This window comes from Procambarus clarkii, chromosome 56, assembly GCF_040958095.1.
Source record: "Procambarus clarkii isolate CNS0578487 chromosome 56, FALCON_Pclarkii_2.0, whole genome shotgun sequence".
NCBI classification, from domain to species: Eukaryota; Metazoa; Arthropoda; class Malacostraca; order Decapoda; family Cambaridae; genus Procambarus; species Procambarus clarkii.
The window spans coordinates 26602385-26860441 of record NC_091205.1 but is presented as its reverse complement, the minus strand read 5'-3'; the positions used below and the strand labels follow the sequence as shown (position 1 = coordinate 26860441).

General features: G+C 42.6%; 5 protein-coding genes across 5 annotated transcripts; 3 read left to right on the top strand and 2 right to left on the bottom strand.

Annotated features, from left to right (window-relative positions):
* The first annotated feature begins 10310 nt into the window (after positions 1 to 10310).
* LOC138353223 (uncharacterized) lies at positions 10311 to 15180 on the top strand. The gene is made up of 2 exons (XM_069306107.1): positions 10311 to 10422; positions 14840 to 15180. Exons 1-2 carry the CDS (start codon positions 10311 to 10313, stop codon positions 15178 to 15180), a joined length of 453 nt encoding a protein of 150 aa, XP_069162208.1.
* A 7858-nt stretch (positions 15181 to 23038) lies between these two features.
* Positions 23039 to 29040, top strand: LOC123770811 (uncharacterized). Its single transcript, XM_045762973.2, has 5 exons — positions 23039 to 23318; positions 24745 to 24906; positions 25568 to 25743; positions 26391 to 26550; positions 26977 to 29040. The coding sequence occupies exons 1-5, from the start codon at positions 23068 to 23070 to the stop codon at positions 28826 to 28828; spliced, it is 2601 nt and encodes an 866-aa protein (XP_045618929.2). The 5' UTR covers positions 23039 to 23067; the 3' UTR covers positions 28829 to 29040.
* Positions 29041 to 49927: 20887 nt separating this feature from the next.
* Positions 49928 to 52453, top strand: LOC123770892 (involucrin-like). Its single transcript, XM_045763069.2, has one exon. The coding sequence runs from the start codon at positions 49928 to 49930 to the stop codon at positions 52451 to 52453; it is 2526 nt and encodes an 841-aa protein (XP_045619025.2).
* A 12785-nt stretch (positions 52454 to 65238) lies between these two features.
* On the bottom strand, positions 65239 to 103652 carry LOC138353222 (glutamine-rich protein 2-like). The gene is made up of 2 exons (XM_069306106.1): positions 103566 to 103652; positions 65239 to 66054 (listed from the first exon to the last, which is right to left on the bottom strand). Exons 1-2 carry the CDS (start codon positions 103650 to 103652, stop codon positions 65239 to 65241), a joined length of 903 nt encoding a protein of 300 aa, XP_069162207.1.
* Positions 103415 to 252956, bottom strand: LOC123770809 (mucin-3A). The gene is made up of 4 exons (XM_045762972.2): positions 252429 to 252956; positions 114240 to 114394; positions 112799 to 112993; positions 103415 to 108674 (listed from the first exon to the last, which is right to left on the bottom strand). The coding sequence occupies exons 1-4, from the start codon at positions 252592 to 252594 to the stop codon at positions 106968 to 106970; spliced, it is 2223 nt and encodes a 740-aa protein (XP_045618928.1). The 5' UTR covers positions 252595 to 252956; the 3' UTR covers positions 103415 to 106967.
* Positions 252957 to 258057: the final 5101 nt, after the last annotated feature.

Below are 258057 nucleotides of genomic sequence, written 5' to 3'. Positions count from 1 at the left end.
CTAATACTATAAGCATGTTGTGACAACCGCAATTGTAAGGACTTTCCTGTTTGTCCAAGGTACACAGAATCACAATCATTGCAGGGAATCGAATACACACAACCTGCTGTATCAGGGGAGTTTTTTATTAAATTGGATTTGATCGTAATATTAGTGAACACCAAATTTATATTAAGTTTCTTAAAAATCAGAGACAATTTTTCAAGTCCACTCGCATAAGGTACCACCAATGAGTTAATAATTTTTGGTTTCGCCTTAGGGACGTGATTATAAAACGTACGCTTGGCTTGTATAAACGAGAAATCCAAAAACCTCTTAGGATATTGTAAACTCTTCCCAATTTCATATAATCAGCTCTAATCAGTCAGTGTCCAAATCTTCTTAATGTTAGTACTGGAATGTACAAACTTGATCCATTTTTAAGTTATAATATTGCACAACAGTTTAAGAAACAACTCTGATAGAGAGGCTTACAATGTCTCATTATAATTGTATATTCATATATTGTGTGTTCATGAGGCTTTTCTTTAATCTTTCATCCTTATTCTCTGACCGCTTAATCCTCTTTGACCATTCTAAGCTAAGCTATACCTGTTTTTGGTTAATTACACCTGACCAACCCTTGGGATGGGGTGGTCAGGTGTCGGCCTATATATCTTCCCCCCTTCTCCCTTCTCCTTAGTCAGTCTGGTGTTGACAAAGGCTTTAACAAAGCCGAAACGTTCACCTCATTTCATATTTCTCTGTGGATTTTCCGCATAAAATGATCAGTGTTTTGTGATCGTCAATTGCATATATATATATATATATATATATATATATATATATATATATATATATATATATATATATATATATATATATATATATATATATATATATATATATATATATATAAATGAAAATGTAATAATTTATTACGAAACGCGTTCAAGTGTCGCGTCAGACTAGAAATAAAAATTAATTTTGGAGAATTGATTTTTCAATTACCATCGACAGTGAAAAGAAACATAAGAAATATTGAGAAAATTCGTGTTAGAATTATTAATCTTACTTTTTCGGTCATATTTAATAATATATATATATATATATATATATATATATATATATATATATATATATATATATATATATATATATATATATATATATATATATATATAATATTATGCATGAGCATGAAGACAGTAGTAGTGTATTCTAAAGCTTTGTTTACTCTTTTTCGAAATTCAGGCATTTATGTAAACTGGATTTATTCTCAGTCATTTGCTTGATGTAACTCTATTACTGAATGGAATATAAATTAGGTTTCTTGTAATAGAAGCAATGAGCAACGTAATGTAAATAAACACCCAGAACGATATCATTTACTCAGTTTTATAATTGGTAAACTGTGAAAGGAATATGAGGTTGGATAAACATAAATAAAATGTCACTTCCAGTACGAGGTTATTGCCTTTTATGCTGCTTAATCTGTCTGTTGTTGTACGTGTATATTCCTCCCATTTTCACATATCTGTCGCCTCTGTAATGTGTTCAATACATGTACATTATCCACTGTATCATAAGGAGATACAATCAGCACAGCCACCGGATGATCTGATGAGTGAGCAAGTAGCTCCGAAGGCTTCTAGAGGGTATGAAGGGATCTCATTTTTCTGTGTAACCTGCTTGTCTTTTGGTCGTGGTTAACACTGTTCTCATATTCGTCTCCCATTCCCCTGGCCATGCAAATTAAAGTCACAGTTGCGTGATGGATCACTCGGGGACTATTAAGGGCCTACAACAGGTTCAACATAACATTCCCGCCATCACTAGTTATGCACAGAAAATGTTATTTTGAAAATAAACGAAGTAGTACAAAAGCGAACTTGCAAATGAACAAAAGGGACGCCTAAACCTGAATTTATATAATGTGTGTGTGTACTCACTTATTTGTGCCTGCAAGATCGAGCTCTAGCTCTTGGACCCCGCCTTTATAGCCGTTGGTTGTCTTATGCAGTGACTCCTGGCCAATTTCTCTATCACATCTGCTTTTAAAGTTATGAATGGAGTTAGCCTCTGTAATCTGTGTGTGTGTGTGTGTGTGTGTGTGTGTGTGTGTGTGTGTGTGTGTGTGTGTGTGTGTGTGTGTGTGTGTGTGTGTGTGTGTGTCTTTACTAGTTGTGTTTTGCGGGGGTTGAGCTTTGCTCTTTCGGCCCGCCTCTCAACTGTCAATCAACTGTTTACTAACTACTGTTTTTTTTTTGTTTTTTGTTTTTTTTCCACACCACACACACACACCCTAGGAAGCAGCCCGTGACAGCTGACTAACTCCCAGGTACCTATTTACTGCTAGGTAACAGGGGCACTTAGGGTGAAAGAAACTTTGCCCATTTGTTTCTGCCTCGTGCGGGAATCGAACCCGCGCCACAGAATTACGAGTCCTGCGCGCTATCCACCAGGCTACGAGGCTCCACATGGGTGTGTTGTTGAGGTGAACAGTCAACATGACCTTGCATAGAGAGTGCCAATAAAGTTTCCAAGGTTGTAGTGATGTTTTACCAAAGCGACAACAAACCAATATTGACCGTGATTGACAGTTCAATTTCCTGGCAGAAGTGAGGCGTTCCTGAAGAGTGGAAGGTCCTACCCCGCATGTGACCAACTCTCTCTGAACGTAGGAACGGACCAGGTTACCACAGAACTGTTAAACAAGGAATGGAAGGGACAAGATAGTTAGAGATTTGTCAAACGATAGAATGGGACGCTAATTGGATAGTTAGCTAGTAGCATAGTAGTATATAATTAGGATAGTGGGGGATTAACCTCGTAGAATATTAAGGTGAAGGAACGGTAGCTTAGTAGGCTACAAAGACCGGTGTATGGTAACCAGGTTGGATATCAAGGCGGTGTAATGATAGACGGTCTTGTGGTGATAGCCAAGTGGGCAACCAAGTGGTGGGGTGATAGTCTGGTTGTATATTGTCTATCTCAATAATACACAATACACTATCAGATATTGATATCTCTATGTATTCAGATATAACCTTCCAGATATTATTGTGAGGGAGAGAGAAGGAGGGAGAGGGAGGAAGAGTGAGAGGAAAATACAGGGAAGGAGAGAAAGAGAGAGAGAGAGAGAGAGAGAGAGAGAGAGAGAGAGAGAGAGAGAGAGAGAGAGAGAGAGAGAGAGAGAGAGAGAGAGAGAGAGAAATAGACAGACAGTCAAACATTCAAGCAGAGACTCGTGCACCACCGGGTAGGCCATCAAGTAATTCTATCAATATATAAGTAGTGGATCACATCCCTAGACACATCATCTCCCTGGCCTCCGTCGCGTGCCGGGAGCCGACCTGCTCTGCTGCAGATCTTTGTCGTTCAAACTTCACTTGCGTTCTGCCCGAGGCCAGAACATGGCTTCGCGTCCAAAACTCCTCAACTGGAAAGGCAGTCGAAGGTTCGGTTAATCCAGAGACTTGGGAAAGTTCCTGATGTAGCCAGGTTCTTGATTCCCTCGGGGCTGTGTTAAAGTCGGTGGCTGACTCGGCGTCCTGGGCTAGGAATTGGTCCACTGCTGTGCAGTTTGCTAAAGAACAATTACGCGAGCAAATTAGAATTTAGATGACATTTTCAAATGTGTGTATTCATCTAGTTTTGCTTGCGGGAGTTGAGCTTCGGCTCTTTGGTCCTACCCTCCCCCAACCAAAAAAAGTGTGTGTGTGCGTGTAGTCACCGTCTTCTGAACGGTCGAACGTTAGCTCTTGGACACCACCGTTCCAGCCGTCTCTTCCTTAATATTGCCTACGTGTATGTGGTTGGTTCCCATTCCCTCCTCGCCTAGATTATTCCATTTTCCGACTGTTTTAAAGGAGTATTTTCTCAGATTCTTTTGACTCATCTGTTTCTATCTTCCGTTCGGATCATCTCGTTCTTTTGAGATTCGTTGCAAAAAAATTCCATCTTTTACAGTTATTTGTTGCCTTCGTTTGATGGCCAGTATTTGAAGTTTTATTTTTCCTGTGTAACAGCCGCTTGCAACAGTCACCTCTAAAGATATAATTACTTTGAGAGTTTAGATTAAATGTTTTGCGTTCTCATTCATGTTTCCTATAAAAAGGAAGGATGTAGCTATCATTATTAGAATTAATAATAAGAATAATAATACGCGGAGAAATCACATTAATGTGACGTATCAATGATTTTCTCATTGATGCAACTGGTTAATGTGATGTGATTAACGTTAATGTGATTTCTCAGTGCATTTGAAGGGAGCGTCAGGGGGAAGAACGTGTCACACCACACCCGAGTGCACGAGGGAGATGTGTAAACACTTGAGTTAGTATCACTCGATGCCTCAACACCCCCTTGTCGATTCACTTGAATTCCGGGTTTCAATACTAATAGTGTATCGTGGTTCAGTGGTTTAATGCAAGTGCTTGAGAGTATCTGTGATGTAGGCTCGACTCCTCGATATAACTATCGCCCTAATGTTTACATATATATATTCCTAATTCACTAATACTCAAGAATTACGGGCTCACCATAGCCCGTGCTACCTGGAACGTTTTTGTTCCAGGTAGCGAATCTTAATCAACATAACAACTAATACTCACATATAAACATTGTTTTTGTATTCCTAAGTAAATAATATATAATTATATTAAATGTACTTGAAAATCAATGTTGCAATTAAAACTGAGATTGATAATTATTGATAATTGATAATTGACACTGACATTATAATTAAATAAAAACATCATAAAAATGTATTAAAAGTGTATATATACATAAACTCGTATGCACAATGAAATCACATTAACGTGATGTATCAGAGATAAAATCAGTAGGAGCCATGCAGAGGATTAGAACCCGTACACTTGGTACCCCCAGGCCCACACCCTACCCCACTACACCACGACATGGTAAAAGCATTGCAACCTGGGATTCAAATTATTAAGGGTTCTAAAACTTCAATTGAAGCCCGATCAGGGTTTCAGTCATTGCTCCTCATGCGCGCTTCCTGTGGTCCAAGAGATCTGCCTCCAACGCTTCTCTTCAATTGCATAATGAAGTCACATTAATATGATGTGCTGAAGATATCAGTAGGAGTTAGTTCTCATTGTCACGTCAGCAAGAGAGTTCTTGAGTCGTACCCATACATGGGTGAAGGAATGGATGAAGGAGGGAAGGAATGGATGAAAGAAGAAAGGAAGGGATGAAGGAAGGAAGGCAGGGATGAAGGAAGGAAGAAAGAAAGGAAGGAAGGTTCGATATTCACGTCAGTCCGGAATGCTGTAGCGCGACACAGAGTCTGGGGAATTAACAGAGATCAAACGCCAGATTGTTCGGTGGTGAGATGGATAATTCTCGGAAAAATATAGACGTGAAACAGTACGAAGCTATGTCGAGCACTTCTCTCACCCGCTGAGCCTTGTGACACAGACCGTGCTGGGCTGCCAGGGGGGAGCAGAGAGACAGATCTAAAGATGACGAAGGAACTAAGTAAGAAATGTAGAACGAGGATGATAAAGAAAGGAGATGAGAGAGGAAGGAGGATAGCAACTTAGCAACCACACATCAATGGTCATCTAACGCGGGACAATTATCTAAGGTTGTGACATCGCAGGGTCGTTAGAAGTCACTGTGTGATGTGCGCTGAAGTGTTTTTAGTAACACTGACAGCCAACACGACCACTCTGTCAGCCAGGACGACCTAGACGACGCTACCAGCCAACACTACGACCATAGCGATCATTTCTTACGACCCCACCCCAGACAGGGATTGGTACCCCAGCCGTCGTAAAGGAATTAGAAAAGGAAAACGTGGATTTACAAGGACAAACTAATGCAAAAGTGAAAGTGTCTTCATGTTGATGGTGCTTCTCTCAGATACCCAGCGACGTCTTGTGTCACAGCAGTTGGCTAGGCCTCTGCAGCACCACTGAACGAAAATATTTCGACTGAGGTTCCCGAAGTAAAGTTCAGTAACGCGTCTAAACGTTACTGAGCCGGATATGTGGCTTTATAAGATCCCGTAACTTAATAGCCAACAAATCAAATCAAATCAAATCAAATGTTTATTTAGGTGAAGTACATACATACAAGAGATTTTACAAAGAGTGATGGCTTTATAGATAGGACTAGTACATACAATGCCTAAAGCCACTATTAACAACGTCTGGTTATAACCATGGGATCCGAATTCAGTCCCTCCAGTGGGAGAGAAACGGTTGAGCTTGTTATCCTTCATCTTATGCCTCTGTTCACCTAGAAGTAAAATAAGTCACCCATGAGTTAGATTACTTTTGTGGGTTTCATCCGGGGAAGTTCAGTAGTTGGAATGTTCCAACATTCCAACATTCCAACATAGTTCAGTAGTACGTGGGACCCCCTAGATAAAAAAAATGTATAGGCCTCCTGTCCCCTTGAACGGGGAACAAACATTATTGCTACGATTTCCAAAGCTCTGGAGATTATTTGAGTGTATCCATGCACTCATATGGAGTTGTTCTCCAGGTGAGTCAAGGGTGAGTGTATCCCTGAAGCGGTGGGTGAGTGTGTTTTCTTATGGCTGGTGATGCTCTTGGCCCCAAGCCCGCTTGAAAGAGGCGAGGGGACCTGCTCGGCCTAATTTATATTACACGTCATGGCTCTATTATTTATTCTAAACTTAATGCCGCAAATTTCTTGCCAGAAATTATTAATGATACATTCAGAATTAAACTATATATATATATATATATATATATATATATATATATATATATATATATATATATATATATATATATATATATATAAATGGGTACCACCTCTGGTGCAATTGTAGGGACCCATAGCCTCGAAGAAGGGAACACAGAGCATTCAGAGAAAAACTTGCCATTTAACTCTGAATACGTATGAGTGTTCATTTCTCCTACCCTTTTATTTTGTACACTTTATTATCCAAGGTTATACAGCTACATATCTGGTGGTTTACAAAAAGAGAACATTAAGATATATATATAATATCTCACTGTAAGCTCATCACCCCTCAAAGACTCGAACCCAGACAGCCAGGGGCTCCATGCACCTTAGGGTATCCAGTACTACACCTTTAAACCACACTGACTGTACAAAAAAGGGTTGGAAGTTTTCAGACTTTTAACTCATCCTCCGACAGCATTCGGTGGTAAATTTTAGGGTACAGTTGTAGGATGTGATTTTGTTTTTAGGGGGAGATAAATTAATAGTAGAGTATACAGTGAGACTAATATATATATCTGACGCCCAGGATTAATGTGGTGTTTTATAAAGTTTTTGGCAAGAGCCTTCGTGTTTGCCCTTGTGTGTGTGTGTGTGTGTGTGTGTGTGTGTGTGTGTGTGTGTGTGTGTGTGTGTGTGTGTGTGTGTGTGTGTGTGTGTGTCTTGCTGAAGACATTAAACAAATAATACTGTGAAAATCTTTCAACAGGCCACAGCAGTCACTGAAGTATCCCAGTGGATGATATTGATCAGATTATTTAAGTGTGTTTTGTGAGGCTGCAACTCATGACCCGCTAATGGGTGTTGCAAGAGCCACCTGCAACGTCTGCAACACATCATCACTGACTCACCTGCCGGTCTTAGCCGACTGCATGTTGATGGCTGGCGCTGAAAAAGCCTTTTGTTTGTTACTAAGGGGCGGAAATAGCTCCTGGTTAGGGTGGTTGTCGGGGTGGCAAAGCTCTGGCCGATTACGACAATTGTTCAAGAGTGCGGCAAAGACAGGAGGCGTGGACAGAGTGCAAGCGTGCACTCGTGCACCACCACTTTGGGCAGGCGGGTGTGGTGGGCAAGAGTTTATGTTTACGAAGCCAATACCCACTCGCTGGCTTCCTCACTCTCTACATCAACATTTAAACTAACGTGTTTACAACCACGCTGGCGCCTCACGCTTAAAAGCAACCATGACTAGGAGCTGTAATCAGTCCTTTATTAACAGTCCGCCACACCCTAAATACACTTTTGTTTCTCTCAAATTGTTCTGTTTCGCCGACTCTATCGCCCGCATAACCCCGCGGGAATTGAAGTGGACGGTAGGAGCGCCTGGTAAACAATGGCTACGAGGGAGCTCCTACAGGTGTGTGCTGCTGCTGGTGGCGGGACTGAAGCGGTTGGGGAAGTTGGCAAGATTCCTATGTGTGACCATGACGTGGAGGGCAGGACAGTACGCACTTCACCTGCTCTCCAACACGCTGTTCTGATCACTTACTGATGCTGGCGTATTTGGCCAGCATCACACACACACACACACACACACACACACACACACACACACACACACACACACACACACACACACACACACACACACACACACACACACACAACTAGGAGAGAATATACCAATAAAAGTAATCGACGGAGTGTCTCCTTTGACGGAGGCCCTGTTATTTTTTTACAGTTATTTCAAATTCCATCTGACAGTGGTATGTTGCTTTCCATAACGTTACTATTAAAAATTATATATATATATATATATAACATATAATATAACATATATAAGCTAAAATCTGAATGTTGCTGCCCAGCAACCTCCGAGAACCGGCTTGAAGCTTACCCGACCTGACCATGACTAATATATATATATATATATATATATATATATATATATATATATATATATTATTCATATATATATATATATATATATATATATATATATATATATATATATATATATATATATATATATATATATATTTGTGTGTATATATTTAATGATGAATTACAAAATTAATGTTGAGAAAGCGTTGCAATTTTCTCATTGACTCTGACTTAAGATAACCTTATCTAATTAAATGAGTTTATATCTGATTGTATGAGTTTACGTTTGATATATGAGTTCATGTCTGTTTATATAAGTTTTTGTCTAATTATATGACTTTTTATCTGAATATGTGAATATATGTCTGATTATATGAGTTTACGTACTAGGACATTAGTATATATCTGACCATTAACCCTTAAACTGCTCTATTTGTTCATAGGTGAGCTCTCCATATATGATTTGTTAACTATTTCTAGTCGTGCGCACCTTGATGGTGTTCTCTCGTATAGTTGTGCAGTTAAGAGATTAAAAACGCATATTCGCTTCGATGAAATAATTCCTAAAAGTTGACTAACAATTTATGTTCACTCATATAAGCTCGTTGATGACTGATGGCTTTGTTACTGCTATATATCATATGCTTTACATTGATTGTTTGAAGTACACATATTTATAGCAGTAAATGCTGGAAGAGATTGTTGACGATTCACTAAATATTATATGTAAATGTTTTTGGCCTGTTTAATGCTTTTTGTGAACGGGATAAAGTGTGTTACTGACAATGCTAAATTAACACAGGTTTTATTTTAAATTGAGATGCTACGCAACAATGTTTTTCCACGATTAAATCGCGTGTTTTATATTGCGAAGTCAAATTCACAATTTAAATTTCGAAAATAAAACCTGCTATTTAAATCCAGATAATTGAACTCATGCTCTCAGTTGCGCAAGTATTTACATGTGTTAAACTTCTTGCAATCAGATGTATTCATGTCTTCAAAAACTGGCACATTAATTGTAAGTGATTTTAAATCACTCTTTATTGCACCCGGCTCATTAGAATTCTATTTAAAACCTGCTTGTGAATCGTTAATGTTGTGGTTTATCCTCCAAGAGACTAGCGAATCGTGTCAGATACAAGTCATAAACCTCTCACCTATTTATCTGAAATGTACAAATATTTGACGAACTTATTCAAAACATTAAGGCCATATTGGTGAAACTGCTCAAACTGTGGCTAGTCGGGAAGTTCTTGCCACGGCTTTTTTGTAAGTAAAAGAGTGCTGATAGCGAGGAAAAGCGGACCTAAAGCCCATTGCCACTACCGAGTCACATCGATGTCATCAAGGAGAGTGAGGCTGGGTTAGAAGATACTGAGCCGCAGACTCTCTGGGGCCGTCAGGATCGACCGGAGGCAGAAATTTTAAGTCCCACTGGATGTATGCGTTGAATACCTAGTGGCCCTGGAATGCCTCTCTGGCTAAGGACCGTGCAGTTTTACACGTACGCGGCGCACATTGAAGAGGCGTTCGATAGCGTCTCCTATCCAAATATAAAAAGGGACATGAAAGGAAGAGGCATCACAGAGCCTCTCAGGTCATTTCTGGGTACAAGCGAACCTCTTCCATCATTGCCAGCCACAGAGGGAAATCCAAGGAAATCGCGTTCATTAAGGGAGTACGGAAGAGGGAAGCCTCAATCTCTCCGTTCGTTTTCAACTTAGTAATTGATCAGGGACTTACTGCAGCAATGTAGCATGCGGCTGCGGATCCTCCAGTTCGTAGAGGAAAATATATCAGCATTGGCCATTGTTGATGATTTGGTCGTTGCGGCAGAATCATACGACGGACTGCAAGAACTGAGTGACAGTAGCTAAGACACTTTGCCAGATTTCTGCCTTTGAGTGAACGCAGCAAAGTGCCTGAAAGTGAGCGTACAAGTGGCTATGACCGGGTAAAAAATGGATTGTCAACAAAAGCAGGAGATATAATGTCGCAATCGAGGCCGCTTGATACTATGAGCGTGCTGGACAAGTACAAGTACCAAGGTATGCTAGCTGCAGCCCGAGCTAGAGGTTTCTCCTGCGACTCTGATTACTGATTACCAAACAAACGCTGCTTGGAGCCGTGGTGCAGTCGCTGGACCCGGCAATCCTGGTCAGGGCGGCGGTCAGCCTGCCCGCATTTCAGGTCTGACTGCGTCGGTGGACCGGCCCGGCTATGGCTACCTAGACCTATCCTAAACTGGAGAGGTGGATTTTGCAATAAGAGCCGCCGTCTACTGCAGTGTATAGATCTAAAAAAAAGGGGGGGGAAAGCTCGTGATCTCCTCCGGGAAGATCCTATAACCTGGACCAACTCCAACACCAGAGAGGGGACATGATTACGACGTTAAGGATAATAAATTCCATTACCAAGCTGATGGGGAACTAGAAACACACATACACGCTCGAACGACCTTCACCGCTAGAGTCGGAAAATTACATATATTAAAAATACATATATGAAAACAAACACAAAGGTCGCGTTTGTTAGTAAGAGCACATTTAGGTGCACACAGCTCGGTGCACACAGCTCGGTGCACACAGCTCGGTGTACACAGCTCGGTGCACACAGCTCGGTGCACACAGCTCGGTGTACACAGCTCGGTGCACACACGCCCCACTTAGATATATATAAGAGTGAGGTCGATGTTGTCGCAAAATATCCAGTGAAGCAATAAAGAAAGAATGTTTTACTCAGGAAGAGGAGGAGGGGTGGGGGGGGGAGGGGGGAAGTGGGGAAGGGGGTAGAAATGCTCTGGCTCCTTGACCAACCTCTTATATGATGCACCCCCCTCACTCACCTCTCACTCACCCCCCCCCCCCACACCACCTGTGTAAAACACACAATATAACAACCCCTATGACCTCCACCTTGCTCCCCTCCCCCCCCCCTGCCCACATACCTACGTCCTGACAGTGCTAAACGCTCCCCTACGCTACCTATTTCATCCTTTGCCGTAAGTTACCTTGAACATGGAGCAATTTAACGCCAAACATGGAGTAATTTAACCCCCCCCCCCATCTACCCCCAACAAAATCAGATGGCTTCCGTCACTCAGCTCTCGATATCAACCAATTTGCTTTCTGGGACAATCATGGAACTCTTCAGCACTTTCATGTGAGATGAGGTAGGTTGTCCTTAACGTTTAGGTCCTCAACCTGGTTAATGCCCAACCACTTCGGGTGGACGGTAGATCAACGGTCTTAAACAGGTCGGGGTTCAATCCCCGAGAGCTCAAATAGGGTAACTGGGGACTCGAAAATGTTTAGAGGAGAAGAAGAGGCAGTGGACGACCTCTGGCCAAACTCCCAGGTGGTCCCCCTTCCCGTCCGTCAACCCCAGCCACCTTCAAGAACAGCCCCCAGTGTTAGCGGTCTTCATCAAAAACTGCCGAGACTTCTGTTCCGGAACTTTTCTCAATCACCGCAGGGAGGCGAACTCTGCCGAGCCGCTCAGTTACTGCCCCGCTCCTGTGCCAGGTAAGGCCACTACGGGTTCACCATAGCCCGTGCTACTTGCTCCAATCCTGTGCCAGGTAAGTCCACTTGGACGTACGGTCTACGGTCTGTGGTGAGTCCACTACGGCCTCACCATAGACCGTAGGGGACCATTCAAGCTTGTTTGCCTTTGCGTTACAAGGCCCGACATGAAGGGTAATTCGAAAAAATATCTGTCCCCTCAAAATTGATTACCGAGTGCTGTCGGGGATTGGGTAAAGGGTCTGATGACTTCCAATCCTTTTTTGAAGAGTCAGTGTGGTCTAGCGGGTTAAATACTGGATATGCTAAGGTGCATGGAGCCCTGGCTGCCTGGGGTTCGAATCCTTCACGGGTGAAGAGTTTTCGTTTGCATATTGGCTTGGGGACCATTCAGCTTGTTAACAGAGAAGACCTTGTGAAGTCTCACTCTGTCTCTAGTTTGGTTTATAGAGGAACAATGTGTCTTCTGTCACCCTTCTGTCATAACGCACAGCATCCTGTCTCTTGAACATTCACATCAGCCTGTAATTTACACAAGAACACCAGCCTATAATATGCACAGCAACTTGAAATATACACACATGGACAGCGGCCGTCTAAACTGCACATGCACACACTTACCCTTGCAGATCAAGAGCAACCTGGCACATGCACATGAAGTATAACCTGTACACACAACATGTAGGTCAACCTGTACACACAACATGTAGGTCAACCTGTACATACCACATGCAGATCAACCTGTACACACAACATGCAGGTCAACCTGTACACACCACATGCAGGTCAACCTGTACACACCACATGTAGGTCAACCTGTACACACCACATGCAGGTGAACCTGTACACACCACATGCAGGTCAACCTGTACACACCACATGCAGGTCAACCTGTACACACCACATGTAGGTCAACCTGTACACACCACATGTAGGTCAACCTGTACACACCACATGCAGGTCAACCTGTACACACCACATGTAGGTCAACCTGTACACACCACATGCAGGTGAACCTGTACACACCACATGCAGGTCAACCTGTACACACCACATGTAGGTCAACCTGTACATACCACATGCAGGTCAACCTGTACACACCACATGTAGGTCAACCTGTACATACCACATGCAGGTCAACCTGTACACACCACATGTAGGTCAACCTGTACATACCACATGCAGGTCAACCTGTACACACCACATGCAGGTCAACCTGTACACACCACATGCAGGTCAACCTGTACACACAACATGCAGATCAACCTGTACACACCACATGCAGGTCAACCTGTACACACAACATGCAGGTGAACCTGTACACACCACATGCAGGTCAACCTGTACACACCACATGCAGGTCAACCTATACACACCACATGTAGGTCAACCTGTACACACAACATGCAGGTCAACCTGTACACACCACATGCAGGTCAACCTGTACACACCACATTCAGGTCAACCTGTACACACAACATGCAGGTCAACCTATACACACCACATGCAGGTCAACCTGTACATACCACATGTAGGTCAACCCGTACACACCACATGTAGGTCAACCTGTACACACCACATGCAGGTGAACCTGTACACACAACATGCAGGTGAACCTATACACACCACATGCAGGTCAACCTGTACATACCACATGTAGGTCAACCCGTACACACCACATGTAGGTCAACCTGTACATACCACATGTAGGTCAACCCGTACACACCACATGCAGGTCAACCTGTACATACCACATGTAGGTCAACCCGTACACACCACATGCAGGTCAACCTGTACATACCACATGTAGGTCAACCTGCAAAAGCATATCAAAGCTTCCTCAACAACACTCACAAGGATGAGGAAAGACGACATTCTTCACCACACAACCACCAACACAGAAACATTCTGAGTCTGTTGTCGGGGGCTTAGTCCACCTTAATGATGTGATGGAGGTGTTCTTGATATGTATACGTGTTGGTACGTGTATGTATTGTACGTATACAACATATGCCCCTTCACCTCAGTGCTTCAAGCTTTGTCCAGTGTCCGGTCAGGTTGGCCTCTTTGCTTCACAACTTTCAAAATACATTAAATTGTGGAAAACTGACAAGACATCAACAATGACATTGTAACAGGGTCGTTTGTGGGGAAGACACGTGTTCCTAAGCCTCCCAAGGAAGTACAGGGAAGGAGAGTGAAACGAAGAGAGAGAGAGAGAGAGAGAGAGAGAGAGAGAGAGAGAGAGAGAGAGAGAGAGAGAGAGAGAGAGAGAGAGAGAGAGAGAGAGACAGAGAGAGAGAGAGAGAGAGAGAGAGAAAGAGAGAGATAAACAGACAGAGAGGACATTGTTATGTCTACACTGTGCATTAACTTAGAATAATAAAAGCACATTATCTGATTTCAACAAAATCTCATGCTTGCTAAAAGCTATTCAAAATGTGGTTGTTCAGCTGAAACAGCTGCCTTGTATCCCATTCACGACTGTGGATGATCACTACGACAACCATAGCGGACCACGGGACGAGGAACTTGGCATATCTGGTATTGGCCGAGAAACAGGGTGGACCATTTAACGAAGAACATACCAGGTACCTAATGGGTTTGCCCATCAGAGCCAGAAAGGAAGGTTAACGAGGGGAGATATAATGGAGAGAGAGAGAGGGGAATAACGAGGGTTTGTAAAGAGAAAGGAATTAGAACTGGTGACAGAGATGGGAACGAGTATTTCTGTTAACTCTGTTGGTTTGTCTATTTGAAAGCAAATTGTCGTGTTAGATTTAGACAGGCTTTACGAGGCAAAGGGTTGGTTGCATCTGTCAGAAATACAGTGTCATCTGCCAGTGATACAGTGTCATTTGCCAGTGATACAGTGTCATCTGCCAGTGATACAGTGTCATCTGCCAGAAATACAGTGTCATCTGGCAGTGATACAGTGTCATCTGCCAGTGATACAGTGTCATCTGCCAGTGATACAGTGTCATCTGCCAGTGATACAGTGTCATCTGGCAGTGATACAGTGTCATCTGCCAGTGATACAGTGTCATCTGCCAGTGATACAGTGTCACACATCTGGATGTGTACCTCTGTACCTGGCAGCTGACAAGGATGTGTTCCTGAGTTGCCACAAGTTTATATGTTTGATGACATTCATGAGAATGGAATTCGTCTATCAAACGTTAAAAATAGAGTTTGGTAACGATTCTCCGATTTTCAGGTTCTGGCCGTGAAAGGACTATTTCGAGTGACCATTCCCTAAGGCATTCGCTAATTAGCTGTAGTTGAGAAGAGCCAGAAATACTCTTTTACACCTCAAGACATCACAAAGTACATACCAGCCATTCTTTCATTAGTTTCACCCCCATCATTGCACCACCACCAATTTCAAGTCAATCCTCGCACTCAACATTGGTACAATGGCCAAAGCTTCGTCTCAGGGTAGTAGACCAGGGCTTGCAATCGCGTCCGTGATGTCGTTGGTCATTGCAGATTTGTAGCTTCCCTATGCAGGCGATGAGTCACAATAACGTGGCTAAAGTATGTTGACCAGACCACACACTGGAAGTTGAAGGGACGACAACTTTTCGGTCCGTCCTGGACCATTCTCAAGTCGATTGTGAATTCACTATTGTGATTCACTATTGTAGCTTCCCTGTTGCACGTGAGGCAAGAACACAAGTGTGTTGCAACAACAAACAAGAATTTAATTGTTTTAGTGTTTAAATAGAGCAAGGTGGAGGATACAATTGCTTTTTGTACGTGAAAATACTTTCTCCTGTTTTGGAATTCTAACTGAAACAAGGGAACAATTTCTCTGAAAATGATTAAATATGTGTAGGAGAGAGAGAAAGAGAGAGAGAGAGAGAGAGAGAGAGAGAGAGAGAGAGAGAGAGAGAGAGAGAGAGAGAGAGAGAAGCGAGGGGGAACTATGGGAACTATCAGGGAGAAAGCGCCAAGCCATTATGACTATATAGCACTTGGAAGGAGTCAGGATAAGAATTTGGGATGGGACGGGGAGGAAAGGAATGATGCCCATCCACTTAGACGGTCGGGGATTGAACGCCGATCTGCATGAAGCGAGACCGTCGCTTTACCATCCATCCCAAGTGGTTGGACGAGGATGGGGGGGGGGGGGGGAAAGCGAGTAGAAGGTAGAAGGTAATTCAGACGAACATTAACAAATAGATCAAAACATATGTAATATTTCATCATAAAATAATTAATTATCACTTTAAATCCCACCACCAGTTAGTAAAATATCTTTCAGGAGTATCTCTAGCAGGGAGTATCTCTAGCAAGCATTCACTATTATTTCTCACCAGCAGACAACATCTCTAATTAGTATCTCTCATCAGCAAATTGCATCTCTCACCAGGATATCACCCCCATTATCTGTTACCATAATCTCTCTCTCCCAAGCATCTCTCACTATTATCTATCATCATCATCTCCCACCAGCTGCCTCCAGCTAGTTCAATATTGAACTAGCACCCATTGAACTAGCACCCATTGAACTAGCACACACTGAATAGCACACACTGAACTAGCACACATTGAACTAACACACACTGAACTAACACACATTGAACTAACACACATTGAACTAGCACACATTGAACTAACACACACTGAACTAACACACATTGAACTAGCACACACTGAACTAGCACACACTGAACTAGCACCCATTGAACTAGCACACACTGAACTAGCACACACTGAACTAGCACACATTGAACTAGCACACACTGAACTAACACACATTGAACTAGCACACACTGAACTAACACACATTGAACTAGCACCCATTGAACTAGCACACACTGAACTAACACACACTGAACTAACACACATTGAACTAGCACACACTGAACTAACACACATTGAACTAACACACATTGAACTAACACACATTGAACTAACACACACTGAACTAACACACATTGAACTAGCACACACTGAACTAACACACATTGAACTAGCACACATTGAACTAGCACACATTGAACTAGCACACATTGAACTAACACCCATTGAACTAGCACACACTGAACTAACACACATTGAACTAGCACACACTGAACTAGCACACACTGAACTAGCACCCATTGAACTACCACACACTGAACTAGCACACACTGAACTAGCACACATTGAACTAACACACACTGAACTAACACACATTGAACTAGCACACATTGAACTAGCACACATTGAACTAACACACATTGAACTAGCACACACTGAACTAACACACATTGAACTAGCACACACTGAACTAGCACACACTGAACTAGCACCCATTGAACTAGCACCCATTGAACATTGAACACATTGCACCTCAGAGGCCACGTGGGCGTCTCTCCTGCTATCATTAAGGTTGCACGGGGGAAAAATGTATTGATTACATTAAGCTAATCCGCCTGTGATTACAATGATCCCATGAGGAACGAAACTTAATGATTAGTTTACGTGATGTGCAGCAGTTAGAGCTCTGAGTTCAATTGATGCAGTTGTCACTGTCTTTTGTTTTATTTTCTTTTACTTTAGCTGCGTGTGTTTGGATGCGCATTTGTTTTTGTGAGTTCGTCTGATGAGTATATTGAGTATTATGGGATGTTTATGGAAAGATTATCACCTCAAGATCGTGTATTCTACATATGACTGACCGAGTATTCTACACATGACTGTGTATAACCTTACGACCGTGAATGCCACATATGACGGACTTTATATAGCACATATGATTGACGTTGTATCCCACATACGTCAGAGGAATTTTGGAATAGGCAGCGCTAGTGTAGAGTATTTATATCGTTAAAAACCAAACAGAGCTGGATAAATCCTCTTTAATAGATTAGTCCCAGAGCTCTGAGCAATAATTTGTGTGGAAAAGTAAAGGAATTAAACATAACGTCACCGGGAAAAAAACAAGGAAATATGACCACGACATGGAAAATACTCAGAGGAAGAGACTGTAAACAAAAACACTCCTGTTTGGTATGAATGGGCAAGGAGCAGGGAGTCACTAGTGTAAATTGAATACCAAAGTGCAATGCGGTTTAGAGTTAAATGGTGAGAGTTGACAGTCCACATAGCTTCATATTTGGATATGACAGGGACACTTTCAGGCCCTTCACACCCCCTCCCCAAAAATTCTCTGGGATCTGGGACAAGCTTGGCTCCATACCCTGCCTCTTCCTCCACACCCTGTCCCTTCCTCCACTCAGACGTTTAATCAAAGCCGCCCCTAAAGAAAACTGCATTTTCTTTAAACTTACTTTTACAGAAAACTAGATTATTTGGTAGACCGAAAAAAACCCTGTCTATGCTATAACAAGACTCCAATATACAATCCATCTAAAAAAAAATTGTCAGGAATAATGAGATGGCCATTGACAAGCTGCAAGCATCCTGTCCCCGTCGACGTCTCCAGAGATTGTGGCCCCTCAGGTAAATTCAGGTAAAGTAACTTTAACTTTTGTATGTAAAACTCCCATTTAGTGTCAATAATGATAATTATAACACAAAGACATAAGTAATAATACTTAATTTTACCCCAAAAAACCACAGGTTCGTATTTGATACTAGTGAATATACGAGACTGACAGACTACCCATCCTGTGGGTGGTAGTGGGTCCCTTATACCCATCCTGTGGGTGGTAGTGGGTCACCTCATACCCATCCTGTGGGTGGTAGTGGGTCACCTCATACCCATCCTGTGGGTGGTAGTGGGTCCCTTATACCCATCCTGTGGGTGGTAGTGGGTCACTCATACCCATCCTGAAGGTGGTAGTGGGTCACTCATACCCATCCTGTGGGTGGTAGTGGGTCCCTAATACTCATCCTGTGGGTGGTAGTGGGTCACCTCATACCCATCCTGTGGGTGGTAGTGGGTCACTCATACCCATCCAGTGGGTGGTAGTGGGTCACTCATACCCATCCAGTGGGTGGCAGTGGGTCCCCCATACCCATCCTGTAGGAGGTAAACGACCCCATACCCATCCTATGGGTAGCCTTCTATTGCAATACATTTCCCATTACTCTACAATAAGCTCTGATAACTTAGAGATCTTTGTTGAACATCATTTTGTTCCTAAAGCCAAAGATGTACGTACAAATTTTGATAAAACTAGACAACAGTATTGGAGCAAAAGACAAATGGATGATCAAAGAGACCTTCCTGTGACCAGGGAAGAGTACGTGTACCAGAAACCTCTAATCTATATTAGGGGGTTGCTGGGTTAAGGGTGAATAGTTACTTGTACCAGAGACCCCCTAGTGAGCATTTAGTGAGTTGTAGGGAAAGGGTATAAAATCCCTTATCATTAGAAGGATAATTACATGGGTTAGAGACGCGGAAGGTCATTGATTTCTTGAATCTTTTGCTACTACTCAAAGAGGACACAGGTAGACTACATTAGCCTGCGTCTGATTACTAAAAGGTATCATAGGTTTCCTTAATCGTCTACTGACTTTTGGGCGACATAGAGCTCCTGGGAGCTCTATTGATCGCCAAAGAGCACTTGAGACTTTTATTGAGCATCCACGTTGCCAGCGAGCTCACGAAACATCTATTGACAGTATTGCTAGAGGATCGTCTGGACCTTTTGGGCACCTGCATCTGTGCCTCGGAGCTCAAAAGTCATCTAGTGATCGTTAGTCGTGGCACAGAATTCCTGAACTAACTCGTGCTCTATAATTATTTCAGATTACCTCACAAGTTCCACGTGTTGCGTGCGGGCGTGTTCCTTTGTGTTGCTGTGGAAGTGTTTTTAAATGTGAGGAAACCCATTTTTGTATTTATTAGTAATGAGCTTCTGCTCATGTAATCATTTAAAATTTAATATAAAGTATTGTATTGCCTAGATGAACTTAACCAAATTGTATAAAAGACTTAACTTTTATGATAATAGTTTTTATTATAAAAAGACATATACATAACTGGTATATAACAATTTGAATTTTATATTTAAGTTATCTTTAACAATCATTAACATCACAGGACACATGTTTTTAGAAGATATTGCAAGATTTGATTACACTAAAGATTGTAGTGGCATTTGAGCTCGTTTGGGGGGGTTCTTAAAGAAGGTAATTTTGCTGTTCTTCAGACGGTTCGTGTTCTTGAAGAAGTTATAATGTTGATGTTCTTAAGAAAGCTACCATTTATGCGTGCACTATTGGGTCTTTATAACTATTGTAAACCAAAACTTGGCTAAAAATTAGTTTACTGTAAACTAGTACTGTAACTGTTGCTATTATTATCATCTTTAATACTACAGTTTAATATTTACTGTTTAGTTTATAATTATTCTAATAATAATTATAATATTATGACTTATTTATATAATACTAGAGGGCATCCGGCCTTGCCTCAGTCTATCTGTCTCGCTCTCTTTTTCTCTCTCTGTATCTCCCTCTCTATCTTTATCTCTCTCTATCTCTCCTCCTGTATCAATATATCTCTTTATGTCTTTCTAGAGTATTCATGCTAATTTACAGAACAATTTTCACCATTAATCTTCTTCTCAACTCACTATTTTCCTCATTGTAACTAGAGTGAATTCAGTTCATCACGGGCGTGTACGAGATAAAGCCTACGGACATGGCATTCCCGATTTCATTTCAGACCATCAAAATCGCATGTGGGGCTAGGGTTGAATCCTAATATTTCTTAAAGCATTTTAAGTTAGGAATACCGCGACAAACCTATGACCGTTCCATACCCCCAGACCATTTCCTCGCCTGCAAAGTTTTGGTTAGGATAGCCCCCATTTATTACTCTCCCTATTATCACTATCGTAATTAAACAAATGTTTAAAGGCATAATTCACGCATAATTGTTACCTGGCAGTAAATAGGTACCTGGGAGTTAGTCAGCTGTCACGGGCTGCTTCCTGGAAGTGGAGGCCTGGTCGAGGACCGGGCCGCGGGGACACTAAGCCCCGAAATCATCTCAAGAAGATCTCAAGATAACGGTGATCTGATTGCTTGGAAAAGCTTGGGAGATGTTGTTGAAGACGACACGAGGAAGTCACAAGAGAATGCAAGATTGGAGAATAATCTTGCTAGTAGTGAGAGTGATGCTGTGACTGTCGGTCGTCAAGGTGACCAAAGCTGCAGAAGATCTCCGCAGGAACGTACTGAAAGGTCGTGCAAGACGTTGGCTATAATTATGTGGGTGTAATCAACTGCTTGTTCTGCTTTGGTTATATCTGTATATATTGACACTAAAAGTGATCAGACTGGATTAAGCACTTGAGTTGTATGAAGGAAACGTATTGTAGCAAGCACTTGAGTGAAGGAAGTTGATCGTACTGTAGCAAGCACTTGAGTGAAGGAAGTCGACCGTACTCCAGCAAGCACTTGAGTGAAGGAAGCCGACCGTACTCCAGCAAGTACTTGAGTGACGAAAGCCGACCGTACTGTAGCAAGCACTTGAGTGAAGGAAGCCGACCGTACTCCAGCAAGCACTTGAGTGAAGAAAGCCAACCGTACTGTAGCAAGCACTTGAGTGAAGGAAGCCGACCGTACTGCAGCAAGCACTTGAGAGCTCCTTGAGGGAAGGCCGTAGCAATCATCCTCCTCCCCTCCCTTATCGTTGACAACATCTAACTTTACAACTTACAATTAACGCTTCAAGTAAGAGGTTAATGAAGGACCTACTCTGCTGCCCTACATCTGAACACCTTCATCACACACTTACGTGAGAGCCAACACGCTCTCAAGGATGTCAATATACTCACACTGAAGTCAATACACACAAGAACCACAACACTCTCGTAGAAGCAATAAACTCACACGAGTCCCCATACACGAGTCCCCATACACAGGAAGACTGGTTTTGGTCGCCAACGTGTGGCCGAAAAACAAGTTTCATAAGTATTCGTATTTAGGTTGAAACGAGCGTCAAGACTTTGTTTGTTCCTACGAAGTGTCTGTTTAGGTGTCGCTTGTGGATCTTCTTGTCTGGTTGGTAGTTCTCGAGGGAAGGAACTTTGTTGCAGAGACGTAAATTATATATATATGTGTGTGTCTGTGCTTTATAAAGTACTGGCAGAGTAGCCTGACTTCTACATCGTTGGAGAATACAAACAAATTATTTCTCAAACCTGGAATTTGCGTTTCGTCTGGGACCCTCTAATTTATACATGTTTCAAGTTCGCTCTATCGAGGAGACTTGGAACACATATACACTAGAGTATCCTAGGAACATATACATACAAGAGTAGCCTTATATCAAGTCTGCGAGACTGTCACCAGCCTCCCAGACTTGCTCCCTGGTGGTAAAGTCACGATGTATTCTACTGTTAAAATTTATTCCTTAAGTCTTTTCCTGCAACGCATGAAATAAAAAAAATAAGATATGTGAAAGATACTTCGCATTCCTAACATTAACACTCCCATTCGTGCAGATAAACTTAAAATATTGCACATTTATAAAAAGCAACAAAGCGAGTCCCTTTTGTTCAGCTGGTGATTGGTGCAAGATTTCTTATCGCTCGCTAATTAATGTGTGTCGCTTTGCATGTGTAATGATGCAGAGATCACTGGCGCCTGCGAGCTACTTAATTGCAAGTTGCAATTTTTTTTCCTTTGCGATGTGCGACTGATGCAGTAGAGCGATTTTGTTTTTTGTCCTAATATCGTTGTTCAGCTAACGTTAGCAAGCATGTTGGACGCTTGCTTCAGTTGCGTCCTTTGCGTCAGGTCTTTCATTAAACTATGTCTTACCTGTAACCAAATGGCCACTTTCTGTCTGAATTTTCTTGACAAGCATGCAAATATTTTGAACCCCGACGACACTCACACAAACCATTACCCGACGCAGCACCAACTGCCCTCTGGTGCGCTGATTATAAACTACAATGATAAACGTTGCCAGTTCGAGGTATTAACTAACGCATGTTCTAGCGTACGCCTCGGGGTGTCAGATCCGTTTAGATTTTAACAGAAGCCATCACGGTTTCCGCCAGTACCTAACGCCATGTTGGTTGTACACCGGTGCTTTCTCCTGCCCCTTGTGGCTGCCCTGCACCTAGAAATACGGGGAGAAAATGCTCTAAAAGGAGACCAAGGTGCTCCAGGCTTTCCCGAAGAGGACCCGAGAGAGATAGCACGGGGATTGTTGTCTCAAGAGGAGAAGGAGACGTCTGTGGAAGGAGGGGGTGAGGACCAGAAGCGGCTTCACCTCCAGCAGGTCACAGCAGATGGAGAACTCGGTGGTCGTCTTCGCAGGTGGGTCCAGCTCCGTGCTGTGGGGCTTTGTGTTTTCTTAAAATTAATGATCCTTGGAGGTAGAGCTATGAAGGCGAGGTCTAGTGGTGTCTTAATGTGGTTTAGCGTTCCTAGTGTCTAAGGTGAAGATAGATTGTAGGATTTAGTTCGGTAGAAATTTTTAATGGAGTAATATTATTACTCTTTCATTAGGCGCCCACAGTCTGGTCGGCCTCAGTACGCGGCACCACCGCCCACACCCCCACCCCCTGACCTTCCCACAGTACGGCTCGACCTCCCCCCCCCTGACCTTCCCACAGTACGGCTCGACCTCCCCACCCCCCCACAGTCTTCCCACAGTACGGCTCGACCCCCCCCACCCCGCGGTCTCCCCACAGTATGGCTCAACCTCCCCCCCACGGTCTTCCCGCAGTACGGCTCGACCCCTCCCCGCCCCCCACGGTCTTCCCACAGTACGGCTCGACCTCCCCCTCCCCCCACGGTCTTCCCGCAGTACGGTTCGACCCCCTCCCCGCCCCCCACGGTCTTCCCACAGTACGGCTCGACCCCCCCCCCGCAGTCTTCCCACAGTACGGCTCGACCCCCCCCCCCGCGGTCTTCCCACAGTACGGCTCGACCCCCCCCCCCGCGGTCTCCCCACAGTACGGCTCGACCTCCCCCCCCACACGGTCTTCCCACAGTACGGCTCGACCACCCCCCCGCGGTCTTCCCCACAGTACGGCTCGACCCCCCCCCCGCGGTCTTCCCCACAGTACGGCTCGACCCCCCCCCCCGCGGTCTTCCCACAGTACGGCTCGACCCCCCCCCCCGCGGTCTTCCCACAGTACGGCTCGACCCCCCCCCCCGCGGTCTTCCCACAGTACGGCTCGACCCCCCCGCGGTCTTCCCCACAGTACGGCTCGACCCCCCCCCCCCCGCGGTCTTCCCCACAGTACGGCTCGACCCCCTCCCCCCCGCGGTCTTCACCACAGTACGTCTCGACCCCCCCCCCGCGGTCTTCCCACAGTACGGCTCGACCTCCCCCCCCCCCCCACGGTCTTTCCCACAGTACGGCTCGACCTCTCCCCCCACGGTCTTCCCACAGTACGGCTCGACCTACCCCCCCCCGGTCTTCCCACAGTACGGCTCGACCTCCTCCCCCCTCCACCCCCCACGGTCTTTCCCACAGTACGGCTCGACCTCCCCCCCACGGTCTCCCCACAATATGACTCGACCTCCCTCCCCCCCCCCCACAGTACGGCTTAACCTTGACCAGATTGCGGTCCCAATTTTAATTTTAGGGAACGCATCTTGCCTCCAATTTGAAGACTGCTCCTTATCACCTTGCCTTGTATAACTAGAGAACCTGCCTTCCCTTCCTCGCCCATCAGGACACGTCTCCTCGTACCCCAAGTTGCTCATGTGTACACATAAGGGGGTCTTGCAGGTACGTAGGGGATGGCTACGTTGGAGGATGGAAGGCCAGTGACAGCCAGAGTGACCCTGGACCTATAATAGTGACGTTGATTCACTGTGAACAGCTCATGATTCTCAGAGAAACCACGATGCAGGGTGTCCCCATCGGCTGCACCTTCAGTAAGCGACTACCGTGAGTTGAGTTGACACTTTTATTGCTTTATTCATCCCCTATTTTAAGTTTCATCCAGCATAGGCATGTGGCCCATGGATGTTCAACGTATGGGGTCAAGACAGTCTGAAAATATTGTTGCGATGCAGGCGATGAGTCACAACGTGGCTGAAGTATGTTGACCAGGCCACACACTAGAAAGTGAAGGGATTACGACGTTTAGGTCCGTCCTGGACCATTCTCAAGTCGAATCGACTTAAGAATGGTCCAGGACGGACCGAGACGACGACGTCCCTTCACTTTCTAGTGTGTGGTCTGGTCAGTATTTGTGCAATGTTGAACCCCCATTTTTTATCAGCTATCGTCTGTATAACAATATCCCTCTTGAAAAATATATTGGTCATTATACATATTTACATGTAAATAAGCAACTCGCCTTATTGCTCACAATAGTGTTGAGATCTAAGATTAAAATCATATCGCCAGACTGAATTATTCTTCCTTCCGACGCATGAATGGTAACTTTCACTCCGGTCCAGACAGTCAGAATTGCCATGTTCTTTCCCTTGTCAAGCCCTTTTAACGCTTGACATAAAAACAATTTATTCTTTTACCGCCACTAACCCTCTGTATATAAACATATAACTGCATCTATACACGCATCTATCCGGCTCAAATACAGGACTCCGGAGCTTCAAGAGGAGCAGATGGCGAAGTGGGAACATCTGGCTAGTCTGGTGCAGGTGATCGACTCCATCTCAGAGTTTCTGGACGTCATAGAGACCTGCTTCGCCACAGAGAACGCCACCCACAGGGTTGACTGGTCAATCATGACACTGGTCCAGGGAATAGCGCCTGGTCAGTAGATGTTCATGTTGCGTGTTGTCATGCAAATGTTCATGCATAAAATTGTGATAATAAGTTTTATACTGCGAGACTCCCTTCTTTAATTGGTTAATTTTCATTTTTTCTTGATTACTTTTAATTACCAATTTCTCGAGCTGGAGTTAAATGTTATGAGGCAGTAAGAGAGGCTTCCATAAGTTATATATCAACTGTTTTAGAATTGCCGGGTTGCATTCCGGTAGAGTTCCGGCTTGGCTGGAGGAACAAGAATGGGTGGGGGTGATGGGGGTGATTGAGATTAGTTGCCATTGGCCCTGGGGAAGGTGATGGGGCCCTGAACCTACCTGTAGACTGATTCAACCTTCCACCAATTGTGATGAAATTGGGAGCGCGTGTCAAGTCTACTCGCTAACATTTTTTTGTCGCAAACAATTCTAGGGTGTATCACGTGCTGGTGTCCCCGGCTGTCCCGTGTGTTGAAAGTGTGTACAAATACACCACACAGTTGTGGCTTGAACATGTAATTGTGACATACTTTACATTTGTATTCTATAATTTGTACTAGATTGTACGTGCGTAAGTTTTCAATAAGGCCAAGTGAGAATGAGCAAGCGATAGACAACCTTTATTATTATACTCATTACTGGTATCCATCACAGGTACGTTATGGTGTGGTCAGAACCAGATAGCTCAGGACCTCACTGAGCTGGGCGTCCTGCGGAGCCTTGATGCCTGCTGTCGCCTGCATGACCTCTGTCCCATCCAGGTCAATCCCCTGAGCTCGTACAGAGGAGTCAGCAACACGTCTCCGAAATTCTTGTAAGCTGTTTGTTGTTGTTGTTCCAACTATTGTATACAATGTCATCAATGCTGTAAAAGACATCCTGACTTAGATTTTTTATAATAAGTTGAACTTCACGAGTGCCTGTATTGTAGTTACTGAATTTCACTTGTGTGTAAAGAATCCTGTAAGAAAATCAAAGCTGCCTGTACGAATTCAGACGGTAGATGTAAATATGCTTAAAGTAGAAGGTGAAGGGACGACTACGTTTCGGTCCGTCCTGGATCATTCTCAAGTAGAGAATCGTCGTCGTCCCTTCACCTTCTAGTGTGGTCTAGTCAACTTACTTTAGCCACGTTGACTCATCGCCTGCATGCTTAAAGTACCTTAAGCATTCGTGTCAATCGTTTTCGCAGCTTTGGTCTCGTCTTTGCCAATACTAATGTGGTAATTGATCTTTCCAGAACCCACTGCGAGTGTGACGTCCGTTTTGCCGAGTGTCTGGGAAAGGTGGACAGCTTCGCAGCTCGCATAATCTTCCACGCCTACTTCAACGTCTTCTTCCGAGGCGGGCTGTGTGCCAGTCAGAGAGAGTTCCTTCCGGTCGACACACTCTCCAAGAGTTTCCTGAACGTGTGGTCCAATGTTAGTGATGTAGTGCTGTCCCTCGCCAACCCCTCCGCTAACCAGACCAGGAGCTCTAGTTATCTACGGACTCTACAGAGTAAACTGAAGCATAATGCGTCTTTCAGTAACATTATTTCAACAGTATTTGAGGATAGTGTCACACAGGCCACCGATGGAATTTATAAGGCACACAAGATGGAGGAACAGAGCGACGCCAAGATCTTGGGGACTAAGAATCATGAGCTGATGTGCAAGTTATATCTGGGACGCAGAAGGTCGCGAAGAGAAGGTGAAGGCGATCAAAATGACAGTCTGCCGCTGGATTTCTCAGACTCCATCACTCGGTTACCAACCACTACAGGGCTGACTGGCAATCTTTCCACCGTTACAGTAGCTGGTTCTCCCCTTCCCTCTTCAGTAGTTACTGACCATCTTACCACCACCACTACAGAAGCTGGTTTACTTACAGCAGAAAAAATTGGTGCCCGGCCACATTATGTTGGAAATCAGAGTTATCTGATAAATGAACAGTTGACTTCGGTTACTGAATGGTCTGTAACGGAGACAAGAGACATAATTCAAGACAAAACATTAAGTATATTGACGAGCGAGAGGGAGGCTTCTAATACAGTCGCCTCTATTTTGATATTGGATTTTGATTCGACTTCAAATAGCACTTCGACCCTCTCAGTTGAGACGCTCAGTGCGGGAGGACGTTCAGATTCTGCCAATTATTCAGTTTGGGCTCCACCCACGGCTCCTGCTCCACCCACGGCTCCTGCTCCACCCACGGCCTCGGCTCCACCCCCGGCTCCTGCTCCGGCCACGGTCCCAACCACGGCCTCGGCTCCGGCTCCTCCCACGGCCCCGGCTCCGGCTCCTCCCACGGCCCCGGCTCCGGCTCCTCCCACGGCCCCGGCTCCTGCTCCACCCACGGCCACGGCTCCTGCTCCACCCACGGCCACGGCTCCTGCTCCACCCACGTCTCCTGCTCCACCCACGTCTCCTGCTCCACCCACGTCTCCTGCTCCACCCACGGCCCCGGCTCCATCCGCGGCTCCACCCACGGCTCCACCCACGGCCCCGGTTCCACCCACGGCTTCGGCTCCATCCACGGCTCCGGCTCCACCCTCAGCATCGGGTCCAAATATGACTCTGCTCTCGTATACCCCAAATGTAACGGAGAGCAGTCTCTCCTCAACACTCTCACCAAACTCTACAGTGACGACAGAGGAGGATGAAGAGATGCTGCTGGCTTGCCACAAATACGAAGAAATTATTCTCCACGAAGAGACGGAGGCCTTCATCCGCAGGGAACTGATTGGGAAGGACATTAGCGAAGAGCAGTTTGGAAAGCTTTTGTCCGAATACAATCGCAGACTCGGAGAAACCTTGAAGCGTCTTCCCAATGTGGCCAAGGAGGAGGCAGAGCGTATTTATGATAGTATATATTATAAGAACACTGATGTGTTGGATAAAATAGCACCAAACTTGTTCGGATACAAGATTGGGCAACCGGACCATCCGGTACCGGTAGATGGTGACCCGGTACTCTCAGGTGGGGAGGCGTCGGAAAGTGATGAATCTATGGAAGGTGATTTATGGGAAGGAAACTACGTCATTGTCAAGTTTCGGGACTACATCCGGGTCGTGCTGGAGACGTTGAAACACACAGACTCTGAAAAATAACATTTGTCCATATATTTCTCGTTAAATATCAAGCTGTGTATTACCATGCATAAACTATTTAGGGAGAGACGGAACCGGTCTACTATACAGCTTAAAAATTAATGTAACTTTTGAATTTATATTGATATAAGTTTCTTTTTACTTTGAAAATTATTGAATGTATTATTTGCAGTCTGAAGAATGTACGACGGAATAAATGTAATTTTATGCAATTATTATTTTACCGTGACAATCCTTTGATGAACTCGGATCCCTTGCTTTCTTCCATTTAACTGATCCTGTTCCTTTAAATGGACAAAAACCAATTGCTACAGGCATCTTTATTTTCATCTCCCGGCTCTGATCTCTTCAGGATCCCCCCCCCCCCCACTGTTCCACACACAGAACTACATTAAATTAACCAATCTCTCCCAATCCTTTGGTTACATAAATCCATAATTTTCAACATGTTAAATTCAGTAAACGCAAATAATTAGTTTCTTGGATACATAAACCTTGATATTCCAATGATTGCCAAAATCGGCTATTTAGAAGTGCTTCCTGCACTCGCGCACAACTTCCATAGATTTGTTACCCAATAATCCAACTGGCGTATATGGGAAAAGAACGGTTGGGTTACTTTCAGCCTTGCTGTCATTATCTACATATTACCCGGTAACGTAGTCGACTCGGCAGGGCCCTTTCTGAAGGGGGTGAGTTCTTGTATGACATACTTGGTTCTTGAGTTCTTGAGTTCTTGAATGACATCCTTGGTTCTTGAGTTCTTGAATGACATCCTTGGAATGACATTAGCGCCCTCTGATTATCCCGAACATTTGATGGTGCTTCGTAACCTTCCCGGTTTGGTGCCTTCTTTTTTGATAATTACTTATGTGAATGACACTCTTCACATAACTCTACTCTCCTCCTCCATGCCCTAGCTAAAGTCTCTAGATCAAAGTATATACATTGGGTGTAGGGGAATCGCTGGATATACAAAACTCAAGTACGATTATGTAAAGCAAGCTTGGATAACATGAGGCATGAATTGATTATAAAATTGAGAAGATATGACTGACAACCAATATACTGTGATTTCTGGGCAAGCAAGCGACCATACAGGCGAATCAAGAGTGTATCTCCTCCCTCGGGCATGGAGGTAGTGGATACAGGACAGTCAATCGTGCCAGTTGCATTAAATAGGGAATAGTCAACCCGTCTTCGACTCAAGTCCATTACATCCAGCGGTCAACCCCACAGACGCATTCATAAATTTTAACATACTGTTCACTCAAAACGGGAATTTTTTCAAGTATTAATTAATATTATAATAGCATATTGTGTATATATAGGCATAGGATAGGTTAAGTTAGGTGTTTAGTTTCTCTTGGCGGTTATTTGTATTTGTAGTACGTGGGTGAAGCATTTATAGCGTTGTGATTCGAACAAAATTCGTCAGTGAAGCACTTGTTCCGGATATGTTCGAACGTCAGCAGTTGAGTCGTGTGTAAATCGCTTTTCATTCATAAACAGGGGGTTTGGCGGGTGCATGGAATCACTTTTGGATCTTTGTTTGGAGGACGGGCTGGACAAATCCACAAGGGCCGTGATGAGGCTTCGAACCTGCGTCGAGAGCATCCCAGACGCTGCCTTAATCGACTGAGATACGACATGGTCGTAGCCATGTTCATTTGATGCATCAGGCAATTGTGATTTCTGTGTGTGTGTAGAGTTCTGATTGGTTCAAATAGGTGCAGTAGCAAGATGAAGAATAAATGGAATATTAGCCAGGAGCAGATGTGAAGATTATTCGAATCAGTGACATTATTTGTGAAGATTTCTCCAATGGACGAGACATATTTGTCTACAACTAAACCTGTTTAATTCCACTTGAGTCAACAAACATTACTAGTAAAGTTGCTGATCTACTAATCAAGGATAAACTTTCTGCCAAAGTTGCATGAAGTTGAAAGGAATAAACAGGCGCCGGATTCATCAAACATTTACGCAAGTACTTACGAACTTGTACATCTTTTTCTCCCTCTTTAGCAGCTTAGTTTATATTTATTAAACAGTTTGAGTAACGAAACGTGGCAATAAATGTTTTGTTAAAAACAGCCTCCTAGTGCTTCGGCGCACACAAACTGTTTAATGTGTAAACAAAGGAGCCGAAAATTGAGAAAATATGTAAGGGTTCTTAAATAGATGTATAAACAACCCGTCTTCGACTCAAGTCCAATACATCCAGCGGTCGACCCCACAGACGCATTCATAAATTTTTACATGCTGTTCATTCAAAACAGGATTTTTCTCAAATATTAATTAATATTATAATAGATTAGCATATTGTGCATATATAGGCATAGGTTAGGTTAGGTGTTTAGGTTCTGTTGGCGATTATTTGTATTTGTAATACGTGGGTGAATCATTTACAGCGTTGTGGTTCGAACAAAATTCGTCAGTGAAGCACTTGTTCCGGAAGTGTTCGAAAGAAATCAGTTGAGTCGTGTGTAAACCGTTTATCATTCATAAACAGGGGGTTTGGTTGGTGCATGGAATCACTTTTGGGTCTTTGTTTGTAGGGCTGGCTGCGACTCACAACTGATGACATTCGAACACTTCTAGAACAAGTGTTTCACTGCTGGATTTTGTTCGAACCACAACGTCGTAAATGCTTCACCCGCGTACTTCAAATACAAATAATCTCCAACAGAACCTAAACGACTAACCTACCCAATGCCTATATATGCAACAATATGCTTATATACCATAACATTAATTTATATTTGAGAAAATTCCTGTTTTAAATGAGCCGCATATTTAAATTTATGAATGCGTCTTTGGGGTCGTCCACTGGAAGGAATGGACTTGGTCTGAGGACAGGTAAGGGGAAGGTCACCTAGTCTGGTAGTGGGACAGGTGTTGAGGGATACGTGGCTGCGTGCAGAAGCTACGCTATTACACGTCCATCTATTGATGCTATCTTCCGCCAATCAGCGCACGTGTGTCATCAAAGTCATGAGTGGCAAACCTCCCCATTGCAGAGAATAACAGGTATGAATGATGCTACTAAACGAGTAAGTACTGGTCGTCTCTTGATGAGTTTCTCGTCTCGTTTGTGGCTGGGATTGAATTGTCGAGTGAGAACTCTTGGAGTTTTCGACGTCTCTCATTTGTTCTCGGGACTGATGGTGCGTCAGCCTTCTGCATTGAGTTTCAGGCAATTAGGAAGACCTCCATATAAGACTTTTCTCTGGTGAGGAGTGACGTGAGAGATCAATTGATAAAACTTTTTTTTACTCCTACGTGCATGTCCAATCTCGAGAATACCTAGATTAAAACGCCTGTGTTCCCCTATATTGTAGCAATAGAGGAAAACATTGCGAAGTACCAAAAGCCAAATTGTCCCTTGGGTGTCATTCAGAAAGACTAATTCCAAGAGGAATCTAATTAGCACTTTATGGTCACTTGAGTAAAAGTATCCATGTAATATAAATAATTACGTGTGGCTATTATTCGATTGTTGCTGACACTTCAAGCCTTTTTGAACCCCAGTCTCATTGTATAAGTATCAACAAATTGCCGAACAGTCTAGCCCAATCGTAAAGTAAATTTTAATGCCGATCCCACTTCTATGTTGAGCCCTTCTTAAAGGTTAACGTAGTGTAGCATTCTTAAGAATTCCGCAATCGGAAGGCACAGTATATTTGATGGTCAACTTACCTCGGGATGATTCGACTGAACTAACAGGTAGTCGAACCGTGACCTTTGATTGTTCTAATTGTTCGTGGCTCGCTCCTGTACCTCGATAGCTACTGTGGTAGACGTACAGTGTGTACAGGTCCACAGAGATCCGTTATCTTTACGATTGTCATGATATCACTCGCAGAGCCGGGACCTATTAAAAGATTATCTGATGCACTCAAGGCTCTAGATCCAATGGGAATAATATTCAAGAGCTAATTGAGTATTGTTAATCTACATCAACATCAACCTTAATTCTACGTTTAATCGACGTTAACGGCGGTGGTTGGCCACCATTCCTTTCCCCCGTCTCATCCCCAAAACCTTATCCTGACTCCCTTTCAAGTGTTATAGAGTCGTCATGGCTTGGCGCTTTCTCCCTGATAGTTCCCTTTACTGAGGGAGGCAACTACCTTACCCACAATATTAAAATGGTCAGACGATCCTTGAAAGCCAGACCGGTCAGCCCACAAGACAGATACACACAGATTACGATATTTGTGTGTAAGTTTTGCTAATTAACTTCCTGATCATCTAAGATATTCATGTGTCTTTCCCCTTCTATAGATTTGTTACGTGGGTAATGAGTACTCCAGCTGGAGTGTTCAGAATACTCACGCTGAGTCTGTGATACAAAATATAACATTTTCTTTCTAAATATTGCCAGGTTCTATTCTATCTTCCATCTTCTATGAGAACCAATTTAACTAATGGCACGATAATTATTATTATGAGAGCAACAATTTAACACCTTTAATACAATAAACAATTGTTATATATAGATGGCAGTAGACCAGTAAACAAAGATAAATTTTAGTGAGACTTCACTAAAATTTTTCTTCACCAAAATCCTGCTCCAAAATTTCAAGGATCTCTGGGTAGTGAGGGAGTGAGGGACGTCTCTTAATACACGTGCTGGGGGTAGGGGGTGAGGAGTCCACGAGGGGAGAGTTGAATAAGGGGAAGGGAGGGGACGACGGGGGTTCTGGGAGGGGGGGGTGAAAGGGGGGGTTCTGGGAGGGGGTGAAGGTGGGAGGGGTTCTGGGAGGGGGACGGTAATACTGGTGAGTGTGGAGCAAGAAGTAAGCGGAATGCCAGTTGAAGAGCGGGCGGCGACCCGGGTCAATCAGGACGGTGGGTGGCCGACGGTGGCTTCCACACCCACCCACATCAGAGGGTGGGCGTGACTTCTACACCCACCCACATCAGAGGGTGGGCGTGACTTCTACACCCACCCACATCAGGGCGGTGGGCGTGGTTCTTGCTGCACCGCCCACGCAGCCTGCACTCTTCCACTCAACATATTACACATATGGAAAACATATTGGTGAACAGAACACACACACACAAATGATTATATATATACTATATCATAGTGTTACAGTGCCATAATGTTACGATGCCATAGTTATAGTGTCACAGAATCACTCGGGCCGCTGTGCCACAGCGATGAAAGGCCAAATTCGGGTGTTTCACGTACCGAAGCCGTCCATATCAGGTGGTCTCGGCTCATCAAAAGGAAACATGAAGCGAACAAGATCACTTTCGCAAAACTCACGGTGATACGACACATATAAGAACTTATTTGCAGTACTTCATGATGTGAACCACAGTGAAGGACAAAGTTCAAAGGCTCAACGTATACATCAGAACATTTATTAAGACGAACTTAACCTAAAAACAAATATATTGTTTAAAGTGAATTTGATGAAAATATAATACATCTTATCTGCAGAATTATTTTATTATTATTATGTTGTGTTATTTTGATGTGATGTATTGATACTAAAATGTTGTAGATTTGATAGATTCTGGTTCCTTAATATTTTAGTGATATGGCTATATGGTGCTATATTTCTATCGTGCAATAGTTCTGTGGTGCTGTAGTTCTTGTAGTGATATAGTTAGTGCTATAGTTCTCTTTAGCTTATAGATCTACGGTGCTGTAGTTCTACAGTGTTTAATCTCAGCAATATAATGCTATGGTGTGTGGCTGCTGAAGTTTTGCTGCTACGGGGAGGTAGATTTATAGTGTTCTTGTAGAGGAGGTAGATTTATAGTGCTCTTGTAGGGGAGGTAGATTTATAGTGCTCTTGTAGGGGAGGTAGATTTATAGTGCTCTTGTAGAGGAGGTAGATTTATAGTGCTCTTGTAGGGGAGGTAGATTTATAGTGCTCTTGTAGGGGAGGTAGATTTATAGTGCTCTTGTAGAGGAGGTAGATTTATAGTGCTCTTGTAGGGGAGGTAGATTTATAGTGCTCTTGTAGGGGAGGTAGATTTATAGTGCTCTTGTAGGGGAGGTAGATTTAAAGTGCTCCTGTAGAGGAGGTAGATTTATAGTGTTCTTGTAGGGGAGGTAGATTTATAGTGCTCTTGTAGAGGAGGTAGATTTATAGTGTTCTTGTAGGGGAGATAGATTTATAGTGTTCTTGTAGGGGAGGTAGATTTATAGTATTCTTGTGGTATGGTGCTATATTGTGGTATTATGGTACTAAGGTGCTATGGTATTCCCGGGTAATGAAGTTCTGGAGTTATCGTGCTGTTGTGGCTTAGCATGTATTGCTATGTTGATGTGGTGTTACGATATGGTGCCATATTTCGTTGTTATAATGTTATATTGCAATGTGATGATGCCATATTATGATGTTATGGTGCTATCCTTCAGTAGAGTTATGTTTTAGTTTTAAATATAGTGTCAGGGTATGAGGGGGGGGGGGTGTTATTTTACTGTATTGGTGTTATAGTGTTGCTGTTATGGTCTTGCAGTGTTATGGTGTTATGTTATGGTGTTGCTGAGTTGTGTTATGGTGTTGTGTTATGGTGCCTACGTCACGTAACCACACACTAAGCAGCAGGAAAGCAAGGCCGTGATTACTGACTGGCCGTGTGTGTGTGTTTGTGTGTGTGTGTGTGTGTGTTTGTGTGTGTGTGTGTGTGTGTGTGTGTGTGTGTGTGTGTGTGTGTGTGTGTTTGTGTGTGTGTTTGTGTGTGTGTGTGTGTGTGTGTGTGTGTGTGTGTGTGTGTGTGTGTGTGTGTGTGTTTGTGTGTGTGTGTGTGTGTGTGTGTGTGTGTGTGTGTGTGTGTGTGTGTGTATTCACCTAGTTGTGTTTGCGGGGGTTGCGCTTTTTGCTCTTTCGGCCCGCCTCTCAACTGTCAATCAACTGTGTACCAACTACTTTCTTTTCCACACCACACACATACCCCCCAGGAAGCAGCCCGTGACTGCTGACTAACTCCCAGGTACCTATTTATTGTTATGTAACAAGGGCATTCAGGGTGAAAGAAACTTTGCCCATTTGTTTCTGCCTGGTGCGGGAATCGAACCCGCGCCACAGAATTACGAGTTCTGCTTGCTATCCACCAGGCTACCAGGCACCTGTGTGTGTGTGTGTGTGTGTGTGTGTGTGTGTGTGATTCGTGCTCTAAATCCCATGTTCATCTTGCAGGCATTGAACTTTTTCTGTTCATACGCGGGGGTATAACTGTTCTTATGTTCAGTGTTTGACTTGCGAGTACACGTATCCGCGCTGTAGCTGTTCGTATATTAAGTCCAAGCTTTCGGACTTGACCTGCAGCTGCATGAATCTGACCTGCAGTTGTACGCATTTTGTCCAGCAGTGGCAGGTGTTTGTCGTGCAATTACAAACATTTTGTCCTGTTGTTGTATGTGCTTATCCCGCTTTTGCACCTATTTTGTTTTGCATTTTCACGTGTTCTGCATTTGTGTTTTTGTTGTAGTTGCAAATGTGTCTATCTTGCAATTGCACTTAAGTTATATGTCTTTGCAAGTGTAACAAGAATATACTGAAAATGCTTACAATTTTACGTAAAACAGCATCAATAATGCTACAGTTTATTGCAATTAACTTCAAATCGTTGACGTCGATTTTGAAATTGCTTTCATTTACCTTGTAACAGCATTCTGTAACGCGTACCTGTTTGTATTTAGGCTGCAATGCCTTGTTTATGGACTGTAATCTCTGTAACTGCTTCATATGCAACCTGTAACTATTCTCATTCATTTCATGTAAACTTTTCGTTTATAACCTAGAAAAATACATCAGGTGTATAACTGTATTGAATATGAATGGCAAGCCTTTTATAGCTGTGGCAAGCCTTATTTTTTTACCTAGGGGCCTCGTAGCCTGGTGGATAGCGCGCAGGACTCGTAATTCTGTGGCGCGGGTTCGATTCCCGCACGAGGCAGAAACAAATGGGCAAAGTTTCTTTCACCCTGAATGCCCCTGTTACCTAGCAGTAAATAGGTACCTGGGTGTTAGTCAGCTGTCACGGGCTGCTTCCTGGGGGTGGAGGCCTGGTCGAGGACCGGGCCGCGGGGACACTAAAAGCCCCGAAATCATCTCAAGATAACCGTATCCCTCAAGATAACCGTAGCTGACCTGCAATTATATATCTGACTGTTAAATATTATGTATATTTTTTTTTATTTTTGACGTGAACTGCATTTGGGACACTTTACATATATGACTGACCTGTATGTAGCACAACTGACTACTAGTTGATCTGCTCTGGTGTTTTAAAGGACCTGTGGCTTATCTAGATTCTTAATTGAATTGCACATACACACACACACACACACACACACACACACACACACACACACACACATTCCATACACAGCTTCAAGTGAAGATATGATAGAGCCCAGTAGGCTCAGGAACCTGTACATTAGTTGATTGACAGTTGAGAGGCGGGAACAAAGAGCCAAAGCTCAACCCCCGCAAGCACAATTAGATAATTAGGCAATTAGGTAAGTACACACACACACACACACACACACACACACACACACACACACACACACACACACACACACACACACACACACGACTTACCCCTGATCAGAAAATACTGCATATTTAACCCCCGACATATGACGTATTTGCGACCTGTTCGTAACCTGTAGAACAAACCTGCGCTTGACCTTTCTCCGCTCTACATTTAAACCTTACCAAACCTGCAATTAACCTGCTTCTGACCTGAATACGACCTGTACCAGACCTTCACCTGATCCGATCTATATCTGTGAGTGACCTGTAAATCTTGCATGTTGTTTGACACTGGCCTAAGGCTGCTTCAATACGACCTGTTGCTGCTCGCTTGCCCTGGTGTTAGTGAGTACTGACTGGCCGTGTGTGTGTGTGTGTGTGTGTGTGTGTGTGTGTGTGTGTGTGTGTGTGTGTGTGTGTGTGTGTGTGGAGTGAGAGAGAGAGAGGATGGGTGCGGTAAGAGGGTGATATATATATAGGCCAGTTCGCTATTACCAAGTCCACTAGGACATTCCGTTTTAATTTTGCAAAGTTGATGTCGTTCGACTGCTAATTGTCGCTCTGTAATACCATCATCAACTCTCCAATTGTCAGTTTACCTGTAACATGAAAAGCGGCTCCCAGTAAGCATGCGGTGCCACCGGACCAGTGCCTAAGGTCAAAGGTGATCGTAATAGTCTTGACGGTAATAAGCGTCACAAGGCCCACTCTGATTGTTCCAGGACCCACTCTGATTGTTCCAGGGCCCACTATAATCGTCCCAGGGCCAACTGATTGTTCCAGGACCCACTCTGATTGTTCCAGGGCCCACTATAATCGTCCCAGGGCCAACTGATTGTTCCAGGACCCACTCTGATTGTTCCAGGGCCCACTATTATAGTCCCAAGGCCCACTGATTGTTCCAGGACCCACTCTGATTGTTCCAGGATCCACTCTGATTGTTCCAGGGCCCACTATAATAGTCCCAAGGCCCACTGATTGTTCCAGGACCCACTCTGATTGTTCCAGGACCCACTCTGATTGTTCCAGGGCCCACTAGAACCGTCCCAGGGCCCAACACTAGCGCCATATCTCCACGACACACACACCTGGCAAGAACAACACTACGGCACACACCTGGCAAGAACAACACGACGGCACACACCTGGCTTGGTTTTCTGGCCTGGTTCTCTAGAGACCCGGCTGGGTCTCTGGTACGAGCTGGTTCTATCTATAATAGATACTATAATGTTAACTTTTAAATGATTCAGGATCCGAGCCATAATAATTACCCTTGGAGCACTTTATGTGGCTAAGGAATTCAATTTGATCCACCAGAATCAACCTTCGTCATGTTTTTGAATCTTGGTATCTAGGCCTTGACCGAATCGTAGAATCTTAACTAGTTATAAGGGATATTCATCTTTCTATCGACCAATTCGTCGAAAAACAAGTATTAAATGCGAGAAATATTATTAGAACATGTAGAACACAATCGACTTGAGAATGGTCCTGGACGGACCGAAACGTCGTCGTCCCTTCTCCTTCTAGTGTGTGGTCTGGTCAACATACTTTAGCCACGTTATTGTGACTCATCGCCTGCACAGAACATGTATCTTGAGGTTATCTTGAGATGATTTCGGGGCTTTTTTAGTGTCCCCGCGGCCCGGTCCTCGACCAGGCCTCCACCCCCAGGAAGCAGCCCGTGACAGCTGACTAATACCCAGGTACCTAATTTTACTGCTAGGTAACAGGGGCATAGGGTGAAAGAAACTCTGCCCATTGTTTCTCGCCGGCGCCTGGGATCGAACCCAGGACCACAGGATCACAAGTCCCACGTGCTGTCCGCTCGGCCGACCGGCTCATAGCTCCTGTGATTCGTCCGTCTGGTCCCAGAGACCATTGGAGATTCAATTTTAATAATATAAATATTGAATCATTAGAGCAATGCATGGGATCGAACAATTAAGGGACCTGATTAACACCAGATATATCTCGTCATTGCGATTTCCTCGAGTAATAATATAACTACGGGCTCACCATAGCCCGTGCTACTTGGAACTTTTTGTTCCAGGTAGCGAATCTTTAACAACAACGTGTAATAAAACGATTAATATATTAAATGACTTTATAAGTCGTACCTAATAGCCAGAACCGCACTACTTGGCCAAGTATGCAAGATTTGATTTGCCTAACAGGTGGAATGATTTTCATTTCATGACGAGATTATCAATTATACCAGTGTGCCCTTAAATTATTCTGTCCTTATCATTGTCAAGGCCATTAGGTAGGGCATAAGCCACTCAGGGGCATAAGCCACTCAGGGGCATAAGCCAATCAGATCACAGCTCTAAGCGGAGAAGATTTTGATCATCAGACCGTGTGATGATTCATTCCCACGAGTGGCCCATATAGGCACCCATTTCATTAAGCGGAAGATCATCATTTTATATGAAGTGACAGTTCCTCCCTCGTTCAGGAGGCGTGTAACTATATAGCCACATGACGGGGTAATTTCTCCCTGGTTCAGGGGGTAAACAGTGTAGGTGAAGTGGCGGTTCCTGATCATGTTACCCCACCCTGGGGAGCTCTTGATCACGTTAATCTCACCCTGGGGAGCTCTTGATCACGTTAATCTCACCCTGGGGGAGCTCTTGATCACTTTAATCTCACCCTGGGGAGCTCTTGATCATGTTAATCCCACCCTGGGGAGCTCTTGATCATGTTAATCCCACCCTGGGGAGCTCTTGATCATGTTAATCTCACCCAGGGAAGCTCTTGATCACGTTAATCCCACCCTGGGGAGCTCTTGATCACGTTAATCTCACCCTGGGAGCTCTTGATCAATCTAATCTCACCCTGGGAGCTCTTGATCATGTTAATCCCACCCTGGGGAGCTCTTGATCAAGCTAATCTCACCCTTCGGAGCTCTTGATCACGTTAACCAATGATGGAGCTCTTGATCACATTAATCTCACCCTGGGTAACTCTTGCTCACGCGATCGACTCTGGTGCTCCAGATTGCGAATCTGTGTTCACATTTCACGACTCTATTTAAGGTATTTGTCAAGGCCAAAATATATACGGTCTGACTGGCTACAAATTCTTGCTTCAGTATCACTCGTTAAGGACATGATATATATATATATATATGTATATATATATATATATATATATATATATATATATATATATATATATATATATATATATTTCTTTTTATGTTATCAAGCTTATATCGTGGCAATTGAGCTCTTGTTGAGCGTTCCAGAGATGACTAGTTGTTCAAAGAAGCTGTTAGTGTCGTCTTGGTGATCCAGGCAGGTGGTAGATCCATCTACATGTTGGAGTTTGACTGGGAATTTTTTTTAATTTTTTCCTTCGTCGATCGCCAATTTGTGCACCAACCTCTGAGGTTTAAGAAGTATGATAGGTGTTGCAGGCGATGAGTCACAATAACGTGGCTGAAGTATGTTGACCAGACCACACACTAGAAATTGAAGGGACGACGACGTTTCGGTCCGTCCTGGACCATTCTCAAGTCGATTGTCTTGAATCTTGAATCTTGTCTTCGATTGTCAAACAATCGACTTGAGAATAGTCCAGGACGGACCGAAACGTCGTCGTCCCTTCAATTTCTAGTGTGTGGTCTGGTCATCAATATAATAGGTGTTGTTTAGGTGCTTGATGGTGGTGTGTATAGCAACACGTCCTGTTAATAAATACGTCTAATTTTGTACGTTTGTGTCCCCCTTGATTGCAAATTACACAGATCTATGAAAAGTTGTCACTCATATGGAATCTACGTTTGCTATGTTGTTTATGTTAGGTGGGTGGGTTGGGTTCGTGTGTCTCAGGTTAGGTTAGGTTAGGTTAGAACTTTGTACATTCTGTCAGATTAGGAGAACGGGCTTACATGTCAGCCTGATCTCACTGAGGGGGCTTAGGAAAGCCAAATAAAAAATTGCCTGTCTTGCTGCTGGTTAGGGCTTATTTGTACATATTGCAATCAGTACAAATATTGCAATAAGTACAAATATTGCAATATTCCTTCCTAGGTGGAAGGGAAGTACCTTTCTACCTATGAAAGTGGACCTAGGAATGGTCCACCTTCCTTATTCATTACGTGAGACGCTCCACCGGTGCTGCCTCCCCCCCCCCCGCCCTCAGAGGGGTCGCGTGTTGCGGCGTATTTCCAACAAGTGTTTTTGCTCATTTGCGTATTTGCAGGAGCTTATCGCCAACACGAACAAAACAATAATTACCCGAAGTTTTCATATTTCTGACTCTCTTGTTAAACAACTGCTCACTATTTTTATTTAAAAAATATAATAATTTATATAAATAATTATATAAATCAAATTTATATCAACTGCAATTGTCTATTGAGTGTCTATTGAGTTGATTGCATTGGTAATGTAATCAGAGTTAATAATACTGCTGTTATTATTTATTTGGCAATTAGATGGAGTATTAATTAGCAAATTTTTGTGGTATGTGTATAGTTCGCTACGATTGTGTAGTCACAATGACCTCACCCCGATCTTGCTCATTGCTAAGCTTATAGCCCATTATTAAGGGTTATTGCTGAGAATTATTATGACAAGAGTCTGTGGATAATAACTTTGTAGCTTATGTCCAGACCTTAACCTAACCTAACCTAACCTAACCTTTCCAGCCCTCCCTCTTGCTGTCATGATTCCTCTTTCCATCTTTCTACCTTTGATTGGAATGACTATTGGTGTTATCGTCGTAGAGTGCAGTTAATATCGTATTACGACCCACAACCACAACCACCTGTACAACTAGCTCCCTACCACCAACATGTCACCAGCCCACCAACATCACCCCGTGAACAACCAGTTTCTAAACCAAACAACACACCAACTCCAGGAAGACTTAAACCAAACACAGGATAACCAGACGCCAAAGATGGCATAACCAAACACGGTGCGAGGATAATAGGGTATTACCAAGATTATATTTACGCAGCCCACCTGGTCATATTTCTCAGCTCCGGTCTGGCCAAACCCTCTTGTTAAGGTCCTTCTCCTCCTCCCCTTCACTTCTGTCTAATTATTTCCCCTCCCTCTCTTGTACCCTCTTTATTTCCCCTCGTTCTTCCTCCCCTCCGCACCTCACCCAACTTTACCCTATTGTATTTTCATCGTGATAATGTAGCGCGATCTATTATTTTAACTGGCGTAATTTGTCTAATGAGGGCCCATGACTGGTGCAAAAATCCCATTTGGCTTAGTTAAGTGAATATAATCTTGAAGCACAGGGGTTAAAGTCCTCGTAAATGTAGAGTTTTGGAAGACGGAGAAGGTGCTCAGGTGCTCAGTCCACGGTCACTGGCCTGCCCTAGTACTGGAGGGCACGGTCACTGGCCTGCCCTAGTACTGGAGGGCACGGTCACTGGCCTGCCCTAGTACTGGAGGGCACGGTCACTGGCCTGCCCTAGTACTGGAGGGCACGGTCACTGGCCTGCCCTAGTACTGGAGGGCACGGTCACTGGCCTGCCCTTGTACTGGAGGGCACGGTCACTGGCCTGCCCTTGTACTGGAGGGCACGGTCACTGGCCTGCCCTAGTACTGGAGGGTACGGTCACTGGCCTGCCCTAGTACTGGAGGGCACGGTCACTGGCCTGCCCTAGTACTGGAGGGCACGGTCACTGGCCTGCCCTAGTACTGGAGGGCACGGTCACTGGCCTGCCCTTGTACTGGAGGGCACGGTCACTGGCCTGCCCTAGTACTGGAGGGCACGGTCACTGGCCTGCCCTAGTACTGGAGGGCACGGTCACTGGCCTGCCCTAGTACTGGAGGGCACGGTCACTGGCCTGCCCATGTACTGTTGGGCACGGTCACTTCCTAGTATGTTATCTGCTTGATACCTGCTTGATGGGGTTCTGGGAGTTCTTCTACTCCCCAAGCCCGGCCAGTGAGAGTTTGGTCAACTAGGCTGTTGCTTGCATGTTGCTCCATGTTGAGCTGGTGGAGGTCACGGAGGACTTTGAAGTTGTTATTGTAATTGTCATTAGTGACCTTGGTGGTTGTGGTTGTGAATGTCATGACCTTAGGGATGCAGTTATAAAGTTGTTAATTACGTCTCTCGTACGTAGAATGCCATTCACATATACCTGTTCCTCACATCAAATATTTCCTCTTTCCTCTCAATATTACTTTGTTTAATCGTTGTAAACAATTTTGAAACACGTTTTGGCTATGTTTTATATTGGGACAGAACCACGAAGCAAAACTTCCTGTTGAAATTAGACATTGTAGCCCAATTAAGGTCGTTTTTTAAACTAATTTTGTTTGTCTTCATCTCCTTCCTAAAAACAAACAGAGAACAGATACAAATCCGCCAAATATATCATAACATCAGATGAGGTGACATGAGGAGTCTCGGATAAGAGGGAGAGAGAGATATAGATTAGAAATTATTTAATTAATATGTTATCGTATTATAGTGAGATTTGAATTCATCAAAATATGGTCCAGCAGTTTTTTATTGTAGTTAATAGTTTTAGTGATAATAGTTGCCTTGTTTTGGCTTCAGTGGTTAGTTAAGATGTTTTTGGTAGTGATTGGTGGAGAAGGTAATGATTGGCGAGGGTGGTTGGTGATGCTGATTAATTCATGGTCACTGGTGGTTGTGATTGATTGTTGGTTCAGTGCCGATGGATGGAAGTTTTTGTGGTTTTTGGTTGAGATGGTGGTAGTGACTGGGGTACTGGTGGTTGGTAGCTGTTGTGGTTGAGATGGTGGTGATTGGGTACTGGTAGTTGGTAGTGACTGTGATGGTAACTGAAGTGGTGACCAAAATGAAGACAAATATTACCTTTTCTCAAGATGTTGAAGGTGTCCAGGACTCTTAAAAACATTTTCAATAACATGAAATGGGGAAAAATACAAATCTTGCGTCCCAGCAAGTCTCGACCTCTGTGGGTGTTCCTGAGAAGGCCAGACTCCTGACCAAGAGTGATTGGCACACTCTGGATCACTCTGGTCTAGAGTACCAGAGTGACAGTGAGGTGGAACGTTGGGATGATGAGGATACCGTTTCACAACCGTGTTCAACTTGGTGCTCTCCAGGTCTCCTTATTTTGACGATACAGTGACGGTACAGTGATGATACAGTGGAGGACCTTAACAAATAATATTACCCACTGCCAGTTCATCCCCCAGCCTTATCCTTCCCCCATAAACGACTCCACCCCTCCATCGCCCCATTGGGTAAGCACCCCCTCTCCAGGATCCCAGCCCCGCTCTCCCCACCTCGACCAATACTCACCTGCCTGCACACTCATAAAAAATCACACTCCTTCTTTAACTCATTCTTTACCTCCAACGATATAACACAGCCATCGATCGTAACAAAGTCCGGAATTTCGCTCAACTAAGGGTTGAGGCAGCGTTGTTGGCCGGCGACCAGCCAGCCAGCAAGCAGTAGTGGCTGTGGAGTCACAGACCAGCTTTCAGTGGGTGTAGTGAGCGAACTATCGCGTTGGATGCTCTTGACTTACAGGCAGAAAGGAATCCTGTGAATATGTACCTGGAACCAGACATGGCAGGACCGTTTGCTGGATCGATCCTCTTGAATATTTGCCAAGATTAGGCCATGGTAGGATCGTTTAGACGATCAATCCTGTGAATCTGTTCCGGGATCTGGTCATAGCTTGATCGTTTCCTCACTAAATCATGTGGGACATTTACTCGGATCAAGCCATGACAGGATCGTTATGTCGATCAATCCTGTGGATCTAGGCCAGGATCTGGCCATACCAGGTTACATACTTCAACTGAAACGATGTGGAAAATCCTAGATAGGATTACTTCTCACGTGAGTTAAAACAATTCTGTAGCTACGATAAGGTAAACAAAAATCTTCACCTGTGAGTGCATGCCTGAAGCTGTGATGATTTTGACTGAAGATAAGCTTGATGAGTTTAGGTCTCTCGGCACCGCAAGATCATGTCTGTTGCTAGAGTGTACTGAGAAGCATGTTTTGCTTTGCTACTGTTTTTTATTATTATAAGAAAATCAGTAGGAGCCCTGAAGAGGATTCGAACCTACACAGTGGCTACTCCGACGCACACGCCATAAACCACTTAACCACATCACTTAAATATGATTTCTTTGCGATTTAATATTATTAATATTACTGGTAATTGTTTTGTAAAAAACGTACTCATATATATATATATATATATATATATATATATATATATATATATATATATATATATATATATATATATATATATATATATATATATATAATATATTCATTTTATAGTGGTAGTAAGCATTTTAATGTTTAACTGTAGCATCATAGCCACAAATAAGTAGTACATTTATCATATAACAATGTTTGCTTCTATAATTTTTATCTGAGTACCATCTACTGCAACTTTCTGGCATCTCCTTGCCTTGATAAGTGTGCCGCGGGGCTGGAGTAACTAACTTGGCTGCTGTTGGTTTGAATGTTACGTTCAGATGTACTTAACAAGTTGAACTTAGAAGTAAAGTAATTACCAGGAGAGAGCGCTTAGCAACGTATGGTTCTGTGGCCCCTGGAAGGGATATGAGGACACGGAGCTGGGATATGAGGACACGGAGCTGGGATATGAGGATGGGATGAAGGAACAGTGCCCAACCGCTTGCATCATCTGGGATTTGTGGCTGTGAGCCTCCCCCCCCCCAGTATTTAACACCTGCTATCTACAGCTGTCAGCTCGTTGACACCTGCACCCAACACCCGCAGCTGTCAGCTGTCTTGGTTCCAGTTTTAGCAATGAAATTATTGGGCAATAATTTCTTCTATATTATGTAATTCGCAATTTTCTAATTAATTTAATTATTATGTGTTAAATATTAATAATAATTAAGTATTCTTATTAATTTGTTATTTAAAATAATTTTTTTTAAATGTAAAAAGAGAAGAGTGTAATATTACTCCAATCATTATAATAACTTTTATTCTGATTAACAAATTTAATTAAAGAATTTATCACTAATGAAAACAAAACATGAATACAGTTTGAAGATATAAAAACATAATTATATCAAGTCGTTAGCAGTTAAATAATATTTTTCAATTCTGTAAGTTTGATCAGAAACGCACAAAACACTTGTAAATACGCAATATTTACATAATACACTTTACTTAGTGATTGAAAAGTGAATAATAACAATTTATATAAATAGAATCTCAGATTGAATACATTACGTATGCATAAATTTTAAGTGATTTTTTCCCCAAGACTTATTCACAGGGAGAGAGATGAAGCAGGACGAAAGGATACAAGAAAAGCAGCTATGTCAATCCTTCGACTTATACATTGACTGCTTTGCTACTTTGCAATCACGACTACCGGCTATATTAATTACTGTATCACCTTTAGCCTCAAAGTGGTTTTAATGTAACGTTCCTCAGAAACGTTCTTCAGACTAGAAATTATTAATGACTTTCTGGCCACCAAAACAGCTGATTATGAGGCCTTTGTAAATAGTTTTGATCGAGTGTGGAAAAAAATAGATAAATTTATATATATGGGAGTGAGAGAATAGTGTTGAAGTGTCACCACGACCGATGGGCAGTAACCAGGCGAAGACGGCGCCGTCTCCTATGTTACCGCCGGTGTCCTGTGCTCTCTCCTGTCAAGAAAACCAGGAGCAACACATACGGAACGGAATCCCCCGGCGAGTAGGCTCCATGGTCCTGTCCCACTGGATCCAGATGAAAAGGCGAGAGCAGGCTATACTGGAGCGGGCGCGCAGGGCGGTGAGCGAGGGCCAAGCGCCTCCAGAAGTTTTGGAAAAAGTTGAAAAGCAGCTCGCTAAAGAGTCGAGAAGGTACCATATCAAGTATCATCCAAGAATTTTGGTTCGCAAGCCGAAGCGACCACGCTTAAAAGCGCCGAAGCTTACCAACACAGCTGCACGGCGAATCCAGGCGTCCTTCCAGCGTCGCGAGAAGGAGCAAGAAGAAGCGACACAAGTAACGAAGAAGCAGACAAGATCTCGCAACAACGTCAAATCTCAGGGATGGACGCAGAACTTGCACCCAGACCACCCGGGAGGATCACAAACGTCTCGCGAACGCAGAAAACGATCTTCGTCAGTTCCCCCTTCCAGCACCTTAAGTCTCCAATCCATCACGACTGCGGAGTCCTCAGGCATTGGCATGTCCCGCGCCTCGTCCGTCACGTCCGTGGCCAGCTCCAGACACAAGACACTCTACACAAGGCAGAGGGTGAGTAGCTTCACTTCTCTGGCGTGACGCTAGCAGCCGTGGCCGCTCCCACAGCGTCGGTATACTCTCACCCACGACCTCTCTCGCCCTCGCCTCCGGCCAACCTTCCCTCTCACTCAAGGTATGAAACGCTGTTTAAAACCTTTGCCAAGTGGCAACCCATCTTGCCCCTTGGCAACGTAGTTAGGAGATCTATTTTGCTCGAGCAATTCTATCATATGAATGACACTTCTACACGCAGGTTGTACATAAGATTCTTGAATAATGAAGTTTAGATATTCCTGAAACACAGTATGGGAACTGTGTGGCCAGCTTTCAGGTAGACATAGTGGAGTGGTGCCAACTGTAAATAGAAATATAACTGGCAAAAACTAGTAAAGATTTTCATAGATTTAAATATTTGCTTCACAATTCGTAAAGGAGCTCATAGAGAGAGAGAGACAGAGAGAGTTTTCTTCATTTACACATTGGGATTTAAAGCAGCTTATTGACCTGATATTTTGAAACACACTCCTGAATGTAAGCACTTTAACTGGTCCCACGTGATACCAAGCACACGAATATAAGTAAAATATAGTCCAACACTACAACTATCATCTCTCACTTTCCTGTATCTATAACATAACTCTGCCGCTCACTTCAATTTCAGTTAGTCATTCAGAAACTACAAATTAACAAAATCTCCTCCCGTACAATATCACAGGCCGCATATACTGACACTAATCGTTAGTTTCACATATTTTCTTTATGCCATAAGACAATAGCTTACGTTAACAACAACATAACCAACGCAAATCAAGTCATTTAGATTTAGGTTATCACTTCTAGTCCGACGAGTCTCAGGTCACAAACGACGATCGTACGCCCCAGGATCAAGGTAATTATCTGTGTGATCAACCTTATTGCAGCCAGCACAAAGGTCCACACGGAGGATCCCGAAGCGACTGGTGATTCTCAAAGATTAACTTTCCCTCCCTGGAATGGGATGCGAAAGCGCATCCTCGGCACTTACCTGACGCCGAAAGCCCACTGGGACTCCAAACACACCCCCCGTCAGGGACTGATAGCAAAGAGAGATAAATGGTTCATATCTCTTCAGAATCCGGTTCCCGTTGTGTTTCTTCAACCGCTGTATGGCCGCACTTCACTATGCTCACTTGATGTCACTCTCTCTTAGCAAGACACTTGTATGTAATCAACGACACCTCGCATGCCCACACACGTGCCATCAACACCCTTTGGCATGCCCACAATTGGCATCAACACCATCTAGAATGCCCATACTTAGCACCAGCACAACTTGGCATGTCCACATTTGGCATCAACTTGGTGTCAACTACACTTACCGTTTTCTGTGCTACTGTTCCTATTCCTTGATTAGTTTTGAAAAGAAAAACTATGGCTTTGGTGTAAATGCTTTTGTACTCTGTGTCCCTCTGCTGTCACCTGTGTCCCTCTGCTGTCACCTGTGTCCCTCTGCTGTCACCTGTGTCCCTCTGCTGTCACCTGTGTCCCTCTGCTGTCACCTGTGTTCCTCTGCTGTCACCTGTGTCTGTCCCTCTGCTGTCACCTGTGTCCCTCTGCTGTCACCTGTGTCCCTCTGCTGTCACCTGTGTCCCTCTGCTGTCACCTGTGTCCCTCTGCTGTCACCTGTGTCCCTCTGCTGTCACCTGTGTCCCTCTGCTGTCACCTGTGTCCCTCTGCTGTCACCTGTGTTCCTCTGCTGTCACCTGTGTTTCTCTGCTGTCATCTGTCACCCCTGACGAAACGCTCATCGCATTGATGCTAATGATCTCTCTTGCATGACCTGACGTTCGAAGCACTTTCTCTTGTATTCTATGTGTATATATAATGCTTTTGTGTGTGTGTGTGTGGGGGGGGGGCATGAACTTACACAAGTTTTACGCTCTTGTTAATTATTGCTATGTTTTTATTATGATATTTCTTATTTATTTTTAAGCTGCTTCTGTTAAAACTTGTGTGAACGTCTTTGTTAATGTGAGTGAATGTCTTATTAAATCTCACCATTGTAGTATATGCATGATTTTTTTTTAATAATCAAAACATATTATTTAAATATTTTTGAATGGAAACACTTGCCAACCTAATTGAGAAATAGATATATAGCTAGAGATTGATTGATAGAGAGAGAGGGAGAGAGAGAGAGAGAGAGAGAGAGAGAGAGAGTGAGAGAGAGAGATAGAGCTATTTAGTTTGTATTTGTAAATTTATGTAGAACTTATAGTGACAAATTTGTCGTGATTACTTTAACGTAGTTTTCATTATGTATATATTACGACAACAGTGACGAGAGTCAGCAACAGTAGGCCTGGGCGACTGTGAAAGCATGAGAGGGCTCACAGATCAAAGTAACAGTGAATGTAACGGTGCCTCAAAATTATATAAACACAAATATTTGCCTGAGAGGAAGATGGAGGGAAGAGATAGATATAAGCTTTTTATCACTCAGGTGAGGAGTCTGGAGGAGGACGGGAAGCTGCTGGAGGAGCTGCGAGAGTTGCAGCTCCGGCACCAGAGCAAGACCCCGATCCAAGGAGCTTGCAGCGACTCGAACCGGCGCTCTCAGGGAGAGGCATCAGGGCGTCACAAGTGCAAAGCAGCAGAGCGACACGCCCAGCAGCAGTTAAAGCTGGAAGAGCAGCCAGAGCAACAAATTAGGCGCGTATCACGACGCCATAAAGCCGACGAGCAGTCTCTAGAGCAGCAACCAAGGAGCAAGACACATACACCGAAGCACTGGGAGCAGCCACAGCATCACGATCATGAGAGGAAAACATCGCAGCGTCAACGAGCAGAACAGCAGCCAACCCCACAGCAGGAAAACCAACAAAAGTCCTCTCTGAAACCAGTGAAGAAACACCTCTCTCAGACTGGGAAAACTGAGAAGCCGCCATCACATCAACAGCAGAATAATGAAGCGACATCATCAACGAGGCAAGATGGGCACCAGCATCCATCGAATCATCAGAGAGATAACAATCAAGATAAGAGAGAGAGAAGGAGGCCCAGGAAGGAAAAAAAGGATCAAGGTTCACAGACAAGAATGTCAGGCCCACCACGACCAAGGCGACTACTGGTAGCACAGCAACTAAAGAAACAAACAAGGAGTTCTCAAGAGCAACCAAGAACACGGTTTAGACTTTCCGATGACTTGATAACAGATAACAGCAGCTCCGATACCCATACAAATTCTGCTGCCTCACACGGCAAGCAAGTATCGAGGACTGTCCAATCGGGGACAGACAAAGACCAAGGAAGAAACTCGACATCTAGCAGAGAACGAAGCCGAGGACTGAACACATCCCATGAAAATTCTCAACAAGTTCCTGCACTCACCAGAAGAAAATCCTTCATTGATCTAGATGATCTTAACATAGAGAACCACCAGCACAAGCGTTTGGTGAACACAGAAAACGAAAGACCAAACCAGCAACTGGATCCTGGAACTAAGACCAAAGTTCAGTTAATCCAGCACCAAGTACAGGTTCACCACGGTGCCCTCAGAGATGCACCTCAATCTCACCAACAGGAAAATGAAACCCAACGGTCACACCAACAGGAGCGGCACCCCAGTGATCATTCGCATCCTGCACCACATGTCAACCAACATCATGACCATTACGCAGATTTACCACCAGAACAGTTCGCTAACCCACAGGAATATGAGCAATCGATTCCTAAGACCAAAGTTACGAGGCAAGAGGCCGAGGTCCTGAAACTTAACAACTCAGAATCTCAGACACAGTCAGATCAGAATCGTAAATCGGCTCACGACAGGCAGCTACAAGACAGTGAACGCACCGTAGCTTCTCAAGGAGGCGGGCGTCACGTTGCCCCATCAGGTAGAAGCCGATCAGGAGGGCCTCACGCCCACGAAGCTCAGTCTGAAGGTCATTCCGGAAAATCTCTGGAACGTGAAGGAACCATCAAGTCTCAAAGCGGAGAAAGTCTCACAAGACAATCGCAACGCGAATACACGGTTGAATCCCAGAGCGGCATGCGTTCAAGATCTTCGGAGCGTGGACACCCTTCAGCGTCCACTGATCGTCGACAAACAAGATCATCATTAGAACGTGCGCATCCAGGACCATCCTTGGAAGGCGGACGAGATCTTACGGACGAGAAAGAACAGAGGCATCAAGCTGTGAAATACCCGTCTGTAGAACACGTAAACCGTGAACGACCCGCAGAACATGTTCACCACGACCCGCTCCTACAGAGCTTTCGGTCCGTGCCATCATCCCTACATCGCATGCACCACGAACTTCCTGCAAGGTACGTACACCGTGCCCGTGTCGTCGAGTACACTCGACATGAGCCGCCATTGGATCGACTTCGTCAGGATATGAGGGCGGGTCACCAGCCCTACATAGAGGTCGGGCGTGCTGGATCTGCAATCCACCGTGAGCACTCTATATCCTACACAGAACGAGGACACAGACTTTATCCTGTGCGTGACAGGTATACCTCAGGCGCACGAGACCATGGCTATACCTCGGATACCTCTGATCCCGGACGGATAAGATTATACGGTGAGCGTCGATATGATGGAGGGTACGTGGACGCAAGCCATGCCGGATCATACTCTGAGTATACCAGTAGATCACTGGAACCCAGCTACCCGAGATTGTATTCGGATCGCGCACTCTACAGATCGGAAGAGCCTGACCACGCCCGACTCTACTCGGAGCGAAGTCATGCCGGAAAGTACCTTGAACCGTATCCGGATCGTATCCTGAGCGAGAGATGGAGGCACACGAGTGAGTGGGAGGACAGGGAGAAGGGACATTACAAAGAGATGATAACTCCCCTCAACGCTCCTACGCAGCCACTAGACCACAGAGCATTATGACGTATGGTCCATAAGTGGCACTCTGGGTATGGCAGATTCGTTATACTATTCAACGGAAGGTGACGTTTAACCCCTTGTATGTCTTTAGCATTTTGTTACATATTGAGTAACAGGGAAATCTTGATATTTCAGATCATTAGGCCCTGTTTGACCGGTGGAAAAACAGTTCAATATACTGGCAGGACTTTACCCAATTTATTCAATTAGTTGGGTAATTGGGGATAGAATATGACCTTGTGATGCAAGTGGGTGGTCCAGTGAGTCACTGATGGATTCCCAAACTTGTGATGGATAGTGAGTGCTCAAGTGACAGACATTGATGGCATTCCAATAACTGAACATTTGACATTAATTAGTGACAGAATTTCAGTAAGTGTTTGAGCAGTGCAAGTGATTATGCTGACCTTAGCGCTTAAACCATGCAATCAGTGCATAAAGAGAGTGACTGACGATCACTGTAAGGATGCTGTCTCAATGATTGAAAAACCACTTATAAAGACACTACTGGAAAAACGATGCAATATGCTTTGCGAAACGTTTCTAATTCCAGTTGTAAACTGCAAACTTTGTCTCAGAAAAATCTTTCTTCTTCCCTGTGAGAAGAGTCACTCGCCTGATAGATCTTGCGTGTCTATCAGGCTAGATGTTATGACGCCTAATATCAATCCAAACAGCTCACTCTCTTCTGTGTTTGTAATCAAAGATGTGAACTATGAGAGTGTCTGGAGTCTTCAGCTTTGGCTCACTCTCTAACTGGTGCTGTTAAGCTGGCTTTACATCAAAGCTTCCAGCTATAGCAAAACCTGCAGCATCATCAATCCCTGAAGCATCATCAATACCTGCAGCATAAACAACAACCACAGCATCATCAATAACATCCCTCACAGCATCAATAACAACAGCCACAGCATCAATAACAACCCCCACTTCATCACCAACAACACTCACAGCATCAACAACATCCACAGCATCAACACCACCCACAGCATCAACACCACCCACAGCATCACCAAGAACTTCATCATCAACACAGCTACATACCATCAGCAATACACACGATAATGAGCCTAAAAAAAAGATCTATTACCCATACCGTAATCTTCATTGTTATGTAAACTATGTATTTATATTACAAATGAATCAAACGAACAAATGTTAGCATGGTTCTTGCAACTGGAATGCAATAGTCTGCAATGATATTTGTGTGTTGACCCTGTACTGTGTCATCATTCAATAAGATCAGTCAAACTTTGATCTTATTCCATTATATATATCACATTGTATAATACATATATACAGTCCTTGTATAATTTGTAAACACTATGAATAACTCTCCTTAGTTCATTACAAATTTTATTTGGTGTTGGATTTAGGATCTGTCAACCTCTGGAGGGATATTATAGCCTCCTAAAGTAACTTACTAACCAGTTAGCAAGTTTACTCTCATCCTGAACTAATGTAGACTCCGTGCATGTACTCCAAGAACAGGTGTACACCTTTCGGTGTACCTTTGTAGGTAAAAGTAAATATTGATTTGTTTTACAGTATATAATGTATATTAGTGCAATATAGGATTCGAAATTAAAACCTACAGTAACTAAAATACATTTTGTAAATATATTTAACATAATCATCTATTATTTGTATATTTTGTAGTCTCTAATATAGTATATTAAATATAGTATATTAGCATATTAAATTATTTAATTATTAATTATGAAAACTCGTTATAAAGCCAGGTCTCAAATTTAATGCACCTTCTGGCACTGAAGAAACATGTATAATGTATAAGTTAAATATGCAGTTTGTATTTCTTGTTAAAAATAATGTATTTGAATGTAATATAAATTTTATTATGGAAGTAAATTCATATTTCTTTGTCTATTTCTTAAGTCTGAATTTATACACGTGAATTAAATTAAATGTTTAAACTGTTAACGTTTGAATATCCATTTCAAGGTTTATGTGGTATATGTCATCTTTCGAGAAACTCAATGTCTTCAGTCGTAGCAATTCGGGCAATGTTTGCATCGTTGGCCTGTCCACCAGCCAGGAGGCCTGGTTAGAGACCGGGCCGCGGGGATACCGATCCCCGAAACCCACAGCAGTTAAACAAGGTAGGTAGATCCAGTATCATAAAACTGCAATTCGTTAATTCTCATTAATTGTATCAATTCTCGTTGTCAGTGACAGAAGGCCTGAACCAGTGCTGGTCAAGGTATTCCTTGATCTGCAGGATGCAAGCCACAATAGTTTCCTTCCTCCCGAGTACCTATTTTACTGCTAGATGAACAATATAGCCTGCCAGTGCCACTTTTTCTCTGTATTTTTGTGTTTATCAGTCTTTCACAAACTTTTTTTTTACCTACCTCTCCTTCCCCTATGTCACAAATACACTTGTGAAATATATATATTTCTTCACCGAGGCTAATTGGCCACTCCCCCTTCACTGTTGTGGAGAAGGTGCGCTGGATTAGCATGTCTGCCTCACGTAAAGACCTCAATACCATGGTTGACCATGCATTAACTGCATTTTATTATTTAATTCCTTTGACAACCAGAAAACTGCAGTAGGTGAAGTACCTTATGTATTTGTGTGTGTGTGTGTGTTTACTAGTTGTGTTTACTAGTTGTGTTTACTAGTTGTGTTTACTAGTTGTGTTTACTAGTTGTGTTTTTACGGGGGTTGAGCTTTGCTCTTTCGGCCCGCCTCTCAACTGTCAAGCAACTGTTTACTAACTACTATTTTTTTTTCCACACCACACACACACACACCCCAGGAAGCAGCCCGTGACAGCTGACTAACTCCCAGGTACCTATTTACTGCTAGGTAACAGGGGCACTTAGGGTGAAAGAAACTTTGCCCATTTGTTTGTGTGTGTGTGTGTGTGTGATTTACAAGGCTGGAATAACCGCAAAAAGTGGACCGAACGCCTGGATTAATAGCAAACAATATTGGGATCAGCAAAGATCAAACAGGGACCAACATCTCACGATTACAAGGAAGAGAGAGAAAAACTCGCCTTACATCAAACCATATAAATTCGTAACATAAATCACAATGCAATAGCCAAAACAAAACACAGAGTAACACAGTATTACATGACATTTATACACACAATCGTCAGTACACACAACACTTCCTGAGCATTGGGTTTATATACATTACACAATCCAGTTCAAACATTTCATTATGAACATCTAGGTTGCTTGAATGTGTAATACTGTGTAAACATGTGTCAAAGCTGTGGCGATAATTCTTGTTACGTTAAAGTTGCTTTAACGAGAGGGCTTATTGGCTTAATATCATAGTTATATTGTCAATTAAGCTTTAATTATATATTATATAATTTGTCAAGACTACTGTAAGTGCTTCTTGCTAGAGCTGTTAGTGTTATGTAGTGATTCGTTCTTTGTCTGTATCTCTCTCTCTCTCTCTCTCTCTCTCTCTCTCTCTCTCTCTCTCTCTCTCTCTCTCTCTCTCTCTCTCTCTCTCTCTCTCTCTCTCTCTCTCTCTCTCTTTCTCTCTCTTTCGCGTCAAGAACCCGAGTTCTTACGAATTCCTTTTCAAGGTGACGGTCACGCTATGCATGCATGTTGATGATGTCTTATACAATTCATGATTTTCAGCAGCCAAACCAGGCAGTTGTTGAAACCTTCTCCTGATATATATGGGAGAAAATGCCAGGCTGAGAAGTGTTTTATGAGCAAGGTGTTGATGGCGGGTCTGGTGGTCAATGGTGAACACTTCGCGAGAGGTACCAGTACCTACCGCGAGAGGTACCAGTACCTACCGCGAGAGGCACCAGTACCTACCGCGAGAGGCACCAGTACCTACCGCGAGAGGCACCAGTACCTACCGCGAGAGGTACCAGTACCTACCGCGAGAGGTACCAGTAAGTTCCAGTTTTTTTCTATAAATATAATCTCGCGAGGGTTGCTCTTCGGAGATAGACAGACTCTAGTGATAGATTGGCATGTTCTAATGCCACTGGATACGCACTTTGCGACAGGATACACGGGATACGACAGGATACATACACTACTACAGGATACACATAATACTGCAAAATACATACTAGATGGCTCTAGGTAGACAAGACGGCGAACTACTGCAGCATGTGCTCGAGTCGTTTGTCAAGAGCTGACAAATTTTACTCCTAGTACTTCAATATATATATATATATATATATATATATATATATATATATATATATATATATATATATATATATATATATATATATATATATAAGGCACAACTCTCCTAAACACGAGAGTGAAGTATACAACTTTAGAACACTTTCCCACCAGGAGACTCGAACCCTAGCCAGCACAGAAGCCTTCCAGCAACTGGCATAACAGGTACGCCTTAACCCGCTCCACCACCTGCTCAGACCATCTCTTTTAAGGGTCTGAGCAGGTGGTGGAGCGGGTTAAGGCGTACCTGTTATGCCAGTTGCTGGAAGGCTTCTGTGCTGGCTAGGGTTCGAGTCTCCTGGTGGGAAAGTGTTCTAAAGTTGTATATATATATATATATATATATATATATATATATATATATATATATATATATATATATATATATATATATATATATCCCTGTATACCACAGCAAACACACAGACACACACACACAGCCGTGACGTTAGTTCTACATTGTTGCAACATTGGTAGAACATTGTGATGTTTCAACGGTGCATTCTAGCATTGCTACTTCGCTGCAGTTATGCTGTGTGCCGGAGTTAGACGCTGATCTATAATCATCTACACATTTTTCTAGTGTCAGGGCAAATGGGAGTATTGCGTGGTCAAACTGTCACGGTCTTAGAAGCACGACTTAAGAAAATAGGAATCAGTGCAATATGTTTACAGCTGGTAATTGTCTAGGATAAAATAAGGCAATTTTCAAGAGTCAAATGGTAGGTCATCTTCATCTTGTTGTCAGACAATCAGGGGCCGCTCGTTGCCAGGGGCACGGCCCTCCTGAGTGCTTGATCACCCCTGAACGTTAGCTGGCAAGATCTGGACTCTCCTAAACGTTTTCTGGCCAGATCTGGACTCTCCTAAACGTTTGCTGGCAATATCTGGACTCTCCTAAACGTTTGCTAGCAAGATCTGGACTCTCCTAAACGTTTGCTGGCAAGATCTGGACTCTCCTAAACGTTTACTGGCAAGATCTAGACTCTCCTAAACGTTTGCCGACAAGATCTAGACACTGCTGAACGTTCGCTCACAAAATATGGACTATCCTGAACGTTTTGGTGGGAGTACGTCGACTCCTTTGAACGTTTGATCGCCAGTCCATGACTCATAATTTAGATCGTTGACTAAAATAGAAATTCTGCCACTTGTACTGTGTAATGGGAACGTTTTAGTGCGCCCAGTGGAGCTGAGGTAACGATCCAGGGGTTGAGTGTGCGTGTGTGTGTGTGTGTGTGTGTGTGTGTGTGCGTGTGTGTGTGTGTGTGTGTGTGTGTGTGTGTGTGTGTGTGTGTGTGTGTGTGTGTGTGTCGGGGAGGAGGAGTGTTATGAACTTTTGGGTAATCATTTACAGGTAACAAAAAAGAAAGAAATAATAATATATCTTTTTCCGAAAGAGATCAAGAAGAATAAATAGAAAGGAATAAAAGAGAGAGCGAGAGAGAGAGAGAGAGCGAGAGAGAGAGAGAGAGAGAGAGAGAGAGAGAGAGAGAGAGAGAGAGAGAGAGAGAGAGAGAGAGAGAGAGAGAGAGAGAGAGAGAGAGAGAGAGAGAGAGAGATTCTAACAAACAGGCAGGCAAAGAATGCCCCATAATGTCTGTCTGTTCCTTGTATTAAACAATATATGAACAGACAAATAGGAGCCAACGACCATTGCTGTGTCATGACTGCTGTCTTGCCTGTGAGTGGAGAGAAGGAGGCAGCACCGCCCCCTTCCCCCACCTCATCGAGGAGTCCCTGAGGTGAGGGGGGGGGGGCGCTGAGTAATGAGGGGTGAGGTTAGAGTGTGGCACTGTGCTGCCTGTAAGGTGGGGTCGAGCACTGAGGGCTTACCGTGGGGGGCTGAGTAATGACTGGGTGGGTGAGGGGCCCTTGTGCACCTGGTTATAGGGTCGTACCGTGCTCCACCTCAGCTTGGGGGCCCCTGGTTCGTGATTATTTAGCAAATATAATTGAGTGAAGTTGTGTGTGTCTGGAGGAGGTTATGTGACGTCAACTCTGTCTATATTCTATAATGCTCTGTATACTTTAATATACAATACCTTATATCCTATATATACTTTACTATACAATACCTCATATCCTCTATATACATTATTATACAATACCTTATATCCTATATATGCTTTACTATACAATACCTTATATCCTCAATATACTTTACTATACAATACCTTATATCCTCTATATACTTTATTATACAATACCTTATATCCTCTATATACTTTACAATACAATTCCTTATATCCTCTATATACTTTACTATACAATACCTTATATCCTCTATATACTTTACTATACAATACCTTATATCCTCTATATACTTTACTATACAATACCTTATATCTTCTATATACTTTACTATACAATACCTCATATCCTCTATATACTTTATAATACCTTATATCCTGCGTAGTACGACCCCAGTAGGTACGACCTTCCTCCAACAGTAGCAGTGGTGAATATTGAAATGGTGTTGAGCATGGTGACGGTGGCTGTGGTGATGAACATAGTGATGGTGGTGAGTGTGGTGATGGTGGAGAATATCGTATGATGGTGAACATGGGGATGGTGAGTATGGTAACGGTAGAATAGTGATGGTGAGTGAGTATGGTGACGGTGGTGTGTCACACACTCAACACTGTGGTGTTGTGGTATGGTGATGCCAGTTGTGGTGTTGACAGATGTAGCGGAGAACCGCGTGCTTAGGTACACTAAGACAGCCCACACAGGTCTCTTGATCAAGGCGTTAAGCCTTGAAACCTGAATTTCTGCCAGCTTAATAAGTTGTAGCAATGACTTGGTGAGGGACGGGATGTGTGTGTGTGTGTGTGTGTGAGTTGGAGTGTGTGAGTGCTGGAATGTAATTACTTAAGTGTAATTACTTAAGTGTAATTACAGGGTGAGAGTTACGCTGGTGGTGTCCCGTCTTCCCAGCACTCTTTGTCAAACAGCGCTTTGAAATTACCGACGGTTTTGGCCTCCACCACCTTCTCACTCAACTTGTTCTAACCGTCTGAATATTTGTGTGTGTGTTGGAGTGTCTGAATGTTGGAGTGTGTGTGAGTGTGTGTACTGTGTGAGTGCTTGTGTTGGAGTGTGTGTGTGTATGTGTGTTGGAGTGTGTGTGTGTGTGTGTGTTGGAGTGTATGTGAGTGTGTGTACTGGTGTGAGTGCTTGTGTTGGAGTGTGTGTGTGTGTGTGTGTTGGAGTGTATGTGAGTGTGTGTACGGGTGTGAGTGTTTGTGTTGGAGTGTATGTGAGTGTGTGTACTGGTGTGAGTGTTTGTGTTGGAGTGTGTGTGTGTTAGAGAGAGTGTGTATGTTGGAGTGTGAGAGTGTGTATTGGTGTGTGTGTGTGTGTTGGAGTGTGTGTGTGTGTGTGTGTGTGTGTGTGTGTGTGTGTGTATGTGTGTGTGTGTGTGTGTGTGTGTGTGTGTGTGTGTGTGTGTGTGTATGTGTGTGTGTGTGTGTGTGTGTGTGTGTGTGTGTGTGTGTGTGTGTGTGTGTGTGTGTGTGTGTGTGTGTGTATGTGTGTGTGTGTGTTGGAGTGCGACTATAAGGAACACCAATAACAAACATCAAAACAACAAATCATATTATTAACTTACTTGATAAAACACAAAACCTGTATTCGTCATACCCAGAAATCATAGTTTTTTTTTATAAATATATTCATCGTTAGAATAATTAACAATTACCATCGACGCATTTCTCTTAAGAGCCTCGTGCTATACGCTCTCATAATTCACTGAGAGTTTTCGTAATATCATTCCTTTAAAGTTTCGTTACGCAACACAGACTCACATATACACAAACTAGCTTGCCTAAACATTATTAACACATAACGCATTGTTTACCTGTGTGCAACACGCAGAAGCCATTTCGGCATTATGCACGATACACATTTGCGTAAAACAAAGATGCGAATCTTATTTATATACGCCAAGCGCCTACTTACGACATTCACAGTGGATAATTGCACCACAGCTTACGCTCTGGGGCACTATACGCTCGCTGGTGACCGCTCAAGCGCACGCTATGCGTCTAAATATAACACTTGTTCTCCGTATCGTAATTCGCACCTGAAAGTTCAAGGTTCCTAATCTACAACCTGTCCTCTCACTTAATACTTCGGAAATTTAACGGGACCTGGGGCCAGATTCAGGAAGCAGTTACGCAAGCACTTACGAACCTGAACCCATTTTCTCAATATTTGGCGGCTTTGTTTCCAATTATTTAACAGTTAATGAGTTTCGAAGCACCAGGAGGCTGTTTATAACGATAACAACAGTTGATTGGCAAGTTTTCATGCATGTAAACTGTTTAATAAATGTAACCAAAGCCGTCAAAGATTGAGGAAAGATGTACACGTTCGTAAGTACTTGCGTAACTGCTTCGTGAATCTGGCCCCTGACCAATATTACGCACCGTAATACTGACGGTGCGTAATATTACGCACCGTAATATTACGCACCGATGTCTATGCATCGGCCCCAATAGAGTAGTTGGGAGGTTTGGATTCGTACGTTTCTTAGGCAAAACAATTGTAATTTTTGCGGAGTGGCAAGTCGTGGGGGGGAAAAAACATCAGAAATCAGGGAAATCAGTGATATCTGGCACAGCCCGACCCACACGACACCTGCTACACCTCCTCCACTCACCATCCCCCCCTCACCTTCCTTTGGAGGGTTTGACGTCACACCTACGTCATAACGACGTCACTCCAGTAAACACCTAGACCGGAATTACGTCAGGGGTTCAAGGTTACGGCTATTAACGCTTCTTGGCCGGTATTTATAGCCTCATGTGCATTATAACTTATAATTACAATGATGCAACTATTCAGTGCCAGAAACTGCGAGTTTACAGAAGTTATCAGGAGCCAAATACGTCACTGTAGTTGCAAAAGCAATTTCTGAAATGTCACTGATTAAAAACATTTACCAAATATGTTGATAATATGTAATAGTATGTAAACATCAAGACAATTTCTTGCACAGTGATCACTGCAACATGTTGATATCTTATGTGTTCTGGGAATCAAACCTTGAGAGGCTGAAGTGACATCAACAAGGAAGATTAAGTCTCATGTATAAAACTTTCAGCACAGTAGTCTTCGTTCTCGGCTTACAACCGAGGGGACAAAGGTTCAATCCACCCGGCTGGGATTATAAATGGTTTGGTAATGTTTCCTTTCATCTGATGCAGCTGTTCAGCTAAGAGAAAAATAGGTTAAGTTACCTCTCTCTATTTCTTAGCAAACTGAACAAAATATTTTAATTCTGCTGTTCATATCTCTGATGCATACCAGCTCTTCAGATGGCGGACGGGAACCCCTGAATGCAGTGTGCATTTCCTCTCTGAACAGCTACCAACTCTCCTCTCTGGAAAAGGAGTTGGTAGCTATGTTATATTGCTTAGGTTCTATCTTTCCCTAATGAGGGATAACCTTAGAAACAATCGTGCTAGAATCAGTGATCTAATCTTTCCACCACCACTACTCTAAGATTCTTGATCTTCACCATACGTGACATGAATACAGTCTCAGCCTCTCTCTCACTATTTTAATATTCACCATACCGAGCACCATCAAAGATGATCTATCTACTTACAATAGGGAGTTTATGGAGAAATAGTTTGGTTTGTGGTTGTGACGTGGGAGGTCCTTGCTAATGCTGTCACTCACAATCCAAAAAAAAACGGATCAATTTGCAAGTCTCCTTGACTGGCACATGTAAGGTAAAGTCTCAAGGTTTTGAGGTTATTTACACACACCCACCCACACACACACACACACACACACACACACACACACACACACACACACACACACACACACACACACACTTACACGTACACACCGTTATCCTCATACATTTCAACATACATATATGTACGTACTTTAGTCTGCGCACTCACACAAGCGCCCACATACATACATATTCCCAGGTCAACACTCACACGCTCAAGTTATCATGCAGACACACCCACACACCCACACACAATCGTTAACGTACTCGCTCTCATCCACACACAAGCCTACGTAATCGCACACGCACTCAACTGCACACACACGCGACTAAATAATCTCACACCCGTCCTTACCCCCCCCCCCCACTCACACCCTCCAAACAAACTCACACTTCAAAATAAACAACAAAAAAACACACAAAACACACACTCATACACGAACTTGGAGCAAAGCCCCACAATGCCTTCCTGACAAAATTAGTTGAACTCTAAACATTATATCTAATTTCCAACTCATAAATAAAATAGTACATGATCCAATAAACCCAAAAATACACCCTTGAGATCTGGAAAAAATTTAAATATATTTCTGGATAATAAATACCATCTTAAATACAAGGATAAACCTTTAAGAAGCATCTCAGTCCATATATATATATATAAGAAGTATCATATTGTGAACATTTATCGAGGTTAGAAATGTCAAGGAAGTAAACTGCAGAGAAAAGGGTTCGAGCAGCAAGGCCAGAAAGGCGAACAAGAACATTAAGTTGTTAAGAATGAAGACGAGTGCAGCTGGTTGATATACCTTGACCTTGAGGTGCTTCCGGGGCTTAGCGTCCCCGCGGCCCGGTCGTCGACCAGGCCTCCTGGTTGCTGGACTGATCAACCAGGCTGTTAGACGCGGCTGCTCGCATGTATAAGGTGGTTGCAACCGGGTGTTGCAAAGCCGGTTATAAAATGTATTGCAACTGTTGCATTTGTACAAGTGAGGCTCAAAATGGGTCGTCGTCTACTGGAGATTATAAATCAAACAGAAATAAAACCACACACACACACACACATATATATGACAGTGTCAGACCACGGAGGAAAATTTAAACGGGAATTTCCTTAAGTACTTTCGTATATTAATACATCTTCAGAAGGAGTTCTGAAGATGTATTAATATACGAAAGTACTTAAGGAAATTCCTGTTTCAATTTTCCTCCGTGGTCTGACACTGTCATATTTTTAATCACGTATTTATTTTCGTGATATACACACACACACATATATATATAATTTTAATATTCTTATACATAAAAATTCTATGTATAGTTAGGCGTAGGTGAGGTTAGGTGTTCAGGTTCTGTTGGCGATTATTTGTATTAGAAGTAAGTGGGTGAAGCATTTATAGAATTGGGGTTCGAACAGAGGACGTCTGGGAAGCACTTGTTCCGGAAGTGTTCGGACGTCATCAGTTGTGAGTCGTGTGTAAACCGCTTTTCATTTATAAACAGGGGGTTTGGTGGCTGGATTAACGAGCTTGGATCTTTGTATGCGAGGACGGACTGAATTATTAGGTATTTGCAGTCAGCCCGTCTTTTAATCAAAGACTCAAAGTCCATTCCATCCACCCGCCAAACCCCCTGTTTACGAATGAAAAACAGTTTACACACGACTCACAACTGATGGCGCTCTTGATGCTTAAATATGTACAATATAGTAATATAAAACAATATTAATTTATAATTGACAAAAGTTATGTTTTCTATGAACAGCATGTTAAAATTGATGAATGTGTCTTTGGGGTCGACCGCTGGATGTAATGGACTTGAGTCGAGGACGGGTTGGTATATGTAGTAGGTGGTTGAAGCATTTACAGAGGTGCTATTCGAACACAGGTCGAGAGCGAAGTATTGTTCAAGAAATGTTCAAGTATAATCCGTTGCCAGTCCTGTGAACGGTGCTTTTCCAGCGCAAACGAGGGATTTGACAGCTGGTTTAACGAATACTTAACATTTTGTCAAGTATTGCAGTGTTTATGACCGAAGAACACTATACACATTACTCGGAACTGAATAATTTCGAGACTTTCTCGAACAGTGCCTCGCTATCTCACTGTGTTCGAATCTCACGTCTTTAACCGCTTCACACACATAATACATAAATAAATAATTATCAACAGAAGGGAACAACTAATCTAACCAATCCTAGACCTAATTATACACCAAATTATAATATACAATAAAAATATTGTACATTTGAAAACAATATTATTTTCGGGAACGCAATTAAAATGAACTAATGCGTCTCTGGGTTCGAACGCAACTTGAACCAGTGTTGGTTGCTAAAAAAAAGTGTTCTTCGGTTGAAGATTTCAAGAAATAGCTTAGAATGTAGATACTAATTTTGATACACAGGTGTGTATGTGTGTTTATGCACCTAAATACACACACCTATATGTGGTTTCAAGTTGAGCGTCAGCTCATAAGCCCCTTACCTTTCGATCTTTTGTTTTATACTGAATACAGTGACCCCTATTTCCTTGTTTTACTGATCATATATACATTTAAATGCGCGTAATGCTTATAAATTATGCATCGCGTGTATTTTTGTTTGTGTATATTTATACAAGTGTGTATGTGTATGCGGGAGCGAGACAATTCTTGGGGCTGTTAATATTAATGCTAATTATTATCACATAATCACCTGTTGTGATTAAGTAAGTCACAACAGGTGTGTACCTGAGACGAGATACGAGGTAGTGGCTAAGCAACAATGTCAGAACACCGCAATTATGAACCCTTACAACCCAATATACCATCTTGTATTTAAATCAGGAATTCAAATACCAAATAAGAATCCACAGACTGTGACCATCGCCGCCAGAGGGCCACAGGTGACATGAGCCACAACTGGGGTCACTCGTCTATTGGGCTCAAGGCCGCCAGTGTTGTACAGCTGTGATTTATACCTCGCGGTGTTTAGCAGCACGCCACGCTGCGTCGCGCTGCCAACCTGTTGCAGGGCACGTGACAGCACGTCACCCTGTTGCAGGGCACGTGACAGCACGTAACCCTGCCCGTCACCCTGTTGTAGGGCACGTTGCGGCACGCTACCCTGTTGCAGGGCACGTTGCGGCACGCTACCCTGTTGCAGGGCACGTTGTAGCAAGTCACCCTGTTGTAGGGCACTTGGCAGCACGTCACCCTGTTGCAGGGCACGTTGTAGCACGTCACCCTGTTGTAGGGCACGTGGCAGCACGTCACCCTGTTGCAGGGCACGTTGCGGCACGTCACCCTGTTGTAGGGCACGTTGTAGCACGTCTCCCTGTTGCAGGGCACGTTGCAGCACGTCACCCTGTTGTAGGGCACGTTGCAGCACGTCACCCTGTTGGAGGGCACGTTGTAGCACGTCACCCTGTTGCAGGGCACGTTGCGGCACGTCACCCTGTTGCAGGTCACGTTGCAGCACGTCACCCTGTTGCAGGGCACGTTGCGGCACGTCACCCTGTTGGAGGGCACGTTGCAGCACGTCACCCTGTTGGAGGGCACCCAGCAGCACGTCACCCTGTTGGAGGGCACCCAGCAGCACGCCTCCCAGCAGCACGCCACCCAGCAGCACGCCACCCAGCAGCACGCCACCCTCCAGTACGGCACGCTGCAGCAGAGATAATTCAGCAAGCAGAGGTAAGCTTAGTGATTAGTGACTCGTCCGGCGCCGCTTATGTTGGTAATGCTTGGGCGGAAAAACGCTTCCGAGTTCATCCTAATTTATGCGAAACAAAGCACCAAAGAGTCGCTTCCTTCCCTATCAACTCCTGTTCTACCTTCCCCCAATCTACCTATTACCCCTCTTCCTTCTATTACTCGGTTTTTCCCCTCCCCATTACCCACGTTCCCCTCCGATACATAAGCGACGTATTAAGGGCCCATATGAGCGTTGTTAGGGAGGACCGTGGGGGCGTGGGGCTACTTCGATAGAAAATAATATGGTGTAATTTGTGTATGCAGATATACAACAGCGCTGCATCATTCGAGTATGGTGACTACACAGTATACTGTTGTGTCTGTGTTTGGGAACTGAACTTCTGAACGTAACTCAATCTGAAATCGTCTAATTTTGCCATGAATAATTTAGCTTATTCTTTCGTACCCTAATTTACCTTGGTTAAATCTGATAATTTATCCTAACCAAACCTAACTGAACCCCAACAGCTCAACCTAATCAAACCTATCCTAACTTACCCTATCCTAGCGTAACCTTATCTAACCTAACCTACCCTACCTTAACCTAGCCAAAACTAAAATAACTAGAGTGTGTTTTAATACGATCATCGTAAACTCTCTGCAAAATATTGCAAAATATATTTCAGCTACGTAGGTGGGCCAATTGTCCACTCGTGTGTACCTATTCGTATATGTAGCTATTCGTGTGTACCAGCGTGAGTGTACCGGCTTGTATGTACGTGAACTACCCTTGCGTGTAGCAAGTAGTCACGACAACAGATCAGAATGTGTACTGACACCTGTCGTCAGACACTGAAACTAGAGAAGAAAATCCTCTATTTTTTTGTATTTTCGTCACAATGTCCTTGTGATTTGTCCTCAATTTTATGTTTTGGGGGAATAAAAACAAGTTTATAGCATTTTTACCCCAATGTCATTTCTATAAGTCTTATGCTAACTCTACAAAATTTCAACGAGGCCTCGAAAATTACAAAAATTACATATTTTTATTGAATTTTTATTTCGGGTCAATTATGACCAAATTGGTGATAAAAGATTAGAAAGTTGATCGTGATACAGCATTTTAGAAGCTGCTATGAGGCCTTGAATACTATTTAATGAGGGAAGATATATAAATATATTTTTTCAGATATTTTCTTAAGGTCAATTGTGACCAAATTTGTGATGGGGAGGATTTGAAAGGTAGTCATGATGTTGCATTTACATTGAGATTTGATTTTTGCAACTACTATGAAAGAATGGGGTAATGTCAACATTAAAATCGTGTCACATGTGAGAGGGGGATGATATGAGGCGATGACTTGTCATGGCTAAACAGGTAATGCTGAAGGACGCACTCATACGCACTAAGAAAGCACTCGAAAAACCACTCTCATCAACCACCTTCGACCTTGAGTAACTATCATCCACTGCCTTTCACTCACGACCCAAGACTCGTCTGTAGCCATACCCATCCGGTCGTCTCTCCCCTTTCCTCACTTTGCTGTCCCGTCACATTCCCTCACTCCTCGCCTCCCTGTAACGCCATCACACTCCCTCATTCGTCACTTCCCTGTAGTGCAGTCACTCGTCACATCTGAGTTGCCGATCCACGTTGACCCTTTGTCGTTCTCCAGACACCAGGAAGAGAGCTTTTGTGCACCAGACGGCGTGTCACCCCAGGCAAGGGGGTCCCACCCTGAATACCTGAACTAATCAGAGTCCTTCAGTGTCCCCCAGAGTCCTTGAGTTCCGCGTATCCTGTTAGATTGAACGCGATTTATGTTGAGGTTAATGTGGTTTGTTCATCACGTAAGTAATTATCCAAAGAAGGCACCAAGCTGGGAAGACTTAGCACGTAAGAACGCAAGTCAGATGGTCAGTGAGTTTCCATGATCTGTGAAGTTGTGTTGAGTTCGAATATTAAATATTCAAAGAAAATAGAAATTAAATGTAGCTTCTAAATCTAGATAATACGGCATATAATTATAGTAATTACAAGTTGTACTTTTTAAAATGACTTTCTCTTGGGTAAATCATTTACTGGAAATTTGTGTAAAGTAATCCAACTATAAACGTAAAAGGATTTATGAATTACTTTAGAGCATAAGATAGTAAATGGCAACTAAGTACACTATTACATCGTTTAGTGAACGCCACAATAACTAGTCTGATGAACGCAAAGATACTGCCATATATGTTAAGCTGACGTCCTGTTAAGTCAAATGAACTTATAATATATACGTGCGTTTGTAGACTATACACACTTCCTTATATATTCGTGTCACACTCAAAGCTTATACTTAGTGATGTGTCTAGTGCTGTGGGTGTGGTCTGGTGGGGGCTGTGGGCGTGGTCTGGTTGGTGCTGTGGGCGTGGTCTGCTTGGAGCTGTGGGCGTGGTCTGGTCTGGTCGCTCCAGCCTTGGTCAGCTACAGAGAGGATTAGACTCCTCTGTTGACATCATGATGGCCGTCTGAAATTAATGGATGTTAACAGCTGAACAACAACTGTGGTAGAGGACTTGGCCTTTTCCTAATCTCTTCTCCCTTCTCCTTACGTACCTACCTGCTTTACTCTCTTCCCTCCCTCCCTTTTCCTTAACTCTCTACCCGCTTCCTTCCTAGGGTCCCTAACCCCCCAAATCGTGGTCTATCTCCTGATATCCGTGACCAGCCAGCCAGCCTTGATGGAGGAACCTGCTTAATGATGTCAAGATGTCGGAGGTACAATATTTCTTATGTTCTTCCTTGTCGAGGCTGAAGGCCATGTCGTCTTCAGTTCCTTGATGATAATTTCCAGAATTAGCAACAATTCGGGTCAATATTTGCAGTGCTTTTCCTTGTATTTAGGGCCTTATACACTCTTACGTTAAGTTCCTGATGGTCCTCGGGGTCTGTCTGTCTGTCTCTGTCCCTGTCTGTCTCTCCCTATCGTGCTCTTTGTTCTGTCTCTGTCTCTTTCTGTCTTGGTAATAGGTGTTGCTGGTGGCCGGGCCTCGGTGTGGCTTCCACCAGCACTTTGAGTACCTTGTACTCACGTACCTTGTACAAGGTGAGCACCTTGTACTCACCTCTGAGGTGTTATTATGAACACATGTTTGTATATTACAGCTAAAATATGATTTATACACTTATTTAACTTCTTAGGACATTGTGTAATTTTTGGTATATAAACAAAATAGTTTTGAATATTCTTTACAACGTTTTAAAGGGTCAGTCGATGCGAGAATCGACAGTATGGTCACTTGGTGCCCTATGGCACAGTGCCAGTTGATTAGGGGCGACCCTGAGCAGACTATGTTGGGCACGTATCCCACAGCAACCACGTAGCAAAATTTGGTGAGGCTAGCCCTAAGCATCTGACCTGTAGCCTCAAACGAAGTCAGATATTCAATTTTTTATAGATATACTGCAGTTTTCTTGAAAATGTAGGCCATTCGACTGTATTAGGATCACGAAAGAGCAATCACAAAACAATTTTGGCTCTATTAACATGCAGGCGATGAGTCACAATAACGTGGCTAAAGTATGTTGACCAGACCACACACTAGAAGGTGAAGGGACGACGACGTTTCGGTCCATCCTGGACCATTCTCAAATCGATTGAGAATGGTCCAGGATGGACCGAAACTAATCGATTAAGTTTGGTCTGGTCAACTCTATTCTCATTTTTGCAACCACAAGAACCACACCAGCATTGTAGGAACTATCCACCACGTACTACCACAAGAACCACTCCAGTACTGCAGGAACTATCCACCCAACTCCAACACTGAACTATCCACCCAACTCCAACACTGAACTATCCACCCAACTCCAACACTGAACTATCCACCCAACTCCAACACTGAACTATCCACCCAACTCCAACACTGAACTATCCACCCAACTCCAACACTGAACTATCCACCCAACTCCAACACTGAACTATCCACCCAACTCCAACACTGAACTATCCACCCAACTCCAACACTGAACTATCCACCCAACTCCAACACTGAACTATCCACCCAACTCCAACACTGAACTATCCACCCAACTCCAACACTGAACTATCCACCCAACTCCAACACTGAACTATCCACCCAACTCCAACACTGAACTATCCACCCAACTCCAACACTGAACTATCCACCCAACTCCAACACTGAACTATCCACCCAACTCCAACACTGAACTATCCACCCAACTCCAACACTGAACTATCCACCCAACTCCAACACTGAACTATCCACCTCAAGAACTAATAATACCTAGAAGCCTGTGTTTCTACCACTAATAATTAAACAAATACTCTATTACGATATTACCAATATTGTAATACCCTGTTTTCGTGGTTGATAATTTTCCCGTATAGATACCTTCCATCTGTCGATCTATCGGCCCCAACTGGGTCAGGTTTGTGGACCCAGTGACAGTCTGTCGGACCGACGGTGACCGAACGAGCGGGTTACTGTGTTGTGCCTTTGCACAATTCGTGGTTCTTTCTCTCACGCATCGTTAAATGTAATTACGAGTCCACGCAATTGTCGTGTGTTTGTGTGTCGCAAGCGGCTCCCGCAATGCATAATTTTTAGGTTAATATTCGGTCAGTTTTGGGTCTGTTATCTTGTATTGTTGCTCCGACTGCAGCCGGCCGTGACAGGTTATTGCTCTCGGCTCTATCTGTCTGTCTTTCTGTCTGTCTGTCAAATATCTCGAGATGTTGTGGATGTAAATGTAACTTTATCTGAATAATTGACCATTTGATTATAAGTATATAATTTGATTTAAGATATCCAAAACTATAAACGCGCTGCTGTAGAGGTCGCAATAACAGGGTGTGAAGAGCTTGGTGGTTGCATGGCTTTATACACCAGTCGAATTTTGACGTTGTGGTTGATTGCTCTCAAAGTGTGGTGGTGTTACTAAGTGTGAGGAAAGGTTGCGTTATCTTCAGAGCCTCTCGCCAGGGGAAGTGAATCTTATCACTTTAGCCGGTAGCCAGGTGAGCTAAGGCCGCCTAAGGACAGCTTAGCCATCTTGGAAACCAATATGACTTTCTTGTACACTGTCTCACGTCGTATGGCACTTAAAGCAGAGGAATGCTACGTGGGAAGGTGTCCATTAAGGTAGTATTTCCCAGAGAGTGTGTGTGTGTGTGTGTGTGTGTGTGTGTGTGTGTGTGTGTGTGTGTGTGTGTGTGTGTGTTACGAACGGGAACGAGGCAGGTACCTGCTCTAACGACCAATGGATTGGTGCTCGTTATTACAGGACGCGACGGGATTACAGTGATTGGTGATTTTAATTTATGTTTTTAATAACAAAAAAAATCGTTAAATAAAAACATTAGCTTCAAGTTTTGGGTAAGGATATTTTTTTATATTGTCTAAATAATCTAAAATAAGAAATTTCGAGTTAGTTTAATTCTATTTATATATTTTTTAACTAAGTCACTCCCTCGAAAAATAAAGGTTAATAAAGCACAAAAACAAATGAAATATATAAATCTCTTTCGACGATCAACAGCGCCTTGGGACGACACCAATCATCCAGTGATTAACGACATTAAAATACACTTCCAAACACTATATTTACGACAAGACCTCCGCCGCCCAAGAATCCAATTCGGTTCATTAGTGTGGCCGAGATGAAGCTGATACAACATAGCTTGCGTGATGTCTGTCTGTTTTGCTCGCTGGAGGGGCAGAGGTCTGCGTCCCTGCTCACCTGAGGTCGGCTACCATCTCGCTGTTGTGAAGGTCATGTAGTGGGAGGTTGATTACCTCGCCTATTTCCTGGGTTGAGGGAGGTTACGATTTGCAAGCTGGTTTATCTCTGTTTCTTGAGTCAACTGCAAGCATTGCATTAGGAAAGCATTAAAACTACTGAGGCGAACTGAAAATCTCAAATTGAACTTCTTGCTGGGGAGTAGATCTGATAGATATGCTGAAATATATGCTTGTAAGATATCCAGTGATGGATATGTAGGCCGGGAAGGATTGTCCAGGGGCTAATCCTGAACTGTACGCCTCTCTTCACCCAGCAGTGATTGGTTATCTGGCTGTTATCTTGCTGTCTGTTGCCGGGTCGTATTCCAGGGGGAACTAGTGGGGAAGACTTACCATGAGGTAAGGAAATGGAAAGCTCTCAGCCTGCTAACAGGAGTTGGCAGTCGTGTGTTCTCGTATTCAGTTGTGAACAAAACCTATCGAAATCTTCAACAGACTATTAACAGGTAAGAATTTTCACGAGGAGAACTGTGTTTACCTCGATTTGAATTGTCCAACTAACGTCTTGGAGTTACCCAAAGTCTTTGCATCACGACTCTAATCGACTCCAATCAATCGCGGCTAAGTCTTGTTAACGAATCAAGTCTCTTGGAAGACTTGAGCGAAAAACGTAGCTCTTTCTTGATCGGCCAACTCGTGTCCCGCGAAAGACGGTAAGCTGGGCCAGCGCCTGTCAACCGGCAAGCGATATTGAGGCAGCTTTTTGACACCTAACTCAGTCCGTGAGGGAAAGTCTTACATAATAACATCTTGAGTCAGTGTGTTTGTCTGGGGAGACTTACGGTCACTCACGCACGCTGCTTCAACACCCGCCACTGTTCTCAAATATTGTATTGTTCAACAGCTGGAAAGAAAAATATATCGTGACATTTATCATCATTACCATTAAAAATATCGTGTTTGTTATGTTTATAAATGCGAGAGTTTCATAATTATTTTTTAATTTTATTTTGCCCCTCGCTTCACTTTTTGAAGTTTGTCCAGCTTGAATTGCAACACTGCAGGGTTTCTGAGTGTTTCATCGAATAATAATGTGTTCCTAGCCATGCATTAACAATGATTTTGAGTTGAAGTGGCGGTATGGTTTGATTTTCAGTCTATCTCTGAAATGCGTTCTATAATTGTGTTTATTTCGGGTTGTCGGAGCGTCAGAATGTTACTGTTCAAAGAGGGAACATCCATCTGGTTATTATCAATATAGTTTCATCAACACTCTTGTTAGCATTAATACTTTCAACAATAGTAATAATTAATTGTATACCAGTGGGATATACACACAGGTGTATTCCACCTCTCGGTGTATACACAGTGTGACTTTACTTTAGCCCTAAACGATGTTTAGGGTTAATTAAAGTATACTTGCCTGTTGGTCAGCAAGCTATTGTGGTGCTCTTGTGAGCCGTCCAGAGATCAACAAGCCTTACATACATCCTGAGAGACTTCACAAGCAAGCACAGACACGCGAGTGGTAAGTGCTTGATCTGGTCAAAGTCTCTGGCGATATCCAGGGCCATGGGGAGCCGGTCGGCCGAGCGGACAGCACACTGGACTTGTGATCCTGTGGTCCTGGGTTCGATCCCAGGCGCCGGCGAGAAACAATGGGCAGAGTTTCTTTCAACCTATGCCCCTGTTACCTAGCAGTAAAATAGGTACCTGGGTGTTAGTCAGCTGTCACGGGCTGCTTCCTGGGGGTGGAGGCCTGGTCGAGGACCGGGCCGCGGGGACACTAAAGCCCCGAAATCATCTCAAGATAACCTCAAGATGGGTGTGGTATAGTGAAGTCTACTATTCCCAGTGCTATCCAGCTTGTATATGAAGTACATTAAAAACATGTTCGCTTATTGGAGTGAAAATTAGAGTTTTTTGTTGTCATTAAAATGGTAGTTTGAATTATTTAGTTTGATTAAAGGCAGTGTGTTAATGACCCGTTTTAGACGTCTTTGTATTAAAGAACAACACGTTACTATGTTTCACTGCTTACAACCGGCCATACAGCAATGTTTGACACTTTTTTTTTACTTGATGCCTCTGTTCACCCAGCAGTAGATAGGTACCGGGGAGTTAGGTAACTGTTGTGGGGTTGCATCCTGTGGAGGGTCAGTAGTTCGACCTGAGAAGGACCTTGATTCAAGCCTAAAGTAACGTATAAAAAATATATACATACATATACAGGCTTCCTGTCTCCGAGAAAACAAATTAATTAATATAAATTTGTGTTAGCGTCGCGTCTCTTCTTTAGAGAATTGCTTATTTTTGCCTCGCTGATTAGATCTTGAGAAAACTATCTAAACTCAACACAAGATATCCTAACTGGCTCCTTATAGTGAAGTTTTGTAAATGATTCGAGAAAACAATTATACTAGCCCCACACGACAAGATGGCTTCCAAGAAAGGTTTAATAATTCAGTAGGGTCTAAAGTTATAGCACACGACTAAAAATATAAAAATAATTACATAATATTTATATTTATTGAAAAAACTACATCATTTTTAGCATCACATAGCTAGTTTTTTTTTTTTAACAATACTTTCCCTTCATATAGTCTAAGGTAGCTGAACATATGCAGATATACCTAAATGTGTTAATAATAATAATAACAAAATACAGGTATGAAAAGCTCACATGGTTTCCAGATTCCCAAACAAAAACTGCCAAGAAATGACTTAATGTGAATCTGGTAAAAACATTGTTGATAGCACTGTTGTTGATAAGATCCTTTGCAAAGGCAGACAAGGACTTATAAATCCCGATTATAACGAAAAGAAAAGCTGCCAGGTATATAACCACTCAACATCACAATACAAACACCTAAGTAGAGTTTACTGCAACATTCAACTGGATTATGCCTTCAAAATTGTTGCTTAAAATTTAGATTTTTTTTTTGTAATGGCGTTCGAGGCGAACGAGATTTGGTGGAGTAGGAAGGATCTCGTAAGCGAGGAGCTCCGTTCGGTGTCCTCACCTAGTTATGCTTGCGGGGGTTGAGCTCTGGCTCTTTGGTCCCGCCTCTCCACTGTTGCCTCACTGATTAGATATTGTGGTAGTCGACACGACGGCTGACTATGTACAACGAATATTGATGCCTGGTTGTACCTGTGTTTGATAACCTGTTTGCTTGGGTCTCGCCAGGGAAGGAAATGCGTGTGCGGAATGAGAGAACGTAAGGCTAATAGTCCACTTATACCGCAGGAAGAGAATACAAAATAGTTGATTTCTGGGTGATTAGAGTTTTTTTTTTTTTTACAGTCAGTATCAGTGATATAGTGGTGTGGGCACTGAGGTGGGCAGTTATCTCCTCTACACTGTGGTGGGCAGTTATCTCCTCTACACTGTGGTGAGGCAGTTATCTCCTCTACACTGTGGTGAGGCAGTTATCTCCTCTACACTGTGGTGAGGCAGTTATCTCCTCTACACTGTGGTGAGGCAGTTATCTCCTCTACACTGTGGTGAGGCAGTTATCTCCTCTACACTGTGGTGAGGCAGTTATCTCCTCTACACTGTGGTGGGGCAGTTATCTCCTCTACACTGTGGTGGGGCAGTTATCTCCTCTACACTGTGGTGGGGCAGTTATCTCCTCTACACTGTGGTGAGGCAGTTATCTCCTCTACACTGTGGTGAGGCAGTTATCTCCTCTACACTGTGGTGGGGCAGTTATCTCCTCTACACTGTGGTGAGGCAGTTATCTCCTCTACACTGTGGTGAGGCAGTTATCTCCTCTACACTGTGGTGAGGCAGTTATCTCCTCTACACTGTGGTGAGGCAGTTATCTCCTCTACACTGTGGTGAGGCAGTTATCTCCTCTACACTGTGGTGGGCAGTTATCTCCTCTACACTGTGGTGGGCAGTTATCTCCTCTACACTGTGGTGAGGCAGTTATCTCCTCTACACTGTGGTGGGGCAGTTATCTCCTCTACACTGTGGTGGGCAGTTATCTCCTCTACACTGTGGTGAGGCAGTTATCTCCTCTACACTGTGGTGAGGCAGTTATCTCCTCTACACTGTGGTGAGGCAGTTATCTCCTCTACACTGTGGTGGACAAAGGTCACCAAGTCAACAGTCCAAAACAATATAATTAGGTAACTTTACACAACAGAACATGACATGGAATGAACATTAATGACAAAGTGAACTGTAAATACTTTTCTCTGAGAAGTCCTTGGTTTACCACCATGTTCACAAACCAACACTTCCTCAAATCCTTTCCTGAATTTGAACCTTTTCGAATTCTCAGTGCCTAAAAGAACCCGAAAAAGTGGTTTGAAGATAGCGATGAACAAGAGAAGTCTTTCGTGACTTGCTAGTAGTTCATCTTGCGTAGTTGGGGATCGATCCCCGACTGTCAAAGTGATTGGGCATCATTCCTTCACTTCGTCCACATATCCCAGCTCTTTGTCCTCGCATTTCTTCCAAGTGTTACATAGTCATACTGACAGTGATTAGTCCTGATTAGCTTTGAGATTTGATTGATTTGAGATTAGTCCAGAGATCTTGCCTTCCTTAGTAGGTACTTCCCAAGTCTTCAGGCAAACAAGTAATGTAGTGGAGCCCACATTACTGTAGGTAATGTAGGCTCCACAACAGTAATGTAGGAACAGTAATTACCTACAGTAATATAGGTACAGCCTACATTACTGTAGTTGACTCCACGTAGGTAGTCAACACAAAGAAAACCAAACAACTGTATGTAATCACCGAGCACAAGTTACTTCCCATAAACTGAACACATATCCAGCCAAACCGTTTGGGGATAATACAAACCCCCCCCCCCCAAATTTATCTTCCCATAAAACAACGAACATTGGTAAAACATTTTTACATGTAAAACATTGTAAAAACAACGAATCCAATAAACAGTTTTCTAATGTAAATTTTATTTTATGTCTCAATAAAATGAGACCCCAAAAATCTTCCCTCGATAAAAAAAACCACTCCATTCCTAATGGCTGTAGCGAACGATTCTGTGGGACAAAAACTAGTTAAGTTCGATGTCTCAGAGGACCCGAGACTGGCATGCTGATTCACCGAAATATTTCGAATAACATCAACTACTATTTTGTAGCTACGTAACTACTATTTTGAGTCGCTAGGGATGATATTACAGACTCGGTGATAGGCTCGAGCTATATTATATAATATATTAATGTTTATATGGATGTGTAAATACGATTTTGTGAAATAAAAATAGGGCATTTTTGTTGCTATCATGATATAAGTACCGTGTGGCTAAGGAAGGTGGAATAGGGGAGAGGGAGTGAGGGAGGAAGAAGAAGAAGAAGAGGTAGGGAGGAAGAGGCAGAGAGGAAGAGGCGGAGGGAAGAGGAAGAAAAGGTTACTGGGGGAATAATTATCTTCAAAGTTCAAGGTCTCGCACGGTCAAAGTCTGTCGTGTGTCCGTCCCTGAAAGAAAAAAACGGTCAGATGTCTACGTCCCTATATTACCGCCACCCCTCCCCTGGTGTATGCCCCCCTAGTGTATCATACACCCATCCGTCCCCCTAGTGTATCCCCCCATACTGCCGCTGGTGTACCCCCCACACTGACTCTGAGAAAGCCAATTCACTGTCCCCAAACTCAACACCCAAGGCATTGTACTCGGGCACTAAGTATCACCTGAGTAAGCAAAGCTTTAGTACATTGATACACATTACGTTAAACTAAATAAGAAAGGCAATAGAGAGCACAGGACATATCCTTCGTGAAACCCATCCTATAGTACGCAGGCCTGGCGTGGACCCCCTCCCCCTTCCAGTAAAAACAATCAAAACAAAATTAAATTTCAAAGTAAAGAGATATGAAGATAATCGTGTTTTAAATCTGAAACGACTGACCTCAGAGACGATAATAATTCCAGTTGTCTGGGACAAGAAGCCTGTACATGGGGTTATATCAAGGCTCCCCCATTTGACCTTCTCCAGGTTGGAACACACAAAGGTTGCCAAACTCCCCGATACCTATTTTAGTGCTACATCAACAGAGGCATCGTGTGAAAGGAGACCCACCCAATCCTTTGTCATGCCTTGGGATCAAACCCTCGATCCTCGATTGATAGTAGAGGACGTAGACCACTGTACTACACTTGAGGGGAGAAGAAATAAAGTCGCGATAATGCGTTATTAGTATCATAGGAACACGTGCAAAGTTAACAAAGTCGAGAGCTAGAAAGGATTCCTGGAAGAATGAGAGGACATAGAAGAATGCGACATAGAATAATTCATCCTATTTTTCACGGGAATAATAGGATGAACTTTAACGTAGACTAAGATGCACAGGACGTAAGGAATGCAGAAAATGAACAAGAGAGTCAAAGCTACTTCAATACACATGATAAAAACAGATAAGATAGGAAATCAGAGTGTCGAAAGTCATAGCATTTGGCAACCAGCACCTGAGTAAATCTAGATGAGCACATTTTAACTCGCACATTTAAATAATTACACACCCACACAAAATTACACCTATGCAAAAAAATTAAAAACTCACAATAAACTACAAATATCGTGGAAATAATCTGTGGAACCTGTACACCAGTAGATTGACAATTGAGAGGCGGGACTAAAGAACAGAACCTCAACCCATGCCAGCACAACTAGGTGAGTTCAGACTAATAAACCTGAAATTACCTTCGTCGTGAGACTGTCTCGAAGGAGTTAATTTACATGAAGAAGTAGCAGAGACCGACACTAGCCTGGTATATAAATATGGTGTCAACATTTCAGAGTCCAAGACCTTGTTGTCTTGGACCTTGGATCTTGTCCTGGTCTATTGCTGGATCTTGTCCTGGTCTATTGCTGGATCTTGTCCTGGTCTATTGCTGGATCTTGTCCTGGTCTATTGCTGGATCTTGTCCTGGTCTATTGCTGGATCTTGTCCTGGTCTATTGCTGGATCTTGTCCTGGTCTATTGCTGGATCTTGTCCTGGTCTATTGCTGGATATTGTCCTGGTCTATTGCTGGGTCTTGTCCTGGTCTATTGCTGGATCTTGTCCTGGTCTGGTCTATTGCTGGGTCTTGTCCTGGTCTATTGCTGGGTCTTGTCCTGGTCTATTGCTGGATCTTGTCCTTGTCTATTGCTGGACCTTGTCCTGGTCTCCTACCCCTAATCTCCCCTACAGCGTGGCTACACGAAGCCTTAATTTGCTTGAACCTCTCCCAACCATCCCATCACTGAACACCCTCAACACACAACCTTCACACCGCTGCTCTTGACTCACAAAACCTCACACATGAAACTACTTCAATTAGCCAATATTATCGTTATCTCGGACAGGCCAACACACCATGAGCAACCGTGCTAGACTTGACCTCAAACTTCAGCTTCTCTTAAATCATGTCTACAGCAACATTTAATTTAACTCTTCACCCTCTTTGGTTAGTCCTTAATCCGATGTCTTGGCTTCTACCCTCTTCGGTCATTATGCCTAATATACAAGTGAGTAGTTCTCAGATATACCACCCAGAGTATCTGAGGCTTAAGTTTTTTTTAAGGTGGAAGGCGGATACGATTTTTCGACAAGCCGTTCGAGGCGGCGCCGTGCCAACACAGACACTTAAATGGCCACAAAAACTCGTGGTATTTACATGTGGTGAGGAGACAACAGGGGAGGAGAGTCTTGGATATCTGATGAGTTATGAAGACACGAGGCTGAGTGATGATCAACAGTTTGTGTAGCCATTGGCTCATAGCATCCCTCTATATAGTAACTTGGTTCACAGCATCCCTCTATATAGTAACTTTGACTCACAGCATCCCTCTATATAGTAACTTTGACTCACAGCATCCCTCTATATAGTAACTTGGTTCACAGCATCCCTCTATATAGTAACTTTGACTCACAGCATCCCTCTATATAGTAACTTTGACTCACAGCATCCCTCTATATAGTAACTTTGACTCACAGCATCCCTCTATATAGTAACTTTGACTCACAGCATCCCTCTATATAGTAACTTTGACTCACAGCATCCCTCTATATAGTAACTTTGACTCACATTATACCTCTATATAGTAACTTTGACTCACAGCAAACCTCTATATAGTAACTTTGACTCACAGCATACCTCTATATAGTAACTTTGGCTCACAGCATACCTCTATATAGTAACTTTGGCTCACAGCATACCTCTATATAGTAACTTTGACTCACAGCATACCTCTATATAGTAACTTTGGCTCACAGCATACCTCTATATAATAACTTTGACTCACAGCATACCTCTATATAGTAACTTTGGCTCACAGCATACCTCTATATAGTAACTTCAGCTCACAGCATACCTCCATATAGTAACTTTGGCTCACAGCATACCTCTATATAGTAACTTTGGCTCACAGCATACCTCTATATAGTAACTTGTGCTCACAGCATCCCTCTATAGAGTAACTTTGACTTTCTTTCTCCCGATAATTAATCTCTCTCTACCATTATCTTTAATCCCTTGTGAGATTCAGTTCATGTACTACATTTTAAGTTACTACAGCTGCTTGGTAAATAATTACGATTGGACAAGTGACGTTCAAGTTCAAGTATGTTTATTGAGACAAGAAAAAAATACATCTCAAAGGGATAGAGTAGCTTAGGCTATTTCTACCCCCCTTTTTTTTTTATACACATGTGTTTTCTTGGCTTGAACCTTACCACTGGCTTTCTTGGGACTCATGGCAAGATATATCATAACAAATTTTATGTTCAAATAGCCAAAAATCCCAAAACAAATGTAATGCTTTACAAAGAATTCAGGCGCGATACTTACTAGGCAGGAGACACTGGTAAACTGAGGCGTGATCACCATGCCACCACGCGCTAGGTCAGCCCATACGTATATCAACAAACTCCTTTCCCGAGGCAAAGTTTGTAACCCGATTCAAATTTTTCGAAGAAATTAGGCTCGTAACCCGAAAATTTCATAAATATTCATTCGTAAGCCGAGGTGTCAATATATGTAACTAAAAAATTAAACTCAGGATTACTTTCAACCCCCACCCCTTTTGCTCTACTCCATTGCCACCTACCTTCACCCCCCTCTATGATGTACTTCAAGTGACGTTTCTTCTCGGTATGGACTTGACTAACACAAATATTTGTTGTTTGGTTGTGTGTCATGCTCGTCACTCTACCCTGTCTAATCGCCTAAGAATGTGGTAGTGGTAATCATGTATCAACTTATTCTTTTATCTCTTCCTGTGACGTGAGTTTTTTCCAGTTGTTTTCTTGGGGCCTTGTGCATCACAACTCTGGTTCTAGTCTGGTGGCATTTCTTTAAAATTTCTAGTTTGTGTTTTTCTTAATTTTTTTTAAAGTCCCTGAATATTTCTAAAAGGTAAACACAGGTCTTACCATGTATCTACGCTAATATTTTGTAAACAAACTGAAATCTAATAAACGTAAACAAAAAATGCATTTTGAAGCTTATGTGAAGTTTCTTGATGGCTTCGAAGATAAAAAAAATGCACTTCTACAGCCGAGCCTCGAAGTGGTGATCTGGTCGAAATTCCTAGATGTATGTTCGGTTTTGGAGTACAATACAAACAAGGGTCAATGTGTGACGGCGGCAAGAAAGTGTTCCAGTATGCTAGGAACAATGCTGTAAATTCGGTTCAGTCGTGTGGTTCATTGCTGTTGGTTCGGTCCAATTGTGTGGTTCAGTGCTAAAAGTTCGGTTCAGGTATGTGGTTCGACCGAGCTGCTGGTTCGGTCCAGGTAAGTGGTTCAGTGCTGCTGGTTCGGTTCAATTATGTAGTTCAGTACTGCTGGTTCGGTCCATTCGCCTGGTTCATCATTGGCCCTAGTAATCATAGCATGTTATATTAAATACAAGTTCCTTAAACTTCTGACAATCAAGTCAAGCTTTAACCCATATCATGTGACTGTCACCCAGACGCCATATATCACTCGACTGACAAACTTGTAGGTCACTCGGCTGTCACTCAAGCTTGGAGGTCACTCGGCTGATACTCAAGTTTGTAGGCCAATTGGCTGTTATACAGGTCTGTATATTCAGATGCCTCGACGAGTCGGCTAACAACCAGGCCCATTCACCAATCAACTGACTCCCCGATCATTCATCAATCAGCTGTCACCCTGACCCATTCACCAATCAATTGCAAAGGCAATTTATGCATTCTGTTAGCTTTTCATCGCTATAATTAGCATATTTATGAGGGTTTACGATGTAAAAAAGTGTGTGCTGTTCGTGTGGTCGCGAAATATCACTTCGTCGAAAATGGCACTAATCCTGCGTGAGCCCTGTTGAAGGTCAGCGTGTTAATGTGCAATTTTCAGTGCCTCGATTACGCGAATTTTGCCCAGGTATGAAGGTTGGCACCCCCGGCACCCCCGGCACATAACAGCAAAAGGAGGAGGATTAGTTTCACGCTACATGGACGCTAATGCGTTGGTGAATGGTGATGGGAGAGGAAGTGTTTTAAACACCTTTGTTGGGGCCCCGTGAAGGAAGGGGGAGGGGGGGGAAGGTAGTAAGGTTAGGAGGTGGGGGAGGGAGATAGTATGGTTAGGAGGTGGGGGAGGGAGATAGAAAGGTTAGGAGGTGGGGGAGGGAGATAGTAAGGTTAATAAATGGGGCACACACATGGTTCGACACCCCCAGACCTCCCTCCTTCCCCAACACACACATTCAAACACACACATACACACACACACGTAGCCTCGCGACTGAGTGGTCGTAGTACTCAGGGCTCGGGTTCGATTCCTGGCGGAGGCGGAAACAAATGGGCAGCGTTTCTTTCACCCTGATGTTCCTGATCACCTAGCAGGAAATAGGTACCTATTTGTACGAGGCAAGCCATCATGTGCTATATTGCTGTTCCGGCTTAGCACTTTCTCCTAATAATTGACCTTTTACCTTGAGGCAAGCTAAGAGGCATTTATCCAACCATACTACACACCAGTCTTGGATGTGTAGTCAACCTGTAGTCGTTTAGATGTTATACAAATTAAAAATATTTAGAAAGTATTGAATTTGACAAATTAAGATGCAAACTGTGTTCTGGATTGTTTTTGCTGTTGCTGCATGGCTCAAAGACACTAGAGCCCAGTTCGGGGTTACAGAACACTTTGATGAACTCGTAGGTGAGGAGAAGTTTAACCCCACAAGTCCGTAAATGGGGTTCTTAGGTGGTCCCCTGGGGATCCAACAGGATAAGCTTATCTAACTGATGATTCATGACGTCGCCTTCATGGTGCGGGTTTTAAGGGTTGAATTGAAGGATCCCAGAGACGTCTCGCCTAAGGTTCCCCTCTTAAAGAGATTTCCTTACGTTCCCGTCACCCTCGACGTAGCGGTGATGACGCACTGTACCAGGAGCTTTGTCTCCTGTGTCACCTTCTTATCGCGCGAGGCTAGAGCTCTGTGGCTCTCAACTAAGCACGATAAGATGACTCGCATAGAGGGCTTCAGATAAGGACTATGCTCAAATGTTACCATGTTCGAAATCTTCTGTGAAAACACTCACTTGGATCCCGCGTCTAGAGCAGATGGAGTGACAGAACTCTATGAACAGAACCGCATTATATAAGTGGTGAAGTAGTGGGATATGCTAGAGAAGAGGAGAAGGTTTCGCCAGCTAGTAAGCGCTTCTCTGTTTATGTGTTGGTACACCATGCATGAGATCTCGTATTTATATAGAATGCTATAATGCGACACCACCACCCCGTTCTCTGTCGAGTTCGAGAATGATATCCGCGCTGATAACAACAAACCTTTCTAATGTGCACAGTACTCTTTCTGTCCCTAGCCATGTTGTCCGGACAGATACGAAGGTGATGCCGAGTAGTGTGGCCTCCGGGAAACCTCTCCCTGTTTCATGAGAAATCAGTAATGGCATACGGATGTCTGTGAAATAGATAGGAAAAGTAACAGAAACTTTTACGACTTGGTTCGATCAGATATGCACGTGATATGTGGATGTCCAGAGAACCAAGAGTATGATAAAGTCATAAAGATGTGTGTGGACATTGACGAGTGTAGCAAAAACTTGGACTTCTGTGATAAAGAGAATTAGATCTGTATAAACGTTGAACACAGGCATGTGTGCCTCTGTGAACACAACCATCACTGGGACGAAGAATCTTAGCAGTGCATCTCCGTCATCCCCAAGAAAATAGACACGGCAACTGTCGAGGTACAGAGCTAGGTGGTAAAGAACCTAATGCGACGGTTCTTCCTCAAGAAAACCTAGCAACAAAAGAGAGGCTAAAAAGTGGTAGAAGAAATAGTCTGGAGAAGTGTATGAGGTTCAGTAGGCCGTGAGACGGACCAGGAATATAAGGTTCAGTAGGCCGTGAGACGGACCAGGAATATAAGGTTCAGTAGGCCGTGAGACGGACCAGGAATATAAGGTTCAGTAGGCCGTGAGACGGACCAGGAATATAAGGTTCAGTAGGCCGTGAGACGGACCAGGAATATCACGCAGGAGTAACAAATCTCGAATAAATCCAGAGGAAACTGTGGTGGAGGTCCGATGGTAAAGCGGCGGTCTCCTAGATTCTTGCAGGTTGGAGTTCGATCCTCAATGGTCCAAACTGAGCCTAAATACCCTACCTTCCTGGTTTGGTCTCTTCTTAGGATTGTTTTCCTTTCCCTCTTTTTCAAGTCATTGTTCTTATATCTCTTCCTTGGCATTTCCTTTCCCTAATTTCCTACCATATCTTGCCTTCCTTTCCTTACTTGAACTGGACGGTAGAGCGTCGGTTTCGCTACTTGCAGGTCGGTGTTCAATCCCCAACGGTCCAAGTGGTCACCATACCTTCGTTCCGGTCTTTCCCATATCTTTAACCTCGTATCTAAGTGCTGTACAGTCGTAATGGCTTGGCGCTTTCTTCCGATAATTGCCTTATATTCCAATCTCGTTAAATTGCAGACTTCATCCTCACTAAACATCCATCTATCATCTTGAGGCTTAATTGTTACTTAGTCTTGAGTAGTTTCTCGACAAAGAGAGTTTAACGTAAATGGTTTCAGAGATGAAGGAGTAGTAGAGGAGGTGGTGAAGGGTAGGGAAGGTGGTGAAGGGTAGGGAAGGTGGTGAAGGGTAGGGAGGGTGATGAAGGGTTGGGAAGGTGGTGAAGGGTAGGGAAGGTGGTGAAGGGTAGGGAAGGTGGTGAAGGGTAGGGAGGGTGGTGAAGGGTAGGGAGGGTGGTGAAGGGTAGGGAAGGTGGTGAAGGGTAGGGAAGGTGGTGAAGGGTAGGGAAGGTGGTGAAGGGTAGGGAAGGTGGTGAAGGGTAGGGAAGGTGGTGAAGGGTAGGGAAGGTGGTGAAGGGTAGGGAAGGTGGTGAAGGGTGGGGAAGGTGGTGAAGGGTGGGGAAGGTGGTGAAGGGTAAGGAAGGTGGTGAAGGGTAGGGAAGGTGGTGAAGGGTAGGGAAGGTGGTGAAGGGTAGGGAAGGTGGTGAAGGGTAGGGAAGGTGGTGAAGGGTAGGGAGGGTGGTGAAGGGTAGGGAGGGTGGTGAAAGGGAAGGAATGCGGTGAAGGAAGGAGTGAATTAGGACCATCATATATCCGTATATCCTTCTCTTACTTTGTATACAAGCTAGAGCACTGATATTATTTGACACAGAGTCTTGGTGTCATAAGTGGATAATTTCTTACTTGTCCAACCATTTACACTGGACAACATCTGGTTCAAAAGCTATTATTACACAAGTAATAACAAAATAACACACCTTTTTACAACCATCATTATCAGCGGAAAACAATAAAATCCTTCAAAATATTGAAAAACCCTTACAGTAGCACCCCAACAAATGCATTTATATATCCGTAACTTCACTCTTAAAAATCATTTTTATGTACAATAGCACCTATTCTCTGCCAGCAAATTCTTTCGCTTTCCTTTCTGGAAATTTGTTCCAGTCATTCTATCACGTTCCTTCTGACCACCACTCCTTCCGGTAATTCTTGGGGACTCGAAACATTCTTGTCAATGCAGACGAGGAGTCACAATAACGTGGCTGAAGTATATTGACCAAATCACACACACTAGAAAATGAAAGGACGACGACGTTTCGGTCCGTCCTGGATCATTCTGAAGTCGATTGTGGAGAATGGTCAATCGACTTGGGAATGGTCCAGGACGGACCGAAACATTCTTGTCAAGTTTGCAGTCGAAAACAGCCGGCCACAGACTAACAAAACATCGTGGAAAAAGTTTAATATTGAGAGCATCAGGTTTATAGATATGAGAGAGGGAGGGAGAAAGAGAGGGAGAAAGAGAGGGAGGGAGAGAGAGAGATGGAGGGAGGGAGAAAGAGAGGGAGGGAGAGAGAGAGATGGAGGGAGGGAGAAGGTGAGGGAGAGAGAAAGGGAATCAAACAAATCTTTGCACAACGCCCATGACATGACGTCACCGCAAGACACACCTCAATGTGGAATGTTTTTCTCTAACTTTTCCATTTTTGGACGTCATCCTTTAGAGGGAATCCTCACCATTTCCACCCTTTTACTTAGCTTAGATATGCCTTTACAAGTTGCATTCTTGCTTTATGATAACCCAAGTCACTTGTTATGTTAGAAAGAACAAGAGTTCCCCAGACCGGAGGCTAGTGTTCTAAATTTACACCGAGCTCGTTTCAGAGATTGGAAAATCTACTCGGAATTAAGGTCGTTTCAGGTAAGCGTAGTTAGGTTGAAGTGGCTATGTTTAACGAGAGACAAATTATAATAGTTGAGTACCATTCCATCACTCCATCCTTGAGGTTGCTTTGGGGTTTTCTCTCGTAATTACGTTGACCAGACCACACACTAGAAAGTGAAGGGACGACGACGTTTTGGTCCGTCCTGGACAATTCTCAAGTCGATCGTGATTTCCTTATCATTTTCGTTAATCCGTACTAAATACTCTTTAGTTCCCTTTGTAAAGATATCACTTTCCTACAGAAAGCTAAACTCGTTATATCAAATTAAGAACTTTGGTAAGAACATTACATCTGTTCATTCCACTGATTCACCCAATATTAACCGAACTGAATTAATAAATTAGTGATTTGGTCAGGGACAGGAAGCCTGTGAATATATGTAATTTAGGCTTATATCGAGGTCCTCCCCCCCCCCGCCCAATGTCGAATTATTGACGCTAGGATGCAACCCCACAACAGTTACATAACTCCCTGGTACCTGTATATTGATAGGTAAACAGCAGCATAAGGTGAAAGGAAACATACCACCCTTCTCTATCCCGGCTGGAAATCTAACCCAGGATCTCTAATAGTGAGAAGAAAACGTAGCCAACTATACTACCTGTGTAAATCATTTACAAGCAGGAAAATATACAACACTCATTGCTTAAACAATTTCACTAAAAGGGTTGCTATAAATCAGCTGTAATATGGGTCTTACCTTACCAAGGTATGATTAATCATGCCATTGATCATGGGGAAAAACCTAACTGGGTTTATGATCGCTTAATTGGTCTGCTTCAAAGGTTAATTGAGCTGGTGAGTAGAGGGTATTAACTGGGCTTTGTAGCTCCTATAGGGACGATGTGTAAACACTCGATGAGAACCTGTTAACCGGCTCGAAATTGATTATTTAATCAAAATCAAAATATTAATTTTAAGTCTTTTCAACAACCAAATTTCTGGAGTGACTACTTGAGACTTTTTGTATAGATTCATTGTGGCTTAGCGCTTCTTCCTGATAATTACCTGGTTGGTAGAGCGACGGCCTCGCTTCTTGCAGGACCGGGGTTCGATCCCCCATGGTCGGTTCAAGTGGTTGGGCTTCGTTACTTCACTCCGTTCCCTTATCTCGGCTTCTATCCTGTCATCATTCCTTTCTTTTTGTCTATATAATCGTACAAGCTTAGCGATGCAAATATAGGAGGTAACCACAACGTCTTTTTTACACTGTGACATCGATAATAACGTCGCAGCGACGTTAAGAGAACGTCGCAGCGACGTTAAGAGGACGTTGCAGAGACGTTGAACACAGGCGCGTTTGACGGTGGATTTAGCACAGAATTCTTGACCCTTTTTGTTGTTGTCTCTCACCTGGAGATTGGTATCATTGGTATCTCCAATCCTTGGAGATTGGTATCTCTTTTCTTCTTGATTCTCTCTCTCTCTCTCTCTCTCTCTCTCTCTCTCTCTCTCTCTCTCTCTCTCTCTCTCTCTCTTTCTCTCTCTCTCTCTCTCTCTCTCTCTCTCTCTCTCTCTCTCTCTCTCTCTCTCTCTCTCTCTCTCTCTCTCTCTCTCTCTCTCGTCCTTTTCACCTTCATTCAGTCTCCTCTTCCTTCTTCTCTCTCAAATACCATCTCTTTCATTTCTTTTGCCCCCTCAAATTCACCTTTCTCCAAATGTTCTCTCTCATTCCCAGCTTCTTGCTGCCCTATTTCTTCCTCATTTTCCTCCTCCTTTCTCTTCTCCTCCTACTCCTTTCTCTTCTCCTCCTACTCCTTTCTCTCCTCCTCCTCCCGGCACCTGAATGATCGAGTGACTTGTTGCGTCACTTGGGTTTCAGTTCAGGTATTATTACCTGATGCTGAATTAAGGTCTTGCCTACGCCTCTGCAACCTTATTCCTGAGAACATCATTTTCCTTTCTCACATTCTCTGTCGTTCTCTCTTATTCTGTCTGCTTTCCGTTCTCTCTTTCTCTCTCTCTCTCTTCCTCTCCTCTTTTTCTCTCCCCCTTCATTCTCTTTCTTCCCTCATTCTGTCTCTTGTTTTTGTTCAGTTTCCTCTATCTCCTGTAATTATCTCTCCCTTCACATCACATGTTTATTCCCTGTTGCTTAATATCATTTTTTTCTCTCTCTCGCTGTTTCGTCAAGTCTTCAACCTGTTGATATTTCTTCACTTTCGGGAGGCCGTCAAGAGAACGTGAAGCTGTGACGTAAGTATTACGAAGCTGTGACGTAACTATTACGAAGCTGTGACGTAACTATTACGAAGCTGTGACGTTGTCATTATACCAAGTCTTCTGTGCTATTTACCAGTCCAATACCAAAAGCGAAATATCGTCGTATTTTTCTGATATTCCTATGCTATTGTTTACGTACTGCTGCATGGGTAACAGCTTCTCCTCCATGTCAACCTACCCAGGTTTTGCTCCCTGGAGAGGCCACTCCAGACCGACAACCTGAGCGCAACTCAGTCTCATGAGACTCATGGATGCCTACTACTGCCCGTAATTTTATTATCGTTTGGCTAATCTCCTTGTATAGGTTGGAACAGAGACAGCCTCACTTCTTGCTGGTCGGCGTTCGATCCCCGTTGGTCCAAGTGGTTGGACGTGGTTCCTTCTGTCTTATCCCAGTTCCTAGTCCTCTCAGCCTTTCCAAGTTTTAGTTACACTGGCTTAATACTTTACCTTGTAATATACTTTTAATATAATATTAAACTGGTTTAATACTGTATCTTACCGTCCTGTACCTAGCCTACAGGTTCGTCATTGTGTAACTGTAGTGTGGTCGTAGTCAGGTTGCATGTGTTTCTATGATTTACAGGTGTTTTAAGGTAACAGCAATACTTACTACATTCAGAATTTCCTACTGACGTGATTTTCATGCTAAATGTTTATGCGTAATGCATAAACAAGTTAATGCATAAACGGTAATGTTTGTGCATTAACTATACGTGGAGGTTTTTAGCTTCTGTAGTTTTTTTTTTTATTGGGACGGTAAGTTAGCTGCTCTCATCACTCAGTATCTCTCTCTTTCTCTCTCTCTCTCTCTTTCTCTCTCTCTCTCTATCTCTCTCTTTCTCTATCTCTCTCTCTCTCTCTCGCTCTCTCTCTCTCTCTCTCTTCCTATCTCTTTCTATCTCTCTCTTTCTATCTCTCTCTTTCTATCTCTCTCTCTCTTTCACTTACCCATCTCCCCGATATCCTCCCCTCTTCTTCCCTCTCTCCGCTCTCCAAAACTCAAATTCTATATATAAAATTTGAAGAACAATGCGTATCTAATAACTATATATGCACCCCGGAAATTTCACTTCATTCCAGTTTTCGTATTCAGAAAAATTTCTTAGTAATCTTAAGTCTACCTAACTTAAGCTAAAAAAGACTATAAATTTAATATTTGAATAGGTAATCAATATCTTTTGGGTGAAGGACGTGTATATGAACGGAAGCATCATAACTCTACGGAAAACACTTGCCTGATTTGATTACCAACTTTATCAAAATCGCAGGAGTTGCTATAGATGCTAATATTTCTTAAAGTATGGCACTTGGGCTAACCCCGACTAGCCTATGACACTCGCATATTCCCAGTTTTTCATGCTGGAAAGTTTGGTGGGGCTAGCCCATGACATCTGGCCTCCTAATTTGGGCAGACAGAGAAACGACCGATATAGCCGGACAGATTGACATACATATACATTACAAATGTATATATATATATATATATATATATATATATATATATATATATATATATATATATATATATATATTATATATATATATTTTATATACAAGATTCAATCCACAATAGGTTGGTAATAAAGTTTTTGACATGTTTCATCGGAGAGTCCACCTCATGCCTCAAATTAGTGTTAAAAAAAATTGCTTGATGATTCAGATTTTTTTCTGATGTTTGCTCGAAATATCAGTAAATTTGCTCGTGCTTTGTATACATTTTCTCTCTTCTGAAGTTGGAGACATAAAGGCAAGTCACTGTTTGCCACAATTGTTAACAGCAGGAAAAAAAGAAATAACTTTTTTTGGCCAAATCACAATGACACTGTTTGTCGTTGGTACATGTAACTGTGTTTACTTCCTGGACTTGGCGGAGTAGCGACGGCTTTGCTTCTTGCAGGTCAGTGTTCGATCCCCGATTGCTCAAGTGGCTAGGCATCGCCTCTTCACTCCGTCCTCCTGTTCCAGCGCCTATCTCGTCCTCACATGATTTCTAGGTGCTCTCTTGTCATCCTGACTTAGTTTCCTATTCTGGGCCTGTTATCACGAACCATGTAAATAAATAGGCACTGGAACGAACTTAATAATTTACATAATAGTTTAGATTCGTATCTAACCTATAATGAAGCTGAACTTGTGAAATAGGAGTTATAAATGGGTAATTGTCAGGTTAAATTCAGTTTGACTTTATACCACTTGAAAGGGAATTATGGACAGAATATGAGCTGAGATATGAGAACTGAGGGAAGGAACTGTAGCCAATTACTTGCACCATCGGGGATCGAACGTCGATCCTTATGAGTCCACCGTTCTATAGACCAGTTCAGGTAGATGGGATGAGAATTAATCGGCTCTCATGATGGGAGGATTAAACTTAGTGTCCATCCACCTGGACTGGTCAGCACATAAACTTCCTCATTCAGTCCGTTCTCATTCCCCACCTCATATTCTGGTCTCCATTCCAAGTATTGATAATGACCTAACCTGCATCTCATAATTCCCGTTACCTCACCCTGCGATGAAGAAAATAAACCTCCAAACACAATGGTATGAATAACTGAAGTCTGAATACACCTCCAAACACAATAGGGTGAAACACTGAAGTATGAATTAACTTCCAATACAATGGGATGAATCACTGATGTGATGAATAGCTTAGTAGAACCTTCCTGACACTAATGAACAAACACACACTTACCAGGTTCAATAAAATGCTCCATAGATACACTTATGGACCAAAAGAAAGTCAAAACCATCCAATATTTACCAAAATCATTACCTTAAATAGCCACTATTTATTTTTTTACTTTCAAAACCCAGGTGTAAGGAAATGGTGGATCACGTCCAGGGTGAACTGGAGTTAATCAGAGCGAGGGCCCAAAGGCGTGACAAATAAGCGAGTCGCTGTTTTAGAAAATAAATGGTGTTTGGGGAGGTATTTCAACACTTAAAAAAACAAAACAAAAAGTCTTGCCATGACCAAATTTTCGTAAATTTTCTCCAGCAAATATATTTAATAACGTGAGAACTGTTGATAATTTTATTTTTTCGATTGGTTCATGCAGTGTTACATGTGATATTTACTGTGTTATAACGTGTGTTGTAAATAACACACATTGTTTTACATATGACATATTCTGTGTTATATTTGACACATATTACATGACTCGTTACATATGATTCATGCTGTATTATATATGCCACATGCTGTGGTACATATGATTCATGTTGTGTTACATACAACATATGCCGTGTTACATATAACTTTTTTCTTTTAATTGTTTTTTAAATTTTACAAGCATGTAATAAAGAAATTTACATACATTAGCCTCGATCATCTCATACGTAAAAAATTCCTCTGATTCGCACTGGAACTTTCAAAATAACTTAATGAACTTACAGCAACAATACAAAAATTAATTCTATACTTAAACGACAAAACAGAAAAACTGTTGGTCGTGTTTGAAGAGAATTCTCTCAAAACTGTACCTTGTTTACTTGAGCATAAACAGCGAATGAATATCGCATGAAGAAAGAACTTTAAGAAAAACGTGTGTTTGCCCTAAATATACAACGTTTACACCTTGTAATGGGTTGATTTATGCCGTTCCGTTGATTATTCTTCTCGTTGATGTGTATCATCTCATTGATGGTTGCTCTCGTTGATGATGGTTGGGTCATTAACAAGTCGTATAGCTGGATATTGACGACCAAACACGATCCTCAGTTTGTTTCTTGTCAATCATCAGATAATTAGTAGGAACCAGCGCTTCGTTGTCGACGATCTGGTATTGATAACGATTGATGTCTTGTGCTTTAGTGATGTGTTGAGAATTTGATAGGAGGGTTTGGGGTGCGTGTGAGGCGTTGGTAAATGCGTGTGCGGAATTGATAAGTGTGTGTGTAAAGTGTGTGTGTGGAGGCTGATAAATGTACCTGAGGGTCTTATAATTATGTGAAATGGGTTGGTAAGTGTGTAAAAATGGCTTGTCAACCTTTCACTTGAATCTACAGGTACTACCTTGAGGTGCTTCCGGGGCTTAGTGTCCCCGCGGCCCGGTCGTCGACCAGGCCTCCTATATAGGTATATGTGTAATAATTATGTATTCATGAAAATATATAAAATTGATACATTTAAAGATAGTTATGTTTTCGTTCCGAATTAGGGATCCAAATCTGATTAATAATATTAAACAATCTGATTATAACTTATAAGTAGTTATAGAGCTCTACTTTATAACTTTATAAAGGAAAGAATCATAGAGGAATTTCTGTCGGAGTTTCTGAAACACGACAATTTGCTATTACCCAGCAGCTTACTTGTATGTTAAAGTGGAACATTGAAACAGGGTGTTCACGTGTTCCCTCTCCTTCCTGCGTCTCAGAGCAGCGATTAACATATATTCCCTTCGACCTCTCCTTTGTCTACTTGACTTTATTGGCTTTTTAAGACGGTGAATAGACGAGTGATAATCGTTCATTCTTCCCTTCAGCTGATCCCATACCCTTCTTATGCCCATTTCACCTGCTGAAGTCCGTAGATGATGTAGTAGTTGGGTATATACCCTTAGGAGCCAGAGTTATTTGGCTTTATCTTACATGTTGTTGACATGCAATAACAGTATACAGATTGGCAACACCCTGGTCTTACTTCCTCATCCTTAATCACTTCTCCTACCCTATGCCTTCGAGGCAATATCAATTACTCACCGCTGTACATCTGGAGATGCTGGGATGCTGTCCTCGCATCCCAGTATCCAGGGATGCTGTCGGGTGTAACTGGCATTATCATACACCTTCCTGACATGAGAGGAAAAACATAGTGTCGTTTGCACCTAAACCAGTTTATTTATATTCTGGAATTAAACGTGTGAACAAGCAACGCTTCTCCTTTCATTGGAACGAAGTGTTTGGTATTATTCTATGATATCTTGCATGTTAAAATGCATATTTTTGTCAAGTATGTTTGCTATAAACCCAATTTTTAACCTGAGGACAGAAAGGAAGGAAATATTGCAGCCACAAAAAAAAGTTTTTGGAACTGGTCTCCAATATTTTTAAAATATAGTTTCCGAGTGTTGTGACAACTGTGGCTCCATCATCCATGTCAGGTCATGAGAACTGACATGGATGAGGGAGCCACAGGTGGGTTTCAAATCCATCTCAGCTCCTCAGAACTGAAACACTGGTGGGTTCCCATGCACCTCAGCTCCTAAGAACTGAGACACTGGTAGATTTCCCATCCACCTCAGCACCTCAGAACTGAGACACTGGTAGATTTCCCATCCACCTCAGCACCTCAGAACTGAGACACTGGTAGATTTCCAATACACCTCAGCTCTTCAAAGCTGAAGGTGCATCTTGCTAACAATCCCAATCCCACAGTGCAACTCCTGACGAATTATTGAGCTCATTATTCAGCACCACTCGACAAGTGGCATTATCTTACAGCTAATTGACATTTAGAGCGATAAGAAGATAGGCGACACCAGTGTACCTTAGTAAGTGGTTGCACCGAGGCTGGGCAACCACTTTTTAGCAACCTTCACTGCCTAGAAATTCTCCAAAATATATTAATTCATATTTGGTGACCGATGAGAATCGCGTTGTCTTGTGACACACTAACGAAAAACCAACGTAACCTTTTGATAACGATAGATGCTTAGTTTTTATAATTTTTTTCGTTCAGGATCGACAAGTTTTTAGCTGTTTGTATTTGGATGCTTCTGGTTACTTAATGAAGTGAGGATAATATCTATTTGTTATTGTTCCAGTAATACTATGGCTACGATTTTTACAATTCAGCTGATTAGCAGATAATACAAGTAATAATATGAATAATGGGACTAGGAGCTTTTTTAATCATTATCTCTTCTCCGTTTTCTGCTCGACATGGGCCGGGAAGATATTTCCTTGCAGGTAAAAGTGAATAATATTGTGAAAAAATATATTAAAAACAAAAGTACACAGTCACCTGTTATCAGAGCCTCTTCTAACTACAACTACTACTAATACTACTTTTACTACTACTATTATTTCTATTACTACTTTTACTGCTTGAACCAACTTTCTGCCCCTTAACTATATGTTTAACACATCTCTAACCATCTGTCCATGGAGGACACAAGAAAATGTATATATGCTGGTTAGCATTGTAAATGTGTGGCCACGTCTGTGGTAGAAAATAATAATAAAAATAACTGCTTGAACCAGTATTGTCAACAGTAGACGCTGTAGTAATTGTAGACGAAGCACAAATGTATAGACACAAAAGTTTATCTGTTTATCCGTTGAAAAGACCGAATATGTCTCGTTTAAAAGACTGAATATGTTCCGTTGAAAAGACCGAATATGTCTCGTTTAAAAGACTGAATATGTCTCGTTTAAAAGACTGAATATGTTCCGTTGAAAAGACCGAATATGTCTCGTTTAAAAGACTGAATATGTTCCGTTGAAAAGACCGAATATGTCTCGTTTAAAAGACCGAATATGTCTCGTTTAAAAGACCGAATATGTCTCGTTTAAAAGACTGAATATGTTCCGTTGAAAAGACCGAATATGTCTCGTTTAAAAGACTGAATATGTTCCGTTGAAAAGACCGAATATGTCTCGTTTAAAAGACTGAATTAAAAGATCTTGCTGTGGAATCTGGCCTTCTGATTGGCCTCCCAAAAGCATACAAAGGTCACAGAAGCATTATAAATTTTCTGACGTTCTGGGGAACAGTCTAAACACGATATAGAGGTCTGGCAAAGAAGTAATAAACAATTCAATAAATTATGAATATGGGAAGAGGCTGAATGATAAATAAAAGGAAGAATAGACTTGATGAAACCATGTTAGAGGGAGGCAGAATAAATAATAAACTAATATTCCACGAAAATGATTTATAAATCCCTTGAATCCAAGTAGTTTATAAAAACATTAATAAAATCGAGATTCAAATAGTGATGATATTAATAAAATATTATTGTTATGTCAAGGTAAATGTTCATAGAGTCTGGAGGAGTGAAGGGATGTTTCTGGGGCTGCTAAAGTGAATGGAAGACCACTTGAAATTTGTAGGTGGCCTTCAGGATGAGCTGGTGTGTACGTATTTAGTATTTGAGCCTGCAGAATCGAGCTATTAAACCCCGCCTTTCTAAACAATTTAATTTTCCTCTATCATGTCTATTACATATATTTATCTCTAACACACGCACACACACACACACATACACACATTCCCCCCCCTCCCCCCCGTAGCAGCTGTCTAACTCCAAGGTACCTATTTACTGCTAGGTAACAGGGGCATCAGGGGTGAATCACTTTTTGCCCATTTGTCTCCGCCTCCACCGGGGATCGAACCCAGAACCTCAGAACTACGAATCCGAAGCGCTGTAAGGCGTTCCCGAGACCAGAAGCGTTCTCAAAGTATCTCCCGGAACTAAAGAAAGCGTGTGCTCATTAGCGTTCAGTAAACGAGGCCAATAATGAGATGTGAAGCAGTCAGCATCACCTTGATAAGGAACTCCTTGACGTGTTCTGGGTACTAATAGATCCAGATTATAGGACAAGGAGAGTGATAATGACATGGGTGACTTTGATGCAGAATCGCCAAGAATAATACTTAGAATTGATGTATTTTTTTTTTATTTCACATTGGCACCCTCGATACGCCAGAAAACTATCTAATTAGCTATGGAGTTTGAAGGGTGTCAACTATCTGGTGTGTATAACGAACTTGGAACATTATTACAGTCAATAAAATAACCTTTGAATATATTTGCACTAGAGGAACCTTGGAATATATCAACACTAGAGAGAGCAACAGTGGTTCACAGGCCCCAGATAGAGAACCACCCGGCCGGAGTTACGAACTGTTGTTCGAGCCCAAAGGAATTGCTTATGGTTGTAGGTTGCGAGTGGTGGGTGACCCGGTGATCCGGTCATATTGGTTTTTTGACTGGTTGTTTCTGCATCAGATTTTGCTTCATGGCAAGATTAGTTATTGATTTTTTGTTTTTTTGCAATATGATTTTCTGAAGTTTGGCCGACTTAGGAAGGTGGAAACCTAATAATAAAAATAACAATTAAAACTTCAAAAGACTAGACACTGACCCAAGCAAGGCAGCTTCTCTTGAGCCTTCATCAAACACTCTCGCTTAAATGTCTAACCTGCGCTTGAAACACTCCAACAACTTCATGCCTATATGTAACCAGGTAATCTGGTATATAAATCAACAAATCATGTTTCCAAACCAGTATTTACCCGGGTCATTTCTCGATTCCAAACTGGTCCAATATGTAAAGCTATGCGCTCTGTGTTGATACTTTTGTCTGCTTATTAATATCCTCCTTGAGAAAATCAGTAGGAGCTATGAGTAGGATTCGACCCTGTGATCTGGTATTTGATGGCTTGGTGTTCTGTATTAGTTGATTTCATGTTCAGTAGCACATTGACTCAAGTAATCGGCTTAGAACCAAATATTACAGTGCTCGATATCCTCGCAAGACGAGACGGTTTTATACATTTCCTTACACTTGATATCTTTCTTCACCTTGCAGGAAATGGGCACCAGGGAGTTAATTAATTCTTGTGGGTTGCAGCCTGTAGAAAGTTACAAATTGGCCAAGAGTGACCAGGTTAAGCCACATTAACGTCCTCTCTTGCGTACACTGTCATGTCACTTAATGAGTTGTACACAAAGGGCCAGGAAGCTTACCAGGTTCACTGTTTACCATCGGAAATTATCATATCTGTCGATAAAATCTGAATTTCTAGATAATTCAGTGAGAGACGATTTGAGGCTATGTGAGGACCTACAAGGTCTGTTGTGAAGGCTAGTTAATATGTGGGCCGCCAGGGGGTGATGAGAAAGGTTTTACTACCTAGTATGTGACCTTGCCTGAGGGGCCCCCAAGGTCATCTTGACCACCTCGTACGTATAATGTAATTTTAATGGAATAGAGAGAGACAGAGACAAACACTTAAGCACAGACAAGCACAGAGACACAGTCCGACAGAAGAATATTAACCCATAAACCAAAAACGTTTATACAGGGCATAAATATACATATACAAATATACATCGTATTCAGTCCTACAACAAACTGGCTAAATTTCTCATGCATTCGTAAATTTTGAAAACATATTTTGTCTGAGAGGAAACGATGAACCTTTTACTGGGCGAGGAAGAGCTCAGTCAACACCTAGAGTGAGCAGAACCAGGCTATACAATAGTGTCTGCTGGCCTCAAATGTTTTGTTATCCTTGGGGAGTGACATTGATGAATGTCCTTTCTTAAATGTTACGTTGGAAGTTTATAGTCGCCTCCTGTTCCTCCTTCTCCACCTCCTCCTCCTCCTGATGCTGCAGACGCACCTGTAATTGCTCGTTCCAGCCACACGCTACCACCCGTCAACTGTAACTAGCGGTCATGCTGCTTGTAGGGTCGGCTATCAGTCCAACATTGTGCAAGTGTTATATAGTCATATTGGCTTAGTGTTTTCTCTCTCTACCTCTCCTCCCCCCTAACAGTGCCTCAGTACCTCCCTCTTCATAGTGCCTCAGAGATACGAGAGTAGGAAGCCCCGCTCCTATACCAGCTAAGTCCACTACGGGGCTCACCATAGCCTGTGCTACTTGGAACGTTTTGTTCCCAGTAGCTGAATCTAAAACGACAACAACGACAATAGGAGGGAAATGAGGAGCACCTCTCAGCAAGTAGGATGGAGGATGTAGTGCTCCTTAAAGACAGTGCTCGTATGGAAATCACTGACGTAATGGCTCCTGGGGGCACCATCTTCTCATGCTCGTACCTTCAAGGTCACTGCCAGAAGGTCGCGTCCAACACTTTCAGTCACCTTCATGGTTGTGTAATGTTATTTACACATTTTGTTTAGCATATCGTGGTCCAGTGGGTCATGACGCGTAGCTGGGGGTACCCAGGTCGATGGATCGAATCCCCCCCACATTGTTGCAATGGATTATCTCTTTGATATATCGCGTAATTTCATTGAAAGTGTGATTTCTGTGTATATTTGAGGGGAACTTATGGTGGAGGAGCCCTGCACCCACACCAACACTTCATTTGGGATCAGCTCAAGAGCCTCAAGCCTCCTTGTATTGATGTGTATCGTTAGTTACGAACGACTGATTGATGTGATGAGAGCCCATCAGAATAGTACTAACGTTACAGATATTACATGGACTAAATTAGGATGAGCGCTTTCGTAGGGTCTGCCGGGGCAGTGTGGATCTCATTCCAGATTATGATGGTATGAAAAATATCTGAAATTGACGAAAACGATCCTCTCAAGGCGCCTTGTCATATGATTCGGTAACCTCGCTCGCTCTCTCATAGAAAACGGCGGGGCTCGCTTCATTCGCTGGGCATCCTTAAACATTTGGTGGAATATTTGCATGATGAAGAGCAGCTGAAGGACCAGGAAGTTATACTAGACTGGCAGAGGCTACACAGGAGCTCCTGTGCATACATAACCACCCGTGTTGTATATGTATAATCCTCCCATTATATGTACAGTGCACTTGCCTGAAAGCATTTAAATGCTGTTCACATTTGCTACGATATACAGGGTCCTTTGAATGTAAAAAAAATTGATTTAATACACAAATATACATAATACGAGATGAGGTATTGATATCCATTTGTGCAATGTGCATGTCCACCTGGCATTCTCCTGAGCTGACATGTTACACCCAATATCTTAGTGTTACCTGTTACGGTAACTCCTCCTTCTTAGGGAGGAGTTACTCCCTAAGTCTTACGAGTAAGACTTAGGGAGTAACTAAGTTACTCCCTAAGAAGGAGTCTTACGGCTCCTTCTTAGACCCGCGACCAACCGACCAATCATCTGCCACCTACCAATCACCTCGCTAACTGTGATTTGTCACCCGGGGAACCACCCGGGTCCTTGGAACTAATCAGTACCAAAATAGCTCCAACGTCAGGGGCCAGAGGACAAAGAATGAGGCGAAACAGAGAACAAAGAATGGTCCAGGACGGACCGAAACGTCGTCGTCGTCGTCCCTTTACTTTCTAGTGTGTGGGTTGGTCAACATATTTCAGCCACGTTATTGTGACTCCTCGTCTGTAAAGAATGAGGGTTTAAGGGTCAAGACAAGGTCACCCCAATACCACAAATATGTAATTACAGTGACACAAGTTGGTGTAGTTGTAATAATTTTCCCAGGGATTGGCACGAATGTGGGTAGAGGGATGGGGGGCGGGGAGGGGGAGAGGGGCAGGATGGGTACTTACCCATAAGTACTTCCCTATTAGTGACTACGGGGGAAGCGAGGTAAGTCAGGTGTTTATGTACGGTCATCCCTGTTAATATAGGTAGATTATTTATGTACTCGCCTAGCTGTGCCTGCAGATGCTGAGCTTCAGTTCTTGGGCAACGTCATTCGTTAGAATACACGTGATGTCCAGGACCCCCAGTGGACACATACTGCAAGAATGGCTTTTTGTTCGACGTTGATTGTTTGATTCGACGATTAATTCATCTTTGAATCAACGAAGATTGTTTGACTCGACGTTTAATTCATCGTTGAATCAACGTTTATTGTTTGATTCGACGTTTAATTCATCTTTGAATCAACGTTGATTTGGCATTGAATTGGCGTTGCTCTTGGATATTTTGCCTACTCCAGTGAGACAGAACTGTGTGATTTCCTGTAGTCGGGGACAACAAGCCCTTTAGGCTACTTAAAGTGTTCCTATGCCACCTGATGACCCTCTATTTACCTTACTCCAAGGTACCTATTTACCCCTATGTGAACAATCGCATTAGGTGAAAGAAAACGTGTCCAACGGTCTTTGTCCCTGCACGGGAATGGAACCTGGGTCCCCCTCAGTTGAGTCCGAGGACGTTATATAATGATTGTACGACGAGACTCGGCACGTACCAGTTGTGTCACAAGCCAGTCTTAACAACCCTCAGTGTAGCGTCACAAGCCAGTCTTAACAACCCTCAGTGTAGCGTCACAAGCCAGTCTTAACAACCCCAGTGTAGCGTCACAAGCCAGTCTTAACAACCCCAGTGTAGCGTCACAAGCCAGTCTTAACTACCCCCAGTGTAGCGTCACAAGCCAGTCTTAACTACCCCCAGTGTAGCGTCACAAGCCAGTCTTAACTACCCCAGTGTAGCGTCACAAGCCAGTCTTAACTACCCCAGTGTAGCGTCACAAGCCAGTCTTAACTACCCCAGTGTAGCGTCACAAGCCAGTCTTAACTACCCCAGTGTAGCGTCACAAGCCAGTCTTAACTACCCCCAGTTCTGAGCCTCTGTAACACGACGTCAAAAAACTCAGCACCAGTCAGGTGCTCCAGGTGACATCTGATCGACCATCGGTGCTCTCCTATGCTGAAGGAACGAGTTCTGAATGTCAAAACGCTCGCTAATGAACTCATAATTAGCAGATATGAAAAGAACGCACCTTATGTGCCCACTGCACAACCGGACCCAGGAAGAGAGAGGTGCATTGATGTGAGTTTTTTATGGTTAAACCTGTTTAAATTGCCAATTTTATTCACATTGATTTAGTATAATAAATTTTACTGTTGCATTTGACCGTAATTTTTGTTTTGGCTGCCAGATCGGACGTAATTTTGGGAGCCGGGTCGGACGTGGTTTAAGAGTCCTCGACGGCCAGATCTCCAAACTTAGCAGACTTGTTATAATGATGTCACTATCGTAGTCACTGCGATTGATGATGACTTACCTTCATCACAATTCATATATATGAATGATTGATGTTGATGGCATTCCTATCCCATGCCTGTATATACATATGATTAATGCAGGCATTCCTACTCATTCATATGTATAATTGAGGCATTGCTTCCAATTTATTACCATACATATATATGAATGATGCAAGCATTCCTACTTCTCATTCATTTCAAATCTCACTGTGGGAGCAATGATTCATAATATAAGCATCGTCCTCTCCAGGGCAAATATAACCAAATGACGTTGATACAACATGAAGTAACATTAAAAAAACGTTGATTTGACGTTCAAAGTTGATCCGGTATTGACTAGACGTTGATACGGCGATTGATTATACATTACTCAATCATTGCTTTGTCCACTGGGTTACATGAGTTGATTGCTTCAGCATGCAAGCTAGCGTTACAGCTGCAAGGTCGCTATATAATCACTGAGTAATTCTTAAAGCGCATAAATTCGCCTTTCTTTTCTTAAGTCGTTCCACGCAGGAAATGCCTACTCTGGTGTCTCGTGTCCCCGTCATTCCTTTTCATCCTCTAAAGTGTTTGTTTATGCAATGAAGAGTGACGGGAAGAACTGCCTGCGTCAACACTTGCGTACTCATCCTGTTTGTCTCTCTACCCAGTTAACACGCAAGGTACAGAAAGCATTTTGTTCGTTTGTACAAAAAACGTTTTTTTTCACATTTCTTCAACTTTGCAACAACGGATTACGGTTAACAAAATCAAAATTTGTGGTTATATTTTGGGTTGTGTGATGACAGAGGCTTTTATTCTGTCTATTATATCAATTTATCAATTTTTTCCTTTTAATAATCGAAAGTTCTCCTTGTTTATAATATTTTTATTAGTGTTATCGTTGATAAATATCAACTATTATCTGTTATTTTAGGCTTCCTTTGTTTTTTTTTACTTTTCCCATGTGCTTTGCTTTGTCTCTGTCTCTGGTACAGTTCCACTACTGCTCTCTACTCGCTCTCTAATTCTTTGTCTCTGTCTCTGGTACAATTCCACTACTGCTCTCTACTCGCTCTCTAATTCTTTGTCTCTGTCTCTGGTACAGTTCCACTACTGCTCTCTACTCGCTCTCTAATTCTTTGTCTCTGTCTCTGGTACAGTTCCACTACTGCTCTCTACTCGCTCTCTAATTCTTTGTCTCTGTCTCTGGTACAATTCCACTACTGCTCTCTACTCGCTCTCTAATTCTTTGTCTCTGTCTCTGGTACAGTTCCACTACTGCTCTCTACTCGCTCTCTAATTCTTTGTCTCTGTCTCTGGTACAGTTCCACTACTGCTCTCTACTCGCTCTCTAATTCTTTGTCTCTGTCTCTGGTACAGTTCCACTACTGCTCTCTACTCGCTCTCTAATTCTGATTTGTTATGATCTACCAGTTTTTAACACATCTCTGTGTTCTACGCCACAACACAACATTTATTATCTACCCCTTTTTAACACCATATATGTTATCTACTCCATTTTCAACACCATAGCTGTTATCTACGCCTTTTTCAACACCATAGCTGTTATCTACTACATTTTCAACACCATAGCTGTTATCTACCTTCTACAGTTTTTATTTCTAAGGGTTTATTTCTATAACTGTCTTAAGTCCAGTTTTTCGAAGCATTGCACTTACTATTTTGATCAATAATGTATTGTTTTTCAATTTTTAGATCCCCCCCCCTCCTCAAAGTTATTTATCTAACTCTTATTTAGCTAGTTCGTTATTATTAAGCTGATATCAACACATATCTTTTGAATCTTTTGTTTATGATAATTGATTTTATTATTATTATTATGACATAATTGATTTTAGGACGTAATTCTCACATTCACATCTGGTTTTTCATTAATTTCATATAAGAATACTTTTGTCTAAAAGGGGATTCTGACAGCCATTGAAACTGGTTTTCATTAGAAAAAAGAGTTTATTCATGATCTTAAAATAGTCGTATATACATTAATTCTATAACATGTGATTAGTTGAATAATGAAGAAGGACTGACAGACTTAAGACGGTTGACGAGCGTACAATAACTGCCAACTCAGTTCCACAAACCATAATGGTTCCGCCAGTGCCATGAACCACCATGGTTCCGCCAGTGCCATGAACCACCATGGTTCCGCCAGTGCCATGAACCACCATGGTTCCACCAGAGCCTTGAGTGTAAACTACCATTGACTTAAATCATAATCTTTACTTTGAAATCTGGTCTAAAAACATATCCCTGTAGAAAATAAAGATTGATGCATTTATTTTATATTCTGCCATAAACTTAGATGAAAACTATTAGTTGTTTAACCAATTATGACAAAGTTGATTCAAATGAAATTACAATAATAACAATTAAATATTGATAATGAAATTAATTATACAATAAAATAATTAAAAAATAATGACAGAAGAATAACAACAACAATGATAATAATTCTAATATAAAACATATATGAAATAATATATAAGCAAGTTCATAAACTGTTCAATAGCAAAACCCGTCCCTACTGGCGCTTCATTTAAGGGTCATTTTAACCCTTCACTAACGAGTGCGTGTAACATATTAATCTTTTGACCTCTCAACAAATTAATAATAACTCTAATAAATAACTGTATCGTGAAAATGCGACAATTAAAGACAAAAGATGCAACTTTTAACCCAATTGTGTATTATAGATTGCGACCGTCATAGTGAAACTGTGGCAGATATGAACCAACGTAGCCAACACACTTCAACCCGACGCACTCAAGGCTGACACAGACTGACGCACTCAGTCTCACACACTCTCGTCCTTACCGTCACGAATACTCCACCAAACTCACATTATTGCACTTGTAAAGGATAAAGCTCAAAGATTCACTGCTATTTTAATACTGTTTCGTATGGTTGAGTGCATTGCTAAAGTGAGTCGCTTGAGTGTGTCTGCGAGCTATAATTGTGATTGTAAATGCCTCTGCCTCATCAAACACTCGTCTCGCCAAACAATTTTGTCGAGTCAGACAAGTCAATACGTCAACACAAATCTGTATGTCATGCCTTAAGAAAAACTAATCCCAAACAGTCATTCCTAGAGAAATAGACTTGTGGCATAAACAATAATATTCTATTAATACAAACACTTCTATTTCATGAAACATTTCTGTTATCCTTAACAATCACTTGCGTTATCCTAAACACTTCAGTCGCTCCTTTATGACATCTCCAGCGATATTAATTTTTATTTCTTGTTGTAATATAGAAGAAAATCTAACATTATATAATGTATAATTCATTTCTTCTCTGTTGCTGGCTTCAAGTTATTCACGTCACTAAGATTGATTGATTATTATACGTCAATATACATTTATGAACATTAGAGATAATATTACACCCTCGTTAGTTCTGGGCATAATATAAATAATTACCAGAATAAAAATCTATATAAATTTCCATGTCATGATTTTATACCTAAGGGGAAATTTTTTTACCAGCAAATTATTTTTGTTCTGAAATTTGTTTAAACATTGATATATTTTTTAAAACTACTGAGACTAATGCATTATTAATTGGGATTTTTTGTTTACATGCTATTTACATTCTCAGTATTAAGGGTCCAGAGTGATGGGAAGTGTCTCGTAAACTCATCGGCTTCACTGGTAACTTTAAAAATCTTACACTGAAACTCATTTTCTTAAGAAAATTAACCTTTGGTTAGTGGACCCAACTTTGAGAAAGAGACAGTAAGAGAGTGAGAAAATTCGCAAACATTTTTATATATTTTGTACAGAATCACTCCACAGATGGTTTTGATCCTCATATATATATATATATTATATATATATATATATATATATATATATATATATATATATATCCACTGCCTTGTAACCATGAACTTAATTAAATGACTAATCATCCAGTTACAAAATCTGTACCCTCACTGTCCTTCCTGTACTCTACGTGGACTGTAGCACACATGAACAATCAGTCAATCCTCAGGTTCGTACCTACTTTTTTTTTATCAAGTTTTGGGTATCTTAAACAATGTTGCAATGGTAATCAATCTATCAATCCCAGGATTCTGTTAGCATGCGCCAGAATGAATTATCAGCAAATTGGTAAAGCCTGTGTGATTGGAAACTAGGTCAGGTACTCGGCAACAGAATTATGGCCACCCAATCCAGTGAGCACGCTTAATGATTCAATGATTATTAGCTGCTAATCAACAATTTCTTGAAATGACTACAAAAATGCCCCCTGGAGACAAAAATATCCAGTAAACATATTTTTACGCCACCACTCCAAAACAATATTATATATATACAAGTATATATATACAATCACTAAACACCATAGACTCTAGAGAATCAACAAGACTCGCACAATACTGGAAAAAGACGGAAATACAATAGCAATTGTTTAACAAATCTTACAGGTGAATCTGAGCTTAAACTTCAGCTAGAGGTTGGGATACACTACGCTCCCACTGTACCATTTCCATGTACCGTTCTACTGTACCGTCTCATGCAGGCGAAACATCCGAGATTGGCAGGTTATTGGTTCATTGTATTTCGTTCACCCGACTGTAAATTGTATGACGAGTTAGAGCTTTTCTGTAGTTTCAACTGGCCAATATTTTTCATTTTTTTTCATTATTACAATATTTATTCTGTGCAGAGAAAATATTAATGTTTTACAAAATCACCCCCCAAAAAAATAAGAATATTTTTATTATTTTCTTGCATTTTCAACAGCGACTCAAACACGACTTTTTTCAGTATACGAACTAGAAAATGTGCATTAACTTCACCTAACTGCGAACGACGATATGATACATACCATAAGCTTAATATCTTCCAACAGTTTTTCCCAGTTGGAAGCATCATATACAGTGGGACACTTGGGAGCACTTTGAAGACTTGCAAGGAATCTTAGAAAACACAGGTTGATGTATGTCTCTTTTGTGGGGGGGAGGGAGGGGGGAGTGGAGACATAGGGGTCGATAAATGGAATAAATATTCATTGCTTTATAAATGTTAATTTATTCTTCCTGCAATAAGTGTCTGAATACTTATGTTTTCCAGTTTACAAAAATTGTTCTTGCTATTTGATTCAGATATTTCTAACTTAATTATCAGAGAGAGTAAAAATCTCTGGGAGGACATGACCTGTTGACCCCCACAAGATCCCCTGAGCACTCCCATAAGTATCCTCGACGTCCTTGAGGCATTTGGATTATTTGAGCTGGGTGGGTCCCTCACGTAAACACTCACATATACACACACAACTTGAACACAAATATATATACAGTCCTGATACACACACAGGCATCTATATACAGCGGAGACAGGCACTCATAAATACCACCAGGCTTCTGAGGTGCTGCCAGCCCATGTGAGGCGGCAGACGCCCGCCCTGGCACTCCACACAGAGAGAGGGGCACAGTGCCTGCCAGGGAGGGAAGGGGAAAGGGGAAACACATTTGTTTAGGCTTTGGAAACGTCTAAACTGACTCCCGAGGTGACCACAACAGTGCGGTACACCGTTGTAGTCACAGTTGGCGGTGCGGGACAGAGGTCTGTCGCTCGAGGGGCGCGGGTGACGACCGACGGGGGACGCGGTAGGACCATAGTGGCGCTGCTCTCGACCTCTGAACTCTCTAGGCTCAGAGAAGAGGTCAGCTCCGGTAATATGCTGTTGCTGGTCTCTTCCAATACTTCTTCGCTGTAGTAATCGACCCACTTTTGCAAAGACTGAAGCATGTCTCGTACCTGCTTTGGATTTAAGGTTTTCAAGAGTTGGACAATCTTCTGCGGGTCTGCTGCTGGCGGAATTTCGGGAATCTTGGTTGTATCAGATGTTGCCGATATTGTAGCAGACCCGAAAGGTTTCGTGACTGATTGTTCGTTTACATCTCTCCTAGAAGACCCGAGAGACCTGTGTTTAATGGTCTGAACCCTCGTATGGAATTCGCCCGGGTCAGATGTTGCAGAGATCGTAGCAGACTCAAAAAGTTTTGTGAATGGTTGTTCGTTTGCATCTCTACGCCTCCTAGAAGACCCGAGAGACCTGAGGTAAATGGTCTGAACTCTCGTATGGAATTCTCCCGGTTCCGATCCACTGATGTACATTGTTAAGACAGTGCTTAGACCCGACGCAGGCGTGGGTTCAGGAGCTTCTGAAGCCTGCGGTGCGGCTTTGGGGCGGTCTTCTTGCCGAGAGCCGCCGATTGGCGGAATAGAGTTTGTTGTGACGCGGGGTCGAGGCATATTTCTGGAACGAAGAGGTGAAGATGAGCCTCGTTCTTCAAGATTTCCACGGCGGCGTGTTGATATTTCACGGTCTCGTCTTTGGCCAAAAGGACGGAAAGTCGGGGATTCCTCCTCAAAATACTGGGACTCGACGGCTGGCACGAACCGCGTACTGGGAGCTCGGCCAGTGGTTCCTTTGGTGGTTCGCCGTCGATCATCGGTCCTGGTGAGAGTGCGCCGACGAGTAGAAGCGGAAAACCTCTCACTTTCCCGCGGACTCGACTCAGTTGTGCTTATTCCGTTGTTTTCAACTCGGTCCTTCCTCTGGAATTTGCTGTAGCGTGTGTCTGTGGCCGCCCTGCCAGTGGAGGGTGAGCTGGAGGTCACGCTGGCGACGCGGTCACTTAGTGTGAACCCACGCAGCACATTGAACTTCGGAGCCTCGTCCACCGGTTCTTCATAATCAGCATAATCTTGACTGTCGCTGAATCTGGTGCCTCCGATATTTCGGTTCCTGGGTGGAGGTCCTCTGAATTCTCGTTGTTTATTGCCCCCGCTGCTGCTGCTGGTGCCCGCAGAGAAAGCCCCGAGGGGATCCTCTTCTCCTGTCTCATCATAATTTTGGAGCAGCGAGGAGAGCACGGACAGCATCTGACTATTTTCACCGTCAGCATTTTGTAAACTACTGGCTATGCTCGTCAGATCTAACTGCGATAGGTCCAGGTTGGCCAGATCTAGGCCTGTTGTATCTAGGTCGAGGGAAGCAGTGGAGACGGGCTCCTGGCCGACGGACGTCGCCCCGACGGTGACATCGAAGACAGTGTACTGGCCGTTGATCCCCCGCGTCTTGATTTCCGTCAGCGTGATGTGGACCGGCAGCGTCTGGACGATGGAGGGCTGGTGCACGGAGGACTCGGTGAAGTACTCCGTCGCCGTGATCACCTGCAACACACACACTCCGGTTACTACAATGTCAACATTATCATTTTAGAGGTAAAGGAGAGACGCAACTTCCAAACTTTGTACATAACTATTAATCACGTATGAACTTTTACTTTGCCTTTAATAATGTTCACAGGGTCAATGAAACGCATCTCTTAGGATATAGCCACAATAAAACTGCAAAATGATCTTTGGAGAGGTAAATTTTCAGCTTCTCTATATTTCTTATGTTAATCTTCACTAGGGAAGATTCGTGCTAGAATCGTTGGTTTGGTGTTGAGCTTAATGCCTCTCAACTTCATAATTACGTTAAAGAAATGACTGTTTAAAACAAGGGTTCTTTACTGGGGTACCCATACCCCCTTGGTGGGTATGGTACCCAATCCCTGAGCAATATAATAAGACCCTCTTTATTATAATTATCTGTCACCGTTGTCAATAGGGTTGAGGTGATTACATATTTTGATTGCACAAAAACAGCAAAAAATGTAACTAGCTGCAGCTAGCTTTGTGATTTGCTAAGCATGATAAAATCCGTATGATTTTCAGCTGTTCTGTTCCTAGTCAACCAAATACAAAGCAAAACCGAGCAATTGAAATACTTTAAAGTGTTACTGGTACCTAATTGGACTGGTGATGATGGTGATTTTAAGTCTGGCAAATTGGGTATGGGGACATACTGGGTAATCCATTGTGGGTCTCCAATCGTAAGAAAAACAGTTAAGAACCATTGTTTTAAAGCGTTCAGATAACCAAATGTTCAGGTTGCGTGGCAGGAACTATGGTAAGAGTTAAGAGCAGGCTTTTAAGCGCGCTGAAGTTTTAAAAGGTCGCCAGCTTCGTAGTTTGGAGAAAGAAGATTAAATTAAGACTGGCCAGAAGTGCCCCTCCATACTAGGTCAAGTCTAGTCAGCGGTGAGTGGATCACGAAGCCCAAGACAAGTCAGGGGAGGTCAGGACAGGTTAAAACTTAAGGATAGGTTGACAGCTAAATTTCAGGGTTTCCCCTCGTGCGATAGAGGAAAATATTACTTACAGTACTAGAATGTATATTAGATTCATGCATTCACTAGAGCCTAAAGAATAATTTGTATATATTAGACTTGAAGGCCACTGAAAACAAGATCAGTAAATGTACCGAGCAGACGTTAAAGCTCGCTGATTTTTTGTCAAAGCTTAGGAGGCACTTAAGAGAGCTCGCTCAAGAAGTAACTCATAATGTAACGCAATTTTTTTTTTGTCCCTGGGTAGTAAGTGCTAATGCCTAGTTGCTTATACAGCCAAAGTATAGAAAATGAATGTTATTTCCCTTAAACTTTGCTTCTGTGACCAGGAAAGTGATAGTTTGAAATTGATCTAATTCCAATGTGAAAACAGGCGCATTTCCGTTTTTTGTTTCACATAAATTCAGAAAAAAGCAACAGATGAATAAAAATTAATACGTATTTATATTAAAACTACAAAAATGACCACAACAGATTTATAAAATAGTTTTTCGAGATTTACTATTATGCTGTAAATCACTGTCATGACTCAAGCCACATATATAGCCCCCAATCATTTTCCCTTTATACTATCATTGGCAGCAATGCTCAAACTGCAGTGTGTCCGGGTGGAGATGTTCGCCTTTGCTCGCTCCTCTAGAGGCAAAGATAGCAGAGGAATCTTGTCAAAAGCCGCCTTGGTGATCCATCAGGAATTATACCACCATTCTGAAGTCTCTGTATTCTAAAGTTCAAGGCATCCACTATAGTTTTCCTTTTGGTATATTCTTCTTCTTCGAAGTGCACCCTATAGTATATACCTATACTATAATTTATATGTTACTTGAAAGTTCTAGAGAGTTCTAGACGTATCTCCAACTTTATTCAGCACTTAATCTATCTCGAATGTTTAGGATAATAGATAAATTTCAATAGCAAAGTTTGTTGAGAATAATAGACGTTTTATGTACTTTGGCGGCATAATTAATTAGGCAAATAACACGTGTTACCCAGAAAGAACAAAATGTGTTATACAGCGGAATTATCCAAAGAAGGCACCAAGCCTGGAATAGAAATTGACCACTGGCAAATGTTACTTATCACGCAAATACGTGGAGAAGGGTCGCGTCGGCTTGACTAGGCTGTAGCCATCGGTTCCAGGGCCCCCTAGGTCACATGCTCCAGGTCAGCCCACGTCACCGGCTGCAGGTCAGGTCAAGGTTCCAGCTCCAGGTCAACCCAGGCTATCAGCTTCCGGTCCAATCAGGTCACTTGCTGCAGATCCTTGTGGGTTAGCTATGTCCTATGCTACCTAGTGCCTTCTTTTGGTAATTACTTACTAGCTGTGTCCGGGGAGTAGACGACCCTCACATCAACTAGCCTATCTAGCTAGTGTCCTTAAGTGTGACCAGACTTATTTCTTCCTCTCGTCCATATATCAGTCTTTTTTTTTCATATCAAAATCCCCAGTGACTTAAGTGCATACCTTTCCACTATCTATCCCTCTACATCCTAAATCCCAACATTCAATCTAAACCTTTAAGGTCAATCAATCTATATCTATCTCCATCTCGTTTTCTTTCCCTTTACTCAGTCGTTACAGTGACGTCCATGCTCCCTGAAGGGTCGGGGTTCGATCCCCCTTTAGTTCAAATCATTGGGTTCAATTCCTTCACTACATCAAATATCAGCTCTAAGTCTGCTCAATATCCCAGCTCCTATATCCTCATAATATAGCTGATAGTCTCTCCTTATGTCCCAGTTCTTAGTCTGTCCTATATCCTTCCGAAGGATATATGATCATAATAGTGTTGAGCTGTGTCCTGGAAATTTTCTTTACCTTTCCTTTACCGCCTCTACTACACCTTACTTCCCTCAGGGTCAAACTCTTCCCACATTCAGGTCTTTCTTCATCGCGTAATTCAGGGTTCAATCACACCCATACTAAAGTTTCCTCAACACTTACAATATTATTTACACTTGTGTTCCCTACTGCACTCTCCCTCTCTTTCCACTACTTCACACTCCCTCTTTTTACTCCCACACTCTCTCTTCACTCCTGCACTCTCCCTCTCTCCCTTTTTTTTACCCTTCTCGCTGTTCCTTACAACAAATGTAATATGAGGTGAACGCTTGAACGCATCATTAGCTATGGTGCGTTGAAATTGAAAGCAGTTTTTATCTTGAGTCATTGAAAACAGTCTCTCTCTCTCTCTCTCTCTCTCTCTCTCTCTCTCTCTCTCTCTCTCTCTCTCTCTCTCTCTCTCTCTCTCTCTCTCTCTCTCGACATCAAACGACTCACTGCTCAACCAGGAATGTCTATTAACCTGTTCTGCGAACATCGTATTTGTTAAACAGTAATGGACGCGGCGGTGTCGGCTTGAGCCTTCAACTCGAGAATCAACAGGAGAGTTCGAGACACTTTAGATAGGTTGGCTGTGGCAGAGGAGTACTTAACTCCGGAAATTAGTAGAGACGCCTGTGATTATCTCTGTACTACCTCTGTACATGCTACCTCCATGAGGTGAGGTAGTACATGTGCTCACTCGTGTACCAGAGGAGACCACCACCGCGCCAACTGACCCAGATGTGCTGCTGGGGTGAAAGTTCACGACCCCGACACTCCCTCCTGAGTGTTATGGAAACCATAGTGGCAGCTGACGGCGCTGCGATGTTGTCTCTCTCTCTCCGTTACTAATGTTGCGCGCGTTAGTGTGCGTGGAAATGTCAGGCGTTTGCAACACAGTAGTGATTATTGTAAGCCAAAAACGGAATTTTGAAATTCCACGATGGAAGCTTTTTTTGACTATTGCTGTTTCCTTCAGTTAAGGATCGTCGTCAGTGAGATCTCTCGTAGCAGATGTCGTCTGCACCAGTTTAGGGTCGTCAACGACGTATGCTCCAGTAGCAGATGTCGTCTGCACCAGTTTAGGGTCGTCAACGGTGTATGCTCCAGTAGCAGATGTCGTCTGCACCAGTTTAGGGTCGTCAACGACGTATGCTCCAGTAGCAGATGTCGTTTGCACCACTTTAGGGTCGTCAACAGTGTATGCTTCTTGAACAGTTGTCGTCGTAACCGTTCATGGTCGTCACTGGGGGTTGTCGTTCAGGTCAGTGCATCACTCCAGCCGACGCGCTCACCTCCTCGTTGGACTCGGTGATGGTGGTAGTGATCTTGGAGCCGCGAAAGATGACGGGGATGACCTTAGACTCGACGGAGGTGATGGTGGTAACGTAGGAGGTGGTGGAGGTGGTGAAGAGGGTCGTTGCGGGCACGTCCACACTCAGGGTCGTCACTGTCTTCGACACCCGCGTCACTGTGGTCGTTGCTGGGCCCTGATGGTGAAGGAGTGGCATAAGAAACACTTACAAGTGACCATGCAACCTCACAATTCTCAGTGAGTTGTGAGGGAACCTCACAATTCTCAGTGAGTTGTGAGGGAACCTCACAATTCTCAGTGAGTTGTGAGGGAACCTCACAATTCTCAGTGAGGTGTGAGGGAACCTCACAATTCTCAGTGAGGTGTGAGGGAAACTCATAATTCTCAGTGAGGTGTGAGGGAACCTCACAATTCTCAGTGAGCTGTGAAGGAGCCTCACAATTCTCAGTGAGGTGTGAGGGAACCTCACAATTCTCAGTGAGGTGTGAGGGAACCTCACAATTCTCAGTGAGGTGTGAGGGAACCTCACAATTCTCAGTGAGGTGTGAGGGAACCTCACAATTCTCTGAGGTGTGAGGGAACCTCACAATTCTCAGTGAGGTGTGAGGGAACCTCACAGCTCACAATGAGATGTGAGGTTCCATAATAACACCTGGGAATATAGCTGAACCCCCACATCACTTAAGTTACTAAATGAGAGAAAAATCAAAATACATTCCCATTTTATTTGTGCATTTGAGAATTTAAGTATTTTCTATATATATAAATTTAGGAATGTATATATAGCACAAAATAAATATAAACCCAAACTTTCAATTTCGATTTTAAAACAATATTCTTTAGTTTTTATTATTAATAAAACAATTCTAATGATCTTTTTATCATCAGATTATATCTGTAATAGACATAACATTCGTGTAAACAAACGAATGCACACTAATTTAGTAAACAGTTTTAAAATTCAATATATGAATCATGAGGGAATAGTAACTGAATTAAGCTACCAATAGGTCAAAAGGCAGGGCTCAGGAGCCGACGCTCGACTCTGTAAGCACATTTGGTAAGTGCACACACACACGTACACAAATACCTAAATCCTGAAGTATTTAGAATATAAACAATATTCAACCAGAGATCTAAAAGCTGTTTAACTCTAAGTGGGAATATCATGACTGGCCCATAAGAAAGCATTCTTTTAGGCTAAGGGTACTATAGTATGTTGAAGAGGTACACAAAAGTATATTCTTTTGCTGTAAGGATACTTACTGTACCTAGAGGATGAGACTCACTCCGTTCACAGCTTCAAATCACAAGAAATTAATTTTTTCACCAGCTGACCGGTTATTTAAGAGGCGGAGCCCGTGAACTCCATCTCCCTCCCCCGCTGAAATACACGTTAAAACAATTGGAGTTATATTGACCTGTGAGCCGAGCAGGGCAGCCAGTTGTGGGTGTGCTCCTGCCTGACCTCCTGGGATGCCGCCAGAGAGGTACTGGTACACCAGCAAATTAGTGAGGAAGTCTTGGTTGCTACAGGAACCTCCGGCTCCTCCAGCTGCGCCGCCGCCGCCGCCTCCTGCATAAAGAGAAACACAATGTATAAGTTACTTTTAAACGTGCTAATACAATGGCAATTTTAATCGACTAAAAATATGTTATTTGCATTATTAACTTTGGAAAGCAATTTCTGAAAGAGTAATTTTAATATTCGATTGATACAAGTAGCAAAAAAAAACTCCTGAACAACTTTGCATATCCTATTGCAAATTATTATGCACCATATAATAACACAATTTGAACTGCAATCGTTCACAAAATTCACTTAAGACTACTAATATCATGTGTAACACAAAAAGATCACTTTCACCAGGGGTTTGAACATCAGTTATATACTTAAAAGTAACACTGAAAACTTATGACTGGTCAGAAAATGCATTATTCACCCAAACTCAAGTGGTTAATTCAGAATCATTTATTCTAACAAAGTGTGATAATTTTCTGACTGGTAACCATACCTAGGTTATCCCATTAGATTTTTAAATCTTTCTCCATTCGAACTGATGGTACATACCCCATTGCCACCGATAGGGGGTCAGGCCATTACCTAGGAACAGTAAAAAACTCTGAAACAATAATCATAGTAAGCTAAGCACTGTAATAAAATATACTTTCACGATGATGCTTATAATCAGACAAGAGTCGGTAAAAAATCCCTGTACGTTTCAGCAATTAAATGTATCTGGAAGCAAGTGAGGCTGGTTCCTATGGCACAGCTTCCCTGTGTATTGTTCGGCGTTCCCTGCTTGCTTCTCTCATTGTCACACAGCATTACACAGCTTCATACAGAATCATACAGCATCACACATCACACGCAGCATAACTTAGCAAGCACAATTAACACACAATTCAGAAGATAACTAATCAATGAGCATAACCTAAAGCAACTAACGAGAAGTCCTGATTAAGCATCAGTTTAAAGCCTCGGGACCCCTAGTTGATTCAGTTGAATCCCAGGTTGCAATGCTTTTGACCATATAGTGGTGAAGCAGTCTAGAGCGTGTCCTTGGGAGTACCAAATGTGCGGGGGTTCGAATCCCCCTCATGGCTCCTACTGATTTTCTCATTGATAAATCACGTGTATGCAATTTCATTGTGCTAAACAATTAACCTTTTTTTGTTACAATGATATCTGACATTTGCGAAGCCTGTACATCTACATTTTTGTCATGAGTTCTTTTAGAAGTTTATGATCTGTTAGAAGGAAGAGGTTCAGACGATGTTGAAAAGATGGTAGATGATTGGATAATATTTACCACCATCAGGTAACATTTACCACCATCAGGTAATATTTACCTGACAATCTTCAGGCTTTACCGGAAGAACTTATATGAAGATCGTCTAAACATTAGTAAAAAATAATGTTTAGTCGAGTAATGTTTACTTTTCCAACTGGCAGAATGATTCCGAGAAAACTCTCTATGGAGTGTTTATCCACGTTAAACATTTTTCCTTAGCACCGGCGTGAGAATAAACATCTTACGCCTCACTGCAGACAGGTCAAGGACACAGGTTGCCTCGCCAGGCTGCGTATGTCTGGCGTACAGCAGATCTCATGGATAACATGCTAATACGCAAGCGTCAGCAGGTTTAACGCATCTCATTAATACATGTTATATGTACGTATCTTAGAACTATGTAACGGAGAAGAGACTGAGGGAAGGTGAATGGTGAGAGAGGAGAAAGGGGGTCGAAGTGTGATTGGGAAAGATGAGGAGGAGAAAGGAGGATAGAGAGATAGTAGAGAGCGAAGGACAGGAGACAAGGAGGGGGGATAGAGATGGGAAAATATGGAGAATAGTGGAGAAACATGAGAGGGTGAGGGGAAGATGAGAGAGAGACTCGGGAGCAACCGGGTGTTCCTCTAGTGTATATATATATATATATATATATATATATATATATATATATATATATATATATATATATATATATATATATATATATATATATATATATATATATATATATATATATATATATATATATAATATATACTGTACACTAGTGGGGAGGGAGCACCCGGCGTTGCCCGGGTCTGTCTGCCATCTATCCATTTATCGATCCATCTACTCGTCTAACTATATATTTTATCGATTAACATTAAATAAACGTTGGGGCAGCATCATCAATGTCAATTCATTGATGAATTAAGATCCTTTGCTCTCATAAGTGGCTGCCATCGATCTTATACACCTGACTCTCCCAACAGACCAGATATGGACAGCTGTGTTGATGTAGTAATGATACGAATTCGTGAACGCAGAATACAAAAAAATCCTGTTGGTCATGCAGATTCCAGACATCATAAGATAGACGAGTATTTACAGAGTGATGCAGCAAGCTTAGCTGTGGTCAGCCTTAAAAATGTGCCCATAAAGTTTTTTTTTTTCTTGCGACCGCGTCTGTGCCAGGTAAATCCACTACGGGCTCACCATAGCCCGTGTTACTTGCAACTTTTTTTGTTCCAAGTTCACGAGTGATCGTATCCGATGACACTATCCATGATCTTAGCACAGTAGTCTAGTTGAAGATCAAGAGCGCAAGGGTTATTAAAACAATTGGGAGCAATTCCCCGGTTTGTTGTTGGGCTTAATTGAAGCCTATCAACCGCTGGAGGGTTATTAAGGCCACTCAACTAGTTTACTGGTCAACCTGCAGGTATACGTTAGTCCTAAACGATGGATAAGTTCTAAAAGTGTAAATATACAGACAAGTAGATTGGATCTCACGGTGTTTATATCCAATGATGGGCAAATCCTTCTCAGTCGATTCCACTTGGACTCGTCGGCACAGCGGAGGTTTTACTCCTCTCAGGTCGGCGTTCGATCCCCAATGATCCAAATAGTTGGGCATCATTCCTTCCCCTCCGTCCTAACCCAGCTCCTTGTCCCCATATCCCTTCCAAGTGGCTTTGGCTTTGGCTTATATTCTGGCTTTGCTTTATCTCCTCATCATTATCTCCATATCATTGTAGTGTTTTGACTTGATGGTAATGTCTCCGAATTAAAATACGTCAAGAATCAACTATATATATGTGTCTAGCGAGCGGCCAAGACTCCCCTCAATTTCCACGTTATACAGTGGATACGACAAACTTCCACTGTCGAAGAGTCTACCTGACTCCCCATTCTAGTCTACCTACCCAATGGGGTAGACATTGTCTACCCCCATTCCCACGTGCGTCTCCAAACACACAAGATTATCAGAGCATTCTCAAAAACCGCAACTTCAACTAGTTTTTTGCTTATATATGATAATATCTAGGATTTTTTATTGATAATTCCTAGCTTCAATACTTGCTCTAGGGTTTTTGTGATCAACTTAAAGAAGCAAACCGGTTGTAGGATGCCTTAGAGGGGTGATCTGGAGACTGTCGTCTACTCACTGGTCAGTTAAACCCCGGATTTAGAGTGGCACCGGGTCCCTAACCTTTATCTTAGTCACCCCTCTCGGTAATCTGCACTTTCTTCACTGTCGAAAACGAGAAAATCGAGGAACAAGATTTGCAATCTTGTTCAACACCTGTGACCAGGTACCTGTACCCTGGTACCTGTACCCGAATACGTGTGTATAGCTACCTATATGCAACACCAATAGCCAGGTATTACATCTAACACCCGTGAGCAAATAACGTGTGTATAGCTACCTATATGCAACACCTATAGCCAGGTATTACATCTAACACCCGTGAGCAAATACCTGCACTCAGTACCTGTGAGTTTGCACCCGATGCATGTGTGTACCTGCACCAAACACGTGTACAGGTACCTGTACACGTGTTCACAGGTACAAGCAATACCTGTGAATAGGTACCTGTATCCCACACCTGCTACCCACTAGCTGTCTCCAAACATAGACGTTGATAGTGAAAGTGACTTAAAAACTAACTTTCTAATTATATGATCTCATTTTAACGAAGTATCTCTTCCCGGCTCTCAATTCTTCCCTCGCTCCCTTGTTATCTCCTTCGTTATCTATTTCCTGCCCTGCTTTCATCGCTGGCTACCTCCTTCCCTACCTTGATATCATCCTAGTTATCTACCTCCTGCTCGCCTTTCCTCCCTGCCTATTTCTTTCCCTCCATCGCTGTCTCCCTTCTTGTTAATCTATTCTTCCCTTCTTCTTTATTTTTCATCATCTAGAAAGGAAGTTGAAAAATTAAGTGTCCAAAGTTAATTTTTAGAGTGATATATGGCCTGATGCTAAGAGATTCCTTTCGTTGAAACTATCAAAATTTTCAGAGGTAGAGGGAACTATGTGGAGAAAACGCCACAAGCCATTACCACTATTTAGTACTGGAAAGGGGTCTGGATAAGGATTTGGGATGGGACGGAGGGAAAGGAATGGCTGGAGGAGTGAGCAGGATATTCTGCTTTGGTATTGAAGATGGTAGAATGTGCCTGAGAGTGTGAGCTGTGTGTTAATAGTTGGTGGTCGATTGTTTGGTGTGTAGTGCTTCGCCAGTGTCTAATCTTCTTTGTCCTTGTATCTGTTGATTATATCTGTCTCGTATTTTACAGGAAATCTCTAGTGATGATCTGTTTGTGTGTGTAGATAGCGTGTGTGTGTGTTCTGTGATGGTGTCTTGTTTGTGCTATGTCAGACGCCTTGAAAATGATGTTGTCATGGTTATATATTGAGACTGATGGAGCTGACAGTCCTTAAGTGGATGAGTGACACATATCTGGCCCTCGACCTCACACTTGGCACTCTACCTCACACCTGACACTCGCCCTCACACCTGAAACTCTCCCTCAAACATGGCACTCAACATCTCACCTACCACGCCTTAGCGTATAGTGAAGCAGGAATCATTCTACCACCGTCCTAAACACACACTGGACGCACCGAAAGTGTCAACATTTCGTAATTAACCTGCAGCTGTGTACAACATATGTACCGGTGTTCACACTAAATTTATACTTCCGCTTGAGTCGGCTGCTGCTTGGATGACCAACGCCTGAGGACGGGTTGAATTACTTAGAGAAACACAGAGTTGCGAAATTATTGCACGACCAATTTGCCAGATTTGGACAAGTCCTTGAACTCCTGAGAGTGAGAGATTACTCCCAAACAAAAACAAACAAGGAACTAAAACACTGCAGTTATAAACTCTATATATATTTAAAAAGAGAGAGAGTGATAGAGATAAAGAAGGGGGTCAAATTCTCAGAGTCAGACTGACAAATGGTCAAATAAATAAACATGCTCATATACAGGTAACAGATATATAATGATAAAGCAAACAATTAATATTGTCGAGGATATAAGTCCACGACGGGCTCGCCATAGCCCGTGCTACCTGGAACTTTTGTTCCTAAGTGGCTTAAAGCTAAAACAACAACAACGTAAGAATATCTGAGGTGACTTACGCCCATCTTGCACGAGGTGGCAAAACAACTTTCACACACGTTAGCTTGAGGAGGAGAAGGAGGAGGAGGAGGAGGAATAGGAGGAGAAAGTACCTACGGGCTCGCCATAGCCCGTGCTACTTGGGCTTTTTGTTCCAGGTGGCGAATCTTTAACAACAACAAGAAAGAGGAGAAGAATGAGACACTACAGTGATGGTGGTGCTATTGGTCTCTTGAGGTTATCTTGAGATGATTTCGGGGCTTTAGTGTCCCCGCGGCCCGGTCCTCGACCAGGCCTCCACCCCTAGGAAGCAGCCTGTGACAGCTGACTAACTCCCAGGTACCTATTTTACTGCTAGGTAACAGGGGCATCAGGGTGCTGCTGGGTGACAGTGGTGTTGATAGTGATGGTGATGGAAGACAATGGTGGTGCAATATTACCAGTGACTTGTGATGAGGAGATGATGAGTTACATCCTCTTTCCCTGTGCTCAAATTGGACCTCACTTGAGCGTGACGTTACTATATGCTCCACTCAAGTACGACACATGCAATATCAACAGAACCCAAACACCCCACCTAACCCCTACCTAAACACACAATAATGATGTACAATAATTATATATAATATTTGATAAAATATAATTTTGAGTAACCCAAGAAAAGGCTAAAATTGTCGGATCTTGGACGACCATAGGCTGAAAACGGGTTTACATTCTCTCTCTTGTTCTCGTATCAGTCGCATCTTCTGTCATACTTCCGCATGAAGGAACGGACGGCACGAGACAGTATTCAATCCTACGTCTCTTTTGTGTACTCACCTATTTCTGCTTTCGGGGGTTGAGCTCTGGCTCTTTGGTCCCGCCTCTCAGCTGTTAATCAACTGGTGTACAGATTCCTGAGCCTATTGGGTTCTATCATATCTATACTTGAAGCTGTGTATGGAGTCAGCCTCCATCACATCACTGCCTAATGCATTCCATTTGTCAACCACTCTGACACTAAAAAAATTCTTTCTAAATATCTCTGTGGCTCATTTGGGTAATCAGTTTCCACCTGTGTCCACTAGTTCGTGTGCCCCTTGTGTTAAATAGCCCGTCTTTATCTGTGTGTGTGTGTGTGTGTGTGTGTGTGTGTTTGTGTGTGTGTGTGTGTGTGTGTGTGTGTGTGGGCGTGTGTGTGTGTGTGTGTGTGTGGGCGTGTGTGTGTGTGTGTGTGTGTGTGTGTGTGTGTGTGTGTGTGTGTGTGTGTGTGTGTGTGTGTGTGTGTGTGTGTGTGGGCGTAAGTCGCGCGACCTTCGACGTAATGAAATAAAATTCTTCCTAAACGAGTCTTCAGCAGCAATGGTCGTGGAATTTCGTGAATATTTCCACAGCCCATCTGTGAATCGATGCCAAAGAAATACAATATCACTCCTTGAAATTTGCTTGAACTTCCCCAATTCTAATATCTCTCCAAATATAAATGGGAATATACTCTTAAATAAGTTTCACCAACACAACCCGACAGAACATTGTACTGCCGGAAACAGTGGTCCTCCGCCTCCCCCATAAGTCATTAGTAATATGGTCAGTAATTAATTAAATCATGAATTATAACAAAACCGGCGTAAATAATGTATAATTTGGGCGACTGCGTGGATCCTGTTATCACAGCGGACCTTATCTACCGAACTGTTCCTACAACGAGAAATTTCACTCTTTTTACGACAACAACCGTAGATTGTTAACGCTCAATTTACCACGTTTACAGAACTACTGTAAATATTAGTCTATATAGAAAGATAAAAAAAAAAAAAGTCTTTGACCGACTTTCTCGTTTTTGCATTTATTCCAAGAGTTAAGGAGCTTCTGATCTTTTTCTTCTCATTATAGACTGTTTGCAGCTCCTATAATCAACATTCATTATACACTCTGTTGTCCCTATAACCTACACTCATAGGCAGTGCTGTTTATGCTATCTATACTCATTATAAGCACTGTTTCGAAGCCCCTATAACCAAAAATTCACTATATACAACCCCTGTTCCTATAACCAACACTCCTGTACATCGTCTACACCATGCAACTAATACAAAACAGATTACCATCATTATAGCTTTAATCGATCAAGATTTTTTTTTAGCGTGTTGTTTGTAAAAGTGATACGAGAGTTGACTGGGTCGCCCACGACCTCTGGATATATTCCGCTCTCTGGGTCAACTTACACACGTTTCCTGCGAAGTTTCGTTGGTCACGTTACTGGCGAGGTCCTTGGAGGGGAGAGTCATGTTGTGGCAGTCAGAGCAGGTCTATAATTGTGGTAAACTAATGAGGAAATAATTCACTTGGTGTGGTCCTTTTTTGGAGGGGGGATTGGTTGTAATTCTCGATGGAGCGTTCAGAATCGTTTATGTATTTTGACTCATTGTAACTCATTTCGACTTATGTTTTTTTGATCATTGAAGCCTTTTTTGGAACTTTTATTGGTCATTGAAACCTTTTTTGGACCTTGTATTGCTCATTTGAAGCCTTTTTTGGAACTTGTATTGCTAATTGAAGCCTCTTTGGAACTTGTATTGATCATTGAAGCCTTTTTTGGAACATGTATTGGTCATTGAAGCCTTTTTTGGAACTTGTATTGCTCATTGAAGTCTTTTTTTGGAACTTGTATTGACCATTGAAGTCTTTTTTGGAACTTGTATTGCTAATTGAAGCCTTTTTTGGAACTTGTATTGACCATTGAAGCCTTCTTTGGAAGTGGTATTTTCAATTCATAAATATTTATAGACTCGCCATTCATTTTTTCAGGGATAAGTGTAGTCATTTTTGTTAACAATAACTTAATATGATTAGCATAATATTTTTTGTGTGTGTATTAAGTAATTTTAGCGTCAGCTTGGTATTCAAATATGAAGCAGCAAAGCTCGACAATGAAAGTGTTGAGTCAGGCATCCTCTTGTCGAAACCCCACTGCCTTGACCCTTTCTTCATGAGTCGATCTAACTACAGTACAAAAAAAAAAAATCCTCATGGTCAATTTCAGACACACCCGACATGTCAAGGATGTTCAAGATGCCCTCTGGCCCCTTCAGAGTGCCTCAAGACCCCTTGAAGTCAATACAAGAGGTCAGAAGGCAATCAGAGATATCATGGACGATGACTCGTTTCTGGATATATATGAGAGAGTCGGTGTCAAACCCGGATATCTCTCCAGAATGTGGTCTAAGATCTGAAGACTTGTTCACAAGCTTGAATGATCACAATCTTCAAGATTCCGAAAACTTACTGATTATCTTGCGTGAGGAACCATAGTTTGCGGCTCAGGTCTCAGATTATTGTGAGGACAGTGAGGTTTAATTAATAATTTTTATCACATCTCTCCTCGTGCACTTCCTCCAGTCTTTGTCCTTTCTTCTACATCCAGTTGAGCTTCACCGTCACCCTCGTATTCTCTTTGTGAATTAACTTTCTTATTACATATTTCTTCATTTGTCCTTTGAAAATAAGTTGATCATCCGAATTCTAAGTCTTTCTTCCCCTCCCTCCCTCCTCAAAGTCTTTCTCTGCCTCCCGCCTTTTCCAAGACTTTCTGTAGCTGCACCTTCACTTGAGACTTGATCAGGCTTCAGCCTTCCGTATATATTCATCTACCGACTGTCGCCTCAGAAGATAGAGAGACACCTTTCTTACACCTTTCTGTTTTTTGGCATCCAAAAATCCTTAGTGGGCGAAGACAAGGAAGTCAACACCTCACGTTAACCTAAGATGTTCCAGAGTCAAGTGTTGATCAAGGTTATCTCTGGCCTACCTTTGCTGTGTTCCGGGTACCTCACGTGTCTCTGGCTAGAGCTTCGTCTCCTGAGTAGACTGATGGAGTGTGAGAGGAAGCAATGCGTGCTAAAGACAAAAAAAACTTGATCAAAGAAAACAACGCATTGAGACAAGTCTCTAAAGATGTTCGATTGTCCATAATAAACAGAATTATCTGGCCAATACGTACATATATTTGTATATATATATATAAATAATTAATTTGACTTTTTTATTTGTCTTAAGTTTTCTATGGATGGTTTAGAGGTCGTTCTATAGATAAGGACAATAATCCAAGGGCATTAATCCTTCATAGAACAAGAACATAGAAATAATCCTCAAAAAAATCCAAATTTGAACTCTTAGATATAATGAAAATATTGATTTGGCATTATATTCAAGGTTGTACAGACTTATTGACCATATTTTCCTGTGAATGAAAACACCGTTAAATATCATTCAGATATTTTAGCGTGTCAGAATTCTCACGAGTTAAATAAACATTCACGATGCGTTGTGTTACATGAGTGTGAAGCTTTATGAAACAAACTGATACAATCTGGAAGATCCTAAAGTGAGAAATGTTCTCGTGCCGTTGTATTTAGTGTTAGTTGACCATCATAATGAGAACGATACAGTATTTGTGTAGCACTACAAGAAATACAATAGGTACTGTACGCGATTCCAAGGTTGTATTTATACATGTATTTAGAAGAAAATTTTGGCTGTTTATACTGATGAGATTGCACAAACTTCTACACACACACACACACACACACACACACACACACACACACACACACACACACACACACACACACACACACACACACAATAAACGCACTCACTTCGCAAATTCAATTTAGTCATACACTTCGACAGTGAACTACACCCTCCTCACACTCACACATGCACGCAATACCTCCCCACCCACACACATGCACGCAATACCTCCCCCACCCACACAAATGCACGCAATGCAACACAAACGCAGAATACAAAACAAAATTGTAGGCTCACTTCAACATATTGAGAAACATTTATGTATGGAAGATAATAATTACTCTGTAACGTGGCTTTATTCACAGTTACACACTCTTTAACTCGCAGACAGAAGATGTAAACACACAGTAGCCAAGATTAACAAACCCAAGCCAAGTTCAACACACGCTAATCAACCTCAACTCATCGTAGCCAGGCTCAGCTCACTCTAGACAAGGTCAGCAAACCCGAGGAAAGGTCACCACTTGACCATAGGTAGACATATTAGACAAACAGAATAAGACAAATATTAGGCTGCCTTGAAGGGTGATTTTTGCCTCTCTCTCTCTCTCTCTCTCTCTCTCTCTCTCTCTCTCTCTCTCTCTCTCTCTCTCTCTCTCTCTCTCTGTTTCTCTCTCAGGTATGAGAGAGAGAGAGAGAGAGAGAGAGATGATTGGCACCTCTTGGAACACACATCGTAAACAAACGCATTCATTTAGCTTTTAAATGTGTTGACCAAAGACCTTGTTAAGTGAATTTACACCACAAGCATCATTGTGGCTACACTGTCATACACCCACATAGCTCTGGCTATGTGGTACACATAGCCAGAGCTATAGCTATCTACAGTACACTAGGGGGGGGGGCCTGATAGCTGAGTGGACAGCACTCTAGACTCGCAATCCTAGAGTCCGGGTTCGATCTCCGTTGATGCCAGAAACAAAATGGGCAGAGTTTCTTTCACCCTGATGCCCCTGTTACCTAGCAGTAAATAGGTACCTGGGAGTTAGACAGCTGTTACGGGCTGCTTCTTGTGTGTGTGGGAAAAAAATTAGTAGTAACAATTGATTGATTGACAGTTGAGAGGCGGGCCGAAAGAGCAGAGCTCAACCCTCGCAAGCACAACTGGGTGAATACTGTCCCACACCCACATAGGGTTCAATGACACGCCATCACTACATTAAGTCAATCACCATTTCACAATCTCAGAATTGTTCACAATAAAACCACGCCCCAGGCAGTTACCAGTCGCTACCACTACAGCAGACAACAACACTACACTACCACACTACAGCAGACACCACCACACCACACTACACAGCAGACACCACCACACCACAATACACAGCAGACACCACCACACCACACTACAGCAGACAACTACACTACCACACTACAGCAGACACCACCACACCACACTACACAGCAGACACCACCACACCACACTACACAGCAGACACCACCACACCACACTACACAGCAGACACCACCACACCACACTACACAGCAGACACCACCACACCACACTACACAGCAGACAACTACACTACACTACCACACTACAGCAAACACCACCACACCACACTACACAGCAGACACCACCACACCACACTACACAGCAGACACCACCACACCACACTACACAGTAGACACCACCACACCACACTACACAGCAGACACCACCACACCACACTACACAGTAGACACCACCACACCACACTACAGCAGACACCATCACACCACACTACACAGCAGACACCACCACACCACACTACACAGCAGACACCACCACACCACACTACAGCAGACACCACCACACCACACTACACAGCAGACACCACCACACCACACTACACAGCAGACACCACCACACCACACTACACAGCAGACACCACCACACCACACTACACAGCAGACACCACCACACCACACTACACAGCAGACACCACCACACCACACTACACAGTAGACACCACCACACCACACTACACAGCAGACACCACCACACCACACTACACAGCAGACACCACCACACCACACTACAGCAGACACCACCACACCACACTACACAGCAGACACCACCACACCACACTACACAGCAGACACCACCACACCACACTACAGCAGACACCACCACACCACACTACACAGCAGACACCACCACACTACACAACAGACACCACCACACCACACTACACAGTAGACACCACCACACCACACTACACAGCAGACACCACCACACCACACTACACAGCAGACACCACCACACCACACTACACAGCAGACACCACCACACCACACTACACAGCAGACACCACCACACCACACTACACAGCAGACACCACCACACCACACTACACAGCAGACACCACCACACCACACCACAGCAGACACCACCACACCACACCACAGCAGACACCACACCACACTACACAGCAGACACCACCACACCACACCACAGCAGACACCACACCACACTACACAGCAGACACCACCACACCACACCACAGCAGACACCACACCACACTACACAGCAGACACCACCACACCACACCACAGCAGACACCACCACACCACACTACAGCAGACACCACACCACACTACACAGCAGACACCACACCACACAACAGCAGACACCACCACACCACACTACAGCAGACACCACCATACAGGCAAAGACTGCCAAATGCCAGCCGGTCCTCTCAACTAATAGGTCGCATTTCTTACGATATCGTAACCAACATAACGGCTCCCAAATATTCACGTTTTCTAGTTATCGAAGTCAACAGGTTAGGTAGGTAGTGTGGGTTTGTCCGCTTCTTGTCAGGCAAAACATTTGCATATTTTACGGAGCTGTAAATATAGAACAGGCTTGAGCATCAGAGTTAACATAGGGACTGTGCCTTTTTGATACCGAACTATATGATATATTTGTATTATCTTCCTCGATGCAAAATTCGCGCTGATTGCGAATAGTATAACGGTATATTTATCGTATACTATTCGTAAAACGGGCCTTCGTAAACGAATAATACAAAGGGATATTTCTCACGCAGACGAGGAGTCACAATAACGTGGCTGAAATATGTTGACCAGACCACACACTAGAAAGTGAAGGGACGACGACGTTTCGGTCCGTCCTGGACCATTTTCAAGTAGATGGTGACATTCTCACAATCGACTTGAGAATGGTCCAGGACGGACCGAAACGTCGTCGTCCCTTCACTTTCTAGTGTGTGGTTTGGTCAACATATTTCACATCATTTCATGTCCTTAGACGATTCGTGAAACGATCCTTCGTGACCTGGAATTTCTCCTTAATAACTCGTAACCTATACCGACCTCTTGTTCGCTGTGCCTTGCTGGCCGCGGTCCACATCTTGACCTCTCTAATCCGTCACGACAACAGACTTCGAGCAGGGGGGGTAGGGAGTGGGGGGGGTTGGTAGGGGTCAAATTTTGTGTTTTGAAATCATTTGGTGTCTTACTTATTTTCTCTTGTTAATGAAGTTTCCCTCGTAATACGTTTGGTATTTTTTTTTCATATGGATGATTGTTTTCTAGTTATCTGGAGTTGTTGATTTTCCATTTATCTGGAGTCATTTATTTCTTGATTTTCCTGTATTCTGTTCTATGTCAAACAAGGACAAATAGTTGGGTTAAATTTAATTGCATTATTAATTACGATGATGATCAAGCAATTAAAAAAAAATAGGGCTGAAACGGCACCAATTTGCAAAGTTTCAGGGGAAAACAAAGTCATTTGACATTTTCAACAATCTCATTAGCTGAGGTGTCTCGACCTTCACATTTTCCTACCAGGGGGAGCTCAACCTTATGCCCCCCACCACCCTTACCCCCCCACCTCGTCCCCCACCTCTTCCCCCACCTCCTCCTCCCCACCCCATGCCTCCCCACCCCATGCCTCTCCTCCCCCACTCTTCCTCGCCACACCCCTCATTTTACTCCCCATTCATAAACATTTACCTCAGGGAAATTTGCATAGTGATTGTGGAGACTTTACCTGCATCGAACGCTCGAACAGGTGTGACGACCATTACCTCCAACCACCATTTACCTTTATGTGATGACTTCCATTACACAGACTGTTGCTCTCGCTAGCTTTTGCTGGTCACTAGCCAACAGCACCGTCTGTGCTTGCCAGCTGGACTGGTCTGACAACTCTTTTTCTTACTTTCAATCCTTGCAAGTGTTAAGCAATGAATGTCGGTGCAGTGTTGACAAGCATAGACTACCAGGCCTTGGGCATGGTTATTGAACAGCTTCTCAGCCATGAAGGAGAGCAAACAGGCCATTATCAGTTTTATCACTATCAGCCTTGTCTCTTTTTTTTTAGCCTTATCTACACGACAGATTGACAATGCTGGCACACTTTATATTTCGTTTTCAATTTGTGTGATGAATATTTTTATATAAAGTGGAGATGCACAGGAATAACGGTTATCAAATCGTTATTATATCCGTCTTATTACGAAAAAAATGTTAAATTGAGGGGTTAATTTTCGTACATAAATTGATATAAGTTGTCATATCATTTCAGATAAGAACTTGAGGTACATGTGATTACCTGCACCTAACTTGTTAAATGGTAGACTCTTGTAATGAAAAAAAAATGATATTTTCTCAATATAATTATTTTCTCAATGTTACTATATATTATAATTTTGCATATAGCTGGTCTTGGAAAAGGTCAAGTTAGGTGTTTTGATTCAATGGATTATTATTTGTGTTTGTCGTTCATGGGTGAAGCCTTTTGTGAGTTGTCTCTCGAGCCTCCCTAAAGATACATTTATAAATTACAACGTTCTGTGTGTTTACACAGAAAGTTATTTATTCAAATAGATTAATATTATTTAATATAATGTTTACATAAGTCTAGGTTAAGTTAGGTGCTTTAATTTTGTTGGCAATTATTTGCATTCACAATGCGTCAATGAAGCATTCAGAGAGGTGTGATTCGAACCCGGGAAGAGATCGAAGCATTACTCAAGAAAAGTTTGAATTAAATTAGTTGTGAGTTAAGTGTAACAATCCAACCTTATAACAGCCCGTCTTCATAAGCAAAGGCTAAATGCTCGTTAATCTAGCCAACTAACCCCCCCCCCCTCTGTTTATGGATGAGAAACGGGTTGCTCACTTCTCACAACTGGTGTCGTTCGAACAGCGACGTTTTGTTGACGTTGACGTCGTGACATGACGTATAAAGTGACGTTTTCCATTCGAATAGCACCTACACAGTTACCTAACCCACGTACCACACAAATAAATATTTTCCCACACAATGCAAACATCTAACGTAACCAATACTTTGCCTAACTCTACACCAAATTTTCCAATAAAGCTAATTTATATGAACAAATACCGATTTTGATTATACAATACGACAAAAATTAGTGAATGTTTTTTTTATGGGGGGTCGGCCGATGCGTGGAAGAACATAAGAAGAGGTCAGTTAGCAGTTTTGAAGAACTATGTATTTTTATGCGATAGCCTTCCCATTCAGAGGGAAAGCTATCATGTTGTTGTTGTTTAAGATTCGCTATCTGGAACAAAAAGTTCCAAGCAGCACGGGCTATGGTGAGCCCGTAGTTGGAATTATCAGACCCCGAATTACACTTACCTATTTTGTCCGTGTACTAGTGTAATCTGGCAACCTCCTATTGTGTCTGATTGACTTCCTGTTATGGTCTACCCTTTAAGAAGGTTCTTTTCTTGCTCCCATTCAACCTTTTAATCACAAGACAACTCAAGGTTAATTCTATTGACTTTGTGTAATAAAAAAAATCAGTAACCACAAGCCCAAAAAATATTCTCAAGAACACTAAAGAGTTATGGATCTTATTGGTATCCATTAGGTAGGTTTTGAGGGCAATAATACGGTATTCTTTACTACCCTACACGGGAAAAAACTTGAAATGTTAAGCAGCCCGTGTACAAGCAAGTACTGTCCTCACATCATAGAGTAATTTATGCTTAAGGGACGTACTAATTCGAGATAATTGCAATAAACTGTGAAAATAATTTATATTTAATGTTCATGTGGATTCAAAGTCCATATAGTGGTAAGTGATCTATTTAAACAAGAAACTGCAATTGGACTCTTAGATTTTGACTACTTTAGACGATTATTTCATGCTATTGTAATCCCAGCTCATCAGTGTAATCCCAGCTCATCAGTGTAATCCCAGCTCATCAGTGTAATCCCAGCTCATCAGTGTAATCCCAGTTAATTAGTGTAATCCCAGGTCACAACTACACCACAACTAAAGACAATTAGTTGTAAACAGGATTGTTGATCAGTGGAACAAATTACTGAGTAACACAATAGTCGTGTGTTAACTACCTAACTACGCCAGCGTAGTTAGTAGTGAGTTTGAGTGGATATAAATAGGAGCTGCCTCGTATGGGCTAATAGGTCCCTGTGCAATTTCCAAAATCTGTAGATTCTGGTGATCTAATTGGGAATTACTTTTTGTTGGGTTTAATTAAAGCCTATCAGCTGGATAGAAGTGTTTAGGCCACTACAATAACTTTCTGACCATCAAGCGAGTATATTATATTCCTGGACGTTCTCTCTCTCTCTCTCTCTCGGTATACGGTATATGGTATACTCTCATTGTATATATATATACTGAGAATTGGGGTATATATTTCTCGGTACATACATTTAACCTCCCTTATCCAAAAATTGCTTCCCATTACACAATTATAAACGTCTGTAGGTTAGTGAAAACACACACATGATTCATGAGTCCTGGACTCATCACTCGAGACTCATCAGACACCTTACACCTTGGCATTATTGCCAACACGAGCGCAGACCTTCACACGTGCTGAGCACTTTGTGGTAACAGTGTAATGTGTCTATAGGAATGGGGAGCTATTTGCATTGTTGTGGTGTTTGTAGAACATGTCTGATGATATGTTGGTCTGCAGCTGATATCTCGTCTGTTGTGGAAGATGTTTATTTTGGGTGATATCGCTTCCTGTGTTACTTATGAAAGATGTTTTAAATATTATCTACGTTTCTCATGTATCCTCTCAATACAAATTTTAGTGATAATCTTTGTTTATTTGAAGTTTGTAAGAAACATGTGTTGTTGCACATTGCAAAATGAATTTCAAATCGAGTAATTATGTATTACTACGTCCAATTACATTTTTTGAAGTCAGTCTACTTATGTTATATTACAGCCGTTTAACAAATTGTTTTTAATAATAATATCTTCCAAAAAAGATATCGTTTTGGTGATTATAATCACTATTATTTTACACCGCTCTTGGTATTTATTTTTTACGTGTCATTGTTACCTAATCTATAATTTTGAAACATTCCACATCAAAATAAATCCTTTTTTTGAAACTTCAAATCAAGTATTTAAGTATTAAGTCAAACGCAACCCAGAAACACATTAGGTGCAAACAACACACAACCCAAACACACACTAGGGACACACGATATACAACCCAACCACACACTTAGAACACACAACCCAATCACACACTAGGGACACACGATATACAACCCAACCACACACTTAGAACACACAACCCAATCACACACTAGGGACACAGCACACAACCCAAACATACACACTAGGGGACACACAACCCAAACACATACACTAGGGGACAGACAACCCAACCACACACACACTTGGAACACAACCCAACCACACACTAGGGGCACAACACACAACCCAAACACACACACTAGGGGACACACAACCCAACCACACACTAGGGGACACACAACCCAACCACACACACTACGGGCACAACACACAACCCAAACACACACTAGGGACACAACACACAACCCAAACATGCACACTAGGGGACACACAACCCAACCACACACTAGGGGACACACAACCCAACCACACACACTAGGGGCACAACACACAACCCAAACATGCACACTAGGGGACACACAACCCAACCAGACACTAGGGGACTCAGCTGTCACAACATGTGTCAGCCTACCATATATGGACCCTCAATTGTTTACATTGACTCTGCCGAGTTCACCAGAGAGAGATAATTTGCGGTCAAGATAAATACTCCTGGGAATTAAGCCCAAGGTCAAGCAACCAGACCTTGTCCTTGCGTCTTATGGCAGACTTTTTCCATTAAAGTCTTTATATAAGACGTAAATGCTTTAAAAATGGAACACGTCTCAGTGGTTCAGTTGTGGTATCAGTGAGGTCTCAAGGTGCTCAAACACTGAGGTTAAAGATAATGACGAAACTGTGTTAACAATTATATTTGTGATATTAAATGTATACTCGATGGGGAGAGGGTAGAAGGGAAAAATGTGGAGATGGGAGGGAAGATGGTGATGAGGGAGGGAGGGGGGGATAAATAGGTGAAGGGGAATGAAATAGGGAGAGGGAGGAGGGGAAAAGGAGAGGGCAGGTAGTTTGATATTTTTTTAAATGAGGACAATCAGCCTTCTTATATATATATATATATATATATATATATATATATATATATATATATATATATATATATATATATATATATATATATATATATATACCTAAGGCTTATACTGAGGAAAATTTTGAATCTCGTTTCTATTTTGACGTAATACAATTAAAGAGTGATAATCCTTGCTATCATTTCCTCTGTGAAAGTGATAGTTCACACCAAGGCCCCTGAAGGTGGTGTACCAGTTGGGGGCCTACATACCCACGCCTCGGCGACGTCGCCTCCTCCCGCATACTGGCCTCAAAAACCTCTCCTGCCGCAGCCTTGTGTACCTTACGACAGCCAGCGTGCTCCTAGTGAAGGGGTTCGTTAACCAGGGTTTCGAACCAGGTGTATTGTGTCGTGGGAGGCAGCGACGTCGCTGCCTAGTTCTCCCGGACGCTGACCAAAGACCTCGTATACTTGCTGTGGCCTTACCACACCACTCTCCCTCTCGCTGTGGTTAACCCACTCTTTGGTTACACCTACAGAGCGCTCATCTACACTTTCTCCTCCAGTTGCTACTTCCGAGGATAAATTCCACTATTCTTTCATCAAAGGTAACTGTTGAAAGATATCATCTTACCCGCCAGTAATGATTCCTTTACAACCGGTAATTTGTAGATTATTTTTATCTTGAAATAATATAATTTTCCTGTAGTTTCCCCGATTTATAGATTTATAAGTACCGCACTGACGCGGTGGTATCTACGTTCAATGTCTTGGATATTAATAAAATGTAATTATATCTAAATGTATATACAATAATCAAATAATACAGAAGGTATTGATCTATCTTGCAATCAATACACTATTATTTTCATCTTCAATATATTATTTAATCCACGTATCTCTCTTTCTATTGATCTATCAGTCCACTCATAATATGTAAATTCATATACCTATCCGGAGGTATAGGGAGCAGGTCGGCCGAGCTGACAGCACGCTGGACTTGTGGTCCAGTGGTCCTGGGTTCGATCCCAGGCGCCGGCGAGAAACAATGGGCAGAGTTTCTTTCACCCTATGCCCCTGTTACCTAGCAGTAAAATAGGTACCTGGGTGTTAGTCAGCTGTCACGGGCTGCTTCCTGGGGGTGGAGGCCTGGTCGAGGACCGGGCCGCGGGGACACTAAAAAAAAAAACGAAATCATCTCAAGATAACCTCAAGATATAACGTATCGTCAGCTCCAGAGTCTCAGAGACTTCAACGCCCGCATAGAAAATGATCCCCAAACGCCAGACATTTGCCTTGCTGAAAAATAGTTTTATCACGTAAAATTCTCATTAGGATTTGAGGTGCCAGTGACTCACCGGTTTCATCACCACAATGATGCGATGAGCCCGTGACTGTCATCTGTGTGAGCTGCAGGAGTCAATTGGCAAGTGCTTATAATGCCAGCCACAGGAGGGAGAGATAACGGTGAGAATATGAGGATGTTTATGATCTGAGGGTCACACACACACACACACACACACACACACAGACACACACACACACTGTATCGTAAAATGGTGTGTGTGTGTGTGTGTGTGTGTGTGTGTGTGTGTGTGTGTGTGTGCTTGCTATATGTGCAGAATCGAGCTATTATCTCTTCGACCCCGCCTTTCTAACCAATTTATTTTTCCTCTATTTTATCTACTACATATATTTCTCTCTAACACCCACACACACATTCCCAGGAAGCAGCCCGTAGCAGCTGTCAAACTCCCAAGTACCTGTTTACTGCTAGATGAACAGAGGCATCAGCGAGAAAGAAACTCTGCCACCACCACCACCCCAGACAACAAAGCCAGAGAGGCAGGACCTCCACTAGGAACAACAGGGGCTAGGAGGAACCCTCACGACCACAAGTGGAACACGACCTTCACACACTGCCGGCCTCACCCACTTACCCATCACCCCCTTACCCACCCACCCACTCGACCTCCCTCTACAACAGGCACCCTAACATCTACCCCTACTAAAACAGGCTCCCCAACATCCACCCCCTACTGAAACAGGCCCTCCAACATCCCCCCCCCCTCACTAAAACAGGCCCCTCAACATCCCCCCTCACTAAAACAGGCCCCTCAACATCCCCCCCTCACTAAAACAACCCCCCAACATCCACCCCCCACTAAAACAGCCCCCTCAACATCCCCCCTCACTAAAACAGCCCCCCAACATCCACCCCCCACTAAAACAGCCCCCTCAACATCCCCCCTCACTAAAACAGCCCCCCAACATCCACCCCCCACTAAAACCAGCGCTCATCATCCCACCCAACACTTAACATGAACCTCAAGATAACCTCACAGGACTCCTGCGTCTTCTACGGCTTATAAACCCAAAGTGCACGAAGCACTAAACCTCTCCTCTTTAGTCACTTGCTTCACCATACATACCATATTGTCCCCATACACACGACCTTCCACCACCCCCTCCCTTCCCATACCACACCATAAGGTATGGTATTACCGCCCCCTTACCCACACCTGCTGCTGCCTCCCTTGCCCATTACCTTCACTAAACCATTAACATTTAACTCTGGGTTGGTCACTGGTTAATATTATGAACAGTTTTCTTAAAAATTCAAACCTACTTCGAATTCTTTCACAACGTGAACGTATCTTTGTGTCTCTCTCTCTCTCTCTCTCTCTCTCTCTCTCTCTCTCTCTCTCTCTCTCTCTCTCTCTCTCTCTCTCTCTCTCTCTCTCTCTCTCTCTCGCTCTTTATTAGCGTAGATCTGAAACATAAAATATATAACGAATAAAGGAATAATGGGTAATTGATATACAGATATCAGACGAGGGAGAGAGGGGGGCGTGATCACCAGCGGTGGGGGGGGGGGGGGCGGGAGGCGAAGTGGGGGGTTATTTAGGGGGGGGGGGGTTTAGAATGTCATCCTACATAACTCTCGCCTTGCAATCTGATAACTTTTTTGAAGGTGGAAACACACACAGACACACACACACGCACACACATTGTATATATATATATATATATATATATATATATATATATATATATATATATATATATATATATATATATATATATATATATATAATATATAATATATAATATATATATATTTATTTAATATTATTTAATATGACAAAGGGTGAGATCAATGATTCTCGCACAAATCTTCTCTATTTTTCCCTATTCTTGTCTTTACTTGAGAAGGAAGTTGAAAAGTTAATTCTCCAAAATTTACTTTACAATGTAATTATGACTTGACGTCTATGATACCTTAGATGGGGGAAGTCTAGGATGGTACATTTCTGGGTGATGGGGAGGGTTGGGGAACCCTTCATATGGGGCACTTGGTGAAGCTTGAGATCGATCTGCTGAATCAACTCCTCTGGAGATGTTATATTTGATACAGCTTATTACCAACTTTGTTGTTGTGGTTGTGTGGTGGTGGTGAAGGTGGTGGTTGTGGTGGACATCAACAATAATATCAACAGTGGTGGAGCATAATCGACTTAGCTGTTGAGTATTTATATGCCTTGTTCAGCTACAGCAATTGCCATCTTTTAATAGTTTTAATATTTAAAATATATTTAGAATAATATCACCGATTTTTGTTTCAACTGCAACCACCACCATTGCCACACAATCACCATCGCCATCACTATAGCCACCACCATCACCACCACCATCGTCACCACGCCACCACCACCACCATCGCCATACTACCACCACCACCACCACACCACCATCACAACCTCTCCCCCACCTGCCAGAGGTATATCACTACACCCTCAAGGTAAGGAAAGTGGTAGCGGCTGCCCACCTACACTTCATCTGTTTACTGTCCCCCTCACACACACACACTCTCTCCCACCCACCTGCTCCCACCCCGGGTGTACTAATGCCACAGCTCCACCCCGGGTGTAATCAAGATACACACCAGGTGTCCTCAAGTTACTTGTCCACCCTATGTGTAGATCAGACCGGGGTGACAGGTTGCAAAGCACATTTGCAACTAGATCTCAACTTTCTCAGCTGATGCCTGAGGCGTTAGTGAGAAGCGTAACACAATCATCCTCTCTCCTTCCTTCCCTTTTACTCTCCCCATCTCCCTCTTCCACCTCCTCCTTTCCTTCTTTCCCCTCCACACGTGTAACTGACAGACAGGCGTGAAGAGATGAGACGTGGGAGAGCGTAGGACTTTCACTAATTCTCAAAGCCGCTCAAATGTTGTGAAATGTTTGGGTTTTGAACTGACCACCTGCACACACACACACACACACACACACACACACACACACACACACACACACACACACACACACACACACACACACACACACACTCTCCTAACATACACACGCAACACAAAATAATTAGAGCAAGGTGAAAACACACTCTCACATACATATACAACACACACACAGAATAAGTGGAGCAAGGCAAATGCACACACACACACATCAACACACACACACACACAGATATACATTTATGTCATTAAAATCTGTACAAGCTAGCTTGAGTACATTAGAGGGAGAACTGAGGGAGTTCTAATTGTAAATTTTCTAATTGGGGAGCTGTTAAACAAGTTCAGATCTCTAGTACTACGAGGCAGATGTTTAATACCTGCACGATAGTGCAGGTTTTTAGCACAGTTGTTGAAGATACAAGCCTTAACACCTCTAAACATAGGTTTTCATTTGTCTTTATTTTCTAATTCTTCCTTTTCTCATTCATTACCTCTTTTTGTTAATTTTAAATTATCTTCCTCTCTGTCTCTTACTCCCATTGGATAATTCCTCTCTCAACAGGACCGAGGGAAAAGGATCAGTCACAAATTGAGTGTTATTAGCTACTTTCACCAGTGGAAGGCGAGTGTACTCAACAAGACTGCTGCTTCACCCCAGGTGTTCTCTTGCTAAACCTCTTTTTTTTTCTCCAGGGGCGACTCAGGGAGCTTATTACTGTTAGTATGGTGACTTTCCACACCAGATATGGTGACTTTTCACACACTAGATATGGGGACTTTTCACACACTAGATATTGGGACTTTTCACACCAGATATGGTGACATTTTACACACTAGATATGGTGACATTTCACACACTAGATAGGTGACTTTTCACACACTAGATGGGTGACTTTTCACACACAAGATATGGTGACTTTTCACACACTAGATATGTGACTTTTCACACACAAGATATGGTGACTTTATAATGACGCCTCTTGAACTACACTGATCACCTCTACGATAACAATGTATACTAACAATGTATATTTAATTACATGGCTAGGTAAGCCCCAGAGCGTTCGTTCTATAAATGCAAGTGTTTATAAAAGCCGAAAATTAACCCCACATACCCAAGGGGTACCTGTATAGTTTATGCATCCGTCTGTACACTTCTATCACTGTGAGCAGTGGACAGAGAGGTGTCTACCTATACAGGTAGGTGTCTATACCTATATACCTATACAGGTAGAGGTGTCTACCTATAGTATTTACAGTTATAGAACGAGAGTAGTACAGTAGTTGAACAGCAGTATCAAAGCCTCACGAAGGTAGTAGACACATAACAGCAATATTAACATTTGTACAAATTCACAAGAGCCTTAATGAGGGTTCGAACCTATGGGGAGAGTGTTCCCAGACGCGCTTTACTCATCTGAGTTGGTACAGTTGGCTAAGGCGTGTCTAGGAATAGATAGGTTCGAATCCCCATCACTGCTCTTGTGGATTGGTTCATTCGTTATATCACGAATGATATAATGATATATTATGATATATTATGATGATATATTATGATGATATATTATGATTATATCACGATATATTATGATTTATGTGTGTAATAACAACATTTATACTTGCCAATGGTCAATGCTCGCATTCGAAAAGGCTTTTTTGTTGCTTAAAACGCTTTCAGTGCAACTAACTTGTATGCCTGTGAGCAGAGGAGCTGTCCCCCTCATTCCCTAAGTAAAACATGGTGACCTCGCAGTATTGACCCTTCGTGGATTAACCATCTCCTCTCTGGGGGGGGGGGGGGGGCGGGTGAGGGAAGGGAACCGGTTTATTCCCAGCGAGGAAAAAAAATATTAGATATGTACCGATATAATAAAATGAGCTCATCGTAAAGGCCGATGACTCGAACGCAAGACATTTGAAGGTCCACTCCAATACGGGGGTGGTGAAGGACTCCCCCGGGACAAGTTTTGTGGGGGGTTTTGTGGCCTTGACGGGGGGGAGGGGGAGAAGGGGGTGGATAGGGGGTTAGTGTGTGCATGTGCGCGCGCGCACACACTCCAGCCTGTTCTCTCATTTAATACACCCTTAATTTTGACGCTAGTGTCCGAAATGTGAATACTTCGGTAATCAGATAAAACTTCTTAATATATCCGCTGGGTCACTATTGAGTAGCAGCCTTACCTTGCGAGGGTTTCTGGGCCGCGGGGATTTACGTCCCCGCGGCCCAGTCCCAGATCAGGGGCCAGATTCACGAAAGCACTTACGCAAACACTTACGAACCTGTACATCTTTTCATAAGCTTTGGCGGCTTTGTTTCCAATTATTAAGCAGTTAATGAGCCCCGAAGCACCAGGAGGCTGTTTATAACAATAACAACAGTTGAATGGGAAGTTTTCATGCTTGTAAACTGTTTTATAAATGTAACCAAAGCCGTCAAAGATTGAGGAAAGATGTTCACGTTCGTAAGTGGTTGCGTAAGTGCTTTCGTGAATCTGGCCCCAGGCCTCCTAGCAAAGCTAATGTTCCAGAACCAATAACTTATCTACAAACTCTCCAACACTGAAAATATGTGGCTGGTTTATGTCTTCTACCAAGCTTAAAACCTGCATTTTCCTCCCCATGAAGCTTTTTAACAAGTCCTCAAAGCTTAACAACCACTACAAAGGTGCAATGTGCGACTACCTGACACATGTGTTCCTGTGGCACGGGAAGAGTAATTTTGACATAATCAACACTCAAAATACAAAATGTTGTGGGACGCTATTGGTAACAAGGTGCAGCAGTCAAAACATATCACTTCAGCAATTAAATAATCTTATAAATGATCTGTTAATAATTAAATTCCATAAAATTTAGAATATCGACATATTAAAAATAATAATTAAAAATATAATATTTTTTATAATAAAAATGATAATCATAATATCAGTAGTGAATAACAATGATAATGTAATAATAATATTTATAATACTGTAATAAATTTTTCATGTATTACATTCCGGATACATGGAAATACAACGCTCACAATAAGAACAAACACGAAACAACAGACAGCCTTAATAAGCAATAGCCAGGTGGACGGTCCACACACACAAACAAACGTCTGCCTATTGTTTATCCCCTTCTCTTAAGACCCAATCTCAAAAGAGAGAAAGTTTGCAAGCACAAGCCGTTACCTCACTGCGGGACGCGGCTCAAGTGAGGCTCACAGGCTAGCCACCCGACAGAAAGGCAGTGAGTAGACTCGGTGCGCGGGAGGGCAATGTTTACCAACCGTGTTCGTTTACCAATCAGTGACTTCGGTGGAGTTATAGGTATATCTATGCCCCGCCTCCTTGTCTCACGTAACTGGCGTGTAAATTGTATCTTTGTCTTACAAGTTTTATGTTATTTTTTTCCTTGAAGTTTTAATTGGAATTGACTTCGATACTTCTGCAGTCCCCCGCAATGAAGTCGTAAAAGGCTTGATTGAGGGTTATTGAGGCACACACAGTCACTTTCTGACCAGCCAGAAAGTATAATTTAGTCCTTTATATATTGTCCAGGACTAAAATCAACTCAGGGTATAACGGAGGTGCAGAATACAGCTCCCGGTCCCTGCTCGCTCATTTGTCATCGTTGCGGACTTATATAATAATAACATTACAATATAAGACATACCAGTCGGTAACCAGTGACAATAAAAATAATAATAATACATATTATTATTATTATAAATTTAAGAAATAATGATTCAATTTAAACCCTCAATAATGATAACTGAACGCAGCTGAAGAAAATCAGAAGCTTTATTTCCAGGCCAAATTTATTATTGACAATAACACTCTCTATGATTATCGCGTAAGTAATTACTCTTGATAATATTATTTATCAATTGTGTATTAGTCTGGTATGGTCGTTTTTGCCGGACCAAGATAGTAATCGCCTGAAATTTAACCATCAAAATGTTCACCAAAATGTTAATTAACATTCCCCAGTGATGGTGGAAAAACTGAGGTTAGTTTATTAACTACTTTATGGAATCTGTTGAAGTAGAGCAAGTCAAACAAGAGTGACGAAGTCATGCAATATTGTTGCATGTGTATTTGTTTAGTAGATTTGTAAAGCAATTTAATTGGCACTGAGTACGAGGAGTGGCACTCCGTGTATATTTTGAGCACTTCCTCCACTTAGAAGAAACCCTACTGTTTATCTAACACTTCCTCCACTTAAAACCCCCTAGAATCTCTCTAGCACTGCCTCCACTAGGAAGAGAGGCCCTCTAGTATCGCTAGAGTTTGGGAGTTGCTAGCCGCCTGATCAATCTTTATATATATATATACATATATATATCAAGAGCTGACCAGACCACACACTAGAATTTGAAGGGACGACGACGTTTCGGTCCGTCCTGGACCATTCTCAAGTCGATTGAGAATGGGCTTGAGAATGGTCCAGGACGGACCGAAACGTCGTCGTCCCTTCAAATTCTAGTGTGTGGTCTGGTCAACATACTTCAGCCACGTTATTGTGACTCATCGCCTGCATATCAAGAGCTCTCTGAGGTAAATGGAGCCCTCTGAGGTAAATATTAATATTGGAACCCTGACTTGAATTAAAAGTTAAATTCAACTATAGTATGTATTCCACGGATATGTTCGCATATGTCCTCGATCATATATGCATACCTGAACCTGAACCTAAACTCTGAATACACCTGAGTTTATTTTTACATGTGTGGCCAACTAGACGACCAAGAACCCTAGCAGTTAGTGAGGCTATGTTGACTGAAAACATGATTAGGCTCAAACCCTTTAACCTGTTTTATCCCATTAGCCAAAGGCACAAATCTGAGTTCTTATTATTCCATTTAATAGCAACTGAGCGAAATTGATGAGAGATAAAGCAGTATATTGCTATAACGGAGTTCACGACCAGAAAGATATAGATTAAACGATCGGTATATGGAGAACATACTGAGTAGACCAAACGATAGATCAGATTAAACGATAGATCAGTAGCAAGTGTTAAACACAAAATGATGCCTGCTTACACAAGAGCAGTGAGGAGGACGTGCTGTCACTTACACTGACATATAGTGGAGACAATCAGCAGGTTCAGTATATACAATGACTAAGGAAGTGACATCTCTCTTGAGTTTACTGGCACAAAAACGAAGGCTGGATTACTCTGGATGTGTGTCGCTGGTGGATGGATGAACGACTGGTGGATGCTGACGGTCTGCACTCACGTCAGCAGCGCTGATAAATTGACGTTCTCCTGCATAGTGCTGTCAGCTTGCTTCTCTGCCTGGACCATTGAACACACACATAATAAATATTGCTCAAGTCGAATAATTTTATACCTTAATATTACCGTGGAGTCTTTAGTGTTTGATATGGCATAAGTCATGTCTGGATTTCTATACAGCTCAGTTTTTAAGTCAAGCAACCTCCCTGGTCACATTTCCCAACCGTTCACAACTTTTAAAGTCTGATTCAGACGTCAGAATAGTTAAATTGTAAGGCAATAGGTACAGCTCGACTAGTAGGCGGAGCATAATGACCCAGACCTCACTTCCCGGTAATCACTGTTAGGCAAGTACTGATTGGTAAGTACTTTTAGTCGATTAGTCGTCCGAGCGACTCTCCTGCAACTTGACGAGCATGCGTTCGATCCCCTGATAGCCCAAAAGGTCGAGCGCTGTTTCTTGAGTCTTTCCTCATCTCCCAGCTCCTTGTCTTCAGATTCTTCGAAGAACTACATACTGCCTTATCACCCTCTCTTACGTAATTACTTATCGCCCCGTGTTTCTTCCAGTCTTCTCAACTAATGAATGAAGGCGTCATAGGCTGATTGATCCATAACGGAAGACTTCAAACTGGCCGACACTCTTCATATGACCAAAGTTAGACTCGTTGCAAGTCTAACTCATTATATGTTCCTAAAACAACAAAGCCAGTCTTGCAAGCCCGTGTCTCCCCATTCAGTGATCGTGTTCCCGAACCAATGGATACATTTGTTTGATGATCTTCTCGTTAACACGTCGTTAAAAACGCGGTCTGGCGACATTCCTGCGTACGGCCGTTGCTTGAGAGATCACTGCAAGTCTAACAAGCTCTCTCAGACTCCCTCCTTAACAGCTCCGTTAATTAAGTCTTTACGAGCGGCTTCGTTGAAGTTTCGACACACTCAGTACAGGGGAAACTACATCGGGGCTTCACCGCATAGTTTGTTTGGTAAAACATATTAGGAAAGTGTTTAATAATTAAAATATTGAGTTTTGTGTGTATACTCTCCGAGATACACTCACCTAGATGAACTCACCTAGATGCACTCACCTAAATGTACCCACCTGGATGTACTCGCCTAGATGTATTCATCTAGATATACTCACCTATATGTACTCAACTTGATGCACCTACCTAGACGTTCTCACCTGGATGTACTCTCCTAGATGCATTTATCTAGATGTGGTTCTAATACATCTTCCCTTGCTTTTTCGTTTGCTTCACGATTTACTTTTGTTTTTGTGTTCTATGACTTATTGTCTCTCATTTGTGTCCTTTGCATAAAATTGTTTGTCATTTGAAGTAATCATAAACTAGGAAGCACTTACGTGATTTTGCAATCTTTTCAATTACATGACCTTGTTGTTAGCTTGCCTGCATTTCCGGATGATATAATCCATCATGTAATGGATTGTTTTTCACCTGATTGTGGCTCCCATTGTGTGTGTAGCCGGCACACATGGCCTGTGTGTGGCCGGCCATGTGTGGAGTGAACCTTCACGTGTGAGTGCTTAATCGACGAGTTGCAACCATTGCAGAAAATGTTTTTATATACTGAGTTACATTTTTATTTAATGAAACTCTCAATATTATCTTTAATATCAAATAGATATATTATTATATGTTAAATAATATCTCGTTTAGATGTCTTTATAAAGATATCTTAAATCTGAACGCAGTTTTTTTTAATATAGAATAATATTAATTTCCATAATAATTAATACGGAAACATTCAGTGATTTGAAAGGGAACCATGAACCATAAAATGATTACTCCAAGGGATTTATAAACCTTTATTATACTCGCATTGGCCACAACTTTTGCAATGCAGAATATGAAATAAAGTAAATTTGATTTCAAAAGCGATAATTTGCACATAAGTGCCAACAAATATATATAACCCTCTTCAAAATCTTTGAAAATCAGATTTATTGGAAATGTTTGGTGTCGTTTTCAGTGTAAATGACACAAATTGGGAAGGGAAGGGAACTATCACGAGAAAGCGCCAAGCTATTACGACTATATAGCACTTGGAAGGGGGTCAGGATAAGAATTTGGGATGGGACGGGGGGAAGGAATGGTGCCCAATCACTTGTGGACGGTCGGGGATTGAACGCCGACCTGCATGAAGCGAGACATGCTGGGACAGAAACAAATAAGTGGTATGGGGCTTAGAGGAAGTAGCAGGTGTGGGGATGGAAGAAGTAGGTGTGGGATTGAGAGGAAGTAGCAGAAGTAGGTATGAAAGTGAGATGTTGTTGGATAACAATAACTTGTGTTCCAGACCAAGATATTGTCTGGAAAACAAGACAACTAACGACAGGATATCGTTGAGTTGCAACGATATCTAACGATAACAACGGATATCTTGAGTTGCAGCCGGTGTTACCAGGCGTCCTCTGGCCGGACAAAGGTGTCAGGTGGTGCAGACGGCGTGCAGTTACTACACCAACACACACACACACACACACACACACACACACACACACACACACACACACACACCACACACACACACACACACACACACACACACCACACACACACACACACACACACACACACATACACACACAGCCAAACGACTGGCTTTTGGACACTTAGGATCATTACACCATAAAAGGAAACCATAAATTTCCCCCGGGAGGATGTGAACACCGCAGTAATGGCAGGACCGAACGAGTCGGTCACATTCTCATGTCACCTTCAGTCTTCCGAGTCTGTAGTTAACTCCCAGTTTTTCCACCTTCTCTGTTTTCAATCCTCAAGCTGAACGCCTTTTGACTGAACGACTTTCGACACCACCCTCCCGGCCTCCCCCCTCTACTAGAGTCCGTACTACAATAAGACGTACCTGAACGACTCTGTTATAAATGGGCATATAAATGTTGTCAATAAACTTTTGTTTTGTTATTCCTAGTGGAAAGCCGAATGAGATCTGAACCCACTGAATTAAGAAGGAAAGGATTTAAGTTATGAGAAGAAAGTCAGTGTGACTATAGGGAACTTGGAAGACGTGTGGTATATATATGTGGTAGAGACGTGTGGTCACAAGTTCAGGTACACCTTGTATCACAAGGGTAGACGAAGCTAGTTACTTGGTTAATAAGGATGGACGAGGCTAGATATACCTGGCTTCAGAGGGATAGTGGAGGCTGTATATTCCTGGCTTCACGAGATAAGTTTAGAGCAGGTCTTACCGTTAACGTCCTACTCAAGCGATGTCTATCTTCTTATTTCTCTTTCAATCGACTCTTCCCTCATATTCTCATTTTCTGACACTCTACGTTATCTTGAATGGCTTGAATGTGTACAATACACACACACGCACACACACACACACACACACACACACACACACACACACACACACACACACACACACACACAGCACACGTACACACTTTCTACAGAAAAATTGTCGGTTCACCTCACAACTTCCCATTTTCCACATTTCATCTTCCGCTCACCTGACATCTGGTATTAAATACCGCCGCTCTGCCTGGCAGGGATGAAAGTCTGACTTCCTCTGGCGAGGCTGCTTCGAGTAGCAGCTGCTTGGACCTCCTCTTCTGAGGCCTACAAGCGAAGGTTTTCAGAGTCATTGCTAATGAAATCTCCCCGAAGGATGTCGGGTGAGATATCACCGCTTGAGGTCTCCTAGTACTTCGAGTCGAAATTGGTAGAACCATCATTTTTAGGAGTCACTCCATGAAAAAGGTTGTTCTATGCTAAATGTTGATGACAAGACTGACGGTGATTTATATACATACTGTGTGCAGTTAGAAAGGCGATCGGTTCTTATTCTGCTCGAAGTTATCCTGAGTCATTCCAATGCAAATGCAATAATATTTCCGCCCCAAACAATCACCAACAATGGTAACACCAGATGAAGCATAATCAACCATTCATTAACTCTCCTGATGCTTCTGCATAAGCAGCTGAACGTGAATATTTTAAAACACGTCAAACGAGTTTGTAATTGGCAAACATTTATTGTATAACATCGCATAACACTTAGAGCTTCCAACGACGTTTCTCCACGCCAGCTGTCTTCACGTAGCGAGAATCAAAGTTGAAGGATTGGCTGAGAAAAGCGAGTTTTCATTAACTCTGCGGCTGGGAGCCTGAACCAGGATTTGACATGCGGGAAGAGGCGCTGAATTGAGGTTAGTAATGAGAGAAAACCAGCTGACTTGCTCTGAATACTCAATCACGTAACAGTGAGCTCGGGACGCACTGCATGTTAATATAGTTGCATTCGTGCAGTTTGGTTATTACTGCATACTGGCATGATTGCCTCCATGCAGCTAAGAGATTGATACATACTAGTGTGGATGCTCTGCTACTACGGATGTGCATAAGGAATCAGTCATAGATGACCTGTTTAGGACTTCGTTTCTAAAGAAGCTACTTGTTCATTTCATGAATATAAAAGTATATATCATTTCTAAAATATATAGCCAAAAAAACACCAACAATTTATGTGATTAACCGAGAGTTAACACATCATAAAAATATACAATTTAGCCATGCGTTAAATGATCAAGTACACAGGGAAAAAACTAAATTAACTTCTACACATTCTTGTAAATAAAAACTACAACACCTACACATTCAGCAATACTCAACATATTTGAGTATTTGTTTTAGTTCCATCGACGAATTCAGATTAAAAAAACGACTCGGCTATAAGAGAAACACACACGAAGCAATATTAACAGACTCCTTCAGAAGGAAAGTCACACAGACACTTTCATTACAGGATTGACAGGTGGTAAGAGAGAGAATGTTAGTAATTAATGTCATTAGAAGACGACAAGGCGTTGATGAAAGTATGATAAACAGATAAGCAGCACACACACACACACACACACACACACACACACACACACACACAGGATCCCATAACAGGGATCCTGTACATCAGATGCATTGCTTCTGGCAGTGGTGGAAGCTTAGAGAGATTATGAGGGACAAGTCCAACTAGAATGGTATTGGAGAAAAACCAGGAGAATGCTGCCCCCTGGAGGCCACTACATATTGTTTACACACCTACGAACCCTTGTTTAAGTTATTCATAATTCAGTTTTGCACATTATTTTTACAAAAACTACGTCATTGTTTACATACAATTATTTCCTAACAAAAGTGATGCGCAACCATTAAGTGAAGTAGGCGATGGAATACTGTTGGTCTGGTGTTGAGTTTAAGAACAAGTGTCCCCAGCAAACTGCTTTAGCGTCTTCCCTTGGAAAGTAAAACAGAGGATGCAGGGGATCCCGGGAAGAGGGTGGTTAAGGTCTATCAGCCTCGGTAAACGTTATCAATCTTAAGGTCTATCAGCCTCGCTGAACGTTATCAATCTTAAGGTCTATTAGTCTCGGTGAACGTTATGGTGGCTACCGCAAGAATGTGCTCATCAATCAGAAGGTCTATCTCAATTCTGAGCAAAGATCAAGACTACAAAAGTAAACTTTCTGTGAATATACACCAAGAAGCGGGTTACATCTAAGGTGTACATACACATATTTCCTGGAAATTTGATCCCAGATCAAGTCGTCTAAAATGCATAGAAACGACTAAAAGTATTTTTATTTTGTCAATAAAAACATGGTTTTGACCAGGGGACAAAAACATGGTTTTGACCAGGGGACAAAAACATGGTTTTGACCAGGGGACAAAAACATGGTTTTGACCAGGAGACAAAAACATGGTTTTGACCAGGGGACAAAAACATGGTTTTAACCAGGGGACAAAAACATGGTTTTAACCAGGGGACAGAAACATGGTTTTAACCAGGGGACAGAAACATGGTTTTGACCAGGGGACAAAAACATGGTTTTGACCAGGGGAAAAAAACATGGTTTTGACCAGGGGACAAAAACATGGTTTTGACCAGGAGACAAAAACATGGTTTTGACTAGGAGACAAAAAAATGGTTTTGACCAGGAGACAAAAACATGGTTTTGACCAGGGGACAAAAACATGGTTTTAACCAGGGGACAAAAACATAGTTTTGACAAGGGGACAAAAACATAGTTTTGACCAGGGGATAAAAACATGGTTTTGACCATGGGACAAAAACAGATGTTGGGTGTGATATTCTAATAGTTGTAAACACTGTGGAAGCGAGAGAAGTAAAGGAGTGATGAATAGAGGCAGATGGAGAAATGAGAAGAGGATAAGAGGAAGGAGCGAGGGAGAAGGAGGGGGAAGGAGAGGAGAGAAGTGAGGAGGAGAAGAAGAGAACGGAAGAGGAAAGTACAATAGAAAGGAAACGAGGAAATGGGAACGCGAAAGGGACATAAAAGATGAAAAAGATGAGAGAATACTTAAAAAAGGAGAGAAAGAGATGGGGAGCAGAAAGATAGGGTTGAAAGAAGAGGGAAGAGAAAAATAGGAACGAATGAAAAGTGCAACGAAAATTGAAAGAAGTGAATATGGGATAATGCGTCATGCAGAGGAGGGTGGCTGTTGATAAAAGTAGTTCAAGAGAAAGTGAAAGTCTCGAGTCAACACAAGGACCCCCTCGGGGAAAGGGTTTCGGGAAGAGGGTCCGTTTTCTGTGAGGCGCAATATTAAGTCAACAGACCTGAGAGAAAGTTAAGCAAAGGAGACTTGAGGTTGCTGGAGCATGAGCATCAAACAAAGTAACTCCTTGAAAACTGAGTGAAAGTGGTTGGGTACCATTCCTTCCCCCTATCCCATTCCAAATCCTTATCCTGACCCCTTCCCAGTGCTATATAGTTGTAATGGCTTGGCGCTTTCCCCCCTGATAGTTCCCTTCCCTTCCTTTCAAAGAGCTAAAGAGCTGAGTGAAAGTAACACTACCCCATACGTGCCTATGAAGCTATATCAATAAAGAGAGAGAGAGAGAGAGAGAGAGAGAGAGAGAGAGAGAGAGAGAGAGAGAGAGAGAATGCGACTTTGATTGTCAGAAATAAGAAGTTTTTAAGAATGATAAGCTTAAATCATTCAGTGATAACCTATCATATACTCAGGTAGTTTAATAATGGGGTTTACAGGTGCTTCTAACTCTCCCAAGATGCAGCATCTTTAAGGAAGCTGACGAAGGAAGAGGGAACTGGAGAGATAAAGTAAAGGATCCTAGAGGGACATGATGAACAAGCAAACAGCAGAGGTGGATCAGAAAGAAAAAGAGAAAGTCTTGTCCCTTTTTACCAACAGTTGCTATGACCTCAGCTGTGAGATAACTGTTAATGGGTTATATATAGGTTTGTGGAGGAGGAGAAACCCCACCAGGGCAGTGAGGGGGGGGGGGAGCGAACCTTAGAGCAAGGCTATCTTGAGGTTATTTTGAGATGATTTCGGTGCTTTTTAGTGTCCCTGCGGCCCGGTCCTCGACCAGGCCTCCACCCCCAGGAAGCAGCCCGTGACAGCTGACTAACACCCAGGATACCTATTTTACTGCTAGGTAACAGGGGCATAGGGTGAAAGAAACTCTGCCCATTGTTTCTCGCCGACGCCTGGGATCGAACCCAGGATCACAAGTCCAGTGTGCTAGTCCGCTCGGCCGACCGGCTCCCCCCGGTCGGGGGGCATTGCCAGTCGTGTACTCTACCTCGCCATTGTAAACTGAGTATACTTCAGCCCTGATGGATTTTGTCATTGATATATATCAGACTGAGGAGTCACAATAACGTGGCTGAAGTATGTTGACCAGACCACACACTAGAAAGTGAAGGGACGACGACGTTTCGGTCCGTCCTGGACCATTCTCAAGTCAAAAAGTCGTCGTCCCTTCACTTTCTAGTGTGTATGATTTGGTCAACACTGATACATATCATATTAGTGTGATTTATGTGTGTTTTTGTGGGTGGTGTTAGAATATTATGGGGAATATGGTAAGTGTGATAGTGACTGTGGATACTTAATGATTATATTGGAGGTAGTGAGTTTGTTGGTGATGATGTGGTGATGGTGATAATGATGGTGATGTATTGGTTGGTAGTGAAGCTGGTGTAACAGCGTTCATTAGCTAACCAAGCCAAACGTTAACCATACAAAATGATTTACGAAATCCCCCAAAAAATTATTTTCAAAAAGTCTTCGTAATTAAAAGTTTGCCACATCGTGTAACGTCATTTGTCATCACATTTAAGAGGAGAGAACACTTAGTGATTGTTTCTGTGCTTAAAGTCGTCTTTCTCACCTTCAAGGCTTAGACAATACACTCCTCATGGTTGTATTTAAGGACATATTTCTTCATAAGATACTTTCCTTGTTGTATATTATAACTCATAACTCATGGTCCTCCTCATAACTCACCTCCTGTGGAGAAAGAGAGAGTCCCCATGAGACTCATGGGACTCAAGGCCTCATCATTACCTCATAAATGAGCTCAAGCAGCCTTTAAACCATCTGGTTGATTCAGAGTCAAAAGACGATCGTTAATTGCCCGATTGTGGGTCATTAAGGTCAATTAAGTCAGAGTTAACAGCCTGAGTCCTAATACAAGATGATGAGTTAATAGAGTAGTAAAATAAGGATTAAAATAACATTAAAAATAATAATTAAAATCAATAATAATATTAATATCAATAGTAAAAATAAAACTATTAAAAACTGTAATAGTAATAATATTATTAAAATAGTAATATTATTTTTATAAACTAATGGTAACTAACTTTTTAAAGGTTTTTAAAGCAAATATGCATAGGTACACTACATTTGATATGATACAATATAAACATCGAATACATTAATTTGTATTCATACATGGATGACATGTATTTATTAAATATTTTACACGAGGCAGTTAATCATGCACATATATTTACAGCACATTAAATTATTATATATCTTTTTACAAAATAGTGAACTAAGTGGGAAAATATATATATATATATATATATATATATATATATATATATATATATATATATATATATATATATATGTCGTACCTAGTAGCCAGAACGTCGTACTCGGCCTACTATGCAAGGCCTGATTTGCCTAATAAGCCAAGTTTTCCTGAAATAATATATTTTCTCTAATTTTTTTCTTATGAAATGATAAAGCTACCCATTTCATTATGTATAAGGTCAATTTTTTTTTATTGGAGTTAAAATTAACGTAGATATATGACCGAACCTAACCAACCCTACCTAACCTAACCTAACCTATCTTTATAGGTTAGGTTAGGTTAGGTAGCCGAAAAAGTTAGGTTAGGTTAGGTAGGTTAGGTAGTCGAAAAACAATTCATGAAAACTTGGCTTATTAGGCAAATTGGGCCTTGCATAGTAGGCTGAGAAGTGCGTTCTGGCTACTAGGTACGACATATATATATATATATATATATATATATATATATATATATATATATATATATATATATATATATATATATATAATAATATATAATATAATAATTTAATAAAAGTGGTGTTAGATATATTGAGAAATGTAACAGCCTTGACCTCTATGTCTCTAACCTGTAGAGACTCTCGTGTCATGCAGCTATATGGAAAGTCATGCACGCGTTAGTAGCTGAAATGATCGTTGCCCTCGATAAAAAGTAGTTTAATAAAAACACTATGGCCTTATCTCATCCAAATTGATATGTCCCATTTCACATATTGCACCTCAGGCCAGGTCTGAGCCCTCCAGGACAAAGGCAGGACAGAAATATATTCTTGAGAATACATTCTTAGGTTATATAGATATCACCCACTGTAGATAACACCCACTATTACATTATAGAGATAACAGTCATTATTACATTATGGCCATCTGATAATCTAGCCCGTCCATTGAACTTTTCACAGTGGGAGGTTGGGCGTGCTCTCAATCCAGTTCCTTCACAACCTTCAGATGGCGGCCATGCAAAGGTCACTTGAGAAGAATGTTACAAAGTCACACTATAAATCTGCCTTGAGTGTCCGTATTTACCCAAATATAACGAGGGTCGGGATGGCCCAAAGGGCAAAATACGCCAGCAATAATTGAGGCGTAGTTGTCGTCACGACATCCGTGGGTGAGTGACCAGAAACACTGTGTGGGGGACATTGGGCAGGTGGTTGTGTATTCAGTGCGCGTGTGTGTGTGTGCATGAATAGCGCATCCGCCAGCATGTGTGTGTGTGTGGGTGCGCCTCAAGCAGACTGCACAGGGGCGCGTGGGTTCCCAGGCATGCGCATGAGAGTGCGCAGAGAATGATGTGACTGGGAAGTGGGTAAATTACTAAGAAAATGGGGGAAGAAAGGCCGACTTAAAGACATACACAAAATGGAAGACAGTGTCAAGCAAATATGAGTAAGTCTAACAACAAGATACACAGCAAGATGGTAACTTCAGGATTACTTAAATGTTACATTACATCTTGAGTCAGGAACTTAGGCAACCGTTGGCTAGAATGGCGGGATACAATGACCTAACAGTTCGATTGTTCAGGTACAAATAGGTAAATACACACACCACCACATCAGTAAAACTTTGACAAAACATCACAACTGGTCAAGAAAGCGGAGCCTAGAACTTGTCCTTAGTAAGTTGAGAAATTGGACGACTCTACACATGTCAGACACTAGGCTTACTCATCTTAGTACAGAAAGCTAAGACCCTGAATCGACGCCGTCTCAGACAAGGTGTGAAAGTTTGCAAGATGCAGCTGTGGGTTGACTCTGCTTGACTATGTAACCAGATTTAAATACATTACTCCTGAGGTGCTATTGTACCACCATGTTGTAGCTAGATTGTGTTGTCAATGTAGAGAGAGAGACTCCGTGCTCTCAAGGCTGTGGGATGCTACCAAGAAGCTTAAGCTAACCCACCCAAACCCGCCTTCCTAGCCTTTTTTCTTGAAGGTCAGCCTCCCTCCAAATTTATTACAAAAACTGCAACTGTACTCATCATCTCTACCGAGAGAGACAACAACGACACTTGCTTGCCCCATGGAAAATCACCCCTATCCAAATTACTGTTCCCTTTCCCACCCAAGAAGCTGATTAAGTAACAATACATGTTTAGATACAAGACAAGGAACACTGCTTCAAGCCCAAATGATGCTCTGGTAATGGAGCACTCCCTATCCTTATTTACATTGAGGGCTCATTGTACCAGTGCTGTGGTGCAGCTGAAAGTGCAGTTGTTGTGACAGAGGGAGATGGCTCCTACTCCTATGAGTGTGGAGCGCGTAGGAATAACTGGGCCTCCACTCTTCAAACAGAATTGTTTACCATAATCCTTGCTCTCAAACGGGTATGTGCATACAAACTCGACATATTCATTGTGACTTCTTGTCATCCTTGACTGCACTCAGCTCCCCAAGGCATAACTGTGACGTTTGTGTCTGAAGCTAGACGCAGATATAATGAAATAATCAACGATGGAATCAGAGCTCGTCTCCTGTGGATCACTTTCCAAGTTGGTCCTTAAATACATGATAAAGCTGGTGATTTAGCCAAACATTTGCTTGCAAAGAGGGAATAGATTACCACCTTGCATTGCCGTTGAACAGCCTGAGGGCAGCAATATTCCGGGAACAGTAACAAAATCTAGTAGACTTGAGGCAAAGTGAAATTAATACTATTTACTACACATATTATAATTTGATTATGCAGGAAGAACCGCAGGTCTATGAGTCGTGTAATCAGGTTAGCAGACTTCTACTTTACCCCTGCTTGACTTATGTTGACCAAACCATCACTCTAGAAAGTAAAGGGACGACGACGTTTCGGTCCATCTGGACCATTCTCAAGTCGATTGTCAAGATTGTGCTTGACTTAGACTCTATTACAAGTACATCTGGGAGTCTGTACCACCTGCTGACGTAGACTTGACTAAATGTAAACTCTATCAGCAGAACTACTCATGCGCATTGCGTCATTATGTAATAGAATGCGAAGAAAAATCGCGGAATACAGTTACAACTCTATCGATGGTGTTCAAGAAATGTGTAAGTACTTCATTCAAAATGTTGTACTGCCAGAAATCTTAGCAAAGTATCCAAGCTTTGCTTACTGTAGGTAATGGGATGCCCTTGACTGTAAAGCTGACGCCCAGTTGGGTGGCTGTGGAGCAGGATTTGTAAATGTGTAACTTTGTAACTTTTTTAGATGCACTTGAAGAGGATATGAGGATAAGGATTTAGGATAGGTCAGAGGGACGGGATGGTGCCCAACAACTGGAATTGTCGGAAAGTTGAGGGGGAAGATAGAAGAGATGATGTATTAGCAGGTATAGAAGGAGGAGTAGATGTCTCAGCAAAGTAATATGAAAAGAGGGTGAGGGGAGGGAAGCTTATATTCTATCGCTCCCCCCCCCCCTCTCTCCCTCTCCCACAACACTCCCCTTCCTCCCACCTTCCCACAGCACCCCCTTCCCTCCTCCTTCCCTTCCACCACCCCTCCCTTACCCACAACACTCCCTTCCCTCCCTTCTTACCTTCCAAACCCCCCCTTCCCGACCATACCTTCACTACAGGGGTGACTCGGTGTCTGCCTCTTGCTAGACACACTTCTCTGCCTCGACAACACCAACCTCGTCTAAGACAAGAGTGTCGACACAGTTCTATTCACAACTTTTTGTGGTTTGGTTTTTATTCTCGAATCTCCTTGATTCTTACTTACATTAAATATACTTTCTCGTTCACACAAGCTGTGTATTAGCAATGTGAAGCTAAGTGAGAGAGAAAGAGAGAGAGAGAGAGAGAGAGAGAGAGAGAGAGAGAGAGAGAGAGAGAGAGAGAGAGAGAGAGAGAGGGAGAGTGAGAACCAGTCTCCTAATAACACTGTATTTACCTATATATGTATATGTATACAGTGTGTGTGTGTGAACCTTGATATTGGATCCAGTTAATAGCAATCTCCTGATTCCTTGCACACAGTAATTTACACTCTACAAGTTACTGTCTCTCCGGCTGCCTCCCTACTGTCTGTCTGTGTGCCAACTGTCTATTTGGTTCCATCACTACTGTCAACCTTCGTACGTGATTAGCTTTCTGACTTATTGCAAACCATTTTATATTTAACCTTTAAAAACGTTGTGGGATTTAATTTTCTAGGTTCCAATGTGTTGGTTCCTATTCCAATGTCCAATGTTCTTGGCATTACATACTTCATAACTATCTTTGGATTAGTAATGTGTCCACATACAATTAGTAAATTGTATGTGGAACCAGTAGTTCCACATACAATTAGCCGATTCCGAATTTATCTGAGTAAACAGCAACAACTACAATTACATGTTTTTCCGCATTTATAAATAATTGAATTATCATGTGTCTCTCTGCTAAGGTATGTGTATAAATTATACAATTTTTTTTTAGCCAGAACTATTAGTTATCTACAATACACTTTTATACAAATTATGCGAGTTACTAGATGTATATCATATAACTTTATATCATATATTCTTGTATATCATATATATGTATATTAAAATATGAGATGACTTCATAATATCCCAACACAGATTAGTACTTTTCCTCTCTAATAATACAGCGTATTTTGACGTATAAATCGTCATCAAAATACGTTGTATAAATCATACAGGGCTCACAAAATTGACGGGCTGTCACTTGTTCTATACATGGGTCTTCCGTTAGGTTAGGTTCAGGGCAATTTAGTACACCATTTTTGGGACGTTATGACAACTTGAGGAAGTTTCATCTCCTGCAGCGTCAAGATGCTTGGGGGAAAGATGATAAAATCCAATCAGAAGGATCAAACAAGGAAGCTGAGGACAAATCTTTGTCCTTGAAGATGCTGGAGACCCTTAGGACAATTCTTTGCCGCTCTTGAAGGCAACGGGGACCCAGTCAGTCAGTCAGTCAGTCAGTCAGTCAGTCAGGTCGCAGCCTCCGGCCTCCAACGCGACCTTTCCCGGGGTCAGCATGCAGATATTCCCTCGATACAACATTGGAAAATTACACAGTATCTCACTACAAAGGTTAATACCCACGTTGGTCACATCAAACGAACCACTTCTGGGAGATTGGCGAGTTACTCGTAACGAGCACAGCTCTTTAACTACATCGTTTGGGTGAAGATGGTTAATAATCTATTATATTGGGTGCTCAAGAAGCGGAGATGAGCTGTTAGAGGTCATGACCTTCAGGAGGTCAAAGGTCAGAGGTAATAGTAACGTAATATATGATAGCATTCAATCTAAGACAACGATTGTAAATACATATTAATATTATTATTAATAATATATCCTAACAATAAAGAGAGACAATGATTAGTTTCATAAAAATTATAATTTGATTCATAATAATTATATTAATATACATTATATTCATATAAGTAATTATATTAATAATAATTATTATTATATTATTCTTAGCAATTATCATCCAATATCTTAGCATTTTGTCAAGTAAGTAATATAATCCTTTTTCAGTATTGTACGAAACGTGGGTGATATTTTGGCCATGTTGTCAAACATAACGAAATTGAAGTTTGCTATGCAACTCCCATGCACTACCACTAGTTGCATTATCTTCCCCTCCCATGCACCCCCCACATGATGCCTCGCCTCCCAGAGTGCATGGAAGGCACTCCCATGCACTCCAACTAGACGAAGCGTTCCAAGCATTCCTACCATTGGACTCATTCATCGGGTTTTCTCTAATTGTCGACCTTGAACCTTTGAACTTTAACTCCTCTCAAACACGAGCCTTTGGGGCTTTGACCTTTTGACAAAAGCCACTAGGGGCTTTGATCTCTTGCGTCTTGCCTCCGGAGCGCTGACCTCAATAGTACCAGAGATTACAGTCCAATTACATTGTCAATATAATTCAAAATTTTCGTCTATACAACTTATTGGCTGATGTGAAATGAGAATTGGGAAGTTATATATCTAATAATTTTGTTGCTAATTCCTGCCTAGATTGTTTAGGTAATGTATAATGTTACTTTGAGGATAATGAAGGATAATGATGGATGTAGGATAATGAAGTTCGATGTTAATAATGGTAATTTATCAGTGCAATCTTGCTCCCCTTTTAACAGTGGAAATGTAACCTTGTCACACGCACTCTAAAGTCTCAGCTGTAGTATTTTCTCACTCCCACTTTAAACTGTCTCACAACAGCGTGTTCAGATGATTACTTGTTCTCACACACACTCATTTTTATCGGAAACTCATTCGTCCGCACACTACCCCTCACACTCACACTCACTACTGTCACACACTCACTTGTCAGCCCGTTACCCCTCGTATTAGCTCGCCTACAGACTCGTTAGTTCGATAATTTGTTACATACCATTCTGAAATCGAGCAGTGAAAACATTGTAAGCCCACGAGGAGTAAGTGATGAGATGAAGTCATGGAGCAAAAAACTAGTAGAGATCAGAGCGAGGAATTTCCTGCCACAGCATTTTAAAGATGCAACTTATCGTTCTAAAATGAAAATTATTGTTAGCAACTATTTGGTCAAAAGTACTAATATGTAGTGATGGACCACCATAAATATTTTTAACTTCAACACATATATATAATATATATATATATATATATATATATATATATATATATATATATATATATATATATATATATATATGACCTAACCTCTACTAGCTAGCAACCCTAAGTCTAATACACGCTATCTTATCTAAGATAATACGCTATCTAAGGCTTAATTATACTGTGGTTCACACAGTATAATTATTGAGACTTTCCATGGTTCTCTGCCCCGTCTAATTGTCACTTAATCTTTTTTCAACTGGAGATAATTACATTTGAAGAACTTCAGTTATATTTCATATATGAACTGGAATAACAAATGCAATTAAGATAACTTATGAAATTTCAAGGCAATTTTAGCTACTATTTTTGGAATTAAATATATAACAACCTCCTGCACTCAAGAAATTAATTTTATGTTAACTCTCTCACTACTGATAACAAATGTTTAGAATAAATTTCTAATCCTAGTGAAACACTTCTTCTCGTCTTAGACAGGAGCTTAATCCAGTGGTAATCCTGAGGATCTTCTTATCTTGAGGTTATCTTGAGGTGATTTCGGGGCTTTTAGTGTCCCCGCGGCCTGGTCCTCGACCAGGCCTCCACTTAGGATCAATTAATTCCTGTGTTGAGAGCGGCTCAAGGTGACTAAAGAGAATTGATGATACAGGAGGTTAGAAAGCATATAATATCATATAATAGTAATTATATTGTCCTTTAAGAATTACCTTGACGTGCAAAATTGTGGTGTCGGTTTTATTTAATAATAGTGATCCAAGTAAGGTCAAGGTTAGTAGCGTTGATGACAGTGTCTTGGAGACTGTCACGGTGAAGAGTATCACTGTTGACCTTTCTGGGGGCCCCGGATGTTGCTGGGTACTGTGTCGACGCTGGTGTGTGTGTGTGTACTCACCTAGTTGTGTTTGCGAGGGTTGAGCTCTGGCTCTTTGGTCCCGCCTCTCAACTGTCAATCAACAGGTGTACAGGTTCCTGAGTCTATTGGGCTCTATCATATCTACACTTGAAACTGTGTATGGAGTCAGCCTCCACCACATCACTTCCTAATGCATTCCATTTGTCAACCACTCTGACACTAAAAAAGTTCTTTCTAATATCTCTGTGGCTCATTTGGGCACTCAGTTTCCACCTGTGTCCCTTAGTGCGTGTGCCCCTTGTGTTAAACAGCCTGTCTTTATCAACCCTGTCAATTCCCTTGAGGATCTTGAATGTGGTGATCATGTCCCCCCCTAACTCTTCTGTCTTCCAACGAAGTGAGGTTTAATTCCCGTAGTCTCTCCTCGTAGCTCATACCTCTCAGCTCGGGTACTAGTCTGGTGTGTGTGTGTGTGTGTGTTTATCTGTTTGTGCCTGTAGAATCGAGCTTGGGCCAACCTTTCTAGTCGTTGGTTATCTAATGTTCTAACTCCTGACCTATTTTCTCTGCTATATCTCCTATACAGATTATCACACACACACACACACATACACACACACACACACACACACACACACACACACACACACACACACACACACACACACACACTCACACACATAATTCCTAGTATTCATCCCAACACAACTGTCAAACACTCATGTAATTATCTACACCAAGGTGAAAAGAGGCATCAGGTATAACGAAACACTGCCCAAACGTCAGTAGAAAATGCTATGTTGGTTCCTGTGGAGGAATGTAATAAGGCAGAGGGAGGTAGATAAAGTAGATGGTGATTGGCTGACAGGTAGATTTTGCTTGTAGTGAGGAGCTAGGAAGTGCTATACTGAAGCATGCAGTGCATGTATGAGTATACACATACATACTTTTGCTGTATTTTTTACATATCATTCACTAACAAAACCTAGTTTTACATGTCCCAGACTTTAACAAACTACTACACAATTGACTGTTGTTTCTTGCTTAGACTATGTGGCCCACATAAGCTAACCTCTACTTAACCCATTATCTGTTGATTTACACACACAACAAAGGCGTCCAGCTCGCAAATGATCCTCTTGTCGGGATCTTCGGCTTTAACCGCATCATATCTCACCGACTTATCAGACGCGTGAGGAGGTAGACTTTAGAGGTAATTTCAGTCACTCTCACACTGTGGTTTAGCCTAATAGATCACCAGCTGACGTGAGGTTGTCCAAGCCTGACAGATATATCATGTTTACAGATATATATACATATACATATATAGACAGTTATATGTATTTTACATATCTATGTGTAAAATATGTACAAATGCCTTTTCTACAACATGTTCTTGAGATGTAAAAGGCTAGTGTCTTTATTAATGAAATATATTAGTAGGAGAAATATAATATATTTACACTTGTTTACAGTACCACATCTGGTGCAATTATGGGGACCCAAAGCCTCCGAGAAAAGAATAAAAGGTATTCAGAAAAACTCTTGCAGATTCCCTTCTGAACACCTTTTGAGTATTTTCTTCTACTACCGGTAATTTTTAAATTATTTTGTAAGTTATATTTGATTTATTTATCACATTCTGCTACAGGTCACAAAATACACACACACACATATATATATAATATATATATATATATATATATATATATATATATATATATATATATATATATATATATATATATTTATATATATATATATATATATATATATATATGTCGTACCTAGTAGCCAGAACTCACTTCTCAGCCTACTATGCAAGGCCCGATTTGCCTAATAAGCCAAGTTTTCATGAATTAATGTTTTTTCGTCTATCTAACCTACCTAACCTAACCTAACCTAGCTTTTTTTGGCTACCCAGCCTAACCTAACCTATATATATAGGTTAGGTTAGGTTAGGTAGGGTTGGTTAGGTTCGGTCATATATCTACGTTAATTTTAACTTCAATAAAAAAAATTGACCTCATACATATTGAAAAGGGTTGCTTTATCATTTCATAAGAAAAAAATTATAGTAAATATATTAATTCAGGAAAACTTGGCTTATTAGGCAAATCGGGCCTTGAATAGTAGGCTGAGAAGTGAGTTCTGGCTACTAGGTACGACATATATATATATATATATATATATATATATATATATATATATATATATATATATATATATATATATATATATATATATAGCAGTCACTGGTAAAATCCAGTGACTGCTATATATATGTATTTGTATATATTTGTATTTGTACTGATATATATATATATATATATATATATATATATATATATATATATATATATAATATGTATATATGTATGCCACATCCAGGAATGCAGAGGCAAGGTACTTACGAAAGATAGAGCAGGCATTTCCTCTCTGGATCGGGACATTGAGGAGCTGGAACAGGAAACTGACTGTTCTTGGGGTCTCTCTTGCTTGCCTAACAATTTCCTTTCCCAACACATATTTACATACTTTCTAATTTACACACAAAACGTAGTGAGATTTTGGTGTCATAATAGCTCATTTACCCACGATAGGTGGGATCAGGATAGGGATTCCTGTACATCTTCACGCCTCTGAACTATACGAAAGCGTCCCTTATCCACAAAGACTTAAAATATAAGAAAATACAAGACAGTAACAAAAGCCACTTGTCACTACATAAGCAAGAAAAATGAAAGTTAAAAAAAAAAAGTACTAAATTTAAACTCTTCATGAGAGCAGCCAATGCTGTTGATTAGAGCTAAACAACACCCAACCAAAAGCTTGCTTTTGTTTATACTGATTGCCTGTCGCTGTAACCCCCCCCCCCCCCTCCAAGATCTTATACAACTAGGGCCTGTAATTCCAGGAACCCCCCATCCCCCCCCCCTCTCAAGCCCCTCTGTAAAACCCAATTCAATAGGACCTGTTACACACTCTCCTGGTCCAGTATTTACAACCATGTGTGACTTGGACACCTGTTGCATACCGCTGACTTGTCACCGCCAATTACCTCCTAAGTCCAATTAACAATTTCACTTCGATAATAACAGTGAAGGTAATTTAGCGCCATAATCACGTGCGAACTGCGGATTTAAAGGAAGGTTCTTGACTGTGACAGTCATGAACCAGGAACTATATTATTGCTAACAATGATTCGTGTTTAAGTTATGAGTTAGTGGTTGTTGCAAGGTTCAGCCTACCCCCTTCCCAGACCCTCCCTCCATCTCTCCCTCTTTCCTCAACATTATTTCACCTCCTGGAGACACTCGAATCCTGAATGAGTGTAGTGGGGGAAGGATACTTCAATTACTATAATCCTTAATATACAATATCCTTAATCCCTCGCTATGGTCCTTAACGACGTTCCTATCTGTCCTGGATCCTTATCAACTTGAGGACTAAGCAGAAATTGGATAGCAATAAAGTCTAATGCAATAAGTCTAATGCAATGGGGTGATAGGTGAGGTGAGAGGGGAATGTTACAGTGAAGGGGTGAAATGTGTAGCAACACACGATGAAGAAAGGGGACGAAGGAGGTTAAACTAACCGAGTCAAAGCAAGACAAACGCGGGGAAAAACACAGATAAACAAACATACCCTCGAAAGGGAAATGGAATATGCTAATGTTACAAAAGCGAAGTATGTCGGTAAAAATCACTAGCAAGTGAAAGTGAGTGTGTTTGAGTGTGTGTGTTTGAGTGTGTATACTCTTACATATAAGCTCTTCCCTGAATGCATAATGAAACCACAAAAACTTGATGAATTAGAGTTAAAATGTTGAGGACATGGAATGTGTTTGATCCAGCATCTCTGGATTTTCCGGGAAGGCCAGAAACGTGGGTTCGATCCCATTTTACACCCTCGGTGTTTTCTTCCTAGGGTACGTTTGCCGGGTTATAACTGTAGCTACTGGTTCCATACTGCTTAATAGTAGGTTTTAAGGAATGTTGATTCGTTACCCATTTGTTTTTCTTTCATTGCTCAGGATGTGAATAGGGTCAGACTCTATTTCTTCCTCCTCCTATGGGGTCAGCCTCTATTACCTTCTCCATGAAGCGAATCAGACTCCACGACCTTGTTCCTTGTGCATTAAAGACACTTTAGACAGTTCTCAACCTGTTACGCAACGTTTTCAATGTATTATATGATGGCATTACAGTAAATTGCAATTACAACACTGTTGCAGCAACACTACCACCCCCCCCCCTAAACAAAAACACTAGTCATGGTACATTATGGTAAGACTTTGTGTTTGCTGGGAACTTCCCTTTCTCTTCTTCTCGTAAGTTTTACATTAGATATTAACATTAACATGATGGAATCGTTTCTCTTCAAGCAGGACGAATATATTTATATATTGTTAAAAACAGCGGAGGTCCGAGTACAGGCTCCTGCGGGACTTCCTATCTTGCTACTCCTCATTTTGACATCTTTTTTCCTATCGATCTGTCAGGTGCTCCTTCGCTGCCTATATTATCCTCCTTTACATCCCCGCTTGCTTTTCAGTGTGTTTATTAGTATCCCATGGGATCTCGAACGGTCAACTGACAATTTTCGATAATTCAATTCTCTTACGATCTTTTTTTTTTTTCTCTCTCTCTCTCTCTTGTCTTATTTGTCACCCTGTCGCTGAAGTCTACACAGATGACGAGGCACGAATTCTCTTCTCTAAGTCTGTAGTGTTAGTCTGTGATTAAGCCTTTGTACTCTTGGTCATTGGCAATTCAGTCATTAGAAATTCTCCCTCACTTTTCATGGTATGCAAGTCTGGGATTCTAGTTTGTTGCTCAGGGCTTTCTTGAACTCTGCTTTTATTCATTTTGGTTATCTTTCACTGTTATAAGACTCATCCCTGTTTTTAGCGGTGTATTGCAAATCTTTGATATTGGTTTGCTCAGGATGTGTGTGCCTTCCTTCACTATCCTCTACGCTATCTTGCACAGCACCGGAGCCTGAACAGAATAACCAGCTCTACTCTTCTCGCTACTCCCACCACTGTTCAGCTGGGTATTCCTTCTTTTGCTGGGTTGTCTGTAAACTTTTTTGCCAGTATTCATGAGTATTTTTCTGTTCCTTTCTTGGCTAATTATAGTCTCTCGTTGACCTTCACTTTCTTAAGTGGATGTGGAAAAATGTTTTGTGTATTTTTCTGGCACTCATCTGTATATACCTCGCCCTCAAGTGTAAGTTCCTGGCTCTTATGTGAATATTCTCATCCTCATGTATATATATTCCTCGCCCTGCTGTGTATACGTCCTGCTGTGAATATTCTTCACTCTCTTGTGAATAATCCTCACCGTCCTGGGTATTCTCCTCGCCCTTCCTATGTATTTACCTATGTATATTACCTCGCCCTTCCTATGTATTATACCCTCTTAAGTATATTCGTCGCTCTCTTCATAGACAGTGTAGTTCCTTAGAGATAACCATTACAAAGCAAATATCCCGTTCGCTCTGTAGTGGTTATACACTTTTCGCCCACCTTAAAATACACAAAAATATGTATTTGTCCGCGCAAGAAACTCTGGAAGGCGTCGTGTTATAGCGCTGATGTTTCCGGATATGAAATTTTATACGTGCTGTAAACTTTTATTAGTTCACAGCACGTGTAATCACCTCTAAATTTGGGGGTGTTTTTGTCCTAGAGGAGTGACTGTGTGGTTGAGTTAGTTCCAGGGAATGTCCTTGTTTTTATGTGTTAACTGAAAGGGCTTAATCGTTATTTATAATTAATAGCTTTCGAAATATTTTCGTTTTTGGTAGAAGTTCCGAAAAAAGCTGCTTGGAAATATGTGTCATTTATAAACCCGTCATAAACTCGCTCTGATGGTACTTCGTAATTCATCTGTTATTCTCAGTACTCTCAGTATACAGTATGCCCTCTCAGTATACCCTCTCAGTATACCCCTCACTCTACCGATTACCTCCCCTCTGCCCAGTTAATAAATTATAGAATACACCCACCCCCTTTGCCACCAAATACATTATTATAGCATAAAATTATACGCAAAAATTCCAAAGTAATTAAGACTAACCGTTGGCTTAGACACGCTATGTTTACATTCTGTCGTCATGGTAACCAAGGACGCTGATGGCTGCTTCCCCCCTCCCACCACCACCCCTCTCTTTCTCAGGAGTTAGCAGACGCCACCAGGAAGAACGTTATGGGTGAATATAACACTACCGCCTTGGGGCTATAATCATGTCATACGCGTGAATGATATATATATTTATATATATCTTAGACAGGAACGGAAGAACCCGGAACAAAGCCTTGGATTCTTGGGGGTGGAGGAGGGTTGACCAACTCAAAATAAACAACTTTGTTGACAAGGTAAAATTCCTTCTTGCCATTCTTGGATATTTCCTCATTTTTTTATGTTGGCTACTCGCTTGAAGATCGAGTGTGTGAGTATGTGAGTGTATGCGAGAGATCAGTGAGGGTATAAGTATATGAGTGTATACGAGAGAGTATCAGTGTATGAGTATGTAAGTGAATGAGAGACACAGCATGAGTATATGTGTATGAAAGAGAGAGAGAGAGAGAGAGAGAGCATAAGTGTATAAGTCACATTAATGAATCAAATATCAGTATGAAACTCATAATTCACGTTGATTTACAGCCAAAAGCAAAAAAATACACCAGACAAATTTCTTCAGTCACACTTTAATAGTCAAATACATCAATGAAATTGATGTATTTAGATTGATAGAGTGGTGTCAACATAACTTGATGTCTGTCATAATACCTTACGAGAGAACAGGACAAGAAGTGAGAGAAAGAAACAGGTAGAACGAGTTAAAGAGTAGGAAGATGGGTAGAAGAGGTAAGGAAGAGAGAGACAGACAGAGAGGGATAAGGAGAATGTAGAAAGGGAGACAGGGAAGGAGGTGCAAGACAGGATCACCTCGACTCCTTGGTCGTCGCCCGACCTGTCACGTGCGTCGTGCAGTGGTGGAGGGACGTCACGTGCAGTGGTGGAGGGACGTCACGTGCAGTGGTGGTGGATAAGGGGTCGGTGAATGCGGTGGATAAGAGGTGGATGAGGGTGGTGGATGCGTGTTGCACGGGGTGGAGACAGGGTAGGTTTGGTGTGGTAAGAATCCACAACGATATAAAAAAAAGGACCTTCTTGGCCTCTCTTCCTCCTCCTCCTCCTCATTGTACCTTGAACCACCATTCTTGAATGACCTTGTTTTGAGGAAATGACTCGTTGTTGTCTCACAAACGAGCTAAGCCCACACAAAAAACTTGTCCCCAATTACTGAAGACGTTTTTAACATGTCAACATTCGTATATTCTTTCCTGCGGTGGATAAGTTAACATTACTTGTTATAACTTAAACATTTGTGTCAATATAGGACGATATCATTCGGTCAATATGTTTTGGCTTTTGAAATGTGTCAAAATTTGGATTTTTTGTTTTTAAGAGCACAAGTTACTCTGCATATTAAGTTCAAAGTTAAATTGGTTAAGATGAAATTCGTGTTTGTCATCTTGACCTTTCTGTCCCTATGTCACTAAAGTTCTTGTTATTTAAACCATCTTAACCTTTGTTACTCGAGTCGTCAATTCATATTAAGGATTATCTCTTATGTTTCCTATTTTTCTATACGATGTTAATACACTTCTTCCATAGATTCACAAGTTAGCTGCCATAGTTAACGAGCTCTGTACCCCTCTTATTTCTCTGTGATGATGGCATGACCTGGAGCTCATATGCCCCAGGACCCACCAACGAACAATGCAGCGCATATCCTGGAGCTCACATGCCCCAGGACCCACCAACGAACAATGCAGCGCATATCCTGGAGCTCACATGCCCCAGGACCCACCAACAAACAATGCAGCGCATGACCTGGAGCTCACATACCCCAGGACCCACCAACAAACAATGCAGCACATGACCTGGAGGTCACATGCCCCAGGACCCACCAACAAATAATGCAGCACATGATCCGGTACCCACCTGGAGCTCACATGCCCCAGGACCCACCAACAAACAATGCAGCTCACATGACCCGGTACCCACCTGGAGCTCACTTGACCCGGTACCCACCATTAGACACTGTACCAACCAAAAACTATTCGTCCCTTCACCTCCCTGCTCCGACCCTCTTGCTAGCAGAGTCATCCTCATTGCTTCGTCTACAGGTTCACCAACTTTACCTGTGCGGGAAGACAAGGCCGGACGTCAATTCTCCATCAGCATGCGAGGTGCCAAACTGCGCTCTCAGACAGTTATGCCAAAGTGCTTGGCTTTAATTGAATGCTGATTGTTTGCCTGAGAAACTCCTCAGAAACCATACACAGTTGATAATAGGATTTCTCAAGGTAAACATCTTTGGCTGTATTTCTCATGAAATCTTACAGAGGTCCCTTTTTTTTGTCCCTTTGACCTGAAGGTCTGGCTACACATAGCCAAAGCGACTGCCTCTCCGTCTTGTAGTATTGGCTACGGACATTGCCTCTTCTGAACGTTCGAAACGCTGTCTCGTTTCTTCTAAGTGTGGCACCTGACTATCTCCTTAATAGATTCAGACATCAGATCATTCCTGACCACTTTTAATGCTAGCACACATCGACATTCACACCGTGAGGTGATAAACGATATCACAGTTGGCGTCTAAACATGATAACAAAAGTCATCACTATTGAGCATCGAAGAATATACGAACCAGCAACACAAAGATTAAAAGCACTGTAGCATATGGTAAAATCTTGCAACTAGTAACCCTACTACGCAATATTGCTTACTTTAACCTCTAGTGTCACCAGCGATCTTTAACTCTAACCCTTGCTGGCTAGAGTCACGACACAGGAGTGAACACAGACGCCATTAGCTTCAACAGAGTGCACATTCAAAGCCAGACTATGGCACGCTCTAATGAGGCAAAGATGTACACAGACACACCAGTGTGTATATCTTCGCTATCTATTCGTAGGAGATTGCAATGCCTATCATCAGTGCCTCGATGAGATTATTATCAATTGTTATCATGCGATTCTTACGGTATTTTGGAAGTTTGGTGTGACAGGTCACACTCAACTGTCGCCTGTCGCCTGTTAAAGTTCTCCTGTCGCAGTAAAGTTCTGTCTAGACTGAGGCGTGTGGACGCACCCTGAATGAAGCAGTTACATTCATTGTGCATTAAACAGTAATAATTTTACAATGACAATCATACATCATCTAATCGATGCGCAGAGCAAAAGTTTTCAAATCTCCTAAGTATGGATACCATCTCATATTGACATTATTCATTTTGGTGACACAGAAAAAGGGAAGGAAAGCCCCACGTAGAAGCCAGGAACGGTTGCAACCCGTTCTCGCAAATTCGTAAAGTCAATATTGACTTATTAACTACGTGCATAGGTGATATACTAAACATAATAGATACCCTTAAAAAGATTCATAGAAAACACCGACCTTACCTAACCTTGTTAGTATCTTAAGATAAGCATCTTATTGCTTCGTAATTACAATTATTACCTAACCTATACCTATTATAGGTTAGGTAATAATTGTAATTACGAAGCAATAAGATGCTTATCTTAACATACTAAGTAGGTTAGGTAAGGTCGGTGTTTTCTATGAATCTTTTTAAGGGTATCTATTATGTTAAGTATGTCACCTATGCACATATTTAATAAGTCAATATTGACTTATTAAATTTGCGAGAACGGGTTGCAGGAACACCAGCCCGACCTACACACCCACAATCTCTATTATTTACACGTTACTAATTCATTAGGTCTGACGGAAATCAAATCACACTCAACAACATCAAACATCAGCATTAAATTGACTATTATCTATTGAGAGGCGAGAACTATGTTTACTAACAGCACAAGGCGTTCACCAGACAATGTGATATATTTCGTAATTAGCCAGAATTTGCCTGTTGATATCATAACCTAGCCCCCTAGGTAAAGATATCCCAGATTAGGTCCTAAGAACTAGGACACAATCTTCCACATTAGATTAGTGAAGGCCCAATTATAAATGTGGTCCATATGGCGTGATATCAGGAGTTTTCAATTCTTCATTCACCTTCATTCATTCACTCGTGCTCCACCGGAGCGTCCTAGTGCTAGTTAATAGATTTAACTAGAGACCCACGAGTGATGCATTATCAACCACCTTGCGAGACGAGGATAATCAGGTTTAACCAAGATCTGTTATACCCTGAGATTAGATTTTACTGAAAGCAGTGAAGGCGATTAACTTCAAGTGACTGTGATGCTTGAGAGGTGCGTGTGGGCATGTTAGTGGTGTAGGCTGGTGCAGGATGATGTAGGCTGATGTAAACAGGTGCAGGATAGTGTAGGCTAGCCAGAGTGCAAACAGAGAACCAGTCACGGCACTCGTGTAAATATTACCATCACGGTCACTAGTTTTTCTTCACTCAACACGAAGGTCTCCTGCGGAACTAATTGAAAAAAAATAATTCCAACTAATTTTCCTTATTCAGATAACGAGAATTGGCATAAATTGGCGTCTAAATCACCTTTTTTTGTATTCATAAAATAGGTTCTACAACTCCATTCGGCTTGGCGCCTGTTTTAGTAAATTGTCCAAAACTGCGCTCTAAGCCACCAATGAATAAGGGTCATTGTTTAATCAGGGTTTTACTCTTAAGCTAAGTTCAATCCTCTTGAGGGATTCCACTTAGGGGTTAATTTTCGGGACTTTCCCGACAGATGTGATTGTGTGCACTGAGCACACACACGTGGGATTGTGTGGTCAGGTGTGCACAGCTGTGACTGCCAGGCCATATATATACACATTTCTGATTGTTTGAAAAAAAAAACTTACCCTACGAGCTATTCATGTCATTGCCACCTCTTTGGTGGCTTAATCTTTGTGAATCAATCAATCTACTTGGCCATATGTGGACATATATGTAACTGTTTATGCACAGTTGTAAATCCATGCGCAAATAGGCCTGAATGTATATAGGCCTATATGCACACAGTAATTCAGACTCTTCTATCTTGCAGGTAGTTCTCAACAACAAATTAAATTGCATAGGCCTGTGCAATTTGTGTCCGAAGCCAACTACATGCCGATAGACTCCCACACAGTGAGTAACTAACTTGAAAAATCTTCCTTTTTAATTTACGATACTTCGACTACACCCCCCCCCCCCCAATCCTCCCCCGTCATGTACTTGTATGGGATTGTAACCTTGGGGATATTGTATCGATGTCCTGACTACATCATTGTGGAAATCGTAACTATTCTGATTATAACCTCGAGGATATCGTAAATGTTCTGATTATAGCCGGGTGAATATTGTAAATGTTCTGATTATAAGCGTGTGGATATCGTTAGTGTTCTGATTCTAGGCGTCTGGATATCGTAAATGTTCTGATTTATAGGAGTGTAGATATCGTGAATATCCAGAATGTTGTCCGCAAATTTCAGTCTCGTCATTTTTAATGATAACAAATCAATGGAAGGAAACTATCAGGGAAGATCGTCGAGCCATTACGACGTGTAAAATACTTTTAAGGGATCAGGATAAGGATTTGCTCATCAGGGTAAGGATTTGGGATCGAACAGCCGTACAAAGTTTCGGTAATTGGGAAACAGTACTGAAAGGTTTGGTTGTTTCATAACTGAGAGAGTTGGGGATTTCCACGCCCCAAGGATGGAGATGACTGTGTACACACACCTGGACATTTTTTATCCATGGTTGCTTCATTGATGTATAGCTGAGGAAAGCCAAGAGGAAGAGCTGATTAAGAAACCATCTCTACGCTGAGCAAATCCACAAGGGCTGTAATGAGGGTTCGAACCTACGTCCAGGAGGATCCCAGACGCGCCTTAATCGTGTTCATTTGATGCATCACGCTTTTGTGGTTTCTGTGTGTATCTATACGCTGTTTGGGTTTTTGGGTAGTTATGAGGATAAAGCACTAAGCCTGTACGACTCTATGGCGCTTGGAAAGGATATTCGGGATAGGATTTGGGATAGGACGTAAGGGAGAGAAGGGTGCCCCAATCAGTTGGACGGTCGAGGATTGGACGCTGACCTGTAAGAAGCGAGGCCATGGCTCTACCGTCTTGTCCAAGTGGTTGGGTAAGTGAAGGTTGGGACATTTCCGTCCTTAAATGGGGAAACTTGATGGGTTAATGGGAATGGTGTCATCAACTACCAACTTGCTGTGGGAATTAGGAGCTTTTAATGTCTCTTGGTTGGTGTGTGTGTGTGTGTGTGTGTGTGTGTGTGTGTGTGTGTGTGTGTGTGTGTGTGTGTGTGTGTGTGAGTACTTACCTAGTTGTGCTTGCGGGGGGTTGAGCTCTGGCTCTTTGGTCAGGTTTGAGTGAGTGAGTTTGCGTGCTATTATGTACGTTTATGTATTCTGCGTCCTCAACGACTGAATGACAGCTACGAGCAGCTTCCTCTATCCTTGCACCTCCGGCGTGAGTCACACTCTGTTACGTCACTGTGGTTTCTGTGACACAACGTCAAGGATGGATTAACAGTTGACGTCGGGGTAACTGCAGGCCACGGAGCTGTTACGTGACTTCCACCAGGAACAATTCTGATAACTGCTCCAGACTCTCCAAACGGAACACCAAGGTAAATAAACACCCCCCCCCCCCCAGGGGAACAACCCAACAATAGGGTCATTTGACTAGACCACTGAACAATATTTTGTTAAATAAGTATCTGTTTACAATTAACTCTCACTGTCAGTATCTGTATCTAAATCCATGTTTTCATTGCACAAACACAGCAGGAAAAAATCTCTATAGATGAAGCAAACTTGTGCATTATAGCAATTTGCCGTGAATTTTTTTTTTCTAAAAATATGAAATCCTTATGATTTTAAGCTGCTGTATTTCAACACGTATATTTAAACACTCATTTAAACACATTCGTGAGGTTGCAATGTACTACATCAGGTTTTATGCATATTGTATTTTACGAGTTTATAAATGCAAGTTTATATTGTTGACTACCACAACAAACTGGGATGAAGTCATAAAATAGTTAACAAACAAATATTTTTCCCCTTAATTATATTTTTGTTTTCTTTAATATGGACAAGAAAAGTTAGAATAAAGAGTTAGGATGTTATCCAGCATAACAAATTCATTGAAATAGTTACGAAGTTATACAATAGACCAGGAGGTCTAAAATCTTTGTACAATTTCACACTCAATAAAATAGAGTTCAAGTGAATATCTTAACGGTTTGTGACAAAGTTTGCAAGCTGAATATTGTGGTAGTGGCTCAGCCTCACTAACATGCCAGATGTGTCTAACCAATTCGAGCGGCGACTGCTTCACATTGTCTTGTTCGACTCCTGTACTTGACCTTACATACACTCAACTGTTATTCCGGAATTCGTCATAGCTCTTAACACAGCAGGTTTCAGGTTAAAAGGCATTTCTTTATTATTCTAAATCTAAAACAATCATTTTATTTTGTATCTTTAAATTGCATTACGTAGTTCAAAGTCACAGTATGTATGGGGAAAAAGATATACGAAAGAGGGGTAATGTTTAGCTAACTTTATAATGTTTAGGGGGAACTGCGACACTGGAGGAACGCAGAGCTTAATAGAGATACCTGAGACGCCTTGCAATTCATTTGTCATGATTAGCTGCGTCGATCGCGCGTGACTGTTCAAGGTGAACAGGTATTGTACCTCCAGGTAGGCTTGGAACGCTACCCCAGCCTACAGGTAGGCTTGGAACGCTACCCCAGCCTCCAGGTAGGCTTGGAACGCTACCCCAGCCTCCAGGTAGGCTTGGAACGTTACCCCAGCCTACAGGTAGGCTTGGAACGCTACCCCAGCCTCCAGGTAGGTTTGGAACGCTACCCCAGCCTCCAGGTAGGCTTGGAACGCTACCCCAGCCTCCAGGTAGGCTTGGAACGGTACCCCAGCCTCCAGGTAGGCTTGGAACGCTACCCCAGCCTACAGGTAGGCTTGGAACGCTACCCTAGCCTACAAGTAGGCTTGGAACGCTACCCCAGCCTACAAGAAGGCTTTCTACAAATTTCCCCTCCTCCCACCCCCACCCCCACTATTCCTTGTACACGCTACCATACACCTTCCTCCGTGCTCCCTCGCTTCTCTTCTCTCTCAAACACTCTCGCCAAGTCCCATCTCCCACCTCATCACTCCTGATCTTCCCTTTTCCTGCACTCCTATTTAATCTCTCCCCATCTTCCATCCCTCATCTCCACTTCCCCCATCCCACACACACTCACCCATCCCTCACATTCCAGCCCGTGACCAAGATTATAAACGTCAGATTTTAAGTGGTGGTTTTCTAACCAGAAGCATGCGAAATTAGGGACTCGAGCCCACTGAAAGATTCCTCCCTTAACCCGTCTCTTTCTCCTCTCTCTCTCTCTCTCTCTCTCTCTCTCTCTCTCTCTCTCTCTCTCTCTCTCTCTCTCTCTCTCTCTCTCTCTCTCTCTCTCTCTCTCTCTCTCTCTCCTTCCTTGCCTCACTTCCTCTCTCCTTCCCTCCACAAGCATTTATCATCTCATCCTGTTTATTTATTTGCCACTTATCCTTGTCCTGGTTGCACTGTCCTATGCACTTCTTGCATATACTTTCCTGGCTGACACGGTCTTTAGATATCCGTGGCTGACACGGTCTTGTGTTACGGCTGCGTTCTTCGTCTCCTGGTTATCCTCCTTCGTCTCCTGGTTATCCTCCTTTGTCTCCTGGTTATCATCCTTCGTTCTCTCTCTCACACTCGCGCACATTCCGGCGTCCTGGTCTACGCTTGCCTGAGCCCCTCCAGAGGTCGGTCGTAGTCAATGTTTAACAAGGAGTGTTGCCTCAACACAAGTCTTCATACCTTCTTGACCCGGTGACCCAAGTGCGACTGTAAAACAGGTTTGATTCTGCACCCACAGGTCGACGTCTGCCAGGCAGGCAGCCAGCCAGCCAGCCAGCCAGCCAGCCAGTCAGCCAGTTAGTCAGCCAATCAGCCAGCCCATTTCTCCGGCTCTCATAGGCTATATTTACGGCATAAAAAAGCAAAATGACCTAACTTTCACACGCATTGATTTGAGGATTTTCGTTGTGCAACCGAGGTTCTCATTCTAACCTGTTTCCTAATATCCGATGGTTGATCAAGTTGCAGAGATCGTCCTTGGAGTTACCATTGTCTCGGGAGGTCTTTCCTTCCTGCGATTCCCAGAGTTGATTGTTTGCTTTGCAACGTCTCAAGTCGTTGCATCGTTGCTTCTACTCCTAATGGTCCCTATACAGGCTTGTTTCTGGGAGAAAAGTACTCTGTTCCATCTTTTCCTCTGTCTATGGAGGTTGTCCTTAGTTCAAATGGCATGAATCTAGACTATTAAAATTGTTTCTAATTGTTTTGTTTCGCCTTGTAATGTCTCTCTCTGTTCCTCCTTCTCAATTGTGCCTGCATTCTTAATTTCTTATTTCTCTTCGTTTCTACATCTCTTTAACTCCTCTCCTTCCTACTATTCATTGCTTTCATGATATTCTTGCCTTTACTTCTTTTCCTCTGTACACGACCCGCTCGGCCTACTATCCTCCGCTCATCTATCCCCCCTTCCCTCAGTCCTCCCCTACCCTTCTACCCCTGCTTCCTGTTCTCTCACCTTTCCAATCCCTCCCCTTTCTACCTTCCCACTCCCTTCCCCATCCTTCTCCCCTTCCCTCAATCCTCCCCTACCCCTCTATCCCTTCTTCCTGTAATCCTACCTTTCTAGTCCCCCTCTTTCTACCTTCCCACTCTCTTCTCCATCCACATGCCTTTCCATCCATCACCTCCCTACCCACCACCCCACTACTACCCTTCCCCTACCACCCCACACCCCCTCCCCACTAGTCCTACCCTTAAACTGCCTCTCGCACCACAAGGTCGTAGCGCGAGGTTACCTTAGGCCGAATCACGACCTAACAGGTGTCTCGTAACGGGACGTCGAAGAGAGAGGGAGAGGGAGAGGGAGAGGAGAGAGGAAGAGGGAGAGGAGAGAGGAAGAGGGAGAGGAGAGAGGGGGCAAAGAGGGAGAAAGGAATGAGATACTGGAAATAAAACGTATTAATTAGAAGGACGATAAAGATTGATAGGAAAAGATTGGGATAAAACAAGTTCACATAACTATGTGATTGAACCGTACTGACTATGAACTGTTACCCCACACAACAACCCACGTTTTGTACCATATGTTGAAGAACGCAATACAAACCACAACAGCCTAGCCATCAACCGAATCCTAAACAATCTTGACCTCAATCAGCCATCCTATGCCTAACATAGACAATCATAGACCTATTTTAGTTCATGGATCTACTATGCTAGACCTATGAAAGGTTGTGTTAGGTGTTTTGCCTCTTTTTCTCGAGCAATTTATAAAACCCCTAACACAAAATAGGGACTTTTTTAGGGCTTCAATAGTCACATTTGTCACATTGTATTCAATGTTACAATAGGTACTATCATTCGTGGTGTTCACCAAGAATGATAGTACCTATAGATTGTGTGGGATTTGTGGGATTGTGTGGAATCCCACACAATCAACCTTCATAGATTGTGTGGGATTCGGGTTCCAGACACTAGTAAAGGAGAAAAGATTAGGGAAGGGGGGCGTAAGAGAATTTCCTCTAACGGGACAGAGAGGAAGGGACGGAGGGGGGGATAGGAATGGGTGTGGGATGGGAATGGGTGGAGGAGGATATAAGAGCAGTGTACGGGGAAGCGGACAGGCGTGTAGGAGTGGTGGATGTGTGGGAGGGGGCGTGTAGGAGTGGTGGATGTGTGGGAGGGGTCGTGTAGGAGTGGTGGATGTGTGGGAGGGGGCGTGTAGGATGGGGTGGATGTGTGGGAGGGGGCGTGTAGGATGGGGTAGATGTGTGGGAGGGGGCGTGTAGGAGTGGTGGATAGATAGGGAAGGAGTGTTGAAGGAGTCAACAAACACCTAACTGAACCAAATAACATTATTTATAATTTAGTATAAATTGTATATTCTCACTCAACTATAAATATATAAACACGTATGAATAAAGTATTGCAGGCGAGGAGTCACAATAACGTGGCTGAAGTATGTTGACCAGACCACACACTAGAAGTTGAAGGGACGACGACGTTTCGGTCCATCCTGGATCATTCTCAAGTCGATTGTCGATTGTCTCAAGTTGAAGAGACGAAACGTCGTCGTCCCTTCAACTTCTAGTGTGTGGTCTGGTCAACAAAGTATTGCAATTTCGTGCTAATCACAATGAACGTCAGAAATACTAAGAATGCCATCAGGAGTCATCATTACCATGCACTTCCTGCATTAAAAAGCAGTCTGCAAGTTATAACCACATGCTTAGACACTTTTTGCAACATTCTTCGCAACTTAAACGTTATTTACACGTTGCAAAAACGTCATGACGTAGAAATAACGTTAGATAAACCTTTCGGGATACATATTAATATCCCCATAAACTTTTTAGAAATTGAATTGCTCCTCACTGCGTTTTTAAAGTGTTGATCTCGCAATTCTGAGTAGTTTGCATGTCACTTGTGGCGATGTGTAGGTAGTATTTTACCTGGATCTTACCTGGAAGGGGTTCTGGGAGTTGTTCTACACCCCCAGGCCCAGTCTGAGGCCAGGCTTGGCTTGTGGTAGGTTGTGACAGGCCAAGAAGTCGGCCCCAGAATAGTGCACCGCTAAGTACATACAACAGCGAGGAGATGCCGGTGTTCTGAAGGCCTTCACAGGAATACTGTTGTGTGACAACATGGGTGTGGGAGGCGGAGACGTCGTTCATGGGTGTGGGAGGGGGAGACGTCGTTCATGGGTGTAGGAGGGGGAGACGTCGTTCATGGGTGTGGGAGGAGGACACGTCGTTCGTGGGTGTAGGAGGGAGGGACGTCGTTCGTGAGTGTGGGAGGAGGAGACGTCGTTCGTGGGTGTAGGAGGGAGGGACGTCGTTCGTGAGTGTGGGAGGAGACGTCGTTCGTGAGTGTGGGAGGAGACGTCGTTCATGGGTGTGGGAGGGGGAGACGTCGTTCGTGGGTGTGGGAGGGAGGGACGTCGTTCGTGGGTGTGGGAGGGGGAGACGTAGTTCATGGGTGTGGGAGGCGAACACGTTGTTCGTGGGTGTAGGAGGGGGAGACGTCGTTCGTGGGTGTGGGAGGGAGGGACGTCGTTCGTGGGTGTAGGAGGGGGAGACGTCGTTCATGGGTGTAGGAGGGGGAGACGTCGTTCGTGGGTGTGGGAGGGGGAGACGTCGTTCATGGGTGTGGGAGGGGGAGACGTCGTTCATGGGTGTAGGAGGGGGAGACGTCGTTCGTGGGTGTGGGAGGGAGGGACGTCGTTCGTGGGTGTGGGAGGGGGAGACGTAGTTCATGGGTGTGGGAGGCGAACACGTTGTTCGTGGGTGTAGGAGGGGGAGACGTCGTTCGTGGGTGTGGGAGGGAGGGACGTCGTTCGTGGGTGTAGGAGGGGGAGACGTCGTTCATGGGTGTAGGAGGGGGAGACGTCGTTCGTGGGTGTGGGAGGGGGAGACGTCGTTCATGGGTGTGGGAGGGGGAGACGTCGTTCATGGGTGTAGGAGGGGGAGACGTCGTTCGTGGGTGTGGGAGGGAGGGACGTCGTTCGTTGGTATGGGAGGGGGAGACGTCGTTCATGGGTGTAGAAGGGGGACACGTCGTTCATGGGTGTGGGAGGGGGAGACGTCGTTCATGGGTGTAGGAGGGGGAGACGTCGTTCATGGATGTAGAAGGGGGACACGTCGTTCATGGGTGTGGGAGGGGGAGACGTCGTTCGTGGGTGTGGGAGGGAGGGACGTCGTTCGTGGGTGTGGGAGGGAGAAGACGTCGCTCATGGGTGTGGGAGGGGGGGGGGACGTCGTTCATGGGTGTGGGAGGGGGAGACATCGTTCGTGGGTGTAGGAGGGGGAGACGTCGTTCGTGGGTGTGGGAGGGGGAGACGTCGTTCGTGGGTGTGGGAGGGGGAGACGTCGTTCGTGGGTGTAGGAGGGGGAGACGTCGTTCATGGGTGTGGGAGGCGGAGACGTCGTTCGTGGGTGTGGGAGGGAGGGACGTCGATCATGGGTGTGGGGGGGAGGGACGTCGTTCATGGGTGTAGGAAGGGGAGACGTCGTTCATGGCTGTAGGAGGGGGAGACGTCGTTCATGGGTGTGGGAGGGAGGGACGTCGTTCATGGGTGTGGGAGGGAGGGACGTCGTTCATAGGTGTAGGAGGGGGAGACGTCGTTCATGGGTGTGGGAGGGAGGGACGTCATTCATAGGTGTAGGAGGGGGAGACGTCGTTCATGGGTGTAGAAGGAGGACACGTCGTTCATGGGCGAGTCAAAGGTATCTCGTCACTGCAAGTGTTATCTGGAGGGGAATTTTAATATTCTGAAAAGTGGTTTGACTGCTGGAACAGTGCTGGACTGCTGAGCAAACATTAGACTTGCAGAAGAACAATGGGCTGCTGGAACACTGTTAAACTGCTGGAAGAACTTTAAGATACTGGAAGAGTATTGTATTGCTGGAAGGGTATTTGGCTTCTAAAATAGGTTTAGTCTACTGGAAATTCTACGATTTGTTGGAAAAGAATTGAACTGCTGGAAAAGAATTGGACTGCTGGAAGAGAATTGAACTGCTAGAAGATAATTAAGCCACCTGAACTACATGTGGACTTAATTCTCTAGTGTGTTTTGTGTTGAACTACTGAAAGATCATTAGGATGTTGAGCTCCTTGTAAATATTGAGCAGCTGGAAAACGGTTTTAACCATCCCACTATCACAATCGCTATGCATTCGGAGTATTGTTGATAACTGAAGATTTTTCATGTAAAATTAAAATATTACCTTTCCAATAAATTTATTTTAATATAGGGTGTCGTCAACGCCATATTTTAAGCACATATGGAAACTAGGATCTGATATGTTTTAGGGCTTCGTGTGATGAATTCCTGGTGAGTGTGTTTATTTTTTTATGTGATTGATATTTGCGATGTCGATGTTATGAAGCTACGCTATGAGAGGGAGACTTACGATGTCGTAGTAGCTAGGTTATGCTACGAGGGATGTTTGTGGTAAGGATAATGTTTGGCTACAATGTAGACGAGCAAGCTATTTAACAGAGCCATGAGATATTCCAGTCAATGAGCTAAAACTTTCCAGAGCAGGTTCAGAAAAGACGGCAGCAGGACTCTCACTATAGGCAAGCAGATGTAGCAGAGAGCCTTTAGGTATTTCAGCAGACGAGCAAATATTTCAATGGCAGGTTTAGAAATGACGTTGAGGGGGGATACCACAGTAGAAGAGACGCTCTTGCACATGCACTCTTGTGCCCCCTCGAGGGCACAAGAAACAATGAATGGGCAGCCTGCACCCCCCTTTACCCCCTCCCCCTCCCCACGCTCTCAAAGGCGGAAACTGTTGGGGAACCAGCGCCTCAAGGCCGTCTTCAAGACGAGGCACCGAGTCGAGAGGTGACGTTGAGAGGGGTGTGAAATGTGAGGTGGGTGAGGGGAGAGGGGGTCGAACTATGAGGTGGGTGAGGGGAGAGGGGGTCGAACTATGAGGTGGGTGAGGGGAGAGGGGGTCGAACTATGAGGTGGGTGAGGGGAGAGGGGGTCGAACTATGAGGTGGGTGAGGGGAGAGGGGGTCAAACTATGAGGTGGGTGAGGGGAGGAGGGGTCGAACTATGAGGTGGGTGAGGGGAGAGGGAGTCGAACTATGAGGTGGGTGAGGGGAGGAGGGGTCGAACTATGAGGTGGGTGAGGGGAGGAGGGGTCGAACTATGAGGTGGGTGAGGGGAGGAGGGGTCGAACTATGAGGTGGGTGAGGGGAGAGGGGGTCGAACTATGAGGTGGGTGAGGGGAGAGGGGGTCGAACTATGAGGTGGGTGAGGGGAGAGGGGGTCGAACTATGAGGTGGGAGAGGGGGTCGAACTATGAGGACGGGTAGAAGGGACGACATACGGGTGAGAAAGCACAGTGACTAGACTGTGAGGGGCGTAATGAGAAACTAGAGTTAAGACAATTAACTGCATGAGGAATCTGTAGAACCTGAGAATTATGGTAAGGAAAATGACGTAGTTAGAGCCTACAGTGTAGGATAGGAATAGAATTAGAGCCTTCCAGTGCAGGCTAGGAATAGAATTAGAGCCTTCCAGTGTAGGCTAGGAATAGAATTAGAGCCTTCCAGTGTAGGCTAGGAATAGAATTAGAGCCTTATAGTGCAGGCTAGGAATAGAATTAGAGCCTTCCAGTGCAGGATAGGAATAGAATTAGAGCCTTATAGTGTAGGCTAGGAATAGAATTAGAGCCTTCCAGTGCAGGATAGGAATAGAATTAGAGCCTTATAGTGCAGGCTAGGAATAGAATTAGAGCCTTCCAGTGCAGGATAGGAATAGAATTAGACCCTTCCAGTGTAGGCTAGGAATAGAATTAGAGCCTTCCAGTGCAGGATAGGAATAGAATTAGAGCCTTATAGTGCAGGCTAGGAATAGAATTAGAGCCTTCCAGTGCAGGATAGGAATAGAATTAGACCCTTCCAGTGGAGGATAGGAATAGAATTAGAGCCTTCCAGTGCAGGCTAGGAATAGAATTAGAGCCTGCCAGTGCAGGCTAGGAATAGAATTAGAGCCGGCCAGTGCAGAATAGTACGAGAGTTCAAACCTGCCACCGAAGGATAGCGAAGGATAGAGCCAAAGTGCAAACCAATCAAACTGAACAAACAACAAGGAAACAAGCGAGGAAGAGGAAGCGTACATGGGAGTACTCTAATCAAACCAGGAAAATAAGAGACACAGAGTAATACTTATATATATATATATATATATATATATATATATATATATATATATATATATATATATATATATATATATATATATATAAACACGTTCATAAATCAACAGAAGAAAGGCTTTGGCCAGTCTTGCTGACGGTCACATTAAGAACGAGACAGTGCGGTCCTTGTCAGGGACAGGGAGTGACGGAGCATGTCTGTAGCATAATATAATTTTCATAGTGAGGGAGCGGGGAGAGAGGAAGCAAGGAGTAAGGGAGAAGAGAGCTAAGTAATGAACTTTGGGGAGTTAATTTTTCAACTCCTGTCCCTACAAATGAACTATACTCTATATATAAATATATATATATATATATATATATATATATATATATATATATATATATATATATATATATATATTATTGGCTTTGGGGCCTGGTGGTGCCTGTTGATAGTGTTTGTTTTTTTTGCAATTACTATATATTAGAAATTGGAAAGAAATCCCCAATTTTAAGATTTTAAGGCCCTCTCTGGTGGGTGTGTGTGTGTGAGTGTGTGTGAGTGTGTGTGTGTGTGTGTGTGTGTGTGTGTGAACACGTTACCTGACGATATAACAGTTTACATATGCCTTGACTTAATAAGATCAGACGATATCTTACGAAGACTGATCAATGTCCGGAGGCAGTGGATGGTCCCCATGCAACATTTCAACCTTTACCTAAGAATGCATGCAACACTGTTTACATTAGAATAGAGAAAACATATGTTGCAACACCTTGCTAACTCTTTCACTTGACCTTTAGTATTTTAACTCCTCAGAGCTTGACACCTTCAGCACCCATGGGAGCAACCCGTTTAAAACCTCAGTAGGACACCTGTATTTATATTACCTGGTTTCCTTACATAGGGAGCCGTTGTGGTCAGGTGTCCCGCTAAGCAAGGTCTGTGAAGCCTAGCAAGGTTTGGATCGCTAAAACAAGGTCTTTCTCTATGCAGGCGATGAGTCACAATAACGTGGCTGAAGTATGTTGACCAGACCACACACTAGACAATCGACTTGAGAATGGTCCAGGACGGACCGAAACGTCGTCGTCCCTTCAATTTCTAGTGTGTGGTCTGGTCAACAAGGTCTTTCTCTCTTGGTGTAGTTTACTGTAGCCCTTTAATGAATCGCTCTATTACCCTACAAAGGCTTTTCAGCCTCTGAAGGGTAATGAAGACCACTACAATAGCTCAGTGCCATCAAATATTCTTTAGATAAGAACGTAATATATATTAAAAGTAAACTCACAGTGTAAACTCACTATATATATCCACACGAGTCTACGATACAGGTTGCTCGTCTCGCCTTTATAATTCCCAATACGTACCAGCACAAGAATGTTAAGAAAAATTCAAATGTGTGAAATATTGTATTGATTAACACAAGGTGACAGGCTCAGCCATAAATACCAATTATCATAATTATTCTAATATTGCAAAAAAATAATCCTAATATCAAAACTGGTATTGAAAGCAATAATATGTGTTACATCATAATCCCACAATTGGGTGAGAGTCGTGGATTATTGTCTAAACTTTGATTTATTGGAGTTGTAAAACATTGTCCTTAATCCTATGTGATCCTCTCAGTACTGGAGGGCAAAAGTAATGTCTAGGAAAATTAGATTCCAATAGAGAAATGTATGGGCGATTTAATTGTGGTGATCATCTTGGCATGAAAGTTCCCATTTGCTGTTATCTCCGGGTTTAACTATTCTATCTTGAACTGAGTAGTAGCCAAGATGGTTTAGATATAACTTGGTATTACTGCTCGATCCGCTTGATGCAATACGATTTAAAACGCAATACGTAATTAATGTCCATTGGTAATTAATTTTCTTTGACTAAGTATGAACTGAGATTCTATTTTGTCATAACTAAATAGTTATAACCCATTAGTGGTGATGACTATTTAATTTGTTTGCTATCAAATTATTGACCTGTAATCTGAAACTTCTGATTGTTAATTACTAACTTTCGACCTAGTGTTTGTTAATTATTGAACTTTGACCAGAGACCTCCGATTGCTAATAATTTGAAATAAGACCCCCTTCATTGCTCCTTTTTGACCTTTGACCTGTGACTAACCTAGTATCGACCATTACTTGTGACTATCATGACCTCATGAAAACACCTGTTGGACTACTCTACTCTCCAACGACCTTTCTCAAGTGACGCTTTGAAATTGATGAGAATATTATACACTGTTGATCTAGAAATTGTTAACACATGCTCGTTTTGCTCATTCAACTTTTTCCTAATTTCTGATGATGATGAAAATGATGAAGTTGATCACTATCATGACCGAAGGGTCAAATTACGATGTTTCCATAATTCAGAACATCTGTAGAAAGCTTGTTAATGGTTAATGTTTACTGGAAAGTCCCATTTTTGACTGTTTCTCTCTCTCTCTCTCTCTCTCTCTCTCTCTCTCTCTCTCTCTCTCTCTCTCTCTCTCTCTCTCTCTCTCTCTCTCTCTCTCTCTCTCTCTCTCTCTCTCTCTCAAATGATAAACTTGAAGTACTTGAAAGTTCCAAATGACCTTGCTGGGACTCGAACCCCCGTCCGCGTGATGCAAAGTCGAGTGCTGTACCAGTGTACCACCACGCTACAAAATCATGGGAGAGTCTCTATGAACTCATTTAACCGCGTGCCCGAGTGCATTGGGGTTATGTGGTTAACTATTTCATCTAGTCTAGGTTACAGCCACAGATCATGAAATATCAAATGATAAGCCTCAATAGGTTCTGGTTCCAGCAAGGGCATTTGGAACTTTCAGGTGTGTGTATATATATATATATATATATATATATATATATATATATATATATATATATATATATATATATATATATATATATATATATATATATATATAATATATATTATCCTTTTCCTCTTTTCATCTTATTTCTTCCTTCAGTGGCGGTTTCCCTTCTAACCCTCCAGAACTTAGGAATACAAAGGCTTGAAACCAACTATTAAAGAATTAACTTCATCAACAAGTTCAAACTCCACAAAGTTGTGGTGTTGTCATTGTACCGTTTTCATCGTGCTGGTTACACACATTAACTCCGACAGCCTAAATTACTCAATTAGGCATTGATCGTGATTGAATACTTTCCGAAAGCTTCTCTCTCTCATTCAACTCTATTATAGTGATTAAACTTCCGAATCACTGATTCTGATAACTGCTCGACGCTCCAAACTGAGACACGACGTTGGGAACTGAGAATTATCATAAAATACAGCATTTATTCAGACGAAAAGTAACATTTATTAAACTCATATCTCAGGCCCAAATTACAATCGTTTATCGTCTTGTGCGCTGCATATATTAACGTAGATCAGGGGGTTGAGACGGATTGTTCCCTGTCGGAGGAGTTTAGCGAGACACACCCTTATCTCTGTCTACCTCATTGAGGTAAGGGAGGTAAAATGGGTTATGGGGAGAGGAAGGGAGGGAGGTTTGAGTATTAGGGATGTGTGAGGGGGGTTTTTTGGAGAAGGAATGGGTGGGTATGTGGGGGTATGGGTTTGGAGATTATAGGTGTATGTTTGTGTTGTGTATTTGGAGTGGGTTGAGGTAGCTCCCCATGGGTCTGTGACGTGAATTTCGGTGAATAAGGTGGGTATTAAAAGGTGTCTAGGGTGGGTGGTGGTTGATTGGGATAGGTCGGGACAGCTGGGGTGAGGTGGGGGGGGGAGGGGAAGATTTAAGGAATAGATGAGTACGATAGCGTGAAACAGCACCGCTCCTGTGCCAGGTAAGTCCACTACGGGCTTATCATAGCCCCTGCTACTTGGAACTTGTTCCGAGTAGCTGAATCTATAACAACAACATATGATACGTTTCTGCCCGAAACGCTTTGCGTAATAGTGGCTTTAGGCATTGTATGTACTAGCTCTATCTATAAATTCATCAAAATCTGTATCACCCCTTGTATGTATGTGCTTTACCTAAATAAACATTTGATTTTATTTTTGATTTGAAAGAGTGCAAGTGGCATAGAGAGGAATAGACCACCGGGTATTCCTTCCCACCACGAGTGATCCATCAGCGAAATTCTACACAACCGGTTCAGTATATTGTTGTAAAAGATTCACTACCTGGAACAAAGTTCCAAGTAGCACGGGCTATGGTGAGCCCGCAGGATACCGGTTCAGTAATAATGAAGATCAAGACGCGGAACGAACGACAATCATTCGTTACTCAAAACTATTATCATCCACTTTACATAATACTGGGATGTGTCAGTCCTTGGGGTGTTGCGTGATGTATTTCCCACCTCGAGAGTGACCTCCCTTACCCACCTCGAGAGTGACCTCCCTTACCCACCTCGAGAGTGACCTCCCTTACCCACCTCGAGAGTGACCTCCCTTACCCACCTCGAGAGTGACCTCCCTTACCCACCTCGAGAGTGACCTCCCTTACCCACCTCGAGAGTGACCTCCCTTACCCACCTCGAGAGTGACCTCCCTTACCCACCTCGAGAGTGACCTCCCTTACCCACCCCGAGAGTGACCTCCCTTACCCACCTCGAGAGTGACCTCCCTTACCCACCTCGAGAGTGACCTCCCTTACCCACCTCGAGAGTGACCTCCCTTACCCACCTCGAGAGTGACCTCCCTTACCCACCTCGAGAGTGACCTCCCTTAACCCCTTCCTACGCACTCGCTCATAAAAAAAAACGTGTCTGGTTGGCAAAAAGAGTATATTAGAAACCTTGAACTTTCTGTTTCTACAAGTCCCCACCCCCCAAAAATATGAGGGGGTTTTAGACTAAAAAACTGTGAATATACAATTATTGCCAGATGACTTAATTCCATTTACCCTAAATATAGGTAATTAGATTCTCTGAAAGGTGGTGATTTAACCAATCACGTAAACGTTGATAATTAGATCACCTAAACGTTAGTAATTAGATCAGCTAAACGTTAGTAATTAGATCACCTAAACGTTAGTAATTAGATCAGCTAAACGTTAGTAATTAGATCAACTTAACGTTTGGATTAGTGAGTCTTGGACACAGTTCCTCTCAAAAGTAGTTCATCTCTATTAAGAAGATGATGCTCAGGATGCTACTTAGGATGCTGCTAAGGATGCTACTAGGTAACGCCAAAGATCACTTCCCATCTCCTTCACGTGCGTCCTCTTGTTATTTCAATTCCTTCTTGTTCTCTCGTATTCTCTCTCTCCCCCCAATTTCCCCTCTGTTTATCCCATGTCTTTCTGTGTTCAGTTTCCCCTCTTCGCATCTTTTATATCTTTTTCAACTCCGTGAATAGTTCTACATTTATTGTCTTGAATCAGTCTTTCATTTTGCCTTGATTACGAAGCTATAGACAAGGCTTCAATATAAAAATGTAATATTTCACTTTAGTACAGAATTATAGCTTACACCAGGAGCTCATCTCATCTAAACTTGGATATGTAAATAACTGCTCTAAATTCCTATTGTAATGAGAATATTCTTTCAGATATTTTAGCTAACCTAATCTAGTCCATAAATATGGCGATGATTAATGCTGAAAGAAAATGGTGATTAAAAGTACCATATGTATATGGTTAGTATACATGTGGTGGTATTAAGGAACATTCAAATCAAACGATTCAGTGTTTATATATATACGGAAGACCACATGTAAATTAGAGAGGATTGTGTAAATGTTTTTATGAATGTTTCTGGCCAGGTGTTGACTCAGGCGGTCAACCTCAGGTCAGGTGTTGACTCAGGCGGTCAACCTCAGGTCAGGTGTTGACTCAGGCGGTCAACCTCAGGTCAGGTGAAAGGGATATAATCATATGTTGTACAGCGCAGTCATTTAACCTTATAGCGTACATAGCTTTGGCCTCACATATCAGTTTACGTGTTATAATCAATGGAACTGGTCAACATGCTACCATACACTTCACCTTGTCACCCCCACACTAGATATATCTCTCCCAAAAGCATCCTGCACCACATACCACCACACACCACCACCACTACACACCATACACCATCACCACCTAACACCACATTACACATCATCACCACCACACACCATCACTACACACCATCACTACACACCATCACCACACCATCACCACCCTGTACGTGCCTGGGAATGTAGTGTCCGGCCGCTCTTCAAGGGCGCCAACTTTTCATCAGACTAAAACACTCCTGGGATTTCAGGGTTTACCGTTATGCGTAGTGTCCCGCTCAAGGCTCCGGAGGCTACTCCTCTCCCACAACCCTGATATACGTACATAGGCCCAGCCCACACGTAGGCCTACGCAATTCCGACCCTTAACCCCTCCCTCTCCCCACTAAGTAGCTGAAACACCCGTGATAAGTGATGCATCGTGCAGACCGCTGCTGTTGAAGCAGTCAGTCCTCCTAAACTTCCCCAACGTCAAGAAACTGTCGTACTAAAGTGCCCTTATCCTAACCTACCAGAGGACCCAAAACAGAAAACGGGGCAGTATGTCAATTTTGCGATCCGCTCCCATTTTTCTAGTACGACAAGCAAACATCAAGCTAAACAATAATAATGTTGGGACGGAACATCGTCTAGTTTTCTTGTGAATTGCTTCCATGTTGGAATAATCAGGATTTTTGGTACAATGTCATAGTCCAATTGTATGCCGATTTGTTAAACACACACACACACACACACACACACACACACACACACACACACACATGGAATGCACTAGGAAGTGATGTGGTGGAGGCTGACTCCATACACAGTTTCAAATGTAGATATGATAGAGCCCAGTAGGCTCAGGAATCTGTACACCAGTTGAGAGGCGGGACCAAAGAGCCAAAGCTCAACCCCCGCAAGCACAATTAGGTGAGTACACAGCTTCATATGTACACACACATCAGAACCAGAAGTCTCAACAACTGAAGTCCAGTCGAAAGAGTTTCCCGACGCGGTACCAAAGAACTGTTAATTTACCCTTCGCAAATACAACTAACTGAATACCATTAAGCGTGGACACACACGGAAACATTTGGTCCGTGTTTGAGAGCAAGCACGAAAATATCGTAGCTGGGAGCAAGGAGTGAGTCGTAGCGGCTCTGGTGGACGGAATAGGGGTTCAAGACCTCTTAATTTGCGCCTCAAGGCTTCTAGGAAGCTGTAGAGGCTGTGCAGATTTGAGGCTCTTCCGGATCTCGTGTCATCTTAGAGGACTTCTATACCTGAAGCAGATGAGGAGTCACAATAACGTGGCTGAAATATGTTGACCTAGACCACACACTAGAAAGTGAAGGGACGACGACGTTTCGGTCCGTCCTGGACCATTCTCAAGTCGATTGTGTGCGACTTGAGTATAGAATACTCAGGTCGAGTATCAGGTATAGAAGTACGATTTCTATAACTGATACTGTGAGGTCCGTTAACTCGTCTATCGAAGTACACAAATTTGTACGCGAATAATGTTTCGTTATCAGCGAATTTCATTCAATTCTTTATGATTATATATGATTATATTTACTACTCTAACTCCTTCAGACATCCTGCCTAGTAAAATGCATAAATACGGTTATCTTGAGGTTATCGTGAGATGATTTCGGGGCTTAGCTTCCCTGCGGCTCGGTCCTCGACCAGACCTCCTCTTCGTTACACACCCCCCAGGAAGCAGCCCGTAGCAGCTGTAGTTTCCGCTTCCACCGGGGATCGAGCCCGGAACCTCAGGACTACGAATCCGAAGTGCTGTCCACTCAGCTGTCAGGCTCCCTTATTCAGTATGACCATATTACAGGCAGCTAACAAGCATTTGATAACGCAATAATGACAAGTGCTTTGCGAAAGACTATGAAAGAAACAGAATTTCCATTTTTTTTTAAATAGAAATTAGATTACCATCTCAAATATTCCAAAAATGAACCCAATCTGACCTTATCTATAAACATGTTCCAATACAAGTTAAAGAAAACACCTATACTTAGCGCGTCTTGAGATCAAGCAAACTATTGGGGATGCACCCAGCACCGTTGACTCAATTAGAGTGAAGCCAGTAGCAAGGAAGTCATCAGCTGCTGTTAGTCCATTAAGGAGTATGACTAATGATACTAATGTGTTAAAACGGCTCTCACAACAGTGGCTCTTGCCTTAATGACTAGATCAGGGCTTTGGTAATTAAGAACCGCTGTTTATAATGTCCAAGATCATTGTTGGAGATGAGTCAGAATGACGATGCTTCGTTTCTCATGGGTGTCTGAGGGGTCGTAACGTTTGCTCTGAGTCATTGTATTTGGTGGTGAGTAATGGTGCATTGTAGCGTGAGTTTTGTGAGTCAGTCTGCTTATTGCAGCATTCAACTGGCACGCCAGTCACCTGCAACCACGCCCAAACACAGTCTAAAACCAACACCTACGTGCAACAATGTACTCGCCTACCTGAAGTTTGACTCACCCTTACTCAACCACTCCGCGCCAATCTACAACCATGTTCTCGGCATTACAACTACGCCTACCTTCCCCTGCAACCATGTCTACCCTGATTTACAGCCTCCATCACCTTCAACCACTCCCTAATTTCATCTACAATCACTTATTTCGGGGACACTAAAGCCCCGAAATCATCTCAAGATAACCTCAAGATAACCTCAGGTATCACACACTCCAACAACTATGCATAACACTCCAACAACCATATATAACACTCCAACAACTATGCATAACACTCTAACAACTATGTATACCCACCCGACCCTCAGCCTACAACCATGTATACCTTCAGATACAACCAAAATGTAAACTTTTAAACCTTGTTTACCTTACCTATAATCACAAGACTGCTCTGTGTGTTATACTGCTCCAATTCGTACCTGAAAATAGAATAATTAATAATACTTTGCATGTAAATTATAGACAATTAAACACACACACAAAATAAGCAAAATAGTTAATTACAAAAGTACACAAATTAGCACATTTGTTTTAAATGAAAACAATACCTGGTTTTAAGTGAAAACATTAACATTGTTTTCATTTTTAAATGAAAACATTATCTGAGCTCCATGGAGCTCCACGGAACCTAACTGGAGCCCTCAAAGACTCTACCTGAAGCTCCACCAACACGAAGGTATGTCCTTTTTTTTTTACAACCTTTTTCGTTTTTCTTCGGTCTTAATCATCACATGAACCTGACCTTAGAACGCGGCCCTGGAAAACAGGCTTCAGGACTTCGTGTGACCTTGTAGACAATCACTAAGTTTTACGCAACTGCTAAACTTAAAAAAAATAGAAAAAAAGGATTTTCCAAAACGTCGTTTCGACGTATGGATCCCGCGGTAGTAGATTGTTATTAGGGGAAAGAACAGGGGTAGATTTTCCCTTCTGGTGTAGGTAGATGAGTAATGAGTTTTCAGTCACTAAGATTTTCTGAGATCGTGTTAACTTCTTTGTGTGTGTGTGTGTGTGTGTGTGTGTGTGTGTGTGTGTGTGTGTGTGTGTGTGTGTGTGTGTGTGTGTGTGTGTGTGTGTGTGTGTCACAGATGTTATCTCCCTTCACCCCCTTCCCCCCTGGTCCCATCACAGGAGTGACAACGTTCCATGTTTTCCAAACATAATAGCAACATTGAATTGTTGTTATTTACAAGTTGCATAACGTTTCAGCGCGACTTACTAAATTGTTACTCTTGAGGAAACATCAGACATGTCCTCCTTTCCACTAACTGTATCTAATGTATTTTCGTGATCTTAAAATTGTCTTGTTTACAGACTTAATTTGTTTACAAAGGCATGATTTACAGCAATAGTTTGTAATTAATTGTAACTAATTGTAATTACCCTTATTTTTGATTCGCAGTCAGAACACAGTATGAACACTGGGGTTTGGATGAGGTGATGGGGATATGATCACTCCAGCATAAGGAAGTACAGAGAGATGGCGGTCAAGGTATTGCTATGAACTCGTTCTAGTGACCATCATCTCTACCGGGGTAACTGCTTTGACCTTTCGCGTGCAGTCGCTGCTAGATAATATTGAACTGCATCTTGGACACACGTTTAGGACTTTGGGTTTGAAATGATCAAATAAATATGACCAATGGTGCTTAGAAACCCCGTGGTGGTGGGGGGAGTGGGTTTCAGAGACCTAATACATCACTCTACAAGCATCAGATTATCTCATGGCTAAGTTCCTCCCAAAAAAATAATGAGTATCAAGACGATATTTTACCTTGGCCATAACCTTGGTGTGGTTTTTTGTTTCTGTGGCTGTATCTAGGAGGTCAGAAGGGTGTGGCTTGATCTCTCTCTGCCTCGACTGCCTCTATTGTCTTCTGTATGGGAAGTAGTGTACTCCAGGCCTCAGCTAAGATGTCTCGAGCCAGACTAAACAGCCAGAATGTCTCAAGACAGCCATCGTGGTTGACAAGCTTCAGCAACGATGACTCAAGATTCACATAGACTACAGCAGAGAAAGCGTCGATATTGAAGAGGGTTTAATTTAATAAAAGCACTGGAAATTTGACGTTATTGGTCAGCCCTTACAACCTGACCAATACTCAGCCTGTAAGGGCATTAATTGCCTTACAGGCTGAGTATTGGTTAGCACGTAAGTCCCGCCAAACACACACCGAAACTACGACGTTGGTACAACGTTCGGACAAGTTTTAACACCTCCTAACCAGTTATAACAACCAATATAGCAAGTTGTAACAACGTTCTAAAACGTCATAAACACGTTAAGCCAAGATGTAACAACTTTATTACAAGTTGTAACAAGCGGAAAATAGAGACAGTTTCGGTTTGTGTTTCCAGGGGTCTGCTTTGCGTTCATATATAGTGAGTTTCTCGGTAGAGATTGACCTCAGAGAGAGACCGCCCCCCAGAGTAAGAAAGGGGACCCTCAAACCCCTGAACTTGACTGTGGTGTACATACGCTTCTGAAGGTGAGGACTCATCTGGGTCATGGTGGCTCAGTTGGTGGGGATCCTCCTGCTGTATAGCTGACCCACCCTGACCACCTCAGACCCACCCACCCAGCCCACCACCACAAGGGCTGACCCACCCTCCCAACCATTAATACCGGAAGCACACTTAAACAAGATAACATCAGCAGAATATAGGGATGCTGGTAAATATTAAAATATCGTTTACAAACCTAAATCAGGACTCCTTATAGGTGATCTACGCAACATTTGATAGACCAATATCTAATACGCATCACCGGCATGGAATCCACATCTTGTGAAGCATTAAGCTAAATTTGCAAGAGTATACAGGTTTGCAACAAGATTGGTGCCAGAGCTAAGAGGGTTAAGCCACGAGAATAGACTAATGGAACTAAATTTCACAACCCCAGAGATAGAAGGAATAGAGGGGGATATGATCACATCCTACAAGATACTGAGAGAAATATATTAGGTGGACAAGAATAACCTCTTCAAATTGACAGAAAGCAGAACAAGAGGACACAGGTTGAAGCCATAACTAGTTCAGATAGTTTATTTTGACCACCTGCGATATTTTGACCACCTGTTTCATTTTAACCAGCTGTATAATTTTGACCAGTTGTATTCCATAAAATGGCCTACTTTTCAAGAATGAAATTATGTTCCAGATTGCAAAATATTATTGTGAATAGGCCTATAATATTATTTCCAGGCAGCTAATGCAGTGACTAAACTGGCTGGTTGAATATGCAGTGAAGAAATGCTAATATTGGAGCGTTATTGTAGATCTCTAAGTTAGTCCGTGATGATGTTCTCACCTGTAGGATGTGTCTGTCTTTCTGTTCCCAGCTGGTCTCTGTCTCCGTCTCCGTCTCTCCCCCCGTCAGTCTCCGTCTTCAACAGAACAAGTTGCCAGTCACATGCATGACTGGGCTGATAGCTTGCCGTTGTGTCAATAAGACAAACGTTCAATGCAAAACATTCAGGGTAACATATACTCGTTAATAACTGTAAAGATATCAAACAGAGATCTGCGCAACCACAACCTCACAAGGTAGGGAGAATGGGGTCACACACACACACACACACACACACACACACACACACACACACACACACACACACACACACACACACACATACATACACAAGTGTTTCAAGTGTAGATATGATGAGCCCAGTAGGCTCAGGAACCTGTGCACACTCTCTCTCTCTCTCTCTCTCTCTCTCTCTCTCTATCTATCTATCTCTCTCTCTCTCTCTCTCTCTCTCTCTCTCTCTCTCTCTCTCTCTCTCTCTCTCTCTCTCTCTCTCTCTCTCTCTCTCTCTCTCTCTCTCTCTCTCTCTCTCTCTCTCTCTCTTTCTCCCACAAACACTACCTGCTTTGCAACCGTCGGAAATTCCTTAGTGAATTCAGCGTACTACGACCCTGTGGTCGTAACATTGTACCGTTAGACGGGTCCTGTCTCCCGGTACACCGGTCTTGTCTCCCGGTACACCGGTCCACAACCTGTACACCGGCCCACAACCTGTTCTCGCGAGGAGAACCGCATTTAAAAAGTCAGCCGAGAGTGAATGTGTTTAATGAAAGCAGTCGCTCAGTCCAACAGGCTCCAAGAAAGATCAGAGGATGATGGATTCAGTTCTAGGATGATTTGGAAGAACAGATGAAGAATCGGTGAATCATCAGAGTCGGTAGACTACGTTAAACAGGACTGATTCCTGTGTTGTACAGGAATTAACAAACACAACACAAGAATTTGTTTTTGTCCTGCAAAATATGGTTTATCATAGCTACATTATATTTTAACATGGTATATGCTATATGGGGGTATACCTATGGCCGGATTCGAGAGTTCTGGTCCCGCAGACTAGCCGGGAGGGCCAATTAAACGCCTTTGGCGATTACTTGATCGGCTAAGCTGTTGCTGAAGAGCGTGCCACAGAACCATAAGTCCATTACTGTCTGGTTGATACTGCAAGTCTAAAATACTCATAATTTATTACGGTATTTTTTTTTAATATATGCTGGGGAAAAAATGAACATCGTGGAACGCTGACGTTTATACGGTGTTCTCCGATTGTGCTCATGGCACCTCATGGCACCTCATGGCACCATCATGGCACCTACATGGCACCATCATGGCACCTCATGGCACCACATGGCACCACATGGCACCTCATGGCACCTCATGGCACCACATGGCAGGTCATGGCACCACATGGCACCACATGGCACCTCATGGCACCACATGGCACCACATGGCAGGTCATGGCACCACATGGCACCTCATGGCACCTCATGGCACCACATGGCACCACATGGCACCTCATGGCACCACATGGCACCACATGGCACCTCATGGCACCACATGGCACCACATGGCACCACATGGCAGGTCATGTGGTGGGTCATGTGGTCAGTTTATAATGTTTTTTTTTCATATCTGAGTAGTTGGAACTGGTCACTGATGACAATCATTTAGTCGATATCTGTTTGTTGATATCTATTTGTTTGTTGATATCTATTTGTTTGTTGATATATGTTTCGTTTGCTATTGAAGTACATAAACAGACAAGTGTTTTCTTATAACAGTCAATGTGTTTAGGGTCTCTATGTACAGTTGGCTTCGTTCTCGACTCGCAACTGGGGGTCCAGGGTTCGATTTCCGGGTGAAATAGAAATGGTTTGGGCACGTTTTCTTTTACCTTATGCCACTGTTAAATAGGTACTCGAGAGTTAGGCAACTCTTGAGGGATCACATACTTGAAGGGGTCTTAAGTTGGACCTTAAGGGTGAGACCATGACGCAAGACTATGGTATTTATATATACACACAGGCGTCCTGTCCCCGACAAAATGATTTACTTAATTTTTGAAAGCTGTTCCGTTGATTGTGAAGGCCACGCAAAAACTTTCAAGAAGTCAAAATTAATTTATTTACTAAATCGTATTTTTGTCTGCTTGTATTAATTTCACACAAATCTAAAAAAAAGACGAAAAATTTTTTTTTTTGGACGAAATATTATATTTTTCCAAATCAGTTCTCTGACCAGCAGCTTCCTCTTCATCTAAGGTATTGAAAAAAATATAAAAAATTGCAAAATGCTTCTCTTGCAGCAATATGGGATTTCATCAACACTCGTTACGTTTTAAATATCGCAATTATTGCTTTTAATGATATCAACATGAAGTGAAAGGTCTACAAGCTGCTAATGGTTCAAGTTACCGGAGGGGTCATTGATTTAATGAACCACTAATGACTCACTTGCTCCCTTATCCCAAAAGTCAATCTACGCTACAAGGTATACATAGCATGCTTGCACGCACAGATTCGACAGTTTGCTTCTATGTTCATGTGCATTTGTTGAGTATATTGCACGAGTTGGGGTAGAAACTTGCAGGGGTTTTGCAATGCAATCTAGGTTTCGAAATAGCAGAATTGAAACTCAGTCTGGTCTTCGAAATGGTAGAATTGGTACTCAATCTTGAGTACATGGGCTTCGAAATAGCAGAATTGAAATAACAGAATTGAAATAGCAGAATTGAAACTCAATCTGGGCTTCGAAATAGCAGAATTGGAACTCAATCTGCTAAAAACAGTGTTCGAATCACATGATACAATTCCATGACACTTGGGACACCGAATGAGATCTCTCAAAATGGCATTTGACACAACATGACAAATGACACTCCACGAACTCGACACCACACGAAGCACTGCAACCTTTGACACGAACGAGAGGAGCAGGAAAGAAAAGTTTCAAATTAGAGAAAGGGACAACATGAGTGGGTCATCAAACAGGAACCTCAGAGGAACGAAGTATTAGGAAAATGTGAGGCGGTGTATTCACCTAGTTGTATTCACCTAATTGTGTTTGCGGGGGTTGAGCTCTGCTCTTTCTGTCCGCCTCTTAACTCTCAATCAACTGTTACTAACTACTATTTTTTTTCACACCACACACACACATCCCAGGAAGCAGCCCGTGACAGCTGACTAACTCCCAGGTACCTGTTTATTTCTAGGTAACAAGGGTATCAGGGGTGAAAGAAACTCTGCCCATTGTTTCTCGCCGGCGCCGGGAATCGAACCCGTGACCACAGGATCACGCATCCAGCGTTCTGTCCAATCAGCCACCGGCCCTGTTCGGTGGCTCTGTAGTGTGTATGTGTGTGTGTGTGTGTGTGTGTGTGTGTGTGTGTGTGTGTGTGTGTGTGTGTGTGTGTGTGCTACTGCAAAACACTACTTCCTACATGCCCCAACCCCCCGAAAAAAAATCCTAAACATGCTAGGCAACCCAGCATCGCTACACGAAGGTCAAGGGTGGCTCAGCTCACCAAAGAGTCTCAGTAGATGTGAACGCCACCAAATACAAGATTCAAAACTGCACATATCGAGTACATTATCCCCCCCCCCCCCCCACACACACACACCACAAGGCGAAAAGAGTGATAAGTAAAATCTAAAGTAGTCACTCGCTGACTTAGAAGAGAAAACGCTTAAATTCAAGGGCAAATATGAAGGACAAATATCAGTATTTACTACCACTGTGTCCTTAACATTTTCAAATCAAAACACCTGATGCTGTATCGAGGTTGCTGTAGTTCTCGTTTCAGGTCAGGTGATAAAGTCTGTCAAAAGGACTTTTTTCTCGTACGTGAAAGCAAAGACCGTATTGGCTGAATTATATGTATAACTGAATCATATGTTTAGCAGTCCATGGAGGACCCAAGAAAATATATATATGCTGGTTAGAATTGTAAATGTGTGGCCACGTTTGTGGCAGAAATAATAATAATAAATATTAATAATTAATCATTATATCATCATTTCTATTAATATTCAAGTAGCTGTAAGTATAACTTTATTAAAGACAAGTACTTGCCATTAGAATTGATCAATACATACGCAACTGGTGAATCGAGATACGCATTACTGATAACGCATATCGAGCGTGGTGTGGTAGAACCTTTGAACTGTTAAGTAACAGTTTAAAGGATAGAGTGGATGGGTGGATAGAGCATGACGTCCAGGGTTCGAGCCTCGTAGAACCCAAGTGGATGGCACCTTCAAACTGTTGTCACGCTGTCTCCCTATCCTCCCCATCCCATCTCCCATCTCTCCTTCTTCCCATCTCCTTCACAACTCCAAACAAAAACATTTATAACAATTACACCAAAAATAACTATTGTACTTGAAAATTATTTCAACAAATCACTTTGTTTTTTCCAATGTCAGTCTGCACGAGAGAGCCTTAACTAGTTCCAATCCTTGTGGGTTCCTGCCTTCCAATCTTTCCAATCATTTTAGGTCTTTAACTCTCCGTCTTTAATTTTGATTTTGTAGCTCTTCCAGTTACGTATTATCTACCTATTTAATGCTATATAATTTTGAACTTGATCTTCATTAAAGTTATTTCCCGTTGATATCGTGTTCTTGTCGATATTCCTGTTGATCTTCCCTTATTTCAGTTTGTTCAAGTTTTGGTAATTCATGTTTATTTCCTATTTACTGACCATAACTAATTTATGTAATGTGCAAAAATCGTCAACTCTCTCCAGAAGGTTGAAAAAATCTACTTCTAATTCTCCTGACATCATCAAAATCTATTTCTTCCTCCAAGTCATATTAAAATTCATTTATCACTCTAGACTGCATGCTTTTCTAATATATATATATATATATATATATATATATATATATATATATATATATATATATATATATATATATATATATATATATATTAGATCAGTATGTATATACTTCTATAATAGATAGTCTATTACATTATACATATGTATATATATAATTTCTCTCATTTTACAACTATTTCTATACAATATAACTATTTATCTCATTAGATCGTATCAAAATCTACTTCTCCTTCCGGAGAATATCCAATACTGACATTTATCGCCTCATATCAAACTGCGGGTCTTATCAAATACCTTCCCGTCTCCCAGACCACAAAACTCTCCAACCAGCATCAACCACGAATGTCAGAGCATTACGCTGCTACATTCCTCCTCCTGCTCCTGGCCCTTGAATTAGATACTACGGCACGCCAGCTGACCCACCCAACATACCTGCATACAAGGACCACTGCTCTAGAGCGACACACACACAGAACCACACCCTGATTTTTGTTTAAACCACAGGCGAAACTGCTTTGATGCGGCAATGACCACAGATATGAAAGTCGACGGTATTAATCGCGTTGATGTGTGTGTGTGTCGGCTGGTCTTGGAAAAGCTGAGATGATGAATTGGACAATTCTTTGAATTCATCTTCCACACAATCTGTGGAAGATGAATTCAACACTTCATGAATCCACACTTCCACACACAATTCATCTTCCACACATGTGAAACTCCTTCCCCAGTTAAAAAAAAATAATGAAACAAAAACACAGGGGGGTCTAATCAGGGACTCCAGGTAGACAAGGGTCTGATGGGAAGCTGCTGGTCCTGTCTCAGGTTGGGCACATGCAGCCTCCGGAAAGACCTCATCTCCCATCCCTACAAAAAACAGTCGGCGATGCTGGGTAGATATTCCGGTTCACTGATTGCCGCATTTAAAAGCAGCAATTGATTTTCCGAATAAGCCTGAACCCAAATATAGCATGGCATGATTCTTGCTAAGTTAATTGTTCTTTTCCATATCCAGCAAAATTTATTTGATTGAGCAGCTATTGATAAGCACAGCGAGCCAAAGCATATTTAAGAATACAATACACTGTATACAGTGTGCTGTATAAAGCATACTGTATACATCAAACTGTATACAACGCACTTCATACAACACACTTTCAGACATCTGTAACAACAACATGAATCCGACCCAAAGCAGAGGCGCTGGGCTCATCCATAGGCGCTGGGCTCAGGCATAGACGCTGGGCTCAAGCAGAGGCGCTGGGCTCAAGCAGAGGCACTGGGCTCAAGCAGAGGGACTGACACACTCATTAGTGTCTGTTATCTATACAAGAAAAATCGCTTCTTATTGCAAGCATTTCTAATGAGGTTCTTGCCTGCCTTACATAACCTGCTTACATAATGTTGTATTCCACCTGCCAAGTGTCTACACCTGCCAAGTGTCTACACCTGCCATGGGCCTACATCTGCCAAGTGTCTCGAGTACCTGCCAAGAGCCTCGAGTTACGGAAAGTGAGAGTGCTCGACCGAACGAAAGTGAAACCAGACGCCACCGCAGGTGCTATCAGGAGTCCCGGACCTCCTTGATGAATATGTCTCCCTACCGGTACCCACCACCCTGTGTACCCTCCCGGTACCCACCACCCCGTATACCCTCCCAGTACCCACCACCCTGTGTACCCTCCCAGTACCCACCACCCCGTATACCCTCCCGGTACCCACCACAACTCTGTAACGTAACCCAATCCACCACCACCACCACTCTGAACCCCGACATCCACCACCACCACCACAACGCCCCACTCACCACCACTACCACTACTCTGAGACCCCACCCCCCACCCCACCTCCCCACCACCTTCAACCACAACAACCCCACCCTTATTCACCTCCAATTACCTCTCTTGATCCACCACAGAGACACTAACCTAACACCCGACTACCATTAACCATTTCTGGATATTAAGGGCCTCACCACTTCTGAAACAGCTAATTGAATACCAGTCTTAGTGGCATCTCACTGCAGCATCTCCAGGAGATAAAGATTGAAGCTTCCTTTCATTCCACAAGCAAGGAATTCGATAGAAAAAAAATGCTTGGCATGTTCCTCGGTACAGTAAGAACGTCCAACGACTCAAGTGGACCTCGACTATCGAGGTCGACCTTCAGCATCTTCCCCAGTGGCTTATAGCAAAAAATCAAGCAAATCTCAACTCTGAAGGTCAACCTTAATCATCTATTCCCAGACGGGGAAGAAATGGTTAGGCATTTTTCTCTTTAGGTAATGCCTCTACTTACCCAGCAGTAACTAGGTACCCGGCAGCTACACAACTGTTGTGGGGTTGTTTCCGGGGGATATATATATATATATATATATATATATATATATATATATATATATATATATATATATATATATATATATATATATATATATATATATATATATGTCGTACCTAGTAGCCAGAACGCACTTCTCAGCCTACTATGCAGGGCCCGATTTGCCTAGTAACCCAAGTTTTCATGAAATAATTGTTTTTCGACTACCTAACCTACCTAACCTAACCTAACCTAACTTTTTCGGCTACCTAACCTAACCTAACCTATAAAGATAGGTTAGGTTAGGTTAGGTAGGGTTGGTTAGGTTCGGTCATATATCTACGTTAATTTTAACTCCAATAAAAAAAAATGACCTCAAACATAATCAAATGGGTAGCTTTATCATTTCATAAGAAAAAAATTAGAGAAAATATATTAATTCAGGAAAACTTGGCTTATTAGGCAAATCGGGCCTTGCATAGTTGGCTGAGAAGTGCGTTCTGGCTACTAGGTACGACATATATATATATGTATATATATATATATATATATATATATACTTATATATTTATTTATATATATATATATAAATATATATATATATATATATATATATATATATATATATATATATATATATATATATATATATATATATATGCAAACAAGCCTGAATGGTCCCCAGGACTATATACAACTGAAAACTCACACCCCAGAAGTGACTCGAACCCATACTCCCACAACTGGTATGTACAGGGACGCCTTAATCCGCTTGACCATCACGACCGGACATAAGGAAGTGATAGCCGAGGCTATATGAACCACTTCCCCGCCGGCACTCGGATGGTAATCTTGGGCATAGCATTTTATCAAATCACCTCATTCTTTGGGGCACACGTGAGGAACACAAATGCAAACAAGCCTGAATGGTCCCCAGGACTATATACAACTGAAAACTCACACCCCAGAAGTGACTCGAACCCATACTCCCACAACTGGTATGTACAGGGACGCCTTAATCCGCTTGACCATCACGACCGGACATAAGGAAGTGATAGCCGAGGCTATATGAACCACTTCCCCGCCGGCACTCGGATGGTAATCTTGGGCATAGCATTTTATCAAATCACCTCATTCTTTGGGGCACACGTGAGGAACACAAATGCAAACAAGCCTGAATGGTCCCCAGGACTATATACAACTGAAAACTCACACCCCAGAAGTGACTCGAACCCATACTCCCACAACTGGTATGTACAGGGACGCCTTAATCCGCTTGACCATCACGACCGGACATAAGGAAGTGATAGCCGAGGCTATATGAACCACTTCCCCGCCGGCACTCGGATGGTAATCTTGGGCATAGCATTTTATCAAATCACCTCATTCTTTGGGGCACACGTGAGGAACACAAATGCAAACAAGCCTGAATGGTCCCCAGAACTATATACAACTGAAAACTCACACCCCAGAAGTGACTCGAACCCCATACTCGAACCCCAAAGAATGAGGTGATTTGATAAAATGCTATGCCCAAGATTACCATCCGAGTGCCGGCGGGGAAGTGGTTCATATAGCCTCGGCTATCACTTCCTTATGTCCGGTCGTGATGGTCAAGCGGATTAAGGCGTCCCTGTACATACCAGTTGTGGGAGTATGGGTTCGAGTCACTTCTGGGGTGTGAGTTTTCAGTTGTATATAGTCCTGGGGACCATTCAGGCTTGTTTGCATTTGTGTTCCTCACGTGTGCCCCAAAGAATGAGGTGATTTGATAAAATGCTATGCCCAAGATTACCATCCGAGTGCCGGCGGGGAAGTGGTTCATATAGCCTCGGCTATCACTTCCTTATGTCCGGTCGTGATGGTCAAGCGGATTAAGGCGTCCCTGTACATACCAGTTGTGGGAGTATGGGTTCGAGTCACTTCTGGGGTGTGAGTTTTCAGTTGTATATAGTCCTGGGGACCATTCAGGCTTGTTTGCATTTGTGTTCCTCACGTGTGCCCCAAAGAATGAGGTGATTTGATAAAATGCTATGCCCAAGATTACCATCCGAGTGCCGGCGGGGAAGTGGTTCATATAGCCTCGGCTATCACTTCCTTATGTCCGGTCGTGATGGTCAAGCGGATTAAGGCGTCCCTGTACATACCAGTTGTGGGAGTATGGGTTCGAGTCACTTCTGGGGTGTGAGTTTTCAGTTGTATATAGTCCTGGGGACCATTCAGGCTTGTTTGCATTTGTGTTCCTCACGTGTGCCCCAAAGAATGAGGTGATTTGATAAAATGCTATGCCCAAGATTACCATCCGAGTGCCGGCGGGGAAGTGGTTCATATAGCCTCGGCTATCACTTCCTTATGTCCGGTCGTGATGGTCAAGCGGATTAAGGCGTCCCTGTACATACCAGTTGTGGGAGTATGGGTTCGAGTCACTTCTGGGGTGTGAGTTTTCAGTTATATATATATATATATATATATATATATATACTTATATATATATATATATATATATATATATATATATATATATACTTATATATTTATATATATATATATATATATATATATATATATATATATATATATATATATATATATATATATATATTAGGAAGGGAGTACCACCTCTAGCTGGAAGAAGGGGGACCCATAGCCTCGGAGGAAACCACGCATAACGCATTAGAGGGAATGTTTAGATCCCCTCCAATACAGTTTCTGTGTGCTTTTCTCCTACCACCCCCTTCCTTGAATATTTTTTGTGCTTTATTATGCATTTGATGGTTACAAGATATACATGGGTTGATACAAAAATAATAATGCACACAGGTGCTTAAAGGTTATGGATCTCTTGAAAAACACAACAATGGGAAACATTGATGAATGTCACAGACGGGTTCGATCATTGTTGCAAGTCAAACACTTCTTCGAATTCCTCTGAAGTTGGACTAGTGCCCAAGACGCAACAGGCATTTCCCCTCTGAATCGCAAATATATATATATATATATATACTATAATATATATATATATATATACTATATCTATATATATATATATACTTGAGCGCGTTACGAAACGCGCTCAAGTGTCGCGTCAGACTAGAAATAAAAATGAATTTTGGAGAATTGATCTTTGAATTACCATCAACAGTGAAAAGAAATGTAAGAAAGATAGAGAAAATTCGTGTTATAATTATTAATCTCACTTTTTCGGTCATATTTAATAATATATGTCTACAGGAAAGACTGCTACCAAAATATACTAATATATATATATATATATATATATATATATATATATATATATATATATATATATATATATATATATATATATATATATATATATATATATGTACCTTAGTAGCCAGAACGCACTTCTCAGCCTACAATGCAAGGCCCGATTTGCCTAATAAGCCAAGTTTTCATGAATTAATGTTTTTTCGACTACCTAACCTACCTAACCTAACCTAACCTAACTTTTTCTGCTACCTAACCTAACCTAACCTATAAAGATAGGTTAGGTAGGGTTGGTTAGGTTCGGTCATATATCTACGTTAATTTTAACTCCAATAAAAAAAAATTACCTCATACATAATGAAATGGGTAGCTTTATCATTTCATAAGAAAAAAATTAGAGAAAATATATTAATTCAGTAAAACTTGGTTTATTAGGCAAATCGGGCCTTGCATAGTAGGCTGAGAAGTGTGTTCTGGCTACTAGGTACGACATATATATATATATATATATATATATATATATATATATATATATATATATATATATATATATATATAACAATGTCTACTCATCCACCATAACGTAGGTGGACGCTCACTCAGGTAAATGTCAGCCGGGGGAAAAAATCCAGAGTTTCCGCCAGTGCTATAACCTGCAGGCAGACTTCAAGGATACATACGCCTGGTGCTGGCCGAGGACAGGCCTGGTGCTGGCCGAGGACACGCCTGGTGCTGGCCGAGGACACGCCTGGTGCTGGCCGAGGACACGCCTGGTGCTGGCCGAGGACACGCCTGGTGCTGGCCGAGGACACGCCTGGTGCTGGCCGAGGACACGCCTGGTGCTGGCCGAGGACACGCCTAGTGCTGGCCGAGGACACGCCTGGTGCTGGCCGAGGACACGCCTGGTGCTGGCCGAGGACACGCCTGGTGCTGGCCGAGGACACGCTTGGGATTGGCTAAGGACACGCTTGGGGATTGGGCAATGCTCGTATCATCTTCAGAGCATATCCCCAGCGCCGTCATGCCTCACTAAATAGAAGGATTCTTCACCAATCCTTCAAGCCTAAGAACCATTTTCTTCCGGTCAATCAACTAATCTCATGTACCCTAATCTCACCGGCCATTACTTCATCAGATAACTTAGTTATTTGGCCTTTAATAAATCAGCCACGAGGAATGGACGATAGAGCGAAGGCATGCTGCTTCTTGCCAGGTCGGCGTTCGATACCCTGACGGTCCCAAGGGGGTAAACCACAGCTTATTCACTCTGTACCAACATCTCGGCTCCTATCCTGGTTCTATATCCTTCCCAAGTGTTGCATAATAATAATATTTTAACGTTTTCTCTGGTTCTTACCTCTAATGAGAGCAATGCTTCCCAGTGTTCACCAGGCCTTCGGGAACAGCCTTCTCAGTGTATGGTGAACATAGTATAGCTGAACAAGGAACCTCAGCGGAATATGAACAGGGAAGATAACCCCCCTACATTATATGTGTTAGTAAGAATTTACATCATACAGTTGTTTACATCTTACATCTGATAGATGTAAACAGATTTCCATGTGTATGATACACATATGATACAACTCATTTGTCTCAACACGAGAAAACATGTATTGCTTCACAGGACTCCATAAATCGCAACATGAAGCCCCGCCGCCCTACATATTGCAACAATAGACCCCACATATTGGAACAATAGACCCCACATATTGGAACAATAGACCCCACATATTGCAACAATAGACCCATCATGTTGCTACACGAAACCCAACAAATCCCTTCATGTGACCTCACATATTAATAATTTTGTTAAATAATTTGTTGCATTTGTACGACCATGTTTCAATACATTTCTTTCCTTCGTCGATTTTTTTTCTATTAGTTTATTTTGCCTTTGTTTTAGCTAGTTTTCTTCTCGTTTTTTCTTTGTTTGGGAAACATCAAATTGTTAAATAAGAAAAGGATGAAGAGTGTCTAATATGCTTGTCAAATAGACAGAGTGCTGTTATTTGTATGCATCTAGATAAGACGAATGTAAGGGCATTGTCGTCCACAAGAGACAGGATTTATGGGTACGGCGACCCTTGTGTAAAGGTGAGTGTCTTGGAGAGGTTCCTATCTCCTCCTACTTTGTTGGAGAGGTTTCTGATATCCTCCTTCTTTGTTGGAGATGTTCCTGATATCCTCCTACTTTGTTGGAGAGGTCCCTGATATCCTCCTACTTTGTTGGAGAGGTTCCTGATAACCTCCTACTTTGTTGGAGAGGTTCCTGATATCCTCCTACTTTGTTGGAGAGGTTCCTGATAACCTCCTACTTTGTTGGAGAGGTTCCTGATCTCCTCCACCTGTGTTAGAGAGGTTCTTGAACTTCTCCTCCTGTGTTGGAGAGGTTCCTAATCTCTATATGTGTTGGAGAGGTTACTGATCTCCCCCTCCTGTGTTGGAGAGGTTCGTGAACTGAACCAGTGGTGGAGAGACTCATGATCTGAAACAGGCAGATGTTATACTCAGACGTCGCAGTAGAGATCATCCCAAGAGACAACATTCACATGTCAAGATTATCACAGAGCAGGAGACCCACAGGTGTGGTCGGAGGGACTTGAGATGCTCCTCAGCCTCTTCACAGATGAGATCAACTCTCAACAATAAGATCAGCATCACCCGGAGCCTCCGAGCACTTGTGAAACACCAAAGCTCTCCACGACGCTGGCGAAAGCTGACTGAACGCAGCCTTGACGTGTTTTATCTGTCTGTATTGATGGTAATATTTTGCTTAATTGCGAATGTCTAGTGATTATAGATATATACACCCTTAAAACGCCCAAATATATACTCATTAAACGCCTAAAATAAACCACAAAGTGTTTGGTTGGTTTATTGTGGATTGGATTTAGAATTTTATGGTATGGAGTATCTTTGAGGGGAAAGTGAATATCGAGCTGCACTCAAGGTGGGACAGCTTAAGTGATTTGAATAATATAAACATTGTGATGGGATCCCTAGACTTGGAGATTCTCGTAACCCATCCTGTAATTGTTCTAACTGACGGAATTTTTGCTTGGGTATGCTCCCTAAACATTGCTGATCTTCTCCACCTGTGTTGGAGAGGTTCCTGATTTCCTGAACCTGTGTTGGAGAGGTTCTTGATCTCTACCTGTGTTGGAGAGGTTCTTGAATTCTTTTTGATCTAGATCTAAAGATATCAATATTCCCAGATCTTTTACATGTTGCTTTCCTACTCTAGGCAGATTAAAAAAATACAGGAAGGGACGATGTTTCGTATCATCCTGGACCATTATCAAATGGTGTAATGAAAGAGTGGTAGTAAAATATACATAGTAGAGTGATATATACAAAGATATCAAGTCATATACGACTTGATATCGTTCCAGAACGGACCGAAACGTCGTCGTCTCTTAATCTTCTGGTATCTGGTTTGATCATCATATCTTCAGCCACGTTATTGTGACTCATCGTCTGCAGTGGCAGTGAAACTTAATATATAAAATCATTTTATAACTCTTATAAACACATCTCACTGTTAATGACGGCAAGTTATCAAAATCTATTTCAGTTTCTGCACTAGAAAAAGAAAAATAATGGTTTATTTCGTTTCATTTGAATCTTATATGTGATAATATTTCGTGACTATGATTCTTACAAACCTTCGTCTTGTAATCACCTCCTTAGGGCAGCTATAGTACTCGAGTTGTCAACACGTCAAGTTGGGTTGGTCGCATCCCGGGAAACACAAACCGAAACTGTTTCTATTTTCCGCTTGTTACAACTTGTAATAAAGTTGTTACATCTTGACTTAACGTGTTTATGACGAATTAGAACGTTGTTACAACTTGTTATATTGGTTGTTATAACTGGTTAGGTGTTAAAACTTGTTCGAACGTTGTACCAACGTATTAGTTTCGGTGTGTGTTTGGCGGGATGCCTCTCCCACCTTGAATGGTCCTTCCTTCATTGAAACACATTGAAAGAGGGTGAAATTAAAGGAAAATAGAAGCAAGATAATAAAGACTAAAGAGATGATAGACAAAGAGAGAGAGAGAGAGAGATAAAATGAGGTTATCTCCCAGCCTTGAGATCCTTTCGTGAGGGACGTCGTGGGAAAATATTTCCTCTTGCCACTTGATAAATGAGATGTCCAAAGTGCATGATGCTTCAGTCATCTCCTCTCAAGACTAACATTCCCCGCCCCATCAACCTCGTACTCTTGCGGCACTCAGATGCAGCGGCACTCAGGACCAGGGGCACTCAGGAGCAGGGGCACTCAGGTGCAGGGGCACTCAGGAGCAGGGGCACTCAGGTGCAGGGGCACTCAGAAGCAGGGGCATTCAGGTGCAGGGGGCGTGGCAGGTCCAATCAGGTGCAGGGGGCGTGGCAGGGCTAATCAGGTGCAGGGGGCGTGGCAGGTCTAATCAGGTGCAGGGGGCGTGGCAGGTCCAATCAGGCGCAGGGGGCGTGGCAGGTCTAATCAAGTGCAGGGGGCGTGGCAGGTCCAATCAGGTGCAGGGGGCGTGGCAGGTCCAATCAGGTGCAGGGGGCGTGGCAGGTCCAATCAGGTGCAGGGGGCGTGGCAGGTCCAATCAGGTGCAGGGGGCGTGGCAGAGCCAATCAGGTGCAGGAAAACACTCAAACGCATCGGAAACTTGATCAGGAGAACAACAAAGACTTTACTAAGGAGTTTACCAAAGTACTAAGGAGTTTATTTTCATATCTATCGTCTGTCGTATAATCAACAACTGAGTCAGGATTCAACAACCATGTACCCAACCACTTGCGGAACCTTTATATCTTTCCTCAATCATGACTGCTTTTTTTAGGAGTTATTAAACAATTTATTGCTTTGAAACTTCACGTTACAAGAATATTATTGTTATAAACAAACTTGTAGGGCTTCAGAGCTCATAAACTATTAGCCGAGTATATACACTATACCTTTGAGATTACACGGTGACAACAACGGTCTGAAGAAGTATAGAACTACAGTACAATAAGAATAGAACAATAATAAGAACAATAATAAGAACAGCACAATAATAAGAACAGAACAATAATATGAACAGAAACCATTTCAGAAGAGAATTCAAAATATATCATTTTGGAGGAAATAGAGAAATGAAACATTATTATAACTACAAATCTCCAAGAAGTTAACATAAACAAAAATATTATCACCAATACTGATACTGTAATAATATCATCAACAGATACGATCACATGATATTAAAAAGTCCACAACGGGCTCACCATAGCCTGTGCTACTTGCAACTTTCGTTCCCAGTAGCTGAATCTATAATAAGAACAGGCAACATGAAATTTACATGACATGGTAACAAATCAGTGGATCCGAACACACACAAGGGGGCAGGACGACCACTGTAATAGGAAAACTCCCCCCCTGTGACTTCTTAATTGTTCATTAAGAATCAGAAGACATACATGCAAGGAAAAGGCACTTGATACATGATGACACGGTGTCCTTCCTTAACTGGGCCGCCGCAATGTAGCCGAGATACTGTGCCGATAGGAATCTCTACTAACCCTGACCTAGGTCGGGTCAGGTCAGATCGCGACTCTGAGGAGGACGAGTGGTTGACAGCTGGTCTTAGATTAGACTGGCAGCGTCTTGTGATGATTGATGAAGATTAAGCCACCCAAGAGGTGGCACGGGCATGAATAGCCCGTAAAGTGGTGGCCCTTTTGAGTCATTACCAGTATCAATAGATGATACTGGAGATCTGTGGAGGTGCGACTGCACCCTGCGTGACGGGAGATGTCTCCCAGTGTCTTGTGATTGAGGGATGAAGATTAAGCCACCACAAGAGGTGGCACGGGCATGAGTAGCCCCGTAGGGGGTACTAATGCTTGGAGTGAATGGGATCTTTGGTCGTGTAGCATCTTGAAGTGTGTCTGTGGGTCTCGACGTGTCTTATGTTGTTGTTGTTTAAGATTCAGCTACTGGGAACAAAAAGTTCCAAGTAGCACGGGCTATGGTGAGCCCGTAATCTTCAGGAGAGAATCATGGAACACTATAGAGCCTCCCCCCCCCCCCCGTCCTCCCAGCTCTGTAGAGATAGAACTAGAATACTCTCTAGAGTAGATCAGTATGTTGTTATTGTTTAAGATTCGCTACCTGGAACACAAAGTTCCAAGTAGCACGGGCTATGGTGAGCCCGCAGTTAGAGTAGATCAGTAGATGACAACTAAGAATGTTTCTACAGACGACGACGACATGTTTGAAGATGAACGTGTGGGCGTTCATGGGAGTTGTGGGTGAAAGGGAAACAACTATTCCTTATTAATAAGCATAAGACATACAAAGAGAATGTTCTAGGTGTGGCGAGGTCTAGCAGGCCACTGGACCACTAGGCGCCTTGGCATGGAAACTGGAATTAGCAATGATGATGATTGCGGGGGAGAGGAGAGTCATAGGATGGAGGATGATATCATAGGATGCGTTGACGAGTCCTGGAATTTAGGCAAGTAGGGATGTGATGAGGTCGGGAGAGGATAAGGAGGATAAATACGATTGTGTTCGTGAGACAAGAGCAATGAATCAGGCTGGTGCAAGGAAATACTCCGACTGCTGAAACTATTCCAAGTTCTGTGTATACTCCTGGACTAGAGTATACTCTTTCTCTCTGTGTATATTCATCGGTATACTGAGTATATCTCTGTGTATACTCCTTGTAGCAGCTTCGTGAAGAACATTGAAGAAAGTGCAGTTGAAGAAAGTTGCATAAATTACCGCGTGTTCATAGCTTGTTCATAGCTTGTTCACAGCTTCCCAGGTTGTTCATAGCTTCACAGCTGTTAGAATCAGAGACATTCTTTGGTCAGTTATTGACCCTTAGGCCTCTTAACATGAACGTTGTTGTTATTTAGGCCTATCAGCCACAAGAGGGTTATTTAGGCCTATCAATCGCGAGAGGATTATTAAGGTTGCCACAAAAGTTTACTGACAACCACCAGGTATACTTAATATTGAATACAATCCAGAACTGAAGGCAACTCAGAGTATACTTACACCGAGAACTTGAGTATATCTCTCAGTGTATATCTGACAACCATACACCTCCCGTAGTCGGTGTATACTTTCTAATGCCTCAATAAAATTATTAATAATAATAATTAATAATAATAATAATATTATTTTTATTATTATTATTTATCACCATTAATTCACACCCATTTAGTGTATTATGCTGCAAATAAAGGTGATCTGATTTCAAAGTTCCATTTGTGACTGCCCTTGCAATGATTATTAGGTATGCACCCATACGTATGTATATATACAAGTTTTATTACTGTATATTTTTTTCTATTTTTACGCCACACACACATATGTATAAGGTACATTTGGGCGTTGCAAGTTGAAGCTGCAATGTTTGTGTCCAGTTTACTTGCAACAATGCGGATCTTGACTACACCTGCATCTAAAAGGTTTTTGCGGCGATGCCTTGTACATAATACTTGAATCGAGGGTTTCAGAGAGGGTGATCATTTTGATGTAACCGATTACCGGCTATGAAAATAAACGTGGGGGTCACTAGACAGTTTGTAGCGTAGGTTAGACGTGCATATGAATGAGTTTGGGTGGATAGGAGCTGTCTGGTATATGGCCTCTTACCCCCTCTCTTTGCTGAAAGTTCAATATATTATAATGTGCGGATGTTGATAGTATTGCAGAGTCGTTGAATGACTTTAGACTCGGTGGTTGACTAATGCATCACGAAACTTGGAGAGAGATGGGATTCTTGGGCAGTAATGCCGTCTTTCTCCTGACTCACTTGGAGCTAAGGTGATCTCGTCAGGTTATCTTGAGGTTATCTTGAGATGATTTCGGGGCTTTAGTGTCCCCGCGGCCCGGTCCTCGACCAGGCCTCCACCCCCAGGAAGCAGCCCGTGACAGCTGACTAACACCCAGGTACCTATTGTACTGCTAGGTAACAGGGGCATAGGGTGAAAGAAACTCTGCCCATTGTTTCTCGCAAGCGCCCGGGATCGAACCCGGGACCACAGGATCACAAGTCCAGCGTGCTGTCCGCTCGGCCGACCGGCTCTCTTATCTCAGAGATAATCTTTTAACAAAATATCTGTCGTCTTCAAACATCAATAATGTTTATTTTGAATTTAATATTTTTGTATTTAATTTCTTTGCTTGAATTACACGTCATTCATCTTTTTTGACTGATTATGGCTTCCTCCCTATCTCTCTTCTGCAGTCAAGCATCACCATGTTCGGTTCTTTAACCCATCATCCAACCATCTCCCCCAATTACCTCCCCCCCCCCATCACCTCTTCCCATCACCCCCCCCCATTACCTCCTCCCATAACCCCCCATCCCTCCCTCATTACCCCAACACTCCCTCCACTCCTTGGGGAGTATCGCCACTCGCACCGTGGACTTCAAGTACCTTTAACCGCCTCGATGTTACTCGACATTAGACAACATCATCTTCTCTCTACCTCTTACTCATCCTTCCTCGATCTCCTCCTTCCTCCTCATTCTCCTCTTACCTCCTCCTCATTCCCTGAGGATATAGTGAGGTGAGTATAGGAACTATTCACTGTCAAATTTTCATTACAATACCTCACAAAGTTTTACTGTTAGTGAGAGCTCTGAGCTACAGATACGAGCATCATGAAACTCGAACAGTTGTTTAATATGCTATATTAAATTACTATATTATAGTAGTTATATATAAAATTATGTTTAGAAACTACAACTATATTATATTCCAGAACAGACTCTGACATTGAGACTTGCGTCAAAGTAATTTACATAAAAATACTTGAATCGTTAAACCATTAAGTGGTTTAACCTGTCCTCTCACCTTATACGTTTTCTTACGAAATCTATACATACCAATTCGTTAAAAATGTGACTAACGAGTAAATATTACAGCAACGTATCTGAACGAGTCATTATAGACCAAATTTCCTCGAACTCAGTTTCAAAACATGAGTTATGAAATCTAAATATGCGAACTAGAATTGTTATTAGTTCATGCCAGGGAGCCGGTCGGCCGAGCGGACAGCACGCTGGACTTGTGATCCTGTGGTCCTGGGTTCGATCCCAGGCGCCGGCGAGAAACAATGGGCAGAGTTTCTTTCACCCTATGCCCCTGTTACCTAGCAGTAAAATAGGTACCTGGGTGTTAGTCAGCTGTTACGAGCTGCTTCCTGGGGGTGGAGGCCTGGTCTCCACCCCCAGGTGGAGATGCCTACCTGAGGCCCCATTAGACCTATTGACTAGCGCTTGAGAAAGAGCAAGAATGTACGCTGAGTAGCCGTGGTGCGACACATTGTGGTGGAGGCAGCACTGGTGGTGAAGGGAACACTGGTGGTGGAGGCGGAGGGTCTGGGAGGAAACGGGGGATCGAACGAGGGTGGTATAGCGACCCTCACCAGCCCACCTTGACATAGTCAACCAGACGCGCATGCGCACAAAAACCCAGATGGAGGCATGCGCCGCCACCGTGAAGGAGAGAGAGAGAGGGAGAGATAGAAGGCAAGATGGAGAAGATGGAGAAGGAAGAGAAGGAAGAAGAAGGAAGCATAGGGAGGAAGGGAAGGGAATTATCGGGAAAGCGCCAAGCCATGACGACTATGTAGCACTGGGAAGGGATCAGGATTAGGATTTGGAATGGGGACGGGGAGGGAAGGATTGGTGTCCAATCACTTGGACGGTCGGAGATTGAACACAGACCTGCATGAAGCGAGACTGCATGAAGCGTTTGAATAACAAAAGGTTTAATAAAGGTTAAGTTTTGGGCCCTCTGGTGTTCAGGAATGACGATTAGAGGAAGAAGCTATTTAATTCCTGAACACCAGAGGACCCTAAACTTAACATTCATTAAACCTTTTGTTATACAAACGTCAAAGATTTCCTCTAATCAGAGAACCACATCATCGCCCATGGGAACGCCCAATCACATACCATCATCACCCTTAATAATGCCCACTCAGATAACTACGTAATCACCCCCAATCACTCAATTATCATCACGATGCTAATCCAGGAACCAAAAAAATAAGCATTCCATTCTTAAACGCTTCTTCACTCAACAGAAATAAGAGTCATTTCAGCGGGTGGTATGTTAGTTCGTGTGTCCAACGAGGTGGCGTTCAGACCCGTGCTACTGATGCCAGAGTAGTCGAAGTCACATTCAGACCCGTGCTACAGACGCCAGAGTAGTCGAAGTCGCGTTCAGACCCGTGCTACTGATGCCAGAGTAGTCGAAGTAGCGTTCAGACCCGTGCTACTGATGCCAGAGTAGTCGAAGTCGCGTTCAGACCCGTGCTACAGACGCCAGTGTAGTCGAAGTCGCGTTCAGACCCGTGCTACTGATGCCAGAGTAGTCGAAGTAGCGTTCAGACCCGTGCTACTGATGCCAGAGTAGTCGAAGTCGCGTTCAGACCCGTGCTACAGACACCAGAGTAGTCGAAGTCGCGTTCAGACCCGTGCTACTGATGCCAGAGTAGTCGAAGTCGCGTTCAGACCCGTGCTACAGACACCAGAGTAGTCGAAGTCGCGTTCAGACCCGTGCTACTGATGCCAGAGTAGTCGAAGTCACATTCAGACCCGTGCTACAGACACCAGAGTAGTCGAAGTCGCGTTCAGACCCGTGCTACTGATGCCAGAGTAGTCGAAGTAGCGTTCAGACCCGTGCTACTTATGCCAGAGTAGTCGAAGTCGCGTTCAGACCCGTGCTACAGACGCCAGTGTAGTCGAAGTCGCGTTCAGACCCGTGCTACTGATGCCAGAGTAGTCGAAGTAGCGTTCAGACCCGTGCTACTGATGCCAGAGTAGTCGAAGTCGCGTTCAGACCCGTGCTACAGACGCCAGTGTAGTCGAAGTCGCGTTCAGACCCGTGCTACTGATGCCAGTGCAGTCGAAGTCACGTTCAGACCCGTGCTACTGATGCTAGAGTAGTCGAAGTCGTGTTCAGACCCGTGCTACTGATGCTAGAGTAGTCGAAGTCGTGTTCAGACCCGTGCTACAGATGCCAGAGTAGTCGAAGTAGCGTTCAGACCCGTGCTACAGATGCCAGAGTAGTCGAAGTAGCGTTCAGACCCGTGCTACAGATGTCAGAGTAGTCGAAGTCGCGTTCAGACCCATGCTACAGATGTCAGAGTAGTCGAAGTAGCGTTCAGACCCGTGCTACTGATGCCATAGTCAAAGTCGCGTTCAGACCCGTGCTACAGATGCCAGAGTGGAGTTGAAGTCAGAGTCAAGTCTTACGTCTTGAGAGGTCACTGACAACTGCGGGTGTATTGAGGTCATACACCCGAGTTTGTATAAAAGGTCGCAGGTATGTGGGCTAGTCACTGAGAAGTCAGTGGTGTGTGAGGAGTCACTGTGACGAGTCACTGTGAGGAGTCAGTGGTGTGTGAGGAGTCACTGTGAGGAGTCACTGTGACGAGTCACTGTGAGGAGTCAGTGGTGTGTGGGTAGTCACTGTGAGGAGTCAGTGGTGTGTGAGGAGATTCGTCAAGCCTTGAACGCCACCACTTGCGAAACCTGTACATCTTTGCTCAATCATAGCGGCTTTGTTTACAGTTATTCAAACAGTTGATGAGTTCCGAACACAACGAGGTGGTTCACAGCAATAATAACCATGATTTAAGACGTTTCCACGCTCGTTAAATGTTTTTAACTGAAGACAAAGCCGCCATGATTAAAGCTGTATAGCTTTCGTAAGTGGTTGCATAACCTCTTCTGAATGCTCTCAAGAGTTAGTTAGGAGGAACTTTCTGATGACAACTAAGTGCTACTCTTCCCGACGATACAACTTGATTCAGTTCATCTTTCAGTCTATGTGTTTATCCAGATGTACTTAAAGGGTCGAGCTCCAGTTCTTCAGACCCGAGTTTCGAGTATTAAGAAGATCAATGCAAGGATTGGGTTTTCTTGTAATATTTACATTTAAAATTGTGTGTTGAATTAGCGACAGAGCCATCTTTGTCCTCCTGTGTGTTGTATCTATGTCCCCTCATTCTGGTGTTCCTGTGTGTGTGTGTGTGTGTGTGTGTGTGTGTGTGTGTGTGTGTGTGTGTGTGTGTGTGTGTGTGTGTGTGTGTGTGTGTGTGTGCACATGTATGTAGGCGCCTGTACGGGTGTGTGTGTGTGTCAATATATACTCATAAGGGCCTCTTGTCTGCCCCACTGAAAGTAATCTTGACACTTAGGCCTATATACAGCCTATGTTTGCAGCCCAGACACATGCCTCTCATCGTGCCTCCAGGTCATGTAACAAAGCCTCTGATTGGTGTTCCCAAAGACTATTAGGGTCCAAAACCTGTGCCGGCATGAGCAACATGACTTCACTCTGATGTCACAGCATTTTATCCCTCATTTTCGTTAGGGAAATACATCCTAGTATTCTAGATGATCATAGGTTATTGTAGGTTAGATTTGGCTAGGCTAGATCAGGTCAGGATAGGTTTGGTTAGACTAGGTTAGGCTAAGTTGTCATGTGTGGCGATGACGTAGAAGGTACATATTTTTCTCAGGTTTTAGACCCTACTCTCTGAAGCAGCTTTGGGACACATCCAGTGTTGCCGCGTGTCTTGGTTATAAATGCAGTGTTGCCAAAAGCCGTCTCGCCAGACCACACATCGTCAAGCACGGCCGATCATGTGATATGTTGCCATAACCAATATGTTGCCATAAGCAATATGTTGCCATAACCAATATGTTGCCATAACCAATATGTTGCCATAAGCAATATGACAACATCCTCCTCCTCACAGTGTGAGCCTTGTAGGATGTCCAGAACGCAGCCTTAAGAGATTAAACACACACACAATCCCACACCAACATACACACAAAACCCTTATCCACACACACACACTCACACACAAACATTCCCCCCCCCCCCCACACACACAAACACACACCACACCTACGCCATTCGCAACTTCCTGCTAAATAAATGGGTTGGGAATTCCTCTCTTATTTCCCCCCCCCCCACCGCCCCCCTCCCACGAACGACCCCAATAGCCACTAACAACAACGTAGCCTGTCTTCTCCCGTGCACCTAAGTAGTTTCCCTTGCAGGTAGCTAAATCCTATAGTGCACCTAGGTAGTTCCTCTTGCACCCAGCTAGTTCGTAAACAAGCGCATCTTGCTGTTCCTAATGCAGCTTGCTAGTTCCTCATTCAGTTCCTCGTTCAGCTAGTTAATTCTTCGTGCGGTTCTTCAAGGTCGAACTTACGGAATGCAGCTTACGCAGTTTTCTTATCGAATGTTTTTCTTGTGAATCTGAACGCCATAGCATCTATTCAACTCTGGGTTTCTATGTGATTTACAGCAGTTTAGACTTCTCCAGCGAGCAGTGACACAGGCACTCAAGTATAATTAGATATAACTCCAGAGGGAGTTATATAAAAACTTCAAGATATATAGAAAACACAGATAATAATTGAATTAAATACCTACGTTAGACTTCTACCGAAGTGTGCAGCGTTGGCATGGCCCGGCCTCACTCTACATCTCCTCTTGCACTTGAGGATAATGAAGTTTTGTAATTGATAAGGTTAAAAAGCAGAAGATGGAAATGATAGCAACATACAATATCTACAGACATGGACACATAGTCAGATGTTGTTGTATTAAATTCAGCTACTCAGAACGAAAAGTTCCAAGTAGCACGGGCTATGGTGAGCCCGAAACCTCATAGTCAGATGATATGGCTGCAATTTATACCACACGATCAAGTGACATGGAGGAAGGTAATAGAACCCACTTACATAAAACATAAGGTAGTGAACAACTATAGTCATAGTTTATATTAATATATCAACATCTATAATATAAGATTCATGAGACATGGCGTCAAAGCAAGGCAATAAGTACTTATATGCAGGATATTAGTTTATTTTGAAAAATCTACCTGCGTGAGACCAGTACTAGAATATGCAGCACCAAAACGGGACATATCCCTAATGAAGCTGTTACACTACAAGAGTTTCGGGGATCGATGCTTCAACCAACAATAAGGCAGGACCCGAGAGCTAAAACCCACTTCCTGGCACATCCAAATACTCAAAAACCAAGCAGACACCGAGGGCTGGGAGGCATATATATAATACATATATATACCTGGCTTCGCTTCTTACACAAGCATGACCTTTGGTAAATATGTGATGGTGGAGGTGAAGGCTGACACAGTCTTCACCTCACAGTCACACAGTCTCCATCGTGATCCTTCCAGTCACTCAGCCACCATCTTGCTGAGAATCTCAGCACAATCCTCCATGAGTGCAAAAGAATCCCAGTTTCCATCAAGGTTAAGACAAAATAAGGTTAGATTGCAATTGGTTTTTGGTTTGGTAGAGTCGACTCGAGTCGTGTAGGGTCGAGCCTGGTTGAGTCAGGTCACACGAGGTCAGAATCCAGTCACGAACATCCGCCCAGGACGCCTCGGGAGACAATACAGTTGCTGAATTCCTGGAAGGGATTCCTGCAACCGTAAATACTATACGTTGACATCCTTCAGAGCTCCTCGCTATGCTGACGGACATTTTGGGACAACGACCACTAGGCGGGCGTCTTCCCCGCCTCCAGTTCCTGCTTCGACCACTAGATGGGGTCCATAGCCGTCTTCAGTTCCTGCTTCGACGACTTAGACGGGGCCCATAGCCGCCTCCAGTTCTATTTCGACGACTAGACGGGGCCCATAGCCACCTCCAGTTCCTGCTTCGACGACTAGACGGGGCCCATAGCCACCTCCAGTTCTTATTACAGGGAGGGGATTATTAGAACAATGGGCCTTGTCTGAGACTCCCAGTACCCGGGTTTTGCAATTCTGTGATCTGGGCTGGTTTCCAAGCGAGCGTCTTGGTTAAAACCTTGACTGTTGTTCTCTGTAGACAGTCAGGGGTGATGTGGGGTGTGGGAAGGGGATTATTATGGCTGGTGTGGGGTGTGGGAAGGAGTGTGTTACCGCCCACACAACTGGTGTTTTCCTGGTGTGTGTGTACGTGCTTAGCGAAGGTCACAAGTCAGCCAGCAAGAAACACTGTGAAAAATAAAAGCATGATACAATCTGTCAGGCTCTTTATCACCTGCTCTCACAACTCTCCGCCTCCCCGGGCTTCAGGTCTTCTCTCTCTCTCTCTCTCTCTCTCTCTCTCTCTCTCTCTCTCTCTCTCTCTCTCTCTCTCTCTCTCTCTCTCTCTCTCTCTCTTCTCTCTCTCTCTCTCTCTCTTTCTCTCTCTCTCCCCCTTCCCACCTAATCCCTCATGATTTCTTCACTCTTCTTTCATTGTTCTCATCTCTCCCTTCTCTTTCCTCCTATACTCCAACTCTCCCTCATCTCTCCACTCTCCTCCACCTCTTCTCTATCTCTCACCTCTCCTTCCTCTCCCCCTTCTCTGTGGTCTTCCAGTCCACCACCTCCACCACCTCCCACTTCACCTACAGACTGGTACACCCTCTCGTGCTTTGAAGACACCTGTTGAGACTTAATGTAAGCAGAGTTCAGCAAGAATATAATTCTGTTCTCCCATAACAGCAAGAACATTAAACCAACTGATGAAGCGGTCACATGTGACGTAGCAGTTGCAATATATGCATCTGATAAAGGCTCCATTGCAGTGTTGCAAAGCAGGAAAGTATAAAAGCAAGAATTCGGTTAATTATTATCAGAGAGTGGCAGGAGTGTGACTATATAGAACTTGAAAGAAATATTAGAACAAGGAGCTGGAATATAAGGAAGGAGGTTAAGGAATGATGCCCCAGTCACTTGGAACATCGGGGTATCGAACCCTATTCGATACAAGGCCATAATCGACCGACCTGTCCAGGTGGATGAAGGAATTCAATTCAAGCCCTCGAGGGGTTCTAAATATGTAAACTTTAAGATGGAGTCTCAGTTTACTCAGCCTTGCTGAAGGTCGTCTCGGTGACTCCTCCGACGTGACCTCTGAAGAACGACGTCATATCCTATTGTGTCTGACGGTTGAAGGGAGAATTAGATATGCAGGATGCAACAGGCTGTCTGTCCTGACATAACAGGTTAAATGCAATGGGCAATGCCATCATCAATTCATGTCAGTGACACAATCAACATCATCAACTCATCTCACTGCAACAGTCAATGACTCATAAATGCATCTGAATGGATTTCCTTGGATTAGTGTCTTCAATTGACTGGATATGTGTAGTAAAAAGTCGAAAATAGAAATAAAAATAATTTCTTCCGAACGACGAGTTCATAAAACACGTTCATGGTTCGATCTTCAACAGGTGTTGAACCAATCACAGGTGATCCGATCAATATATATTCCTAACAGGTGTTCTGCTGCTTAAAGTGTCCGAATGTATTAACGACAACGTTGTCAAGTATTGGGTTTAGGCCTTGGACTGTAAACCATATTTCAACATAAACACCTGCGTGTCGAGCATCGACTGTCTCTGCGCAGATGTTTTAGATAACATCGACTGTCTCTGCGCAGGTGTTTTAGTTGATAGATGTCATTGTGAAGCTCACGAACTAATTTTGAAAAGCATAGAAATACATCTTTCAGGCGTTTGTAAGACAAACTTAAAAATGCAGAAAAAAACATGTCTGTCAGTGGGTGAGTCTGTCAGTGGGTGAATCTGTCAGTGGGTGAGTCTGTCAGTGAGTGAATCTGTCAGTGGGTGAATCTATCAGTGGGTGAATCTGTCAGTAGGTGAATCTGTCAGTGGGTGAGGTTCTCAATAGGTGAATCTGTCAGTGGGTGAATCTTTCAGTGGGTTAATCTTTCAGTGGGTGAATCTGTCAGTGAGTGAATCTTTCAGTGGGCTAATCTTTCAGTGGGTGAATCCATCAGTGGATGAATCTATCAGAGGGTGAATCTTTCAGTGGGTGAATCTGTCAGTGGGTGAATCTTTCAGTGGGTGAATCTGTCAGTGGGTGAATCTGTCAGTGTGTGAGTCTGTCAGTATGTGAATCTGTCAGTGGGTGAATCTGTCAGTAGGTGAATCTGTCAGTGGGTGAATCTGTCAGTGGGTGGTCTGTAACCACTCACGTGCCTGAACGTCTTAGACAATTCGAATGAAAATGAAACAATTACTATACTTTTTTACCCTGAAAGTGCCATTTAGCTTTTTTGCCATACCAGACACAAAGGCAGATGATATATGGCATGAACGCTTCTATTAAGATGCCCAAGGACCCTCTACATCCCTTTCACACGGTGATAAAGGTGACGAAAGGGGCTGAGACGACGATGAAAGAGTAGGGAACCTTACCTACCTTGAGGTTACCTTGAGGTGCTTCCGGGGCTTAGCGTCCCCGCGGCCCGGTCGTCGACCAGGCCTCGAAGAATGAAGATCTCAACTCCGATGTAGTATCATGTATTGGATGAAGATATTGTCGGGGTGATGAGTCTGTATGAGTCTGGGAGGGATAGAGCAGCACTTCTGATGATTCTGGGAAGGATGGGACAGGACTACTGTTGCTCAAGGAAGGGGTAGAGGGGGTGGGACAAGGTCACCGATGACTTTGTGAAAGGTGGAACAGGATTACTCAAGGAAGGGTGGCGACAGGACTAGAGATGACTTCATCGGAAAGGGAGAACAGGATTACTGATGACTTTGGTAAGGATGGGAGAGAACTACTGATGATACAGAATAAGGTGAGACAGAAGATTGGGGATTCGGGGAAAGGTAGAACAGGGTTATAACCTCATCATTTCCAATCACCTCCCCTCTGCTCTTTCTACTCCTATATACTGCCACAAATACTACCACCATTGCCTCAGAATTAAAATGTTCAAAGTATTGCAACAAGATTGGAATTAACTTGCAACCTTAGATGGCATAAGGAACAGAGGGGGACATGATCACAACATAAAAGATACTGAAGGAACAGTTAAGATGGACAAGGATAGCCTCTTCAAACTGAGAGACAGCAGGACAAGATGACACAGTTGGAAGCTAGAAACACAAATTACCCGAAGGAATGTTAGGAAATACTCGTGCTCTATATGGGTAGTTAACACGTGGAATGCACTATAGAGAATAAGTTGTGGAAGCCACCTCCACCCACAACTTTAAAGCAAGATTCGACAAAGAATTTGATCGTCAAAATAGATCAATTGTACTACAATAGGTATAGCAAGGAGGGGTACGAAGAGCTCCAGAGATGTCGTAGACGCTGTTAGGTACATATCATTCCTACCCCCTTCGTCCACACCTTCAGTCAGAGCCCCAGGTTATATAAGAGTCCCCGGCCAGCGCCCCCGCCCGCGTGCTAGACTCAACAGTCAAGACGTTCACGGGAAATCTTACCCTCGCGCACGGAAACGGGTTCTCCTTGCCCGGATCTTCAGCATGAAATAATTGTCGGTGAAAGACGCTAAGAATTAAAATTTTTTTTTTTTGTGTTTGGGTGTGCTGGGGGACAGTTACAGCCCCGCTCCTGTGCCAGGTAAGTCCACTACGGGCTCACCATAGCCCGTGCTACTTGCAACTTTTTGTTCCCAGTAGCTGAATCTGAAAACAAAAACAGCAGGTGTGTAGAGGAAAGGAAGAGCATTAAGGACTGTCCATTGTTTTTCGCCGGCGCCCGGGATCGTACCCGGGACCACAGGAATCACGCGTCCAGTGTTCTGTCTGCTTGGCTACCGGCTCCCTTAATTGATCGGCCACCGGTCAATTAGATTTTCCTTCCTTTATATGTAAATCTAACATTAGACTTAGCATGCTCCTTCTCTATAACTCATTCTATGTGCACCTCACACTTAAATTTGCATGGAAGCTTTAATCCCAGAATACACATGCGTGTCCCTAGCCTTCATTCATAGCCTCTCTTGCAGCTGTTACACCTGCTAAACAGTTTGTGATTGTCTGCTTTGTCAATAGACCTTAGGATCATTTATGTTGTGATCATGTCTCTTCTTTTCCCGTTTCTTATCTATCCAGTTCCTTCTATTTCCTTTCCTTTTTTTCGTACTCACACACACACACACACACACACACACACACACACACACACACACACACACACACACACACACACACAAAACAAGGGTGTGTGTGAAAAAGTACACACACAGAGAAGACGGGGTAGATAAAGATAAACTGTTTAACACTGGTGGTACGCGAACAAGGGGACACAGGTGGAGACTGAGTACCCAAATGAGCCACAGGGACGTTAGAAAGAACTTTTTTAGTGTCAGAGTAGTTAACAGGTGGAATGCACTAGGAAGTGATGTGGTGGAGGCTGACTCCATACACAGTTTCAAATGTAGATATGATAGAGCCCAGTAGGCTCAGGAATCTGTTCACCAGTTGATTGACAGTTGAGAGACGGGACCAAAGAAGCCAGAGCTTCCATAAGCACAGCTAGGTGAGTGCACAGCATGTATAGCTTCATGTTTGATGTATACATTAAACATACATAACTGACCATACACCAATGTTGTTTATTGCATACATTTTGCAAATGCAAGCTTCTATAAGCCTTTGAATACTATTTATCAAAAACCCAGCAGTAATAGGGAGATATATCTTATAAAACAGACCCATTCTCTCAACCAACACGCCCTTATGGAACGATATATAGTAACCAACGTACCGAATGCAGCGTCCTATGAAAAGACCCGTCGCATAGAAAAATCCTCGTTTTCTATACATCGGTTAGGTTAGGTTTGGTTAGGTAGCTTGGGTGCGTTTCTGGTTAGGTTAGGTTAGGACGTTGGCTTCGCAGCCTAACACAATATTTTCGACACGAGGCCAAAATACATTAAATGAATTATACACGAAATACACGAAGTCCTTAGCAATGAACCGGAACGCCACGCTCACCGGAACGGGCTCGGAGAGTCTAACGCAGTCAAGCATCTGTCTGTACTAATTTCCGGCGGAGGTTTCTCATTCATATCTTAAGATGGCGGGTCTGGGAGGAGGAGAGAGGGGGAGTGAGGGAGGAGAGTGGGGGGAGGGGGGACTGGGGGGGGGGAGGGGGAAGGGGGGAGGGGGAAGGGGGGAGGGGGAAGGGGGGAGGGGGAAGGGGGGGGGAGGAAGAATTGCGCAACGCCCAAGAATATAGACCACATGTTTGCCTTCATGAGGTGGGGGGGGGGGGGAGAGGGGGTTAAGGGGGGGGGGAGTACAGGATTCAGAGGAGGGGGAGACTCCTCCTTCTCCCCCTCCTCCTGGAAGAGGAGGAGGAGGCACTCACTCTACCCATTACAATATGTCTCTTCTCTTAATCTGCCACAACATGTAAGCTACAGGGTAATACATCACACTCACCCCAAGCACCCTAACCTAACCTAAACCAACCAACTCATAGAAAAATGTGGATGTTTGTGAGCCTCCGTTCTTCGTAGCACCCTTTTGTTTGTACGTTGGGGGATCAGAACGTGGAAAACGAGGCGCATTACTCCATAGGACGGTAACTCACTCCACCTACCACTAGAGTGTTAGTTTTATAGCTTGTTAGCTTTCAACAACTGCAGGGAGGACCGTGGCTGACATGGCAGCTGCCATGAACCACAACTACCACCACGACCAGCACAGGAACTACCAGGAATGGCCTCCATCACGACCAATACAGGAACTACCAGGAACCTCAACTACCACCATCATGGTCAGCACAACAGCTACCAGACGACCACAACATCCACAGCTGCCGTCAGGAATGCAGACACTCTGCCCATCAGTATAGCATTCCTGCCCACTTTCTCTTCAATGGGTACATTTTGCTCGCACACACACACATACACACACACACACATACACACACACACACACACACACACACACACACACACACACACACACACACACACACACACACACACACACAGCACAAAAGCACGCACTCAAACCATACTCTTGACTCACTCAAATCACAGATACGAGGTCAATGCCGTAATATTTTCTGAGACACAAAGCCCGTATCATCGAACTCTTTCTTTTTCTCACTCCCAAAGTATTTAATAATCCAACAACGCCGCTACGGTGAGTGAAAGCAGACATATATTGTTTAAAGGACTGCGTAGCACTTTCTAAACTCAGGTAGAAAGTTGTGATGGAATACTGATCATTACTGAATTCGGGTAAACCTAAATTGCATACTAATGTAATTTTTTGCTCGTTGAGATACAAGACTGTCTCTCTCTTTCTCTCTCTCTCTCTCTCTCTCTCTCTCTCTCTCTCTCTCTCTCTCTCTCTCTCTCTCTCTCTCTCTCTCTCTCTCTCTCTCTCTCTCTCTTTCTCTCTCTCTCTCTCTTACTTTCCTTCCCTTTCTAGCCACAGGAGAATAATAATAATTAGTAATATAGTTGTTAACTCATCAGGGAGACGAAATTACATGACTCCAAGATAAAATAACTCCACTTTCTAGTCACATGAGTTTGTAACTAATTGCAACACACACATTGCAATGAGCTATATTTGAGCATATTTGGGGATGTTTTAAGACAGTGAACGCAACTCGGGGGGAAAAAGCTCTTGCGGCCAGCTTCTGTGCAAATTGCTTCCTTAGTCTTGCAAGAAAAAAGGAGGTTACTTTCACTGTCATCTGCGCCCTGTGTCCCCGGGGGCCTACCTCAACCCGGACGTTGTGGGCCTGGCGTGTGTTCTTACCACACACACACACACGCGCGCGCGCACACACACACACACACACACACACACACACACACACACACACACACACACACACACACACACACACACCTGGGACCAGGCCTCCTGGGGGTGGAGGCCTGGTCGAGGACCGGGCCGCGGGGACTCTAAAAAAGCACCGAAATCATCTCAAGATATCCTCAAGATCAAGATAACACACACACACACATACACACACACACACACACACACCTTGCACACCTAGAGAACATTTGGTATGTAAACAAACGCTAACATGGGTTTAGAGATGGAAAATCATGCCTAACAAACCTTCTGGAATTAATGATAAAGTAACAAGACTATCGCAGGACAGAGAAGCATGGGCAGACTGCATATTTCTGGACAGCCAAAAAGCCTTTGACACAATACTGCACAGAAGACTGCTATTCAAACTTGAGAGGCAGGCGGGAATAATCAGAAGAGCCCCAGCGTGTGTAATGAATTACTTAACAGACAGGAACCAGAGAGTAACAGTCAGGGGCGAGAAGTCAGACTGGCGAACCGTAACGGGTGGAGTACCTCAAGGATCGGTGTTGGGACCAGTTCTACTTCTAATATACGTGAACGACGTGTCTACAGGAGTCGAGTCCTTTATGTCGATGTTCGCGAATGACGCAAAATTAATGAGACGAGTTGTGACAGATGAGGATTGTAGAATACTCCAAGAGGACTTGAACAAGCTGCAGAGATAGTCAGAGAAATGGCTACTGGAGCTAAACACTAGCAAGTGTAAAGTTATGGAAATGGTACCAGAAGACCAAAGGGTCAGTAAACAATGAAGGGGAAACTACCTTCCTGTGACGATTCGGGAAAGGGACCTGCTGATTAGGGAGGGAGGAGGGAGGAACCAGAGACGTGAGAATGGTATGTGTGAGAGAAGGGAAAGGGGCATGTTAGCATGAGAGATGAGTCCGATAAAGACGGATGGATATGAGAGAGACAGAGAGATAGATGCATAGAGAGTGAAATAGAAGAGAGAGAAGAGAAAGAGAGAGAGAGAGAGAGAGAGAGAGAGAGAGAGAGAGAGAGAGAGAGAGAGACACTCACAGACTGAGAGGGAGTCGATAATAACTGAGAAGAATACATTCCAAGCCAAATTAGACGAAGAAGAAACATTGATAACCAAATAATATGCCAAATAAAGGATAAAAAGAGATAAGCAAAATGTAACACGGAGAATACATAAAATATAGAGACATAATAAAATGTAAAACAAAACGAAAGAAAACCAAAATATAGCAAAAACAGATAACACGAAGTGAAGGAAAACCGGAAAAACATGCAAAGAGATTGTGATTATTAAAATAGGAACTGGAAAATTAAAAAAAAGGAATGAGGGGGAAACGAAATTGGATGTAAAGTGTTAAAACACAGAATAAGCTGCAGCAATAGAAAATGCCTTAAAAGAAGCAGAATAAGCAGTTAGAAGTAGTGAATATTGGAGGGAACAAGAAGTATACAGGTTGGTGGGCAGCAGAGTGGGCCAGTGGGCAGCAGGGTGGGCTGGTGGGCAGCAGGGTGGGCCGGTGGGCAGCCTGGATCTCCCTCACATTCCACCGCACCCTTGTGCTTCATAGACTTTCACTAATTTTGCATACTTCCTCTCATCTATCCCTTCGCGGTACTGCGTCTCTCTCTCTCTCTCTCTCTCTCTCTCTCTCTCTCTCTCTCTCTCTCTCTCTCTCTCTCTCTCTCTCTCTCTCTCTCTCTCTCTCTCTCTCTCTCTCTGGGTATGACATAGCTGTTTCTAATGAACCTGTACGCTGTCATGCCCCTAGTGCACAGGAGAAAGAGGCTTCGGAAATATATTTCGATGCAGAAAACTTTAAAAGTAATAGACTTTGGCAACAAAAAATATTGAACATGAATAAAACCAATATAGCCAGAACGACTGTCAGATAAACCAAGGTGAAAGTCTTGGTGACTAACCAGCAAACTAATGACACAAAAAGTCTTTGACCAACGACAAGGAACAAGCTACAGAAAACAGTCTTTGACAAAGGAACAAACTATGGAAAACAAGTGTTGTTTGCAGCTGTTCTTAAATATGATTTATATTTGGCATTACACATAAAGTTGCATTAATGCAGTAGTAGTAGTAGTCAACCTGGGTACTATTTTTATAGGAATATGTGCCTAATGATAGGATAGGCAGCCTCGACTAGACCTATCCACATTACCGATACACTTATCTCTGCTACCTGCGGATTGACCTATTCCTATTATCATTCGATCTGTCGTGATACATGTTGGCCTAGCTACTACTTTTTAACCTATCCTTACTATGATTAGATCCATCCCTACTATGATTAGATCCATCCCTACTATACCTGTAGACACTTATATCGATATATCTATTCCTGCTAACCAATGACCTATCCAACTACATTCAGAACTACTTGTAAACCTCTCATTGCAACCAGCAAATGTATTCCTACAGCCTGTAGAACCTATAGACCTATCACGAAAGCCTAAGGACCTATTGCTATTACCAGAACATTTTCTTCTAACATATATATATATATATATATATATATATATATATATTCACGGTAGTTCCGGAAGTTCACTAATAGTTACTAACACCTTGTTTTCGTCTTCTCAAGAGTAAAATAAATGAAGATTGGTTTATGTATTATAGGAAGAAAAAATTACTCCAGAAAACCTTGACCACAAAATTGACACATTAACTTTCACCACGTGTGACGATTAATAAGTCCTAAAAAATACTTAAACTATAAAATACACGGTGGGCCGGAGTATTTTGTTCATTGCCGGTGAACAAATTGTTCAAAAACAATTTTTGTTTCTTAAAATCAATTTATATATTAGTTTCTTGACGATAGGCCTAGTTACAGGCCTTCTTCCATCAAAGAATACAATGGAGGATTAAAATAGAACTTTAAGTAGTCAAAAAATAAATTCAACCACAGCAACATCATGAAATGAAAAGTCCAAATTACCTCTCGTCAATAAAAACTAAACCATTCAATCAATCAATCTATCACACTCAGACTTGACAAGGCAAACTACTCGTATCTCACCGATACAAGCCCTTGAATCTTGACCTACTGTACTCAAGTACAGGCCTAGATCATACTGAATGTAGCCTACACTAATATGAGTAATTCGCATTATCTTAATTCGTAAATAGATACGTGTCAAGTCACTCACTTTTCAAGTCAAACTCTTGCAAAAAAAGCGACCAACTGGAGGCTAAATAGTGAACATGGGTGACATGAGTTAACAAGAATGGGAGGGAGGGAGGGAGAGTAGCAGGGAGGGAGAATATGAGAAAGGGAAGGAGAGTGTTAGGAAGGAAGGAAGAGAAGCAGGATGGAATTGAGAGAAGTAAGAAGGCAAAGAGGAATGAAGTGAGAGAGAATGCGACGATGTGCTAACTATCTTCTTCTTTCTCTGAATTAAACTAAAGGTATACTCTCCCTGTGATAGTTAAACTAAGGGTTATACTCTCCCTGTGGTAGTTAAACTAAGGGTTATACTCTCCCTGTGATAGTTAAACTAAGGGTTATACTCTCCCTGTGGTAGTTAAACTAAGGGTATACTCTCCCTGTGGTAGTTAAACTAAGGGTTATACTCTCCCTGTGGTAATTAAACTAAGGGTTATACTCTCTCTGTGATAGTTAAACTAAGGGTTATACTCTCTCTGTGATAGTTAAACTAAGGGTTATACTCTCCCTGTGGTAGTTAAACTAAGGGTATACTCTCCCTGTGGTAGTTAAACTAAGGGTTATACTCTCCCTGTGGTAGTTAAACTAAGGGTTATACTCTCCCTGTGGTAGTTAAACTAAGGGTATACTCTCCCTGTGGTAGTTAAACTAAGGGTATACTCTCCCTGTGATAGTTAAACTAAGGGTTATACTCTCCCTGTGGTAGTTAAACTAAGGGTTATACTCTCCCTGTGGTAGTTAAACTAAGGGTATACTCTCCCTGTGGTAGTTAAACTAAGGGTATACTCTCCCTGTGATAGTTAAACTAAGGGTTATACTCTCCCTGTGGTAGTTAAACTAAGGGTATACTCTCTCTGGTAGACAAAATTTAGAGTTAGTTTATACTACAATCAGTTTTTTAATAGTAATGAGAATATATTTAAATAATTCCCCACTTTCTGGGAAGTTAAGAAAATGTCAAGTTGTTACTCGTCTTAGGACAAAATCCATGGAGAGTTAATACAAAGTCAAGTTGTTTCTCGTCATAGGAAAAGAAAACCAGCTACTCAGGCGGTGAGGTCTTAACCAGTCAACTTTCACTATCACATGTGAAGGCGACGAAAGGAGTTGTGGATCTTCTGGAGCCTAGAAATATTGACGGGATTTCTGCGTCTCGGACTTGGGTGAAAAGCGAGGTTTTTCTAAATACACAATATACTGATTGAGTTTGAGAGCTGAACAGTGTTTATCCACATCATTGATCAAGCCGTGATGAGTTGATTTAGTCAATCGGTAGTCTCCCATCTACCTAAGGATAGTCTGACATAAGTTGTGGTCTGAATGATCACCTACTGTATTGACCAAACCACACACACTAGAAGGTGAAAGGACGACGACGTTTCGGTCCGTCCTGGACCATTCTCAAGTCGAGACACAATCGACTTGAGAATGGTCCAGGACAGACCGAAACGTCGTCGTCCCTTCACTTTCTAGTGTGTGGTTTGGTCAACATATTTCAGCCACGTTATTGTGACTCCTCGTCTGCAACACCTACTGTGGTTCTTAAAAGTGTTCGATTGTTTGTCTTGTAATATGTTGCTGACATTGTTATGTTTATGTATAACTCTGGCGTGGTGTGTTGTGTCAATAATCTTTATATCTTTTTTAGACTCCAGTATCTTTATTCCTCTTATGCTGTACTTATCATCCGATCACTTATATGTATCCAAATTACTCTTAAACCACCTGAATGCTATTTGGAAATTTCACAACTCTACAGATGCTGTTGAGGTTATTTTTGGTAAAACCCTTCATCAAAAACTGTCTATGAGCCTATATGTTTCCAATAGCTATCTCACATATAGCTTATATTCTTATATAGCTTATAGCTATGGTCTTTTTTTCCGTGCTTATCCATATTACTTGGCTGTCATCCGGGGTGAAGTCTAGTAACCATCTTTCTGAGTAATGCTGGAGAACATCTTGGTCTCTCTCCCTCTCGTCTTCGTTTCTGACTCTCCTCATCAGCTTTGTGTCACCGGGCAAACACATTTCTGACCATTCGCTTGCAGTGTATATTTAAGAAGCATTGCAAAGAATGACTTTGTACCTTCGCTGCCTCTTTTTAGGCTCCAGGTGGAGATTTTGTCTGGTTGCAAAGTCTCTATTGTGCTCAGTTCCATTTGGTCTGGTCTGTGTCATCTCGAGTCCATCACTGGTGAGGCTCTGTAGAGGCTCTGTATGTTTAGAGCCACCGGCGGCTCTCGTTTATGATCACTTCCTGGAAACTTTCATTTAGAGCTTCGCACACGTCCTTGTCATTGTGTGTGTGTGTGTGTGTGAAGTCTACATTTCTCTTATTTAATCTCTTTACCTGCACGTTCCATCTCTCTTTACTTTTCATTTTGCTGTGTTGAGGCTGTGTGTGTGTTTACTCACCTAGTTGTAGTCGCCTAGTTGTTCTTGTGGGGGTTGAGTTTTGGCTCTTTGGTCCCGTCTCTCAACTGTCAATCAACTGGTGTACAAATTCCTGAGCCTACTGGGTTCTATCATAGCTACATTTGAAACTGTGTATGGAGTCAGCCTCCACCACATCACTTCACTTGATGTGTGTGTGTGTGTGTGTGTGTGTATGTGTATGTGTGTGTGTGTGTGTGTGTGTGTGTGTGTGTGTGTGTGTGTGTGTGTGTGTATGTTTATGTGTGTGTGTGTGTGTGTGTGTGTGTGTGTGTGTGTGTGTGTGTGTGTGTGCGTGCGTGCGTGCGTGTACCTACACCTCTGCCTTTGCCTCTCCCGCACACAAAAACTCACCACCGTGCAGAGAACACCGCCTCAGCGGCGACACCCACGGGACGAAGTGATAGGGATCAGGAAGTATGCATAGCTTGGTCACATATGAAAGTTAGAGAGTGGAAACATTCCCAAGTCTACTCGAAACACCACTCCTTAATGACCCTTGATGACACATGCTCGTTAACAGTTGTTGATCGTCCTCACATTACCCATTAGCACGTACGGAGATTTGGCTTCCCTGGAGAAGTATTAGAGGAAGCCAAAGAGGAGGGGAATTAGTGGAATTCAACTATGATATTGTCCAGTTTTTTTACACTCTCTGAACCACGTTTTAAAGTATTCGTGCACGGCTGGATTGCCTCGTTGGATGAATACTAATGAAAACTATCGCGAGCAGGTGTTGCTGTCAATGACTTGACAGATTTAGGGGAAAGTGACCTAAGGAATTTGAGGGTAATTAAGGCACATTTCAGGTACTTGTCATATCCGGTCGCCTCATCTTGACCACTTTCATTCGCAATCTCGAGTTTTCTTTTTTTAGTATTACTGATAACTCCTCACGCGACCTCATTGGGGTATAATTACCGCCCTTGATGTTGTTGTTAGGAAGTACAACCATGAGCGATAATTCATGTGAATATTTCAAGGAGATTAAAAAATAACTTAAATATGGGAAATCCGCTACCCTCTCGTTCGTGTTCCTGTGGTGGCCAGGGCTTCCCTCTCGTTCGTGTTCCTGTGGTGGCCAGGGCTTACCTGCCCAAAGGTCCACATCAACACTCCTACTCTCTCTCTCTCTCTCTCTCTCTCTCTCACGCACTCTCTCTCTCTCTCTCTCTCTCTCTCCCTCTCTCTCTTGTTCGATTTATCACAGTTTTCTACTAATATTCAGTGCCTGAACGCTCTTCTTATTTCCTTTAAGGACTACAGAAATTTCTTTTAGATCAAAAAGCATATTCTTTAATTATTCTTCATTCTAATCTCTAAATTTCAGTAACAAACATTTAATTAAGTGGACTGTATTATGATTATGAAGTTCTTTAAATGTTATTTTGCTTCTGATAAAGAGTTCTTCATCTACCAGAACATTTGAAAAGTTCTTAATCTACAATCGTATATAATCGGGTCCCTATCTACTGGTGTTCTTATATATGTTCGTGTTGCATGGTTGGAAAACTGTTTCAAGGTTGAAAAACAAAAGATTGTTTTGAGCCCTGTCAAAGAAATGCTTTGAGGCGGCAAAGAACGCTTTTAAAGCCTTCTGCAGTATTTAAGAAATACTGCAGGATTCTCAAAGAAGATCTAAGCAAGGTGGAGAGTTGGTTTAATAAATGGCTTCTGGGATTCAATGCAAGTAAATGTAAGGTGATGAAATTGGGAACCAGAAGACTAGCAGGATGCAGATTTAACTTCAGGCTTTATGCCACTTTTACAAAGAAACAATAGTAATCATCACGACAACCTTCGTGAGACCAAGTCTAAAGATGCAGTTTCAACATGGAGTGCTAGCGAAGCTCATAAAGAAACTTGACAAGATACAGAAATTTGCTGGGTCAAAATTAAAAAAAATAGCATTTGTTATGCATAAATTTTAAGGATAAAAATGTGTTAATGGACACAAAGAAGATGAAGAACTTCATTGAGAAGCATGAATTCAGACTCTTCTTGGTACATACATGATGCTGTATGTTTCCTGAATATTAATGCTGTCATGAAATATATATATATATATATATATATATATATATATATATATATATATATATATATATATATATATATATATATATTTATATATAATATTATTACGCAAGCACACTCGGTAGATTTAATCAATATTTGGACTAGCACATTTGAGTCCCTCAAAGTATCTATTACTGATTATCTCTAATCGGAATTATTGCATTAGGGTTTTATTGCAATAAGAATGCTGGTCATATTCACTATCACGCCGGATTGTGAGAATGCTGGTCATATTCACTATCACGCCGGATTGTGAGAATGCTGGTCATATTCACTATCACGCCGGATTGTGAGAATGCTGGTCATATTCACTGCCTCTTAGGAAATTGGTTCATAAGACAATAACTCAAAGTTGACCCATAACACATGTAAATATATATGTATATATTATAAGGTTACAATCTCCAACATCAGGTATAATACATGTTTTATTTTACGATGTTGTAAATGCAATAACCCCGCTACTGACGTTCTAACGATGACTTGAATCCCTCGTAATCATTTAGGACCAGATTCATGAAGCAGTTACGCAAGCACTTAAGAACTTGTACACCTTTTCCCAATCTTTGGCGGCTTTATTTGCAATTATTAAACAGTTAACACTTTCGCGCTTTAGATTAGAGATAACTCGTCACTGTTTTTTCTTACGATTCCGCATAACAGACTACTTTTCTCGTCCATCGAAAAAATATTTCTATAAATTCCATTTTTTAACCGAAATGGATGGGGATACTCTCAGATTGGCCTTAGCCTTATGACTCAGCCTTATTGGCGTGGAACAGCGAGGAATGGCCAACAACAACAAGCATACCACATGTTCCCGACATAGATGCCAGCGCAGCTCCTCCTGCTGACGCGGCAGTTTCAACACCCGGGCCATCTGGTGCGAGGCGTCCTCTGTTCACCTCAACACCTCAAGCCCACTCATCAACCACAAATTCTGAAATGGACATTGAGGACATAGAACCACTTGATGTTTCTGATTTCATAGAAGATTCTACTACAAGTTTGGTGGTTCCTGTAGAAGGCAATATTCCTCCAGTGCATCCAAGAAATACAAGAATTATAGATTCAGAACAACGTCTCAACTACAAGTTGACGCATGAACTCGTGTACTTGGCTAAAAAAAGAAGATGCCGTGTTTGTTTCAAGTCTGGCAAAAGGAGGGACGTGATATATGGATGTAAAACTTGTGATGTGGCACTGTGCGCTGCGCCTTGCCACACAAGGTACCACCGAAGAAAGATATTTTGGGTGGAGAAAAAATAACCACCGGCAACAGCTTCACTCCACCTAAGAAACATCAGATGAGCAACTTCAGGATCAGAAGCCTGAAGATGGTGGAGTGAAGAAAAAATGCTCAACTGTTGATCTTCAATCAACATAGACAGGGTAAGTACACCTATTTGGATTTTTTTATCATCTATAAGAAGTTATATTATATACGTTTTGTAGAGAATTTATTTGCGAATTGTTTGGTACCAGAATGAATATTATATCACATAAACTTCTATGAGTAAAAAAAAAAAAACAAAGTATGTTTGGGGGTGTGGCTCTGGGTGTGGCGGCTGTGTGGTAGTGGGTTCCCTTTAGCCGTTGATATATCCAACACGTGGGAAATATTTGTATGTGTTATGTATATGTCTGTGTAGGGAATTTTACTGCGATCACTGTCATACAAATTATAAAATGTTTCAACAAGTATAAACATGACAAACATCAAGAACGAAAACAATGCGTTCGTTTCTGCCGCGAACGCATACTGAGCGACGTGGTTCTATATTTGGCGCTTCTCTTACACATGCTTTGTACAAATGTTATACATTTCATCTTATAGAAAATTTTATTGCGAACACATTGGTATAAAAAAGAAATAGGTACATAGAAAAGTAGGGTCAGGAAACGTATAAATGTATAAACTTTCCAAGCATGATTTCCCCCCTGTGTTTTCGCCAGTGCGCTCGCGGCTAACTACTCTCCACTTCACACACTCTTGCAAGTGGGCAATTACCTATATTAAACATTCATATGCATATGTCCGTGTAGAGAATTTTATTGCGATTCCAATGATACCAAAATTAGCGATGTAGGACAACTGTAGGCTTTGCAACCATTAAGAGAGTGGAAACATTTTGTTGCTGTTTGGCGCTCTCGGCGAGTGATCTGCATAGTTTTTTATTTGGTGTTGATACTCCTTATGCTTGGGCGGCATTTTATAGGTATGCTCTTATAGACAATTTCATTGCGAACACAGTGATACCAAATTTAAATACGTGCGCCTTCAATTATTGTCAGGACAGTCAAAAGAGTGTACACTTTTTCGGTCTTACCGAGTAGGCGCGCGAAGTGCCGAAAGCATCTGGGGTATTGATTTTTTTTGAGCGCCGAGAGCGCGAAAGTGTTAATGAGCTCTGAAGCACCAGGAGGCTGTTTATAACAATAACAACAGCTGATTGGGAAGTTTTCATTCTTGTAAACTGTTTAATAAATGTAACCAAAGCCATCAAAGATTAAGGAAAGAGAGAACTGCTTCGTGAATCTGGCCCCCTAGAGTCAAGGTGATTACTGTCTAGGTTCTATAGACAGTCTCCAGCTCTGTAGTCAAGTATTAAGCACTGAAAAGTCACTCAAGGTGAAATGATATCACTCAAGCGTCTTGTGAGCAATTTTGATCTGGGATCCAGTCCTGATTAAGGAGGATTGACTGGGCGCAAAATCCTCAGCTGTTCGTCCCCTCTTCATCCAGCTGTAATTAAGTAACTGATTAAGTAACACAGTCGACTTGAGAATGGTCCAGGACGGACCGAAACGTCGTCGTCACTTCACCTTCTAGCGTGTGGTCTGGTCAAGAAGAAACTGAGTGTTCACCGATTGTAGTGTCGTGTTCATGGCAAAATCTTTGTACGGGGAGTAAGGCTTACAGGGAGTTATGGTAAAGAGTGAAAGCTCTCAGCCTGCTAACAGGAGTCAACAGTCCTTTGCTTCTCTTGTGTACAAACTAAATACTGTTATGATCGTGGTATTATTTTTTGTTTGGGGTGCTCGTGGTATGCTAATTACAGCCTTCGCTTACGCCCCAAAGGTCACGAAGCAGTACAGGACGTTAACAGGTGAAGCTAACTACAGTCTCTGAGTTCCTCTCCAACTTATCTAGTTAAAATACATGTCAACCTGTCTATCAATATGTAGATAGAGATATAGGGAGGGGGGAGGGGGGGGAGTACAAGGACCAAGCACCAGGAGCAGCACCAGTAACAGGCCAGTGGATCAGTCACCTGGGCTAGGTACCAGGGACTAGGTACTAGGTACCAGGTGGCTCAGGAGAAGTGAAAGTTTTCGCGGGCAAAGATGATCTGCCAGATGTTACCAGACATTGGCTGTGTAAACTCCAGAACCTGTCGTTCACTTGAACGAGTCTAAAACAAGCCCCTGTAAACCTGAGAGCTTGTCGTTCTCTTGAACGAGTCTACAGCAAGCCCCTGTAGTCCTGAGAGCTTGTCGTTCACTTGAACGAGCCTACAACAAGCCCCTGTAGTCACAAGAGCTTGTCGTTCACTTCTGTAGCTTTGTAACCAGAGAGTATACACCCAATAGCCTGTCTCTGACAGTCCCGGTACAACTGTCAATCTCACGGTCAATCCTGTAGGTCTACAACCATTTTGAGTACACGTAAAGACCTGTCGTTCACCTCTGTCGTTCTACAAGAAGCTGTCGTCCACCCCTGTAGGCTAACAGCCAATCAGCAGCCTGGGAGAAAGTAGGAATTCCCCCCTAAAGGAGTGGGAAGAGTGAATGGAGAACCTGATGTAACTCATTTTGTTAGAGCCTATAGGCCTACTTCAATTACCAGCGATGATGGTAGAGCCTTCTACCCCCCCCCCCCTCTCCCCCCACTTGGGCTAGACGGTAGAGCGACGGTCTCGCTTCATGCAGATCGGCGTTCAATCCCCGACCGTAAAGTAGTTGGGCACCATTCCTTCCCCCCGTCCCATCCCAAATCCTTATCCTGACCCCTTCCCAGTGCTATATAGTCGTGATGGCTTGGCGCTTTCCCTTGATAATTCCTTCCTTCTACCCCCCCCCCCCCACCTCATTTAGGGGTCGTTTGGTTTGTCGTTAAGGCATAGATGATATCTGGAGATATCATCAACGATATTATCTGATATCATAGATGATACCTAGATGATATCTAGACAAAGGTGAATGGTCAGAATTTATCTTTGGTCTAATGACAGGTAGATTGATTGATTGATTGATGAAGATTAGGCTACCCAAGAGGTGGCACGGGCATGAATAGCCCGTAAGTGGTAGATTCGTTTGGAAGTGAATGTGATCTTTGGTCGTGGAGAGTTGGAGGAGAATGTTTATACTTGTATGTTGTTTTAAGATTTGCTACTGGAAACAAAAAGTTCCAAGTAGCACGGGCTATGGTGAGCCCGTATATGTTTGTAGTGTGTGTGTGTGTGTTTACGGGGGTGAGGGGTGTGTGTTGGGGGGGGGGGAGGGAGTCTAGGAAAAGAAAGGAAGGAGACAGGTAGGTCACTTGACGTAAAGGGGGGGGGGGGGGGGACTAGCTCAAGCGAAGGCGTAGATTGGAGAGAGGAGACCAAGAACCATCACCCATGGCAACCGCCACCCACGGCAACCGCCGCCCATGGCAACCACCACCCATGGCAACCGCCACCCATGGCAACCACCACCCATGGCAACCGCCACCCATGGCAACCACCACCCATGGCAACCACCACCCATGGCAACCACCACCCATGGCAACCGCCACCCACGACAACCACCACCCATGGCAACCGCCACCCATGGCAACCACCACCCACTGCAACCACCACCCACGACAACCACCACCCATGGCAAAACATTGATTAGAGTTTACTGTGGGTAAACTGCTATAATATATAACACGCGAACTGCTTCACAGGACTATACGTGGGAGAGGAACATAATAAGTATATTCTCCCTTAGCAACTCAACAACATAATCAACATACAACTACGAACATATCCTGACACTCTTGCAAAACGCCAGAGGAATGATTGAGGTATACTGTTATATTTGCCTTACAGATATACCCAATATGGCACTATGTGTTTCACACTCTAGAGAGCCAACCCTACCCTGGCTAAGTCAAGCCAGCCAGCAACCCCCATTGAGTCAAACCAGTCAGCAACCCCCATTGAGTCAAGCCAGTCAGCAACCCTCATTGAGTCAAGTCAGTCAGCAACCCCCATTGAGTCAAACCAGTCAGCAACCCCCATTAAGTCAAACCAGTCAGCAACCCCCATTGAGTCAAGCCAGCCAGCAACCCCATTGCCTGTTTTCACGAATCATTTAATGAGATCACATTCGTCACTTAAGCATAATATGAGAAGATAGTAAACGTCTCAGCACATTTTTCATCATTTAAAATATTTGAGCTCACTTGAGAAGTCGCTTAGCGAACTCGTTAAACTCATATGACACTGTTCAACGATGTGTGCTGAATCATTGCCTCGCTTCGTTAGCCATTAACGGAGTCTCGTTAATACCACATTCTCAGGTAACACTTAACAACGACGTAGTGTTACAACTCAACCCGTTCTCGCAAATTTAATAAGTCAATATTGACTTATTAAATATGTGCATAGGTGACATACTTAACATAATAGTTTCCCTTGAAAAGCTTCATAGAAAACACCGACCTTACCTAACCTACTTAGTATGTTAAGATAAGCATCTTATTGCTTCGTAATTACAATTATTACCTAACCTATACCTATAATAGGTTAAGTAACAATTGTAATTACGAAGCTATAAGATGCTTATTTTAACATACTAAGTAGGTTAGGTAAGATCGGTGTTTTCTATGAAGCTTTTCAAGGGAAACTATTATGTTTAGTATGTCACCTATGCACGCAACTAATAAGTCAATATTGACTTATTAAATTTGCGAGAACGGGTTGTACAACTATCGAAATAAAGATCACGAAAACTTAAAATTTACAAAATTCACAAATAGCCACATTAATGGACGGAAGGTGTGTTACTGTCCATCGTCGTTGTAAAACGTCTGTTTTGAACATTTTATTTTACGAACTTCTACGAAGTCAGAATACCAGTGCTGTTGATTGGGATATATATATATTAAATATGACCGAAAAAGTAAGATTAATAATTCTAACACGAATTTTCTCAATATTTCTTATGTTTCTTTTCACTGTTGATGGTAATTGAAAAATCAATTCTCCAAAATTCATTTTTATTTCTAGTCTGACGCGACACTTGAACGCGTTTCGTAATAACTTATTACATTTTCAAAGACTTTTAGTTTACACCAAAACATAACTATAACCTGCAAACACTAAACAGAGTTCTTACTACGCTATGATTTAAACAGCTTTCATTTTATACCCGCATTTTGGGTGAGGTGATATGTTATGAATTTGCTCTTATATGGGATCTAATTTGTATATGCCAGGGCTCACATTAAGGCTGTTGTTACAATCTTTGATCAGAGCAGACTCAATCACATTTCGTCTAACGAAACCCTTGCCAATCTTTGATCAGAGCAGACTCAATCACATTTCGTCCAACGAAACCCTTGCTTTTAACAATACATTTCGTCGCTCTGAAGTCGACAGAACGATCACATAAAGTGGAATGTGAATACAATGCACTGGAGTGCTGGGCTGTACGAATAGCGTAAGGAAAATAATATTGGAAATAGTAAAATAATGCTGTTGTGGTCGGTCATTTCTTAGCCTGCAGGTCCTTGGCGATTCGATGTCGGCTGTAGCAACCACACAATCAGGTCTAGGTAGCAGCAACCACCCAATCAGATCTCGGTAGCAGCAACCACCCAATCAGATATCGGGAGAACAGCGGGAGGCTAACGACACGAGCACAACGAGTCCGTTAGCGAGACTTCGTTACTGCTAGAGAAAGGACTGACCTCTGGTGATGCTCGGTGGGGGGAACCACCAGGAAGTAAGGTAGCGTTGCCAAAGACGACCTTAGTAAGGCCGAGAGGCAAGCTATCGAGGCCGCCACCTTAGACTGGGTTTCACTGATGGGGGATGGGGAGAGGGCGGGTTGTGGCAGCTAATCAGGTGAGGGAGGTGATGGGCAGCTCCTAGCAGGTGATGTCTGAGTGTGGGCTGCCCAGCAGAAGACAGTAGGGTACAAGCGAACCATATAATTTGGTAGTGGACTGTTAGTAATTGAAAATACGAGTAATTAGCTAACAAAGAAATACGGGATTAAACTATATGGACAAAACAATTAAACAAAAATAAAGAGACACAAAGTTAATCTTATCGACGCAACACAATAAAGGATAAGTGACACAATGAAACACTCAGAAACACTCATCAAACAACACAACAACAACCACAAAATCCATCGCTGATCTGACAGTCTAGACAAAAACTCTGTTATAGAACGCCATAAACATATGATAAAAAACGCATTACCCAATTTCTCCAATTTCACTCTGACGAAATGCGTTCATGAAGACGAGGAAACTCAACACCTGCTGCTGCTGCTGCTGCTGCTGCTGCTGCTGCTGCTGCTGCTGCTGCTACCGCTGCTGCTGCTGCTGCTGCTGCTGCTGCTGTTGTCCTTCCAAGTTTAATGTGGTCAAGGCGGCCTTAACCCAGAGCCGCGGGAAATGGGGTAATAAGAATCGTTTGTACTATCGAAATTCATCCTGGGACATTACCCATTTGATTTATCCATTTATTAATAAGTAGACTGGTAGACTTTATTTATGTGTGTGGGTGTGTGTGTGGGTGTGTGTGGGTGTGTGTGTGTGGGTGTGTGTGTGGGTGTGTGTGTGTGGGTGTGTGTGGGTGTGGGTGTGTGGGCGTGGGAGTGTGTGTGTGTGTGTGTGTGGGTGTGTGTGCTCATCTAGATGTGTTTGCAGGATCGAGCTTCAGGTCCTCAGCCCCAACTTAATGGCTAAAGGTTTGTTAATTCAAAGATTCGTATTCTTTATTTTGCAGGATTTGTTTGTGAAGCTGTGTACGGAATCTGTTCCGAATATGTTATCTAATTTTTATTTGAAGTTTTGTTTAAAGTTTGCTTCGATATCTTTCCAAATTAACTTAGTAACGAAGCCTAATTTAATTAAGCCAATTGCTCACTAACTCTGCAAGCAAAATTAGGAGCAGTTTAGTTAGCAATTAATGTTATTATATTCTTGAATTTCGTTAAGTCGTGCTAACGAGTGCATAGATGTTGCAAAATATATATATATACCTATTCATTCTGGCTATTATACTGAACTATCCTTGTCTGTTAGACCTAGGTAGTTGAACGCTTCTTGGTACTTGGTAATATATGTGTGCATTAACCTGTAACTAAATAACTGGTAGAGTGAAATTTGTATCATTGCCATGTAAGGATAAATGTCATACGCATTCTGTCTGTCATAAAGACGTCCATGTACACACACACACACACACACACACACACACACACACACACACACACACACACACACACACACACACACACACACACACACAGTTTCAAGTGTAGATATGATAGAGCCCAGTAGGCTCAGGAACCTGTACATCTGTTCATTGACGGTTGAGAGGCGGGACCAAAGAGCCAGAGCTCAACCCCCGCAAGCACAATTAGGTGAGTACACACACACATACACACACGCACAAGAAACACACAACACAACACAACACAGACACACACACACACACACACACACACACACACACACACACACACACACACACACACACACACACACACACACACACACCAAATGACAGAGGAAACTTCTCAAAAATATGAGAATCACAAAAACCTGGAGGTTGACATCAGACAGAACTTGTCTCTCGGTGTCCAGGTGTAACAGGTATCCACAACCAAGTATGCTAATTAGGCCAGCATACGAACGGCCTTTAGATATCTGAATAAGATTTCAGGACTTCATATAACACATACAATCTTTGAAGATATCAGCCGACCTTGCATAGACATCTAGGCTAGACCTCAAACCAATACAATTATAAATCTATCCTACTAAGCTTTCACTTCGAGTTCTGCTCACTCGCTTAATTAATGACTGAATTATCAGGCAGATAAGTGGTGTCCATCTGGATCAACTTGACCGGCATATACATATAGATATATATATATATAAATATATATATAAACAGAAAATTCCTTACCCCTGAAGGATTCGAATCCAGACAGCCAGGACTCCATACACGTTGGCGTTCTACTGTCATACAGACTACTGTCTGCCTGCGACAGACAGTAGTCGACAGACAGTACCAGCGAAGCCCACAAAAAGTCCGGTAGTGGTCAGCAGCGAACGCCATGACCACAAAAAGTCCGGTAGTTCGCCATAGTGAAAGGAGAATGTCAGACCTTGTTTTTACTGAACTGCAGTCTTAAAAAAGCCTCTAATGGAAGACTAAGTTGCACGTCAACTCAACAACAGTCCAGCGCATATTGTTCCGCTTACAACACCTAACAGCAATAGTTTAACTAATGACTGTAGAGTTGTACATGACGGGGAATAACTAACTTTAGAGATAATAACTCCTGTATGATTAGAGACTGTGGTTTAGGGTTCACATTATTGGGTTCTCATCTACGACCTTCGATAAGTACCTACGTTAATGGTTCTTGCTAAGGGCTCTTGTTAATCGTTCGAGTTTAGTTCTCGCATTAAGAGCTCTCGTTAAGGGCTCACACTAATGGCTCCCGTTAAGAGCTGTCTTTCATGGAGGCAATAGTGTGAAATCTCATAACGACATCCGAACCTCCACTTCGTTAGTGAAATGTAACGTTATTGTAAACAAGGAAGACTGCGTTACCAAATATTCCCTCACACGCAAAAAGGCGAAATTACCGTAAAGGTTACTCACAGCCTGAGGTAACACAAACCTTCTAACAACGTATCTCTCATTAATCATAACCTTAGGCATACACATCACGATGAAATCACACGACTATGGTTCTAGGAGATCATTCCGAGTCCATACAATGGGATCGAACTCGCGTTCCTGGACTCCCCCAGATATAAACTGACTGAGAGAGAGAGAGACAGAGTGGCTGAAACTATAGAGAGAAAGCTTTGAGATGTCTAAGGCTCCCGGAAGCGTGATGAGGGAGTAATGGATGTCTCTCAGCAAAGGACAAATTCAAGCACCAGAAAAACCTGTTAGACGAAGCGGTGCCAAGGAGAGAGAGAGAGAGAGAGAGAGAGAGAGAGAGAGAGAGAGATGGAGGAGGGTTAGAGAGTCATGGTAGAAGGAGAGAATCATGGTACCTTGCACCTTGCAGGGGGTTGCAAGACCCAATATAGCAAGAAACTTCCACTTTCAAATTCACATATTTTAGGCCTACGTGTCTCAGTGCCATAGCCTAAGCCTTTGTGTTCTTAATTATAAGTCAACGCAAAGTGTGAGTCAAAAAGACTCATCCAAAAATATGGGTAGAAAACCTTATTAATATATAATGAAAATAATAATAATATAGAAGTGATAATGTAATTAAAATAACAAATCAGATTCAATAATTATTTCATACATTTAGGCCTAGGCTAAAGCCATGTTCTAGGCCTACTGATATTACAAGATCCGGGGAATTACAGACAGATCGTGAGTCAATTTGTCCACAAAACGTGTACCAAACCAGTCAAGGAGTAGCGTATGGTGATGTCATGTGGTGACGTCATGTGGGAGCGTATGATGATGTCATGTGGTGACGTCATGTGGGAGCGTATGATGATGTCATGTGGTGACGTCATGTGGGAGCGTATGATGATGTCATGTGGTGACGTCACGTGGGAGCGTATGATGATGTCATGTGGTGACGTCATGTGGGAGCGTATGATGATGTCATGTGGTGACGTCATGTGGGAGCGTATGATGATGTCATGTGGTGACGTCACGTGGGAGCGGCTGTCACTGACCAATAGAGAGCCTAAGATGTTATTGACACAACTTTAAGTTGAAATATTCAATCGAAAAAATTTGTAAGTACTGCCTATTTTCTTTTCCTAGTCCCCTATTTTAAGTTTCAAGCGTGCAGAAAATAGTGCATATGGTGGCAGTAAGTGGAAGATTTGGGTAAAAATTTGTATTATATTGAAAGCAAATTTGTAATGAAAGCAGCAGAGCACTGTGCCTAAACGAGGTATAGTACAAGTCTTTGCCACTATTCGCTTTCACGAGCAATTTAGAAGGACGATGGGTTGTATAATTTAGTTGACCAAACCACACACTAGAAAGTGAAGGGACGACGACGTTTCGGTCCGTCCTGGATCATTCTCAAGTCGATGCAACTCTAAGTTGTAGGGAACTATTTAGTGTTGTATCCTGGAGAAGGTCTGAAGATCACCTCAACACAGTTTTCTGTCCTTAACAAAGCTCAACCAAGACATATCACTGTAAGATAACAATGACCCAACCACACATCAGGAAATGGAGAAACCGACGTTTCAGTCAACGACGTTTCGGTGCGTCTTGAACCATTATCAAGTCGATTACAAGACTTCATAAATGGTCCAGGAAAGGAGCGAAACGTCGTTGTTTCTCCATTTTCTGATGTGTGGTTTGATCATTATATCCTTAAGCAATGTTATTGTGACTACTCATCAACAGTTCATTGTAAATTTTACAATGACACACGCGTCTCTCAGCAAACACATTCAAAACATTCTTTTCCATTACCAAATCCTGGAGCCAAGCGACCCATGTCGTGACCAGGCCTTTGGGGCTCTTGGAGCCCTGAGTCAATATATGTGAAGGGTTAATAACACGTTGTACAGCTTCCATCACCACTCCCTCGTGCTGAATAGTCCCCGACAAAGTTGGGATCACTATACCTCCGCAACACAACCGGGATCACTATCCTGTCATCATAACACAGTCGACTTGAGAATGGTTCAGGACGGACCAAAACGTCGTCGTCCCGTCACTTTCTAGTGTGTTGTCTGGTCAACATACTTCAGCCACGTTATTGTGACTCCGTCCTGGACCATTCTCAAGTCGATTGTGTCTTGAGAATGGTCCAGGACGGACCGAAACGTCGTCGTCCCTTCATTTTCTAGTGTGTTATCTGGTCAACGTGGGTTTTGTTGTATGGGTTCGAGCGCTTTATGCTAGACAAACTTCAAGGAGTTTTACGCACGTCCAATCTTGAACACTGGCTGGTTTCTGAGGCCCAGTGGAGCTCGATCACTTTACTTCTTGGAGACGTTCCTGTAGTGAGAGTGTTCTTAGATCGCCCTCAATGCAGACCCTGAGTTCTGAGGTTCTGAACCCATGAGTTTAGGGTTCTATAAACCACCCTGAGTGGCTTGTGGAACCCTTCCTTTTGATTACAGATAGGAAATAGACGAAGTGTGTTCTGTTCCCTTTAGACTAGCTAGATGGTCTAGGCATATTACTGTGGTTTTCTTTAGTTAAACAGCTTTGTTCCCTCCAGTTTGGTCCTCTTTTTGGTGTGGAATTTATGGTGGAAGTTGGTCACATAGTTTGGTTATTCAAGCGATGGTTGAACATGTTGCTTGTCAGTATATTGTGTCTGTGTGTGTAGTGCTTTCACTATATATATTGCTCAGAGAGCATCTTTTTACGGGAAATGCTGCTTTAACGTGCAACTTAACTCCTCTTTTAACCCTTAATGCAAAATAAAACATTCAAGGAGGAGAGAGGGTAACTTTCCGGTATTAAAATCTTCCATTCACAGTTAACATCAAATTAAAAATATATATATCTTAACCCACGCCAGTAGCATAAATTGGGAAGTCAAGCTAATAAATCACTAGTCAAGCAATCCCAGAGACACGCAAGATCATTTAACTCCTCCAAGGTCAGAAAATTGCAATCTAGTGTTATGGTAATAACAGAGTATAACCAACAATACTACACACACACACCCAGGAATTACACACTACGGTATCTCACTCCTGTGTGCGCTACTGTGCTTCAAGAAAAACAATCCACTTGTCTCCACACACAAAAAAAATCTCAGGTGATTACATACGGTATTTTGTAGATTTCTCTCATTTCTTGAAGGAGATAACGGGCATATTATGAGACAGTTTCCGTGTTTCTGAGGTTCCGGCTCCTCTATCTCCTTGAGCATTGGTGGTTTTTGTTTAGTAACACATTGACTCTTATAGCCTGGAGCTCCGCCTGAGGCCAACACACAGCGTTCGTGGGGGAGATTGTCTTGTGTCTGACTACCGGATTCCGTTGGTAAGAACGCCAAAGTTGGTAAACAATCCAGGGGGCCAGATTCACGACAGCACTTATGCAAGCACTTACGAACCTGTACATTTTTTCTCAATCTTTGGCGGCTTTGTTTTCAATTAATAAACAGTTAATGAGTTCCGAAGCTCCAGGAGGCTGTTTATAACAATAACAACAGTTGAATGGGAAGTTTTCATGCTTGTAAACGGTTTAATAAATGTAACCAAAGCCGTCATAGATTGAGGAAAGATGTACACGTTCGTAAGTGCTTGCGTAAGTGCTTTCGTGAATATGGCCCCAGGTACATTGACCACAATAGTATAAACAATACATGTACTGTGTGTATATATATATGCATATGTACAACCATCATTAAAAACACATACATCATAACGAATGTACGTGAGAAATCCCACACACACACATTCCCCCCCTGAGAATAGAAAATGGGAAGCCACAGCACTGAAGACTTACAGGTTGAAAGTGAGAGTAGTCAGGCAGGCAACTCAGTAGGTCGTCTGCATACAGTGCCGACCCACTTACGTTTCTAAGGTCGGAATCCAGATAGCGTAAACCCTAAAAATGTGAAGCTGCTACACACAGTTCGGTGAGCCCAGTAACAACGCATCTGCCTCCATTCCCTGTCGTGATATCTAATTGGTTTATTTTGACTCTTATACCTCAGCTTTTGCGGTTACATTTATACCCAGCGGGCCCAAACACTTGGGCTGGACGGTAGAGCGACGGTAGAGCTTCATGCAGGTCGGCGTTCAATCCCCGACCGTCCACCAAGTGGTTGGGCACCATTTCTTTCCTCTCGTCCCATCACAAAATACTTATCCTGACCCCTTCCCAGTGCTATATAGTCGCAATGGCTTGGTACTTTCTCCCTGATAGTTCCCTTGCCTTATACGCAGCGGGATTAGAAATATTTGTCGAGGAGGATGGAGGCGAGAAGGATTGGTCCGCTCATTCAGTCAGTGATAGTTCCTCGGACCAGCGTTGCTGTGGGAACTCAGAGTTGAAAGCTTTAGCTGGGTAAATGTTGAGAAAGTAACTTGAGTCCTCTAGCTGTGCTACGTCCATCCTGCGATCCACCCTAAAGACGGATTCATCAATTTTTGCGTATGCAGGCGAGGAGTCACAGTAACGTGGCTGATGTTGACCAGACCACACAGTAAAGAGTGAAGGGACGACGACGTTTCTGTTCATCCTGGACCATTCTCAAGTCGATTCTGATGAGGAAGTAGATGCAGGTAATAAATAGGTAAGAGAATGGTCCAGGACGGACCGAAACGTTGTCATCGTCCCTTCACCTTCTAGTGTGTGGTCTGGTCGAGAGTTAGTATATATATTAGTTCCTTAAAGTATCTTCTCATATACCTAGTTTTGTGATGTATACTGAGCCAATATCTGTCTCACTGCTCTAATGGTAAAGTATACTTAGTTTTTCTCAATATATATATACCTTTCAAACTGAAAAACTAGACGTTACTGTATGACAAAAATGTAAAAGGTTGATTTAAACAGCTGTACACCTGTTTAGTCCAGACATTATTGTAATACTCTATATACCTTGCTTGCAATAAAGGTCAAGGCAGCGTTAGGTACATAGTTGTTGCTTCCTTTTCGAACCATATACAAAATTAATAGAAAACGTGGTCCTAATTTGGGTACAGCGGGAAACACTTTGTACTTTCATCCATAGTACCTACAGGTACTGTTTTATGTATGGCAGATTGGATTTCGAATCCATTTAGTATGTGACGACTTATGTTGAATTTTGTAACTAGCTCGTCATGACTGTAACTTGCTTAGCTAAATGAATTGTGGGGTTCAGTCCCTGAGCCCATTATGTGCCTCTGTAACCCTTTCCATTACCGCTCACAAGATGGGTATGGGGTGCATAATACATGAACTAAACTAAACGAAATTGAAGGTCCGAGAATATTTTCTTCCTACACAGGTCTTAAGCCTCTAGCTGGCCCACTAGTTGCTACTTATTTGTGTTTCTTTCAAGATGTGATGATTCTCATTTAACCACAAAAGAATAATAGTTGATCTCAGTCCAGCATCTCAATATTTAACGAATATAAACTTAGCTTAGGTATTTTATTTACTAGGAGTAAAGATATTAGCCACATATATCTATCAGAGATTGATATAATATTGTATTATCGTTGATTTCATGGATTTCTGACACATGTTCTACTAACAAATTGCATTTAAGTTTATATGTAGATACAATGCACATTTTATGGTTTTAAAATTAATTATTAATTTGTAGAGTTATCTTGAACAGTTTGCATGGGATAGCCACTGGCAAGGAATTCTTTTCATCAATGGAGTTGAATACAATATTAGATTTTGCATGAGTGAAAAAATAAGTCTTGTAAACATTTTGAATTCATATTCAAATTCTCAAATTTTTCTTAATACTTCGCTCTCTCCCTGTATTCGAATCGCATATATTTAAATGTTTCACCTTCATACTGTAAATACAACAGCCAAACCTCACCAACAAAGGAAAAATGCCTGTTAATCCAGAGTCCTAACCCCATGTTTATGACTGAGAAAAATTTTACACACGACTCATAACTGTCCTCAGACCGAGTCCATTCCATCCAGCGGTCGACCCCAAAGACGCATTCATCAATTTTAGCATACAAGTTAAAATACGTCAATTAATATTAATATACATACAAGAAAATGCCGATTTCAACTCTACAGTGCGTTAAAATTTACAATTACGGCATTGGGGTTGGCCGCTGCATGAATGAATGAGCCTGAGAATGGGTCATTCACAACAGACGGTGTGTACTACGGATTCCAATTTTAAAAAACTGACAACGTAAACAAACACACGTGTCTGGATAACGTCACACACACGAGGCCTAAATTTTCAATACACAGGGAAGGGAATATATATATATATATATATATATATATTATATATATATATATATATATATATATATATATATATATATCGTACCTAGTTGCCAGAACGCACTTCTCAGCCTGCTACACAAGGCCCGATTTGCCTAATAAGCCAAGTTTTCATGAATTATTTGTTTTTCGACTACCTAACCTACCTAACCTTACCTAACCTAACTTTTTCGGCTACCTAACTTAACCTAACCTATAAAGATAGGTTAGGTTAGGTTAGGTAGGGTTGGTTAGGTTCGGTCATATATCTACGTTAATTTTAACTCCAATAAAAAAAAATTGACCTCATATAGAATGAAATGGGTAGCTTTATCATTTCATAAGAAAAAATTTAGAGAAAATATATTACTTCAAGAAAACTTGGCTTATTAGGCAAATCGGGCCATGCATAGTAGGCTGAGAAGTGCGTTCTGGCTACTAGGTACGACATATATATATATATATATATATATATATATATATATATATATATATATATATATATATATATATATATATAAGGTAGAATTACGACCCTACTCAGGATGTAACACCTCAAAGACCTGACTAATTCCTCGGTACCTACCTATTTAATACTAGGTGAACAGCGGCATTATGTGAAAGGAAACGTGGCCAACCATTTCAGTCTCGCCCCAGGATTCGACCCCGGAACTCTTGATTGTGAGTCGGGAACGAACCCTACTGTACTACCGGGTACAGTCAATTACAGATGTCAAATACATTTGAAAATTTAGTAATAATTTAAAAAAAAATTAAATATTTTTATTCATGTTGCAGATGCCAATTAATTACATAAGGGGGATGAGAAGTGAAGGGGATTATCAGGAGAAAGCGCCACGCTATTACGTCTATATAGCACTGGGAAGGGATCAGGATAAGGATTTGGGATGGGGCGGAGAGAAGGAATGGTGCTCAATCACTTTTGGACGGTCGGGGGATTGAACGTGAAGCTAAATGTAAATACTAGCAAATAATATACTAATCACAATAATAAGACGTTGGGGGAAAGATAACATATCTTATATGTTATCGAAAGATAACATTTGGATAGTTATTTAAGGCCTCCAAGAGACCTCACGATACGCGTCTACCACTTAAGATAAATGCATAAGCAGACGATGAGTCACAATAACGTGGCTGAAGTATGTTGACCAGACCACACACTAGAAGATGAAGGGACGACGGCGTTTCGGTCCGTCCTGGACCATTCTCAAGTCGATTGTGAGAATGGATCCAGGACGGACCGAAACGTCGTCGTCCCTTCACCTTCTAGTGTGTGATCTGGTCAACAAGAAATGCATAAAACTGTCATTGGTGTGGTGATAAGCCTAAGGCCTATCAACCTCAGGAGGGTTAGTCGGCCTACCACAACAACTTACTGACCAGGAAACAAGTCAACTTTGGTCGTGTACAAGTTCCAGGACTTAAACTTAAGTTCCAAGTTCCAGGACTTAAACTTAAGTTCCAAGTTCCAGGACTTAAACTTAAGTTCCAAGTTCCAGGACTTAAACTTAAGTTCCAAGTTCCAGGACTTAAACTTAAGTTCCAAGTTCCAGGACTTAAACTTAAGTTCCAAGTTCCAGGATTAAACTGTCGGTATAAATATTCCAAGTTTGCACGAAACGCTATGTGTACTAGTGGCTTTAGGTACTGTATATACTATCTTTATCTTTAAATCCATCATTATGTATGTAACTCAATGGATGTACCTTTACCTGAATAAAAAATCTAAATCTAAATCTAAGTAAGGTACACCTGTCAGTGTGATGTGAGAGACACCTGGTGTGTATATGTCATTATCCAGTGGCTTAATAAATCACGTTTTTTATAATGTATATAAATGTCACAGCGTTTATATAATATATGTACATGCCACATATAGCTCTGACAAAATTTTGATAGCAATCATACTCTTAATAAATTTAAAGTTAGGTTTCTAATGAAGAAATTAAATATAATGTTTATAGAATTTGGAATTTGTTTCAAATAAGAAGAAAAATATACATTTTGTTTTCCAGGATTTACCAAGAAATGAACGGGCCATTAGAGCTCCCAATGACAACAATGGCTCATATTGTACACTGTGTAGGCGATCTGAGTCACAAAGCCTTCACTACCATGTATTAGAAGATGACGAAAACGTCTACTTAGGGGTGTGAGAGAGCATTGGCCAGGGATGCTAAATACCACCTTGGTGTATACTAGGAAACCGTGCTCTATATTTACTAGGAAACCATATGATATATATATATATATATATATATATATATATATATATATATATATATATATATATATATATATATATATATATATACATATATATAATATGTGTGTGTGTGTGTGACAGTGTGAGACATTGTACATTCTTCATCACGTGTTAATTTTCGTGATTTACATTCACACACACACACACATTCTCTGGTTGATTATATGGAAGGGCTTGGACATAGTGAGATGCTAATAAGAGCCACAAGAGGACTCTAAATACTAGACTAAGCCACAGCGATATTAGAGGATATATTTGTGTGAAAACAGGAGACATACGGAATGAACTACAACACACAGAGAATGAGGCAGACTTTGGTCAGTTTTAATTGAACATATGACGGAATCTTAGTTATTAGAGATTGATTGCAAGAGCTGAAGCTAGGCCCCAGTAGGTAAGCATTGCTAGGTATGTATATCATATGCATCCCTCATGGGAGCAGAGTACAAAATGAGGAAGGGAAGGGAACTATCAGCATAAAGCACCAATCCATTACGAATATTATAGCGCTTGGTATAAAAATGAGGAGATTTAATTGATTTTTGTTGTGAGTAAATTTGTAGGCGTTTTGGGATTCATGAGTATTTGGTCTCAGTAGGTAAGATGTGTGTTGAAGATCGTACGTTTGCTGGTGAGGCAAAACCACTTTAAATCGGACGTTCGTCAAATCGTAATTGCAGACTGCAGATGTGTATCCTGGGGTCACAATGAAAGGGTCATTGAACTTGTAATTAGGGTAATATTTTGGAGTAGGGAAATAGGAACCTTTCAGTATGCCTGTTACCCTACCCTAACCGTCTACCGTAACGTGATTATTACCCTAACCAAGCACTCCCTCCAGCGTTCCTATTACCCTACTCCAACACCCCCCTCCCAGGCTTACCTATTACCCTACATCAACACGGTTTCCTAAATTCCCTTTCCCTCCTCCTCCTCGTCCTGTACATCTTGAAACTCTCCCTTGTAACGAGCGAGGCCAGTCCGCTAGGAGGTGTCTCCTCCGGTAATTTCAACAGCACAGTAGGTAACTATCCACCGGCACGTCCCGGGGGTCTTCCCCATCCCCGCCCATCTTCCCCAGGTTCGACACCTACAACATTTACAATGTTTTCTTCCAAACGCTTTTAAAAACAAATCTTGCATTCAGTCGGGAATATGGTGCATTATTAAGGCCAAAGCAATGTTGAGAAGGTGACACACACACACACACACACACACACACACACACACACACACACACACACACACACACACACACATTTCACACATACACACACACACACACACACATACACACACACATACACACACACATACACACACACACACACACACACACACACACACACACACACACACGCACACACACACACACACACACACACACACACACACACACACACACACACACTGAATTTTCTTACACAAAAACCATCTCGCTCACCTTTTAACCGTCTGGAAGTGGTGAACCCCCCTATCCTCCTCCCCCACACCTCCCCCCCCCGCCGCTGGCACAGGCTTGTCATACGTGTATACGGTACTTCGTAGGTCATCTTGGGCTGTCCTGGTGACCGAGCTTGTGGATCTGCTACGCCAAAATGTCAATTTCTTGACATTTTGATCCTCTAGCTTTTTAGCCTCGAATACCTCACCTCCCGTTATCTCTACTTCTCTATATAGCTGTGTAACTCTAATTTATTGGGGTTTTCTCTTCTTTCGCCCTCTATCTCTCTCTCTGCTCGTTATTGGTTGTTCGTTTATCTGCGTTTGTTACCTTATTTTCTTTGTTGAATGTGATATCAGCCTCTCAGGCTCCTTGCTGTGTGTGTGTGTGTGTGTGTGTGTGTGTGTGTGTGTGTGTGTGTGTGTGTGTGTGTGTGTGTGTGTGTGTGTGTGTGTTTACTCACCTAATTGTGCTTGCGGGGGTTGAGCTCTGGCTCTTTGGTCCCGCCTCTCAACCGTCAATCAACAGGTGTACAGGTTCCTTGAGCCTATTTAGAACCTGTGAAACCTGCTTTCTCTGTGTGTGTGTGTGTGTGTGTGTGTGTGTGTGTGTGTGTGTGTGTGTGTGTGTGTGTGTGTGTGTGCGTGCGTGCGTGTGTGTGTCTCACCTGCCAGTCCACTGAGGCCGCCCAGTCCGCCAAGCGCCGCCAAGTTGGGGTCAGGAGCAGGCGTTGGGTCAGCTGCTGCAGAGCTCCTTCTCAGCACCCAAGGTGTAGGGCCGCCCGTTACCAGTAACGCCACCCAACACGCCCACCACCCTCTCCTCACGCCCATGACTCAGGTGGGGGGGAGGGGGTCTCGCGAGAGACCTACCTCGAATCAGGATTATAATAAATCACTTCTATAATGCCCTAATCGGGCACCACTACACACGTCTCTTAAATCCGGATGCCAACATTTATTAATTCTCATCAAAGTTCGATTTATTTAAACTAAAAATCAACTAAGCACAATATTGGTTATAATATGTAACTTCTCATTATTTCCACAAGGATTATAAATCCTCTAAGAACACTGGGATTTGTTGTATGTGTTATTTCTATTTTTTTTGGTAACACTTTTATCCTCTCGCTTTCACAAGACACTCCTGCTAGTGCTTGAGAGCAGGTGTGGCACCCACCACTTACTCCTCTGATGGTCCGAAGCCAACTGGGGACCGGTTTGACTTCGAGCCCTGAGCAGACGTTAGCAAGTCAAGCTTAAAGAAAACGGCTTGTGAGTATGTTCGTTGAAGGAGGTGTTAAACTATATTTCGCTGAAGTGCCACTCGCATCATTTCAAGTTAGCTGTTTATCTACATATATCTTTATAATCTTTGTATGGGGTATATTTTTATTTATGGTTGTTTATTTTTGGGCGGTATTGGATTAGATTTCACATAGCCTTGGTGTCAGTCGTTGCACCACGGGCTATACAATTCCGAGGACGCGCTTCTAAATAGGCAAGGACGAGGGCCTTCCTCTCTCTCTCTCTCTCTCTAGGACGTCAAGAGAGAACACACCCTAGCCATCACTACCACAACACAGGCAGTGATGTGGTGGAGGCTGACTCCATACACAGTTTCAAATGTAGATATGATAGAGCCCAGTAGGCTCAGGAATCTGTACACCAGTTGACTGACAGTTGAGAGGCGGGACCAAAGAGCCAGAGCTCAACCCCCGCAAGCACAATTAGGTGAGTACCGAAGGGGGACATTTACCAAGCGCTCTAGAAACCTAACTCTGTTTTAGTCACGTCACGTATTTACAGCAATTACTGTGAAAAGCATTATTTACAGCCAATGCTGATTAGGGCCTATGGTAGACTGTTTTTTCCTGTTGGGGTAATATTGATGTAAATATAAGCCTCTATGAGGTGAATGTCCCTTACACAGGTGAGGAGGACAAGATCAGCTCAAATTTTAACTAAAGCAGTCATTTTATTTCCCTCTGTGTCGCATCCAAGCGCTGTGCAGCAGTCTGAATGTAAGTGATGTTAGCCGCAAATTGAAATATTACGTTGAATCCGTATATTGAAGTGTGTTTTGTTTTATTACTCGGTGTATATGAACTTAAAGAGTTTCATTTAATCAAAGTCTCTGTTTAGGACAACAGTTTAACTGATGATTGGTCAGTAAACTCGTATGTGACTGTATTAATCCTGTGGAGGTTGATAGAGTTTAAGCAACCTTCAAACCGAGAAGTATACCACCACTTCTCGGTGTATATAGACTGAGAGTTTACCTTAGTCGTGGACCATGCACACAATTTCCGCTTTCGGGGCTGAGAGACTCACTCCTCACGTTGTTGTTGTTGTTGTTAAAGATTTAGCTACTCAGGACGAAGTGTCCATGTAGCACGGGCTATGGTGAGCCCGTATCACTCCTCACACAACTCCCACTCTTTATACTACAGTGTATCGGGAGCATCATCCACATCATCCTTCACTACTCCCTATGTGGTGGAGCGACTCATCTATCACAATAAATAAGACTGTGGGTATTTTTTCCTGCGTCAATATATATATATAATTATGCGTGGCCATTTTCGGAGCTCAGGGAACGTTAAGGCATTTTATTGATTGTGAGTAATGAAGAGATGCAAATGTTGCATCGTCGCTACAGGCAACGCTGTGTATTACAGAGTAATAATCGTTTCTACGGATAAAATGTATTCAGACGAACGGAATAATGTTCCGTTCGACTTGAGAATGGTCCAGGACGGACCGAAACGTCGTCGTCCCTTCAACTTCTAGTGTGTGGTCTGGTCAACATACTTCAGCCACGTTATTGTGACTCATCGCCTGCAATAATGTGCTTTGTTGTAGTCACAATTTAATGGCTGAAAACACGTCCTAAATCAACTGAGAATTAAAGTTACTCATGAGTATTGTGCCCACTTGCTGCCTCATCCTTGTGTACTCACTGTGTAACGCTACCAACGGAGAAAACACACTCATAATACACTCATAATACTCCAATAAACACAACACAATAATACACGAACACCAATACACGACGATGAATTACCTCACTGGTTCTAGTACTTGTCACAAGGACTAAATCAGAACATAACATAAAAACACAGATTAACTCGCAATTTTCTCCCATCAGTTGAATATGAAGAGTTGAGTGAAGTTGAGTGAGCTGAGTGAAGATGTCTCAAACCCCTTCCTATAGGCCTCGGGCCAGATTCACGAAAGCACTTACGCAAGCACTTACGAACGTGTACATCTTTCCTCAATCTTTGACGGCTTTGGTTACATTTATTAAACAGTTTACAAGCATGAAAACTTCCCATTCAACTGTTGTTATTGTTATAAACAGCCTCCTGGTGCTTCCGAGCTCATTAACTGTTTAATAATTGTAAACAAAGCCGCCAAAGATTGAGAAAAGATGTACAGGTTCGTAAGTGCTTTCGTGAATCTGGCCCCTCGTCTATTCACTAACAACCTTACCTGTATTTCTGCTTGTTCTTGGTAATAGGATAATATCACCTGGATAATACCAAGGCAACATCTTGATATTAATACCTGCAGAAGAACATAAATAATGGTACTAAGTAGGCTACTCAGCACTCTTGTAGATAATGGTTTTGTTACAAAAAGAGTGAATAACACTCTTCAGTAAACTACTCCGAGTAGATTAGCGAGTAACTACTCCACGTTGCCACAGTTAATGTAGTTAACCCTTTCTGTGCGCAGAACGAGTGTTGCCGGAGGGAGGGGGAGGGGCTTATTAGGGGAAAGCCTCATGTCATTACGGCTATATAGCACTTGGATAGGGTCAGGATAAGGATTTGGGTGGGACTGGGAAGGAATGATGCCCAAGTAGTTGGGCATCATTCCGGAACTACCTCTGTCTCGCATTTGGAGTAACCTATGAGTGGAGGAACGTACAGCATCCGTCCCAACCACTGAGGCAACTCGAGTACCGCTGCATTCAGTGATAATAGTGATAATCATGGCAATTAAGGTCAAAGGTCATGCACTGCGACCTGTAAAAGATGGGTTAAAAAAATATTTTACAGTTGGATAAACTAGTGTCTTTTATCACCTTGCTTTATCTGTTGTTTTGTCGATTAAAATGATTAATCCTAATGTTTTGTTCTGAAGGTTTCACGGTCCAAGAATTCCAGTGTTCTCTAGTTCTTATGTTCTTACGTGTTCTTATGTTCTCTCCTGTTCCTACTGCTTCTGGCTGTGTACCAGGATGTATTTTGTGCCATTACAGGTCAGGAATTCCTCGTCGTGAGTTTTTTTTTTTGTCCCATTTGCCGTTTTGTGACAATTTTCTCACAGTGCCCTGACACGGGCCTCACGGAAGATCATGTCACGTGCTTCAAGGAGGACATTGTATTCAAGGAGGACATTGTCTTCAAGGAGGACATTGTATTCAAGGAGGACATTGTATTCGAGGAGGACCTTGTCGCGTGCTTCAAAGAAGACCGTGTCACATAACTCAAGGAAGACCATATTGGGTGTAGAGAACAGTGAGTGAACTGGGTGTACTGTACAGTTAGTACAACGGGTGTACATTGTAGTACAATGAGTGTACTAGGTTAGAGTACAGTGAGTGTACTGGATTAAAGTATACAGTGAATGTACTGATTTAGCGTACACTAGTGTACTGATTGTACACTACAATTACGAATGTTTAAGAGGCGTTGTTTTGGTGTAGTGAAGACGTCCGATCGTCACTTCACTCCGGCTCTTAGCGAGGAGACTCTTGACTCTTGTGATCATTGGCATTTGGAAATCCTAAGTATTTAGTTTAGCCATGATAACACGCTGGAAGGTATAGAAATTGATCAGGTCTGAGGTCATGTGTGTTGGGTATAGGGGTTCATACGCGATCAGTCACGTTAAGGTCACCAATGGGTGGGTGACCAAGCGGAACAGCCTCGCATTTGGCAAGGAGGACCTTGATAAGTATGTCAGGCTTCCTGAATGGTTTTGGAATTGGGATTAAGGACTAGATATCATTTTAAGGGTTATTAAGAGCACCTCAATAGCTGGCTGATCAACTAGTAAGTAAACTTGAGTCCTGAACGGGGTTTTATTAAGATCTATGTAAACTCTCAGCCTATATCTACCTTTTCGGAGCGTATATTCAGTGTATATTATACCCTTAATGGTATACCATACCATACCATACTCGTTTGAAGGTGGCAGCTGTGAAAGAAAACGAATAAAATATGTACGACTTCTATTCATGAGAAACTACATTAAATTGCACTGGTCGATGGTCAACAATCTTGCCTTGTCCTGGTTTCCTGTTCTTGGGAGAAGAAAGTATTTACTGGTTGATAAATATGCTGTTGTGGTGGAAACTCACCAAAGAGTATGCATGGAGGGGTTTCGCATGCAGGACGTGGCTAGGAGGGTACGAGAACGTACCCTGCTAGGAGGGGTTTCGTATGCAGGACGTGGCTAGGAGGGTACGAGAACGTACCCTGCTAGGAGGGGTTTCGCATGCAGGACGTGGCTAGGAGGGTACGAGAACGTACCCTGCTAGGAGGGGTTTTGCATGCAGGACGTGCTAGGAGGGTACGAGAACGTACCCTGCTAGGAGGGGTTTTGCATGCAGGACGTGGCTAGGAGGGTACGAGAACGTACCCTGCTAGGAGGGGTTTTGCATGCAGGACGTGCTAGCAGGGTACGAGAACGTACCCTGCTAGGAGGGGTTTCGCATGCAGGACGTGGCTAGTAGGGTACGAGAACGTACCCTGCTAGGAGGGGTTTCGCATGCAGGACGTGGCTAGGAGGGTACGAGAACGTACCCTGCTAGGAGGGGTTTCGCATGCAGGACGTGGCTAGGAGGGTACGAGAACGTACCCTGCTAGGAGGGGTTTCGCATGCAGGACGTGGCTAGGAGGGTACGAGAACATACCCTGCTAGGAGGGGTACGGATGTACGCAGATTGAACACCCTTTCATAGAGGGTATGGGGTATCGGATGTGGCATGGAGATTTCTGGTATGAACTGAAGTGAATTTAACTGAATTTACCATCTCTAGTGGCGTCGACGGGGACAAGAAACAGGCTCGTTCCGTCAGTGGTTCGCCCCATTGTTTCTGAAGTTATTTTCCGGCTGAATTTTTATTAAATTGTAGTAATGTGTTGTTATTAACGGCTTTGGCGATTATCGGTGTTTATTGCCCTATTAACGGGCAATAAATAGTAAATATTTTGCCTTAAATAAGGCAAAAAAATCTCTCTAGTTTCTTGTCCTCTATTGTGGCTTGTTCAGCTTAACGTC

Bases quoted from the DNA above. Each gene is read 5' to 3' on its own strand.
- LOC138353222 (XM_069306106.1), bottom strand. From the start codon at position 103,652: ATGGTGGTTCATGGCACTGGCGGAACCATGGTGGTTCATGGCACTGGC. The intron at 66,055-103,565 runs GTTTGTGGAACT...TCTCTGCTGCAG, and splicing joins GCACTGGCGGAACCATTATG to CGTGCCGTACTGGAGGGTGG.
- LOC123770892 (XM_045763069.2), top strand. From the start codon at position 49,928: ATGAGAGGGCTCACAGATCAAAGTAACAGTGAATGTAACGGTGCCTCA.
- LOC123770809 (XM_045762972.2), bottom strand. From the start codon at position 252,594: ATGGGCGTGAGGAGAGGGTGGTGGGCGTGTTGGGTGGCGTTACTGGTA. The intron at 114,395-252,428 runs GTGAGACACACA...CTCTTTATGCAG, and splicing joins CGGCCTCAGTGGACTGGCAG to GAGGCGGCGGCGGCGGCGCA. The intron at 108,675-112,798 runs GTGAGCGCGTCG...TGTGTGTTGCAG, and splicing joins TCACCGAGTCCAACGAGGAG to GTGATCACGGCGACGGAGTA.
- LOC138353223 (XM_069306107.1), top strand. From the start codon at position 10,311: ATGCGGCTGCGGATCCTCCAGTTCGTAGAGGAAAATATATCAGCATTG. The intron at 10,423-14,839 runs GTAGCTAAGACA...TCTATTTGAAAG, and splicing joins ACTGCAAGAACTGAGTGACA to CAAATTGTCGTGTTAGATTT.
- LOC123770811 (XM_045762973.2), top strand. From the start codon at position 23,068: ATGTTGGTTGTACACCGGTGCTTTCTCCTGCCCCTTGTGGCTGCCCTG. The intron at 25,744-26,390 runs GTCAGTAGATGT...TATCCATCACAG, and splicing joins GGTCCAGGGAATAGCGCCTG to GTACGTTATGGTGTGGTCAG. The intron at 26,551-26,976 runs GTAAGCTGTTTG...TGATCTTTCCAG, and splicing joins AACACGTCTCCGAAATTCTT to AACCCACTGCGAGTGTGACG.